Source organism: Sinohyriopsis cumingii, chromosome 12 (assembly GCF_028554795.1).
Source record: "Sinohyriopsis cumingii isolate HCF-2022 chromosome 12, ASM2855479v2, whole genome shotgun sequence".
Lineage (NCBI taxonomy): Eukaryota > Metazoa > Mollusca > Bivalvia > Unionida > Unionidae > Sinohyriopsis > Sinohyriopsis cumingii.
Genome location: NC_142972.1, coordinates 34,926,589 through 35,167,400, shown reverse-complemented (window position 1 = coordinate 35,167,400; position 240,812 = coordinate 34,926,589). Strand labels below are relative to the sequence as shown.

The 240,812-nt window shown below is 36.8% G+C and overlaps 3 protein-coding genes across 6 annotated transcripts; 2 read left to right on the top strand and 1 right to left on the bottom strand.

Moving 5' to 3' along the window:
- Positions 1 to 30,816: 30,816 nt before the first annotated feature.
- LOC149786241 (uncharacterized) lies at positions 30,817 to 142,048 on the top strand. 3 transcript variants are annotated; one of them, XR_016424894.1, is made up of 22 exons: positions 30,817 to 30,920; positions 35,578 to 35,764; positions 46,576 to 47,708; positions 76,258 to 76,390; positions 86,217 to 86,318; positions 90,073 to 90,164; positions 92,370 to 92,482; positions 99,227 to 99,632; positions 102,851 to 103,089; positions 107,526 to 107,670; positions 107,989 to 108,192; positions 115,610 to 115,934; positions 118,584 to 118,700; positions 119,270 to 119,395; positions 121,700 to 121,792; positions 125,261 to 125,510; positions 127,159 to 127,269; positions 131,081 to 131,166; positions 133,329 to 133,397; positions 135,318 to 135,462; positions 137,222 to 137,762; positions 140,755 to 142,048. XR_016424894.1 is itself a non-coding variant. In XM_089976613.1 (21 exons), exons 1-21 carry the CDS (start codon positions 30,905 to 30,907, stop codon positions 137,366 to 137,368), a joined length of 4,239 nt encoding a protein of 1,412 aa, XP_089832739.1. In that variant the 5' UTR covers positions 30,817 to 30,904; the 3' UTR covers positions 137,369 to 139,781. The 3 variants fall into 3 exon arrangements, 1 of the variants encoding a protein (XP_089832739.1); XR_016424893.1 differs by having other exon boundaries at positions 137,222 to 138,578; XM_089976613.1 differs by lacking the exon at positions 140,755 to 142,048 and having other exon boundaries at positions 137,222 to 139,781.
- A 2,345-nt stretch (positions 142,049 to 144,393) lies between these two features.
- LOC149786240 (protein LTO1 homolog) lies at positions 144,394 to 171,389 on the bottom strand. 2 transcript variants are annotated; one of them, XM_089976617.1, is made up of 6 exons: positions 171,229 to 171,389; positions 166,710 to 166,815; positions 162,205 to 162,275; positions 157,401 to 157,515; positions 150,367 to 150,511; positions 144,394 to 148,817 (listed from the first exon to the last, which is right to left on the bottom strand). In XM_089976617.1, exons 1-5 carry the CDS (start codon positions 171,387 to 171,389, stop codon positions 150,443 to 150,445), a joined length of 522 nt encoding a protein of 173 aa, XP_089832743.1. In that variant the 3' UTR covers positions 144,394 to 148,817; positions 150,367 to 150,442. The 2 variants fall into 2 exon arrangements, with proteins under 2 accessions (XP_089832743.1, XP_089832744.1); XM_089976618.1 differs by lacking the exon at positions 171,229 to 171,389 and adding an exon at positions 170,129 to 170,765.
- LOC149786239 (transmembrane protein 39A-like) lies at positions 171,356 to 209,059 on the top strand. Its single transcript, XM_089976614.1, has 8 exons — positions 171,356 to 171,574; positions 187,982 to 188,192; positions 189,395 to 189,478; positions 192,046 to 192,200; positions 193,327 to 193,615; positions 202,044 to 202,228; positions 202,908 to 203,028; positions 206,911 to 209,059. The coding sequence occupies exons 1-8, from the start codon at positions 171,495 to 171,497 to the stop codon at positions 207,133 to 207,135; spliced, it is 1,350 nt and encodes a 449-aa protein (XP_089832740.1). The 5' UTR covers positions 171,356 to 171,494; the 3' UTR covers positions 207,136 to 209,059.
- The last annotated feature ends 31,753 nt before the right edge of the window (positions 209,060 to 240,812 follow it).

Here is a 240,812-nt window from a genome sequence, read left to right as displayed (position 1 = left end):
AACTGGGCTTTAATCAATGCTCTCCAATTATGCCACAAAACCACGAGTCCTGATTCACGACAAAAGAAATTTCGTTCGGTCCATAAAAAATAGTATCACATCTGAGAAACGCAAAAACGAACTTCCAGAAAACTGAGAACGACGGCTTACACCTACAACGTAAATGTATGAGTTCAAGTAGTGCATAAAACTTAGTCAAATTAAATTTTTATAGTCAAGACGAAACGATCTCTTTTCGAAGAAGAAAGCAGACACCAAACGACAATGGCGATCCGTGTCACACAACACTTTTCAAAATGTGTATGATCAGAGGTTTGTTCTAGCGATCTGCACGGTTAAATTAAATGTTGATGTATTTTGCAATAAGACGGACACAATTTCCATGGGATCGCCCATGGTACGATTGTTCGTGCATTAGTTTAATTTTTAAAAATATTTTTTTATATAAATCGCCTATAGGATAGACCCAGTAAAGCATGGCCATTCTCGTCACTGTCTGAATAGCTACTCAAGTCAATTCGAAGCGAACGCGGTAAGAAAATAAGTATAGCCAATGAAATGGTTTACAACGGGTGATGCATTGTTTTGTTCTAGGACTGTGTGGCATAATAATCCCTATGTTCTTGCGTTGTTACCATTACAGTGCAGACACTGAAATATGAACTTACAAGCCCTCTTTGTGTGTGTGTGTTGTACCATTTCCTCTTACCACATCAAAATACTGAGCGTCACAGTATTGGTTCGCGTTTTCAAGCTGGCCATTTTTTTATATCTCACTTAAACATTTCGACATAAACACTCACACTCACATCGGTAGAGTCAGAACAGACGTGTTACAGTATTGAGGGGCATGTTATCTTTTTTTTTTCAAACTAATAAATTTGGGGTTTGTATGAAGTAAAGAACCGAAAGTACAGTGAAACTCAAGGATGATGACCCAATCTTTCTGTCTATTGATTCTTGTATTTACTTAAGAAGAAATATGACCTCTGAAACACAAAGAGATACGGCAAGCATGATTAGATTAAACACAACGATGTTTTTTCCTTCACGCCCGTGTAATTTAGAGTTTCAATCGTCTTTGAAGACAAACTTGGTCTCCTTTTGTAGGGCTTGAAATAATAAAAAAAGCCGAAAAATCTTGAGCACTTTGCTATAGATAATTTCATCAAGAGACTAAACAACGTAAATACCGTTACAACAATAGAAAGCCTTAAATCTTCTATCAAAAAGAAATGCATGAAAAAAATTAAAGATTAACGATAACTAACCAATGAAACCGAATTTAACAAAGGCAATGACATGTGAAGAAATGCCTCTCACTTTGGAAAGGTAGGCGAATGTACTCTGCCATGCACCATCAACTTGAAAAAAATTATAAACAGAGAGAAACCTGAATTCAAAATTCAGTTGGTTTTTTTTCTTCAAAATTATTTCGTTTCATTTTTTCTTTTTTTTTTGGAACAAATCTAAGCACTAATATAGAGTGGAAAAGGGAAAATGCACATACAAGCTTTGATATTTCTGAAAAAAGGAGGGGATATTCCTAACGTTCATAACCACCTATATATGCTTGGACTTGTCTGTGACTTATCCACAAAACAAGATGTACATATTTCTGGTCAAGCTGCAAGTGTGTGCGTGTTTTTGAAAATGGTAAAACTTGGATATACAATTTTCTCGTGACACTTATAAAGTGAAGAGTCTGTGCAAGTGTCAAAAGCCAAAGTCATATAAGTTTTGTATTTTGTACGGCTTGTAAAGATTTCCACTTAGGAAATGTGAAGTATCACAAGTTATTATCACAAACAGAAGTGGAACATAGGGGCTTGCAAGAAAGAAAATAACCCAGACAGTTGGTGTCATCAAGAGTGCTAGAGACGGTACCCGAACTTGCTTGCTTGCTTACTTGAATTAAAGTGATTTTCGCTCTAATGGAGCATGTATCACTGGTTTAATAACGCACCGCGTGATTTTTAATTACTCCTGGGGAAGGAAAGAGAGCCTCATCCCCCAGGCTTTTATGTACTCACAGACTATTTTTAAATTTAGCCACTCAGGTGTAGGACTAACTAGTCCTTAACAACCTGACTGAAAGGCTTTACACTTGAGTGGGAATTGTCTCACCACACACTCATTTTTCTGTCCGAGCGTGGTAAAGGAGGAAAAAAGGTGCTCAGCAAGACAGCCATGGATGTTAAGTACTCACCAAAACGCTAGCCCGTACTTATTTCAAATAAAGTCCCGTTTTTTGCTAATCGACAATAATAAGTACCAATAATGTGTTAACCACCTGTGCAATTAGTTCAAATCTAACGAGTCTGTTAAATTTCCTAACATATCTGTCTAATATTAGTACTTAGTGTACATAAAAATAGCCATACTGATCTTTTTTAAATTATTATGTCTAAGCGACATATACCAGTTTGGTCACTGTTAGGTTTAAAAAGTTAAGTTTGTTGCAGTGTTCCAATGGGTCAAGTTTGTTTCGAGAATAGTTTAGTCAAGGAGGGATACCAAGCCAAATATGGTTCCCTATTTAATAAAAAGCAATCTTTTGGAGCCCTAAAAAAAGTCTGTTTTTTCGGTTAGAAGGTAACACGTCTCTCTTTTGCTTTCACGTTCTTTCCCGCACTCGTAGTCTCATGATTCTTGATATCAGGAAATGCGTAGCCATGATGGGCGGTAATGTAAGCAGCGGCTTCTACCAGTTGACTGAGGGGGTATCCAGTGTAGGTTTGTCTGCAGAATTGGGGAAGAACTCTGACCCCTAATCCCCATTGAGAAGGTCTTGGTTTAAAGGTGTCTAGAGATCTGTAGGCAACGTATTGTATGGCTCTAATAAACTGCCCTGCTATGTTGACGTCATACAATGCTTGATCTAGCCCCATTTCGGTGTACTTTTCAACGAGGGTCAGCGTCCCCCTCCTCCTCCTCAACCGCCTCAATTTCCTTTTCTAGTTCTGATACTAATTCTTCAGTTGAGGTAGATAGTTTCAAATCCGCTGCTATGGTGTCTGTCGCTGTTATTGTTGTTGTGGTTGTTATTTCAGCTGAGATTGCCTGTAGTATCGGAGTGAGAAAAGAACGTAGTGCCTCCGATAATTACATTTGAGTTTGCCATACCGTTTGTCTAACATAATTGGCCCTTTGTTTTGCCACCACTCTTTCCGGTACGGGTTGTTTGTTAGGTATAGTCAGCTGTTGACTAGATGTTATTTGTGTTCTCGAGGTGGGTGGAGTGCTAACTGGCAGAAACCGTAAAGTGGGCAAACGACGTGTCAAAGAAGTCAAAGTACGTTGGAAAGGATATCCGACCAGTTATCATTCTTGGATCGACGTTTCGCACGTCATCGACTATAAAAAGAAGTGACCATCATTCCCTTTCACACATATTCAGCTACTGCGATCACTCCTTCACCCAGTTCGTCTCTGCAAGATTTACAAAAACAACCCTTGTGGGTGAGGTATAGAGAACGTGTGCCTAAAACACAAATCGCCTTTTTCTGCCAAATCTTCGTGGTGTATTGTGTCATCGGGGCAGCCATCGCCAATTTGAGTTTGCAACAAGGAGACAAACAATTGTGGACCATTGTATTGAGCAGTTACATCGGTTACCTGCTTCCTAATCCCTCCCTGAAATTCTCCTCGAACGAGAACCACGGGAACCTTGTGTCCATTGTCAGTGCCAGCCACCACTCCAACAACAAATCCATTTTGGGCGGAGACACTCCTCTGACTTCCAGTATCGCCTCGGAGAGCCACACAACTCTGGAATTATGAGCAATAACAACCAATTTTACTTAACCTTACCCAGTGACAGTTCCATGGAGGTGTTTCCCAACAACACGTTGTGCTGTTACACGGTCAAATTACCTCAGACCATCCAGTTAGATCACGAAGCCCATTGGGAAGTGGCTTTAGTGGAAATCATTCACCCAACACAAATCAAAAACATCACCGAAAAGCAAAACACTTTCGAGGTGGAAATCCTGAATGCCCAATTGGAGGAAGAAATCAACAAAATCGGGTTTTTAGGGGACACAAGAGCAGCCAGCAATCCAGTCTTCATTATCTACACCTTGAAAATTCCTTCAGGTTATTATTTTAGTGGTGAACATTTGGTGGACACTATTGCGGACAGGTTCAACTTAGCCTTTGGCAAAGCACTGAACAGAGCCAAAAAAAGTGTGAAGATTGAGTACCATAAAGTGGCTCATCGTCTCGTGATCAAATGTCAAGATACGGACACATTGTCCCTCAGGTTCAATAGTAGTTTGTTTGAAATTTTGGGTGGACATGCAGAAATGGTCGCAAACAATATGAGCCCCAAGATCAAAAGTAATATGGATTTTTACAGAGCTTTTGGAAACCCGGTAGAACTGAACCAAGGACTTAATTTGATCTTTGTGTATTCCGATGTGGTGGAGTACAACGTGGTGGGACACACCTCTGTGCCGTTACTGCGTGTCATTCCTTTCAAAGTGGATAGTACCACAAACAATGACCAGGAAGGTGCAAACACCTATCACGTACACCGTGAATTTGTACATCCTCACTATTTACCCGTCAGTAAGTCGTATTTAGACACTGTCAACATTGCTATAAAAGGAGATCTGGGACAAAATATTCCCTTCTCCAAAGGGAAAGTTACAGTGAAACTTCATTTTCGAAAACGGTTCTCTAACGAATTGTAAGTCAAGACAGCTACGAGTGACATTTTCACCCTATAAAATCCGGCCAGATGCGTGTGGAATTTCAGTTTGCAGAAAATCTACGCGCAGATAATACGGTGAACGTCCTCCTGTATGCTGAATTGGACAATACGATATAAACCAACAGTTTGAGAGAAGTCATTCTACACTATTAGAAGTCATTGAAGACTTTTATCAATGTTTATATAGTAGGGATTCTTTGGACATGGAATGTGAAGATCCTGAGGAAGAAGAACCCCAAGACAAAGACGAAGAAGTCATCATGATGAAGTCTAGATGGCCAGAACAAGAATCACATATAGTTTCCTGTTATGCTAAAGTCTTGACAGAAAAAAAATTAAGGAATTGATCAAGAAAGATTGCTATGGATGTCATAACGATCATCCCAGTCAAATTCAACACGATAAATGCCTAATGCTGAGTCAAGAAGAAAAATTGGACGAATATCTGGACGAAGTTTGGAGTCTCATCTCGGAAGAAGACGTGTTACAACAGTGGTATAAAGGCTTGCGTGAACATTATTGTCCTCCATTAACAACCCAAGAGATCCATCGCATCGAAGCTCTGTTGGATTAGAGTTGGGAGACAAGGCGAAGAAAACGGTTACTTGTCAGACATTTTCAAGCAGAAAGTCAGGATCGAATTGATGACTTAAGAAAAAAACAAAAAATGGATACCTGAGAACTTTATTACCTTTTGAACCACAGTTCGTACACTGCTTCTTGGAATCCTGTCGTCTGTGCTAAAGATGAACTCCCTCATCGCAAACCTCAAAACCATCAAGCTTACGTGATCAACACGGACGACAGGAACCCACTGGGTAGCCGTTTACTTTCCTCAAGAAGGATGTGATAAATATTTCGATTCGTACGGATTGCCCCCTTTGGAAGACGATATCATTGACTTTATGAGAAGAAATGCTTAGACCACCCGATTCAATAATGTGAAATTACAAGGCACAGATTCCTTGGTGTGTGAACAGTACTGTGTGTATTTTCTGCATCATCGCAGCCTGGGCTATTCCTTAGAACATTTAGTGACTCATTTTGATCCTCGTTCTTCTTCAAGAAACGATGTGAAAGTAGATCGATGGTTTTGTGACCAGTATGCTTATCTTTTGTCTCTAACTAGGAAACGTAGTGTCCATCAATGGCCTAATGACTTCCAACAGTGGAAATCACAATTTCATTCACAACGTTGTCAGCCCTGTTTAAAGTAGAGTGTGAATTGACAAAAAATGTTTGGTATTTGAAAAAAATGTTTGATGTTATAGTGTTGGATTATTGTTAAAAAAATGTTAGAGTTGTTTGTTAGTATGAATAAAAAATGTTGTATTTTGAAGAAACAAAATGCCTTTGTGGTTTGTTTGGCTATAGGAATCTTGATTCATGCTCTTTGACTTCTCTCTATCCCTCCCATAACACTATTTGAACGTTCCGGCTCGAAAACCGTGTAGTAATGTTTTCCTTCACGTCCGCGCTTTGACCATAAAAACGGGGCAGTCTCCAGTCTGCCCATCCATTGTTAACTTATCTTCCTACGAAGATGTGCTCAAGATTAGCCAAGTTGAACGAAGCCTATGTGAATTTGCATAGGGTCATGACAAGTCTGATACCGAGACCTGAAGAGATAGACAATATCATAATGTTGAAAGTCACTGAAGACCTGAAAGAAGATCTCTTCAAGGAGGAATTCAAGAAGGAGAAAGAAGAATGGATGGAGAAGTACAGACTTCATAAACGGCAGAGAGAGAGCAGCAACAGCAGCAGCATGAACCTGACAGAGGCTTTGTCGACTGTCGTATCGACACCAAAGAGTTCTTCTTCTCTTTTCCGAAGAAGCAGACCTTATCCTGTGAGAAAGCCTGTCATCAGAGGAGGCCGCCATCTTATAACCTAAGCAATCGCCATAGCGTCAAGTTCCCAAAAAAAATTTCAGGGCTACCCCATACTCTCGAAAAGAAATAACATTCCATTGCCTATGATATGTTAGTCAGTTAGAAGAAAAACTACAGAAGTGAGTCTATCAGCACATGATTTCTTCATCTTGGTTAGAAAGTGTGACTCTAAGTTGTTCGTTTCCGTCGCTTATCATAATTTTACAAATAGTAATGTTCTGTAAAAAAAAGTGAGTGAGTGTTTCTTTTAGGTCTGTGCGTTTTTGTTTTTTTTTTGTTGGTGATAATATGGATAATGTAAGTTCGGGTACAACGAAATTAAAAGAATTAAGCCCAGAACTCGGTGTGGAGGGAAGAAATATACGCAACAGCAGCGGGAGCAAGAAATGCAGACCTAGCCAGTTAGCAGTGAGGCATTCTGCGTTTGACAATGCCTTTGATGTCGTACACGTCGTCTTTTTTTGGTGACACGACTTGATCTGAAATAAGTACGGACTAGCGTTTTGATGAGTACTTAACATCCATGGCTGTCTTGCTGAGCACCTTTTTTCCTCCTTTACCACGCTCGGACAGAAAAATGAGTGTGTGGTGAGACAATTCCCACTCAAGTGTAAAGCCTTTCAGTCAGGTTGTTAAGGACTAGTTAGTCCTACACCTGAGTGGCTAAATTTAAAAATAGTCTGTGAGTACATAAAAGCCTGGGGGATGAGGCTCTCTTTCCTTCCCCAGGAGTAATTAAAAATCACGCGGTGCGTTATTAAACCAGTGATACATGCTCCATTAGAGCGAAAATCACTTTAATTCAAGTAAGCAAGCAAGCAAGTTCGGGTACCGTCTCTAGCACTCTTGATGACACCAACTGTCTGGGTTATTTTCTTTCTTGCAAGCCCCTATGTTCCACTTCTGTTTGTGATAATAACTTGTGATACTTCACATTTCCTAAGTGGAAATCTTTACAAGCCGTACAAAATACAAAACTTATATGACTTTGGCTTTTGACACTTGCACAGACTCTTCACTTTATAAGTGTCACGAGAAAATTGTATATCCAAGTTTTACCATTTTCAAAAACACGCACACACTTGCAGCTTGACCAGAAATATGTACATCTTGTTTTGTGGATAAGTCACAGACAAGTCCAAGCATATATAGGTGGTTATGAACGTTAGGAATATCCCCTCCTTTTTTCAGAAATATCAAAGCTTGTATGTGCATTTTCCCTTTTCCACTCTATATTAGTGCTTAGATTTGTTCCAAAAAAAAAAGAAAAAAAGAAACGAAATAATTTTGAAGAAAAAAAACCAACTGAATTTTGAATTCAGGTTTCTCTCTGTTTATAATTTTTTTCAAGTTGATGGTGCATGGCAGAGTACATTCGCCTACCTTTCCAAAGTGAGAGGCATTTCTTCACATGTCATTGCCTTTGTTAAATTCGGTTTCATTGGTTAGTTATCGTTAATCTTTAATTTTTTTCATGCATTTCTTTTTGATAGAAGATTTAAGGCTTTCTATTGTTGTAACGGTATTTACGTTGTTTAGTCTCTTGATGAAATTATCTATAGCAAAGTGCTCAAGATTTTTCGGCTTTTTTTATTATTTCAAGCCCTACAAAAGGAGACCAAGTTTGTCTTCAAAGACGATTGAAACTCTAAATTACACGGGCGTGAAGGAAAAAACATCGTTGTGTTTAATCTAATCATGCTTGCCGTATCTCTTTGTGTTTCAGAGGTCATATTTCTTCTTAAGTAAATACAAGAATCAATAGACAGACAGATTGGGTCATCATCCTTGAGTTTCACTGTACTTTCGGTTCTTTACTTCATACAAACCCCAAATTTATTAGTTTGAAAAAAAAAAGATAACATGCCCCTCAATACTGTAACACGTCTGTTCTGACTCTACCGATGTGAGTGTGAGTGTTTATGTCGAAATGTTTAAGTGAGATATAAAAAAATGGCCAGCTTGAAAACGCGAACCAATACTGTGACGCTCAGTATTTTGATGTGGTAAGAGGAAATGGTACAACACACACACACAAAGAGGGCTTGTAAGTTCATATTTCAGTGTCTGCACTGTAATGGTAACAACGCAAGAACATAGGGATTATTATGCCACACAGTCCTAGAACAAAACAATGCATCACCCGTTGTAAACCATTTCATTGGCTATACTTATTTTCTTACCGCGTTCGCTTCGAATTGACTTGAGTAGCTATTCAGACAGTGACGAGAATGGCCATGCTTTACTGGGTCTATCCTATAGGCGATTTATATAAAAAAATATTTTTAAAAATTAAACTAATGCACGAACAATCGTACCATGGGCGATCCCATGGAAATTGTGTCCGTCTTATTGCAAAATACATCAACATTTAATTTAACCGTGCAGATCGCTAGAACAAACCTCTGATCATACACATTTTGAAAAGTGTTGTGTGACACGGATCGCCATTGTCGTTTGGTGTCTGCTTTCTTCTTCGAAAAGAGATCGTTTCGTCTTGACTATAAAAATTTAATTTGACTAAGTTTTATGCACTACTTGAACTCATACATTTACGTTGTAGGTGTAAGCCGTCGTTCTCAGTTTTCTGGAAGTTCGTTTTTGCGTTTCTCAGATGTGATACTATTTTTTATGGACCGAACGAAATTTCTTTTGTCGTGAATCAGGACTCGTGGTTTTGTGGCATAATTGGAGAGCATTGATTAAAGCCCAGTTATGTCGTCTTCGAAATCGCTGACACGGATTTGAACTAACACTTCAGGTTTTGTGTGAGGCGATACGGTACATCATTGCCTTTTACTTCCTCAATGAAATCGTTTCATCTTATTGCAAAATTACATTTGACTAGGTTACATACGCGGCAGGTCTCTGTATATAAGGAGAGTGTCTTAGCGTCAGAGTATTCATTCCGCTCTCAAACGATCAAGAAGATGGAAGAGTCAGCACAGATCGACCTGCTGGTCAAATATTTGCTAAAAGTCATACGAAAGCATAATTCACATGCGAAAGTGGCAACAAAACTTACTCTTTTGGTCGTTGATTTGATGAGAGTCAAACGAAAGTGTGTAAGTGCTAATGAAGTTTGCTATATCTGCAAAGGTAAATGGGTATTTGTCTCCAGAATACCTGCTTCGTCTAAGAAAGAGAGACAAAAGTCAAGATACCTAATATCGTTGTCAGGAGAAAGGACACTGGAATTCAGAGTGCCCTACGAGAAAAGAGAAGAAACAAAAACAAGACGAAACAGAGAAGAGGGATTCAGAAGAAGAAGAAATTGAAGATGATGAAGAACTTGTGCCAGTAAAGACATGGAAATGGAAAAATTGACAATGTGAGCCGATGCGTTGGCCCTGATGTGAAATTTCATACTACCTTCTAAAAGAGAATAGACCAGAAAGAAAACGTAAGTGTTTCTTGGTCTTGACATTGTATAATAAGGATGGCGTGTTTTGTTTTTTACTCACACTTTATGAAATTGTGCTCTTTCACCTCTCTCTATCCCTCTGGATCATGTTTTAGTTAGAATTGAAATGGAAGGATGTTTTCCTTCACGCACGCTCTTTAGGCATGCAAGTCGGTAAACAATAGTCAGTCTATTCATCCATCATTTTGTGTCTTGATGTTTCCTAAATCACACACTGATGCCATAAAATAACGGGTTAAATGGGTTTTGTAGTGTTGGAAGTGGGGGTGGGGAGGGGTGGGGTGTAGGTGTTTGGCAGAGTTGGTCATTGCAGGTGAGGGCTTAGGTGCTTTCAAAAAACTTTTTCTTCTTCACTCTGTGTTGATAGTATATTTGGGGTTTGTATGCGTTCGCGTACGTTTGTGTGGATAGTTTATTTGGGGTTTGCATTATCTCCCTTCTGTGTTGATAGTATATTTGGGGTTTGTTTTTTCCTCTTCCCTGTGTGTGTGTGTGTGTGTGTGTGTGTGTGCGTGTGTGTGTGTGTGTGTGTGTGTGAGTGTGTCTGCGCGCGTATGTTGTGTGTGTGTGTGTGTGTATTGGTCTCTGTCCCTATAAAATTCACTTTATCCCTATCAGATACACTCTACCTACCTACCTACAGTAGCGCGTATTCAGGTCAGCCACTTGCAACACTGTTGCCATTTATCCCCTAGTGTTCAGTACAGTGACGTCACTGACGCTGGAAATTTTGAGACTATAAATATCGACTTGGGGATTTCCACATTTTGTAGCTATACATATATACTAGAATTCATAAACAGGAACGTCACTCAAGCTGAGGCTATAAAAAGATAGTGGGATTTTCCAAAGGAAAAACTCACAAGTTGGAGCTATAAATAGATAGTGGGATTTCATAGGAATTTCAGCTGATTATAGATACATAGGTATTTATCCACGATCGTCACAGAAGTTGATATTGTAAGTAGTTACTAATTTTATCCATTTTATAGTGTGTGTGTGTGTGTGTGTGTGTGTGTGTGTGAGTGTGTCTGCGCGCGTATGTTGTGTGTGTGTGTGTGTGTGTGTGTGTGTATTGGTCTCTGTTTGTCCCTATAAAACTCACTTTATCCCTATCAGATACACTCTACCTACCTACCTACAGTAGCGCGTATTCAGGTCAGCCACTTGCAACACTGTTGCCATTTATCCCCTAGTGTTCAGTACAGTGACGTCACTGACGCTGGAAATTTTGAGACTATAAATATCGACTTTGGGATTTCCACATTTTGTAGCTATACATATATACTAGAATTCATAAACAGGAACGTCACTCAAGCTGAGGCTATAAAAAGATAGTGGGATTTTCCAAAGGAAAAACCCACAAGTTGGAGCTATAAATAGATAGTGGGATTTCATAGGAATTTCAGCTGATTATAGATACATAGGTATTTATCCACGATCGTCACAGAAGTTGATATTGTAAGTAGTTACTAATTTTATCCATTTTAGTCTAAACCATTGTAACTTAATTTTCGGGGATATGTTTATTTTCCATTAAATTCTGGGACAATTTCGTCATTTTAGCGTTACTTTTAGTCGCATCCATTTTGTCGTTGAGCATTTCTTTGATTATAGCTATTTATAGCATCATTACAATTATGCAAATTTTTGAACACCCCACCAAGATTTCAGGTCTTGGTAATGCTTTATATATAAATCTCACGCTTGTACTAGTGTATGTATGTTTCTGTCTCTGTTGTGTTTGACCCTCTACCATCATTGTCCCTAGACAATCCCACCATGTTCAATTCCCCTTGACGCTATACAGACCCACCATGTTCAATTTCCATATGTTAAATTCCCCTAGTCCCTAGATAGACCCACACTCTATTCCCATGTTCAATTCCCCTTGACGCTATACAGTCCCACCCTGTTTAAATTCCTTTGACGCTATACAGTCCCAATTCCCATGTTCAATTCCTCTTGAGGCTATATCGTCCCACGATTTTTCTCTATGTTAAATTCCCATTGAGGCTATATGTTCCCACGATTTTTCTCCATGTTAAATTTCCATTGAGGCTATATGTTCCCAAGGGGGTCTGTAATGCTAATTCCCATTGAGGCTATACTATCCCCCTTCACTACTTCTAGCACTTGGCGGTGTTGGACCCTATTATGGGCAGCCGTCGCCGCCAAAATTACATTAATCAAATGATCTAGTATGAAATCAAATGATTTAACCTAACAAACGAAATGATCAATCCAGATTCCAAATGATGTGGTGTCACATGAAATGATTTAACGAACAAAACCGAATGATGCATTTAGATTTCAAATGACGTGGTATTAAATAAAATAATGTAGAGTGAAATGAAATGATTTAACCCATCAAACGGAATGATGAATTCAGATTCTAAATGATGTTGTGTGATATGAAATGATGTAGCATAAAATGAAATGATTGAACCCCAAAAATGAAATAATGAATTCAGATTTCAAATGATGTGGCATTAAATGAAATGATCAGTCATTAAATAAAATGATTTAATAAACAAAACGGAATGATGATATCTGCTTCCAAATGACGTGCTAGTAAATAAAATGATGTAGTCTAAAATGAAATGATTTAACTCAACAAATGAAATCATGATTTTAAATTCCAAATGATCTGGTATTAAATAAAATGATTTAAAGAACAAAACGGATTGATGAAATCTGCTTCCAAATGACATATTATTAAATGAAATTACGTAGTATGAAATGAAATGATTTAACTCAACAAATGAAATGATGAATTCAGATTCCAAATGATGTGGTATTAAATTAAATGATCTAAAGAACAAAACGGATTGATGAAATCTGCTTCCAAATGACGTAGTATTAAATGAAACTATGTAGTCTAGAATTAAATGATTTAACCCAAAAAATGAAATGATGTATTCAGATTCCAAATGATCTGGCATTAGTTGAAATGGTCTGAAGAACAGAATGGAATGATCAGCTCATATTCCAAATGATGTGGTATTAAATGAAATGTATGGAATGTAAACGGTCTGATCAAAGTGTAAATCAGCTAGCGTAAATCCAAACAAACACAGGGGGGCGCTGTTAGCCAGACTTACAATCGACGGGCGTATTTACAGAATTCGTCTGAGATTTTAGCAGACGACATTTAACAGCTAAAGTTAGTGTTTCTTCTCATTTGATATAAACAAGAACTATGTTTTCCAATCAGGATAAATTGACTATCCACATTAATGAATGTCTGTGTATTTTATTTTAGAATCTGCCTTGTACTGCACGAGTTTTCAATGCTTCATCTCAGCTAGAACTATCAGCTAAGGAGATTAAATCTTCATCTTATTTGATCAATAGTAATTACTATGTTTAAAGACCTAAAGTAGCATACGCACTAAACCAACAATTTGTTCCCCGCCACTTTTTATATGAAAGCTTTTTCATACACACACACACACGGGGGGGGGGGGGGGGGAGAGGGGGGAAGCTGACCATAACCGGTTATAGACATTATTTAGATTGTATCCATTTCAAACGCATGTGACGAAAGGAATGCTCTGATGGTTCTTCTTTAACATCTATAGGTAGACAGTTCCAAATGATTGGACCCAAACTATTTTGTATGCAATTCCATTTCGGGCTTAGAAAGAAGGAAGTTATAATTTTGCATAGAGCGATGTATTGATAGACCAGAAACTGTATTGACATTATTTTTCCTTTTACTGAACATATCGTTTATATAGTTTGGCGTCGAATCATTAGAAACTAAGTCTTTATACTTTGAACAAATTTCTTTTAGTAAAATTTCCACGTATGATGTTGTCACTCGTATTTATACGTAACATTAATTTCATGTCATACGCTATCATTATTCTTATCGCGTTCTAAGTCATACTTGCTGTACATACCTTACATATTGATTGGAATGCATCTATTGCTCTTCTTTTCATAATATATTTTCTCAGTGCGCGCCTGCACATGTGATACTGCTGACATATATACATATTTTATGGCATAAAATCTATGAGAAAAGTTATAGATCCCTACTGGAGTTATTCTTCAATAACAAAACATTATAATCACCATCAGTATTTAGCACCACTTAGACCAATAACTGGATGGCACCTCCAGTCATGTCAGAAAAATGCGGAGAAGTGCTTGAGGGTGTGTACAGCACCACAATAAAACAATATCAAGAGAATAAATTAAAGACACCAGTAGCACAAATATCATGTTCACCAATAATAATAATAATAATAAAAAGAAGAAGAAGAAGAAAAAAAATTTTTTTTTTACTTGACATAATAAATCTGTTGATTGTGCACAAAGTTAGCTTTTCTTAAACTTTACGGTTTCGCTTGTTTCTGTTGCTTAGTTTAACACCATATAGTTGTAACACTTCATATAGACCCAAACTTAAAGTAGCAAGAGATGCTAATTGTTGATACACGTTCCATGTTGATTTGCTTGATCTTTTTGAAGATGTGGACAGTTTGTCTTTTTAAGGGCTCATCACATACCACTTTACAAATATGAAAGTCCTTGTAGTGTTGAAACATATATCAAAAGAAAGACAGCAATGGAATCAATTTCTTTTCTTCTTTCTGAATTATCCCAGTATCATGTCTCTATGATTCTTGTACAATATTTTGTTTTCACAATTTTTCAAGGAACTTTACAAAACCATATATTACCATGAAGGTTCCATCTTCATTTTTATAAAGAAATGTAGACGCACCAGAAATAATGTGCAGATGGAAACTGGAATGGAATTATGAAACTACCTGACATTAATAATTAATTCAAACTAGATATTCTTATAAAATACAAAGTTATTATTTTGGTACTAGGTTATATATATATTGGAAGATAAAAGACTAAAAGTTTGGCTTATGAAAAAGATAAAATGTGGACAGAAATAGACACTACAAAAGAATAACTATTTAATTATTATGCAAATTGATAAAACTTGTTGCACGAATGTTGCATGCACAAGGTTCGTGTAAATTTTAATCATAAACTTTTATAAACTTCCATGTTAATATCATTTCAAAAACTTTATTTTAATTTAATTTTTATTTTAATTTTAAATTATTTATTTTAATTAACATTTTAATGGCCATAGTTTCTTCAGTGTTACTTCTAATATACATCTAGCCATATATTATTACCGTTTACTGGTAATACATTTAAAATATAGCTAAAAAACAATGTCATGCCTTAAGTATATCCTCCTTTATAGTGACCAGTATATAAGAAATAAAGCAATATATACAGTGAGTTTCTTGATATGTGGAAGCCTGTAAAACTGACAGGATTATACAATTTTGGAGACAACGCTGTTATTGGTTGATCTTAAAATTAGTCAGTACTGAAAAGTTATAAGCTACCATGACAATAAATAAATAAAGAAATAAATAAATAAATCTATTTATTCCTCTTCCTATTAGTATTATAAGAAGAAGAAGAAGAAAAGCAAGAACAAGAAGAAAATGAATTATCTAAACTGATATAATGGTATGGTGATGACAACAATGATGATAGTGCTGCTAATGGTAATGATGATGAGCTGGAGGTTGCTTATTTTTTGCTTGAACATTATTTTTTAACCCGATTGTATATATTTGTGATCACCTAAAAAAAACTCTTCTGCTAAAACACTTTTGGGAACCGATGAAAATTGGACTTAAATATTTCATGATGAGGTGCAGTGCTTTTGTGGAATTGGTTTTTATATTTGTGTGTATGTGATACAATTACACAAACGTATAAATTATTTTTTCTCACTTCCACAGATTATCACATCATCAGCTACGGGTGATTTACCCTAGCTACCTTATGTTTTCTCGTCTCGGAATACACAAGGATGATAATGTCCTACTTTACTTCTAACTTTGAATCTCTTCTGACTAAAATGGACTATTTTATTAATAAACTAATATCGCTCATTCATTTTATCTGATATTAAGTGGCATGACAAGGAGATCAAACTTTGGGGGAGGGGTGCTCCACTGAGCTATTGGGCTTGACTTATATTTGGAAGCATACGATTAAGAAACCTTGATTTTAGGTATATGATGTCAGAAGAAGGAAGTATATAATATAAACTTGCATGCACTAGTGTTGTAAAGGAGGGTGCGGGTACGGACGGAGTGTTTGCTCCGGGCGCTAGTGGCATTGGGGCACCAAAACCATGGATGGACGCCAGAGGTGTTGTGGCGCAAAAAAAACCTTAGGCTATCATCGTCGTCCCGACGCTATTTACCTTTAGTATTCCACTGCTTGCATGCAAAGTTAGAATGTATTTATGCTTTAAAACAAACATTGCTCTTGTGGCAATGACAATTTGTTACTTTTGACATGACATATTATTATTATTATTATTATTATTATTATTATCATTTTTGATATTTTGTTCTTGTTCGCACTGCCAATGACATCAAAGTAGAAAAGTGTTAAAATATGTTTCGCTTCTGTAAAACAAGACGAGAGTTCGAAACTCGCGGCGGCATCCCAATTCTTTTGTAAATACCTTTTTTGGCATTTTTATGTTCAAAATTTCTTTCAAATTCGGTCATCCCAATTTTACTTGTTCAATTTTTATCTTGAAAATGTATCGCTTTTTTATATTGATACCCACATTTATCTTTCTATGTGTCAGGCTGTTTAACAAGAGGTCACAATTATTTAAACACCTTTTTTGTATTTTTAAATTCAAACTTTTTTTAAAAAGTTTGCTCATCCCATTATATTTTTTTTTGTTTGTTTATTTTTTGAGATTTTTTTAAATGTTGAAACAGGCAAGTGAGCTAGGTACAAATAAATACCAAAAAATAGCCACTACTTAAATCGATGGATATCAGGTAAAATCTAGCATGGGTCCAGCAGTCAGCAGAAAGCTCAAAGTACAAGCTTCGACCGTTCTATGGCAGAGAGAGAGAGAGAGAGAGAGAGAGAGAGAGAGAACACGTCTTTACCCTAAGGGCTACGTGGTATCACTTACAAATCGCTGATGCTGTTGTTTTTTTAAATAAAATTCTGATAGAATCCATGGCCTTTCCTTGTTATTTTCATACATCATTTGCTAAATTTTGGGTTTATTCAAACATGATCTGTGCTTTTTCTTCGCCATAAAACACTCCAAAGAAGGTAACTGTTCATTGTTCACGTATTATTCTTTCAAAATATATGACTAAGTTCCCTCCCCCCCCCCCATTTTCAATACGTTTGGAAAGGAGAGTGGGGTGTTTGAAGTATGCTTAGAGTGGTGAATAAGGGATTCTAAGAAAAATTATATTCGATATCAAAGAGGAAATATAAAAGAAGAAAGAAAAAAAACAACACTAATATGTCGCTGCAAACTGGATTCAATGGCGGAAAAAGAAGAATTGACAACATATAGACCTTGGACGAATAATGCGTATGCACGTATGGCCGGTAATGTAAAATATACCAAAAGTGACGGGAAACACATTTTTTGGCTTAGTGTGTAAGGTCATTAAAAATGGTAATTAATATTGATTAAATAAAATCAAGATTTAATCTCTTTAGTTGATAGATCTCGCTTTGTTGAAACCTAAGAAACTCGCGCAGTACAGGGCAGAACTTAAAGAAAAAAATACACGCACATTCATTAATGTGGATAAAATCACTTTATGCTGATTGGAAAACATGGTTCTTGTTTATAAAATACGAAAAGAAACACCTTTGCTTTGCTCTCCAACTGTCGTGTGCAAAAATCTCAGCCGAATGCTGTAAATACGCCCGTCGATTATGTTTCGGCGCGCTGACATCATACGTCATAGATAACAGCCCCACCCCCCACCCCACCCCGTGTTTGTTTGAATTTACGCTAGCTGATTTACACTTTGATCAGACCGTTTACATTCCATACATTTCATTTAATACCACATCATTTGGAATATGAGCTGATCATTCCATTCTGTTCTTCAGACCATTTCAACTAATGCCAGATCATTTGGAATCTGAATACATCATTTTATTTTTTGGGTTAAATCATTTAATTCTAGACTACATAATTTCATTTAATACTACGTCATTTGGAAGCAGATTTCATCAATCCGTTTTGTTCTTTAGATCATTTAATTTAATACCACATCATTTGGAATCTGAATTCATCATTTCATTTGTTGAGTTAAATCATTTCATTTCATACTACGTAATTTCATTTAATAATATGTCATTTGGAAGCAGATTTCATCAATCCGTTTTGTTCTTTAAATCATTTTATTTAATACCAGATCATTTGGAATTTAAAATCATGATTTCATTTGTTGAGTTAAATCATTTCATTTTAGACTACATCATTTTATTTACTAGCACGTCATTTGGAAGCAGATATCATCATTCCGTTTTGTTCTTTAAATCATTTTATTTAATGACAGATCATTTCATTTAATGCCACATCATTTGAAATCTGAATTCATTATTCCATTTTGGGGGTTCAATCATTTCATTTTATGCTACATCATTTCATACAACACAACATCATTTGGAATCTGAATTCATCATTCCGTTTGATGGGTTAAATCATTTCATTTCACTCTACATTATTTCATTTAATACCACGTCATTTGAAATCTAAATGCATCATTCGGTTTTGTTCGTTAAATCATTTCATGTGACACCACATCATTTGGAATCTGGATTGATCATTTCATTTGCTAGGTTAAATCATTTGATTTCATACTAGATCATTTGATTAATGTAATTTTGGCGGCGACGGCTGCCCATACCCTATGGTGTGTACCCTGGTCTATCTCCTGTCTCACCAGGTTGCCCATTGCGTTTTATTATATTCAGGATCGTAGGACAGCCCGCCTCGTTAAAGGGTTATATCCATAAACATCAAATTAATAATGTGTAATGTGTTTTACTCGTCTTTATTGAGAGAGATTTGTAACCTCATGATGTACGATAAAATCCTTCATATCCGTAATCAGAATTATTTCCGTCTCTATATAGTTGAGACCTCTTAGAATTTAGCTATACATATTTGAGCGTCTCTCCTTATTTGCTGTCGATGAAAACAAATATCTTTATAATCTATAGTTGCTTAAATTGTTATATCCATATATATCAAATTAATAAGTAGGAATATGTTTCTACATGGATTTATTGGGGGAGAAATTTGACACGAAATGACACACAGTATAATCCCATGTAACCGAAATTCGTTCATCAGGTTTCTGTCAGTTTGTATTTAGCTGTCGTCTCACTCAGATTTCAGCTGTACATACTTTAGCATATCTGCAAAGCTGCTGTTGATGAAAGCAACTCTCTGTACAAGCTGTAGCTGTTTCATTTGTTATACCCACAGATACAACATTAATCATTCGGAATGAGTTTATACATGTTGAGAGAGAGTGGACTCTCGTGTGTCAGCAATTTTTTCATCATCGCAAATTATAGATTTGGTACCTCCAAAACCAATGAATCGGAGGTTCCTTTCATCAGAACATCTTATTCTTCTCCGATAAGGAGCACCCCAGGGAACACGAAAAATAACGTTCCTATTAACAAAATTCATATGGATGAGCTTTGGTGACACAATTAATATAAACTATGATCCAGATGAACAGGGTTTCGATAGTTGAGATTCTACTCTTCCTACAAATTATAAATTTTGGGGCCTCATTCTTCCACAATGACAGTAAGTCTCGGGACAGGAAATAAAATTATTTTTTACTAGGTTAATATCCAGTCCTAGGATGAAATTTTTTAAAAAAAAAAACTGTAACAAATGGGGATGAGTGAGTTTAAAAGAAAGTTTGAACCTAAAAATACAAAAAAGTAATCGAAATTCGGGATGCTTTATTCGATGTTGTTTTTAACCAAATCTCATTCTTCCAGATCATATTTTGGCTATACATCCATTGCTGTTTCATTTACTTTGTTTCGCGCGATCATGTCATACCGATTTTCAGTGATATAATCTTACAAGGATATGTAATCTATATAAGACACGTTTAGTGAATATTTCTAAACATATTAGGCACATGGCCAGCATATATTCACGACTAAATAGCTATCAATGATTCTCAATATGAGGACTTTTAGGGTAATGCTTGTCAAAAATAAGAACGAAATAATGTATTTAACAAAAAGAGACGCAGAAGAAAATTATCACTGATGATTCAGACTGATCAGCTGCATAAATCAAAGGGTTAACGCCTAAATTGGCCCAAATTATTGTGGTTTACTTTATGCCTGTGGTAAGTTTCTTTTTTCTAATTTGGTGGGTGAACTGCAAAAAAACAATTGTTTTGTTATAAATCGCAGAAATCACTTACATTTTGGTTTAGTAGCATTTCTCTCTCTCTCTCTCTCTCTCTCTCTCTCTCAAATTTGGCTTCCTTTTTCATCTATTACAGACGGATTTGATGTGCAAATTGCACTTACTAGCATACCATGTTGAGTTATTCCAAATGAAATTATCTAAAGAGCTCTCAATGTCGAAGAAAATTTCAAAGGCCTCTATGTTCTTACATTATATTCACGTTATCTTTTCTGCAATGTACAAAATGAAGCAGTCTAAAACCATCTATGTCTATTCACAACTTTTAGAGAAGCAGTATCTGATGATCGACGGAAGTTTAAGCATGAAAAACTTGGACACTAAATGTCCGAACATCGTGTTGGTTTTTGCTTTAATTTGGGTACGTTTTGGTTCGGGTACGTTGTGACTTTGGTACGTACACACGATGTCAGTATCATAAGTTGGATACGTTTCGGATTCGGTACGTTTTGACATTCTGGCAGCATTAAAGTATCTGATATAAATGTATCAGACTTCTTTAGCTAAACCCAAAAGAAAGAGACCTTCACGTGTCAAGATTTATAGACCTTCCATCATTACATCCATTCTCACCAATGAAATGTCAGTAGCAACAGTTACTACTACCCCTTTTATCTATTTTGAAATTGAATGTTTACACGAGACTGGCATTCATTTCCTTAATTTCTTTGTAGCCCATCATGCATGTGAGAAGCGTATACAAGAACCTGTCATTTTCACAGTCCCAGTTGAAGAAAGATTCCAAGTGGACATGAAAGAAAATTTCGGGGTTCTCTTACTCATCTTTTGCTAAATGAATATTAGACCCTACCAATGACACTTGGAGCGAAGAAGACATTCAGTATTACGGGGACTTATCGATACGCTCACAATTTATCGGGATACGCGGGCCAATTTCTATTGGAATATTATTCAGAACAAGGTACTGAATGTCCTACCGTCACCACGAATGAAACTAAGCTCACTGTACCTGAATGTGGGGCAAGTAAAGTTTAAAACGTCTGTTACGAGTCAATGCTCTTGAAATAAGTAACAGAAAAGAGTGAAAGGCAAACAAGCTTTGTAAAATTCAATAAATAATGTATTTCCTTTTGAATACAAAGTGAAAACGAGAAAGAAAAAAAGAACTTACGGTATTGCGAATTAAATCCCAGAATAATCCAAGAATTACATACACAAGTCCTAGTACTTTAAGGTTCTTAATAAAATTCAGTTGAAGTCCAGAAAAGAAAAAGAAAAAAAAAAATGAAAGCGATGATGTGAATGTGGTAGCTTATATAGTGCTGGTGTGTCAACAGTATTTTGTTGAATCACAGTGAAATAATTCCAGGTTTGAATTCAGTATAAATTCCAATGAATGTCTCTATCCAAAAAAGCATGAATGAAAAATATTCTCAACTACAAGATTATATAGTCCTCTACTTGACCTCAGGTCACAATTAGTATTTTCTACACAAAATGACAACCAATTACCTAATGGAAAATAATCTTATAGAATGATACTGATGATTACAAAATAAAAACCATAACACGGATTACCGGTATATAAAAATACACTAAGGAAATTCCAGAACCTAGACCTAGACTTTAAACCATACACTTAGAGAATAATTTGGCAATGTATTAGTTGTTTACGTAGAATAAAATCAAAAAGTTAATTCGGGTCAAGCAGAAATGAACTCAATTTTTAGACAAGGTCAAGTCTAACATACAATGTTCTATTACAATAGCATGTAATGAAATTTATATAAAAAATAACTAACAAACAATATATATTAAATATACAGAATACATGCATGAGTTATTGAGCTAACATGTTTAAAAAGACACAAATGGACAAAGGTTATTGATCACACTATTTTCAATATCGAAGCTACTCAACACGTTTTGCTCCCACATTTGCCTGACGTTCACTACTACGACCCTGACGGTATGCACGCAGAACAACGAGAAGCATGCTATGCTTGATACCAAAATCACCCTTCAGACTCATTTGACTTTCAGAAAGAAATGTTTAAATATTGCCGATCAAAGAACTTTGAAAGAAAGTATGTGGAAATATTGTACACATCAACACACTGTCAAAGCCCATCGATGTGTTACCACATCTTGTCAAAGTTTACAATCAATCGTACCATCGAAGTATCGGATGTGCCCACGAAGAAGTGACCCCCTTAAACAAAGTGATGAAATTTGATCGATATTTTGGAACGTCACCTACTACCTCAAAGAAAGAAATATTAAAGACACGATATTGGGTTCGGATTGAACGCACATTTGACAAATGTTATTTAACTAGACATCGTGCCACAGGACAAGCAAGCGGACGTTATTCTCATGTCTATAAATTGGAATGCATGAACGGAGCAGTGTTAAAATTAAAATTATACCTGACGGAGTGATAAAAAAAGAGGACGACGCGTACAACATCGAAAGCATTCTCGATCGAAGACCATATAAAGTGGGTAAACGTCGTCATTAAGAAGTGAAAGTGCGTTGGAAATGATACAAAAACAGGACGGTAACATAGTAAAATTACTGTTTACTGACACGGATAGTCTCTGTTACGAAGAATCAGATAACTGCTCCATTTAGACGGTCGATTTCCGGGCAATAAATCAAGCAGTTCAATGGATCCAAAACACCCAAATAACAAAGGCAGTTATAATTAGCGGCTCCATCAGCGTGCTGAGCTCCTTGGAATCGAATACTTTTCTGCATAGAAGATCTGTTGAGAGAAGTAAACCTGAGACTAAAACATTTCTACTGTAGAATTTGTGTGGGAGCCATCCCACATTTTGACATACCTGGAGACGGAAAGGCCGACAAGGAAGCCAGAACTAAACTGAGCGAACCCATTTCTCAACAACTGGCTTTCAGCGTCCAGGAAATCTATTGTATAATTCGGCAGTTAACTGATACAAAATGGCAGGGGGAATGGAACAACAGTCCAAAAGACGCAGGCTTTATAACCTGCAGAAACAAATACGCAGAAATGTCAACGCCTCAATACTGGCGAACCCACATGACACTAAAGTGATATCAAGATTAAAAACTGGACAAACCCTTTCATTCAGCAGTTCCAGCTTCTTACTAAGTATCAACACAGCGGGCATTAACTGCCCACATTGCCACATTCCAGAAACACTTCACCACGCTATCAACGAGTGCCTCAAACACAATAAAGAGAGACGCACATTCCATGACAAACTGAAAACTCTAAAAGCTTCGATAACCGATACAGAATTTCTACAACCAGGAGCTAAATATATCGACACGATATATAACGATATCCTGAAATACATTTTTGCTATAGGGATACAAGGGAAAATATAAACTTCAATTAGGACATAATGTACCACCACCAATAAATGACCAAAACACACATCTAAAAGACAATCCGTTCAAAGGCAGTAAAATGGGCGAATCCCAAAAGTCTAGACTGGGTGAGGGGAAGCTTGGCCACGGAGGAGCAGACTGGATGAGCATTCCCACTACGGGACTTGGTATGCGGTAAGGACCGTCTAACCCTCCTGTGCTAAAGCCCCCCCCCCCCCCCAACAACAACAACAAATGACACCAATAAAGTATGCTAAATCAATTATAACCTCAGAAAAACTCATACAATAATCATTACTGACACATGACTCATATCCCCGTACTACTCACGAAAACGCACTCTCTGATTTCTACTTATAACTAATTAACTCAGAATATACTCATGTTATCAGATAATCGCCACAAACTCTCAAATCTTAAAGTACAATCAAACTATATACTGTGGTCCTAAGCCCAGACCATCAGGTCCCGCTGCACAAGGTGGCGATGATTGGTTCACTTACAGTGAATTAATCATAGGACCTCTAATCTCACCTCAGACACAAGTACGAATATAAGATGATCCAATTCCCAGACTGCTAGGACCAACTGCACAATGCGGTACCTGGTTATATAAAACAAGACAAAATTCGACAGTATAATGTGATCATTAACCCAAACCATCAGGACAGATACACAAAGGGGCACTGATTGAATGAAATCAAAATCACAATACAACCCATCATAATGGTGCAAATTATTACAAGTTTAGAAATGCTTTTGATACGGTAATTAATGCTGAGCATGGTCCGATACGCAATAACATCCTCCTACTCCGATAATATTAACTAATCAGCCATAAGTACAGAATTCGTATCCTCAAATTTCAACACCCAGGTGCAATACGACATTAAGCATTCGGAGAATACAAAATTTTAATCCATGGATTAACAGGAGTAGAGGTGCGCGTTATTACCGGTGTACAGGTTTACCGCTGTATTTTTTCCACGTGTACATACCTACGTACTTATTCACTGTACCGGTATGTCGCGGTAGTTCCGTCAATAAGGAATGTACGAAAATTCCCGAAGAATCTTGGTATGACTTTAATGATATTAACAGCGTATTTTCATTATTCATGAAAAAAATATTTTAACAAAAGTATCCTTTTTTTTACACAAATATTGTATCTGTCACAAATTATCGCAGAATATTACAACGATAATTATATTTATGATTCTTAAATCACATGGTTAACACGTGTCGCATATGTTAACGTGGTGGCCAACTGTAATGTTGTGAAACATATTCGGCCAAATAAAACTTCTCTAAAATTTCGGACATATGTTTTAGTTACTTACTAGCATATATGAATGTGTTGCAAGTATATGTATTCGTTTGTATGACTGCGAATCACCCTACGTATTTTCTTTCTTTTTTTGGGAGGGTGCTCTTCCTGGTTAATCTTTTCAGACCATTTAGGGCGGCCAACTGGCCCTACTTGTGGTTGCGTATGTGCTATGTATTTTGACTGATGTATTGTTTTTATTTATTTATATCTTCCATCTTAGTATGAATTTCATATTTTACGCTTTTATATATATATATATATATATATATATATATATATATATATATATATATATATATATATATATATATATATGGTACATATTACATTTTTTGGGGTACATATTTTATTTTTTTATAATGGAAAAATCTATTCAAGGGATCATCGTCCAGAAGGTATTTTTTGTCTCTTTATTGCTCTTCTGCTACATCTGTCTCTGTTTATTTCTTCTTCTGTCGAGGATGTTTGCTTTGGTTCTATTGTTACTGTCTCTTTTGGTATTATCTTTGCAGTTGGCTGATTTTCCATCTAGGCATCTATCATAACCTTCCAGCTACCTTTCTATCTGTTCATCTGTCAGACCTGATTGTGCTGTTTGTACTGTTTCAGTCGTTTTTTGTTTATTTCTGTTGCGGTTGTAGTTGTCGCTTTGCTGCTCCGTTTTTCTTCTTGTTCCTTCTTTTGGCCCAGTTTTTGTATTGTCTGTTTCAGTTTCCCTTGTGTGTTTTCCTTGTTAATAATCGTTTGTGTTTGTTTCTTTGTTTTTTTCCCCCATCCTTTGTTTTACTTGGGTTTCGTCTGTCTTTGGTTTCTGTATTCCCATTACTTGTTTCTGTAATTTCTTTTGTTGTCGTTGTGGACTTGCTTTTGTTCTAGTTGGCGTTCTTGTTCTCCTTGTTGGTGTTTTGAGCTTTGATTTTCTTGTTTTTGTCTTGTTTTTGTCGCTCCATCTCTTTTTTTTCTTCTGATTTTCTTGCTGCTGTTGTAGTTGTTTTTGTCGATTTTGTTGCCTTTGCTGTTGCCTTTGTTCTAGATTTTGTTTTTCCTTATGGTGTTGCTGTGTCTGTTTTAATGCCTCTCGTTTATGATTTTCTTGTTGATGTTGTTGTTGTCCTGGTGGTTCTTGTTGTTGTTCCTGTTGCCTAACAGTGGGGAAATTTTCCAGCGTTGCAGTGCAAATTTGTTCATTTTCCCTTCTCCCTGTGTGGGTCTCAGCTGTGCTTTTGGGGAATTTATGTGGAGTGTGCTCCGTCTCTCCACATCTTTTACACTCTCTGTGGTGTATGCATCCCTGATACCAAGCTTTTGTCCAAAATCCATGTTAAGTAGAAAGCCCTTTTAATTCCTCTAAGTTTTGTCTTTTCTATTTCTAGTATTCTAATCCCGTTGTATATCCAAAATCCTGGGACGGTCCCCAATCTTGATTTTTCCACCTTTACGCCAGATTTATTTTCGAGGTTACCGTGTCTTCCAGAGGTATCTCCATGGGAATGTCGGATAAGTGGAGTTCTCCTGTCGGCTTCTTGATTTCTTTGGGAGTGGTACCGGTTTTTGTTTACTACTACCGTCTCTTCCGAAATGGTTAATTCTCCATACGGTAGGACCGGCAAACTCCCCCTGGGTCTTATTATGTATCCCTCAATCATGATTTTCAGGGCTATTATTACAGTTGATGTAGCAGGTACTCTTTCTTTCGGTATATTCCTCATGTCCAATTCTTGGGTACCCTCCTGATGATAACATTCAAGGAATGACCCTTCTTCTGTCTCAGACCTCTTTGTTTTGAAGTACTTTTACAAGTTCTTTATTTCATTGTGGGAAGCTGCCATGTTTTCTCGCTTTTCTTGCTCGTGAGTAGAATTCACTCACTATGTTTCTTTTTTCTGCAAATTTGTAAATCTTCCTTTTATATTTTTGATACTTTCGTATAATATTTCATCGATTCCTTGCTTCTGTCTTGAAATAAAGTTACTCTGCCTCTTACAAGAAGCCTTGGTTTCCGGTGGACTTTCTTGCTTCCTTGCTGTTTGCTTTGTACGTGCTATTGCCGATAATAAAACAGACTTTACTTCTCAAGAAGGAGTATCATATAATTCTGATCGAACTTTGCGTAATTTCTCACGTCCGCTAAATATGTTCTCGTTTACTGAGTGTCCTATGTTTGCTCGCTCTCTTTGATAAATATCTTAACTGGTTTCACTGCCTATTATGCCAATGGTGTAGCTAGAAATTTGTAGGCGTCATTATGAACACTTACTATTTTTTTTTTTTTATCAACAAGCTCTCTAATATCAACACGTCTTTCACTGTATCAGCTATAGTGTAATCTTAATCATCCCACTTTAGATACAGCTTTTCGATCCCAACGAATACAACAATCAACATCTTGTAGAAAGTACTGGCAGTGCCGGGTTAAACCCATGTGGAGGCCCTTATGCAGCCGAAATCTTGGGGCCCCCTTCGCAAATTATCTCCTAATACATTTTATCAATATTATTTTGATCCGTTGTCGCGGGGCCCCTAAGCCCGTGCCTACTCTGCCTATTTGTTAATCCGGCACTGTGTACTGGTCATTTAATTTTGAGGTGGGGGTTGGAGGGCTGTGATTTTCTTTTGATCAGAAATTGCTTATTCTCTTTTAATCTCAAGATAATTCATATTTTTCCAAATAATATCATGGATAGAATATATATTTTGTTCTTGCTATAAATCAACATATTTTTCCGCTATTGATAAATGGAAATTAAACAAAAAAAAAAAAAAAACAAATGTCAGGCCCCTACCCCAGAACATTACATTGTTGGTCCTTAATATAACTGCGGTATACCATGGTATGTGACGCGGTACGTTCCGAAGTACCGTGGCACAAATTTTTCGCGTACCGAGCTCTAAATATGACTTACCGTTGACATCGGGACGCGGCCCTTTTCACCCCTTCTCTCTCTTTGCTGCTTTCTGACAGAACTAATTAAGAAGTATGCAGTGCACACATTAAAGCGTCAAACGGGTGCCTAGCACCATTTCGACGATTAATTATAGAGTCCGTAGTGCGTACATTAAACAGTCGTACATGGCCGATCGGTCGAACGCGATTTTAATGCATCATCATCATCATCAGTCGTGTCATTCATCATCAGCTGGAGTGTACAAGAAGAATGGCAGACCACTGTAAATTTGGAAAGTCGCAACTCACAGAAGCACTGGGTCGGGTAGAAGAATTAGAATGTTACCCCCACCAAGAGGCATTTAAAGAGGGAGACGACATCCCTGAGAATCGCGAAGGGGACGGTGAAAGAGGTGATGACCAAGGAATTCGTAAAGATTAAAGCAACGACGACAGAAGAGAGAAGGAAAAAGAAGAGACTGAAGATGGAGAGGGAAGAGGAGGGAAGGAGAAGAGAGAAGGAGTTTGACAAACTGAATTTCTCTTGGATGAAAATGCACTAGAAATTCAGAGGGCTGGATCGTCCAGATTGGACGCCACATGTGTAGGAGGAGAAGGAAGAAGAATGAGGATGGAGGCCAACGAGTACAGCTTTAGGCCCTTAGTCTCCACAAGTTGGAAGAAATGTGGACAACGCTGTGCAGCCTGTGGCCCGTGACACTGAAGGCGCAAGCAAGACTAAGAAAGTAATAAGCTCCAATGGCTATTTTCATTGCCATCCATATCACAAAAAATTAGATTTATTCATCTTATATGCTAAAAAAATATGGGCTTCGTGTTTGTATATTTTGTGTATATTTTTGACAATTAAAACTTAAAACCCCCCTTTACATTTTCTCTTGTGTGTGTTTGTAAGTAATGGTATAGTATAAACACTACCTTACTCTTCTTTAAGTGTGATATTATGTTTGTATGTGAAAGTGTCTGTCAGTCCATCATCTTTCCTTCACATCCTTGTGTGTTAGTATGTTTGTGTGTAAATATGAAAGTGCGTGTATCAACATTTTCTACCCTTTCCTTTGGATGGTAAACGTGTGTGTTTGACTTGTAGGAGCGGGTGATGTTTAGATATTATATGTGATGTATTGAATTGCAAAAAAAGTGTTTGTATTAGAGATAAAAATTGTAACATTATATATTCCCTTATCCCTGTAAACAGTCGACCATTCTTTCACTTCTTTTTACCATTTAATTATTCCTTGTCTCTATAAACTGTCGACTTTTTTCCTTTACCATTTTTATCATAAATGTTCCATTGTTCCCACAAACACTTTCGTCCCTATAAATCCATAAATCTATCCTCCCATTTAACATAGTTCCCCTTGTCCCCATATCGTCAAACCAATGTAAACCCATTGGTCCATTTAACATAAGATTCCCCTTGTTTCCGAAGGTTCACACTAATGTAAACATATGGGTCCATTTAACATAGGACTTCCCCTGGTTTCCGAGGTGTCACACCAATTAAAGCCTATGGGCTAAGATTAATTCCTACTACTGATGGTATATATGATGTGTGTTGGATTGTAATAAAAAAGGGCTTGCTGAATAGTGTTTGTGATAAAATACTTAACATTACCATTCCCGTTATACCCCCAAGTACTATTTCCATGTAAACCTATTGACTAATGCTAGTTCCCCTTATGCCCGTAAAACTAAAAAATTGATAATGCGCGAGAGGAATGATCATGTTAAAATTTGCTATAAAATTTCCCATTGTGCTCCCAGGTACCACACTAGCGTAAACGTATGGACAATACTAGCTAAGGATTTCCCTTTATGTCCCCAAGCGCCATTTACATCTAACCCTACAGCGTAATGTTAATGTCTCTTATGCTCCAGACCCGACCACTCCACTATAAACGTTACTGTAGTAAATTCTTTACAAGACACCAAAGCTGACAATTGTGACCGAGATTAGAACTCGCATTGTTTTTGTTTATCATCATTAGAAAGAGCGTTTAACGGCACCTCAGTACAATGAGTATTCGGTGCCAATTAGAAGGAAACGTTCTGAAAAGGAAAGAAAAAGAAGCAATCATGTTGTTGCAAATGCACGTGCATTAGAAGGAATTTAATTGTGCATAAATTGATTTAGAACTAACATGAACTATGATGATTTACATTTATAGCCTATGAAAACCCGTACATTTCAGTAAAGTATATGGTAAGTTAGTTTAAACTGTAAGAGTGCTCCGTATACCGTCCTAATTTGGTTATCACTATAGATTCTGCTCTTTAAATTTGGTTTGCACTTTACAATTGTGTTGCCAGCTTTCGTTGAGTTTGTTCAACGTATGTAAAACATCGTGCAGTCCTTATAGAGATAAATAAATCTATGTGATGGAACGTTGCACACGATCAGTGTTTATTTTATAGGTTTTTTTTTTTTGTTTGTTTTTATAAACTGGTTTTCGTGACAACTTCAACATTTACCGATTTGGGATCCTAATCAAATCGTCAGAACATAATTTCGATCAGTTTTAAATTTCTTGAACTACTAGGATCAAACAGCAATATAATCATGCTCTTACTGTAGATTTTATAAAGAGAAAGCAAAATTTAATAAACCTACTACGGTACACATACCCATCGGAGAGAATGCAATTTAAGTAGATGTGTTCGCAATAGTTATGTCCCCTGCAAAGTTACGCGCGCGGTGGGTGGAGCTATATGTTGTCGTAAATGTTAGGAAATCTTATGACTATTGAAACAAAATAATTTTTTTAATACTGTCGGTAATAATTATTTCAAGTAAAAAAAAATAAGCATGATCTTAACTTTTTTTCAGAGCCTCTCGCGTGTTTGTATGTGCTAAATAATATTACGGCAACCGTTAAATGTGTAATCGCTGCAAGTGTAAGGATGGTGGTATATAGCAGCCTGATTTTGAATGAAGTCTTGCTGCCAGTTCATGAAATTTCCTTATTTTGAAAGATGTCTTTGCTACCGGGTACATACAGATTGCATCGATATGTAATTTAATGGCGTAACTGATGTAATATGGGGGATAAAATCATTGAAACATGGGTGATTTTAAATGATCACAATGCACACGATCTTCATTTTAAGATATTCGTTACGTAACTGACGTTACTTTGGCATTATTGTATGAGTAAATCGTATCCTCGTTTTCGATGGATTGTGTCAGTTATTTCAGTTTGTAGGCAATGTGAAATTTATGTATGGCTACTGGAATTGACATTTAACTCCCACCCCTTTTTTCTCGAACCATCGTGTCTTAAATATGAGCACAACGGAACTGTCCTAGTAGAGTCAAAATCCTGAATATATACTATACACATATACCAGAAAATGTCGTAAAAAGTATTTGTTCACAGCTAGGGATAGATCCTGTAGAGCAGAATATGTACATCTATGACTGTAGTTCATGTTTTCTTCAACTTTGGAAGGGATGAGGATGGAAATATGGCCAAAAGCACTCACTGCAAGTGTAAGGATGGTGCCATTGATAGTTTAATTTCAGGAAGAGCGACTAATCATCTCAAGACTCATGAAAACACCCCATGTTTTGCAGTTGAATTTCGTTTCTCAGAACAGAAATCATTTAAATTTAAATGCCCACAAATGGCAAATTTACAATCCCCAAAATGTTTTTAAGCTGATCGCTCACACATCTCATCTCTGTCTGCGTGTGTTTGATTCACAGCTCAGCCAGCGTGGGTATGTGAGAAAGCTTGCCAGTTCCTCTCCAATGATCAGTGGTTTTTCCTGGGGTCCTTCTGGGTTCTTCTTCAACCAGATATACAGGATGCCATTGATAGTTTATCATGGGGAGTGACTAATCATCTCAAGACTCATCAAAACACCCCATGTTTTGCAGTTGAATTTTGTTTCTCAGAACAGAAATCATTCAAATTTACATGCCCAAAAATGGCTAATTTACAATCCCCAAAATGTTTTTAAGCTGATTACTTAGTCCCACACAGTGATGAAAGAGTTATTGTTAATGTATCTGATTCTAAGTACTGATTTAAGTGTCCAGAGAAACACATCAGACATATACCAAAATAAAGGGAATTAAAAGTTGTTTTAATATTTAACATATACAAGGTCTTTTTTAAATCCCCAGTATAATCAGTGATGACAATGAGGAAAACCTGGTAAAGTCTTGAGCTTTATAAATCTAACCCTATAATGAAACTGTAATGTTCTGTATTATCTGGATAAATGAATATCAGATGAACTGCAAAGTAATTGAATACTCAATTTTTTCATTTATTCATATATATCCAGGCCTCATCATGGCAAAAAGCTTTCTCCATGGCCTTTTTATTTATCTTGTTATTTTTTCTTTCCTTTATTTTCTTCCTTGTTTATTGCACACACACACACACACACACACACACATATATATATATAAGTGATTTACTTAGAACTTGTTCAGTTTTAATTTAATACAATACTTGAATCATTATCTATCATCCAAGAGAGAGAGAATGCAGCAAGACTCGCATATTTCAATACCTTATTGTAAATTTATTTGACATGAACATTTATATTTCTGTATAAATAATGTAATTTTTAAAAGGCATTATTTCTTTAAATTTCACATATCTCTACCTTTGCCTGTATTAAAAACAATAGATTTCTTTCCCTTGACAATTACCAACAAGAAAAAAACAACTGCCAATTTCAATCAGTAAATATGCAATGCAGAATTTTACTAATTATGTCATGCACACCTGATAACTGTTTTTTTTTTTTTCTTCTTTGATTTTATTCAAATATATACATGTATCCTAGGTAGCAGAGGGTGTTTTGGGACAGTCTTATGGTGGGACAGTCTTATGGTGTTTTGGGACAGTCTTATGGTGTTTTGGGACAGTCTTGCAGTCTTTAGTCATGTGCTAAAAATAGGCATCATAAACCAACAAAATCAAACCAAACCAGTTTACTTTACAAATACAGCGAGCCTTCATTACACTGAAAATTACTAAAATTCTTGGTGTTGGGCTTGAACAATAAGATCTGAGCAGCTAAAAGGCACTATTTGCATAAAAGATTGATTTGTGAAACCCTGGTAATTACTTGTCGATCGATCAAAAGTTCTATGAAAGTTCAGATTTATTGACATTTTGCCTTTTGGGTTATGTAAGTATGCTAAGAATAGCTGAGGTCAACTAAGGTATGGGCAATACACCAGAACAGACTAAATGACCACAACTATATCAATCGTGGCAGTTCTCTTGCAAAATATAATCAGCCACATCGTTAAAACTTTAAAGTGTTTTTGAATAAAACTTTAATATAATCAAAAAATGAACAAGCATGTGTCACCTGTAAGAGAGTAACAATTTTAAAATCAAGATTTTAGGCTACCCTTCACATGCCACACACAATTTCTTGATGTGCCACCTTGTGGCACAAGTGCCGCAAAGGTTGCACGAGTGCTGCAGGTTGCTGACCCCTGACTTAGTATATACTATCATGGTCCATATGAAAACTAGAGTGCACTTTCCTCAGTTGACCTCAGCTATTCTTAGCATCATTACATAACTGGCTTGTCACAGTTCATAAAAAGATGGTTAAGCATTACATCAGCTAAAAGTAGGTTCCAGCTGATAATAATGCAGGGAAAGTTGGAATATTAATGGAGTCTTTTGTTGATGGTATATGTCAGGTTTCAGACATCTTTTAGTGAGGGCCAATGTAGGTATGTATCATGTCAGAGATTATTTTTTTATGGTACCTGTTACATGCATAAATTGTCCTACATCCTGGACATTAAGATGCTTCTCTTGGAGACACCATTTTTCTCAGACTGTGCATCCTGTTGATTCTTAGTAACTAACCTGGGACCCTCAGGTTTTAGCTCACCGGGCCACAGTGTAAATGATTGGTTTTGTGTTTGTCATGGAAACTTGCAAAATCTGTATTCCGTTGAAACAAATAAGGTATTTACCTATGACTTGTAATGCTGTCAAAATGAAAATGGCTGACAAAAATGAGTGATGTAATGTTTCATTTTACAAAAGTAGAAAGTAGTGGTGAAAAAATGGTGAAATGCAATGTACTTGGCTCACATAAGTTATAGTACTGGCATGGTATTGAATCATCTAAGGCACAGAACTGAAACTGGTTAAAGGTAAGATTCTCATTCAGCAACCAATTTCCAGCTTTTAAAACTCTTATACTTTCTTAAGTGCTTAAAGTAGAAACACAAGAGAACTATCAAACCTTGATGTGTGTGTATGACCTAAGATATTATCATAGTGGAGGGGGAGGTTTTAAAAGTTGATATGCTAAGCTAAAGTTGGTTTGCTTTTCTAATTGCTATTTTGATAAGTTACAGTATGCTTTGTATAATGCATGTCAACTTTGTCAGGCCTTTCGACAAGCAATGCTGCATTGTCTAACTTGTCTGATCTTGTGCCATTTTATCATTTTTTCTAATGTGTTTTGAGATGATTCTCAGTTGATAGTGAGTCGCCATCAGAAATCAGGAAAGTTAGTAGATGGTATCTTAATATATAATTCATTGATCTGAATATTTACGATGATTTAAGGGAAAAGATTGCTTCATGGAATTGATGTTATGGTTACAAATAACTAACAATCTTTTTTCTTCAGAAAAACAACCTGCCACTGACCAGCAAAATTGACAAATTTTAGACTATATTTCATGTGCTACAGTGTACAGTGTATATTTATCAGTATGTTTGATTAAAAAATGTGTTGTTAGATGCCATGGTTGTAAACTTTAAATGGATAAATGAGAGGGAGTGACCAGTAAAACTCAGGCTGCAGTTTCATTGATATAAGAATTAATAACTATGGTTTCTCAGAAAAGAAAGGTAAAAGTACATGCATACTGTGTTCTCATGCACAGCCACCATCCAGCTTATAAACACCTTTTACACACAGGAACTTTCATAGTTAACTGTTTTTACAAATCTCAACATTTTCTATATCCCAGCCATAAGGCAGAGATTGTCATGTTATGACATCCATTCGTTTGTCTGTTCCTGTTTTTGTTTCCTCTCATTAATTATGGTTTTGCACAATCTATAAATACCAAACTTTATAAATAGCTTGCATTTGGGCTAAAGATGAAGCATGTACATATTATGGCCAAGGGTCAATGTCACTTTGGGTAATAAAGAAATGTTAGGATTGTTTTTATCAAATAGTCAGAGGTCACAGTAATGGTAAGCCTGAAAGAAAAAAAGGTATTTTTGTGCATAGTATGTTAATTTCAAAACCTATACCATAGGAGTGATTCAGACCCATTGGTAAATAATCACTAGAGTAGACCATGCCTTGATGGTCACTAAATAGCAGAGTATTCATTAATGGGTGGACAGTAAAATGAAATACCATGGTACTCTGCTTACATTGACCAGTGAGCTTAGCACAGAAGCTACAAGGAAAGCCATTGTGAATTCAGAATTTATTATTTGAAGGTTGACAAGCCCAACAAGTTTGAGTTTTTGGGCTAGTCTGGCTTAGCAATTTCAGAAATCAGATTCTAAAAATATAACTTAAAATTGAAGAAATGAAAATATTTAGAATTTAATGTTTTTAAACTATTTTTGAATATACCTTGTATACATTTGCATGAAAACAAAAAATTATTTTATTTCCAGCACTGAATGAAAGTGAAGCTACATCAGATCTTGGTTGGAGTGCATCAAACCGATTTAGTTCATCTGCAGTGACAGATTCCCATTCTGAATCCAACATTGAATGGCCACATTCCAACACACCCCTTGAGAAGAGCAAATTAGTGCAGCATCTTATGCGCAAAAGTCCAGGAAGTACTTCAAAAAACCAGTAGGTTTTCCACAACCAGCCAGAACAGTTTTAATGTTAATGTAATATCAGAGTAATGTAATACTTGGTGACAAAAGGGCAGTGAGAACACTGTATCATAAAGGGAATGGCATCAGATGGGAGGTTTTAATGCGATGAAGAAATTTACTATACTACAAGGAGAAAACATTGATAAAATGAAAAGTTGTAGTTATTGAAGTTTTTCCAGGGTAACTTAACTCACAGTCTAAGATTATACCCTTGTCCCTAACTCTTGTTAATGTAATAAAGAATATTTAATGGTTAACAAAATACAATAATGAACCTTTATTATCTTGATATATTCATCAAAGATTTTAAATCAGCTTTTGATTATGAACCCTTCAAGAACAAAATGTAGAAGTGGATACTTGCTTTAGTGGTATACTTTTTTTGAAAAGACTAGGCGCATATATATCTGAATTTTTTATTTAGTTTTGAATTTTTTGAGCCAGTATCAATTTTGACTAAGGAGTTTTGCCTCAAAGCAGCACTTTAGCAATTACTGTTTTCTGCCATAATTTTTTTTTCAGATGCATAATTTTGTTACCATAGTTATAATTCTTTCTCAGAATGTGATATTCCAACTGACAGTCCTATTCCAGATTTCTAGTACATCTTGAGTTATCAAATTTTCACCAGTATTACATGGAAATATTAATTACACAGGGTTCCCACACTACCAGGAAATAAGGAAAAGTTGGGAGAAATGATAATACAGAATGTGTAGCAATTGTAAATATGACTGTTAATTAGCTGCTTTATGGGTGATTGGAATCTTTATCTTATTCCATTGTCATCGTTTATGAAGCATTTAGAAGTCTTTAGATGACAATATGGCAAATTCTGGCTTCAGCTATTACAAACAGTCATACAGAAATTTGTTAGCTTTCATGGATTTTATGAACCTTTTTTGTTTAGTAACTATTGTGTTAACATAGTTGGCATGATTCATACTCAGCACGAGCTGGACAGCCATTGGACACTTCTTCCGTTGCAAAGAAATGGTAGGCAAAGAAGAGATCAGAAATGTATTTCCAGTTGCCTATACCTTATAAATTGACAAAAGATTGGAACGAAATTTAACATTCCTCATGGAATGAAGTGGAAAAGTTTGAGGGGCATTATGAAAACAAAGGAACTCCATGAAAAGTAGAGAGGAATTCGGAAAGAAAGGCATGGCACTGTGCCCCCCATTATGAATCATAGCCAACTTAATGTCTGCAAATGTATTTACCAGGCACAGTTGTAATATAGCTGAGAATTCTTTGATCCCTTCATACTTTTAAAATTTCTGAAATCATTCTATGCTCAGTTGTTGCAGAGTATAGTTTATTTGGGAAAATATAGTCATTGGCAAGTGCAATATTAAACCCATGACAAAACAATCTAATCTACATAATAAGCATCATGATCTTGCTTCATATGCTTTCAAAGGGAGTACATACATGCTGTGTACACCATGCAAGGTATCTATTGCTGTAACTAGGGCTGCAATGATAACTGTTCAGCCATATTGTGACATTTCATGTTGTATCACAATTATATTGAAATATTTTAAAACATTTGTATAAAATGATAACACTTGTACAAATTATAGTATAATGATATGCTTTAATTTAAAAAAACGTGCTGGAAAAGAAGCTACAATTGTCTATTTAGAAATGCAGTAAAATTTGACAACTGTAACAAGTAACTTGTATGTGTAGATTTTATATATATGTTATGAATCTTTGATCTTGCCGGTGCCTTTAATGATGAATTGCTGTCTAAGAATGCTGTGTATTTAATGTTAAAACAAAGAACTTAGGAAGTGCCATCAAAGGAAGCAGTGTCATTAAAGTTAAAACAAAGGATTTAATATCCCTTTTCATTTCTTTGATCCATTTTGAACAAAAAAATATTCCAAATTTAACTGATTTAAAATATTGTTCAAAGAAAGTCATAACATATAGATACTTGTTGACTTGTGCTTGGTTATACCACATTAAATTGAATTTTGTAGAGTACGTTCTCAACAAATGTCACTGTTGCCTGCATTTTAAAACTTATTGAAAGTTTTGATGTTCTGTTTCATACTGTATAAATATGAGCAAGATATCGCAGTATTCTAAAATGGTATCATGATAATATTGCAGCATAAATCGTGATATATTATTTGCAGCCTTAGTTATAACCATGGCCATTAAAATAAATTGAAACAAAACTACATCTGAATCATAAAAAGGACATGTAAGTATAGATTTTTCTGTTTTATGTTGCATTGTCATACAGGTTAGAGAATTTTAATTGTAATTGCCACCGTCTTGATCGTGCACACATCACCAAAAAATGATGTTACAGAGTTTGTAGTATAGATATCCGTGTGTAGCAAACGTGTGTCTACCTAGTAATTCTCATCTGTATAAAGTCATTCCATTCTGTTTCTTGTATATTTGTAATCCTTTAGAATTGTTTCCATGTACCTTGATTTCTGTTTTAAAAATCAGTAATGACGTGTGACACAGAATATTTTACTTGAATATGAAGTATTGCTTAAACCAATTTTAAATGCAAATACATTGTGATCCCACTATAACATGGTGGTTGGGGTTCATAGAACTCGAACTGTGTTATAACCAACCAAGTCAGTTAGCTGAAGAAAATGATGCATGTATCTAAAAAAATTGGGATGGAGATAATAAAAGTGGGTGCAAAAATGCATTCTTTTGATTAAATGAAAACAAATGAGTCTGAAATACACTTGTATATTGACAACTTACATTTGTTGTACAATCCGTAATCTGTTAAGTACTGTACATGTATATAAAAAATCCTTGAATTTGACTTTGAGTATAGATCACATGCTATAAATTTGATGTATTAGTCAAATCTCGTTAGAAAACACAAATAACACATGAAATAAACAGTTGTTCACGTTTGATCTTTATCAGAATGTCACTGAACAAGTCACCAGTAGCATGTGCCCATAGTAGTTTATATGCTACTTGTACTTAATTGGTTTAAATTTTGGTCAGCTGGAGACAGCTATCATCATGCTGAGGCTACCCAGGAGATGAGGCTATTCATGGGAAAATGAAAACATGAACAAATTAAAAAGTTTAACAAACTCCTTTGCGAGATACCGTGTCTTCAGTTAACTTGATGGCCAAATATCTACAGTTTCAAAAGATTGGAAATTTAGCTTGTGTGCAGTCCCTGAATAAATGTTTTTTTTCATACTTTTAAGAATTTCCATGCATTAAAAAATACATTTGTATGAAATTTCGGGAGCCATGCCATAAGCATGTTATGTCTGAATTTGTGTTACAATGGAGTGGCTTTAGTGGGGTCACACTGTATATGCATGATGAGCACAAGAGGACATAGTTCAAACAAGTCAAATAAGAGAACAGAGAAACAGAGCACACAAACATACATACCTTATATATAGAGAAAATGAACAAGTTGACAGGTGGCGAGCATATGAAAAGATTGATACAGATTATGAAATGCTTGGACAATTCATGTTAATCAAAGAGTTCAAGAATTGCATCGATAATGAGATCAATACCTGATTAGCACCAGTTAGACACTTTGGAAAATCTTGCTTGTACAGCTGATGACTATCCCATGACTCACAAAGTTTTGTTTGTCAATAAGTTTTCCACTCAGCATGTTCCTAGTAAGAAACCAAATCAGTTTCATATGAGTACATGTACTTACAAGTTTCAATCTGGCACAACTTATAGGAATCAAACATATGATAAGCCTGATCAGAAATCTTTCTCTCTTCTTACATGCAGTTATTGCAATAAAATAGGGAATGTTGTTTCTGATTGCTTTGAGTTAAAAAATAAGAAACAGAATAAAGGCAGAGCTGTTCCAAATGCTCATTTCTCAAAGATCATGGTTATGGTCATGTATTGGAAACAAGGCATTTGTTGGATCCAACAAACCCCAGTCTGATTTCATTATGGAAAATTATGAACCATTCATGTCGAAAGGTCCTATGTCACTTATTGGTGATTTGGCCAATCCTATCCAAATTAAAGTATTAAGGAACATGCGAGCTTCTCAGTCTTTTATTATCAGTTGCTTTGCCTTTGCCTGAGAAGTCTTCTTCTTCTGAAAGTGTTCTTGTTTAAGGAGTAGATTGCTGCTTTATTCAAATTCCACTCTATAATGTTAATTTAATGTCAGACTTAGTTTCAGGACCAGTTTCTAACAGCACTGTCAGTCCTTTGCTTATTGAGGGTGTTCGTTTACTGCTAGGCAGTGACTTAGCTGGATATAGGGTTGTGGTGAATCAGCTTGTAACTGACGAGCCTTATTTGGATCCAAAAGTTGATCCTATTGGGAATACAATTCCTGATTTATACCCTGCTTGTGCATTTACTGGAGCTGTGGCAAAGGAGCTTTTGAGAATGAAATTGATCGTGAAATTATTCCTTTAGCTGATACATTTATTGGTTAGGCATTTTGATGTGGTCACCTCCAAGTGTTGATCAGTCAAAAGGCATTAATCACAGTGATCCTCATTTTACCACTCATATTCTCATTTCTAATCAGGGTGACAAATGACAGTTATTTGTCATCAGACAGGAAAAAGATCCTGAGATCTTTGTTTCAGGGGGCTATTAGTGAAACTGAAGCAGCAGGGGTACCAACTTGCTATTTTGTGAAAGAATGGTCATGAGCTATCAAATTATTGTTCCTAAGTTTATAGACAGGAAATTCTTAGTTTTGGCAATTAAACTTCCTTATACAGACCTGCCAACCCTCATGATTTTGGTGTGAATTTCACAACTCTCAATAGCGATTCATTCTGCATGCAGAAAAATCACTAATTCATTAATTCTTAATTGGCTTTAATCATGAATAAAACAAATTTTATTCATTAAGTGTTAGTCAAAATAGCAGCAGTGGTCACTGATACCCATAACGGTTCTGTATTGCTAGTTAGTAGAACTATATCCAGTGTTATGGTATGCCCTGTAGCAAGCATTTTAAAGTATATAATATATATTTAGAACAGTAGTTTTACAAATACTCTTTTAGAAAACTGGGGTCCAACTGATTTTTGTTTTTTAATGACACATGTACATATTCATAGCAACTGTAACTGTTTTTTATTTAAATAATCACTACATGAAGACAGCTTTTTTGAGTGTTGGAATCTTTTATATATTGAAAGATTAGCATGTATTGTAATTTGCTACAGTTCACAGTCTTCCATGCATGCGCAGACACCATTAATCAGTCACTGTTAGACATTTCATCTTCTGGATTAATACCATTTTGTAATTAAGCTACACTGCAGTTAAAATGTTTCACCTCAAGGAAAAAGATTTGTATTCGACCAAAAGTGAAGTATAGATTTGAGTACACCAAAAATTGGTCTAGCATTCAGCCATCAAACATCAATGTACAATATGCTTGTTGCATGGTAGTGTGCCACAAATGTTACAATTGGGAATGTGCACAATTTACCTGTCATTCAAGTACCATGTAGTAATATTATTAAATAGTACATGTAGGACATATAAATTGTAAGCAATGATATGAGCCCATGTGGGCTTGTGTTAAAACGATGTGAAAAAGCACATTGCTGTAGCACCTCAGCAGATTTCAGTTTTGGATTACTTTAAGCCACCTACTCAAGTCCTGCATGCTACCAATGCTGAAGCATTGTTTGTGAACTTTCTTGTTCAACATAACCTGCCTTTCTCAGTTGTAGATCAGCAACAATGACAGTGAAAGATTATTTCCTATTCTGAGGAAAACAAAGACATACTTTAGTGCCTCCTTCGATGCTGAAAATTTGCAATAATTTTAGTCAGCAAGATTAACTAGCAGGCAAGAAGCCTGAGCTGTTTTGGAAACAATTTTACCATGACCTAATTGAAGAAGGTCAAGTATGCCACAGCATCATATCGTGACAAATAATGTGAAGTTTATGGATATCAATATGTTTTGGCTGCAAATAAATTGGTACATATAATCAGTGTAAATAATATGTTTTATTTTTATTTTGGGATTTTCATATAATGCAGTACTGACCATCAAAGTTACTAATTGCGAGTCTGGAAGGTTGGCAACTCTGCTTGTATGATCTTATGATGTGTTACTTATCATCTTTATTGGCCACAAATTAGAAGTCATGTTCCAAATACTGTAGATCTTGTTTTATTTGTCAGATAACTGGTTTTACTCCTTTTGAATGATTTTTTTTAACATACCTTCCTTGAATCATTGATGTTGTTGGTAGAGAAACTTAGTAGAGGATTCACAAATTCATCTGTGTATGTTTTTTGATTGTGAAATAACAAGAACTAATTTGAGTCTACTCGCTCAAAAATGAAACAAAGGCTGGACAAAGTTGCAAAGGAAGCTTTTTAGCCTCTTTATACAGTTCTGTCTTTCTTGCCCATACTTGATGCTCTTCAGGCTGTATATTATGGTCTTTATCATGTTAAAAAGAAAGTGATTTAAATTATAACACTAATACTTCTGTGTGGAGAACAACAGAAACAACTCTCCCATGTAAATATGCTAAAAGAGTATGTTGATAGTGATAGCACTTTTTATCATCCAGTCCATGTAGTTATGCCTGTCCCATACAGTCAAGATTTAAATGATGGCATGCAACTGGACTGTAGTGACTTGGTTTCAAATAGTCTTCAAAATAAAGAAATATTAGAGAATTTGGACCAGAAACTTTCACTTCTACAATCAAAGAAAAGAATGAATTAAAGCAGCTAATATGTGAATATGAGCACTTGTTTCCATATGTTCCAATGTGTTCAAACAAAATGTTGATGTTGAAACCAGATAATACTTTCTGTATGTGCACTGACTACAGAAAAGTGAACACTGTCATCAAAAACAGATTCATATCCAGTACCAAGAATTGATGACTGTTGTCAACATTGGAAATGCAAGAATTCCAAAATATGTCACTATGTTCAGCCTGTTAACAAGTTTCTGGCAGATACCACTTATAGATAGAGCAAAGGAAATTTCAGCCTTTGCAACTCCAGATGGACTCTACCAGTGTAAAATAATACCATTTAGTATGAAAAATTCTCCCTCATTATTCCAATATTTTAATGAACATGGTAACTTGAGGTATGGATGGCTTTGATGTGTACATTGATGAGGTCATTATATACAGTGACATATGGAAAGATCTTTATGTATAAGTTAGTTTTGCAGAGCTTGTGATACATTTGTGGGACATGGTCAAGTTAAGCCTGTAGAAGTTAAGGTTAAGGCTATCTCTGAATTCCCTGTGCTTTTCAGGACATACTTAAAATTGCACCAGTTCTTCCAGCTCCAGGTTTTAACCAGTCATTTAAGATGTCTGTTGATGCAAGTGAAGAAGTTGATGGTGTATTCATTCAGGAAGACAAAAATGATGTGGATCATCCAGTGTTCAATTGTCATCAGAGAAATTTATTCCACAATTGAGGAGTGTTTGGCTTTAATTTTGGATTTACGACACTTTGAAGTGTAGATTCTGCTTCTTTGATTGTTGTATAAAGTGATCACAACCCCCTGAATACCATGAACAAAATGAAAAATAAAAATCAGATTATTTAGGTGGAGTTTGATGTTGCAAGAATACAACATCGACATCTGTCACATCAAGGGAAAAGACAAGCTGATCAAAGATGCACTTTCATGTGTACAGCAGTTATGTATTACATTAATTTGTATACATTTTTTGTTATTCATAAAACATCTTCCTGCATAATTTTATTGTTATTATCATTTTGTATGTCTGATTGATATGGACAAAGAAAGATTTATTGCAAAAATCTTTTTTTACTTTAAGAAAGGAGGTGTTATGTATATCTGTATTTTTGTAACTCTTGTTACATGTTGTTGTGTCTATATTGTGTGTTCTTTTTATTCATGACCATAAATTGTAATAATCATCTATAATCAAGATACAAGATAATTTTTGTTCATGGGTATAAAATTATATTTTAAGATGTTAAGAGTGTAGATTGTGTATGATCTGTAAATAGTTGTTGATATAGATATTTATGACCATTAATATTAAGACCTGTTTACTTGTTTTGTGGTTATTTCCCATTAGGGTCAGATGGATTCTTGGAAGAATTAAGTTATTTCCCGTTTAATGGGTTAGGTCACATGAATAGGTATTTTGAAATATTACATTGAGTAGTAAGATCTGTCACATGGGGTATATTGCAGCATATAGTTTTAATAGACTCTTGAAGGTGTATATGGGGAGAAAACTAAGCAATCAGATTCATTCCTATTTTGAATTGATTGAATTAATTCCAGTTTCAGATTCTGACTTCATTTGATGAAATTGATCTGTAGACTTGTTTGATGTTGTGTTTAGATAACTTGAGAGGAGATATATGTTTGGATTATTCATTGAAATTACAAAGTGATCAGTGGAATTGAACATTATTCAGGGACTATTTTGACTTGTTCAAAGGAATTCTGGACAATGTCATTGTGATACATACATCTGATTATCTGAAATTTATTTGGAACATTTGATTCTTTTGAACTTGAGTAGAACATTTTTAGGATAATTCAGAGTTGCCTACTCTTATGAATTTGGTGTAAATTTTACAGTTTTTAGAGGTAAATAACACCATTACAGTTTTCCCTCTTTCCCTTATGAATGTATAAGTAAAATCATAAATTCAGTTCCAGAATAGTTTTTTGTTTGGATCTGATATTAGTGTAACCAAATAAGGCAATAAAGAAAGAAAAATATATCCATGAAACTGACTCTGATGATGAGCTACCAAAATGATTAAACAAAAACAATGGACACGGAAGTTCAAATGAGAGTACGTGCAACTTTTTCCAGTGATCCTGAGTTCAACAAAAGGAGAAACCGTTGCCTTTTATGATACCTATAATCAAAATTTCATTGTTACACATAGAGGGAATGACAACTTTAAAACAAATTTTTCCATGAAGAAACACAAGGATTTAGCTGTTTTGTGAAGTTTACCAATGACATTTTTATCATTCCTTGAGCCCAAAAAGGAATTACTGACTTAGATTTTGCCATTATGAATGCAGAAACTCTCTTTTGCAAATTTATTATGGAGCATAATTTGTTGGCCTGCAGGAAGTGGTTAAATGTTTACAAGTGAATTGAAAACTATTGTATAGCCACGAGAATGCAGCATTAATGAAAGAGTGGACATCTTATCAATGGATAAAGTTGCTATAAATAAAGTTTGTCTGTTATTTAGTATTTTTAATTACCTTACTTTTTTGCCTCACCTTTTGTTGGAAGGGTTAGGTGATTCGACTCTTTTTTTTTTTTTGCATTCACTTAATAATACTGCAAGTTCTCTTACATTTTCATTCGATAACTTTCATAATTAAATTATTTCTTAAGTTTTACAAAACTTATATGTTCATTTCTCACTTCTTCATGGGTTGTCCCAGGGAAGATGTCACTTCTCCATAAAATTCAAGTCTGTGTTGAGAGATAGAGGATGGGGTATGGTTCATAATGGATAGAAATCTGTCAGTAAATATTACTAGCTGGAACACTGGGCCCCATGAGAATGTGGGTCACATTGGCCTATACATTTCTTTTTTACAGGAGTATATTTCTGATACATGTATTAATGCCACTGACTATTCATATGGTCCTTTACATTGTATTTCTGGGCCCCGAATGGCCGAGTGGTCTAAAGCGCTCTCCGTTACGGATCACTGCCATCTCACCTCTGTCTGCTTGGGTTCGAGTCTTGGATTCAGACAATGTGGATATGTGAGAAAGCTTGCCAGTAGCTTCTCGTGGGTTGGTGGTTCCTTCTGGGGTTTTCCGGGGTTCTTCCTCCACCATTAATACTGGCTGCCATGCATAGCCTATCGTGTGCTGAAAAATGGTGTTAAACCCTACTACAACTACAACATTGTATTTCCTTAGAACTTTGTTCTATGCATTGTATTTCCTTAGAAATTGGTCCTAGGCATTGTATTTCCTTAGAACTTGGTCCTAGGCTTTGTTGTTCCTTAGAACTTGGTCAGCTTGCATATTAATTATGTTATCTAGAACTGCTTCCACTGCAATGAGGGAGATTATGAAAGTTGTTGCTATAGGGTTTGGCACAATTTTGCAGCACACGATAGGCTTTACATGGCAGCCAGTTTAAATGGTGGAGGAAGAAGCAGGGAAAACCCCGGAAAGAAACACCGACCCATGAGAAGCTACTGGCAAACTCTCTCACATATCCACATTGGCCGAGCCCTAGACTTGAACCCACTCAGGAGTATGAAAGTAATGCTTGTAAATGTTTTGCACAATTTTAACTTTTATTGATTTCTTGAATAGACTCTGACCCAAGTTTTTCTGACTTTTATGACACAAACATTTTTCAACTGGTTGAAGGCATCATGGAGCTCAAATTATCATTTTCTCCCTTAATTTAGTATTTGGAATTCAAATTGTGCTGCTTGGTGTTTTTGTAATTTACATATGTCAGTTTCATTATATACACTGGCCCTCAAAATTCACAATAAAATCCATGACACCGAGGCAAAATGCAAATTTTTTTTTGTTACTGTCATCAATTCAATTTTTTCCAATCATATGTTAGAATTTTTATTATGAGTTAAAGTGTAAGAATTTTCTTGTATTCATGTGGCAGCTCCTTATAAAAAGTAATACTCCTATTTTATTCTGAATCTCCATTAGGTTAACATTTAATTCCATTTTTACATAAGAGCATGATCACACTTCGAGAAATAATAGCTATTTAACTGAGCTGATGGACAGTGTACCATTTTACTTTCAGAAGGCATGTATTCAGCCCAGCAGAGGACAAACAAAAGTTTGTTTATACCACTGAAACCAGCCATGGACCCACAACATCTATAGTTCAACAATCCATAACTCCAGAACCTCAGAAGGTGCAGCAACAACAGCCTAAACATCAACTAAACCAGCAATCACAACAGCAGCCTCAACAACTGATTCCACAGCCTACCTCAAGTAACAACTGTTATATAATCATCAGTAACAATTGTCAGACTTCACAGGTTGTTACTAAGGGTTTGCAAAGTGGCCAGCAAGTGGCAGTGAATAAGCCAGGAGCTGTGACAAGTCCACAAAAAATAATTGCATTTGGACAGAATCCAACAACACAAATTCAAAGTGTGCAGAATGTGGCAAACATTCCAATCAAGCCAAGACAGACTCTGAATCAGGCACCTGTACAAATTATAGATAGCAGTGTGCAAAACACACAACCAGTGCAGATTCTCAGCTCACAGTTTCACACTGTAGGTGTTTCTCAGAACCTGCAAGGACATTCAGATGATGTGGCTAGCCCATCTTCTGGTTCTCCTGTATTAACACAGATACTACAACAGGCCAAACCTTCAACAGCAAACATTGTAATAGTTACCACAGGTGGGCAAGGACATAATTCAACAACTTTATTAAACAACTCTCAGTATTCTACATCAGCTTTCTCGCCAGGGAGAGGTGGAGGAAAAGGAAGGGGTCACGGTCGAGGAAGAGGAACTTCATCCCGAGCAGGAAAAGTTCAGATACCTAAAGTTGTAACAATTACACAGACAGGGGCCCCACAGCAGCAAATGGGAGGGCAAATAACTTCAGGGATTTCTCAGGCGTTCAAGGTGATTGGTTCAGTGGGTTCCTCTACCACAGCAACCTCATTGAGTAGGACTTCCCCACCAAATATTTTACATCGGTCCTCTGGTTCTTCTACAGGTATGCCTGCATCAACAGCTACAAGCCAGAAGGGTTACAATATTGCACAAGTTGCAAGCTCACAAACAGTGAAGGTGGCTGGGGGTGGGGAACTTCAGGAGGACATGATTTATCTAATCAAGGATTCATCGGGTGACCAGATTCGGATGGTGTGGAAGGATGGGCAGTTCTTTCCCCTTAATGAAGAAACAAGTATGTAATGTTAGTTTAGAACTGCAGATATTAGTGTATCTTTCTTCCTATTTTCATATCATTATCTATAAGTGAATATATTTTGTGAATGTAATTTTCATGTTTGCCATCAGTGAACACATTGTGATGTACTTAAGCATTGTGACAGTGCTGAACCTTGGATCACCAGGGCAGGGGACACTGCTTCCATCCACATAATTTGTCCCCTCAGATTGCTATAACCAAATTAGATCTGGTGCATGATGTAGAAAACTCATTTTATCTTGCTGTATAATTTCTGCTATAATGGGATACATGCAGGTAAGTTTTCTATATTTTCTTGTCTTAATGTCCAGTTCATAGTTATATATGTCATTGGGCCATCCTACAGATAACATTGTCTCACAGTGGTTATTGTGGCATCTAAGTATCAATAATGATGCCTTTTTATGTGCAGGTTTTGGGTCTATTTTAGAAAACTACTTCATTTTATTGTATAGGTTCTGCCATGGTCGGATACATACAGGTACATTTTCTACACATGGTTTACAAATAGTGTCCACTTCATACATATAGTTACTGCAGCAACAACTCTGTGATTTTACCTGTATAGGCAGTAAAATTATTAGTGTTCCTACAGGTAACTTATTACTTGAATTGATTATAAAGCATCAACTTTGCAAGTATTAAAAGCAATGCTCTAACTCACTACCTGTGCATGCCACATATGCCCTTTTACAGCTATGTACCACAGTGTGTAACTCTGCACGGAAACCCATTAGTTAATAAAGCAGGACACATGCTGCACTTCATATATATATATATATATATATATATATATATATATATATATATATATATATATATATATATATATATTGCCTGCACTATTGTTTCTTAGATTTAGACTGTGGGTGAGACTGGTCTGACAAGCACTGTCAGACTTGCATATTATGGACAGAAATAATTTAGCAGCAATTTTGTGGATACTAAGAGTTAGAAGCAGAAGCATAACTTGAAGGATGAAAACATCATCAGCCTGGATGCAATGGTTCAAAACCAAGGGCAGCAACAACAGCCTCAGTTACAGTGTCACACATCAGAATTATGGACTGACTGCAGGGAACTACCCCATTGAAACTCAAGAACTGGACAACATAATGCCAGTCAATATGGCCATGTTCTGTTCGTGACTGGAACTGGGCATATAACTTTTTATTGCAGTGGGCCATGACCACGATTGATTATCAAGCATCAGCTACCAGAAAAATGAACTTGTCCAGTTCCATGACTCACATAGTGCCTCTTGGCACTTAGTGCTTTCAGTGACAGCTTAGTGCCTCACTACCCAAGAACCTAGATCATGAACTCGGTTATTCTGCAGTCTAACTCGCATTGTACTGCTTGGCACTTCCTACGGATGATTTCAGTTTATACAGACACTTTCTAACCCACATAATGCTGCTAGTACTTCTGTGGACGATGTCTATACCAGCACTCTCATGGACGATGTCCAGTTTTTGTAGACACTCATTGTACTGCTCGGCACTTCCTGCGGATGACTTCAGTTTATACAGGCACTTTCTAACCCACATAATGCTGCTAGTACTTCTGTGGACGATGTCTATACCATTACTCTCATGGACGATGTCCAGTTTTTGTAGACACTCATGGATCAATCTAACACATATAGTACCCCAGGACACTTCTGGCATCTGATGTTCACCTTGGTACCACAGTTTCCAAGAGAAGCCTCTTCGTTCATCCTCAAGCCTTAGTCACCAGATGTAAGCCAGTACCTAGCGACACCTTGGAAGTAATGGGATCTGACTCGTAACATGCTGGAATGTAGTGAAGCGCCATCCTTGACATTCTTTTCCAACTTCTTCACAGGCAGCACAAGAGACAACAGTTTCACTAAATCCAAAATGTTGAAAACTGGCTTTGGAATTCCCTTATCGTTATTAGATTTTACTTTCATGAGTGAAACTCAGCCTGACAGGCTCGGTCTGATGAAGTTTTCCACCCATTCACATCAGATTTCTGTCCCCATCACTCCTCTTTGACCATTGACTACAGAAGAATCTACTTTCAATTGCTTCCACAATGTGACAAGTTACAGACATTCTGTGCTGCTTACATAGTCAGTTACAAGTCCCAAGCATCTACTGACATTATTTCTCACAAGTGCCTTACATCAAATAATTGTTGGCAGTTCTACAAGCCCCAAACACCAGTTTTCCAACTGAATACTCATCAGTTGATTCATAATGCTGAGACCATAAGGTCAGCTTTGTATCTAATATCTATGGCAGTCTTTCAATTGATGGAATGCTGCTTATCTTCTCCCACCTTGAATCTCACCAGATATGTGTGGGAGCCTGATTACTTAATAAACATAAGCCAAACATACAATAGCCTTGGCCATAAAGCACCTATGAAATTACAGCAGGTGGAACAAGATGCAGTGCTTTCTACCTCTACCTTTCTTAAAGACCATCATAGTCCAATATGTGCTCGCAACCATTGTGATCAAATCATTATTTTAATGATCAGGTTAACAGAATTTGCAACAATACACCAGGGATGCATTCATTAAATCCTTTATAGTCATGGCTACAGCAAAGGGATTTACAAGGCAATCAGTAAAAGGTTGCAGAGACATCCCTAGAAGACAGCCACTGGGAAGGAGTCCTACTGAATTTACAACCATTGAAAACCACACTTCTCCTAAAGTAGAAAAGAGGCAGAAGTAGGGCATTCGTTTTTGCTAGCTTTTCCATGTGACCCTCCCATCTCAAATGACGTACTTTCATGCCAAACCCTTTTCAGAGATCCTGGTAGGGGGAAGGCTTTAATCTTTCATTGCCAATTGGGGAAGATTTACCATAATGACATTTGGACCTGACAAGTGGTTTCTAGAGGAGTCAGTATCATGTTTAGTGCACCTCTTTTCCCAAGGTTCCTTCAGCTAGAAATGCAGCACTCATCACTTGGTTGTCACATTCAGTCGACTGTTATGCTCTTCGGTTCTTGATGAAATGGAGCAACAGCTGTTAAATGCTAGTTATATTTTGGAGCAAGACATGATTTCACTTGTTACCCTCCATTTCAAGATTTCGGTCAACATGGTCTGGAACACAGCATTCAGGTAAACAGTATATAGAGGAACGAGAATTGTTTTAGTACAATGGTAGATTCGTTGCTTATACAGAACAATCCATTTGCTAGAGAATTCCTTTGCTTTCTGGGTTTTGTTCAATGCAGGAGCAGATGTCTAAGTCTTGAGTCACCTTCTTGGGCTCCCATTACAATGATTCTGTGGTCTAAATGGAGGCCAAACCTTTTACCATTGGACCATGTGGGGGTGTAGTGGTTGTCTAGGGGTGGGGTTCTTCTTATAGACTTTAACGAATTATGAGAAGTTCCCCTGGTCCTTATTCAGAAGGTTAATTCTGGACACTATATTATTTATTGACTAAATATATTTATGGCTACGAGCCCCCAGTCAGCAATGCCGACAGTTAAATTAAAAGAAATACAAAGATGAAATTTAAACAATAACAATTTAATAAATGAAATTTAAAAGAATTTAAAGTAATCAATGTCTCTCTTTCACCCAATGATCCCTTTGATCATCATTTGAGTTCACAGTGTGAGGAGATTTTTCCCTTCTTGAGTGCTACTCATCTAAATCTCTTCGTTCCCTTGTCTTTCTCTCCTTTCGTGATCTCCACTTCCGCTTCCTCTTCTATAATCCTTGTTCCTTGCCGTTATCTTGACTTCCGGTTCCTCTTCTAGTATCCGGAACCCTTGACGGTATCCCTTGAGGTCACCCAAAATTCACTCGGTATCTCTCACCGTCACCCGAAATTCTCTGAACTTCTCTCGTCCCCCGAAATTCTCTGAAATTCTTTCGTCCCCCGAAAGCTTCCTGATCGAAGCTATTTCATGAATTTCCTAAATTCCGCCAAATTTTACGAATGGCTAACGGAGTGTGTGTCACTGCGACTCTTAAACCCCAACTGACGAATTTCAGGCTTGTACAAGTCTTATGCCAGTTTCTGGAATCAAGTCCCACCTACAACGCATCCCGATTGGATGGCGACGGACTCTGGTCATTTGATCGAACTGTCAATCATAAAAATGTCAGTCTGTGTGTCCCCATGTACTGTCCAGCCTACCATTGTCGGCTTCCGGCTCTTTGAAGTTGTCTACGTCACGTGTTCCCATGTACAAAGATTCCCGCCAGATTTCCACTCAAGAGCTCAAACAAAGACTGGGTTACGTAAGAGGATTAGCCAACTTAGGTACTTGGAAAAACAAAGCTTACCTGGCTCCACTTACAGACTTATAAATACATGTATAATACAAGGGGTTGGGGTAAAACATCACAGACCAACTTTCACAATCTGATGAGGTTGCATCTCAAAACGCAGGGAAACCTAAATGGACCCACATTAGGGATACATCTGCAAGTACTACCTCCAGCAATCATAATGAGCATGATATGATCATAGAGGTCTTGGGGGAGCGAGTCTCCTACTATTTCAGGATGCCAGATGAGTGTGGCCTCCTCAGAAGCATCATGTACATATCAATATTCTCACGATGAAAACCATTCTGAATGCTTTTTATTGTTGGCTAAAGAACCTTCAAGGGAATGGAGTTCTCATTCTGTCTGACAACTCCCCAGTGGTGACTTGTTTCAAACAGCAAGATGGAACCAAGTCCCCAGAATTTGTATTTTTGTTTGAGAATTTCTAAAGTGTCCTCAGTGACAAATCCAAGTTTAAGTTTGACGTATCCTAGGCTGGCTAATGTGTTGGCAGTTCATTGTTCCACAAGAACCAACTGATGTAAACAGAATGGTCTCTTAATCCCTCAGTTTTCACTCAGTAGGTGCCCAATGGAATCGAACTATGGCAACAAGGTGGAATGCTAAAATCCCAACCTTTGTTTCACCAGTCCTTGATTCAAAAGGCCTGGATAATCAATGTACTTTCTCCAGATGTATACACCTCCTCCTTCAACACCTCAGGTTCCAAAGGTGACACTGGAAGCAAAGAATTGGGATGTCTCCTCATCCTGATTACTCCACTCAAATGGGAACTCTTGGATCAACCTCATCAATCTTGCAACAGAATCCCCAGGAATCAAGATATTCCCTCATCTGCTTTAAGCAACCATGATGGCAGGTGTTTCTTCCCAGCCCAGAGTTATTGAACCTGCATGTCCGGTTCTTATTAAAATCCAACCTTATGAACAAACAGTTCTAACTAGTGGTGGAGAATCAAGAATTACAAAGACAGTGGAAGAACGTCTCAGAGGTGTACACAATAAATCTGTACCACAACAGGCATCCATACCTCAATAGCTAACTTCCTATGGCTTTTTGATGAGAAACAGTTTGCACCAGTCGCAATTAAAACCTACTGTTCAATGATCACTGGCATACTGCTTTATCATGGAAGAGAGGATACTGAACAAATCAAAGACCTATCTTATCTTCTGTTCATTTTGGATTTCACCTGGCCAATGACATTAGATCCTTGCCCATGTTGAATTTATCATGGGCAGTAACCTGACTGAACAAGACACCATTTAAACTGCTTTTAAGAGCATCATTGGTTCACCTCACATATAAGTCCTGCCTCCTCACTGCATTGACAGATGGCTACAAGACCCATTGTGAGCTCTGGAATGGTACTTAAGGAAGAGCAAGCTGTTGCATAGATCATGCCTCTTGTCCTCAAAAAGAGGGAAATGACAATACAGTGTATATATGTCTATGAGTGCAGACACTTTCATCCTGGAAAAATGGTCTGTATTTTCCGCATATCAGGAATAACTCCACACCAATGAATTTGCTTTGCATCTTGGCTCATGAAGTTAGGATAGGCGCCACAAATATTGCATAAGAGCAAAAATGTTCTCTGTTATTATCCATGCCTTGGAATGGAGATCTGAGTTCCACTTCTTCATTCTTTATTTTAGTGATCTTTCATCCTAAAAGGCTTAACTCCATCTGGTGAAACCCATGGTGCACAAGGCTACGATTCCAGGTAAATGAAAGCTTCATAATGCTGCAGCTTCATGACTTCAACTGGACTTGCAGAAGTGAATAAGTTTTCCCTTTTGAAGCTGCTCTCCAGTGTGGAGTTTGTTTAGGTTATCTAGAAGCTGTAGATACATTAGGGGACTGGCGGTCTCTCCAGGGTAAGGAGATGTATTTCCCTCCACCTCTTACCTATTCTCATAAGGTATTTTTAATTGGTAATGTATTTGAAGAAGATACTAATACTTGCCTAATCGTAATAAAAATATGCCCTCCCAGCCTGTCTGCAGTTACATTGATGTTGAGAGCATGCCTTCAGCTCCAGTAGTAACTGTTGATTTCACTGGATTTGGCATCAATCCTAGTATCAAGGGAAGATCGCTCTGACTACCAGCTAGTTAAAAAGTTTTAATCTAGTAGGGATGGATTTACAAAGTGGTAGTAGTTCTCCCTAAGGTATTATGATTTGATCAATGTTATCATCCTGAGGCCTAGTTGGTCCAAATTGAAAATTACGCCATTTTTATGTCCAGCATGGCTGACATGATGGCCTTCTTAAAAATCTTGTTATTATTACATGTACTTGAAGTTATGGTCTTATTGGCATGGCATTTCATCAAAAGACATTTTTGACTTGTAGATAGTCCTATATTAAAATGCAATGTGACATCCAGCATTTCTGTAATGGTAGCCATCTTGAAAATGTTGTTAACATTATGCCTACTATATGGATGATGGTCACATGGAAATGGGGATTCTAATTAAAAGACTTTTTACGACTAGTATATGGTCCTAAATGAAACTGGTGCTGATTTGACAGACAGCATAGCATCAGTGGTGGTCATATTACAAATTTTATTTTTACTGCTGCTCTGAAAGGATATTTCCATTGACAGAAGTCTTTAGCTAAAAGACTTATTAGTTTTAATTGGTCCTCTATGAAAATGGTGCCAAACTGTTCAGCATGGCTTTCATAGTAACCATATAGAAAATATTTATATTTCTACTCCTCAGAAGGATTTCTTGTCAACATTAGGGTTTCAATAAATGACTTCTTATGATCCCTAGATGGTTTTAAATGAAAAGGGTACAGATTTGAAATTCAGCATGTCTGCAGTGGTGATCATATTGAAAATCTTATTTTCATTATACTCCTTCTAAGAGGATGGTCATACAAGCATTATGTTTCTACTAAAAGATCTCTTATGACTTGCAAGATGGTCCTGAATAAAATTGGGGACAATCGGACATCCAACAAGTCTACTATGGCTTCCATCATTATGGCCATTCAACAAGATTCATAATCTGATGCCATTTTTGGTAAGGGAATTGCCTATTACATGTGGAAATGCCTTTTAAAGATTTTGTCTTTTAAGGTCCAAGCTTAATGTTGTATTGTCTTTTATCCATCTGCAACAAATCCTTGTAACCTGCATAGCCCAGAAACCATTCAACATGTTCTGATTCAGTTTGGTGTATACATTAATAATGATTAGCTTAAGATCCTGATATGCCTTTGGTGAGTTTTGAATAGAGTTATGGCACTTGATAATTAACTTCAGAACTTTATGTGCGATGTTACTGATAACCAGTAAATATTTTAATGCAGTTTGGTATGTACATTGTTGCAGGTACATTCATGTGTGCCTCTTATGGGTTTAGTTTTGTTTATATGATTTGTGCCTCCTCCCCATAACTCATCCTCCAGACTTAGGTGTTACTCGTCATTTAAAAGAGTTGTGGCCCCCGATTGCAGGTTTTCCAAACTTTGCTTATTTTGGCATAATTTTACTAATAGATATTGCATTTTTTCCTAAAGTTATAATGCACCTTTATATTGAGTTTCATTTCCAGCATTACACATTGTCTTTATGAAGGGTTATGGCCCCTGAATGCCCATCTTCCAGAAACTCTGATTTTCCTGCTGCATTTTTTTAATTTAAAGGTCTTCCAAACAAATTGCAGAGAGCACAGTCCTTTGCAAATCACCCATCACTTCTAGCTTCAGTGCAAATCTTGTAATTGCTACTTCTGATGAATAAATGATCATATCAGTATGCAGTTTACACTGAAAGATTTCTTATGACTTGCCAGTGGTCCTATTGAAAATGTGTGCTGAGTTGATGTCCAACATAGCTGTCATGGTGGCCATATTAAAAATTGTTACTGCTGCTCCTTCTGACTTTGTATGATTATAGATGGTCCTGAATGAAAATGATGCTGAGCTGACATCCAGCATGGCCTTTGTGGCATCTGTTTTGAAAATCTTGTTATCAATATACCTCCTGCATGGATGCTCAGATATATGTGGCATTTTTAACTAAACACTCATTATGACATATTGATGGTCTGAAATGAAAATGGTGCTGATCTGATGTCCTGTACATGGTTACATCTTTCCGGAACTAACCTGCATACACTTTGGACATGTAATTGGTAACAGCCATATCTAGTGTAAAATTCAAAATGGCCACATGACAGAGGATTGTGCTATTCCATGTGGATTTATAGGTCACCAAACATAGGATTTGCTCTGGAAATATAATGTAAATGCCACCAAAAGAACCCTTCAGCTGACAGTAGCTCCACAGTTGTGAGAAATACTGTAAGTGTATAAAATGTACAATAATATGTGCAGCCAAAATTGACTGCAGATTTTGCATGTTTTAATGAGTAAGTGATATCAGCCCCTAAGCTGCCAATCAGTATCATTATGGGTGAGGGACTGATTTATTGGCCTAATCTCAACCACTTTTGAAAGAATGGCACAGAAATGGTGTTTTCACTGAAATACATTTTGCATTATGTAGTTGAGAAATAGTTTAAGTGTATAAAATGTACAATAATATGTGCAGTCAAAATTTGCTGCAAATTTTGCATGTTTTAATGAGTAGGTAATATCAGCCCCTAAACCGCCAGTCAGTATCATCATGGGTGAGGAACTGATTTATCGGCCTAATTGAAAAAATGGCAAACATTGTGACCATCTGAAAAGTCTTGTTTTCACTACCACTTTTGAAAGAATGATGGCACGGAAATTGTGTTTTCACTAAACTACCTTTCACATTATGTAGTTGAGAAATACTGTAAGTGTATAAAATGTACAATAGTATGCAGCCAAAATTTGCTGCAGATTTTGTATGTTTTAATGAGTAGGTGATATCAGCCACTAAACCACCAATCAATATCATCATGGGTGAGGAACTGATTTATTGGCCTAATCTGAAAAATGGCAAACATTGTGACCATCTGAAAAGTCTTGTTTTCACTACCACTTTTTAAAGAATTGTGGTATTGAAATTGTGTTTTCACTAAAAATACCTTTTTCATTATGTTGTTGGTTCTAATTGAAAATGGTTTAGATCTAACATTGGAAGGGCCATTGTCACTCTACATTGTTGGGAAATCAATGCGGGAGGGATTAGAGGCAATTCCCTGTGTAAGGATGTTAGTAACTTGCTGATTTTGCTAGGGATCAGAGCACTTCCTGTTGTAAAGATGTCACTGTCATGATGATATTGTGATCCCCTGTAGGGATTAGAGGCACATTAAATTGTACGGGTGTGTTCAAGCTGTTTTCAGCCAATAGAGCATTAGTCCTTTTCAGGAGCTCATGTTGAAATATTGCATGCACTTGTTGATAGTGAATATATTATAATGAACTATTTTGTACAATTTTGATTTGTACCCAGCTGAACTGCATAGAGTATTGCCTGTTTATCTCAACATCCTCAGGCATGAGGTAATTCTGTCATCATAATTGGCTGTGAAGAAAGGTGGGTGGGGGCTGAAATTGTTTTTCACATTCATCAGTAAGGAGCAGCTTGTCATCAGTCATAGGATTTACATTTTCAGAAAATAAACAGTGGAACTTTTGGTTAATTGAAGACAGAAGACAAAACCAGTTGTAACATACAACTGTATATTGACAACTTTCATTTGTAATATTTTTGTATTATAACTCCATAATAATATAGTATGTGCACATGAAAAATCCATGAATTTTGGTGTCATGTTAGAAAATTCCTGTATTAGTGACATCTTGTTTGACAAATATATACAGTATATAAACACATCTATAGAAAGAATAGTAGTCTTATTTTATGTCCTGTATAATCCATTGTCTACCAACACGTGTCACTAAGCAATTAACTAGAATGATGTACATTGTCACCAGCAGTATGTGGCTGTTTAGTATTTACATGCTACATGTACTTATTGTTTGTTCTGTCCAAGACAACAAAGGTAAACTTCTCAATGAGGCTACCAAGGGAAAGAGGCTACCCATAGGGAAATGACAACCTATTACCTAGTTCTGAATTAGTAAAAATTTTACTTTATAAAACACTTAACAAATTTCAGAATATACAGAGTAATACTTATATTTATAATTATCTATAGCATAATCAATACATAAAATTAAAATGGAATTTAACTACAATTTAAATTAATTAAAATTAAATGTATTTAGCAAAATGGGTGGGTGGGGAGATGGGGGATAATGATAGTTCTGAATTGTATGCAACCTTTTCCAGTTTTAGCCTTGCCAGTTTTTCTCCCTTGTATAAGATGTTGCAACTTTTGCAAATGACCTGGTGCATCCTCTGATACTTTCAATGAGCTTGATTGTGAAAAAAATCTGGTCAAATCATGGCACACAGAAAACCCTCAGACACACATCTTTTCTAGATGTTCCACCTTCAGTTTCTTTAATGGCCAGATATTTAGTTTCAAGAGGTTGTGAATTTGTGTTTTATTCCACCCTTGGTACCCATCGTACGCATAAATAAATTTACTTTTTCCAACAGAAATCAAACTTGCATGATGAGCAGCAGGGGGGGCGAATCCTACAAGCTACTTTTCCGAGACACCCCATCCACTGAAACTATTCCCGATAGAAGCGTTATTTCCATGAAATAACACTTTTATTCAGAAAACGAGACAAAAAAAAAATGTCTTTGAAAATGCTTTGTATTTCCGCTGATATAACGCGAGTTACTTCAATAAATCCGACTCGTATCCGACATAATTTCCACGGTGAGGTATCATCGAAAAATCATGTGTAGTTTGCGCCCTCCCTGCTGCTGTGGGAAGACGAAGATTTCCAAGGAAACATTTTCATGTTGACCATACAGTGTATCAAGTCCGATACGGTATCGTGTCCGCGGGTCGTGTAAATTTATTGTCACAAATCCGTGCGGGGTTCTTTGAGCGCGACTAAAGAAATTCTTAAACTTATTAATATCCATATCGCCGCTACACCAGGTTTGATGAATATTTCTCAGCGTGTGAACATCAACTCCATTAAACACCGCAAGAAGATTACAGTTATCCCTGATTACTTTTGGTATTTGTGTATAACGCTGAGTAACATAAATCACATCAGTGTTTTTATGACGACCCCGGGAAAATATTCTTGCAGGATTTTTTTGCTTGTCCAGCATCACATCATCATACACTACTAGGTTATTTATTTCCCCGTCGAGGTCTTCCACGGACGGAGCTTCTTCAATATCAGTTATAAATTCAACAACATCCTCGCCGTCTTCACTCAGCGCTTTTGCACTCTCATTAAAATCTTTTATAACATCATAACAACGTTGATCATCCACAGACGGAGCTATTAAGTATAGTTTGTCCCATTTCATCCACTTCATTATCATGTTCAACAGCAGTTGCGTTTTACCTGATCCTGACGGTCCTATGATGATCATTCTGATAGAATTTGGTAGCACGGAATTATGCTTGACTGGTTCTTTCCTTCGCGTCGCAGAAAAATCAGTGATCTCCATTTGTATATAAGGAATAATAATTATGGATTTATATTGTATAAAGTGTAAGGCACGAACCCCTACAAACGACATAACAACCATTACAACAAAAAATAACAGACAAGCACTCTCTGGTAAGTGTGTGCGATGTGGCACAAAAAAATTTAGATTTCAAAAAAAAAGCGAGGAGGTGACATTGCAGCCAAACTTGGAAAGCTCCCCGGAACTCCCTGGGCAAAATATCCAGGAGAAAAACATCTTCCGGGATACAATTACTGCGGTCCAGGGACACGACTAGATATCAGACTTGATGAACAATCTAACCCAAAACCGGGAGAGTATCCGATAAACGCTATCGACGCAGCTTGTCACATACATGATGTTGCTTATCGAAGTAAAGATCTACAAGACAGGCATATCGCGGATGTGAAATTAATTCATGCACTAAGCGCCATAAAAAATAAATCATTTAAGGAGTCACTCGCTAATTGGTTAATAAGATCAGTGATGAAATCTAAATTAGTATTAGGCGCTGGATAATTAAATAAAAATGCAAGCGATTTATTATTCCCCGGCCGGATACTGGAGAGGTAACTCAGCAATTAATAAACTCGCCAGCGCAGCAAAAGTAACACGCAAGGTTGCCAAAAATTGGCTATCAAAACAAGCAATATGGCAAATCTACCTACCACCACCTCGACAAATCAATTTTGCACATTTTGATGTTAGTACCCCCAATGAAGTTCATCAGGCTGACATACTATTTCTGCCTCATGATACTGTCCGTAGAAAAACATACAAATACGCGCTAACAGTAGTTGATGTTGCTAGTAGATACAAAGAAGCAGAACCGTTAGCGACTAAAACAGCCGCTGAAGTTGCCTCTGCGTTTAAACGAATTTATCAACGAGGACCTCTAAGCTGGCCCCGATTATTACAAGTTGATCCTGGTAAAGAATTTCAGGGCGCGGTATCATCACTGACAAAGCAGCATAACGTTATCATACGACGAGGGCATACTGAAATTCATCGGGATCAGGCAATTGTTGAGCGATTTAATAGAACACTCGCTGAGAGATTATTCGGATACCAGTACGCGAGGGAATTCATTTACGATACGAGATCTCGTGAATGGGTTGCAAGACTGCCAAACGTGATAGCCGCGCTGAATAATGAAATTACCAGAACAACAAACATGAGACCTGTAAATGCAATCACAAAAAAATATATACCCGGCGTTGGTGAACGTGGACATGTTTCAACGCAGCCACGGACGCTAGCGTCCCCGTTGCTGGGTAATGTCACCGTTAGGTATTTATACGAACCAGGCGAATTAGAAGGAGGAAAAAAAAGAGCAACCGATCCCACATGGAGTGTTACTACACATAAGATATCCAGCATAACAAGATCAACTGGGAGAAACGCAATCTACAGATTAGATTCAACTGCTCCTCAGCGTGGATTCACACGCGAGCAACTTCAGGTGATTCCCACGGATACACAATTACCACCTCGATCACTTAAATAACTGCAGCAGCACCTCTGCGTCGATTACACTCAAGACAGGTCAGCATTACATTTTCACGCGTATGACCGCGATTACTATCTATTCTATCTACGGTAAATTGCCTTGGATTATTTTTCGAATACTGCCACAGCAATAAACAATTACAACTCGCGCAGTGATTATTCTGCTGTTGTTGTAATTGTATAATAAATGCTTCGTCGAGATCAAACTCTCTGCCATTTTTTTTGTCGCTCTGTTTGTAACCGGCTAATTTCTTTCTTATTGTATCATCAGCGATTGATCTGTTGATGCTGTCGTTGATAACATCATCTAATACAATTCTTCGTAACTGACCTATCCTTCTTACTCTTGACACGGCTAAATAAACTAAATTTGACCACTCGATGCGATCATCAACAATCCAAACTGTTGTATCTGAAATAGTTAGTCCCTGCGAACTGTGGATGGTCATAGCGTATCCTAGCGTCCACGGGGATTTGCTCATTTTCAGTGCCTGTTCAACAGCATCAACATCAACTGTGACAATATCATTCAATACTAAATTCTGTTTCTCCACCCCCGACGCAGTCAGGCGCCCTGGAATATCAACATCAATATTCTGCAATCGCGTATCAGCTGGTCTATAACACAACGGCACTGGCAACATGGGAAATTTCTTCTGATGTAACTGAAATAACTGCTGCTGAAGCGTGTCCCTGACTATCTTTCTACTTGCAACAATTAAATCATCTGGTTTCCACGTTTCCCAAAAGTCGCTCAGCTCCGTCTCTGGAATTATTTTACGCATTATCTCACACTGGACTTTATTAGTTTGTAGCCTGATCAACGCCTTAAACTCTTTCAGCGTTTCATCGAGTGCTCTGTGATCGTTAGTTATTTCCTCATAATAATCTACAAAAGTTTTCAGCCACGTGTGTGGAGATTCACCTGTAAATGGCGGTGGTTGACCATGATCGCCGCACATCACCACTGCGGTATTTTTTTTTAGCAGCCAATCCAGAAACTGTTTTAATGTATCCAACGGCACAGTGTCTATCTCATCCCAGATGATTTTCTCAGGGATATATTTCGTCCCCATTCGTTCAGGTGTCCACGTGCCGCCGCTGTATTTGAAAAAACTGTGATACGTGCACGCGTTAACATCCCGTTGTCTCATCTCCCTGGCAAGTCTGTGTGTGGGAGTCAGCACGACCAAGTCAGAACCGCGAAATAATTCAATCGCCCGAGTTGTCTTACCAGAACCACCAGGGCCGTTCAGATAAACTGTTTTGTGTCTTGTAACAGGATCGTGCACCGGCGGAGACAACGAAACCGTCGAAGACATTTCTGCGCTGCGATACTCATCCTTGATTTCAACGTCAGCTGATTCACAATATCCGTGTAACATTTCATTCTTTATTCTCCACGAGCCCCACGATGGATCATCCGATATAACATTATTCAACACCGCTAAGTGTTTTTTATCAATATAAAATGAATCCGTTGCAACTCTCACTGCGACAACAGGGAATCTATTAATCATCGACAACAAATTTATGGATACATAAGCTAGCATCGAAGATCTCAAATGTGTGTACTGAGATGATTCTCCGTCGATATAACTAAAAACAGTCCCTAGTTTTTCCCCGTTTGACAGAAACACATCTTCGCGGTTACAGAGTATGTTGTTCGTGGCTGCATCAGCGACAACAAGATCCAATTCAGCCTTGTCCATGATTAATCGACTGTGATGTTGTTTATGATCATACGCTCCACCTTGAGTGAATTTCCCTATTATTCTTCGTCCTAGATCTTTTGCTGTGCTTGCATCATTTTTGATAATATCGTCGATAGAAGTTTCTGGATGTTCTCGTGACCAATCTTCGATGACTTCTTGTGACGTAACCGGAGTTGGCAACCAAACTTCGGTTTGACGACAATAACATATAATCGCTTCGCTGACGGTCAGCGACAACAGTATTCGACTGTCAAGCATGTATCGCAATAACACTATCGGTGCCCATCGCTTCTCAACGAAATGTCTGCCAAACCAAACATAACACACAACATGTAAATCCTTAGCGAATTTAAACGACGACACACAAGCAAATCCGGTCAAGTCAAAATCAGGCAATGGTCCGTTTACAGCAACTCTTGTCATCGAGTTTGTAACGTGGCCAAACCGTTTAAAATATTCGCTGCATTCTCCACGCCCAAGGAAACTTCCTGGATAACACGCCGTCATGTCCACGGATATCATACCGCGGTGATCATATCGAGTATTCCACAAACCGCCGTGTCCGTATTCAACACAGCTCTGTTGGATATCCGCAAGAAAACTTTTCGGAGTTGGTCTCCATGAATTTCGTTCCCGGGCTACATGCGCGGCAACACCCGGGACAGTAAAACAGTGTCGCAGTAACGTATCAGTGTCCGTCGCATGATATTTTTCTGCGAGTTTTTTCATTTCGTGCTGTAACGCCGCCGTTCTGTATATTTCCCCGTCGGGTCTCACAAACTGATTATATTCTCCATCTTCGCTCGAGAATAACCACACCGACACTGGATCGGTTTTACTTATCCGATGAATACAATCAAACATATTTCCCGAGTAATACTTCACAACACGGTCTCGCGGAAATATCCTAACCTGGTCAGTCCAAGCGTGACTGTTATGATCGATAATATTTATTGAAGCTCCATTGCGATTATATTTTGACTCGTACAATACCGTACCGGTTAACGATGAAACCGTTATAGGAAATCTCAGCGAGCGTTCCAACGCGGCAACATCATTTATTGACGCTCCTGTATCCGCTACTCGTTTAGCCCATTCTGTTATTTTATTTTTTCTGATCTCGGTTAGACCATTTCCACGTGGTGCATTTTTAAAATGTTCCATTACTCGCTCAGCTACACAATTCATCCTTGACTCTGTCAACGGCGACACCCTCATCGGGGCGAGTTTATCGACACTTGGTTTCTTTATCGGATAAATTCCATAAACGACCGCGGTCACAGGATACGCTTTGGCATAATACGGTTTATCAATCCCAACAAGTACTCCCGGGTTTGAGTCTTTGCTCAACAAAATGGTTTTTCCGCGCGGATCAAGAACAGGGTCTAGTTTGTCTCTGATAATCCACTTTCGGGTTCCCTCGTCGTCGACTCCAACAATAAATTTTATCTGCACGAAATATCTTCTATCGTCGAGATACTCAATTATATTACGCGCGATTGTATCGTTGATGGTACCATCAATGATGAAACTCAAGGAGTTTTCACGGGAAACTCTTCGATGAGCGATGCTAGCATCGCCGGGGATAATTTTATATGAAGACCACGTGTGTGCGGCACCATCACGACGAAACTCTTCTTTGGCATCCTTGATAACACCAATTACCGTTGCTAACTCTCTTCGTCGACGATCAGTGGTTAACCGGTCAAGATCGAATCGAGAACCTGCGGGTTTTATTCTGGATAGTCTTTCAAAACTCATTATTATAATTAAGACAAGTATTTAAATAGACAAATATATTATATATAATGAACGGAAACTCAAAGAGTTTCTCATGCAAGTGGATTAAACTAAATTCATCAGCGCCGTGTAACAGACGTTGCAGAGGTGAATACTGTGGACAACATGCTCAACAGGTCCGCGGTGGTAGTTTAGGACCGATGCCGTGTATCAGATGCGGCATTGGAGTACGAGGAAAAACGCAATTATGTTCAGCGTGTGGGGGAAAACGCTATCGAGAACTAAAACGGTATTATGATAAAAAATATCCAGCCTCGAACACTCTCTCGGAGCGTGATTACATAAATAAGTTTTCAGACAAATTATGAATTAGACAAATGATTTGCTTATAGTATAATGAATCAAGAATTCGTCCCCGAACAAGAATTTGTTCCCGAACAAGAATTTGTTCCACATCCAACTATTCCAAATTATGAAGCGTCGCACGATGGTACAGTCAGACACTGCCGGCGACGGAAACCAATCGGTGTTGTATCCAATACCGGTTATCTAAAATTCCATGCTGGAGAAAAAGATTATCTCTGTCATCGTTTCGTCTATGAATGTTTCCATGGATTGATCCCTAAGGGTCTTGTCGTTGACCACGTTGACGGGAATCCGACCAATAATGCCATAAACAATCTTCGGATGGTCACGCAACGCAAGAACTGCTTACTGGGTAACACAGGTCATTGTAAAACAGTTGGAAAACGGGCTGTTAAGTCTCGAAATACAGAGACGGGCCAAGAAATGATATTTCAATCAATGGCCGCAGCTGGCAAATATTTCGGTATTTGTCAACCTTCGGTACAACGAGTCGCAAATGGGATCTACAAAACAGCATTTTCAAAAAAGCTCAAACAATATATTTCATTTTCCTACATACAGCTTATCCTCGACGATAACTCGTAAACACTCTCATGCAATTTAAAAATATAAAAAATATAATAATATGAATCACGAAAACATAAATGTCATAATTGTTGAACTCGAAAAATTGCAACAGCGTGGTTTTAATATTTTACTAAACGCTGAAACAATTATGTCAGATTTTGAATCGTTGAATGAGCGCGCCGGCAAGAACAATCTCGCCGCGTGTTATAGGTTCATTAAAAATATACAGAATTACGTTTACGGGTCACTTGCGTCGATAACTGACGATCAGGTATCTGAATTCGTTCCACTGTGCGGCGCAGTTGAGAAGATCAGGCTTGGATTGTCACAACAATATGAGACTCGAAAATTAATCAACACCAGGGTACGACGGCTACAAGGTCACATAAAGAATCTTGGAAACGCTAACACTTCCGAAAACTCTTCGAGTTTCGAAAACTCTTCGAGTTCTGACACGGAAATGCCTACGGGTACTAGTGTTTGTGACTCCGTCGATGAGCGATGCTAGCATCGCCAAAAACTCTTTGAGTGGAAAACTCTTTGAGTTTCACACACTGAAAGTGTCTCACGCTTTGTACATTTTCACGGTAAAAAAAAAATAATACATTTTTTTTTTGCGCGAGCGTGGAAACTCGAAGAGTTTCTCGTGCTAGCATCGTTGGAAACGCTTTGCATCGCCAATTTCAGATTTTGGAAATGTTTTACATTTTCAGAAATGTTTTACATTTTCAGGATTAACTCGAGCGCGGGCGCATCAATACAACAATGAGAATAGTTCATAATCTGTTCTCGTTGACACCAAGCTGTGATCATATGATTTTGCTGTAACTGCGTCAATTGTGACGGAGTTAACAAGAAGTCTTCGTTGCCATACACGTCAACGATTATTTTAACGGGGAAATACTGTTCTGGGGGCTGACTCTTTGAGTTTCCAGAAATGCTAGCGTTTCCAAATGCGGTTTTTATTGCCGTGTGAAGAATTTGCTTATCATGAATATGAACTCGTGCGTGAATGTATTCACACATTATATACAACCGTTTTTTTTTAAATGCGTGAGAAACGCTAGCGTTTCCAACGATGCTAGCATCGCCAAAAACTCTTCCAGAAATGCTTTGCATTTCCAATTTGGAAACTCTTCGAGTTTCAGGACTTCACCAGTAAGTGTACCGAGATTGTCTCGCCACGCAGGTCCAGCAAATTTCCCCGTTGGTCGGTGAGTTTGAAATTTATCGTTGACAACCACGGATTATTACACCGTAGATAGACGGGATTGATTGGTTCTTGCACAATCAGAAAACCAGGGGGGTCTTTTGGTGTGAACGTATACAGGATAAACCCCTGCGTCGCCGTCGTTGTGTCAGCGCTAGCGCTGCCAGCGCTGTAGCTACCGTCGATGACGTCACATACAAGATTGACCGCGATAACATCTGTGATATTTACGATCCCGACGGAGATGTGTCTGCCGTCCGCGGTAGTGCTGTTGTCGTGCTTGAGAATAACCGGCTGCGGTTTTGTTTGCGTGTACGACGCGAGAATATCTTCGAAAGATTCATCGACGAGATCTTGGACTGATTTTCGCAGCACGGGTGCGTTATATCCAGGAAATTTAAACCCGGGAATGTCTTCGACGCGGATATTATACAACGTCGCAAATTTTATTCTTCTGTCCGGGGTAGGATCATCCAGCAATTTTTGAATTACTTCTTGATTTATAAATTCCATTATGGATGCGAGTTTGTTTAGTTTTTCTATGGTCGTTATAATACTATTACGAGTCGCGATTTTATCACTGGAAGAAATATACTCTTGAAAATATCCCCGCAATAGTTTTAGTTGTTCTTGATGATATTGTTTGATCGGATTAAATAAACTAGATTCTATCACGGTTATGGTCATAACACGAAACGCAGGGTGACTGGGTTGGGAGAAACTTACATCCAACGAGTCTATGAAGAATGGATTGAAACGAACTCCATCAACTATTGGTGGATTTTGAGGTATACCAAATATGTCGGTCCGCCGTTCCGCGAAAAGGTCGTGTAGTTCTTCTTTCGTGGTCGTGAAATCCGACTTCGGTGGCAGTTCCGGACCCGGCACGAACCCCGGTTGTTCTCGTGGCCATCCTAATACGGTCCTGATTGAGCTGTTGTAAATATCCACGGCGTATCCCGGTGTTGAGATTTCAATGACCGCAGACAGCGTTGGTTCGTGCGCGGTCACAGATATTTTGGCTTCCTTGGTGGTGATTCGTTTTATTTGGCGTTGTATCTCATTGTTGATTTCTTCGATCTGATAACTCCCAGTGGGTAGCGTAATTGTATCCCATTCAAGTTCACGTTGTTGTGGGTCCGCGCTGGGTCTCCCGAACACAAACGAATTATTCGGCTGCAAACCACCAAATGATGCCGACCTGATATTGGGCCAGCTGTGATACACACTGAGCTTTGCTAACGCGATTTCGTTCACCCGAATTGGAGTTCGAAAATTAATACCGAATTGGGGGTTAGTCGAGGACACTGAGATCATTGTGGTCCTTACCGGTGTTGTGTTTGTGACTATTTGTTGAAGCAGTTCCGCTGACATTATTTATTTGTTTAGTTTTCAAATAGTCATTGTATGCATCTGACATTAGTTTGAATTCAGAATCTGATATCAACGCAGCATCGCTGGATTGCACGTCTAACGATGATGATATCAGCGATGATAATTTCTGATATGCGGTCGTGGCTGTATTTAATTTTGTCGTGTAATCGTGTAATTTTGTGTTAGCGCACGAGGATATTTTTTTTGCTATGATGCCGAAAACTCCTGCCGTGGTTGTGGTCGCACAAACAGAGATCGTGGCGGCGACTACTGCTGTTACCGGAGTGACCGCTGATAATACTACTCCGGCGGATGCAACAACGGCGGATACTGAATAAACCATAATATCCAGCACTGTTATGCGTCTGCGGTATTTTTTTACTTTTTGGGACGTCGCGTCGATGACAGTTTTTAACTCAGATTGCCACTCACGAACTTGATTGTATCTATACGCGGATGCTTCCATTATTACTTTACCCGGTGACCAATTAAGGTGTTTCGGCGACAAATTCCAGACAATACCAGTAATTGACTGTGGCTAATCCTTCCGGATTTTCGGCTTCCAGCGTAAAAGTTTCTTCGGTTCTTTTGTTTATCACCACAGACGCAACTCGGGAAAACCTGCTAGTTAAATCATGTCTGGTAGATATCTTAAATTCTACAGGAGAGAGTACTGTCAGTCTGTATATTCCAGTAACATCTGCAGTATGTGTAATAGTCTTGTTTTGTTGTGACCATGTTTCCCTTCCTGATTTTATCGTACACACAAGGTTTTTTGGGGTTACTCCGGCAGGAATTTTAATTAAATTAAATTTTTCCATTATCTGCGGAATTCCATTTACTACGTTATCTAATGTTTCCTTAATTTCGGTGAGTTTCATACTGACGGCATTAGGTTTCCCGAAGAACTCATCTACGGTGTTAAGAACGCTTCTGCGAAGTCTTCCAAACTGGGTCACATGAACATCATACTCAGCTCGTAACGTGGATAATTTGGTATCTATGACGCTGTCGGCTGTGTCCACATACTGTTTGTTTGCTGCATCGTCGTTCGAGGATGGATCTCTGAGTACGGTTATTTTGTTTCCATTCATGCTGAGTTCGCCGGTCATTACGTCGCCGGCTTTTTTCACGCACTTGTCAACACCTTTATCAATACTGTCTTTGATGCTTGCGATTGATATATTCGAGTCCTTGATCCGGCCGCCATCACTAAATGCAACGAAGTTATCCTTGGTAGCTCCAAGAACTCTGCGAATTATATCATTCCACTTAATGTTGCTCGTTCTTAGTTTTCCTTGCCTGTCTTGGAAAATAGCAACTTCATCTGGGTCAACTCCAGCTATATTCAAAAGATTATCGACTTCATCTCGGGTCGCATATTTTGAGAGATCAACATCCGTGCCAGGTTTGACTTTTCTTGTGAAAGGTCTTCCGTAAATATCTACCATTATTTGTTATTGCTGTTTTTCAAATGCGAGCATGAAAATGCTAAGCATTTCTCGATGCGGTATATTCATGCACTACTCGATGCGGAGACGTTGCTGGATTTCTTGAGATTGCATCAAGAACATTTAAAACCTCATTTCCGCAAATGGGCGGATCAATTAATGTTTGTGTTGGTAACGTCGACTGCCACACTGGAACATTATAAAATCTGCTGACATACCTGAGAAACTCAACTGGCGGTGCTAAACCGTACGAATCAAAATAGATAATTCCACGTGGATCGATCGCGTAAGCAACCCAGTGAGTTCCAGGACCGTCTTTGTTGTCGAGATTGATAATGCCAGTTTCTGGATTATTTGGTCGTTGCGGTAATTGATCTCGCATGAATACACCTCTGAAATGTTTTATACGCAATTTTTTAACAGCATCTAATAAATCAAAATTGCTCATTGGAGACTGCGTCTCACGAAGCGTTTTTAAACCCGTTTTGGGTACCATGATGCCGGAGTTCCTGGTAGTCTTAGCCCTGATCCGCGAGCGGATCTCCCCTTTTTTTTGTACCCGTGTCCGGTTGCCTTTTTAAGTGCCATTCCGGCTGCTGTTCCAACTGCACCGAGTGCTGCGGCTTTTGCTACGGCTGGTGCTGCCGCGGCAATCAACGCCGGTATTGCTGCGAGAAGAGGAAATATTCCACCGGTTTTAGTCATGTCCTTGATAGCTGCAGCAGAGAAATTAAGTCGGACACCGGTTTTTGCTGTTAGTGCCTTATTAAAATGTTTAATCTGAGTATTAGTCAACGACAGCTTGTCTGGACCACCAACAAGTTGATCTCGTTTTAGTGTTATTGATGTCCCGCACGTGCTTGCGTTCTTCGATTGCAATTTCTTCGTTTGACCGGAAGTCAAGGTGACATTAACATGACTGTATGACATTATATTTCAGAAACTAATCTAATTGTTACATGTTTTCTACTGGAGCGTCAATAACTCTCATTCGTCCGCCAACACCTTCAAGCAGCATTGCTTTATCGGAGAGTATAACCGCGACAGCTCTAAAACCAGCAGGCGGGCCGAGGGGAAACTCACCTACACGAGCTTTGAAGTGTATATCAACGACAGATTGTCTGGTTAGATCCAAATGTTCCAGCGAAAAGTAATAAATCGGATACAGCGTTGTAAAATCCAGTTGTGATATCTGCAACCCGGTATCAATATTTTGATCACGTCCCATAAATGTCATCAAACGATGATACGCACGCGCGACCTGATTGTTTGCATAATCTATCACTATATCCTCAGATGGTTCTTGATGTCCGTTTATTCGCAGCGAAACCTCAGAGACACCAAGTTTGTCAAATATCATATTACTCTGTAGTTGGGAAGACAACCTCGCATTTTGCTGGAGTGCAACAAAAATATGTCGCGGCGCTGATATTCCCTGTTGTGATGATATATGCCACGTAAACTGCCCGAGACCGGCACCTTGAATGGAATCTGTTGATGTTGTTAACCACGATATCAGTGATTTACCGCCTGTGTCCATGAAAGAGAGTAACCGTTGCTCTTCAACGAGTGATGGGGACATCACTGGCATCCACAAAGCAAGCTTGAATAATATTACTTTACCGCCAGCAACACCGTCTTCTCGCCAGATGGCGTCAACGTCATCACTTTTTCGGTTAAGTACAACTGTATGATTGGCTCCAAAAATAACCCTTCTGACATGTCTGCAAAATCCAAAGATGTGAGACAGTGGAATTGCGCATGAAAATTTCCTACGGTCACCTGATAACATTAATTTACGCGTAGCAAAACCTAAATTGTACTCTGGACTAGGCCTTAATATTGGAAATGCAGCACCTGGTCTGGCCGCAAATCCAGCCGGTTGTGGGTCTACAGCAGTGTCTCGTGCTGTTTGGACCGGAATAACAGATCTGTGTTCAGGATGATCAGAATTATCCTTAGCGAACATCATAGTCGGACCAGCTGATCTAGTGTAATCATCTGAGTATCTCGCTAATCCCAGGATTGTTGTAGCAACGTCAACATTATCCTGAATTATTTCAATTTCTCTTCCGTCAATGCTGTATGAAGCACTTTTGAACAGCGCCATGATACCGTTGTTAACAAAACCAACTCGAACATTAGCTCCGTATTCTGTATTAGCGACAACATCTGTTACAAGTTCACCCGTGACTTCAAGAAATGCTTCAGCGGGCAGGAAATATCTACTTGTATCCTGGACTCGTAATTCAATTCGTCCGCGTTGATTAGGTACTGTTGCCTCATAAGAATAATACTGATAATCGCGCACGGACTCATCTTTTAGTGTTGGTGCATCCATGTCGAACGCTGGATCAGATATAGGTTTAAACATTTTATATAAAATTATCGTCTTCTAAAACGAAATCCGCTTCCTGATATCAGGCTTGTATTTATTTGTTCGGGTGTTTGGGTTACAAGCTCTGCAAGTTTTTGATTGGCAGCCTGATTTATTATTTTACCGACATCCGCTGGCATAAGTTCAGTACTCGCCAGTTTCACCGGTGGTGGTTTTTTTGATCTGCGAATTAACCGTGACAGTCTGTCCTTGATTGACGCGAATGCTTTCCCGGCGAGATCACCAACAGATCCAAGGGCTTTATCCTTAATGACATCAATAGCTTTCATCGACAATTGTTTTGCAATCGGTAATGCCTTAGGGGCTATTCTTGAAAACAAACCAGTAATTGTATCACCGAGACCATCTCCGTAGGTTGCTCTGTATACTGGTAATCGTGAGTTCACTACGCGGACTGGTAACACGCTAGCGTGTCTAGGTTGAGAATTGTGCACGATCATTTTATTTAATTATTGTTTCTCTAACTAAATTTGCTAGTCGCTGTGGTAACCATCCGTGAGTTCATCAATGAGCCCCCGGTATGTACTTATATCCATAAGACCACGCTGAAATAGTCGCTGACAGATACCTGCGGCCTCATTTATAATTTCTGGGGAGTTGTTTCCGGCGCGTTTTCCTCCGATGAGAACTTCTAGTCTGGACACATCGTTGACGACGCTATCAGGACAGATGTGGTCGTATCCGCTGCCTGTTTTCTTTTTTTCTTGTTGTTCTAATTCAGCAATTTTTTCTTCTATTGCTTTAATTTCTTTTTTATTTTTATTATATGCAGCAATTGCGGCTTCGTGCTCAGCCTTATTTTTCTTATTTCTTTTGTCCAGTTCCTCTGTTTTTTGTTTATTTCTTAAAAGATCGAACTGTTCCCTCACCAGTTTATCTCTTTTCATGATTAATTCTCCTATTGTTGCTTCGAGAGACGACGACTGAGTTTGCGGCGGCGACGAAACAGGAGTGGGAAAATCATCATCGTCATCGGGAGCACTAGCACCCACGGGTTCACGCGATAAAAATTCAGGCACTGGATCGGACAGTGTCATTTGCTGTTCTAGAGCTTGTGTTTTCTTCGCCGGTATTTTTGCCTGCTTTTTCATTTCCCTTTCCTGTATTTTTGCCTGCTTTTTCATTTCTTTTGCCTTCATTCGTTGGTCTCTTAGTTCCTTATTAACCCCAATTACGCCAGTTTTTATAAAATTATAGGTATCATCAATTTTAGCTATTCGAGAAATGCCTCGGTTTACTTTATAAACATAATCCCGCCACTCACCCTGAGTCATACCCGAGGCAGCTCCTGGTTTTAGAAAATCTTGCCGGTTAGGATAATTTAAGACAATCCAGGTAGAAAATTCCCTAAGCTCATCTATGTTAGTAAGCGGAATATTTTTTATTTCAGTAATACCATCTTCGGTAAATTTATTAATAAATGTTTCCTTAGCAACTGTCACTACTCCGGCGGCACCTGGATCAGCTGCGGCACCTGCATCTGCCTGTTGCTGTTTAAGTTCTTCTATTGCTTGAAGTAACCCTTGTTTTGATTTGGTAGGGTCAGCAGGATCAGGTTTTCCTACAATTGCAGTTTTGACTTCACCAGTAGCTGCTGTAATAGGCTTAAATAATTCCTCCGCAGATGTTGCAAACTCAACTCGCGCTTCTTGTCTTGCTTTTAATTTTTCTTTGACGGAATCACGAACCGGAAGAAATTTTTTAATCGCGGCTAGTCGTTGTCGTGCCAATCTAGTTGTGAGTGCTTCTTCGATATTTGCCATTATTTATTTGTTTATGATTTAATTTCGCCATGGATTTGTGACAATAAATTTACACGACCCGCGGACACGATACCGTATCGGACTTGATACACTGTATGGTTAACATGAAAATGTTTCCTTGGAAATCTTCGTCTTCCCACAGCAGCAGGGAGGGCGCAAACTACACATGATTTTTCGATGATACCTCACCGTGGAAATTATGTCGGATACGAGTCGGATTTATTGAAGTAACTCGCGTTATATCAGCGGAAATACAAAGCATTTTCAAAGACATTTTTTTTTTGTCTCGTTTTCTGAATAAAAGTGTTATTTCATGGAAATAACGCTTCTATCGGGAATAGTTTCAGTGGATGGGGTGTCTCGGAAAAGTAGCTTGTAGGATTCGCCCCCCCTGCTGCTTGATGCAATAAATTTATTCTAATCACCAATAACTTTTACAAATGCAGCAATCAATTCTGTTTTCATTGCTTTTATACAAGTTTGGTGGTGACTTCTTTTCATGAAAGGTGAGTTGTTTTTATAAAAGATTGTAGCAGGCATGTTTTGATGAAGGATTCACCTGTTGTTGAAGTCACCACATTTCAAGGACCAAACATATGCCCATTTGTAATTGCAACGGCAGCATTAAGCCTGTTGGGAGCATCAGATAATTATAGAGCAAATTATGAATCAGAACTGGCAGCTTGTTGACATAAACAATAAGAAAACAAAGAATTTGTTCGAGTTTGGACAGAGCTCTTCAGTTGACATGTACAGTCATTTTTTTAATCTCAACATTGACATAAGCATTTTAAATTTGGTAGTAATAATGGACCATAGGACTTTGTATTTTCATCAACATATTCAGCGTGTTGACATAAGTGATGTCAATACAAGTGGATAGGACTGTACTGTTATTTGATTAACTAGAGAAAGGAAAGTAAGCATAAAGGAAATGATAGAATTAAAACAATGTGTAAAGTAAAAGGTCAGGTTGGTCACTTAACTAAAATTGGTCATTTAGACTTTGTTTTTATTGTAAGAACATGCCATGCTTAATTTTGCTACACAAATACCAGAAAGCTTGCATGTGCTTATTTTGATATACATGTATATGCACTTATTTTCCATATACACATATTTCCATGCATGCACTTATTTTCCAACTGCTCCAATGGCCTAGTGGTTACCATTCGCCTTGGATGCAGGATGTCGTGGGTTCAGTCCCCAGCTGAGTTATACCAAAGACTTACAAAAATGGTACTAACAACTGCCTCACTGGGCGTTCAGCATTAAGAGGTTAGTGTTAGGACTGGTCTGCCTGGTGTCAGGATAATGTGACTGGGTGGGACATCATGCTACATGTCTGCGGCACGATGCCCTAGTGCTAGACATCACCAAAAACTGCCACATTACAGACATTGTAGATATGACTGAAAAATTGTTAAAGCTACATTAAAAATCCAAATCACATCACACAATTTATTTTACACATATGCATTTATTCATGCATGCACTTATTTTCCACATGCGCATATATTCATGAATGCACTTATTTCCACTTATACATACATATACATATATATATATATATATATATATATATATATATATATATATATATATATATATATATATATATATATATATGCACTTTTTTCCACATATGCATTTATTCATGCATGTACTTATTTTCCACATATGCATAGATATGTTCATGAATGTACTTATTTCCACTTATGCATATAAATATATATATATATATATATATATATATATATATATATATATATATATATATATATATATATATATATATGTGCACTTATTTTTCAAGTGCATATTTTCATACATGCACTTATTTTCCACATATGCATTTATTCATGCATGCACATATTTTCACACATGCATGTTATATATATGCACTTATTTTTCATGGGCATATTTTCATGCTAGCACATATTTTCCACACGCATATTTTCATGCATGCACATTTTTCAAGTGCATATTTTCATACATGCACTTATTTTCTATGTATGCATATATTTTCATGCATGTACTTTTTTCCATGTTTGCATATATATATATATATATATATATATATATATATATATATATATATATATATATATATGCATGCACTTGTTTTTCCATGTGCACATATTTGTATGCATGCTATTATTTTGCATATACACGCATTTTCATGTATGCATATATTTTCCACATATGCATATTTTCATGCATGCACTTATTTTTTACATACGCATATTTTCATATACATATATGTGCTTTTTGCCATCTGCATCAGTTAATGTATAGGGGCCCCGAGTGGCCGAGTGGTCTAAAGCGCTCTCCGTTACGGATCACTGCCATCTGACCTCTGTCTGCATGGGTTCGAGTCTCGGATTCGGCCAATGTGGATATGTGAGAAAGCTTGCCAGTAGCTTCTCGAGGGTCGGTGGTTCTTTCCGGGGATTTCCCGGGTTCTTCCTCCACCATTAATACTGGCCGCCATGTATAGCCTATCGTGTGCTGAAAAATGGTGTTAAACCCTACAACAACAACATCAGTTAATGTATATGCTATTTCCAGATGTTACAGTATTGTGATCTGACATTTCAGATCATTGTGTGTTTTTTCTTCTTCAGATATCATATTGCCTGTTTCTGGCATACATAATAGTAGTGGACCAACAAGAGGTTATGGCAGAGGGCAAGGTCAGAAATCTCTGCAGGGGAATATTACAGGTCTTCTTATGGCACAAACTAAAGGAAGAAAAAGGTAATTTTCTAAAAAAAATTGGATTTTAGTACAGTATTCAGTTTACCCTGAAAGCTTTTTAATCCTTGTCACTTTTCTTTTGGAATAATTTTTTTCTTTCTTCACAATCTTTATGTCTTGTGTAATTCAGAGTCCCTTTATATGTCAGCTCAACTGGTCATAGATCAAAGGAGCTTATGGGATGGTCTTTTGTCCATCCATTGTTTAGTATAACAGGGTTCCCATGTTACCAGGAAATCAGGAAAAAGTCATATGGAATGATAATATTTTTCCCAACAGTGAAAAGTCCTTGAATTTTGCAAATATTGACAAAAGCCAGGGGAAAAAAACAGGAATTTTCCTCCACAGCTTGACACCCGAAACAATTACGTAATTGAGTCGTAACTGCACTGATGGTGAGTTAAATTTATTGAGTTCTATCCAGAATATTAGGATGTTGCAGTATGGATCATTTGGGTGCTTGCCATAAATATATTTGTTAAGACAATCCAAATGCTCACTGGATTAGATTCATCTAGTAGACTTTTTGTTTCACAGACAGCTCGATATCCATGGTGTCGTTAAAGCATAGCCGCTTAGCGGATGGGCTAGCAAACGTAAACATTGTTAAATTGAGTTATACCTGCATGAAATTGATATGAAAATTATTTATTTTCTGCTGAAAGATGATAAAACTAATGTGTTGATGACACTTGAACTGGTACAAGCGATTTCGATTGCTAGTAGCATGATCACACAGAATCTCAACTGTTATTTTCAAATATTGTAGAACAAAATATTAAATGAAATTCGTATACTGTTTGTAATAAAAATACAAAAACGAAAGAGCACAAAATTCTCTATATTTATTCTGAGACCGACTTCTGGAGTTTTGTTGTATTACATGACTACCACTTTGCAGGAGCATACAAAGCAGGGAACAAGAGACTACTCTCCTTGCTTGATGAATCAGACTGGCCAAGTTTCTTGTAGTTCTCGAAATAAATATGTTGAGAATTATATGTTTTTTCTTGTTTTTACAAATGGTATCAGACTTTCATGTAATATAATTGAAATTTTGTACAACAACATTAAAGAGGAGTTTATTGTTGATATCACGTGACTATTGGACTTCCGATGACATTCAAGATTTGTGAAGTCATGTGACTATTAATACAAATGGCGAATACCGGGTCAGGTTTCATCTATACTGAGTTTCATCTAGTCTGTCAGTGGATTAAAATCATAACAATTATAATACTTGCCATTTTTGAGAAAATAAATAATTTTCCTATGGATTTCATGCAGGTATAAGTTGATATAACATAGTTTAAATTTGCTGAGCCTGCTGGTAAGCTATCTTACAGTGGTGGCAGACTCCAGACTTTTGATATGTAATTGCTCTGAACCCACACTCCATCCAAAATGTCCAAATGTGAAAAATGGAGTTGGAATATTCGACGGAAACCTGGATTATAAAAATGTCGAATCTCTGAGCTGAACTTTGGTGTGAAACTATTACACAGTGACATGTAGCTTGAAGCATTGGTTTCAGATCTTAAATGGAATGCAGGAGAAATGGGAAATTATTGTCCCTTTTATTATGTTTTAAGAAACAATAAGAGCCCATGTATCAAAAAAGGTTTGGGGACTGGTTTATTGAACTACAAAAAGACAATTTGATTTTACAGAAAATTCAGTCCTTGTTTATGCAGCTATTTTTGAATGTTTTTTATCAAAATTTAAATCAACCCTTTTGTAATTGTCTTTAATTGATGGCATTTTTAACCAAAATCATGTTAAAGAGTTTAGGTTGGTTGAAAAATCTTGTTTGAGATTTCATTGGCACACATAAATTCAGGGTTAAACTTTTTTCGTTAAATGATAAGATTCAAATACTTTGGATTTATCCTTTTTTTTCATACTGTGATAGGAAATGTTTACTTTGTATAACATGCACATATATTGCTCTAGAATTCTTTAGAATTAAAGGTTTGAAAGGAAACAAAATAATTTATGCTCATATTGTTTCCACGTAGCAACATAATGCAGGTCAGCAGAGCAAAGTTAGAATTTGTATTCTGTACATTGAAATTGCTTTAAATTTTAATTTATAGGAATATAATCAGATTTGTTTCGTGTGACTCTTTTTGTGGTTTTTACATGATCATCTTTTCTGACGTATATGTTTGGGAGAGTCTTGAAAGAGAAACATCTTCAGATTTGGAAAATACCTGTTTTATAATCTAAAATGTTCTTTACTTCCATTCAGTAATGGTCATATGTTAAACTTGAAAAAATTAATTTTATACTAGAAAAAATATGGAAAAGACCTGGAAATTTATATTTAGAAAAGCATGGGAACCATGGTATAAGTTTGTTATTGCTACTCCTAAACTTCTTGGAGGATTCCAGTAAAACTTTACACACATGTTTATCCCATGTTCACTAGTAGATGATCCAAGGCTGGGTCTCAAACTCAAACCACCCTGAGGGCTGCATGAGGGCATTTTTTATGGCCCAGGAACTGCACCACACCTACGTCTCTCATGACACCTTGTGACGCAAATCATTTTGCGGGTCACAGGATATGGCTTGGCAGGCCATATGTTTGAGACCCTTGGTCCAAGGTGAAAATGGTGCTGCTTGCACATCCAATATGCTACCATGGCCATTTTGAAAATCTTGTTATTGCTATTCCTGTTGAGTAAAGGGTCATATCAGCTTGGGGTTTTCACTGAAAGACTTCCTATGAGTTGATCCTAAATGAAGATGGTGTTGATCTGATGTCCAATATCTCCTTCATGGCTGTCAATTGAAAATGATATTGCTACTATACCTGAATGGATGGTTGTCATATCAACATGGAGTTTTCACTGAAAGACTTCTTATGATGTCTTGTTAGTCTTAAATGAAAATGGTGCTAATCTGAGTACAATATGGCAACCACAGTGCCCATTTGTAAAATCTTATCACTACTCCACCTACATGAATGATCATATAAACATTTGGATTTTCACTAAAAGAACTCATGATATCTAGTTGTTCCTAAATATAAATCGTGCTGATCAAAGTCCAACATGGCCACCATGGTATCTATCTTGAAAGACGTCTTATCACAACTCCTCCTGAACAGAAAGTTATTTCATACTGGGTTTTCACCAGAACACTTCTTATGATGTGCAGTTGGTCTTAAATGAGGTGCCAAGCAGCATCCAGTATGTGAACATTTTTTTATAACTACTCTCCCAGTATGGATAGTTTTATTGGCATGGGTTTTCACTTACCAACATTGTCCTTAATGAACACGATGCTAATCTGTCATCCCTTTATGGCCACTACAGCAGTCATCCTGCTTCAGCGGTCATCTAGAAAATCTTTTTGTTACTATCCCACCTAACAGAAGTCATATTGATGTGTGGTTTTCACCAAAGACTTTTTATGATGTCTGCTTGTTCCTGAATGAAAAAAGGTGCTGATCTGGGGTCCAATATGTCTACCATAATGACAAATTGAAAATGTTGTTATTACTATTTCTCCTGAGTGAATGGTTATATCATCATATTTTTTTCATTGAAAGACTTATCATGTTTTATTGATCTTAAAATGAAAATGGTCCTGATTTGATGTCCACTACATGGTCAGGTTGAAAATCTTGTTTTAGGTACTCCTTTTAAAGGGAAAGTCAGTTTGACCTAAGGTTTCATCTGAAGACTTATAATTGTGTCTTCTTGGTCATAAATTAAATGACTAACCTTCAATACAGACACTACAGTGGCTATCCTGAAAATAATGTCATATCAACTCCCAAATGGATAGTTCTCTGTGGTTTTCACCATTGATTACTAGTTGGGCTGAAATGAAAATGACACCAGTCATACGTTCAAAATGGCCACCATGATGACTTTTGTGAAAATCTTCTTGACACTTCTTCCCCTGAATTTATGATCATTAAGACATGGGTTTCTTTTGAAAATGATGCCAATCTGACATCCAGTTTGCCACTCACACAGCTTATTTTTGAAAATCTTGCTATCGCTGAAGAATAATAGAGATGGTGTCAACAGTCAGCAGTTGAAAAGAAGCATTGGTCTTATTTGGGATTCCTGGAAATTCATTTTGCCCACCAGAGTATCAGTCCCTTCACTGTTGAACCTAAATAGGATTTTTGTTCTAGTTTGCTTTATAGAACATAATGTATTCAAGTGAGTAAGCTCTTAACTTCATTAATCCCTGGTGCCTCATTTGTGCGTCAGGAGGTAGTACCCTACTTCTGAGCTTTGTGGCATCAAGGTCATTTAAGGTACACCAAAATAGGTGGTATTACAGAAAAGTAGACAGATGTAGCTCTACAAGGATACTAAATAATCTGGATTTTCAACTCACATTACAAAATACAGAGGAAAAATTTATATTTGAGACCCAATTTTTTCACACCAAACATTCACCCGTTGCCAAAATCAGATTTTGTGTCTAGATTTTACACTTTTTGTCCTTAGATCTAAGGCTGACTGGCTTAACTGCACACAGATAGGCTAGCCTTTTGCAAAAAGTAGGATAAGTTGGGGGGTTTAAAGTAAAAAAGGGCCAGGACATGAAAATAAGAACAAAAACTTCAACTTTGACTCATCTGCACATGCATAAGTGAAATAGGCAATGAAAAATGAAGTTTCTAACACAACTAGGCATCCAAGTTAATGAAAATCTCGTGGAAGCAGGTTTTTTATTTGGATGTATTCAGAAGCAGCTGCCAAAATGTGTTTCTTCTCCAGGGGTTAATGAGTTAATGTGAGTTTATGTATATAAATTTAAGGCCAAAAAATATTTTGTTTTCGATTGGATGGCCATCCTTATTTTCTTTACTGACTGCTGCACTGTTTTTTAAAAAATCCCACAAATGATTTGTGTATCATACTGAGTTGGCTTAGCTCAATGCTTGAAGTACTCAGTTCATTATATATATATATATATATATATATATATATATATATATATATATATATATATATATATATATATATATATATATATATATATATATATAATATGTGTATATATATATATAGAATATGTGTATAGTATGTATACTGTATCAGTGATATACCACAAGATGCATACATTTTTCATTAAAAGGAAACGAGGCTTGCCGAGTTTCATTTGAATGAAAAATTTGTACAAGTGGTATATCATTGCTACAACATACGTACAATGTGACCCTGCTGTAGCGTGCTCCGTTATAACACGGTTGTGGCGTGGCTCCCGAAATTTCACGTACATGTATTTTTCTTGTGCACAAAAAAAAATATTTCTTAAAAAGTACGGGAAAGAATGTAAAAAGTTTATCATTTTGCCGAAGAGATCGCATATGAATAATACAAGTTGATCATGGATTGGCTCCTAAAGTTTTATATGTATCTTTCTCGTACACAAAAAAGTATTTTTTCTTCTGAAAAGTACGAAGAAGAAAAAACCACATAAAAAGTTTATTCTGGGATCGCATAGGTCTTTGCCAGTGTCGCAAACTTGGATTGTTTTTCTTTATTGGCTGCAAAACATACCATGTGGTTTTTTTAAAAATTTATTGGTGACATTGTTGGCTGTTTAATCTTTCATATACAACCATTGGTTCTGAGTGCAGAAATTCAGAGGCCCCACGAATGGAAGCCACAAACTGGATATAAAATGCACTGAAATTTTATCTATTGTTACATAAACAAATTCTTTGTCCATATTGACAAACCATCTAAACAGTGCACTGTTATAACATAATCTGCTAATTTTGACATCTAGCGTGAGTTCTGTATGTTGTAAAATACCTGCTTTTTTTTGTTGTTGACATTTCTGGTAACGGAGATCAACTGGATGAGGCATTGTCTCGTAATCTTTCTTTCATCGGATTTTTGGCGGCTCGCTAGTAATTCATATATTTACAAAGACTGACATTTGTATGTGGATGGTAAGTAAAATTCCTCTTTTCACTCAGAATTAAATCCTTCAGAACACTCAGATTTTCTGTAATAATCCCTGTCGACAGAACACCTGTGTCTCTATCGTCCATTGACCCTTTGTTAATTTTCTGACGCATGCGTGGAAGGCAGCATCTCGCTGCTACCACAAACATATAAAAAAATACATCTTACTTATTCGTTTATTCAATAGGCATGGAGGGACAGTGACTAGAATAGTCCAAACAACAGCCTATTCCTTTCTAAAAATGTACCCAGATAGAATACTTTGCTGAAATTTCAAAGGAAACAGATTACCTTTGAAGCACTGACTTATGAAAACAAACTCAGCAATTGGAAAAAATACCAATTTCAATCATGCAATACAGTTATTTGATGTTGCCGCCACAATAAGAAATGGGCATTTGTTTGGTTCTCCAAAGCTGTCCTTTAGCGGTGACTTCAATAGTGTATGCACCCTTCATCAAGAAAGCTGACTACAGTTTTTCAATAACAGCAAAGAACTTTTCTTCAAAGGAAGTCAGTACCAAACTTAAATAAAAGTGATGGAATCTGATGGATTTTTGCATTTTCCAACATGACTGGAACACGTTAACTGTACTGTGAAAGTTTCCTTTTTGTAGGGAAAAAGTTTATGCTTACGAACGCTACCAACGGCAGCTTAAAATGCAAACTAACTTTTACCTACTTGGAACGTACTGAAAAGTAATTGTGCTTCGTCATTCGTTAGCGATTGTGCTATGTTTTTCCACTGAATTCAGACCAATATGACCTGTTACAAAATTATTGAATATTTTAAAGCTGTGTGTATGTGCATATTTTCGATGGAATCACTTGTATTGTGGATTCAATGTGTATGATGAGGTTTGCGGGTGAGTACATGGTGTTGATACTCTATTCATGCTATACATTAGACATTTATATATAAACAAGATTCACGTATATGTACCAATTCATGGTTCTCTAAATAAAGTAAACTGTTATATATGTCTTCTCTGTTTTCACTACAGGTGTATTTCTCATTTAATATGCATCAATTTAAGATGGTAACTGTGCCGATGAAGCATGTATTTTACCGCCCGCATTTATTACCTACACCCTCCACAATTTTTTTTGGGTACATTTTCTTCAGCTAAATGATCTGGTTGCTTACAACACAGTTTGGTCTATAACGCGGTCGGGTTCTGTGGCTCCCAACAACCATGTTATAATGGGGTCACACTGTACTGTACATATATTTGATTTATATCACATACAAATAATCATCTTTGCACTTTGAATGGAGTTAAAATATGCTCTGGGCAACTGTGTATTGACCAAGTGAATGAATTCCTAACATCCTTGCAAGTGTGTCTGCTACAAAATGTAGTTCATGATTTTTCTTGTTGTTCACAATCACATATGCAAATTGATAAGTTGATTGTTTTCTTTTTGAGTTTCTATTTTTATTCACATCTATTAAATCAGTATAAGACACACTCATGATTTAAACATGAAATATGGTTTTTATGAAGAAAGTAGTGCACTACAAGCATGGTTAACTTCTAGTGCACTGAACCTGAACTGTCAGGCATTCACGTACTGGCATATGGAAATTAGCTTGGAATAGAAACTAATCGAAATGACGAATCAAAAAGAGGTAATTAAAATATTTTCATATATTGACAGTTCATCTAAGTCATTATTTTGCTTTAATTAACATTTCTAATAACTATAAAAATTCTCTCTCTCTCACACTCTCTCTCCCCCACTTTGGACCGTTTGACTAAACTTTACCATCATTCATAGGTCCAAAGACATCTTCATTTGTCACAAGCGAAAATCCCCAGCTTTCATATTTGCATAGATTTTTGCCCGTATCTAGCTATGGTAATCCAGAGAGAGAGAGGAGTACGTGGGTGGGGGTGACCATTTGGAGATTTTTATATTTAATAACAATCAATTTTTAGAACAATATAATAGGTTTAAGAATAAACAACAACAAAGCATTAATTACGTTACAGTATGTGTGCCTTGTAGCTGACAAATTAAACATGTTGGCCTAGTGTTGACTGGCTATTGCAACTATGTATCATTGATATTATGATCCCTGTAGATAGATCCCAAGGAAAGCGTAAACATACTATTATGATGAACCATTTTGCTGTAGGTTACTTGATACAAGTTCAGCTTTAATGGTTTTGTCCAGCTCAGTATGTTTCGCTCTCTCCAGATTTTTCCGTATGTTGTCCCATACACACAAGAGGGGAGAGGGGAATAGAAAAAAGAAAGGATTCCGATGAAATTGTGTACCATTTTAATTTCATTTAGAAAAAAGGGACTATTAATACTTGTTATCATTATTTTCATGAGACATTTATGATTAATGAAAGAGTAGAAATTCATCATTGATCTATAGGCCTGCAGTTGAAAGAATGTTTATATATTCATATTATTGCACCATTGGCATATCACAATTTGTTACACCAATAGTATTGGTTTATCAGTTTGCCTTATACCAACACTTTAAATGCCATGTTATTTTTATATATGTATGTGTGTGTGTGTGTGTATATATATATATATATATATATATATATATATATATATATATATATATATATATATAAAACTACTTACCTACCTACCCTAATTTTTAAAACTAGTGGAATTGGGAAACACATTTTTTTTCTTTTGCCTAAAGTATGCACAAGGTAACAAACTCTGTGGTTTGAAATCTGCCTTCTCAACAATTATGTGCTGATTTTATTTATCCCATCATTACGGTCAGTCACTGATTAAATATCTCTGCATTGAAAGAGAACTTCCAAATTTGTTCCCATGTGTGATTTAAGCAGAGATGCCGTCAGAATTGTATCTAAGAGGGGAACTCCCCCTTGTCACCAGAGTGTTCTAATTGGTACTAGTTTTGCATGATTTATGCGCTTTGGCAGCATTTATTTAAGTACTTGAAAAGAAATTAATCACCAGCTTTGTATGTAGTCTCTCTGTTGCTTTGCCAATGCTTCCTGTCTGTAAAATCTAATTTGTGGTTATTGTTTACACTGGATCAGAACAAACAATTACCACCAATGAGAATTCAGTGTAACATATTTCAGCTTGTGACACAACGATAGTGTAGCTTTCATATTTTACCAGAGTAGACAAGAGAGGAGTCAAGATAGAAACTTTGCGTAAAAGCGACTATTAAATAATGCTTCATCTCCTTTATGCTGAATATGCTGTTGGGATAAGATAATTAGTGTGGAATTGGTGGGATAAAATAATTAGTGTGGAATTGGTGAGATAAGATAATTAGTGTGGAATTGGTGGGATAAGATAATTAGTGTGGAATTGGTGGGGATCGGGCAGATTATGAACCATGTCACTTTGTGAACATTTGTTGAAGGTGAGTGAGTGTTCTCAATATTCTTTTAAGAAACAAAAATTACTAATAATTATTCATGGCTGCCAAAATCTCAAATAACTTGCATATCATTTTGTATAGATTCTCCACCTCATGTATCAATATGTGCATCGGTTCCAGAAAAGTATCAATATATTGATGAATGGTTTCACCCCTAGTACAAGCATATTTCCTTGTATATTTTTCTGTGCAATATCATTACATATCCTGAGATTTAAATGTAGGAAAATATTTATGAGATCTAAAACATAATTATGACAGTATTAGGTTTCAAGTATAGATCTATGTCTCATTTTCTAATTTTTAAATACTGATTTGACAATGATGGCGATGATTACTTGTCTAACATAAAAGCATGATCTTTTCTATGATAAATTCATTATTAGGATGAAATTGCTGGAAAAGAACGAAGTCATTGTAATGATTGTTTGAATGAATATGAGTTTTAAAAAAAACCAAGGCATTTTCTTTCCAGAACATTCAGGGGAGGTTTTCACCACCAGGACAAGACAACAGCAACTCACTCAGACAATTTTAATATCCTACCAAATGGAAGAGTCTTTCTAAGTGCTGACAAGTATGTATACCTTCAGTTATTTCTGTTCTAGTTAGAATGATAGTCTCATGGAACTCAGTAAATTTAATTTTTGTATGAATGGGGGTGATGTTATAAGGGGATAATACCTACATAGTTAAAGCAACATCATACATTTTTGATGAATTCTAAAACCAGCACAAAATAATTATATATCTGTTCTGTGAATATTCTGTTGAAAGTTTTACAGAAATGTTCACCAAAAATTGTTTAGCTTAAAGATGAAATCTACTTAAAAGTTGTAATATGTTGTTAAAATTTGTAAGATAATGTGTGATGACCAAAAAAATGGTTCCTGTTAGTTATTGTTCCATGTATACTGTGATGAAAGTGAATGTTGAGCTGTGCATAAATGTCTCTATTCATTGATAGTTTCTTACCCTTACTCACTGGAACCGTATCTCCATAATCAACCAGCATTGTCCAGTTTGGACCTGCTGTTCTTTTACAAATTGGTGTCCACTAATTCGGAACTCTATGACTTGGACAGAGAAAAGTTTGACATTGTATTAAAGGTGTAATAAGAAATCAAGAAAAAGATATTTACTTTGCATTTATATGAATCCATAGAAGCTCATTATGCAGATAAATATATCTTGTGCAAGTATCATACAAATCTAAGCCCACTTGCAGGCTTAACAAAGCGATAAGTCTGCATGCACAATGTACATCATGTGCAGTGCCAGAGATTCATGTTTGGATTTTTGGTGGGAATGTTTCTGCTGCTATTTGCAGCTCTAATGCATATGACATGTTGCCATTGCTGTAGTTTAATTGGTAGGCATTGTGTGGGCTGATAATACAGATAAACAAGCAAGTTTCTATCATTATGTTTTAAAATATATTTATTACACATTGTTTAAATAAAATATAATTTACAGATATTATTCTCTTATAGAACTTTCCCCAGCCCAGCTCAAGAAATAAACATCCCCCCTTACGAAAAATCTAGAGTGGGGGAGGACTTGGAAAAATCATTGGTCTTAGTGAATTCACTACATTTGGAATTTTCTTGTACATACCAATACACTCCAATCTGCATGTGTGTGTGTTTGTGCAGGTGTATGTGTGTATATATGTATGTATGTGCAAACCTGTCAGAATGGTCACCTTTATATAGCAATCACCTGGTGGTCTTAACAGCCATTCAAGTTCTCTATATAAAAGTAATGTATGATGGTCACTTGTCTTCCATGATGAGTGACGAGTTGTCTCCTATCCAGATAATAGTTTCTGACTGCCTTCAGTGGTCACTGCTCAGTGTATGCAAGCTAAACTTTTCTTTCAAGAGAAAGTCATTGTTTAGATCAAGGTGTGTTATGTAAATTGGTATTGCTCCGGTGGCCATGTGGTTAGAGTGTCCACCTCATAGCGATGTGACTGAAAAATTGTTAAAGCTACATTAAAAATCCCAATCAGACACACACACTCATGTAAATTGATGTATAAACATTTCTTGTCTCACCCGTTCTTTGCTGTACTCCAGTCCTGTAAGTATAACTCAGTGGTGTTTAAATGTCAGATTCTACAGTGAGGCAGTTTGAATCATCAGGTGAGAGGGCTGAAGAAATTTGTTTGGATGGTGGGAAACATTGTGTTATTGCAGTAGAAATGATAGTCTCCTATTTGCTTGTGTAAAAGGGTATACTTTGAGATATTTATTTTGCCTGTGAATTGTAAGGAAAAAGTTGATTTTTGAGGAGAGGAATGTGTTACATTAATTTTCATAAGGGTTATGGGTCATTAATTATTTAAAAACGTGTCTGTAAAGGCAGGCAAAGTTTTGGTTTATGTTTTAATAACAATAGCCAGAAGGCTTCTTTTCATTCTCTATTCATCAGAAGCCTCTCACATAAGCTGACTGTCAGTTGATCTCGGAGAGTTGGGAAACTTGTTAATCAGATATTATTTGAAGTATTAATGCAGTTTCTAAAACAAGTTGATGGAACATACAGTCAATCCTCAGCTGCAAAGTCATATGTAAGAATTCAAAATGAACACGAGAGATATTTACTTCAAGCTATATTCAGTTATTCATCATACAGGTATAGAATAATATTAAAAGGCTATTTCTTAATGACTTGGTCAAAAAAGTACCAATAAAACTCCAAACAATGCTTTTCATCCTTTATTTGAACTGAACCAGCAACCTTTGCTTCTAAAGTACCAGTTAATGAGCTATGAATAAGGTGTGATTATCACACCTTTGTTACCTGGTACCTATGTTAGATACTTGGCATTCGCCATTATGAATGACATATCATTATCATGCATCTGATACCTGGTACCTTTTGTTTGTTATGTGTTGCTTTTTAAACAACTGCTGTTGTTTTATCTGTCTTCAGCATGTCCAGTGATACAAATATTATAATTGTACCAATTGAGGCAGACCATACAAATCAAATGGTTTAACCAATTGAATGCTGTAACAAGTAACCATTCAGCAAAGCCTCTGGAATACATAGTAATTAGGAATTTGGCAGAGGAAATTGAACTTGAATAGAGAAAACATTGTATCCCCGAACACAATAAACAGTCTTTACAGTATATGTTTTTTATTATGCTGTTGTGCAGAAGACTAAACTAAATCCATTGAGAACATAATGATGGTAATAATAATGATAATTTTATTTAGTGTGTGGTATTTGTACAGAAGTTTGAAAAGACAAACCACTCATCAAGTAAATGAACGTGATTATTGTCAAAACCATCTTGGCAAATGTGGAATGAGTCTGATATACTGTTACCAAGTATGGATTTTGTTAACTGATGATAACGAAAGGTACAGAGTATACAACTAGTATTGACCAGTTGGAAAAGATCACATTTGCCAACTGAATGAATAATCCAGAATTACATTGAACAGTGGTATTGTAATATTTGTTTCATTGTTGTTAAATATTCAACATGAATTGCGATGACAATTGTAAGTATTAGTATGACCAAAATGGCACAAGGGGGCCCTGAGTGGCCAAGTGGTCTAAAGCGCTCACCATTATGGATCACTGTCATCTCATCTGCATCTGCATGGGTTCAGTTCTCAGGCTCGGCCAGTGTGGGTACATAAGAAAGCTTGCCAGTAGCTTTTTTTGGCGTGGTGGTTCTTTCCTGGGTTCTTCCTCCACTATTTATACTGGCCACCATGTATAGCCTATTGTGTGCTGAAAAATGGCGTTAAACCCTATAGCAACAACAACAACAAAATGGCATAAATTACATGAGATGATTAAGAGAAGAATTAGATAAATTACTGGAAATGCTGGGAAAATGAACATGAATAGCTGAAGTACAAAACAGGATGTTGTATACTTTCTGGAGTAGTCAGAGAAATAAAGAAAGTGTGCAGTTTACTTGTTTGTTGATGGTTTATTAACTTTTTTTTAATTGCCCCTGGAATCGCATAAAGCAAGCTCATTACACATCATAGCAGTGGGATACCTGAAATGAAAAAAGGCTGGTACCTTAGAAGCTGAGTAAATTTGGGTAATTTTGAAAAAGGGCATCTTGAAGAAGTTTGAACATGAACTTTTAGCTTTTTGTGAGTCTTGGTGGTGAAATATGTGTGCAGCTGTTATTATTTTGAACTGATGCTAATGAATAAAAAATCTTAAACTAGAACCAGAACTGGCTACTATTTCATTTTGTAGGCTTTTGAAATTTTGTCAGGATCAGTAAAAAAATCATTTTGGTGATTCTGTGGGTTAGTGAAAAGAATCCAGATTTTCTTCTTCTTCAGGAAGACTTTTGGCAGCACACAGACATTTGATGATGATGAGCAAGTAGACCTATTAGAGACAAAGTCCACTCCCCAAAAGATGCCAGTTGATGGTATGTTTCATATTAAAGTCTTTGTATTTGTGTGTAATTGACATCTGTGTTGGTAGGTATTGAACGTGGATATACCAAGCATCCATCTTTTTGTCATACTTGTTTTATGTCCTTCTATACATCTTTACATTAACTGACCTTCATATAGAACTTGTCCCGATATGGCATGTAGTTTTATATCCAGGAGACCTCTTATGAGTTTGTGGGCTTTCTTGAACATTATTTTCTTTATTGAACACATTCAATGAGTCACATTAACATTAAAAAGAATGCTTTGCTACCTATCAAATCCATGTATCCCAGAAAAATTAAAATTTGGTTGTTCCTGTCTGTATATATCATGTAGACAAAGGAAGAAACTCTAACCAGCTACCTGCATTTATGTTGTTTTTTTCCCCATTATTTTTTGTCATTCTTGTCATTTCAGTTGCAAAATGACAACCCAATGCTTTAAATGCAATAATGACACACATAAGACTTGCTTTGCTTGTATTAAGTCTTCCTCAGCTTCATCATATGGCGTTTGTGATAATTAAAAAGTCCTCTTTTATCCATATGGTTGATCAAGACAGAAAAAATAATGAAATAATTCTCAGTTTAGCTTTGATCTAAAGTTGATTTACCATTAGACATAATTGAATGTGAATTGTTCAAATAAAAATGACACAAACGGCTTTTTCACTGGATGAAAGAAGTTGTCCATCTAGCTAGGTTTATCATTGCAAATTGATTTGTGTGAAGGACATTTAACTTAAACCACTCTCATTTTAGTATGCCAATATGTTGCAGTTAATGTTTATCATGATTACTGTGAAAGAATATTCAAGTGATGATGGAATATGAACCAGGGAAAAATTGCTGACCCAAAGTTTCTTGTTTTGGACATGTCTGTCTGTTCAAGAAACATGTTAGCAAGATTATACTATGTATTGTAGACACTTGAAATATTGCTAGCAAGTTTGTTTATACATGTAGATGATCTGATTAGATTTTGAGTAAATTACATCAGCTTTTAAATTTTTTACACTTTTGAACTTTATAGATGGGTTTTCTTGTCATAAATCATGTTATCATGATTAAGCAAAACCCACTAGAGTAGACAAAGGAAATTTAATTGGCATGTTTCGATGCATTAGTAGATGACCTGTTTTAATTTTCATACCATTTGAGTAATTTTTTATTTGTCTGCCATGAGGCAGAGTCTGTTATTTTTATGATCTTACTGCTCTGTCCATCTGTCAAATGGTCAACTATCAAGGGTCACTGATTGAAACAAGAAATATTTCTGCACAGATACATTCGTTTTACACAACATATCTGGCCTGAACCAGAGTCTGCTATTATTTTTGTGATCCTACTGCTCTGTCCATCTGTCAGATGATCAACTATCAAGGGTCACTGATTGAAACAAGAAATATTTCTGCACAATTACATTCGTTTTACATCACAGATCTGGCCCAAACTTTGGGCATGGCTTGCATCTAGGTTAAGGAAGAAGCCTATACATTTTTGGGTGAGAAGATCAAGATAACTGACGGAAAGAAGAAAAATGGTTTCTGCACAAAAATTTAAGTTTATGACATAGAGGATTATTAAACATGGAGAAGGGTGATATAAAAAAAGTTGGCAGGACTGTCTATGCATGTAGATGAACTTAATTGATTTTCAAGTCCATTTAGCAATGTTTCAGTTTTGTTTACTCATTTTTGATGATTAAGAACATTACTTTTTGGATGAAACACTTTTCATCTTGATTAAGCACAAATTAATTAAGGTAAACAAATAAAATTTGCTGGGCATGTATGTATTAATATATAGATGAAAGTAAGCAGTTTACAAATCATCTTAGCAATTTTTACACATTTTAAAACTTGCTGAACTTTTTTACAGAACCCTTGTTCGTGTGAATAAGCAAAAACCTTTTTGGTACAGTAGACAGATTTGGTAGGTTGTTTGCATGCTTATGTTCATGATCAGATTAGATTTTCATACCATTGCAGCAATTTTTCAAATTTGTTTCCTTATTTTGGAACTTGTTGCTTTACAATTTTTTTTCTTCTGCAGTGCAGCACATTTGTTTTACAAACACAAATCTAGTTATCACTTGAACCACTTAAGGCCCATAATGTTGTCAGTATTAGGACTTTTATGTATTTTATATTTCTACTCTGTTAATATATGTGCTCATTGATTTGGTTTGTGCAGCAAGTGCTTTGGAGTCACACAACACCCAAGAAGGAAGCAGCACTAAGAAAGATGAGGTTGTAAAATCACATACAGAGAACGACAATAACACAGAAGCTGCAGACAGCAAGGCAGTAAGTCAATATGTGCACAGACAACAATAGTATTTGTCTCGGCTGTCATCTAAAATGTTGGATTTTTGCTTTTCTCATAACTTATGTTAAAGTATCACAAATAGTAAAATTGACTCTATTCGTTCTAATGGTGTGTCACATATGAGGTAGACATTTATTCTAATGGTCTGTCACATAAAGGTACACATTCATTCTAATGGTCTGTCATATGAAAGGTAGATATTCATTCTAATGGTCTGTCACATAAAGGTACACATTCATTCTAGTGGTCTGTCATATGAAAGGTAGATATTCATTCTAATGGCCTGTCACATAAAAGGTTCACATTCATTCTAATGGTCTGTCACATAAAAGGTAGATATTCATTCTAATGGTCTGTCACATAAAAGGTTCACATTCATTCTAATGGTCTGTCACATAAAAGGTACACATTCATTCTAATGGTCTGTCACAAAAGGTAGACGTTCATTCTAATGATCTGTCATAAAATAAGTAAAGAACATGAATGATAACCTCAAAATTCCTTTATGCTTGCATATATAGCATGTATACTTATAAGTCAAGCCTATCTGCAAACTGCACAGAACCAGATATGCTGTCTCAGCAGATTTAGCTTTATGCACTTTGTTAGGAGTAATCAGTAGAACAACAAACATAGACCTTGATCAACTGGCACATTATGAGACAGCAGATCAGGGTATATATTGTTTCATTTGACTTAAAAGTGAGTATATATGATGTACATCAATTAACTGAATAACAAATAAATTTTGTGCTTTCAACTTACGTTTAATATAGTCCATTGTTTTCTTTTTTGACTTTGGTAAGCTAAACTGTCATAACTTAAAGATATCTTCTGTTATTGATAATCAAAACAATAAATTGTTTTGTATTCAAGTTTCTTGAAAAATAGCCACACTATTATAGCCACCCAGCAATTTTATTATGTAATTTATGGCCATTTTGCAAGGCACTGGATATCAAGTGTGTAATGTGTTATTATGTCACCGTAATAATGAATTAGGTTTTACTAGTCTTTCCAGTGGCCCTAGTTTTTCCTACTTTTACTACTCTTTTGTTTGACTCCCTATTTTTCTATATAAAATGGCTTTACAATCCCCACTTTGTAAAATTTTTATGTAAACTTACAAAATTATTTTGTAATGAAGGGATTCTGTTTCACTTCTCAGTATCTTCCCTATCAGTAGTGTTTAGCAAAAGGTAAGATTTGCTCTCCAATTCCACTGAGGTTCCTGTCTTCAAATTCCATCTGACTACAAGTTCCATATGATGTGATGCATATAGATTGGGAGGAAGGTGAGCTGAAGCTATTTAGAATCAATTTATTTCCCAGCAAGGAGATCTGGACTTAAGCAGCAAATGGGTCATGCTGAAGGACAGAAGCAAAAAGAGATTTCAGAAGTAAGATTCAGTAAGTCTCAGACTGGCTCAGTTCAGGTTAAATGAGACTCAAGAAGTTTTGACTTGATTCTTTAAATCAGTTATGCTTGGTCATATGGCAGAAAGTCATGTAGCACAAGTACGGTATGGCATACTGACAGAGGAGCAGTACCAACTGCCTCCATCTATTTGATTAGAAACTGATAGCCCTAATGCTAATAAGACGGTGTGGTTCTTTGTTAACACTTGTTAGAAAGGTTAGGTACAGTGTGTTGGTAGTTTGTTTTCCATATGCACTGTATGTTGTTCACAATGCCTTCAGATAACATCTTGGTATTTTTGGAGAATAGGCAGAGCACTTAGCATTAGATTTTGCATTTATCAGAGGGAAGATTCCATGAATACTCTAAGACTGGATTTTTATGATTATCTGTCCGTAAGGCATGTTCATGGCAGGTGGCTCTTTTACAAGCTTTGATGAAGATTGAGGTGGAAAAATTTAGCAGCAAGAGTAAGGGATGACAAATCGGAAAACTTTCTGTTGAAGAATGAAAGGTTCAGAAGTTTGAAGAATGTGGAAACTTGCATTCAGGTGTGCTTTTGATTAGTGTGGGGTCACTGTTTAAGAGCTTTTGGTCATGTTTTGTAAAAAAAGGAATCTTTGGTTCAGGTGCTCATTGAGGAGGCATGCTGAAGAAATTCAGGTATAAATTCATTGAGGTTGCTGGCATTTGCAATTTGAACATGAGTACATAAAAAAGCTTGCCAGTAGTTTCTCATGGGTCGGTGGTTCTTCCCAGGGGTTTCCAGGTGTATTCCTCCACCAGTTATTGTGGCCACCATGTATAGCCTATTTTGTGCTGAAAAATGTCATTAAACCCTACAACAACAACAACATTAGCAAAATGCACAGTTGCACCTAGCTGCAGGAGGAACCTTGCAGAATGCTTACCAGATATCAGCAGATATGAACAGGGACACATCCCACAGGACTTGTGTGATGCCAACATAGTCACTTTGTACAAGAACAAAGGAGACCGTAGCAGCTGCAACAATTACCAGTGCATCTCCCTCCTCCTCAGCATAGTCGGAAAGGCTTTCACCCGTGTTGCCTTGGCATGCTTGCAGATCCTATCCTCCCGCATCTACCCGGAGTCCCAATGTGGTTTTCGAGCCGGCAGGTCAACTCTAGACATGATCTTCTCACTATGCCAGTTGCAGAAGTGTCGCAAGCAGCAGATGCCCCTCTGTATTGCCTTCATAGACCTGACAAAGGTGTTTGACCTAGTCAGTTGGAGTGGACTCTTCAGATTCCTGCAGAAGATTGGCTGCCCCCCCCTTGACGACTGTTTGTTCTCATCACGTCATTCCATGAGAACATGCACAGCACAGTGTACTTCAGTGGCGCAACATCAGAGGCCTTCCCAGTTATCAGCAGTGTCAAACAAGGCTGTGTTCTTGTGCTGACGCTCTTCGCCATCTACTTCTCCATGCTTCTCCAGTACGCCTTCAAGGACTGCAGTGAGGGAGTGTACATCCATGCCAGGGCTGACGGCAAGCTGTTCAACATCACCCGTTTTTGTGCTAAGACTAAAGTCACAGAGGTACTCATCCGTGAACTGCTCTTTGCCGACTTATGCAGCCGTGACATCACACACTGAAGATGGACTGCAGCAGTTGGTATGCCACCTCTCCCATGCCTGTAAGGAGTTTGGACTGACCATCAGTTTGAAGAAAACAAATGTCATGGTGCAGGACGCAGACTCCCTTCCCTCTGTCAGCATCGATGGGTACAACTTTGAAGTTCTTGAGAACTTCACATACCTCGGGTCCACCATCTCCAGCTCACTCTCCATTGATCTGAGGTGAATGGCAGGATTGCCAAGGCAGCAGCAGTGATGGCCAGACTTAACCAGAGGGTCTGGAACAACCCCAATCTCACTGAGAAGACCAAACTACATGTCTACCAGCCCTGTGTGCTCAGCTCACTCCGCTACAGCAGCGAAACAGTGACCACCTATGCGAGACACGAGAGGAAACTCAACAGCTTCCACCTGAGATGCCTGCAGCGTATTCTGCACTTCCAGTGGCAGGACAAAGTACCCAAGACAGAGGTTCTGGAACGTGCCAACACGAACAGCATGTTCTCCATTCTCAGCGAGAGGCACCTTCACTGGCTCGGCCATGTCAAGAGAATGGACCCAGACTGCATTCCCAAGGATCTCATATACAGGGAGTTAGCAGAAGGTGCACGACCGACTGGATGACCACGACTGTGCTTCAAAGATGTTTACAAGAAGGACATGAAGATGGCCAACATCATTGTCAACAACTGGGAGAGCTGTGCTAACCATCGTTCCACCTGGCGCCTAGCTGTCAGACAGGGTGTTCAAAAAGCCGAGGAAGACAGAAACAGAAAGCAAGCTGAGAAGAGAGCTAGAAAGAAAGAGAAACAAAAACTTACTCTGGAGCTACACCATCATCTCCCGTACACAGATGGATGCCAAGAGATCTGCAAGAGTTGTAGAGAGCAGCATAACTTGTATACCTTCTGTAATTTGACCCGCATTTTTTGCACAATAATAATAATAATAATGAGGACTTTGTATAGCACCTAATCTTCAGGAGCTCTAAGTGCTTACAACATTAGACAACACCTATAACATAAAAAACATATATAATGATATGATTACAAAAAACAAACACTATGAAATTAGAAAACATAAAAAAAACAAGCTGAAAATATTTAAGGTAGGAAACATTATTAGGTCTTTAAGTTTGTTCTTGCAGTCGAAATAAGTGAGTTTTAAGAGCACTCTTGAATGGGATCACTGTGACCTTTTGTCTAAGTTCAGTGGGCAATTCATTCCACGTTGCTGGGCCCTGGTATGCAAAAGAACGGTGTCCATATGACTTTGTTTTCATAGTGGGAATAACGAGTATATGGTTGTCAGAAGAGGAGCGTAAGTATCTTGCTGGTGTGTACACATGGGTGAGGTCAGATAGGTATGTTGGACTAGAGTCCGACAGTGAAATGTAGCACAGAGAACAAATTTTGTGTTTAATTCTGGATCGAATGGATAGCCAGTGTAGGGTACAGAGCAGCAGGGAGGTGTGCTCTGATCGTGGTACTCTAAGTATGATCCGAGCAGCTGTGTTTTGAACTTTTTGAAGTTTCTGGAGTAGATATTGAGATGAACCAGACAGAATTGAGTTACAATAGTCCAGTCTTGAAAGTACTAACGAACACACAAGGTATTTAGTAGCATCAACTGAAAGATATTTGCGAATGGAGCTGATGTGTCTCAGCTCAAGATATCCAGTCTTGCATATGTTCATAACATGTTGGTGCAATGTGAGAGTACTGTCCAGAGTAACACCTAGGTTTTGTACTGACTGTGTGAATTTAATGTTGGTGTTGCTGATATTTATTGTTTGAGGTAAAGGATGTGAATGAGAAAGTCTTTGTGTTGTAATCAGAATGGCCTCAGTTTTATCATCATTCATCTGCAACTTGTTACATGTCATCCATGATTTCACATCAGAAATGCACCTCTCTACTCCTTGGATGGTAGCGTCAACTTTGGTTGTGTGGCTAGATTTGTATATTTGGGTGTCATCAGCATACAATTGGTAAGACACTGGATGATGATCTATGACACTTGAGAGCGGCTGAGTGTATAGAATGAAGAGAACAGGTCCAAGAACAGACCCCCGTGGAACACCACAACATAGATAGGGAGGACCGTAGAATGTTATCATCAGGTCTGTGAAGAATCCAGTCTAAAATGTGATCATGTTTATGGGTGGGTTGGTTAACTGACTGTTTGAGGTTGAAAACATTAATGGAATCTCGGAGTTTTGATGTGCTTGGGTTTCAGGGACAGTCAAAGTAAAAGTTGAAATCTCCAAGAATAATCAGGTTGCCACCTATCAAATTTCCATACTCCATGAGATTTGGAAACTGCTCCAAAAAGAGAAATTCAGTCAGCTTGTATTTTCTACTAGGAGGAGGGCAGTATAGGCAGAAAAAATGGACTGACCTTTGCTCCAGTGTGAGTGTGGTTTGGACTAGTTCAAATGATGTGTGGTCGAAATTGAATGTTGCGGTGTGGTTAAGACATTTGATCATGGAGTTCTTTGTGATGACAGCGATTCCACCTCCGCGAGAGTGGCGGGGGAAACGACTTGATGGAGTAACCAATGGGTGTTACATCCACAGTAATGAGTGGGTGTTAGATCCGCAAGTAGAATAATTATAATCATGATGATTTCCGAGAGTGCTTTTTATTACCATAGTAACAACTGACTACTGATACATTGAACAATACCCAGAGGGAGCCACATCAAATTAGTTGATTTCTCTTATTAATCTAAGAAATGCACTAGTGCTAAGTTTGATGCTATGAAAGAATGCTTTGATGATGTGTCATACAGTTTCAAAATATTTGTGCATTTTTGTCCTTTTTTCTATATAATTTTTTTTTTAATCCCCCAAAATGAAAATCATTCCGATCATAATTCAGACTATGCTATGTTTGGTCCTTTGTGGTTAGAAAGGTTGTTACATTAACAATTTCATGGTAAAGTACAAACTAGAATTGGTAAATGGATGGCATTTTATATTACTTTGGTTTATATACTGCTACATGGGTGACAGTGATTATTTTATTTTTTAAAATGCTGGTTTTGACTATAAATATAAAGATATGGCCTCTGTGCTGTGGAGTTGGATCTTTTGAGAAAATAGAGGCAACCTGTACTATACAGCTAGAAAGTGAGTTGTAGCATCCTGATGATGGTAAGTCAAGTAACATGTATTTGATACAAAATTTCTTCATAAAATATCCTGATTTTCCCCTATTTCCCCTACTTTTCCCCTATTTTCAGTACTTTTTCCCTACTGTTTATATATAAAACAAATATCCCTAATGTATCTCTTCCTTTTCACAAAGGGTTGCTGGAAAGACCGTTCTACTTGTGATTCCTAAATGTTCAAACAATCCAAAAATATGTAACTTTAGTCAAATCGATGAGGACTGTTCCATTTAGACTTGCACGGTATTGAGGGATGGCATTTAAAAAAAAAAAAACATGCCAGGTTATTCTAATTACTAAAAGGGTTCATGTGAAAATGATACAGAATTCTAAATAGTATCTGTGGATGACTACTGGACACTGAAAAGAATGCCTTACCTGGGTTCCAAGTTTTTTTTACTGGAACATCCCTGACTAAAATCTAATCACAGATGAATGAATAAATAATTGAATACTCAATAAATAGGTGGTGAGTGGTTGCACTTTTGTGTACATCATATATTGATTTCTTTGTATGTTTTTCAGTTTGTGGAGAATACGTTTGCCATCTGCCAGTTCTGTGGATACAATAGTTCGTGTTTGATCAAATGTGATCGTTGCTCAAGAAAATTCAATGATAAAACAAAACGCTTCACTGAGGATTTTAAAAGGGCAAAGATAGAATCAGAAAATTTAACAGATACAGGTGTGACAAAAATAGAATCAGATAATCCAATAGATAAAAAGATTTTTTATGGAAACAAATCGGAGCAAAAGACTCGGGTATATGATAGTAAGATTTTAATAATGACAGAAAGATCTACTGGCACTTGTGGGGAAATGCTCAGTACAGGGTGTGGCACCCCTGTCTCAGTGAAGGCCATTCACACTCCAAGGGGAAGAAGAGTAAGGGCTGGACGGGGACGAGGAAGACATGTTACTTTTGTACCAGGTAAGTTCTCTGCTTCTTTAAAAAGGCAATATTTTTCTATTTTTAGTGATTCAATGCATAACGAAGTCCAAATGACCATCTTTTCACTATGATTTTGGATGCCAGAACTCTTTCAAAACTTTGAGGTGGGAGCGGGTCAAGATTTACAACCATTTTCATTTCTGTAATCTATTGCTGAGTACATATGACTAAATACAAAATTTGTAGTCTATGCATCAGTTGTTTTCTTTTCTGTTTAGGTTTGTTTGAGATCAGCAGTTGATCCACATACAAAGGTTGTCAGAACTGCCTTGCTTGGTAGATTGGTAGATTAAGCAGTGACTCTCATAGACTAATAATAATAATAATATGGACTTAGTTCAGCGCCTGATCTTTAGAAACTCTAAGCACTTTACACTATTACATAACATGTAAAAACATATACAAGATTACAAAAACAAACCATAAAGTAAAAAGAAAATGAAGATGTTAGATTTCATTGGATGTCATGCATTAATTAGCTGTGTTCTGTTTATCATGTGAAGGTTTCTCTTAGTAGTAGTAACAGATATGGAAGGTTAGGGACTGATAACGTGTGATGGCATATGACATAGAAGTGATCTGATAAAAGTTGATAGGACACCAGTGAAGACTATTATCATCATGTCCTGGAAGAATCCTGTCTAAAATGTAGCCATGTTTATGGGTGGGTTTGATAACTGAGGTTGCAAATGTGGATAGGATCTAAGAGTTTTTATATGTATGGATTTCTAGGATAGTCAAAGTGAAAATTGACATATCCAAGAATAATCAGGTTTCCTTCTAAATAATTTCCATACTCCAGGAGGTAGGAAACTGCTCCAAAAAGAGATTCAGTCAGCTTGTTTTTTCAACTAGGAGGCAGGTGGTAGATGCAGAAAAAATGGACTAACCATTGTTCAATTGTGAGTGAGATTTGAACCAATTCAAACGATGTTTGTTCAAAATTGAAAGTTGTAATGTAGTTAAGATGGTGAATTATAAAATCCTTTGTGATGACAGCAATTCTTCCTCCACATATTGGAAGTTGTGTTGTAGTTAAGACTGAATTATTGAGCCCTCTGTGATGACATCAATTTCTCTTCTGCAATTTTTAAAAAAGCACATCTAGTTCAGTTTGTTTGCATACTGTAAATACTCTTATACCTAGAAACATGAAATTTTGTGAGGGGATGCATCTTGATGAATACTACACCCAGGACATAAAAGCAGGTCACATTGACTTGCAGTTTACACTTAAGTGACTTTTATTAAATTGTGTTTTAAGTTTCTGTCTCAAGTTCTGTTCATGTTTTAATCATCAACAATATGATTTTATGCATCTCCTTTAGTACCACACTCATACCAGAAACGAATTTAACTTAACAATTAACGAATTTAGCTTCACAATTCAGTGGCTTAGGTTAAGTTGTTGTGTGTTTTGCTCATGTCCCAGTAGGGATTTTTGTACAGATTAATCATGCTGTTTTATCTAGATTCAAGAAACTTGGTGAAGGGTGCATCTTAATGAAAACTACTCACTCATCAGAAAAGTATGTCACTATGACCCAAATAACATGCTTTACTGACTTTGGTTAAACTGTGTTTATATTTATTTCTCAAGTTATGTTTATGTTAGAATCATCACACTAGATGCATTTCTGTCAGTTCTACAACTTTACAATAAAAAAAGGTCATGGTGAAATACAGGTCACATTTTACTGACTTGGGTATTATTTTTAGTTTATGACCAACTAGGTTTTGTTGTAACCCTGTATATAGACTGTTATACCATGGTGAGTACTTATCTTTATCACAAAAAAGTAGCTCACTACAAGCGATATTTCATGCATCAGAGACTTTGGCTACATTTTATGAATTAAGTTCATTATTTTATGCTGTAATTGTTAATCTTTTAAGAAAAAAGGTAATGACTAAATATTGATCTACATTTCAAATTTTTCTGGCATAGTTTAAGATTGTGTGTTTAGCTGATAACTAAAATGGGTTTTTAGCTCCATTTGTACATACTGTTATATAAAGATTCAAGACACTTGATGGGGGGCTTGATGAATACCACACTCTTGTCATAAAAGTAGCTCAGTGTGATCCATACTTTATGCTTCACTGACTTGGGTTCAGTTTCAAGATTTGTTCATGCCAGAATTGTCAAACTGGATGATTTTATGCATCTCTGTTAGTACCACACCCTGACAACAAATGAAGGTATTTGTGACCTACATTTATCACTGGCTAATGTTAAGTTTTTGAATTTAGCTTGTGGCCACATTCTTTTTTATCTGCTGTATAATACTGTTATATCTGGAATCATCAAACTTGCTGAGAAGATTCTTGATGTGTAGCACACTGTCATTGTGACCTATACTTCAGATTTTGCTGACTTAGATTCAATTTAATGTTTGTAAAGCTCATGTTTTAATCATTTGTTACGCCTCTGTGGTCTTAAACTAAGTAACAGAAAAGGGTTTAAACCAACAAGTTTCGTAAAATTCAGCAAATAATGTATTTCAGTAGAATACAGAGTGAAAATTTAAAAAAGAAAGAGTTGGTTGATATTTAGTAGGGTGGACATAAATCATGTTTGAACATTGTGGTTTAAATCTCTCTCTCTCTGTGACATCTTTCAATGCCAATACATGTCTAATATTATTTACCTAAATTAGTAATATTTGATTTGACTGATTAGAGTGTGTGTGATTTGTATTTTTAATGTAGCTTTAACAATTTTCAGTGATATTGCTAGGATGTCTGCATTGTAGCAGTTTATATTAATGTCTAGCATGGGGAATTATGTCTCACACAGTCACATTATCCTGACACCAGGCCAACTAGTCCTAACACTAATCTCTTAATGCTGTGCACCTAGCAAGGCAGTTGCTAGTACTAGTTTCATAATTGCGACTCGGCCAGGTTTTGAACTCTTGACCTAATGCATCCGAGTCGGACGCTCTAACCACTTAAGCCACTAGAGCAGTGACTGATTAGATTGGATTACATATTTCAAATGGCATGTGTATGTGAAGCATACATGCCAACCATATTGCTTTTTTCTAGAACTAAGTGTTAAGTTTGGGCTCAAGGTCATTTAGTTAGATCCAGACCAGGTTGTGTATGAATGATCTCTATTCAGCTTTTGTCATTATAATAAAATTAATTCTTGTGATTAACTGTAACCAATGAGAATTCTTTCTTGTGTTTAGAAACAGTAATGATATCCTCAGATGAAGATGAACCAGGCAGTAAAACAGTGGCATTAAAGCTTGTTGCAGAAAGTTCAAAGCCTGACTCTTTTAATCAAGACAGCTGCAGCAGCAGCAGCCTATCTACTGTTGCAGAAGAAGAGAGGTCATCCTCACCTATGTTCCCTATAGCATCTGCTGTGAAACGTGGTTCATCACCTGTTTTTCCAAAATCCAGACGGGAAAGAATGGAAGATGAGGTACTAATTAAGATGATGACAATTATTTTGCTGGTCTTTGTTTTAAGAGCTTGATATATTAGATCAGATTTCATTTGTTTTCCTCATTCTTCTTGTTTTATTACACTGCCTGTTCTGTGGATGTTGTGTTTTGAAGAAAATAAATGCTTTTGAAACAGCAGAAGAAAATGAGCCAAATTTGTCTTCTTTAACACTGTAATTTTGATATTGAACATGTTTTATGCTGTTTAAATAGTATCTATTTGTAACTGTGCACAAGGAATCTGTAATGATGTTGCATAATCATTTAGAAATCAATTAATCTTTTGATATATCATAATATTCACTAAATCTCATGTTTGTTCTTAAGATACATTACTTGATTATAATCAGCAAACTTGCAAAGCCATCATCCCAAGCTAAAAAGTCATAGATTTTGATCTGTTTTAGCAACAGAAGTCCTAAAATATCATCTGCCTGCCAAGTCAGACAAGAGTGGTAATCCCATTGATAGAGGGATTGATGCCTAAATTAAGTCAAATGTCAGTTACTACCTCCACGTGTGCTTGAAAGAATGCTTTATCAGGACCTCACATATGAAGAAATTACTTTTCCCTTTTCATTAGTTAAACATGCCTTTGGCGTTTTCTCACAGATGCAGAATTTAGATTGTGCCTTCTCATCAGTTAAGCATGCCTTTGGCATTTTCTCACAAATGCAGAATTTTCTTGTGCCTTTTCATTAGCTAAGCATGCCTTTGGTGTTTTCTCACGTAGGGAATTATACTCCAACTATTTTTCTATTTCTTGTTCTATCTTGATCATAATTTAATAATTTGCACCTTTTTTGTCTAATTTTGTTATTTAGTAGCTTGATGGTACCATCTTAATTGGCCACCAATTGGTATATAATACTGTAATTCAACTTATTGCACAACCTCGTTTATGAATCTTGTCAAGCAATTATTCTGTTAAATGGTCATGCAGATCATTTCGCAGTGCATTTTTCTTCCTTCATAGCATCCCGTTCACAGTAAGTTCAGTATGATGCTTGTGTTTGCCTTTGTTCTGCTTTCTCTGTTTACAGGTGTCCACTCTGTTATCAGGATTTTTCAGTATGTTAGGTACAAACAGTTCTAGTTGGTTGAATATTCATCTCACTACCCATGTAAGATGTCTCAGGTACAATTTAGGACATACATTTGACATATGCTGTTGCTAGTCTGAGGATGTATAGGTGACCATCATGGCCATGCAAAGAAAAATAAGAGCCAAGAAGCATATAAAACAGGATATGGACACCATTAGCATTACTTCTAATACACCTTCATTGGCATCTTCCTGTTGTCAAAATCCCTGGAGGCAGAAAGATCACATGTTGAGATGAAAATTCTGCAGTCTACGCCAAAATGAGGAGCTCACACATCGCAGTCCCTGCTGTCACCCTTGTTGCTGCACACAGGACAGCTTTTCTCAGCACTAGCTACAGGGCCAGTAGTAGATACTTGTATGATGACCCCCTTGGACCAATAGTAGATACACCATCAATACAAACATATTCCAAGATTGGCTAACGTAATCTTTCCTGGGCTAGCCAGTATTGGATTTTAGCACCAGACACCAGCTTGCTGCAGACCACACCATCTCTGCCACAGCCTACACCGATGCCTTTGACTTCCAGGACTGGGTACAGTGATATATTTTCCAGTATGCCCAGTCCTGGCTTTTGGACACAGATATATCAATTTGACACCCAGTCAGTACAAACATGGTATAGAGGCACACCTATATCATTCCTGGATATTGCATCATCTCATAAAGATGTGGATACCGACAATTGTGATTGTTCCTTCCAATAGCTAGTACTGAACTTAAAGACCAGAAGTCACCTGACCTTTGACTATGTTTCCAGCTTCAGTACAGTCTTATCCTGTGCCATATACCACTGGGATTTGGTCTTGTGATCCTTTTCCCTCAATATATCCAGTCTGCATTGCTACAGGGCATTCCATCACAGTGGAGTCAACTTGACCAGTACTTATATGATACTGCGGCCCACTTAAAACATTTTCCCATCACCTCATACAGATCTTAGGTACTGTATGAGGTGATCATCTCCTCAATAACTGATACTGGACTTAGGCACCAGAAATTGGTTGGCTTTGGATAATGTCTCCAGTTCTGGCTCAGCCTTGACTTTCAACCTCTCCAAGCAAGACCAGATGCAGTGATCTGTGTTTGTAATTAACCCAGTTCTGGTCTCAGAATACAGACAGCATCCAACCTCTGGTCATGCCTTGTCCATCTCTGACTCTGTCATAGATACTGCACATAACCATCATTTGGTGAATCTTTTCCCACACTGACCAGAGTCAGTGGCAGATCACCATGTCATATCATGGATAGACTTACAGTTTCATTACCATTCCCAACTCCTCTCTTTGCCAGTTTCATTGTTGCTATCTTCACAGGAGGTTTAATTGCTAATCTACTATTATAAGTTGAACATGTATGCTTGCGCACACGTGTGCACACACACACACACAAGATGGAAGACCCAGCCTTGTATCAACTGAAATAGTCTTGTGGCCTGTATCTTCTGCTCCATTGAGAGCTTCTTACATAATTCCCACATCTGTTGATATCAACAAAAATGGACCAGCTATTTTCAGAACAGCTGCTACAGATTGGTTAAGGTACTGACTTGCATTACTTTAAAAGGCAAGTTCAAGACCCATGAAAATTAAGCCTCGCCTGTGCTGCCCATTTTCAGATACATGTACTTTGGTTGGGAGACACTCTAAAGTGATAACACGTGTCTCACTTGAATAGACATTCTCCTACTGAAAAGAGTCATTAAGTTACTTAACACAACCCCAATGGGATCTTACTCGGGTCTTTTTATGGTCATGACTCAACCAACACCATCAGGCATAAGAGTTAAAGCATAGATTTCCCAAGATTGGTGTCCGCCATTGTTTGTGATGGAAACTGTACAGGTAAAACATACAGGGTGAGCATTTATTTGTGTCAAGACACAAAATCCTCAGTTTCATTATTGCCTCATCTCAGATTGTCAACTAGGACAAATCTTATATGGTTTAGTCCCAGCTCTTCTTTATTCATCTGGATATGGGCTCCAAAAACCCATTTGGTTTGGAGTTAGTCTCTTGCAGTGTCCATTTGGGATTGTTCCCATGGTTCCTTTCTGCACTTTAAGAGTAATATCGTATCTTCAGTAATCACTCTGCTCCTTGAGTCTTCTATATATAGCCATAAACCGTGCTGTCAGGTGATGCATTTTGCTTGCTTGACCTCACAATATACATGGACACCAGCATATTTGGCAGCAGTGACAACTTCCTGTCTGTCACCTTACAAATGAGCTTAGTTCAGCCTCTTGAGGAGCACTCATTACATGCTAGTTTCCTGGAGATGAAGACCATAGTGAATATTGTTCAGTTACAGGTGGAAACAGTGTCTGGAAAATATGTTTTTATCTTGTATGACAACTCACCTTGTGTGATTTTCATCAGAAGCGAGGGGGTATGCAAGTCTATAGGTCTCTACCTTCTGGCTTTTGGATTTTTTTTTCAGGTGGTATCGTAATTGACATTCCTCATCCAAGACTGCCACATCCCAGGCAGGCTCAGTGTCCTATTGGACTTGATATCTTGATGGAATAATCTGATTTATACAATTCATCCCTCAATCTTAAATTGAATATATGCCTGTTGGAATACAAAGCTACAAACAGTCCTCTCTAGTTCCAGATTTATAAAAGTCTGGGCAGTCAGTGCTCTTTCCCTGAATTGGAGTCTTTCAGAAAGCAAGTTAATTGGAGTGGCATCATTTGCCTTGCTCAAGTGTGAAAAATATTGGATCAATGACATATTGAATTTGGTGGTGGAAATTCCTGGAAACATTCCTGCCCCCCTACTCAAATAACCATGAATGCAGGTTTCACATCGAATCACAGAGATGTTAAACCCGCACACCTGGCTCACATCAAGCATGCCATTTGCTGGAAGTGCTTCTGTGAACAAGCCCAGATAAGAAGATCCACCACTTTTGAAGTTTGTGAGGGGGAATGGGGTTTTATCCCCGTTTTATCCCAGTGGTGACAATGGTAAAACAAACCCAGGTGTCAAAACATTGCATGAGAAGTTAACTCCTATCATAGTCAATGCCTTCCATTCCATAATTTCAGGCATGTTCCAACATCATGGAAGGAAGAATATAGGTCACAATAAAGACCTCTCCTACCTTCTTATGTTACTTGTCTTGACCATTAGTACTTATTTTACAAGCCTTAAAACCATTGTATAACTTTAAATTATTTATGATAGTATTGGTTCATTTAAGAAAGAGTAATCATGGATTTGATAAAGTTTTGTCAGAACCTCACAAACAAAATATGCATACAGCAAGTATAAAATTTAATTCAATATTTTTCAGCTGGGAAATCTCATATTGAAACCCAAAAGTGGAGAAAAAGTTGAAGTGACATTACTTCCCAAAACCATACGGGTTGGCTCTTTCCTTGGGGCTGCCATCGAGCCAATTCTTTTGTCTGAAGATGGAATTTACTTTTATATGGAAAGTAAGTTTCTCTCAAGCCACTTTATTAATAATGTTTTAAGCCCTCAAGGCAATAATTTTTAAATCATTTCAGACCTTGCATGTCATGTGAACCAAGTTTTATGGCTTTTGTAAGTCCATCAGTTCCTCTATTCCTCTGGTGTCCATTGTTCTAAAATGTGTGCGTGAAAATTTTTCAGGAACAAAATAGGTTTCTTAATTCTTTCTTCTTACACTGTTCATGACAGAACTGAACTAATAATTAATCTTGAGTATTCATTGACTTCATCCAAATACCGTCTAATTGTCTTTGCATGTTATGAAATTCTCAACATTTCAGGTGTGGACGGGTCACACAAGTTTTGTATCCATCCTTATGAAATCATCCAGTGCTTGTCCCATTTTAACCCATTGGGTCAGTCTATGATGTTTTTTCTGACCACCTCAGGATGTGCTGTTCGCATCAGGAAGGATCTTGGCATCCAACCCCACACAGATCCTGCTTTGCCAGCTCAAGACCCTTACTTTGATCCACAAAGTAAAGGTATTGTATACAAAATGTCCTACCTGAATCAACATTGTTTTATATGTTCTAGAGCATGTTGCTAATGTACAGCAATACACAGATGCTTTAAATATGTTCCTAAGAAAAATAGAATTCATCAGGATTTCATTTCTCCTTCAGATTCCTTCTCAGATCACATTAACGTTAATGCTATAAGCCTGCTACCTCCTGAATCCATCTCTACTTTTTATTCTTGAAAATGCCATCACCAGGTGTTGCTAGTTTTTAGCTTCGCTTCCATACATCTTTGTACAAGACACCTCCTGTGAATCCAAAGCCAAATTTGTACAGTGGAACCCCGCTATAACGCGCCCCGCCATAACGCGAATTCGGATATAACGCGGTCGTAGCATGGCTCCCGAAATTTCGTATATTCATTCACACATGGAGAAAAAAAATTTGGAGAAAAGTAAAAAAAACAAAACAAGAAATTAACTTCATTTTGGGCATGAGATTAGTTGTGACTTTTAAAATAATATGATCGTGGCATGGTTCCTGAAATTTGAAATTCATTTACGTGTATTTTTATCAGACCGTGAAAATATTTGTTTAACGTACGAGAAATAGTGTTTAAAACGTTTATTATAATTTGGTGGAAGAATTCGCGTATGACTTTTAATAATAAACGATCGGAACTTAACAATTTATCCAGGTTCTTTAAGTGATTTTGGAGAAGTGATCGTGTATGAATTCTAAAATAATACGATATATATAACGTACAAAAAATAGTGTGAACAATGCTTGGCTTCTGAAATTTATCAATTTGAACAGGTTGTGGTGAAGCTCCGTATTCTACTCTAGAAGAGAAAACTGGTTTCATTAGGTTTTTGAATTGTTAAGCCGAAGTAAACATTATCGGAAGTGTTACTTATTACGGATCCATGAGTAAAGCCAGTAAATCGTCTTTGTGATTGTCTTCCATGAATTCTGTATACTGTCGTTGCTCAAACAATAGCTGACATAGGCTTCTTATTTAACTGCAATCACAGCCAAGCAGCAGACAAAGCTATGGTTGATACAAGAGTCGCACAATTTAATAAACATCAAAGGACGAAAGCCGCCAACATGTATGCTGTGCTTGGCGGTGTGATCAAACAACAAACAGTTGAAAGTAAATAATATCCACTTTATTATCTGTACATTAAAAGGGTATGAAATTGTACATCCGTTCAGCTTAATTTTGTTTTATATAAAAAGTGATTCGTAACCATTGCAGGCCTTCATTACTTAGTTATCGAGCTTTATCTGTGTATGTTGTTTGCTTATATAAAAAAATATTTTACTGTTATGGAAAAGCAAGTTCAAAAACGCAAGTCGTTTTCTGCTAAAGAGAAACTGTATGCCCTAGATCAACTAAAGAAGGGCAAACAACAAACTCAGCTTGCCAGAGATCTAGGAATCAGCGAGTCCACTTTGCGAGGGTGGAAAACAGATGAAGGAAAGCTCCGTAGTCTACCCAACATTCTTGAAGAGGAAACTGGTTTACAGCGTAAAAGGGTTAAGTTAGCTAATGACAATGTCCTAGATTCAGCTTTGTACCAATGGTTTGTACAAGCTCGCTGAGAAGGTGTTCCAATTTCTGGCCCAATTCTGAAAGCCCAAGCAGAGAAATTTGATCGCCGTATCAATGGAGATGATTCCAAATTTAAGGCGAGTAATGGCTGGCTAGACAGATTCAAGAAAAGGCACGCTATCAGCCAAGTTCTTGTGTCTGGGGAAATCCGCTCCGCTGACAAAGAGGCTGCCAATTCCTACCCGATTGGGCTTAAAAAGTTGCTGGAGGACGGTTGCTACACAGCCGACCAAGTTTACAACTGCGATGAGACTGGTTTATATTATAAAATGTTACCCGATCGCACCCTTGCAACCAAGACTGACAGTCACAAACGAGAAGGTTTCAAGAAGAGGAAGGACAGAGTGACTGTCTTATTTTGTGTTAACAAGTCTGGCAGCCACAAAGTCAGACCTCTGATGATTGGAAAATCGAAAGCTCCCAGATGTTTTCATCATGTAAATATGAAGGCACTTCCATTTCAGTACACTAACAGCAAGAATGCTTGGATGAATAGCTCCATATTTGACGACTGGTTTCACAAAACATTCATTCCAGATGTTCGGGCTCATTTACGAAAACTCAAGCTGGAGGAAAAAGCTCTCCTCCTGCTGGATAATTGCCCTGCCCACCCCCCAGCGGAAAATCTTGTCAGCAGTGATGGCAAGATCAACGTTTCGTACCTCCCGAAAACACTATGTCAGAAATCCAGCCACTTGACCAAGGCATAATTTCCGTATTTAAACAAAATTATCGCCGTGAAATGATAAAGGGAATGGTAGCAGATAATAACGCATCCGTCGACACATCATTGGCATTACTCAACTTAAAAGAAGTATGTCCCCTTGGAGGTAAAGCCTGGGATGCTATCACTGCACGCTGCATTGAACGATGCTGGATAAAGGGTCTTGGGCCAGCTTTTACGCCCTCGACACAAAATGATAGTGACGATGAGCTTGAATTTACAGGATTCACTGAAGACGACGTACGTTTAGCAGAAGAAGCACTCAAAAAATACGAGCACAGTCATCATGATATCCTTAACTGGTATTCAGTAGATGACATCTGCCCTATATACGAACACATATCAGATGACGAAATTGTTACAAATGTCAGCAGGAAGAATGAAGCTGCACAATCAGAACCTGAAACCAGTGACGATAATGATAACGATGACGATGGCACCCCAACTCCCCCACCAAAAGTGTCTGAAGCAGTAGTACATTTAGAAGCAAGTTTAAGGTGGCTGGAAACACAAGATGTTGACAGCGTCAAAGTCCTTCAATTAAGAAACATTCTTGACTTTGCTAGAACCCAACAGTTCGCGGCAAAGAAGCAAACGTCATTGGATATATTTTTCAAGAAATGATGAAATTTAAATTTGGAACCACACTGACTTTGCACTTTGCGCAACGATTAATTTAGCAGTTTTCACATGTTTCTTTTGATGTTCACAAAATCTGAAATAAAAGTTATTTGCACGCTGAAATCATGCGTTGATTGTTAATTATTCTTGCAGTTGTCGCATATGATAAAATTTTAGCGGTATGAAATTTGTACAGACACCGTATGTAGACCCGGGAATAGCTGCATGCAATGACCGTACGATATCAGACAGTAAGTAAATGGTTTCAATATTTTGTTCATCCTATATTTTACACGACGAATTCGGACTATTACAAAATTATTGAATATTTTAAATCTGTACGATTTTCAATGAAATTACATCCATTATGGATGAACTGCATGCCACGACGGCACGGTAGCATACGGTGTTGATACACTTTTCATGATATAGCGATAGTCTGGTATTATCGGTCAATCTGTATTATTGTTCAAACAAATAAAAATTAGTAAATGTTTTTAATGCACAGTAATAACCTATAAATATATTAGCCATCGATTATTTTGAATATATCTTAATTAATGCATTCCAGTTAATATTCATCTGATGATAAGCCGACTTTTGATCATTGTACATGTATACACGTATTTGTTCTCGGAAAAAAGTTAAATATTGTAAAACCCCGCATTAACGCGACCCTGCTTTTAACGCGATCCGATTTTATGGACCCCGATCATCGCGTTATAGCGGGGTTCCACTGTATTACATTTTTGAACCATCCATACAGGATTTTTTATTTATTTGGATTAATATTCATTCCTAAATGGCTAATGTGGGTACATGAGAAAGCTTGCCAGTAGGTTCTTGTGGTCATTGTTCTTGCTCCACCAGTTATAGTGGCCACCATGTATCTTGTGCTGAAAAATGATGCTAACCCCACAACAGCAACAACAACATTCCTAAACATTGACTGTTGTGATTTACATCAGTAGGGTTGCAGTTAAAGAAGGACTGACTCAGCAAGATGTCAGTCATAATTATGTTGGAGAACTCTTTACCTGTATCATCGGTGGCCAGTATTTGTGGTGGAGGAAGGACCTAGTAAAATCCCTGTAAGAACTACGGACCCATGGGAAGCTGCTGGCATGTTTTCTCACATACCCACATTGGATGAGTCAGGGACTTGAACCCATACAAACAGAGGCAAGGTGGCATCAGTAAAGGTGAGTACTTTAGACCACTTGCCCATCTGGAGTCACAGTTTTGATTTGAATAGACCAAAATTCCTCACCCTGTTCCCAACCTGTTATCTGTCCTGGATCTTATGATGGCTAAATTCAGGAAAATTTGAGGTATTAGTCTGTATCATGCTGAAACTGTTATCACAGTAACCAGTTTCCAGATAGGTTTAGCTTCAGCATGCAGGCTGAGTTACTTTCATGCATTTTCAGTTGATCTGAACATTCTTCAGTTCAGATCAGATGGTTGGTGATCATAATGACACATACAAATAATCATGGAAGCCAAGAACCTGTCATCATCAATTGGCAGTCCAGGATAATCTGAGAGCAGCAGCCATGCAAGATCCTGTCCATGCCCTTAAGCAGAGACAATTCTCGGTAACAGCAAAGGACTTTTTCTCATATGAAGGCGAGAAAGCAAAACATCACTTCTTAAGCCAAATTTTTGTGGCTTAAGCGGGTTATATGCTCTTTATACTCTGATGTCTCCAAAGATCAGAGTTGTCTCATGAGAATTTTAGCTCATGAAATTCGAGCAGTCTCTGCAAGCCTTGCATTTGAATGCAACTTTTTGATCTGAGACATCATAGGAGCTGTTGGAAGGAATGCATTGTAAACCTTCTTGAGTTTTTATCTCAGGAATTTAGTTTCACAGAGACAGAACCCAGATCTTGTGAATCTCGTGGCAGCGGCCCAGATGACCACACGACCCATTAATTCATCACAGCTTCTTAATTTCTCTGGATTTGCGAGTGAATTTGGATAGTAAGAAGATTCCATTAATCATCTTCTTAACCTGACAGAGTGGTCATGGTTCACATTACCACATTTGATGCTTTAAGTAGGCGAGCAGGTTATAATTAACAGAAAGATTCCTGAGGTATAGGTGGGATGCTCAGCATTCCCTCCTATTACCTCATGGGGCCCCAAGTGGCCAAGTGGTCTAAAGCACTCATCGTTACGGATCACTGCCATCTCCCCTCAGTGTGGGTTCGAGACTCACTGTCAGCTAATGTGGGTACATGAGAAAGCTTGCCAGTAGCTTCTCGTGGGTCGATGGTTCTTCCTGGGGTTTTCCAGGGCTCTTCCTCCACCAGTTAGATTGGCTGCCATGTATAGCCTTTCTTGTGCTGAAAAATGGTGTTAAACTCAACAATATTATATTTTTCTGAGAATGCTTGCCTGATCACATTATTTAAAAACCCTCCCAACCACACTGCCATGTAACCATCTATGATGGTAAATTGCTTAGCTCAAAAACTAGTGACATCTGGTAATGGCAAGGGGTGGTAATGGAAAAGAGTTATTGCCCTTTGTATACATGAGAGAAAAGGCAAGTCTTTGTCTTTTTACACTTTACCCTCAATAACTCACACACAACGGGGTCCACAAACATAGACTGCACTATAAGCGAGGGCACGAGTTACCAAGGGACCTCCAAAAAATTGAATTGACATCGAGAAAAATGCATTAGGGAACTGGGCTGTTTGATGATTGAATCCTCATTTTACAATCATGTCGATAATAAAGTTTATTAAAGCACTTTTTTCTAATAAGTTGTTCGTTATTCTGTTTAAATAACATTTATTTTCAAAATAAACGTGAAAGATCGTTCCAACTTCAACAACCATCATGTGTACGCGAAAAATCTGTGTATTACGCCACTGCTTTTTGTTTTCTTGATGAGTCTGGTTCCCATAATGGAGTTTAATAGTATCCTGCTAAATCAGGAGTCCACAGAGCAGGGAACTGGACTAACTGTTGATAAACCACAAAACAAGATTCCATTTTTTTAAAAACATGCAACATTTATTTTGTGAGACAATCGTCTACGTCGAAACTCAATTTTTGTATTGTTCAATTAGTTCAATATTGATGCCGTGATTTCATTGGAAGTAATAATGAAACTTCTTATCATCCTTGAGGATATCTCTAAGTGCCATTTAAAGAATTCTCTGAAACTCGCTTGACCACAATGGTCCGTATCTGTGAAATCAAGGTCTTTATTTTTACAAAGTATTCATTTCGCATGGCTTCATTGCTATCTTTGATCACAGCTATGAAAGAGTCTGTTAATTTAAGTTAGTTTATATTACATACACAATAACATTTATAACAGTGTTTGATTGCTCAAATGAAGTGAGTTCACCTGACATATGACCAGGGCCGATAGATTTTAAGTTTGAAGGATTTTTATGCCTTTTAACGTTTCTTTTATTCCACCTCCTTTTTTTGATTCAAAAGACATAACATAATAATACAAAGGATGCCAGCTTTGAATTCAGTGCTACAAAACAACAGATATTTTCACAAGTCAGTTATCAGAACACTGTCGGCATTTAATTAGGTTTTCAGATAAACGCTCGTGGACATAGCTGTTACGATAGATTGATGCATTTTGCATTTAATTACAAGAGGACACATTGCATTTATGACGATTACACTTAAAAGGAACTAAAAGAAAGAACTAGAACACAGATTTCAATTGATAAATAAATTATTTAATTTGTATTTATTGTAGTGCTGCCTCCACTTGGCGTAAGTGACATTTTCATTGAACAAAATTTCCTTACATTTCGTTAGTTGCGGTGTACTAGGAATGTTGTTTGGAAAGAAAATGTAAAAAATTGTATGACCTATTTTTAAATTTGATATTTTATAATGTTGATTAAAATTTCCAGGTCATATCTACCGTTTTTGACAATAAAACGAGCGATATATAAAATTTTCAGTTACCAATTTTGATCATAATTTTCTAAAAGTTCAACAAATGGGAATCAATTCTGGAGGTATTTTCTGGCTTAAAAAATGGGATCCACACCTGACCCTACATTATAAGTGGATTTGCTAGTTATCAGAGTGCGAGTTATCGAGGGAGAGGTGTAGTATGGCTGAATTCGGGAGGTAGCAGGCTTATATTCCTAATGTTAATTTGATCAGGTAAGTATTCTTGGAGGAACATAATTTACTTAAAATTTTACTTTCTCCAGGTAAACCTAATTGCAGGCAGACACATGAAGCCCACTATATTGAGTTTTGTGAAGCTGCTGATAATTAACCATAGGCCGTGGGATTCCAGATCACTCACATTGGAATATGAAATGATTTCGTTAAGAAAAACAAATTATGATTTGTACAAAGATTTGTGATTATCATTAGTCCAGATAAAAGAAAAAGACATTGACAGCAGCCACAAACAAAGACTATGGAGTGATTAAAACTAGGGCAGATTTGATGATTTTTTTACTTCTTTTGCAGAGGAGGCACACCAGTTGATTACAGTAGTACTTGGCACTGTTAATGATAATACCAAGGCAGACTTTACCAAACTGATGGAGCTTTATAAGGAGACACAAGTGCAGACCCCAGAGAAAGATGACCAGTCCTTCTACATGGAGCTCAATGAGGAGGAAGCTTACCAGGTCTATGAACAATCCTGTAAAAAGAAACCAGTTGGCATCAACCTGTCGCCAGCAAAGAATACTCCTTCAATGCAGCTGACTGATCATGCTTACTTTGCAGTTGAAGAGGACTCAAGCTGTTTGTCTCCTCCAATGCTTGGTTTTACAGGACCAGTTTTGAAGTAAATATGTTTTGCCAGTTTACAAATGCATGTAATGAGCAGCACATAAATAAGGGTTCTTGCACATACTCACACATGCATACACGCAAACACACTTTATTGATCTTTGTTTTTCCTACTTTCTCCTTCTCTTTTGTTCGATTCCTTATTTTTCTCTACTCTATTTTTTACACAGACATGATTTTTCTCCGTATTAAAGTAGAATTCTGCTTTCCTCCTGACTTGAATCCGATTTTTCTTGATATAGTCCGTTTTTTTATCATCTCCGATCTGTTTTTAAAACACGGTCTGTTTGGTCCCATTCCGCAATGATCCTTGTAATGCATTTGTTCCATATATTAGTTAGCCTACGACTCTTGTAAAGAGTATTCTGATTGGTCAAAAGTTTAAATTCATCCAACGAATGTAATGGAAACTGATGGCTATGGAAAGAAGAAGCGTGCTTGCAGCAACAAAAAAAATGGCATCCCAAGTTGTTGAGAGAGACCATGACACGAGAAATTTTGATAAAGGTTTAAAACAACATATGGAAATGGGAATGGCTGAGCGAAAAGTCTACAGAAATTTAGTTGGTCAGTTTATAAGAAAACTGAACGCTAGAGGACTGGCATTTTGTGACATCTACTCTACTTAATCGCGGTTGGAAGATTTTGGAATGGCACCTATGAAAGAAGCTGCATACAGAAAAAGTGAAGCTTAGAAGGCATCTGGAAAAAGTGCAGTTAATTACTATAAGAAGAAAGATTTCTTGCACGACAGAACAGATGTAGCGTTCTGTCAGAATATGTGCACTGCATCTCGCCAATACAAGCACCAGCTTGACAGGAAAAAAGGCTTTCATTGAGAAGGAAATAAAACAATTGCACATTGAGCCAAAAAAGTCAGTCAAAAAGGAAGGCTAAACAAATCTTTATTAAAGCTGCAAAAAGAGCTCGACTGGAATATCAACAGGTTGTGTCCATTGAAGAAAAAGACAAGTGACTGTATAGGATTATTTGTATATAGTAAAAAGAGAGAATTATAACACATTTGCTGCAAAAATTGAGAAATTATTTTGACTTAATTACAATATTAACACTGACATGCACATAAAATAACTTAAGCACCAATAATATTGGAGAACAAATTCATGTGACAATAAATATTGTGAAATCAATCAAGCAAGTTGAAATTTTTTTGGTAAGTTTGTTAGTTTTTCAAATGATTATTTTGTTATTTATTATGATCATAAGGAGCAGTTTTTTATGATTATAAAATGCATTTTTAGCTGGGGACCTTTGGCACTTTGGACCCACAGATCAAGGGCGCTGCCACTCGAAACCCCATTGGGGGAGGACCCCCAAACCCCCTTTCAAATTTTCAGCTTTTTGGGGGGAATACCAAAATCGTGTCTGTTTCCAAAATGGTGCTACAGTTCCAACCTTTTTTTCTCAATTTTATGTTGAAAATCCATTACACAATGCATGAATGTCCATAATGAATTAAATTTAGTTATGAACTGTGCGATGTGGAGCTGGGTGTTTAAGGTCATTGTACCTGTTTTGGTCATTTCACCATGTGTTTGTATCATGTAAGTTCAGATGAGCACAACAAAACTATACATGACATTATGGTAATTATGAAAAAGTTCAATCAGCTAACACTAGAACAGTCAGATTAACTTATGTTAGATCCTAAAACATCCCCCAACAAATGACAAGGTCCGAAACATTAAAGATATTTTAAAACAACCTCTGTAAATGTATATGAGAGCAAATGCATAGTTGTCTTCACACTGTTGTGATCACTATTCAAACCACAGTGGTCACTGATGCATTGAGTAACCTCAACTTTACAACGACATGTTAAGGGACAACTAAAAACTAAATGTAAAGTTTTGGGACTTCGTGTATATTTCACTTGTTCTAGTGGCAATTTATTAGATTTTTGGCTGTGCCATTTGATATAATGTGGTCAAAACACGTTGTAATGACCGAAAACTGTAAAAATACAGAAGCAACCTAGACTAAAGAGATGGCTAGTACATGACTATGGGCATGATATTGTTCAAGTTTACAAGGTATGTCAAGTAAAGGTTTTATTATTCAGTAATTTATTTAAATTTGATACTGTTTTTCCCTACTTTTTCCTCTTTTTTTTTGCGAAAGGTAGCCCAACCATATCCTTACTTTTTCACAAAGGGAACGATGTGTGTGTGATGTAAAAAGAATTCACTTTACTTAATGGAAAAGATGGTACTAGGCAGAACAACTGCAATTTGCTGGCCACAGCTCACTGGAGCATTTCTAAGTATGTGAAGTTGTAGTGAATACCCTCAATAGGTCAGTCATTTGTGGAGAGGCAAGAAAATTAATGTGCTAGAATTAAGATAAATTAAGACTTTTATCATAAAGTCAGTCAATTAGCATTTTTCACGATTGCCAGGAATGAGTTTGAGACCTGCTTCTTGGAGGCTTTAGTTACAACCAGTGAGAGACAAAAGTTTGCTTCTTTTACCAGAAATGCTTTGTTTTTTGTGTTTAAGAAAAGAAAAGACCCAACCATTTTGATAAGAAATCCTTGATAATATTTATAAAACTGAAGATGAATATATTAATAAAATAATGGCTGAAGGAACAATTACATTTATACAGAAAATTCTTGTTTCAGGATTTTGACATATCCTGCACCTCCAGCTACAGGTGGTATCCCCATTACCAATGAAGACCTTTTCTGCCTTAATGAAGGAGAGTTCCTGAATGATGTCATCATTGACTTCTACATCAAGTAAGATATTAAGTTTGTTAAATTTAACATGAACATAAGCCAGTCTGGGTTGGCTGCCTTGATGTGTCCTAGGGGAAAGGCAATGAATGACACTAAAACTGTTGCATTTTAACTGGTTTCAGAACTTTCAATGTTGTGTGTTATTCACATTATTATCTCATATTCTGATCATGTTTGTCAGGTCTCAAGATTATGAATTCATATAAGGTAGGATATAGTCTGCAAAATTAATTGAAATATTAATTGTAATTTAAGATGAAAGAATACACTGGTATTTTTATTACCTATCATTCCATTTATTCAGACCACTTTAGTTGTTGTTGTTGTTGTTGTGGGCTTAATACCATTTTTCAGCACATGATAATTCGTACATGGCAGCCAGTATAACTGTTGGAGTAACTTCCCAGAAAAATCTCAGGAAAAGCCACTGGCACATGGGCAGCTACTGACGAGCTGATTAATGGTCTTCCAACTGAGCTACCACAGTTCCCAATGGCTGGATTTCAGAGGCGATGGAGTTTATTTCCTTATGTTAATACAATTTACTATAAATGCCTGTACAATTGTAGGTACTTATTCCTGGAGAAGTTGGGTCAGAAGGATAGAAAGAGGACGCATGTGTTCAGCTCCTTCTTCTTCAAGAGATTAACACAACGGAATGCTTCAACTGCAGCGGAAGAAGATGCATGTGTAACGTGAGTCTAAAATATTTATTTTTCACTAAATCTTTTAGTATTGTTCTTCAGATAAATTAAAATAAGTTGGTTCTCATCCTATCATGAAGGCTTTGGTTTTGTTGTTTAACGGCATAGCAACACAAGCAGGTTAATTAGTGCCAAGGCAATTGGAGTAAAGTGTCATGCAGTAGGTGACCCAGGCTGGTCCATTGGTAGGATTCAAACCCACACCCTTTTGTTTGTGAGTCTGGCATGCTTACCATTGAGCTACTGCAGCTCCCACATGAAGGCACAGAAGTGACAAGAAGCATTGTGCAGATAATAGTCAACATAAATAGCAATTTCAGATTCATTTCTTTTTAACATCTTCTGAAGATTCCTTTTTTCTATATTTTTGTTCATATTAACATGACCTGAAATTATAATTAAAGAATGGTAAAGGAACTTTAGACAGATGGAAGCAGGAACCCAGTTAGAATAAGTGATGTTTGTATATTGGAAAAACTGAAAGATATTTTAACATTTTAACCTGCAAAATTACATAAATCAGATGATCTAATATGTGTAATTGTTTCCAATGAAATTCATCAAACTTGTAACATTGTGAAATTTTGTGTGGTCTAGGTGGCAGAGTGATCTGAAGTGTTCTCCTTTACCAATCTCACCCCTGTCTGTGTTGGTTTGAGTCTCAGGCTTGGCTAATGTGGGTATGTGAGAAAGCTTACCAATATATTCTGGAGTTGGAGATTCATACTGGGGGTTTCCCAGGATTCTTCCACCAGTTATGTATGGTCTATTGTGTGCTGAAAAATGGCAGTAAACACAACAACAACAACAACAGTATTGTGATATGACCCATTTACAGGTAAAAAAATGTAACATCACATATGACCTGACAATCCTTTTAGTTTGACAGTTAAGTCTTATGGATTTGACCCTTAAAATATGGACTCACAGAAAGCAAAACGTTTGAAAATATGATTGTTGTGGTAAAATCTAGATGTTGGCATACAGGTGTTTGATTTGGATCCAGGTTTCATATTAGATTTAATTGAGTTGGTCAGGGAACCAGATTAACTTTACAGGAGTATCTCATGTTTAAGCTGCATATATTTCTTTTTCATGTAAAATGTTTCCATGATCAAGCTGTTTCTTATAGAAGTTTCTAAAAATGGCATCCAACAAGAGATACATACCTGTTGAAGACAAAAGGGACCTTAAGCCTCATAAAAAGCTTTAATAGTACAGAAGAATGTTGTTGTTGTTGTTGTGGGGTTTAAAGCCATTTTTCAGCACACGATAGGCTATGCATGGCGGCCAGTATTAATGGTGGAGGAAGAACCCGTGAAGAACCACTGAACCATGAGAAGCTACTGGCAAGATTTCTCACATACCCACATTGGTTGAATCCTAAACTTGAACCCACGCAGACAGAGGTTACAGAAGAATAAAGAGAAATATTGATTCTTGATGGAAAAAGCCGGAAAGGGAATAATTACATTTATTTTACACCATGTCTTGATTTGAGTATGTCTTATGATGGTGGAGATGATTGCCATTGCCACATGAAATTGGCAACATAAAAGCCAAGCCATGAAGGTGAAAGAAAGCAAGAGCCATTGAGCTTCATAGGATTTGGAATTGCAGTTTGTACTGGGGGTAATTAAGACCTAAGCATACTTTACAAACTTTTTAGATAAACATAATGTTTGACAAGTCTACATCAGTCTCGAATCACGCTTCTGAACCTTTTAAATGCATGTTTTCCAACTTCACAATAGCAGCAAGGGATAGTTGTTATATCTTACTGGAAACTGGTCTAACTTATGAAGAAAAATCGACATCTAGACTTTTTGATGTAACTGACTTACAGGTAAATGTAACTGCATGACATTATGATGAAACCAATTTACAGGTAAATGCAACATTTTTACATTAGTAAATGTAGCCTCGTGACATTATGATACAACCTATTTACAGGTAAATATAGCATCTTGATATTGTGATGCAACCCATTTACAGGTAAACGTAACCTCATGACATTGTGAATCTGTCCATGACATTGTGAATCTCTCCATTGAATATCACATTGTTCTATTGTATTTCATACCTTGAAAGAGCAATATATTGCGAAAGTTTATGCATCATTTTATCAATGACATGTGCTGAATTTTGCAATGCAGCGTGAGGGAACATTGTACTTGAAATGACACTGGAGGAATTCATTGTAAATGTAATAACAATATATAAACAAAATGTTATAAAGTTATCAATTTTAACCTTTCTTTGTTCATTATTTAATATACTGATTTCCTGTTGCAGGCCTGCAGCAAAAAGACATGCTCGAGTCAAAACCTGGACCCGACATGTGGATCTTTTTGAGAAGGATTTCGTCATCATACCAATCAATGAACAGTATGTATCTTACGACTCATGCTGGCATGTAAGAAAAAGGATCAAGACAAGTGATATATCCTAATTTATTGAACATATTTATTAGGATTGTACATATATATCAGAGATCCCAAATTGACTATTTACTGTATATTACAAATTAATTAAAATGACCATTTGCTAAAGCAACATGTCTGACATTGGACTTAAGGTGCCTGTTATTATCCCATATTAATGCTATAGCCAAGACAGAATAGGTTTGAAAGCTTATCTCCTGGACTTAACAAAACCTAATAATTGATTACTGCAGGGTCTGTACTACTAACGTTACATTAGTTCCTCGTACAATGCATTTTGTATCTTTTTTGTGTGATGTTGTGTCAGAACATATCTGACCTTTAAAATGTTTGTGGCCTTTAAATTATACTGCAGTAGCACCTAACCTTTACTAACATCATTGAATGCTTGTGTGAGTATTTGAGTCAATACAGTATTACCACTGGAATGGAATGGAAATGTCAATCAATTAGGTGTTACATATTTCTGAGGTAAATCAGCTTGTTGTCAGAAAATAATTAAGAATGGTCTAAATTACCACTGTTGGATGAAATTCTTCATTATAATTTTCTGAAGGAAGAGCATTTTAATAAATGAAGCATGGAAGGATAACACAATCATTAATTGATGAAGCATGAAAAAATCACACTAATATTAATAAACAAAGCATGGAAGATAACACTAATATTAATAAATGAAGGATGGAAGGATAACACTAATAATTAAAAATGAAGCTTGTAAGAATAACACTTAGATTAATAAATGAAGCATGAAAAGATAATACTAATATTAAAAAATGAAGCTTGCAATCATTGTTGTTGTTCTAGGGTTTAACGCCATTTTTCAGCACAAGATAGGCTATACATGGCAGCCAGTATAACTGGTGGAGGAAGAACCCTGGAAAACCCAGGGAAGAACCACCAACCCACGAGAAGCTACTGGCAGGCTTTCTCACATACCCACACTAGCTGAGCCTTGGACTCGAAAAGCTTGGAATGATAAAACTAATATTAATAAATGAAGGAAGGATAACATTAATATAGGTAATAGCAAATCTGGAACTGAAAATGACAAATTTGTTGGTACATTTGATAATTGATCACGACAATGTTTTCTTGTTTGTTACAACTTTGTGTATCTCATTTGAATATTTTTATATTAAATTTCTCAAATGTCTGTCTATTACATTAATTGTCACGATCAAAAAGGGATGAAAGGCATATTAGGTCCTAAAGGATTCATATTAATGTAGATTGCACCTATAATTACCAGGGTTCGCACAGATTTGAAAAGTATTGAATTTTCAGCTGCTGGATGAAAAGTGCTTATTTTTTGAAAATCCTCTTGAAAAGTACATATTTTTAATGTCAGTGGTGAAAAGTCCTTAAAAAGTGCTTGAACATGAGCAAAAATCCTTAAAAAGTGCTTGAATTTTTAAGAAAATAAAAGGCCAAATTTTTTTAAGAAAAAGAAACCTTGGTGGAAAATGTCTGATTGACTGTGTGCCTTTTACTTTCTGTGGCTTGATCAGTAACTAAGGAAAGGGAGATTACTCAAGATTTCCATTTAGCAGCATTGTGGGAATGGCAATATGGCAGCATCTATTTCTTACATCTCACCTTGTGGCCTTGGTTTCTACATGAAAATGTCACCAGGGAAGTGTGTTTTTAATTGTGAATGGAAAGGCTCCTGTAAGTGGGTCAAGGAGACCCAGGACAGACATAAAGCTTTGTGGTGTGTGTGCAACAAAGTTATAGACATCGGGGCTATGGGCGAGAGGGCCCTTAAATCACACCATAAGGTGCAGAACACCAGAAAAGTGAAGCGTCAGTGTCAGCATTGAGTTTGGATTATTTTGGAATAAAAACAGACACTGACATTATATCTTGGAGAAGTCACATTTCAATTAAATAATGACAGGATTGATGAAACCCCCACCACAGTCTGATGCAGCTTCAACCACACAGCCAGCGTCTGCAAATATTTCCAACTTCCTTTCCAAGAACGATGTTCTGAAGTCAGAAATTTTATGGACATTGCATACTGTGGTCACACATGCTTCCTACAAATCAAATGAACATATTGCTAACGTTTTTCATGCTATGTTCCCACACATTGCTCTGGCTGCAAAGTTTTTGTGTGCAGAAAAGAAAACATCTTGTGTGTTTTTGGCATTGCAGAACACCATAAAATATTAAGAAAAAAGCAGACCAGATTAGATTATGAAATACTTGTGAAGAAAGCAGATGAACTGTTTTTAAAAGCAGAAAAGACACTAAAGTGGCAACTTCTTGCACAGGCCAATGCTAATAGAGAAGGAGCTGAGGAGAAACTTGAAATTTATGAAAGTCTTTGCAATAAGCTGAATGCTAAGATCAAGGAGTTGAAGAGAAATTAAGTACAGAGAAGGAACTTGTTAATAAACTTTTTGTTAGTTTGACTTTTTGTTTATTGTACCTATGTTAGTGAGCTTTATTGGGAGAGGAAAATGCAGTCACATGAGTCACAAGTCAGTTCGAAGGTTGTTCCAAATGTAGATATCTATGGTGAGTTTAGATTATAAGACTCCTTAAAAATCAAATAAAGTCCTTGAATTTTGTCATATTTTGCCTGTATGAACCATGATTACAGATTTAATGGAAGAATTTAATGCAAGTTTATTCACTTTTTTAATGGCTCACCATGACTGATAGGGGCATATTGTGTTACCTTTATCTATCCATCTGTCTGTCTGTCACACCTTTGTTAAGTATTGTATTGGAGTCAGTTTTCACGCACAATGGTGGGATATTTATGTTTCAGGAATACAGTTTTACAGAAAAATTGATTTGTGAGACTGGTACCTGCTACATGTTCAATGCATATACCTTCTTGTCCAATCATTCTTACAAAAATAAATACACCACATTGCAGAGATTTTTGCAAAATATCCTTTAATAGCATGTTTTCATGACTCTTCAGGGTTACATGATAGGTCAGGCCTGCCACATTGTTTATTTTTTGCCCCTGTAATCACCACTATACTCAGAGATATATTTACTCATTTGTTGAGTCCATCTGCAAACAAAAGAGACCCTGAACAGGGTCAGTGTTTGTTCTACTGATTACTCCAAACAAATTGCATAGACCCAGCTCTATTGAAGATGGCAGATTTGGGTCTATGCAGTTTGCAGTTCTTGGCTTATAGGCAGGTATATACAGTAAGTATGCTTGTACACAATGAAGTATTTGCTTGTATCAATGAACTGCATTAATTTCCATTGTGATCTGGCCCCATATTCAGTTAGGGTGTTGTGAAAGGTGTATCTTTTTGTTTGCATGTGCACCGAAGATGATTTGTCATGAATACATAGCTTGATAACCTAATGTGTGTTGATCAATCAATCTTACCATAGTTGTATTTTCTAGCTTTACTACCACCTTTTTTTTCAGTTCTCACTGGTTCCTAGCCATTATCTGTTTCCCTGGTTTGCCATCCATCCAGTATGTTCCTTACTTACCTAGACATTACATCAGCAAGCAGCCTTCTGCAGATACCTCCTCAGAATCTACCTCAACATCCACCTCAACTGTAGCCTCACCCAGGTACTCAGAGACAAAGATGGACATTGGTACTTCTGCTGATGAAGATGGCATTGTTTTTCCCCAGACTGACATAGAAACTGACACTCCTGAACCAGAGGTAACTTTGTTGTCTAGGATTTCCTGTTACATTATTGATGTGCAGTAAGACCAGGTTTTTGTACCATATTTAATTTATTTTTAAGAAAAAAATTGCAATAATCACGGCATATATTTATATCATTATCTAAATTGGATTAATTTTGCTACTGCTCTGCCTAGTTATGGTCTCAAAAGTAAAAAGCAATACACAGGTATCACTGATCCAGTGGCAGTGGTATCAATAATTCTAAGGTACTAACTTCAAAATTTTTGAAGTCACACATCTATTTACTTCATCTTCAGTTTTTAACTGAAATTGTCGGTAAATTATGTGTCTAAAGTACCCATCTCTGATTGGAATTCCTGTCTTACTTGCATAAAAAACCTGTCAAAATAATGCGATCACAGATAAAACACTGCATCATACAGAATATTTGTTAGATCATTTTGGTTTTGATTCATACACAGCCACACATTTCATTGTCTGTTGCACTAATGCTACCATGTTAGGCACAGATCAAAAAAAGGTGAAATTATGTAGCCTTAAGTTCATTTAGCTTCAAGGCATTTTTAAACCCTGCCATGAATGTGGGAGGGGCATATATTGTATCCCTGTCCATCAGTCTGTTCATCTGTTATATCTTAGTTGAATTCTGCATTATGGTCAGTTTCTCGGGCATTCTGTTTGAAGGTCATGCTGCCTGGTATGTAGATGCATCTCAGTGAGTACACATCATCTTACCATAAGTAGGTCACTGCTCTATTTTCCTGATCAAGTGACTTTTGTCACCTCATCCTACCATAAGTAGGTCACTCTGAAATATTTTCTTGATCCAGTGATTTTTGGTCAAGTTTTGCATTTATGTCACTTTCTTTGGCATTGTTTGGCTTGTACCTTAGTATGTAGATGCAATTATAACAGCATCTTTCTAAAAGTATGTCAGTGACCTATATTTCATGCTTCATTCATTTAAGTCAATTTCTCTGGCATTATTGGTCATTAAGGATTTCAGCTTTTTTTGGTAATGCATCATGGTAAGCACAGTACCACCTTAGAAAAGTTAGGTCACTGCAAGCTGTATTTTACAACTCATTGACTGGCTAAGTTTTCTATTCATTCCAGTCTCTCATACACATTTGACTACAAAATGGGGTGGTAGTGCCATTCACTTTCTTGAGCACATTTCTTCAATTTTATATACATTTAGTTGCCATATGAGATGTGTAAATTAAACATCGTAGAAGAGCATAGAAGTCAAATACTACTGGATTATTGGTATGATACATTTGCTTCCTCTTATAACAGTAACCTTAGTTAAAATAATGAAGAAAGCTATTTCAGATGACTATAGTATCTTACTAAGGTGTCTTATCAGTCTGGTTACTAATGCTTGATAAATATTTTTTTTTATTTTTGTCATATTTTATGGAGGCGATAAAGTGTTACCCAAGTCCAAATTTGTTACAAAACTTTTTTTAATGTCAGAGCCCTTTAGTCAGAATCAGTACTTTTTAAAACAAATTATGTGTCAACAGATTTAAAATCATTCCAGCAATTAAGTTCCAGATGAAAACAAAGTAGCTGAAAGCTCTGGTGCATATATCACCATTGTTTACCTAAGGAATTTAAGGGAATGGACACTAGCATATCTGTTCTTTTGTTTTAGAATCCAATCCCAGAAGATGATAGTGTGGAGGACAAGGAGCCGGCTGTGGAAACACCTGAAAATCCTTCATTCCTGTCTTCCCTTTATATGTCACACAGAGCAAGATGTCCAGTAAGTAAAAGCCTGTGTAGTGTAGAGACCATTTGGTTGATTGCTGTCATGTAAATTTAAATTTTACTCTAAATCCTTTTACAATAAATGTCGGGCAAGATACTATAGTTGTACTATTTGTTACTATGTTTCTATATATACATTAAAAGTCATTATTGTCTTGGAGAGTATTGCACCTTGCACTCTCTTAGATGAATTCTACCCTTTTTCAGGCTTCCCTGTTTAAAATGTCTTTAATATATTGCATATAGCAACATCATGTGCGTGGTTGGCATAAACTTGCTATCACTTGCCTCTATTTTTCATAATATTATCTCCAATACACCATTCATGTGCATAAATATACCCTCTCTCTCATATATGTATAGTGCCCTCAGAAGAGTCTTTACTTGTCTAGACGCAGGAGCCATAGTAGCTTCATTGGTAGAGTATCTGACTCATATTCCATGGGTTACTTGTCTGGATCTGCTGCCTTGATATGTCCTTGGAAATGGCACTTAACTCCAGTTTGTTTGGGATGATGAAAGAGGCACGAGACCAACCAGCCATGCAATTAAACTTAAAATGCCCTGACAAGCAGCCAGCTCAATGCCATCACCACAACGACAGCACTGAAAGTTTTATTGATGCATCAATATGTTTTATTTTCTGGGTATTAATTAATAAATACTTTTTAGTCCTTTGTCAACCTCCAATCAGTTAATTCAAGCCCATCTTGTCTTTTATATCAGCTTTCATCCTATGAGACAGAATTTTTTTTTATGAACTCATTTAAGAAGCTTGATGAAGCTATACCACCAGAGAAAATCTAGCACCTTTTAAACAACTTCCTTCAGGTCACAGGCCGGATAAACAATTTTCAAGGCCACACCTTTTGATGTAAATAAGCAGATAAAACCAGGTTGTGGGTCATAGATTGCACATACCTGTTTTATATGAATGTATTTTATATAGTAGAATTTGACCCTATATTTTAGGGATTTTAGATTTAATATTTATTACCTTTCTTTTATTTTAGATATCTTTTAAAGCATGCTAACCTTTCTACCTTTTTCTTTACATTTTTGAACTTCATATTGGTGTTACGTAGCCAGTACAGTAAAACCCTGCTATTACACGATGGTTGGGGTCCACAAAATGAAACTGTGTTATGTACTGTATCATGCTATAACAAACAAAGAAAATGATGCCTGCAAAAAGAATGGGTGTGGGTAAGAAAAGTGGATGCAAAACTGTATGCTTAATTGGCACAGTTAACCATTTTAAATCAGTGCATATTAAATGAGAAATATGCATATAGAGAAAACTTGGGATGCTTGGGTAATATGTTACATCCTTCAGAGTACCACACATTGGTACATATATATGAAACATGTCTAATGTAAAACATGAATTGGTAAAGGACCAATCACTGACTGATCTCTATAAAAAAATTCAATGGAAAATATGTACATAATTAACATTATTTAGTCATTATGTCATAGATCATCATAATCCAAAATTCAGTACAAAAAATAATTAAAAAAATTAGATAAAGAAAGAAGGTTTGGTATGTATACACATGTATTTCCCATTAAGTCAGGTCTTTATAAATTTCATACAATTAGAATTTTCTCTGCAGTGAATCAGATGTTTTATTGTTGTTAAACAGTGAATTGATTTTCTGCTGCTTCCTGCTACTCTCACATTTGCTTAGATGGTTAAGTCATGAACACCTAAATCTGTAGCCAATTTTGTTTGTTTAAACACCAGACTTGATCCTTTGTAGGGCTAAAACTTCTCTTTAACAGTTAAAGCTTTTGCATCCCCATGTACTGTTATCCATTGTAAATACCAGTTAGATACCTATTTGAGTGACTACAATAAGAAGAATTGTTATTGAACAATGGGTCTTTTTTTTATTGGGAATGGATCACATTATTCACTGTATGACAGTTGTCTGAAAACACTGCCAAGCCAAAAGCATGTGTTGATGGCTATTGATTTGTTTGTTTTATAAATCTGAATCCCCTTTTTTGAACATCCTTTAACTGTTAGAGTGACTTTGATGATTAGCAGTTACTTAAATTAAATGATTTATAAATTCATGTGAGAATCTTTTATTAACTTCTTCATTGTTTGGTGCTTGGTTGTGTTTGCTTTTCTGGTTCTGTTAAGCATGAGTGTTTAACTCATGCTTAAAATTTAAAAAAATATGACATGCACTTATTTTACCTGAAGTAAATTAGAATCATAGGAAAGAGAATTGTAAAAAATATGGTTCCTCTATTTACACTCCATAAATTTTAAGTATATGGACTTGAGCATTAAAAGATGCATTCAATACCTAATCTCCTTAATCCAGGCTCATACATGGCCCTAAGAAATCTTTGCCATACAAGGGTCTGATAGACTGTTTTATTACTCACAGTTACTCTTAGAAGGCATTTCAGTAACACTTTTTAGAAGCAGAACTATAAAGACAATTCTCTTTTTCAAAATTTTTCTACACATATATTTTCTGCAGTAATTTAAGCCAAAATGATAATGAAAACATAAAAGGATAACATTTAATAACATTACTGATGCAGGAGGTGTGTCCCAATCAGCCAACGAAAATGTCTAGCTTTAGGTGAATTATGATGGTGTTTTTAACATCACAATGTACTGGAAGGTCTGGGTCTGTGCATTTTGTTAGGAGTAATCAGTACAACAAATAACATAAACCCAGATATGCCAGCACATTATGTGATGGCACATCAGGTTCTGTGTTGTTTGCAGTTGGATTTTACTTGTAAGCAAGTATATGCAGTACCCAAGCAACCAGGAATCCAAAATCATAAAACCTTTATTTTGGCATGAAAGGTTTCAGAACTCGTATAGAAATGCTGACATGGTCTACTGCATTGACTGTTAAGAAGAAAGGGTGTGTCAGGAGCCATAGAATAGAGAGTTAGCTTTATGAGAAAATGCAATCTGATTACATAAAATGTGTTTTGGAAACCTTGAATTCTGTCATTCAACTTTTGACATGCACAAAAAGTTTCTTTGAGAAAAAGTCTCCAGTGCTTCAGATTTTTGGGCAGCTTCTATTCTGTATATTGGTTCTTTAAAAATTAACCTATCCACCCCTTCAAAGGAAAAGAAAATTTTGGTCAAATGAATGTTGTTTACTTGTGTATACCATTATATTTGATTCCATTTCATAGTGGTAATTGTGTAATTGAAATTTTGGCAGTATTCTTGAAAAAATTTATCCCCAAAAATCATTTTTCAAGAAATTGTAAGATTCTACCTTAGGTTTGAATCCAAGTGAGTCATGTGTCAAGCAACATAAAATTAATGAACAAGTGTTAATCTAAATCAGAAGGGTTATCTCTTATGGGCTGTTGCAGAAAGTAATGTTGTACAGTGGGAGTCAAAGGAAACTTGTTTGTGAGTATGTGTGTGGTGAGCGTCTATGGACTCTTGTTTGTAATTATGTGTGTGGTGAGAGTCTATGGACTCTTGTTTGTGATTATGTGTGTGGTGGGAGTCTATGGACTCTTGTTTGTAATTATATATATGGGGCACTTGTTTGTAATTATAAATATACTGTGGGAATCTATTTCAGGATATACTTTGTTGACCAGCCCAATAAAAATTTTAAGGGTGGTGGGTCTCAGAAAAGGTACCCTCTGACCCACATACCTCTATTTCTAGAACAGCCTTGAGACAGTTTAGACCATGTGTAAAATATATGCACATTTTTTAAAAAAATTCTCTGGCCAAGAATATTACATTTTTAATAGAATTCATCAACTATTATCTCACTCTGTGTATTCGCTTGCAGGAAATACGTGGCCAGATTTTGGACCCTATACCTCCTGACCTTGAAAAAGAACCTCTTCCAAAAAATTTTACTTTGGGACAGAGACAGTAAGTGATGGCTTTATTATAAGTCATAATATTGAATTTGAGTTTTTTCATGCAAAATGAAAATAATCAGTTGATTAGCAGTGTTTCAGGTTTGTTTTGTTAGTTATTGTTTGATTATTGTAAGGCAGTTATGATGTTGTTTATGTTGATGGAAATGGTGGATGTGATAGCACCCTAGAAATAAAGCAGCCTTGAAAATAAGTCATCCAGTTCCTTGACATTTTTAGCTTTTAAAAAAAATCGGCCTTGAAAATAATCCTCAGTATAGGTTATATGTTGGTTGTAAAGAAGGTAAATGTGTTGAAGAGAAAATATCAGTTCGAATAGTTTTAAGTGACCTTATCTGTCAATGTCAAATTGAGAAGTTATTTATGCATACTAAAACAATATCATTTTGTTTGCTAGTTTGACATCAAAATTAACCTTCCAAGTAAGCTGTCTTTGAAAATAAGTTGAACAGAAATTAGTAATAATTATATTAGCCACAGCTTAGTTTCAGTTGTGTTAGGCAGTAGTTCCCAACCTTTTTTGCTGTGACCCTAAATTGACCACCAGCAGTAGGCTTTGGACCCTCTGGCTTTTTTCAGCACCAGATGAGCAAAACAAAATTGGTCCTGGTAACCCTTCATAACCAACTGAGGACCCACCATAACCCAGATTTGGGTTGCAACCTGAAGTTCAGAACTGATGGTGAAGGATATATCACACCAAATTACAGCTTGAATGCAATATCAGTTTTAAATTCATAGAATCTCACATCAATAAGTGTTATCTGGCACCCTTAAATACAGTAGTCCCCCTCATGAATGGCTCCCCTGACCAGAAGCCACCCACTCTTTACGGCCAGAATTCCTGATGAGTTTGTGTTTAAAAGTGCCCCTTAAGAAAGGCCACACCTCTAACACGACCAGCAGTCAACATATTAGTGCACAGTTGTAAAATTAACCCCTCACAAGTGGCCACATTTTATTATTAATATATGCCCAGAACTAGTATTTAATTATGGTAAGGTAAGTAATCTGGTTATCTTTCCTGATGTCAGGTTCTGGATGTCAGATTTTTGTTACTGAAAAAAGTGTTAGTTACAGTACATGTACCACTAAGGTTAATATTATATCATTAATGCCAGTGTTTGCAGGAAATGTGGTCAGCAATGTTTTGATAGAGCTTTGGGCTTCACACGGCAGATATCTTTATTTTAAATTGACGATTATAATCGACGTAATTGTCAAGATCATAACATGGTCATATAGGCTAAAAATAGATTTTGTGGATTAACACATACACACAGAAACAATCACCTTCAAACAAAACAGGGTACCAGACAAAGACTGAAAAATCACATGACAGTACATGTATCATTTCCTTTATAACAAGAATTGTCATGTACAAAGGTTTCGTCTGCAAAATTAAATTGCAGTACTGTACAATTAGCAACATAGGAATAAATATTTACAAAACTTTAATATGTCGTCGCGTAAACAAAGAAATAATACTTTAGAAGAAAAATTTAAAGTTATTCAACTTGACCACAATGGGGAAAGTTCACCTGCAGAAATATTTTATGTTGGGAAGACTCAGATAAACAAGATCTTTAAAGATAAGGAGAATATTATCTAGCAATGAGAAAATGGATTAAACGGAAAGAGAAAAATTTTAAATATGAAACAGCTATGTACCAGGATTTAAATAACGTTTTTCAGTGGTTTTGTAATGCGCATGCCAACAATATCCCACTCACATTTCACAACTAAGAATTAGAACTATTAATTTATGTTACTTGAAATACCTCTGTTTTTAAGTCAAGAAAAACATTTTAATAATTAATGCTTCTTTTAAAGGAAGAATTTAACTGCTTTAAGTTACATTTAGCTTTCCTACTGTATACACATATACGTACACATCTCACAAATATAGTCCCCCTCTGGAAAAGCCAACTGTCTTACAAGGCCACTTTCCTGGTGCAGAAAGGGTGGCCATATAAGAGGGGGACCACTGTATATGGAATCTCACTCTGTCAGTAAATGTTATCTGGCATTTGTTTGAAGTGGATTATGTGGAGGGATTCTGCCACTGAGAAGATTATAATTATTATGCACACAGTTTTAAAGAATATATACTATACTTTTACTTGATGCAGTATTTTCATGTTTTCATTCCAGACCCTGTATTTTACTTTTGGATTCTCTTCCTGGACCTTCCAGAACCAGAATTGTGTCAATTTTGAAGGAGTAAGTGTAGTACAGTGATCCTTTAACATATTGAACACCGGTATACCAGAAATTCACTTTAAAGGACTACAGCATTACCATAATACAAAACAAATTCATCTGATGTCTTTATAGGTGACATTCAGTTTATGCCATAGATGTATTCTGAGGTTACGGCATAAATAGAATGTAACAGCTCTCTCTCAGAGGGATGTCTTTACAGGTGACATTCAGTTTATGCCATAGATGTATTCTGAGGTTATGACATAAATAGAATGTAACTGCTTTCTCTCAGAGGGATGTCTTTACAGGTGACATTCAGTTTATGCCATAGATGTATTCTGAGGTTACAGCATAAATAGAATGTAACAGCTCTCTCTCAGAGGGATGTCTTTACAGGTGACATTCAGTTTATGCCATAGATATATTCTGAGGTTATGGCATAAATAGAATGTAACTGCTCTCTCTCAGAGGGATGTCTTTACATGTGACATTCAGTTTATGCCATATATGTATTCTGAGGTTATAGCATAAATAGAATGTAACTGCTATCTCTCAGAGGGATGTCTTCACAGGTGACATTCGGTTTATGCCATAGATGTATTCTGAGGTTATGGCATAACTAGAATGTAACTGCTCTCTCTCAGAGGGACGAGATGCACTTACATGCATGTACATGAGCTGCATGTGACCTGCAGAACTTGGCACCAGAGATTGCTTAAAAATGAATGCAGTGGTACAAATTGAATGTGATTTCTATAAGTTTGTTTTCATCGTAGTATAGAATATATTTCTGAAAAGATATGTCTTTAAAGTCCTTATTGCTATCAAAGTAGCATGCATTAATGATAAGATCAACTCAGAAATAAAGTCTATGCTTTTCATGTCTAACCATCCATATTGTAGTGCATTTAAAACCCAATTTTCACAGAAATAAAATGAATTCACTATTGTTCATGGAATACAAATGGAAGTATTACATGCATCTAATATGAAGAGTTCACTATTACTTATGGAATGCCAATGGAAATACTACATGTATCTAACACTGAATTCACTATTTTTAGTGGAGTACCAATGTTGGTACATTTTGTGCATGATACAAATATAAATTTACGTATTGAACATTCATCCACAGAGCCATAGATAATAATTTCATAAATTTGATATTTTTTCCCCCGATTTAGAACTAATTGCATTTGTATATGCCTGCCACATGGCTGACACTATTTGGTAATGATGTTGTCGGTTCTGCCATCTGTTACCAATTTTGTTAACATTATCTTAAGTTGTACACAGTCTACAGTGGATGGCTTGTATATTTGGAAAGGAAGAGCCCTATCAATTTTGGCTCAAAAAGGTCAAAAGTCAGTGTCACTGGGATGAAAAGAAGAAAAATGTTTTATGCACAATAACATTAGTTCTGATCCACATACTTGGACCAAACTTTGTATGACATGCATTGGGGTAGAGAAAAGGCCTGTCAAATTTAGGGTTTAAAGGTAAAAGGCCAAGGTTAATATAACTGAGAGGAGAAAACTTTTTTCCCCCACTGTAACATTAGTTCTACATCATAGAATTCTGCACAACAAATTAAGATTTAAATAGAAGACTATTAAACATGGGATGGACATATGATGTATCATTCATAGCATTTTAAATTTAACGGAGTTAACACAGCAAAACATAGAACTTGTGTGACTAGACTTAGTCTTAATCCTCAGGAGGTTAATTATGCAGTTTTTAATGCATTAAATGGATTAGTGACTAGGACTAGTTCAGGGTGCATTTTGTCATTGAGCCCTGTTCATCAAACACAAAAGAATGTAATTACCTTTGCAGCATTTGCAGTTTTGTACAGTTTGCAGTGTTGTATGAAATGAGTTCCCTTTCAAACACTTCAAAATAGGACTAATTCCCTTTACACATTATTATCTTCAGGTATCTACAGGTAGAGTGGCATGTGAAGAAGAAGGGAGAATACAATAGGGAGAGATTAAGGGGTAGTGTTCCTAAAGTGCCACAACAGACCAACTTCAGTGACTGTGGGGTCTTTGTGCTGCAGTATGTGGAAAGCTTCTTTGAGGTGAGAGGATTAACTCTCTGTTTTTATTTCTTTGTTACCAAGGCACATAATTTTAGTTCTGATAAATATAAGATAAGCTTCATTTGGGTAAAAATCTGAATCTATATAATTTCTGTCCCCTAAGTTTGTGTATTTAGTACATTTTCCTGTGTAAATGAAATTAAGGATTTGCAATTTGGATAGGAGTATAGAAAATTAAGACTTGTTTGCCTTGGGCAAACATCTCAGAAAGCAAAACAGTGCCCACAGTGCTGTCTGTTGATTATCATCCATCAATTGTTTAGCTTTATCAGTCTGTTAGCACAAGTGGGCTATCACTACTTCTTATTGCCTTTAAATATTGTACACATTTATCCGAAGGTCTAGTTGGTCCAGAATGAACAGACATCCAATATGGCCACCACAGCAGCCATCTTAAAAAATCTTTTCACTACTCCTCCATGATCAATGGTCGTATCATTCATAGGGTTTTCACTAAAAGACTTCTTAGGATATTTAAATGAAATCTGACAACCAATCATCACCACAGCCATCTTTAAAATCCTGTTATTACTACTCTTTCTGAATGGAAAGCCATATTAATGTGGGGCTTTCACCAGAAGGCTCCTTACATCTGGTTTGTCCTAAATGAAAATGGTGAAAATCTTGTCACTACTCATCCTGAATTTATGGTGATATTAATATGGGGGGGGGGTCACAACAAGATTTTGTATAGTGTTTAGTTGGGCCTAAATGTAAAGGGTGCTGATGTGATGTCCAATATGGCCACCAAAGCTGCCATCATGAAAATCCTGATGCTCTTCCACCTGAAAGGATAGTCATATCAGCACGGGGTTTTTACCAGAAGACTCGATACAATATCATGTAGGTCGAGAATGAAACTTTCTGCTCAGACATCCAATATGGCCATCTTTAAATTCTTGTTATTGCTGCATGTGAATGTGTGGTTATATCAGCTGAGGGTTTTCACTGTAAGAATTTGTATGATGTCTATTTGGATTTTAATGAAAATGGTGCCAATCTCACATATAATGTAGCTGCCATGGCAGCCATTTTGAAAATCTTGTTATTGCTTCTCCTCTTGAACTGAACAACAGAATGGGGTTTTGACCAGAAGTCTTCTGATGATACTGGTTGATACTAGATGAAAATAGTACCAATTTGATAACCAGTTTCAAAACCATAGCATCTGTTTTAAAAATCTTGTTATTGCAACTCCTCAGTAGAAAGTCATGTTGATATGGGGGTTTTAACCAATGACTAAATCTGATCTATCGTTATTCCCGAATGAATATGACCTTAAATATGGCTGTCAGAATGAACACGTTGGAAATTGTGTCGCTAATTCTCCTAAGTGGATGGTCATATCAACATGGGATTTTCAACAAAGACATCTAATGGTATCAAGATTTTTGTAAATGAAAATGGTACCAATCTTACAGTCAGTATGACTACCACAGAGGCTGATCTGAAAATTTTACCACTTAAGATTATCAGAGATGGTTTCAGCAATCAGCAGTTAAAAAGAAGGAATGGTTCCTGTTTGACATAAAAAAAATTGTATGTGCAGAGAAAAATTAAGTTCAGTAGTACAGCTTACATTTGCTTGATTGTTGACAGGGGTAATTTTACTTTATCATTCATCAAACAAGTTGATTGGTTTGAAATAGGCTAATTGATTTGAATTTAAGCTTATGAGCTTTGCATAGATATTAATACATAATAAGCATGCTTGACATATTATGCTTTCCAATTTCAGGATCCCATTCAGGATTTTACAATTCCGATCAGAGGATTGCAAAATTGGTTTCCCCTTGAACGAGTGGACAGAAAAAGAACAGAAATCCGAAATTTAATTCTTTCTTTGAAAGATGAATATGAAGCTGCTCAGGCCAAGGGCTCCTAGCAAAGAGCACCAAAATAAGTATCGTCAGATTGGATATATTGATCCTGTGTTCTAGCATGAACATGTTAAAATAGGTCAGACTTTCTTATCTAGAAGTGATGATTACTTGAAGGTGCTTGTACTTGTGATGGAAATGAAAAATAATGTTGATGGATTTATCATAGATGCCTGAAAACATGATTCAGGTGAAGAAAATATATGGTATTCGCAACGTGGTAAACAGAATGAGAGAGTGTTTATCATCTCCACAAAAGCAAATAATGTGATAGAGTGTTATACATGCTTTGAATCAGACTGCAATGTTTCTCATCCTCAGAGAAATTTTCATTCTTGGATACTGTACAGTGTGAACAGGCTGTATTTAGAGATATCAAGAAGAGTACCAGAATCTCTGGTAAAAAAAAAATTCTCAGTTCTCAATTTGTCAGAAGACTAGTGTTATGGAGTTATCAAGAAAATAGTAGACAAATGAATTTTTTAAAGGACTTAAATGAAGGTATGATATTAAAGTTAGTCACAGTATCTGTGCACAACAGTATGTTTTGGCTGCATTGTGATGCATTTGCTTGTCATGTTGTTGAATAACAGGGATTTTAAAAAGAGCAAAAAATCAACTTGAGCAGTCAGGCAAGTACTACAGATATTACTCACCGAGAATAAACTCTTAACCATCCTGTTATTATAGAAATAGAACAGTTGATAATATTAGCAACCTAAATTGACTGTATGAATGGTTGTTTTCCGGAACTTGTTCTTTGACCCTTCTAACACCATTTGTAAGTAATTACAAATTGAGACCAGTCTGCACTTCATCAGCTTTGAATTTATTAGTACTGAAGAATGAGAGTGAAGTTCTTGTATGAGCCTGATCAAAACAAATGGAAAACAAACTTCTGGTAGAAATAAAAATGTATGGATTTTCAATGGACACTGTCTGCAAAATGCTTGACTTGACATCATTTTCAGGAAAGTAATACTGGTCATCCCGGAATCAGCACATGCCCTATTGGGCCTATGAATGGAAAATTAAAATGATTGACCAAAATTTTCCTTAGTTATTTTGAGTTGGGTGAGTGAATGCTCAACCCCTGTATCAGAACAGAGCTACAGTGAAGCACATTGTTGCTTTACCATCATTGTCCTGTTTCAAAAATGCATAATTATGTTGGTTGCTAAAGGAGCAGTTACACACGTTATATAGCTACCTCTGGTAAGTGAGAAAAATGATCTCCAAAGACCGTTGTTTAACAGAAGTTTATGCCTATAACATTTAGACTGTAGATTGCTTAATATAGAAATCGTTCATACAACTTTGAAAAATCAATAAATCTCAGAGGTTGCCCAGAATTGGAAAAAAGTTTGTTTATGCTTGAAAACTCCTTCAGTTTTGTCTAAAACTCCTTGAATTTATCTATGAATGCAAAACATTGAAACAAAACAAAATATATAGCTTTTTAATGTAGGATTCATTGTCATTTATGTATTACTCAAAAATAATAAAATGGGGTAAAGTTTTAGTATATGACATGACAAAACATTGATAATTAACAAAGTAAAATACATAGAAGGTTCAATTTCTGTAAGACAGAAGTTTCAATTAAAACATTTGGAAGGTCTTGAAAACTGTTAAAACATTATCGACTGATTTATAAAACATGACAGGCAACCTTTGAAGTGGATTTTTTTGCATCAATATAAACTTTGATCTTAGTTTGTATGAAATGTAATTGGATGTAGCATCATATGTTCTTTAGAGGTTGCATAATAGTAAATTGTGAAGAACATCAGGTATTAAAATCAAATTTAGCATGCAGCACAGCATCAAGAAAGTTTGGTTAAAACCTTTTTCTGTAAAAATTTGACTGAATTATGACCCTTGTTATATCAGACCATTTACATTTGAAGGACTGTATGGAATTCAACCAAAATTTGGTATTGGCCTTAATAGAAATACTGTTTATTTGTCAGAATTTCATTGCGTTATGGTCACTTTGTAACCTGGAGTCTTTAATCAATTACATCAATAGAAGGGGCATCTGTGTCATCTGGGCACATTTGTAGTTCATCTGCAATGGTAATGGGCATCAAAGGAATTTGTACTGTTTATGGAATTGAAGGAACTTATCGACTGAATTGATTATTCTTGCAACAACTTTTTTTTACTCTCCCTACCCCACTCTAGAAGATGTGGGAGTTGTAGTTGCTCAGTTGGTAGAGTGTCAGACTAATAATCCAGAGGGTTTAATGCCCACTCAGGCCAGGTGGTCAGCTGCCTCTGTTTCCTTGGGATTGTTATCTGGCTCCCATTTCTTTGGTGTGATATGCCCAAATAATGTGTTAAAAATGCTGTTAAGAAAAAAACAAAAGAAAAAAAAAAAACAAACTTTAACTATTAAAGGTTTCTTATTTTTAATGTTTTGTTCTCATTTTTTTCCACACATTTTTAAAAAAAAGTTTAAAGATACAATTGGGGGCAATGTACATCTGAGATAATTTATGAGTGAAAATGCCCAATTTTTTTCTTCTTCTTCTGATTACATGAATGGTTCAGAACTGCATTATTTGTATTAACTAAGTACTGATATATACCGTCATTATATCTTGTATAATTTTAACATCAGGACTGGATTCAGTAAGAAATTGCATTACCTGAACTACATGATGCTACTGTTACCATATATACTCACTTTTAAGTCGAGTCAAACTGCAAACAACAAAGATCCTGATCTGATCTGCCATAGCATAGTGTGCCTGCAGATCAGGGTCTGTGTTGTTTGTTCTTCTGATTACTCCTAAGAAACTGCACAGACCCATATCTGTTGGCGAATTATGTAACAGCAGATCTGGGTCTGTGCAGTTTGCAGTTGGACTAAACTTATAAGCAAGTACATATGGTAGCTGCATTTGACAGGCTATTGGCAATACAGACAAATGCATGACAAAGGAGAGGTTGAGCACCACAAACAAATGTGAAATTCATTTCACTCACACATTTGCTTCAGAACACAATTTTAGAAAGGTTTGGAAGGCAAGATGTGTCATTAATATGCAGTTTCCTCAACCAGGAATAATGGCACATTTACCAAAAGCTGTTTGCTTGATTTCAACCTGATGTTTTTTTTTTTTTGCATAAAAGGAAGTAATGCATTTTTCAACTGCTGAAAAAGTCAGTACTGGTTCGATGACCGTTTTAGTTCAGTGTTGAAAATTTTTAGACCAAGAAGACTCCTCATTGTACAGGAAAGCACAAAAATGCTCATCAGAATTTTAAGAGTGATCACTTGAAAGGTGAACCGCATTTCAGTTAAATACTGAATTTAATGCTTGAAGAATCTTTTAAACCTATTAAGGGCATAATTATGTTAATATAATTTTCTTCTTTGCAGACATGCTAAGCATTTTGTTTGACGGAGCATGTGTAAAAGGTTTGACAGCACATTACAGCACCAATGATGCGTTAAAAAGCTTCAACAAAGTAATTCAAGTCTCGTCTTTTGAGGATTTGTTCAGTATTTAAAGCCTACCTGGATTGAAATGGTACAAGCTTTCAAGCTTGTGCAAAGGAGACTGAATTGATGGAATAGCCAATCATCAGGGGAGAAAATGTAGTTTAAATTAAAGCAAGGGAAGAGTCTTCACAAGCTCATGATCAAAGCATTGCTGAAGATGACTGCTGCTCACAGAAAAGTAACAGATGTATCTTTTCCCACTAATGAGGCTGAAAAATAAAGAGATATTGCAGAAGTTGGTGAACGAGTCCATTACTTGAGCATTGGAATGGGATTGGTTCAGTGTGCTTGGTAGCTTTTCATCTCCCATTTGGATATATCTTGATTCTGGAAACTTTTCCTTGCTAATTATGGATACTGCATTTCAAATGCATTTTGCATCGACTTCAACTAACAGATCTAGATTAATCAGCACCTTATGCAGTCTCAGTGGGGTCTTGGTCATTTTCATTTTGGTGGCATAGAGACAAATTTCTGCGGAAGTTTTTAAAATAAATTTACAGTTTTAATGGAATTACTACAATATTGTACACGTGACCAATTGAAAACTGTACGCAGTTGTCTCATTCATCAGATAAAATATACAATGTGCCTGTTTAATTTCTTGGAGATGCACTCACCATACTGTCCTTTTTATTTTTGAAATGAGAAAAAACTTATTGGGAACATATATTGCCATACTTTTTCTTGATCCTGCAGATACTTTCTGAAGTAATGTTTTTTTTTTATTATCAAACCCATGCTAGTGGGAATCAAGATGTAGCAGTTGCATCTACAACAGCAGTATCTTCAGTTGATCGGTTTGATTCAAGGTTTCCATTTGCTTACATTTCCTAAATTTCTTAATGGATTTTCTTCATACTTTGGGTGAATCATTATAAAGCCAAGACACTTAAATTCTGCAACATGCTTATTCATGGACTTTACATGCAGATCCTGACCATGTCACAACAGATAAATTGAAGGGGAAAAATATATTTTGAACTAGTGAAAATTATTTTGTATCACCTTTCTTTGAGGAATGTTTTGTACATAGTGATGCTGATGTTGGAAGTGGTGGCATCAACTCTATTTTAGTTTTTGCACAAGCCACTGTTTGAACTTCATTTCAGTCAGAACTTTTATGAATAAAAACAGCTGATTTTCTGAATCAGTCAGTAATTTGATTGAACCATGCTTTTTTTCTCTCCCCTATTTGTACTTTAATTTTTGAGGAATTTTATATCCCAAAACTTGTAAAAGCTAAACTAGCACAAAGGTAACTGTGAACACTACATAAGCAGCATATAAATGTTTTAATGCATTCTATGGACACAAACATTTAAGCATTTGTCTAAAGTTGTCAGTATATGTTATAAATACAGTCCCTATTGCATACTGGCACATTTAATTAATATAAACGAAGTTCCAGATGTTGTATGTTTGAATGATAGCACTTGCTCACTGTGAGATCACATAGTTAAATAGAGCTATACAATGAAATGTACAATGAATCGCTGTTAGTCATTATTTGTTCCATTCAAATCGGTAAGATTCACGTCTTGGTGAGGATGACATTCTGGTAACATCAATGTCTGCGTGGGTTTGAGTCGCGGGTTCGGCCTATGTTGGTATGTGAGAAAGCTTGTCAGTAGCTTCTCGTGGGTCGGTAGTTCTTTCTGGGGTTTTCCCGGGTTCTTCCTCCAACATTAATACTGGCCGCCATGTATAGCCTATCTTGTGCTGAAAAATGGTGTTAAACCCTACAACAACAACAACAACAACTACCTATCCCTTCATGTCTTTTTATATATAAACTACCTATCCCTTCATGTCTTTTTATAGATAATTTTGACTACTGACATACAGTTGTAAGGTGCCAACTGAGATACAGAGGAACAAAAGTTTTAATAAAATGTGATTTTCTTAAAATATACCTTATCTTACTGTTTTATTCATGTTGAAATCTTATGTTTGGGGCGTGATCAAATTTTTGCAGTGTCAGCTTGCCCCAGGCAATCTGAATTTTATAAAATTTGTTAATCCCTGTGGAGATATATATATCTTTTAAACACTGACTGTAAGATTCCTTCAGGAACCACTGCAACGAGGATTATTAAAGTTCTTATGTCAATAATCAGTGATATTCAGAAAGGATTTATAAAGGGTAGTTTCATTGGAGAAAATACCAGGATATTATACAATATCATGGATCAAGTAGAAAATGAAAACAGATATGGCTTATTATTTGTTAATAGATGTTTAAAAAACCTTCAATTCAGTTAACCTGAGCTTTTTGGAAAGTCATTATTTTGTACATTTGAAATAGGACGTTGTCAAAATCCTCTTGAGCCTTATTTTTTTTATCATCGTTGTTGAGATTTTAGCTGTAGAGCAAATTGTGGCTGTATGGGGACTGATCTTTGATGAAACTGAGTATCAACTGGATCATTATACCCATGATGCTTTGAATCTTCTCGATGGATCTCTAGCATTCACTTAAAGTGACTATAACTATCTTGCAAGTCTTTTTTCTATTATCTGGACTTAATTGTAACTTAAAAATAATGGCTATTTGGATTGAAACAAAAAATTTTCCAATGAAAGAATATGTCCTATTATGGGCCAAAATCATTCTACCTTTACGCTCTCTGGCATTGAATTTTCTACAGATATACAACAAATAGTGGGAAAAAAATATAGGAAGAAGTTCATGAATGCAAAAAGGAATAAGGGCAAGCTGGACTTAAAGACATCTTTCAGTAGTTGGAAAGGTAATTGTTACAAAAATTCTTGTTCTGCCCATGTTATACATCTCAGCACTTTCAAATTCATCAGCAAAAGTTGTAGTAGAACTTAAATCATACCTTATTTAAATTTGTATGGGGTGGTAAAGTAGAGAGAATTAAACATTCCTTAGGTACATTAAGATGACTTAAAAAATTGATGGAAGATGAAGATGCAGCCTGTCATAAGTTGGTCAATAAAACTATATTCAGAAATAAAAAGGATATTTGAATTTAGAGAGAAGGAAGTTTTAAGAATTTGGTAAGATTATTAGAACGTATTTTTGGAGAGATGTAATTTTGACAGTAGCTAATTAGAAAGAGGAATGACAAAGTCCAAATAAATATTTATCCCCGAGTACTATAATTTTGTCCATCTACAATGTTCTACACAAATCCCAGACTGAATCCTGTAATAAAATTCTATCCCTCCCCTCCACCTTCCCAAATGTTCGATAAATACAAATCCTGGATAGAAGCTGACATTTAAATTCTTAATGATGTAGCTGATGTTCAGAATAATTTTATACCTTTTGAAATGATACAACGAAAAGTTAGATGCAATGATTTTTTAAGATACTTCTTCCTTAAAATTCATAATTTCCAAGTCCTGGAAATATTTGGTACATAATACTTTTTATAAATGTCTTGATAAATATGATACTTATACATTTGTATTCAATACACAAAATCCTTTGTTACGTATTTAGACTCGAATAAACAGTAACACAAGAAAGTGAAAACAACAAGCTTTTAAAAATATAATAAATAATTTATTTCCCTGGAAAAATACTGTAAAAATGAAAAAATATGAGAACTTATGGTTTCCAGAACCAAATCCAAAATTCATACAAGAATAATCCACGAATAATGTTTTTGCAGTCATAATATTGAAATGTTCTAATGATTTCAAGTTTGAGTCCCGACGAAGAATCCAAGATGGAAGGCGATGACGTATCCTGTAGCCAGTACAGTGTTGACGTCTACAGTTCTTTGTACAAACACAATAATTTATCCTCTGGTCTTGGAAATCCAAACAGAATTTTCAATAAATGTCCATTTTCAAGAATTCTGCATGAATACAATAATATTTCCAGAGAAACCAATGACTCTTTGAGAGTCAAAATAATTTGGAGAAAAATTAACTATTAACTCAAAGACTCAAAAGTTCCTTTCTGGTCACAACAGAAGAAAATAACTCGACATCAATTTTTTAAAAGCCCTGGACTCCAAGATCGCTCCCTCTAAGCATCACTATTAATACTAAGTATTTCACAATTTCGGAAATGCCTAATGGCAAAATATATTGCGAAATAGATGATGACGTGATCATGTTTACATGTAAAAGTCACATAGCTCCTGCATGAACTTGATAAGAACCAATCATTTTACTCCTATAAAAAGTTGTTTACTTGACCCTCAATCAAGGTCAGGAACAATGCCAAAAATAGAAATAAGTGTTTTTATTATTAGAAATCTAAGTTGAAACTCGGGTCAAACTGAATTTTCTGGAAAATATCAGATTCATAGTAAACAAAATTACATTATATTGACATGTAAAGAAAATAAAAAGATTCCAAAACCCATAAACAATCAATTCGAATCAAATACAACTTAAATCAAATATAAATTAAATCTAATATATGTAACACCTTCCACTATAGTGATTACACACATGGTTCCCAAGCTTTTCTAAAGATAAATTTCCAGGTCATTTCCAGGGGTTTTCCAGGATGAAATTACTTTTTTCAAGGTTCACATATGACCATTACTGAATGGAATTGAAGAACATTTTAGATTATAAAACATGCATTTTCTAAATCTAAAGATGTTTCTCTTTCATGGCTCTCCAAAAACATAGAAGTCAGAAAAGATGATCAAGTACAAAACCATAAAATGTATCACATGAAATAAGTTTGATTATATTCCTATAAATTGGCATGTAAAGTCATTTCAATGTACAGAATAAAAATTCTAATTTTATTTTGCTGCATTATGTTGCTAAGTGGGAACAACATAATGAACATAAATTATGTTTTGTTTCCTTTCAAACCTTCAATTCTAAAGAATTCTATTGCAATATATATATATATATATATATATATATATATATATATATATATATATATATATATATATGCATCTCATAGAAAGTAACATTTCCTATTACATATAGTATCTATAAAAAAAACAATAAATGCAGATAATTAGAATCTTGTCTTGTAACAAAAAGAGTTTAACCCTGAATTTATCTATGTCAATAAAATCCCAAACAAGCTTTTTCAAACAACCTAATCTCTTTAAGATGATCTGGTTCAAAATCCATCACTTAAAAAACATTTTCAAAAGGGTTGATTTAAATTTTGACAAAAGACCTTGAAAATTATATACTTTTGTATAGACAAGGACTGAATTTTCTGTAAAATCAACTTGTCTTGTAATTCATTAAACCAGTCCCCAAACTGAAATTGATACAGGGGCTCACATAATTTTTTAATATATAATACAAGGGACGACAATTTCTCATTTCAGCTCCGAGATTCAACAATTGGATTACAACTTTGGCTTAAAACGAATAGCAGTCCGTTTTCTAATCCGGGTTTCCTCCAAATATTCCAGACCCATTTTTCATATTTGGATATTTATGTTGGGGTGTGGGGTCATTGCAACTGCATATAGAAAATTTGGAATTTGTTGCCACCGTGCAGTAGCAAAATATGGTAGTTGCTTACCAGCGGGCTTATAAAATTTAAACTTATGTTATATCGACTCATACTTGCATGAAATTTATAGGAAAATGATTTTTTTTCTCAGAAATGGCAAGTATTATAACTGTTATGTCGTTATTCTGCTGACAGATAAGACGAAACTACGGCGTAATGAAACTTGACCCAGTACTCGCCATTTGCATTACTAGTCACATGACTTCACAAATCTCAAATGACGACATCGGAAGTCCAATAGTTATGTAATATCAAAAACAAACTCCTTTATAATGTTGTTGTACAGAAATTCAATTATATTAAATGAAAGTCAGATACTTTTTGTAAAAACCAGCAATCCGGCCAGTCTGATTTATCAAGCAGAGAGCATATGTCAAAGTGGTAGTCACATGATACAACGAGATACAACAAAACTCAGAACTCCGAATATATAAATAAGAATTTTTGTGTTCTTTCGTTTTTGTATTGTTATTAAAACCAGTATAAGACTTTCATTTAATATTTGTTTATTTTCTTCTCTACAACATTTGAAAATAGGCGTTGTAAGATTTGTGTACTCGTGCGACTAGCAATGCAAATCACGAGTACCAGGTTATATTTCATCAACAATGTAGTTTTATCTTGTCTTTCAGCAGATTAAAGACATAATGATTTTAATACTCACAATTTCTGAGAAAATAAGTAATTTTCACATCGATTTCATGCATGCATCACTCGATCTAACGTTTAAAGTTTGCTAGGCCATCCAGTAAGCGGCTACGCTTTGCCACCATCATGTTGGCCTCTTGTGATGCTAGACTGGTTTTCATACCTTCCATGTAAGGAAAGATATGGATATTCAGCTGACTTTGAAAATAAAAGTCTACTTTATGAATCTAATCCACTGGGCATCTGGATTGACTCAGCATATGTTTATCGCAAGCAACCAAATGATCCATACTGCACCCTCCGAAATATTCTGGTTAGAACTTGATAAATTTAATTCACAATCAGTTTAGTTACAACTCAATTACATAATTGTTTTGAGCGTCAAATGGAGGTGGAAAATTCCAGGGTTTTCCCAATTTTCATCAATATTTTCAAAATTAAAGGACTTTTCACGGTCAGGAATTTTTTTAATCATTTCTCCTGACTTTTTCCCGATAGCGTGGGAACCCTGTTACATGTTACATGCATGTGATATGCATGTGAGTGTTCTCTTCTTTTTATGTACAATATATTTATTGTCACAAGATTATCTGATAACAAGAAATGTTTGTTGTTGTTGTTGTTGTGGGGTTTAACACCATTTTTCAGCACATGACAGGCTATGCATGGCGGCCAGTATTAATGGTGGAGGAATAACCCGGGAAAACCTCAGGAAGAACCACCGACCCATGAGAAGCTACTGGCAAGCTTTCTCACATACACACATTATGCCGAATCCTAGACTCGAACCCATGCAGACAGAGTTGAGATGGCAGTGATCCATAACAGAGAGCGCTTAGGCCACTCGGGGCCCCCCAGAAATGTTGGTAAGTTATCCTTGGAATCGTGTTCCTCAACTAGTATGGGTTTTAAAAAAAATAAAAAACAAGAAGAACTTACAAGTTTTCTCTGAATGGGCATGGTGTCAGGAAAATGGGACTGGGTGAGACATGATGCTACATGTCTGCAGCATCATGTCACAGTGCTAGACATCACTATAATCAAAGCAATATGACTGAAAACTTGTAAAAACTACGTTAAAAATCCAAATTCTCACACGCACATACACACACACACACTCTCTGAATGGTGTTCGAGTTGAAAACAACATATATGCCAAATAATAAGATGTCCAAAGGAGGAGTTTTAAATTTGCACATCAATTTTTATATTTTTGCATCTATGGAACTAGAAGTCTTTGAAAACAAGTTGCCAGTATTTTTCTCAGTGATTTGTTTCTCTGGATCATCTGTCCTGTACAAATGGGTTCTGAACAAAAGTTTTAAATCAGAATTTACCATACAAGGAAAACATCAGACTGTAGTTTATTCTCCTGTGTAACCAGAAACTATTAGCAACTACAGTTATGATCTGTAAAATTCACAAGAGCATCATCTACATTTTTAAAACAGATGTCATGCACTTTATCTTGAATAATGGATTCTAGAACATTCAGAAGTTTTACAGATACAGGTCCAGGAATAGAGGCTGGTGATTTTGGAAGGAGTCACCCTCTGCACAAAAACTTTAATATCTGTTGTGTGAATCGGGACAAACAATTGGCTTCAGTGACAACCTCTCCAAAGAAATCACTGCTACATGCACATATCACTCTTCCTGTTTCAGGTCTCAACTGATTTAAATTGTCCGTCTTTTCTCACCATCATGGCCATATATTGGACCTGAAATCACGTCTCGCATTCCGTGCCTATTACTGGACCTGATATCGGCTGTCTTGTCTCACCATCACCGCCCAATACTGGACCTGAAATATTATATCATAACAAAAATCACAAGCATATATTATTATTCTTAGTAGAGACAAATACAGGATAATAAACACTGAAATTTTCACAATACAGTAGAACCTGTCTTGAAAGACCACCTCTTTTGCCAAAAAATTATGGTCTCTCAAGACAGGTGGTCTCTTATAACAGGTCATAATCCTATATAATCAATAAATTGTGCACTGAGAATGTGGTCTCACTTCAAGACAGGTTTTACTGTGTCACTCATTTTCGTTGGTCTCAATTTTCGTGGTTTTGTAAAAGAAAGCATTTTCGTGGGTACTTAAATTCATGGTTTTGCCTGTCAAAGTTTGCATATCAGTAGGTATTTAATTTCATGGATTAACCTTTGCAAAATAAAGAATACAAAAGAATAAAACTATGCCAATGCAAATGGAGGCCACTTTAATGTTTAAAACAATACTACCTCCTGTATGAGTACAAATCAAAGACCAGGCAATTTCAATACTTACACTGTGTTTTTGACCAAGTGAATAACATCAGTTGAAGTCGATGCAGCCAACAATACTAAAACAATACTTCCATCTCTATGAGCACAAATAAAACAAGTCAAGATTAATCACTTTCACCATGCTTTCGTTTGAGTGCTCAACACCAAAGGAAGCCGACGCAGCCAACAACACTAGGCCGATCAGTTATTAAAGTACATACGAATGATCTCTTACTTAAACCACTGTCCATCAAGTTGCACCATCAGTACTTTCTGACGATCATGACATTAACACAGTGGCTTAAGAGTGGTAAAATTCAACTTAGACCCACTCTCAGTTCCTGGACTTTCTAACCCGTCAGAAGCTGCAAACACAGCAAAGGTGCTTGTTTACCAGGCAGCTAATGACACAGTAGAACCCCTGCTTCATTCACTGTCCCAGAAAAGAAAGCGAGGAGAGTATAACAGTTATAAAGTGGAAATCCAGGCAAAGATAGCGAGATACTCAACTGATAATGGTGTTGCCATGGCAGCCTGCAAATTCAGAAGCGATCTGAGTTGTACAATCAGTGAGACCACCGTATGGAGTATGCGGGACCAATACATAAAGTTAAAAAAGCAGGATGGATAAGAACTTCATGATTTACCCAAATCACCCCTGGGCAATCCTTTGATGCTAGGAAGCATGCTTGATGCGGAGATACAAGATTGGATCAAGAAAGTTAGAATTAATGGAGAAGTCATCAGTATTAGGATTGTAATGGCTGGGGCAGAGGCTGTGATCACCAAGCATGCTCGCAGCCAGCTGGCATGTTACGTTGTATACATCAGCATCGCCAAGCATTGGATGGCTGTACCAACGCCTAAAAATTTCTTAAATATCTACTTTGTTCTAAAGAAAAAGGTACAAATCTGACTTCCAATACGTCTACCACAGCAGCTAATATGAAAATCTTGTTATTGCTGGAGAATATCTGAGATTGTTTCAACACTCAGCAGTTAACAAGATTTACCCCTCAAATGGCTAGGAGGAAAACTGTTTTAAATGAAGAAAACAAATCATGAATTCCACATACCATCTTTTGCAATGTACTGGGAACATAATCTGGAAGTTAGTTCCAATGACCCTGCACAGTTGTACATGTTCCTGTATCAAAAGGAAACACCCTTCACCTTGTCTTCTCTCTTGAACTCAGGTTGCAATCCCAATAATGATGAGAGCTGAAGAAAAAAGAGACTTTACTTGCTATAAGATTTTTTTTGTATTGCTTTATCTGTCGTGGCAAAGTTTAGAAGGAAGAAAAACACTTAGCAAAACCACTACAGCAAATGGAGTGGGTTACTGCACGCAACTTTTCATAAGCAAATATTTGTCTAACTGGAGATCCCAATGGGCATAGAACTGCTCAGCCTGCTGACATAAATGATTAATCTGTACGGATGTATCTTGTGATCAGACTCGTAAAATGATTAATCTGTACGGATGTATCTTATGATCAGACTCATAAAATGATTAATCTGTACAGATGTATTTTATGATCAGACTCATAAATGATTAATCTGTACGGATTTATCTTATGATCAGACTCATAAAATGATTAATCTGTACAGATGTATCTTATGATCAGACTCATAAAATGATTAATCTGTACAGATGTATCTTATGATCAGACTCATAAAAGACCATGATGACTTAAGCTTTTAGACTTGCTTACAAGCCATGCATAATCCACCTGCAAATCAGGGTCTATGTTGTTTGTTCTACTAATTACTCCTAACAATCTGCATAAACCCGGATCTGTCAGTATATTTTGTGAAGGCAAATCTGGGTCTGTGCATTTTGCAGTTGGTGTTGACTTACAAGTGAGTATATACGGTATATTAGCAGATGTCACTCATAATCAAACTTATCTGAGATCTTGACTACACGACCTATTAACCTAGTTTAATCCAATTGAAATTAGAAATACTGCCTCTGGAATGATAAACTTAACCCTTTACCTCATGCAAGTGCCTCTGGATGCCTCTACTCCATTTGCATACAGGCGTCTTTGGACACCTCTACCCGATTCACATAAAAGCGCCTTTGGCCGCCTCTACCTGATTCGCATGCATGCACCTTCAGATGCCTGCTGTAAACATCAGCCAATTTAAGCAGGTTTTCAAAGCGCCACCTTCGGGAAAACCCCACTATTAGATGCTACATTCATTTCTGTGAATGACCATTACGTCAGATCACGTGGTCACTGTTTATGCTCTGGTCAAAGTCTTCTATTTAAAGTAACTGGGTCGTATTCTCCACTCTCTAAAATGGAGCTCGCGGATATTGTTCAGTACTTACTCAAGTTTTAACGATTAGAATCACAACTATGAAAGCTTAAATAACTTAGGTAAAGGCTCTGATATTGATGTGGGCAGCAATTAGTTTTTATAAATTATCAAATTCAGATGATTTAGTGATGTAGACGCACATAAAGAACTTGTAAATTTTGAGTATGAGAAATGGCAGCTACGGTTGGTCATGCTGCTTCACTGACTTGATGGAGAACGAGTTCTCTCAAGATTTTAAAGCACATAAAAAATTCTTCCGTGAAAAATAATTACACAGCTATAACGATCAGACTTTACTCTTAAATTTTTCCATACATAATAGATGTGTACCAAAAATGTAAAATGGTTAAAAATGCTGTTAAATGTAACATACACTGCATTTCTTAACAGTTAACAGGCAGTCCTATGTGTATGGAGTCGAATAGGTAACAGGTGTTCTATTTATAACACACTGCACTGGGTAACTTTGCTACATGTGTATCGAAGGGCTAAAAAGCCATATATTCTATGAGGTAAAGGGTTAACTGGATGGCAGAATGCCTCATTATTATGCAAATCTCTTGCAAAAATCAAAAATATTCTGATGATATGATCACAGCTATGCCCTCTAGAGTTGTAACAAGCTCAAATTCTTTATGATACATACCTATATCAGTTTAATCAAATCTGGGTAAAAAATATAGCTTCCAGTGTGGCATTAAGAATAATAATAATAACAATAATAATAATGTAGACTATTCAGAAACTAGTGATTTACAATTATATTAGATAACATAAAAACAAATATAACGACAAGATTACCAAAATAAGCATCATGAAATTACAATACAAAAACATGCTGACAACAATTAAAGAAGTAAACATTATCAAGTTTTTAAGTCTTGTAGTCAAAATAAGTGAGTTTTAAGAGCACTCCTGAATGAGACCACAGTGTCCTTGTAGCTAGGATCAATCTGCAATTCATTCCAAGTAGCTGGGCCCTTTATGCAGCAGAACATCCATGTGACTATTTTAACAGTGGGAACAATGAAAATATGAGTGTCTGAAGAGAAGCACATGTGGCAAAACTCATCACTAATGTCACTCACCATCAAACGTGTCAGAGATTTGAGCAAAGTGTGATTAAAAGCTGATTAGTAATATAAAAATCTATAATAACAACAAGCCAGCCAATCCGGTGCCATATCACTTCATTAATATACTTCAATCTTGCTCATTGTCCAACTCAACTATGATCTTAATAATAAAGCTTACCTACTTAATTTCTGATCAAATTCTGACCAGAAGTGTTGCCTCTAGACAATCTGACTAAAATCAGAATCTACTTATAATAAGATAATGGTTATTGTTCTGCTAACCTGATGTATATACTCGCTTATGACTTGAGTCAAACTGCAAAGGCCCAGATCTGCTGGCGCATAATGTGCTGGCAGATGTGGGTCTGAGCAGTCTGTTAGGTATAATCAGTAGAACAAACAGCATAGACCATGACATGCAGGTGCATTATGCTATGACAGATCAGGATCTTTGTTGTTTGCAAAATGACTCGACTTTAAGTATATACTGTATGCAATTCCCAGTCCACTTATTTCAGTAACTTGTCAGAATTTCGTGTTATGGAGTGTTACTGATGTGAAACCCTGATTCTGTCACATATACGGGAGAGATTATATATTAAACCCTGATTCTGTCACATGTACGGGAGAGATTATATATTATATGTTCTTAATGAAGAGTTTCACTTTCATAAATTTGAAAGCTGTGATTTTTAACAGGTGAATCAAAAGGTCAACAGAAAATGACCTTGTATCAGTATCTGTCAGGTCTGATTCATGTTGGAGATCTCAACTTTTATTAGACTGTGCCTCTAGAGTGGAAACAAGGCTCATTCAGTCAAATACAATATCCTGTCATAAATATAAACAAGGCTCAGTAACTCAAATACAAAGTCCTGTCATAAATGAAAACAAGACTCAGTCAAACAAATACAAAATCCTGTCATATATGAAAACAAGGCTCAGTCAAACAGATACAATATCCTGTCATAAATGAAAACAAGGCTCAGTCAGATACAATATTTTGTCATAAATAAAACTCATAGTTTCATAAATATCTTGAATACATACTGAGTGAATTAAATTTCACACCAAAATTTGATTCAAATCCACCAGTTTAAAAGCTGTGGCTGATTAACTGCAACATTAACATCAATAGCCTTGGCTATGAGAGTCACATCAATAGCCTTGGCTATGAGAGTCACATCAATAGTCTGGGCTATGAGAGTCACATCAATAGTCTGGGCTATGAGAGTCACATTAATAGTCTGGGCTATGCAAGTCACATAAATAATCTGGGCTATGAGTCACATAAATAATCTGGGCTATGAGTCACAACAATAGTCTGGGCTATGAGAGTCAGATCAATAGTCTGGGCTATGGGAGTCACATCAATAGTCTGGGCTTTGAGAGTCACATCAATAGTCTTGGCTATGAGAGTCGCATCAATAGTCTGGGCTATGAGAGTCACATCAATAGTCTGGGCTATGGGAGTCACATCAACAGTCTGGGCTATGAGAGTCACATCGATAGTCTGGGCTATGAGAGTCACATCGATAGTCTGGGCTATGAGAGTTACATCAACAGTCTGGGCTATCAGAATCACATCAAAAGTCTGGGCTATGAGAGTCACATCAATAGTCTGGGCTATGAGAGTCACATCAATAGTCTGGGCTATGAGAGTCACATCAATAGTATGGGCTATGAGAGTCACATCAATAGTATGGGCTATGGGAGCCACATCAATAGTATGGGCTATGAGAGCCACATCATGAATACATTAACTTTAAAATCAATAGGTCATATTCTATCATGACACACCAGTCATACTGTTGCAATTATTTCTGAACTGTTTCAAACAAAACTGTTTAGTATTTAATGGCAATGAATTCAGATTGTGGAGATACATGAGCAAGCAGTTTATAAGTCTGTCAAATCTTTGCAACCTACTCCAGAAATCTAACACTTTTCACTAAGGCAAGATCATTGCTGATTCATTATGAAAAACTCAAAATTTTATCAAAATACTGCAAATTTAGCAATGACATCTGGTATTTAATATGCCAAAATTCTGAGTCACTTTCAAATAACTATCAATCTGTCCCATAACCTAAATGTACTGAACAAAGGTCACATGTGCAGAATAGTACAGTGCTTTCAAAAGTGAAGTGCTTGCAAATATGGCAACATCCTGTGCATTGGGAAAATCAACTGCAGAAAAGAAAGGGTGATATTACAAGAGTGCTAACCAAATCACTGCATATATAAAAATTCTCACCACAATTTACATTTTAATGCAACCAGTTCATAACAATCAGTTAATTTTCCTTCAATACCATTAATGGCACTAATCATGAAACTCGCATAAGATTTTAATTATTAAAGTCAGCATACCAATACTGATCAGATTCTTTAAAAAATACTGCCTCAAATGTTGCAATAAGCTCAGCCAATCAGAATAGAGAATACCTCGTTAACATGTGTAGATCTCCCTAATTATCCAACTTGTGCAAGACATTAATGAGATTATTTAACATACCAAGTTTGATTTTAAAAACTATGACTCGACGGGGATATTGAGCTGAGCAAATCTGATGCCAAATCACCTCATTAATATGCACTAGTCTGATGTCTTCATTAAACTTGTCCACAATCTTGTATAGTAATTGTAATCAAGAAAGGTTCAGAATGGAAGCCTCTGGAGCAGTGTATCCCCTAGGGGTGCAAGACTGAGAGTCAAAAATCACCTTGGTGTCAAAACTGGGGGGTCAGACTGAGTAAAAAACAAACTTTGGTACCAAAAATGGGGGTCAAATTAAAAATTTGGGGGTTTCTGAAGCGCAAATGAGGGTAAAGGGAAACACTGCTCTGGAGACAGCAAAATACTTAATTAAAATGTATAGATCTTGCTCATATTCAAACTTTGAGATCTTGATGATACAAGCCTACATACCAAGTTTAATCAAAATCTGATCAGCAACATACACATACAACATGGCATAATCACTGAAGTGGGAAAAAAGGTCACTGTGACCTACTTTTGCACACAGTAAATTGTACCTCTCAGAATGAATGCAGCAATCAAGTTTCGAGCCTCTACATGCAACAATGGTCAGTTATAAAACATTGGAATATGGAAAGTCCATCAATGTGACTTACTTTTGCCTGTGGTGAGTAGAACCATTTAAGTTGAATGTAGCTATCAAGTTTCATGACCCTGTATGTAACTGTGTCTGAAAAATGAAGCTAAATGCCAAAACTTAATAATGCCTATGCCCCATGCCTATAAACATCAACAATGCAATTAGAAAAGTGATACCTATGTCATGCCTAACCTTCAGAAGCTGTGCATTAGAAACTTCTATAAATAGACTCTTTTCAACATTTCTGGGACTTACTGTGTATTTATGTACGTATGGTGTATATCTAACTGTAAACAACTTAGGCATAGTGCCTTTGCAAGCGTGATTATGGTCTACAACCCTGAAACCATGACTACCATTGACCAAGTGCTCTTGAATGTATGACAGTGTAGCAAGATCTACTACCCTGTTCATTGGAAATCATCACTAACAAGGGTTTAGTGCATTTGCACGTGTGACAACATTGCAAAGTCTATTACCCTTTTTGGGATTACAGGTGGCAAAGTAGTCTAAAGTGCTAGCCTTTACTGACCAATGCCATCTTACCTCTGTCACTGTGGGTTCAAATCTCAGGCTCATCCAATGTGAGAAAGCTTACTAGTAACTTCCAATGGGTCACTGGTTCGTACCAGGGCTGTACCAAGGTTTTCCCCAGGTTCTGCCTCTAACAGCTGTACTGGCCACCAAGTACTGCCTATCATGTGCTGAGAAACGGCATTAAACCCACAACAACAACAACTACCCTGTTCCCTGGAAATAATCAATATCATTGATTTAGTGCCCTTGCATGTGCGACAGCATAGCAGGGTCTACTACTACTGATTTCCAGAAATCATAACTAACATAGACCTAGTGACTTTGCATTATGTGACAGAAGGAAAGGATCTTTCCTTTTCACTGGAAATCATAACTAACATCGGCATATGTGATAGCAAAGTAGGGTTACTCTTTTCACTGAAAATCATGACTAACACAGACTTGATGCTATCACACAAGTGACAGCAGATCAGGTTCTATCCTGTTATCATACTGGTATGACTGACAAGATTAGCATAGATCCATATCAACTAGCACATTATGTACTACAATACACTCAAATCATGTCAAGGACTTTTTGGAAATAATATCACAGGAATATCTGTAAAATATAAAGTATTTGGTCCTGAACCTATATAATGAGCCCAAATGAGCCAAAACCATAATGAACAATTAATGATGACAATAATATAGGCACCAATGCAACAGGAAAAGTGACTCCTATGTCTTGCTTCTCACTAACAAAATTGTAAAGCAAACTGACAATAATTATCCAATGCAATTAGCATACAATTAATTAGGAATTAGGAATATAACAGAACCTGTAACTGTTATTTTCATTGTTGTGAAAACACTGTTTGTTGCCTACATATCATAGGTTTTAATTTATAACTTTAATTCATACATCATTATTTCTTTAATCTGAACTGTCACTGAATTTCTATGACAGTGTATAAAGAATTTCTGCTAAACACAATAATGACAACCATCCAATCTGTCTACAAAACTTTGTCAAAGTCTATACTTCAATGGGGATACAATAACCTGTTTAAACTTGGCACGTATGCTGGCCAGCTGCTCCTGCAGTTCAGAGTGTACAGGATTATGGCGGGGAAAGGTTTCTATTTTCTGTATCAAACTCTGAAGGGTTTTCTGGGCCCTGTTGAAAAATACAAAAAAGAGCTACAGTACAAATCACTCTCTCACTATAGCCTTTCATTATAACACTGTTCCTGTTACAAGTCATTTATAGTCATGAATCCTACTTCATTAAGTGGTATGTATCATGTTCTTTATGGTGAAGCAGTGTAATTATAAGGCTGTGCAATCAATGACTCAAAGACAGCATTATAATGAGGCAGTACTATATATTTATATATACACACACACCTCATTATAAGACAGTTTCAATATAAGACTATACACACTGGCCATCAAGGACAGTGTTATACTGAGGCAATACTATATATGTAGATATAATTCATTATAAGACAGATTCAATATATAGTTGTTTATTCACTGGCTCCCATGGATAGTGTTATGATGAGACAGTACTATGTATATATATATATATATATATATATATATATATATATATATATATATATATATATATACACACACACCTCACTATAAGACATTTTCAATATATTGCTGTGAACACACTGGCTCTCAAGGACAGTGTTATAATGAGGCAGTAATATATATGTATATATAATTCATTATAAGACAGTTTCAAGATACGGATGTATACACACTGGCTCTCAAGACAGTGTTATAATGAAACTGCTATAAATGTAAATATACTTCATTATCAGACAGTTTCAATATTTAGCTGTATACTCAGTGGCTACCATGGACAGTGTTATAAGGACAGTATTATAATAAGGCGTTTGTATATATACTTCATTATAAGACAGTTTCAATATATGGCTATATACTCACTGGCTCCCATGGACAGTGTCATAATAAGGTGGTACTGTATTTGACAACAACAGCAATAATAATTTGAATAATAATAGATTCAACTAGTACCAAATGTTCTGTTGACAAAGCAATCTATTAAACAGATTTTTATAAACCTAGGATAAAGATGCAGCCACTTTTTTTATAGTATGACAGTTATAGTTTCCAGTACTATTAAAATATGACAATGTCATAGTTTCCAGTCCTATTTACAATATGACAATGCCATAGTTTCCAGTGCTATTTATAGTGTAACAAAGTCAGCTTCCAGTGCTATGTACAGTATGATGAAGTCATAGCTTACAGTGTTGTGTACAGTATGGCAAAGTCATAGTTTGCAGTGCTGTGTACAGTATGACAAAGTCATAGCTTCCAGTGTTATGTACAGTATGGCATCATAGCTTCCAGTGATATGTACAGTATGTTAATGTCATAGCTTTCAGTGTTATGTACAGTATGACAAAGTCAGAGGTTCCAGTGCTTTGTACAGAGACAAAAACATAGTTTCCAGTGCTATGTCATGTATGACAGTGTCAAAGCTTCCAGTGCTTTGAACAGTGTGACAAAGTCAGTTTCAAGTGTTATGTACAGTATGACAAAGTCATTGCTTCCAGTGTTATGTACAGTATGACAAATTCATAGCTTCCAGTGTTATGTACAGTATGATGTCATAGCTTCCAGTGTTATGTACAGTATGACAAAGTCAGAATTTCCAGTGCTATGTACAGTATAACAATGTCATAGCTTCCAGTACTATGTACTATGTACAGTATGACAGTCAGTTTCCAGTGCTACGTACAGTATGTCAATGTCATAGCTTTCAGTGTTGCTGTTATGTACAGTATGACAGTAAGACTTCTAGTGCTATGTACAGTAACAAAATCAGTTTCCAGTGCTATGTACAGTATGATGTCATTAGCTTCCAGTGCTATGTACAGTATGACAATGTCATAGCTTCCAGTGTTCTGTACAGTATGACAGTCTAGAGTTTCCAGCGCTATGTACAGTGTGAAAAAAATCAGTTTCTAGTGCTATGTACAGTATAACAAAGTCAGTTCCCAGTGTTATGTACAATGTGATAAAGTCGTAGTTTCCAGTGCTGTGTACAGTATGACAAAGTCATAGCTTCCAGTGCTAAGAACAGTGTGACAAAGTCATAGCTTCCAATTTTATGTACAGATGATGTCATTGTTTCCAGTACTATATGCAGTGTAACAAAGTCATAGTTTTGTGTGTTATGTACAGCATGACAAAGTTATAGTTTCCAGTGTTATATACAGTAAGAGTAGTGTGAGAATGGGCATTATACAATTTGGTTACAAACTCCTTTTATACCTGACTTTTCACCAACTGAAAATAAACATGAATCAACGATACATCCCTGTGAGTTAATAATGCGAGCCTGAGACCTTACTTCTTTTTTTATCAAGGTTCCCCAAATAAAACCCCACATGGGATGCTTGTACTGACTGAATCTGCCTGATTGTTCTTGGAACAGGATTGTGCTTGTTCAAAGTTCAGCAAATATTACATAGGATAGTTTAATCTGAGAAATTTTCTATTCTGCATATTTAATTCTCAAATAGGAATCACAATGTCTCAAACCATTCAGGACAATTATCAAAACTGGTCAGTGATCATGCAAAAATGAATCAAATTATTATTGATGGCTGTCCCAATTAATGATTAGGGATTTGTTTTAACACTGGCTGCAGGTGTGGGGGTGTATCACATATTTTTCACCAGTGCTGCTATGTTGGTATAAAAGTTATTTTCTTTCCATTTTCAAGAGTTCACCATGACCATATTGGTCGTGTCACAATTGGGACATTCGAGGTTTGAATCATGCTTGCAAAAATTTATATTCTTCTTTATTAATTGAGGAAACATCCAGCTCAGGTTGAGATGTGCACAATGTGTCAATTCTGATGAATGATGAAACATCAGTGTCTACTGCACTATATTCTTTGACAGGTAGTCACATCTGAAACAACTTCTGTACTTTCTAGGATGTTGTTTGGCACCCTAGGTGCTCATCTGAGGTTGCAAATTCACACTAATGTATTCAGTACTAATTATAATGCTTCTGTTGACTGGAAAAAATATATGCATCAGCTGAAGACAATAACATGCCTTTAATTCTCAAAGAAATCTACTGACAAGTACAATCGACTGCTCATGGATAATATCCCTGAAGCTTTTCATGACGCCACCACCCAAAAGCTTGATCCTTCCACACTACTTCTCATCACCAGGAATGGATAGGGATGTGCTGCATTGAAAACCTATATCAAGTTGGAACTGCTCACTAACTTTGATCAACATTTGTTTCTTGAATGTGGTATACATGGTAGGACTTCCACAATGAGTCATTGTTACACTTGTGCAAACAAACCTTACATGGATGGATACAAATATCTGTACTCCCGAACAGTTACATCATGTTCTTTTATGCTAACAACCTGCAGAGATGTTGATGATGCAACCGATGTGTGCATATGAATATACACAATCACATACCTGAGTACAATCAGAACAGTAACATAGGAAACTTCTCTTAAGTTGACCTGGAATACCCAGATGAGCTTCACCATGCCTACAACGACTATCCATGAGACCCTGAAGGTGCTGTTGGTGCCATGCGAGTCGTTACATCAGAGTGCACTCATGCACAATTTTAGTGGCAAGTTGACAGAATGCACCAAACTTGTCCTGAATTGTCAAGCAATGCTCAATAATGTTGTCCATATACATAAAGACATCAGCAAGGCAATTGCAAATGTGCCATGGCTACAACCACCTGCGTATGAATCAATGATGAAATCAGTTTTGCAATTATTTACCAAAGAAGTCACCAGTGAATTTTTGACAATCCAATACATGCCATTTATTCCAGACCCTTCAAATGGATACGGCTTGTGTTAAAAGTACAAATGACATCAACTGATACATACATGGAGAGGCTGTGGTACAAGTGGATACTGAGGGAGATTACTGGGTACAGCTGGGAAGATGCATGAACTGAGGAAATGGTGCTCATTACAAATGCAAATAACCTAGAAAATCCATGTGGGAAGGTCTCAGGCAGCCAGCATGTGAATTTACCAGAAAGAATACAGGACAAATTACTGAACCTTCCCCATCAGTAAGATCATAGTAACAACAAAGAAATTCACATAAACTTCCACTGAGAAAAAAATTGTCTGAAAAGTACGATGAACCAAGAAACGTAGAGTGGTGAAAGGAAAACAGTGACATTTGCCAAAAATGCACTTGCCCATGTAATAGTTCTTGAAGGAAAACTATAATGATTGTTGACTGTACAAAACAAGAACATAATCAATGTAGTTTTTGGCAAAAATAAAAGCATGCACACGACCACCAGACAAATATTTTTCTGGGAAACAATGTGTGTGTTACACCCAGAAATGACTCTGGACATGCTTTTATTATTAACTGTGACATTAATAGAAATACTGTGATGGAACATCAAGGCTACTTATTCAATAAAATAAATTAAGCAGAACAACAGCTGCAAGACGAAATCACCAAGAGAACCAATATACTTGTGAAAATAAACATATGTAACATTGTAGATGTGATTTGTGGAATTGTCTACTCACATTTGTCACTCACATGGAGTTATCATGGACATGTGCTTTTGCAGTGAGGGCAAAAGTCAGGTTAAAGAAGGAGTTAACCCTGATCAGTAATCAAAATCTAAAATTCACATTCTCACACTTCCCTACAATACAGTCATAGTTTCAAGTGTCATTTAAATAATACAATTAAAAAATTATTTTTCCTATTGTATCAATAAATGCACATAATTTTTAAAATATAAGTTTGATAGTTCAAGAATATTTAATCAAAGGACTCTTACCTTTGTTTGGACTTGGGGTTTTTCTCCAAGCTTTCTACGAGTGTTTTAGCAAATCCATAGTAAAACCCCAACTGAAAGAATAACATGCATCATATAGGTTCTAGCAAATATTTTGAACAACAACCTCCCTATTATGCATGGGGTAGGTTTTGGTTTGGTTTTGTGTTTTACAACATATCAAGACTGCACAGTGCAAAGGCAGGGAGATTACAATGCCTAGCACAAGCAGGCACCACAGCAGCCAATCTGGGCTGGGCTGATTTTGTCAAGCAAACCCACACCCTTTTGGCCACAAGTCCAATGCCTTAACAACTGAACAGCTATGGATAAGTACAGCTATACATTACCAATTATCAAACTTGCATTTAAGTCATTATGCCAAACCATCCAAATAATACTGAATCTTCAAAGATATTGGAACCGCTCCAGTGGTCTAGTGGTTAGAGTGTCCGCCTTGGATGCTGGAGGTCATGGGTTCGATCCCCGGTCGAGTCATACCAAAGACTTACAAAAATGGTACAAACAGCTGCCTCGCTTGGCGCTCAGCATTAAGAGGTTAGTGTTAGGATTTGTCGGCCTAGTGTCAGGATAATGTGACTGGGTGGGACATCATGCTGTGTGTCTACAGCATGATGCCCCAGTGCCAATCATCTCTATAAACTACCACACTGCAGACATCGTAGCCATATGACTGAAAAATTGTTAAAGCTACATTAAAAATCCAAAATCACATCACATCACATCAAAGATATTGGTCCTAAACAGCAGTGGGTTCCCTTGAGAACAGATACAGTAGTATCGATGTGTCATCACTTTATGATCAATGTAATTTCTCCCTTGAACTAAGAAACTCTGCCATTTTTCATGTGTATGGATTAATCTGATGTTGATCACTGATATCCATAGGTTAACTGATTTCAGTCAAAACCTGGAACACAAGATTTGATGACATCACCATTGTAAACATAAGAAGCCAATACAACACTATGACAGACTGTCTTTAACCCAAGTTATACCCTTCAAAGTCTTCCATCTCCCCGGCAGATGTTTATCTACTGCATCCTTTTTCTTCTCAGATCAGCTTAAAAAAGCAGGCTTTCCTCTGATCATTCCCTCTTGATTCAAATTGTGTTCTACATGCAAGTGTTGTTGATATTAGTCACTAATGGAATTTGTCAAATGTATCACATCACTGGTTTTAGAGCACTCCCAAAAAAGAAGTTGTTGTTGTTGTTGTTGTGGGGCTTAAAGCCATTTTTCAGCACACGATAGGCTATATATGGCGGCCAGTATTAATGGTGGAGGAAGAAACTGGAAAAAACCCGGAAAGAACCACCGACCCACGAGAAGCTACTGGCAAACTTTCTCACATACACACATTGGCTGAATCCGAGACTCGAACCGCCACCGACAGAGGTGAGATGGCAGTGATCCGTAAAGGAGAGCGCTTTAGACCACTCAGCCACTCTGGGCTCCCCAAAAAGGAAGAGAATTACAAGCAACTTTGTTGATTAAATTAAGGTATGGCACCTCTTAATTCTAAACTGAATATTTGAACATCATTTAAACATAACTTTATGATTATTTCAAAGAAAGGTTTATGTCAGATAGCTTTGTTAACAAATTATTTCCTTCCTTTGTTAACAAATCATTTCATTCATTCCAGACTTAAGTAAGACTGAAAGAATGGTGAAATTTATAATAAACAGTGGCATTGGGGCAATAAGTACAAATAACAGTAAATATCTGTATTACAGACAAGAAAACCACAAATGTAGGGTAGGGATGGCTGGATTGCAAAGCTTTGTGTTTAAATGATTTAGTGCTCATTATGATGTTATTATCCCAGATTACATTGCTCTACATTCAACGGACCAGTGCCCAATAATCATAACTAAATACGAAGGTCAATGCAGTCACTGGAGCATGAAATATAGGTCACGATAAACTAGTTCTGATTGAAGAGCATAATATTCCTCATGATACCAATGCATATTGGGTTACACAATTCTGCAAAGGAAAGTGGTTGAGAAACTGAGCCAATTTAAATGTTAACAAAAATCACTGGCAGGCTGATGCTAGTCACAGGCATGTTAAATATAGGTCAAAGTGACATAGTTTTGACTTATGCGTATAATACTGCGCATGAAACATTTTCATACAAACTTATGCTACTATACAAGTAATAGTATAAGATAAAATGACTTAAATGAAAAGGAAAGCATAAATCCAAAAACCTTGAAATAGAAGCCACAGTGCACTGATGGCTGTAGTGACAGACAGATGGACAGACTTTAAGGCAAACATCATTAATCTTTAAGCTGCAACAGATTTGTGATCAAGCCAAAAGTACATTCACAATTAAATATTTATTGGCTTCTTAAAGAGGAAGTCTTAAAACATAGCTTGGGCATGTCTCTCTCTCATTATTTCTCATTCCTGCCCATATTTTCACCACACAAGTCAATGACTGGCATCGCTCTTGCATTACAGATGTACTGCTAAGATTCAGTATGCTAAAAGAAATATTTATAAAACATCCGTTGAAAATGCAGAAAGAACACAACAAATCTGGAAAATTCTGAAGGATTTTAGTCCAAACAGAAAATGTAAGATCCCAATTCATGGGGAAAATGATGATATGCATAATAATACTAACCAATTCAATGAGCACATCATTACTGAAGCATATACCTTCCAATATATCAAATACTTATAAAAAATACAAAATTAAAAAATTGTGTTAAGTCTTAAGATACCTGAAAATGTAGAATTCACTCTACTATTAATGTGACATGTAGATAAAATAAGTGAAGTGAAAAAAGTTAAATTCTATGGATTCAATGAAGCCAATCAGATAGGTCTTAAAGATAAATCTGCTGATATTATTGCTCCATCTCTTACCTACATGATTATTCAAAGGATTAATAAGGGTGTGTGTGTGTGATTTAGATTTTTTGTGTAGCTTTAACAATTTTTCAGTCATATCGCTACAATGTCTACGGTGTGGCAGTTTATAGTGATGTCTAGCACTGGGGCATCATGCTGCAGGCATATAGTATGATGTACCAACCAGTTACATTATCTTGACACCAGGCCAACCAGTCCTAACACTAACCTCTTAAAGCTGGGCACCAAGTGAGGCAGCTGTAAGTATCATTTTTATAAGTCTTTGGTATTACTTGGCCGGGGTTCAAACCCATGACTTCCAGCATCCAAGGTGGATGCTCTAACTACTAGGCCACCGGAGTGCCTGAAAATAATAGTAATTTATACCAAAAAGCAAACAATTTCATTAGAAAATGCCATTTATTGACAATTTTCCGAATGCAATTATAATTATAAAGTGAATATTTAGTCATTAACCCTTTACCTCATAGAATGTAAGGCTTTTTAGCCCTTTGATATACATGCAGCAAAGTTACCCAGTGCAGTGTGCTATAAATAAAATACCTGTTACCTATTCAACTCTATACACATAGACCTGCCTGTTAACTGTTAAGCAGTGTAGTGTATGTTATGTTAAACAGCAATTTTAACCATTTTACATATCTGGTACACATATATTACATACGGAAAGATTTAAGAGCAAAATCCGATTGTTACAGCTGTATAATTATTTTTTACAGAAGAAATTTTATGTGCTTTAAAATCTTGAGAGAACTCATTCACCGTCAAGTCAGTGTAGCCAAGTGAACAACCATAGCTGTCATTTCTCATACTTGAAATTTACAAGCTCTTTGTCTGTGTCTACATCACTAAATCATCTGAATTTGAAAATTTATAAAAACTAATTTCTGCCTACATCAAGATCAGAGCCTTTACCTAAGTTATTTAAGCTTTCATAGTTGTGATTCTAATCATTAAAACTCAAGTAAGTACTGAACAAAATCCGCGAGCTCCATTTTAGAGAGTGGAGAATACAACCCAGTTACTTTAAATAGAAGATTTTGACCAGAGCATAAAGAGCGAACACATAGTCAGATGTACTGGTCATTCACACCAATGAATGTAGTAGCTAATAGGGGATTTTCACCGAAGGTGGTGCTATGAAAACCCGCTTAAAATGGCTGATGTTTACAGCAGACGTCGAAAGGCACTTCCATGAGAATGGTGTAGAGGCGTCCAAAGGTGCTTCCATGCGAATTGGGTAGAGGCATCCAAAGGCGCTTCCACGAGAATGGAGTAGAGGCATCCAAAGGCACTTGCATGAGGTAAAGAGGGTTAACCAGTGCCACAACCCCCCAATTGTCATATCAAATCAAACATCTAGCTGGGATGGCACCTCCTTCTTCATTTTTCATGCCCTCACTATAGTGCGGTCTATGTTACTGGACCCCACTGTGTGCGAGGGTGCATATATACATACACATACACACGTCATGCCCTCACTCTAGTGCGGTTTATGTTAATGGAACCCATTGTGCATGAGGGGTGCATACACACACAGGATACTGTATAAAATAGAAGAGGAAGAAAGAAAAAGAAAACAAATGCAAATTAACCTCTGAATTTATAGCTGCTCCTTTTTCCCAGCCAAGACGATAACCTTCCTGAAGACCTGCTTTTTTCCCAATCACAAGTCCCTCCTGGTAACCCTCTACTTGGCTCCTGAAATTTGAGGGAATTCTTATTCACATAGTCATACACATTTTACAATATTTTTTAGGCTCATGTATATATCAATATTCAATTTAAAAACATCTAATATAACAAAATTTTGATATAAGTAATAATATTAATAATAATGATGCATTATTTATTGAAAGTAACTGATTTAGTACAAAACAATTCCATCTGCAGGAATTCTCTATAATGTAGATGTACTTATGTACAATATACAGATTATTATAATAATCAATGTTTTTAATGGAACTACAAAAGTTCGGTCAACTCACCATTTTGAGAATAATAGCAAGCATAGTGTTCTATAAAAAATAAATTGTGATGTTCACAAGTATTGTTCATCCACATCAGACCTTGGCAGTATTCCTGACACAATTATGTTCATAGCAAAATCAGTTTTGTGACATATACTGTATCATATATAAGCCTGTCATATTCATGTGCAGTTTCTTATAGAAAGTGTCAGACACTATCATCATTATCTCGAACATGTACTATGTTGTTTGAATATTGAGACAGATTCATTTCTCTAATTCTGTAACAAATGGTACTTATTCTTGCACCTTTGTTTGTCTGAACATGAAGGCTTTGAAGTCCTCTAATTTTTTTATTAATTTTAAGCATGGCAAATCCAATCAAAACCATTTTGTTTATCTTTCTGAATTCTTAACTTGACCTGTTTCTGTTGGACTGATGTCCAGATCCTGTAGTTCAAAAAGTTCTTGTGTTACAAGATTTTTAGGTCTATCCTCATAATGATTGCAGGAATGCATGCTCCTGCAAATCGAGATTTTTGGGTTGCTGGACTTGCAGATGATTCAAGTCATTTTTTTCAGAAAGTGTCATATATACTTTCATGGTATGATATCACAGCTAGTCATGAATAAGTAACCACTGGATGGTAAATGGTTGTGGCAACTGATGCAGTATCTTGAAGGAGTTTGCATCAGCTGACGCACATTATGAATTCTAAGTTCATAGCAGGATTTTATAAAGTTAGAGATACTGTAATATTTATTTTCGCTGGGCTCAATTTTCGTGGTTTTGTTAAAAGGTCATTTTTGTGGGTACTTAAATTCATGGTTTTGTCTGTCAAAGTTTGTATATTAGTAGGTATTTAATTTCATGGTTTAACCTCTACAAATACCCAAAATAAAGAATACAAAAGAATAAAACTATGCTGACGCAAATGGCAGTCACTTTAATATTTAAAGCAATACTACCACCTAAATGAGCACAAATTAAAGACCTGGCAAGTTCAATACTTACACCATGTTTTTGACCAAGTGAATAACATCAGTCAAAGTAGACACAGCCAACAACACTAAAACAATACTTCCATCTCCATGAGCACAAACAAAACACCTGTCAAGATTATTCACTTTCACTATGTTTATGTTTGAGTGCTCAACATGAAAGGAAGCTGACACAACCAACCACACTAGACCAATCGGTTATTAAAGTAGAATTAAGTCACACTTCCACAAGTGGTATATGCTAAATAGGTCATGGATGCCATTACGGAAAAAGATGTTACTGGTGATGATCAGTGCACAGTATTAGTAAACCTTGCAACCTCATTAATCAAGTCAGTTCACTCTGAATGGATAATGAGTGAAAGACCGGACCTAATTATCAGTGGTACTGAGAAAGCTGGGCTTGTTTAATTCAGCAAAATGGGGATTATTTACCTGAGAAGCATTGGTGAGTACCATGAGACTTGATCGACACGATGTTGATACAGTGGCTTTGTCCAAAAATGTGAAGTGTGAGCTTTAATACTATGCTATAAATAGTGTTTCAAGAAATAGTTATAGTGTTTTACAGGATTGTTGTTCTTTTGGATTAAAAGTGCATGGATAAAATGAAATATGCATTCAGAAGGATTTAAATGTTTCAACAACAGTTGTACTCGAATGAAGGATTGATTTGAAGAAGCATTAAATTTAATTTTCATATACTGTTATTTGACTATTTTTTTCTTTCATTTTCAGTATTACTATTGTTTTAATACGTTATGCTTTTTCTCTATTTTCTCTCTATCCTTACTTACCTCACATATCGATTTAAGGCAGTGACTGTAAAATTACAGCTATCGGATACCTTATCAAACGTGTGCATTGAAACAATATAAAATTATTTATAATTCTTGTTTCAAAAGTTTAAAATAAAAAACAAAACAAACACATGTAAAAGCCAATATTTAATTACCAGATTACAGTATTGACTTTGATTTATCAAATACTAGTAGCTGTATTAATCTCTAGGAATGAAACACTTTAAAAAAAATGGGGGGGGTCATCATCCTACGTGGCTCATTTTTTGCTGGGGGTATAAATTCATGGTTCGGGGCAACAATGAAAACCACGAAAATTGATCCCCCACAAAAACTGATGATACAACAGTATAAGATTTTCCTTATTATAACCACTAAGTTTTATAGCACAACTCACATTGATCATGTATGCACTGAATAAATTTTTGAAGCTACAAGTATCATTTGGGAGAATTTGATTACACATACCTTTCAGTGGTATTTATCCACTTAATTTTGTTCCTTGTCCATCAGAATTTAATTGAAGATTATTGTATAAATTCAACAAGAAATGCTTAAAGGCAAATTCAGTGATAACATACATTGACATTTTTAGACTTAAGTCGCCCAGTCATGGTGATCACATTTATCGCATGCTATGATGTAACAGGAAAAGTGCCTGCTGTTAACTTGTTAAGTTGTAAAACAAACATAAACAGACACACAACAATGTCGTTATTTATAAACAAAGCCAGGCAAAATACCTGCAGAAAAGAAGAAAAAACCAGCCAAACAAGTCCAATAAATTAGAGGTACAGTAGAACCTGTCTTAAAGACCACCTCTTTTGCCAAAAAATTATGGTCTCTCAAGACAGGTGTTCTCCCACAACAGGTCACAATGCAATATAATTAATAAATTGGTGCACTAAGAATGTGGTCTCTCAAAACAGGTTTTACTGTAATTATGTAATTTTGTATATATCTTATGTATGGTATGTGGGAGATAACTGAAAATGCGTGTGAATTCTTGCTTACGGGACTGTACTCCCTCTGCACCAGTATCAACTTTCTTGACCCAGTCTAATGCCAAACTACATTGCAAACAATTCCAGGGAGACTGATAAGTTTCGTCCGGAAATTTATTTATGACAATTGGTGTGCAAATCACTCAAAATCACATTGAATAAACTTTCTTAGAACTATATTACAATTAAATTTTAAAACTAAAATTAATTGTTAAATTTATATCAGTAATGCACTTACATGACCCTTTCGACTCTTGCTATAACTTAGTCCTACAATGTAAGACATAGCACATGTTGTTTTTGTTTTAATGCTGTCTTACTACCCAAATAACGGCCTTTATAGCGTGTTCTGATGTCAGTTGACATCGGAATGAGTAGTCAAACTTTCAGCAATGTCTCACACACTGGCAGCCTATATCGACACTCTTCCACTAATTTATGTTGAATTAATATACTTACTATGCTGTCTTTATCCTGGCAGAATGAAAATAAGACACTAGTAAATGGACATATTTTCATGTTCCATTGACATACAGCTGAATTTGTTGCAAATGCAACAATAGTTGTGGTATACCGAAGTATGTTTAAGTAGGTTCATGTTGGGGATATGTTTCTTGAATGAAACAAAATATTGCTTACAGTTCCAATAGGCATAATATATTTTTATTCGTTTCATTTGAGAATAATATTTCAACTTAACCCGATTTTGGCATTCCCCCCTTTCATCGCTTTCCAGTGAACTGAAATGTAGGCCTACAAAACTTTAAAACAGGTCCATTTCTTTTGTGAGAATTTTAATTTATTAGAGAAAAGACACAAGGGTAAATAAAATCTGATAAAAACATTATAACTTTACTTTGTAGAAAAGCGTCGTTATTGGTTGCCACTTGTGTGTGATATTTCTGAAAATCTGACTTTCGTTACACTGTTAGTCGACATAAAAATACGCTACACAGCGACGTTAGTTAGGCAGTAAGACACATCACCCCTCCCCCAGAACAAAAATGTCAGGTGATGTGTCTTACGTTGTAGGACTAACTATAACTTTGCTCAGTAAAAACAAAACTACACTTTTAAAAGTAAAGATCGTGCCGTAAACGGTTGTCTGGCAGCTAGCTCAGTCCTTCTGTGAGAAAATGGGCCACATTTTCACCTACACTAAATGAGATGTCACCCTGAAATGGCCCAATGTGTCTAGTAACTGTCGTATTGCTATTTTATTTATTTATAACTGATTATGCGTTCGGATAAAATTATAAAAGGACACAATCTATATTTACACCGCAAAACGATAACATGGCACCTTCTTTTCCTTTAGTTCCACTCATTTATATTTACCTTTCCTCTGACATAACAACATCATGGAAAATATCGTCAGTATCACTTTTCATCCCATCTTGGAACATTTCTGCTAGATAAAATGCTTCACGATCGACACGAATAAAAACATGGAGATTTTTTTTTTTAACGTTCACTCTGCAGACTGGTTTTGTAAACATTCTTAAATATAAAATTTGTGAATAAGTTTAAACTACTCAGTCTATCGATTTCCGCAAGAAACTTGCGGATGAAATCTCTGTTCATGGATCTAAATTTTAGTAAAAATGCCTGCAGGTCGAAGAATTTTGTCAAGACTGCAGACATCATCGTATTCATCTAACTCTCATAAGGGAATGGGAAATGGGTAAATAATTGAGCCAAAATGCATGAAGAAAAACAAGTGATTGAAAATCTGGATTGATTGCAACTGCCTGTCAAATTCACTATAAACGTACAGTTAGGTTCATCATACCAATTAAGTTATTACACTATGTATTTTAACCATGCGACTTCATTTTACTAAGGGAAAAACTAAACATTGCAGTGAATTATAACAGCTGGTAGTACGGATCATATAACTCACAGTACTTTAGTTTTTACTATTATTTAAAATGTTCTCGTAGCTTTAAGATTCATGAAATATGTGTATTAGTTTCTGAATAAAACAATAAGATCTCGTTTCCGGACTACGAAGTTCACATTCTGTTGAAAACGCCATTTATCTCACGTTAGCATATATCTTACTTAAAACGGGAACTAGTCAAGTTTTCGCGAGATTGGGTATATGTATGAAATTAGTTGTGCATATCGTTGCTATGTTCAGTGATGGAAAATCCGGAATACCGGTAATTGAAGAATATGCAGATTTACCTACATAGTTAAAAAATAAATTAGGTTAAAGAATTGACCTAAATATATTTAAATTAATAATTGATTGAATCAGTCGAAAAAGTTAATTACCATAAAATATCATTTGTACCATAAAATATACTTTGTTTTTCAGTGTTTCTAATTCTTTATCTTCTGCTAAATCTTCTCTATCCAAAAACACTCCCTACTTTTGCTAATGCCTGATGTACTTGGGTGGATGTTGTCAAATTTATAAAAGTTGGAAGATTTACTTTTTTTTTACCTGCACAATTGTGTGGTCATATATCATAAAAACTAAGATCACATTGATTCTGCACAATTACACAAAAGAGACAGAGGGTCATACAGACAGATTTTTTTTTAAAGAATGTATTGATTATATAGATTGACAACTCAGATCAGGGTAGAAAAATCCATTATCCAGTGCCCTGGGGCAGCCATAAAATAATAAATACCACTATTTTCACAATGTGAACACCTACTTGAGCCACTGAACAAATATGTTAAAAAAATTAGTATGTTACAGCTGTATTTGAATGTTATATTTTTTTCTGGTGACAAATATTTTAATCTTAAATTGTTCCTCTGGGTACCATAAGCAAGGTGATGATTATCTTCGTGTAATTCCATAGCTAAGTGTTGGGTTATTTATTTAGGGAAGAAGCCACAGCAATCCACATGTTAACTACTCATTATCTAATTAGGGTGCAATCACATTCCAAACTAATAGGGTATGTGACAGTTGTTTCTGTCGGCTAACATTAACTAAAGGAATATTGAAAGTTTAAAGAATCAAACCAACCACAGTTGTTGCATACTATATTGGCTTGTAGGTTAATAGCTGTCACAGTGTAAGAACTCCACATGGAAAGTTTACCTGACATTTTGGACACGAATAATAGTAACAGATGATAACATGAATCGTAATGATACAAACTCAGATAAAATAACATGTAGATATGTTTCTGATCAGGGGTGGACAAAAACTGAAAAGCTGAAGGGCATCAATACACTAGTCTGATAAATCATCTCCCACACATGTATTCATTTCATAGGGAGGTTACCCCACAGTGCCATTAGTGGATGGGAGGAGGAGTATTTATTATTGGAGTACAAACCACTATAAAAAGGAAATTGTTATCTGCTGCTCTTAAACAGATTATATAATTGTGTAGGTGTGTCTTACCTTTCATTAGCATTCCATCCCCCCTCTCTTTATATAAATATGTTTTTTAATGTTTTCTAATTTCATGGTGTTTGTTTTTTTTAATCAAATCATATATGTTTTTTATCTTACAGGTGTTGTCTAATGTTGTAAAGCACTTAGAGCTTCTAAAGATTAGGAGCTATACAAAGTCCTCATTATTATTATTATTATTATATATATATATATATATATATATATATATATATATATATATATATATATATATATATATATATTAGGGGTACAACAGTATGCCCTAAACTGTATTGTGATATACCAAACTCATATACATATTGCAATACAGTAACACTTAAAGAAAACAATAAAATAATTCTTTAACACTTGCTACTTGAAAAATGCAGCATCTCTAAGTGATGTTACCTTGCAAGACTTTAGATGGTAGTCAAATGAAAATATAAAATTAACATAAGAATGAAAGAAGTCTACAAACATCTGAAAGCATTCAAACTGTCAGCAAATAAAAATCCCACTGCCATTTCTAGTATGTCTGTGTTTTAAAATTCTCACACTGCAGTATCAGGTTATTTGTTGTGAATAATTTTACAATCTAATTTTTGAAGAATTTGTTTTCTCCTGAAAATTAAAATTCAAGTCTACATGCCTGTCAACTAATTTGAAAACTGAGTTGAATTTAATTGATATTTGTTAGACAAGAAAACGAAGTTAGTGTGACTTAAAAGCACTTTGATCTGAGCGACCATTAATTCACACGGAAAACTTCTGACATGGCCGCTGTTTGTATAAATGTTTTGCTCTCATTTTATTCTTTAAAGCTCAAATATCAATCATAACTGCAGCTATTGCATGCTTTGTTGTATGTACATTCATTCCAGACATTAGATACAAAAATCAAATATTTTAGAAGAATTTATACATTACAAACACTGACTCTTGAGTAGTGTTCCTTTATGTCGTTACAAACAGAACATAAATATCTTAGGCAAAGTGAAGTTTAGCAAATGTTATTTATAATGAGAAAAATATCCCCTGGCCTTGACTTTCCAAACTTGGATCGAATAATGGTACTGTGCATCTCATTCTCTTGCAATCTCATGGTAAGCGTGTATCTAGGAAAAAAAATGAAATATGGTTCTTGACCTAAGTTGGAAAAATTGTGCAGTATAGAGAGATTTGTTGGATGAAAGCATGACCATGAAAAAAATCATGGTACAGAAAACCATATAGCTGTATGTATTGCCAGAACAGCAAACCGCAGTGTTCCTAATATACCGGTGTGTCATTTTACCAGTAATATATATACGACAAAAGTTGATGAATAATTCTGATCACATCAGTCTTTGGGGCAAAAGCATTAATTTACCAGGCAACCAGAAAAATATGCTTATATTAAGCAAATTTAAAATAGGAAAATGCATTTAATAAACTCCCACTAGAATGATCCTTTTTTTAAATAGTTTCTGAAACAAAAAAAAATTGACAAAGTCCAAAACATATCAAAGTTATTTTAAAACTACCCCTTTAAAATAAACAAAGGAGTATAAGCACTCTTTTCTAGACCATACTGAATAGTGGCCACTGTTATTACAGGTGAGTAGCCTCAACTTTGCAACTCCATGTTTTAAGGGTTCAATCCAAAGTGTATGTGAATGTTTTTGGACTTGAAACTAAAAAAAATATAGATTGTTTGTGCTATTGTTTTAATTAATTACGTGAATGTTTTTGCCTAATTTTAATTTAAATGATGTAATTTAGGTACTGCTTGCAGTTAATATTCATTACAGTGTGTAGTTTTTGTTGTGCTTATTTGAAGCTACAGTGTGTATAGCTAAAATGATGGTGTAATGACCAAAGTGGCATGATAAACCTTAAGACTGTTGTAGAAACCAGTAACCAAATGATGTTGGTACAGCATTATTGTCAGGTTCCCATTCAGCAAATCATCAAAATGTTCAATGCAGTGTGCAACAATCAATATATTAAATGTATGTCTAAATTTAGCATGTAATTTATGACTCATATTAACTTTTACAGTCCATTCTCCACTCTACATATTAGCAAACAGTATGAAGTCTGTAACGATGCCCAGTGTCATTGTAGTTTTGAATAAATTAATACAAATTACCCTTAATTAGTCTTTACATCCATCTGCGTGGCTGTATGACTTACTGATTATTCATCCTTTGGGTTATCTGGGGGAAGTCATTCATGTTTAGCTGTCTTTTTGACCATAGTAACTCTCTGTGGTCATCATCATATGACGGAATTCTTTTTGGTACGGTTAATTGATTACACAATTTGTAAACATTGCTATGAGAAGAAAAGTTGTTTATGCTTTGTAATTTTGTAACAAACATTCATGTTGTTATCTGTCTTACACTTTTTAACAATTATCATTATCATTATTAAACACTAAATATAATAATTCAGTTCATTTTCCTTCACATACATTTTCATTTGCAGTTTTTCCAATTTTGGTTCATTCCTTTTTGCCCATTATTTGTATTTTGAGTAATTTGGCATGTCCTTCTTCGACCAAGTCTCAAGGAGCCCCCAGTATGGCCTATTGATCTTTGATAGAAAATTAAAATAGCATTAAGAGGTCAAAAGACTCACATGCAGGTGACGTGAATGATTTTGTTTGATATAGATATTGGTCTACCTTATTTTATAGCATCATAAAAACCATGTAGGAGTAACTGTGTCAACAGCTTTACAATATATTATTGGTGATTTTGAAATAATTTTGGTAATTATGCCTTTCTTACTTTTAGCCTTGATGAGTCTATTTGTCTTGGAAGAAAATGCAGGAAGATCTACATTTTTTTTCATCCAAAAAATCATTGGTTTGGTTTGCTTCTGTGTCAAAAATTGCATTTAAAAAAAGTTTTCAAACTTGCTCTGGAGTAACTCAGCTGACAGATTCATGATGAGTTGTATACGATTTAGAAAACAAACAAAAATTAATGGTATGGCAATGCCCTCAATATACTGCTACATAGCAAATTTGTGTTACCTTGTTGCTCCCAATAGTATGTTATGATTATGACTTGGAAACACATTTCCTGGGACAATTATAAGAAGTAGACTGTTAATATGTAATCAATTCTTGCAAGTTTACGTTTAAACTACCTGAAAATTTAAAATAAACTTTATGAAATAGGCAAAACCAGTAAACAAACATTGCTTGCAGTCACTAGTGTGTACTGTTTCTTTATCTTGTCATGTAGATGTAATGCAGTGTGGTTTGTACATGTTTTTAGCTTGTGCTTTTTAGCATGACTGGACACATTTTGCATATACCAACTAACCCTAGAGCAAGATGACTGAAAGATGAATTCGCCACTTGCCAAAAATATGACAGCATAATATCAGAACAAATGTAAATTAAATATGTAAAGATATATATTTTTGAAATTGTGTTTTATTTATTCTACAAATAAACAGCTTTTTTTGTTTTCATTTTTTTTGGTATTAACAGCATGTGACAATCAATAAAGTTCTCCAAAAAGATGTGTCTGGTAGTATTTAAAGATGTGTAGATTACAGAAAAGGAATGGTTCAGAGTGATTCATGGAGAATTTAATAGAAGAACAAAGATAGATACCTAACAAACTGAGCTCTTTGCCTATTATTGTAGAAATGTCCTGTGGCTAATCATTAGAGACAAGTGCCTTTTTTGCATACACATTTGTGACAGAAGTTGTCATTAATGATGATCACTTTGTTAACTTGATATCAGCAGCGTGCATCAAAATGAGATTCGTGAACCAAATTTTTATAATAATCCACTTGCATTTCATTGGACCAGAAAATCAGCCAAGCAATTTATTTGGCAGAATAATGCATAAGAAGATTTTTTATTATTATTGCAGATTAGGTAAACCACCGTTTGCAATCATTAAAAAGTTCAAATTAATTAATACTAAAATGAAATATGCAATAGTCATTAGCAGATTCAAATCACACATCGTAACTGAAAATGCAGTAGCATCAGTGGCAAAGTAAGAAGTCACACCCAGCCTCTGCAAAGTTGAATTCTGTGACACCTTCCCATCCAGTATGGGCACCACAGTTGCCATCTTGAAAATCTTGTCAGTACTTCTACTGAAGTCATATCAGCATCAGGTTTTCACTAAGAGACTTATGATGTTGAGTTGGTTGTAATGAAAATGGTGCTGATCTGACCTCCAATCTGGTCACTACAATAGTCATTTTGAAAATCTTGTTGCTACTTCTCCTGGATGGCACTCATTTTAACATTTTGATTTTACCAAAAGACTTATGATGTCCAGTTGTTCCTCAATGAAAATGGTGTAAATCATTTATTCTATATAGTCACCATGGCAGACATCTTGAAAATCTTGTAATTTGTAACTCCTCCATAATGTAATGTTGGTCTTTAAAATGTTGCTTATCTGACATCCTGTATGGTGAAAACATGGTTATATTGAAAATCTTGTTATTGCTAGTCTTTAATGGAAATTCATTTTAACATGTGGTATTCATCAGAAGGCATCTAGTTGGTCCTGAATGAAAATGCTGCAGACTGACCCTCATTAGTGGCCTGTTTACAAAATTGTTATGTCTACTCCTCCCAAATGATGGCTATATCAACATGGGGTTTTCACTAGTAGACTTACGATACCTAGCTGGCCCTAAATGGTGCCAATTGTACATCCAATATGGCTGCCATGATGACTGTCTTCAAGATCTTGCTGTCACTATTTCGTGAAAGGATGGTCATATTGACATGTGGATTTCATCAAAAGGGTGGATTTCACCAAAAGATTTATAATCATATCAACTAGGGCTAAACGAAAAGGATGCCATTGTGACTTTCAACATGTCCACCACAGCAGCTATTTTAAAATCTTGTTATTACTAATGAAAAGTAGAGACGGTTTCAGCACTCTCCAGTTTTAAAAGGAAGAAAGATCTTTATCATCAATTAGTGATGATTCTTTTAAACCAGCAGAGTATCAGTCCCTTAGTGGGGCTCTTTTTTATGTGTTTCTGTGGTGTTTTTGCACATTTGACAAATGTGAAGAATAAGTGAGAGTTAAGTGGCTGTGTGTACAGTGTACTGTCAGATGCTAGTTTTTGTTGAAAAGAGGCTGTGAAAAGCATTTCAGACTTCAATTGCTTGTAAATATTACTTATTATATATGTTCATGTGCTACTGTGATAATAAAGACAATGTGTTTGTCAATTATTAATTTTATTTGTCATTTCCAAAAATATTACATTCCAAACAGATCACAATGAGACATTACTTGTCTACATAAAATAATTAAAATAGCTTTTTTATTATTGCAAGTACATAAAACTATGAATATTTGGTTCAAACTTGTGTATTCTGATTTCTAACCTGTAAAAATTGTCCTGCTGATTGGACAAATGTTAAAAAATTTCATTTTTATCACCCTAAAGTTACATGTGATGTGTCTGTCAGACTGGGGTTACGTGATGTTCAAGGATTTGCCTGTCGATACTGTCAATAAATTAAAGGGTAATATGTGCATTGTGGAGTCATTTTATACTTTCATATATTCAACATTTACAAACTTATGAATTTGCAGACAAAATGTCCATTAGAAGAGATAAAATTTGGGTTCTGTTTTTACTGAAAACCCAAACAGTTGCACATGACATTTAGTTTGCACATGGTACACTTGCTACCCTGTTGTCAAAGACCATCATGTAACTGATCAGTAGTTATTTAGAGCTGATCAGGATGCTTGTTAAGGATGCCTTTTAGAATGTTATGTAACTGTTATGTGAACCGGTAAGTTAAGTGATATGTGACAAAATAAGAGAATTCATTAAATGGGTAGCAAATAAACTCTTCATGAATTGGTGATCTTTAATTACACATGCATGATGGCCATTAAAATGAAAGAATTCGGTAAGGAAACATGCATTGGAAAAATAATTGCTCAGCGTTCTTGAGAGGGTCGTATTTACAGACTTGAAGTGTTCATCCATGTTAAATTGTGTGCATAAATAGCTGCAATGTTAATAAAGATAACTGAAATTCTTTACCAGTTTATCCTATGGACATGCCTGAAAGTAGTCTTAATATTTATGTTGGTTTTTTGGCAGTACAAACAAAAGTTTGCTCCGGTGGCAGAGTGGTTAGAGCATCCAACTCGGATGCTGGACGTCGTGGGTTCAAACCCCGGCCAAATCATACCAAAGACTTTGAAAAAATGGTACTAACAGCTGCCTTGCATGGCACTCAGCATTAAGAGGTTTTTGTTAGGACTGGTTGGCCTGATGTCAGGATAATGTGACTGGGTGGGACATCATGCTACATGTCTGCTAGACATCACTATAAACTGCCACACTGCAGACATAGCAATACGACTGAAAAATTGTTAAAGCTTCATTAAAAATCCAAATTACACACATACACATATCTGACCAACCTGTTTGCAAATCACATAATATTGACTGAACAAAAATGGCAGTCATAAAACTTGATTACTGTTTAATGATTCTTACATATTGTTATGTACCTAATTAAACTGAAGTAAATACAATGTACCACATTTCCAATTAAGGATTATTTATAATTTTATTACTTCTAACTAATGTGTGCATCTCACATAACATTTATGGAACAAAATTGGCAGTCACAGTAACAGGATTCTTGTCTGTTGTCAAGGAAAGTTACACAATGTAGCGTTGCTTTGCTTAAAATCAGATTTTGAAAGAATTTACATTGATTTAGTACTGTCAAGAGACTTTATAGGAACAGCAGTATCAGATCAACAGTAATAACAATAAGAACCCAAAAGTTTCCTTTGACCTCAAGTGCTTAGTTCAGAAGTCCCACTAAGCATGTTGGTATGCCACAGAGCATACATAAAAACCAAGAGGTGCATAAAGAATTAATATTATATATTGCAAATGAAAACAATGCAACAAATCATATGGACTGTATCAATATTTGAAAGTACATATTCGTACTAATACATTACAGACTCAGCATACTAAATAATTTATACATTGTACAAAATATTTCTATTGTTAGATTACATCAGAATTACCATTGGCTGCCAAATGTTGCAAGAAAGTTGGCAAATTAACGGACACTAAAGAAGCTGAATACAAAATATTATCAATAGATGTGGTGCAGATACTTCTGGCTCCAAAATATTTTATGAATTTTAAATAGAGAAATAAAATTTTGTTTGTCCATCTTTGTTACATTTTCTACCCTAATAAAGTTTTAATACTAGTTTAATGGAACAATGATGTATCTCTGATTTCAAATGGTCATTAACTTGAAAACTACTAACAGCATGTTTCACATGAGAATATTTGTAACTTCCTAATGTAGTATTTGAACTTATTATTGTTGTTGTTGTTGTGGGGTTTAACGCCATTTTTCAGCACATGATAGGCTATACATGGCGGCCAGTATTAATGGTGGAGGAAGAACCCGGGAAAACCCTGGAAAGAACCACTGACCCACAAGAAGCTACTGGCAAGCTTTCTCACATACCCACATTGGCTGAATCTGAGACTCGAACCCACGGAGACAGAGGTGAGATGGGAGTGATCCATAACGGAGAGCGCTTTAGACCACTCGGGGCCCCTTGAACTTATTACTTGATGGAGTATGAGTATTTGATAAATGGACACATTTTATATACATCTTAACCATACAGATCCTGCTGCTGATGCTCTTATTCATTATGTAGTTGTAATAGATTTATCTTAATTAATATCCAGTTAATAAAAGAATAAACAGTTAGATATCTCATTTTAATAGCAGCAATAGCTTACCAATGGCTATTGTTTAGCTTTCTTTTTCGTGCCGAAAATACATACCATCCATTTGATGTGCATACATCCTCCCTTAGAATGAAGAGTTGTTTGTCAGTATGATGCAATTCCTCATGCAGCTAGTTTGTCCCTGCTATGTTATGTGCAAAACAAGCACAGCTAGCTCATCTTTTTCAAGGACGTTTATATGATCAGATGTGTGCCAAACAGCAGAGAAAAATTGCCTCTTGCAGTGTTTTTCTAACCGCAGTTGCAACCTGGCCTCTAATTAATTATCTAACGGTGTTATCCGTTGTTTTTTTTCTTCCCCCAAATATTTATGTGGTAATCTTTTCCCTCCAGTTTCGGTTCCTCCAGGGATTTGGGGTTAGTTCGTGTACACCCGCAGAGGTCTGATACACTTATTATCAAAATCATTTTATATCTAGGTACCATTAAGTCATTTATGCAAGGAATAATGACACCAGATGCTGTATGTTCTTTGATTTAGATTGACACTGCAGGAACTATGTCATATGCTGTATCCATACTAGATATTTAGTTCAACTTGTTGAATTTTGTTCACATTGTTATTGTATGTATTTATACTTCATTTTCTCAATAAAATTATATAAAAAACACTGAGAATTCTCTTTTTTATATGGAAAAAGACTGGCAAATTTATGCTACAATTTAATATGTCTATAGAGATCGCAGGGGTGTACTCTGAAAGCGGTACATACAAACAAAATGAGTTCTATGTGACATTAGAAATATTTCAGTTTATTTAATATATTAAGGAATAATGTCAACACAGTCTGTGGGAAAGTGTGGCCACAAGAAGTCTTCCTGGGACACTCATCCAGACTATTAAATGTTCCAAATGTACAAGGAAAAATCGTACATTTTGTAAATTATGATCATCAGAAAGCTGGAATCTTGTAAACTCCAGGAACACTTATCAGAGAAAGAGGAAATTTCATTCTCCTTCTTCTTCAGAATTTTGTGGCATCAGTTACAGAAAATAAGGGGTCTTCTGACCGGAATACTCCTTCCAGCAGATCACTTCATGCCATTAAGGAAATTCAGCAACCATGTAGCAGTGTGTCACTACCTTCCACAGAGGAGATACATGGCTCATCCCATAAAGTGTTGCTGCCTCCCATGCACTGCTCACCTCTTAGTGTGTCGCTGCCTCCCATTGTGGAGGAGATGCACCACTCTTCTTAGTGAGTCGCTGCCTCCCGTCAGAAAGGAGATACACCACCACCACCTTGTCAGAGGTAGTGTGTCGCACCCTCCCACTGGGAAGGAATTGCAACACACCTTCCTTAGTGATGCATAACTTGACGATCCTGTATTCTCTGATCATTACACTAAGGCCTCATGGTATAGGGATAGGGTTTGGACCGAGTTCCCCCTCTCCAGCCTCTACCACCTCATTATGAACATTGGGAGTCCAACCAGAGGGTTCAGACCAGGATAGGGAATTGAATCGGTATTCCCCCTTTCCTATTATCCCAGTTAATCCTTATGGGATGTGGGGCCCTCCAACTTATGGGACTTGGTCATGTATGCCTCCTTGAGCTTTTGGATCTTGCCCTGATAACAGAGGCAGTGCTGCAGCTCGTGTCCTGACATCACCTCATTATTTGGTGGAAACCATTTGGAAGGCTAGAGGCGTCACTTCTTTCAGGACTGACAGACGTTATTGTCTCTTTCCAGCCCATGCCATTCCTTCAGCCCCTACTCACCATGTTGCAGTAATGGACATTGCGCAGAGTGTTCCTATACCCTCTTCACCTCCTAGGGATTTAGTGATTCCTTCACACTCTTAAGCTCAGTGTCCTCGATGATGCTATCTCCATCTAATGAGTTTGACATGGAGGAAGCACAAATGATGCCTGCTCCTTCATCTTTGTTAGATGTGGAAGAGGAGGCATGCTCTTTTGAAAAGGCAATAAATGAAGTTTATCGTCTTTACCCCCTGACCTTTGCCCAAAACCCGCTGCACAGTCCAAAAAGATCCTTTCCAGTCTGAAAAAATTCTCAGGGGCTCAACCTCATCCAGACCTCCTCCATCCTCATTCTACGATTGAGGAAATTGCTGAGAGGTTTTCAACAGACCAAATATTAATCAACAGCTTCAAGGGTGGACTGTTCTTTCCACAACGTTGCGACCCTTGGTCTCTTCTGCCAGCTATCAGGTACATTCTGCAAAGTAGCCCATGAAACCTTACCCAACTTGATGCCAGTGCGGCCAAGATGGGTATTTCAAATGGAGCCTGGGCATGCCTACCTGTTAAAGGCATTGAAGCTATGGTACAGAATTTCTGACTGCTTGTCAGCATAGCTTCTAATGCTGATCTCTTCTCAGCTGCTTCTTTTAATATGCTGAGGGAAGCATCCTTGAACCCAACTGCCCTTCAATGCATGCTGAAAGCTGTAGCCAAGATATCTCTACATGCACTTTGTTTCTATGGCTTTGTCAGCTGAACTCATTCACATCCGCCATGATGTTGCTTTGGTCTCTTCTTGATCATAGTAAAGACATCCTTGGGTCTGTTCTGCTTGAAGCCAAGAGTCTGTTTGAAAGCCTCATTCCTTCTGTAGTATCACAGGACTTGTTAGTGGCTGAGTGGTCTAAAGCGCTCTCCATTACGGATCATTGCCATCTCACCTCTGTCTGCGTGGGTTCGAGTCTCGGATTCAGCAAATGTGGGTATGTGAGAAAGCTTACCAGTAGCTTCTTGTGGGTTGGTGGTTCTTTCCGGGGTTTTCCCGGGTTCTTCCTCCACCATTAATACTGGCCGCCATGTATAGCCTATCATGTGCTGAAAAATGGCGTTAAACCACACAACACCAACACCAACACCAGGACTTGTTATATCATCAACATAGATCCTTCACATCCACTCCTGGCCCATTGCAATCAGCCAGGAAGCATGTCAATGTGAATCATCCTCAAGGGCCATCTGCTAAGTTCTTCACTTGGACACAGCCTCAGTCCAATATGCTACCTCAAAATGAGCTTCCTCCTTTTCGTCAGTCTGGTTCCAAGAAACCAAAAAACACATGGCCGACGAACCTGGAAAGGATGGAGGCAGTTTCCACAGCCCCCTTCTTTTGCCAAAAGAGGGGACAGGGGACAGCCCTTGGGACTTGAACCCTGTCCTGCTACACATCCCAGGCATTCCCATAGGTACTTGCCTAGGCTTTATTTCCAAGGCCTGGTCAACCATCACGGACAATGGTTGGGTCTTTTATTTAGTTAACGAGGGGTATAGACTCTAGTTTGGGAACTACCTCCTCTATTCAGGACCCCCATCTTTATTCACCAATCCAATCTGGTGAAACTGATGGAGGAAGTGCACATTCTTTTACAAAACGGGGCAGTTGAGAGGGTCATCACCCACCTTCTATTACTGTATCTTCCTAGTCACCAAGAAAAGTAGAAAGTTTTGCATTGTAATCAACCAATCCCCTTTTAACCAGTTTCTTTTGGAAGAACCTTTCATGAGAGAGACCACCTCCTCTATCTGGAATGTGCTTTGACTGTCTGATTGGGCAGACTCCATCAACCTTCAGCATGCCTATCTACCAATTCCTACTGTTCGGAATTTCTTCTGCACCAGAGTTTTTACCAGAGTAATGGGAATAGTGGCAGGATACCTCCGGTTACTGGGAATACCAGTTCTCCAGTATTTCAACGACTGGCTGGTCCGTGGTAACTCAGTTAGGCTTTTTGCCCAACCTCAAGAAATCCAAACTCACTCCATTGCAAGACCTTGTTTACATGGGGATGAATTTCCTCACAAATCAGAACTTTGAGTTCCACTGGATCAGCTGGATCGAATCCCAACCCAGTTAGAGATTCTATGAGCAGTAACTTCTTTGTCTGCTCGACTGTACCTGTCCCTTCTGGGAACCTTGAATGCTGCTGCTTACTTGGTTCTGATAGGACAGCTCCATATGCGACCTATACAATTCCTCCTTCTCGCAAGTTGGAAACCTCACAGAGATTCTCTGTCAACAGTGATCTTTCTAGGACCAGCATTTCATCACCATTTACAGTGATGGATGAATCTGGACATATTCATGCTTGGAGTCCCCATGCATGCACCCAAACCCCAATCCTATTTATTTGCCGATGTGTCAGATTCCATTAGGGAGCTTATTTAGAACCAGAGGGTATAATTCTACTGGGACATTGGACCCCGTCAAAATCATTCCTCCACATAAACAACCCAGAACTGAAGGCTGTATACTTAGCATTGCAAGGGTGCATTAGAGAGAGTGAGGGGTCACTGTGTCATTGTCTCCTCCAACAACACATCCATCATAGCTTATCTCTGACATCAAGGAGGCACACATGAACCTTCTCTTTGTGTAGAAGTCAGGAACCTCCTGCTATGGGCCACCTCAGAGAACATAACACTTGGAGTTTGGCATACTCCAGGTGAAAAGAACGTTTTAGCGGACAGTCTTTCCAGAACTGGCAGAGCTGTCCTCACAGAAAGGACACTTCACTGCTCTGTTACAGATTCCCTGTTCCTGCTGTGGGGAAGGCCCTTAGTGGATCTATTTGCAATCAGGCTCAACAACAGACTCCCATTTTATGTTTCTCCTATCCCAGATCAAGGAGCTTGGGCAGTGGGTGCATTCAGTTTCCAGTGGGATCTTCTGTTTGCTTATGCCTTCCCACTCTTCCAACTGATTCCTCAGATGCTGCAAAAAGTCAGAACTTCCACTGCTCAGATCATTCTCATAGTGCCTCTGTGGCCTTGGCACTCATGGGTCACTGATCTTCTAGACCTGTTGATCGCCTGACCCAGGTCTTTTCCTCTCAGGAGTGATCTTCTGTCGCAACACTGAGGATCCATCCTCCACAGCAGCCCACAAATTCTCCACCTTCATGCTTGGCTCATCTTGAGCGATCTCTGCGCCAGAACAACTTTTCGGGCCGAGTTGCCAATTGCATCATTCAAGCCAGGTGAGTTTCTAATCGAAGGTTTATGATGCCAGGTGGAGAATCTTCTGCGATTGGTGCAGTAGGCAACATGTTGATCCTAGCTGCCCCTGTATAACCTCTTTGGGTGATTTCTTTTTTTCATCTCTGTTAGAACAAAAAATGCTCAGTATTGACTATCAAGCTAGCCATTTCTAATGCTTAAATTTTATCAAGGCATGGTCATTGGATCGGATTTGCACCTTGCCGATCTTATTAAGTATTTTGAGCTGCAGAGACCTTTCTTGTGCATTCTTATGCCTCAGTGCAAGAAAGAAGTAAGATTCACGCCTTATATTATTGACACTGGCTGTCTCCGGTTTAATGGGAATTATGATTCAGTTTCCCTTCCTTGTTGACCATTCCGGTGGCCTAGTGGTTAGAGAGTCCACCTTGGATGCATGAGGTTGCAAATTTGAACCTCAGCAGAATCATACCAAAGACTCAGCATTAAGAGGTTAGTGTTATGATTGGCCAGCCTGGTGTCAGGATAATGGTACTGGGTGGGACATCATGCTACATGACTGCGGCATGATGCCCCAGTGCTAGACATTATTATAAAATTGCCACACTGCAGACATCATAGTGATATGACTGAAACATTGTTAAAGCTGCGTTAAAAATCCTAATTGCACACACACACCCTCCTTTTGTCAACCAGGATTTTTAGCCAATTACCTTCTGTAGCTCCACAACCAATCAAAATCCCCAGTCTCAGTCAAATCTGTACGGTGGATGATACAGATAGGCTTTTATGTCCCTTGAGGGCACACTCAGTTTCTATCTTAAGGAAGCCAAAGGAAAAAGTTAGGATAGGAAGCATCTTTTCCTCCCTCTCAAGGGCCCCATAGACATTTCAGCCAGCACTATTTCACGATGGATAGTCACCACATTCAAAAGAGTATATCAGTCTTTTACTGATCAAGACCTATCCTTTATGAAACGTAAAGCCCATGAGGTAAAAGCCATTGCTACCTCATTGGCCTGCCTTAATCACCAGTTTAATGGAGCATGAGCCAACCCTTCTTACTGATAAATTCACCTAAACAATAGCCATGGTTACCTTATTTGCTGCTATTAAAATGATTGGTTTTTTTTGCGGGGGGATAAAACTAATTTTAATTAAGCAATACTTACCCATGGCTGTTGTCAAATGCCCTCCTCCCGCCCTGCTCTGATGTCATGCTGTAACAGCCATCTATGAAAGAGATGAGCTACTTGTGCTTGTTTTGCACATACCATAGCAGAGACAAATGAGCTGCATTAGGAATTCCATCATACTGACAATTCTTAACTCTAAGGGAGGATGTATGCAATTAAAATGAATGGTACATTTTTTCAGCATGAAAAGGAAAGCTAATATATATATAAGCAGTAGCCATGATTAAGTATTGCATTACCCCACAAAAAAAAAAATTTCCATTCTGTTATGTCAGTCACAAGTAAATGACTGCAGTGATCTGACCAGCAGTATTTTGAAAGGAAAACTGACTGTTATCTTCCTACAGTTATTTTATTGAAGATGGGATACTAGATCATTGATCCATAAAAAGTTTGACATAAAAATGAAACATTTAAACTTTGGGATATTTGTCCCATAGGATTAGCTGAACATATTTTTGCCAAGTGCATTTCCCAAGGAGAGACCAAGGCAACTGATGCTGACCTGTGTAGGTATCCAACTCACAACCCCTTGGATTTTAAGTCTAATGCTTTACCAGCTGATCTACTACAGTCCATATGGACAGACATCGATGGATTGATAAAAAGTTGCTTTTTTGCATATCGAAGTAAACAGGCGGAAATGGTTTCTTAGCTATGTTGTAGATGAATGGATGGATGGATGGATAGATGGATGAATACTAAGATAATTTAGCTAATGATAACTGAAGATAGGTTTTATGTTTTTTTTCTTCTTTACATTTTGATAGACTCTCAGATGACCGAGAGGTCAATGCTGTACCTCTGGCTACCCTGGCTGTGTTGCCGAAACATGCCAACATCCCAGAAATTCCTGGGGATACCAACATGTCATTTGAAGCCATGCTGTATATCTTTGGTGTTATTGTGATGTGTATGCAGTATATCAACCTATACAAGACAGTCTGGTGGCTGCCACATAGTCATGCAAACTATGCTCTTGTGAGTAACAGGGTCAAATGTATAATTTAGTGTTGTTTGTAATGTTTTGTACAATTATTATTTATATTTTTTATGTCAGCCATCTCACAAATTTTGTTATTGCTACTCCTACTGAATGGAAAGTTGTATTGGCATGGATTTTTCACAAAAGTCTTATGATATCTAGTTAATTGTAAATACAAATGGTGCCACACATATGGCCAGTGGTGTGGCCATCTTGAAAATTTTGTTATAGTTACACTTCTTGAATGCATGGTCATCTTGGGTTTTTAACAGAGGACTTCTTAAAATGTCTACTTGGTTCTAAATTTTAAAAAATGGTGCTGCACTGACATCCATGAGGGCCACCACAGTGGCTATCATGAAAATATTACTTATGCTTCTGAATGCATGGTTATATCAACATGGGGTTTTCACTGAGATCGTGTGAAATCTGTTTATTCCTAAATGATCAAGGTACCACGCTGACAAACAATATGTACACCACAGCAACTAATTTAAAAATCTTGTTATTCCTAAAGTATATCAAAGATAGTTTCAACACTTAACAGTTAAAGGAAAAAATGGTATTTATATCTTGAATTTGTGGAAATTCTTTTAGGGCTGTAAAATGTTAGTTCATCGGAGGGGCTCTTGTTGAATTTGCCAATGTCATTTTAGTCTATTTCTTTCAGTTAGGGCAGGAGATTGTGTTATGGACAGAAAGCTTCATAAATCAAAAGGACATATTGAAAATATTTGTGATGTGCTGATAATATCCATATTGCTTAAGAATTTTGTTTAAAAAAACCCACAAAGATAAAAAAGCAAAACCATTTTGGTACAAAGGTTGTAGTGCATTGATGGTAATCATAGAGATATAATTAGGATGCTTTTCAAAACATATTTCTTAAAATATCCTCTTGTAAATTTTAGAATTATTTTTTGTTAGAATATTTTGATAATAAGTATTGATTTTTGTGCACCTTTTATTACAGAAATTTTGGTTCTTTTTTTTTAATGAAATTCCAGGTTTTTGTTGCTGGACCACTTTGGTATCCTTGTGCATGGCTGTCAGTCTTTACATCATATACACCCTATATAAAGCTCAGTATTGAAATTTTTTTAAAGGTATGTCTTTTCTAGCTAACTAACAGGCCTGCTTGACAAAAATGGGAGTCTCTTGTAGTTGATTCTAAATGTATATTTATTTCTATTTTCAGAACTTCTATTTGATAGACCCCTACTTAGTAGCTTTTCTTTGTTTGCTGATGAGCCGTAGACTTATCTGGTGCTACATTCATGAGGTTTGTGTTTATAATATTGTTTAATACAGTACTCAGACTAAGGTAAAAAAAAGTTATTTTTGAGGGTTGACTTTTTCCTCCAGACTAAAAGAGAGTTTGAGGGAGAAGTGAGTAAGAAGTAAATTGTAAACATTATTTTCATTCACCAAAATGTATAGATTTAAAATATCAATAAAGATTGTCATCAGTGTAAGAAATATTGCACAATCTATAACAAAATGCTCAACTCGTGCTTTTAAATGAAAGATTGCATCTGTATATTTTATAATATATTGTCTCAAATTAAATTGTTTTGAAAAAGCATGTTTGTGATAATGTGAAAAATGGGTAATCAAAGCAGTACATACCTATCTTGTTTTAAAAAAATATATTTTAAAGGGATGTTTATCAGAAAAAATTTGCAAGATTATTTAAAATGTGTTCATCTTTTTTACCACTTGTAAGCATATCATTCAGTACTTTTGTGCATATTTCTAGAGCTGTTCACACTGTTGCTTTTACTGTTCTCTTTGGATTACCTTGGCAGTTATGCAGGTACTCCCCAAGATGTATAAATTGCAACATGTGTAAATTCGCAGATATATAGTGAACTATAAATGCGAGCACAGGCTGTTTTTCAATCTTCTAATCGAGTGCAACTGCTGTATATGGTTCTGCTTCTCATTTATGTGTGTAAACCGTTTCTATTACATATTTTTCATCATCTTAAGGGTTTTGATCAGGTTTTGTTCCAGTTCCTTTCAACATGTCAAGGCCACATGTAGCCTAGTAAAACTCAACTTCTTATGTAAAAGCCTATGTACATAGAGATCTCGGGAACATAACCCTTATGCCAGGGAGGGCCTGTATAGACAGCTTAGCAGATATCTTGCTATTCATGCAAGCACTTGTCATTTGGAATAAAACAGGTATGGTTATTTGTAACCTGCTCAAATTAACCCCACTTCATTATGACACCTTGACTGATAAAACAACCCATACAAGGCAATGAATAATTATGTGATGGGCTTATACAGTAATGACATGCAAGTAAAACAGAATCGAAGTCGAAAGATGACTAATGTAGGTGTTTTTATATGCCACAGAAGTCACAGCTGTGAATGTACAACATGATAGAACCCTAGGGAATGTTCCCCTCATTTCTAAAATTTAGATAAGGTACTTGATGAACCTGGGATCACAAATCAATATCAAACTATGGCAGGTAGTAAGTGGGTACAACTGCAAGCTATATTTGATTGGTTGTGGAAATTGATCATGCATTATGATGGCAACTTCATACACAGATAAAGATGATTCTAGTTGCTTTTTCACCTTGCTAGCTTGAGCCCTGTAATATGATACCCACATGCCACAAGTTCATTCTTTTTTCAGTGGGCATAGACTGACTTCACACAAGAATGGTAATTTTCACTCAAGTTAGTACCTAAAAATCATGATATTTGGAAATTTCAGGTTTTTAAATTGCTGTTCTTCACTTGGCTTATTTTTATATTGTTCTGCTTAACTCTGTCATCTTTCTTGAGTCATAATGTTAATCAGATAATCATACAAGATTTTTGCATCACGTCATAAATATAATTAATTCCTTTTAATCATAATGTCTAAGGCAACTAAATGTAATTGTATTCATTCCTTTAAACCATTTAATGGTTTATTGAATACTACATATGTTTATTTTTCTTTTAATAGTACTTTGTTCATGATTTTAAGTAAATTGTATGAAACTCATATAATAATTTTAATGTTTGCATGTTTAGGCATGCCCAGGCCCAGCTTGGAAATGTCTTTAAATTCTGTAAATTAATATAACCATCCTGTTAAATAATATACTAATAATAGCAATCACCCATCCCATATTTAAAAATTTGGGGGCAAATATTTACTAAGGATTTTTATGTCTAACTATAATCTGAGCCCGTACTTTCCTGACAAATTTTTCAGATTTGCTCAATGTCCTGTCAAGGGGAAACTACTGAATGCATTAATCAGTCTGTTAGATCAATTGTAAGATTATCTTCAAGATTCCATTGAATTATCCTTCTTCAGGATATCTAAATATGAACTCTTATTGTATAATAAGCCTGCTTTTAAATAAAATATGAATGATTTACAAAAGATCTACAGGTCTTACAGAGATGTGATCTAAATTTCAAGGTATGCCAAAGCTATCTATGTAAAACAATCTTTTTTATAAATAATGCAGATGTGTCGATTTTGCACAGAAAAAAGGTGAGAGTGTAACATTGAATATATGTATATGGCAGGTCAGAAATGTTTAGTTAATTTTTTAAGTCAAAACTTTTAGATTTGTTTAAGATTGTTTTTAAAGTCCTTTATCACACGAGTTGAAAGAATTTGATGGGTTGCAAATGCCATGCCACAGTTTTTGAAATGTATGAAAAGTGGTTACTATGGAATCCATTTACAAAGCAAGGGAATGCAAAACAGTCATCTGCAGTTCATTCCAGGATTTTAAGAAAAAAATAATAAATGATGAATTTGACAAATTTAATGTACATTATGTTTTAATTATTTTAAGTAAATATGAAAATCAAATGTTTCAGGTATATGGGTCCAGACAGACTACAGGATGTATTTACTGGCTGGTCCAGATATCCAAACTTTTGCTGATGGTGACAGTCATTTCTGCTCTTTTCTACACAGGATACCATGTATTAATAAACCATGCCATCCTACACTGCCTGTTCCTGTGCTGTCCGTAAGTTAGTTGAAGATCTGTTTAAATTCATCATAATGAATTCAGTAATTAAATTTGCATCAATGAGTTTTTTTTTAAAAATGGCTGGGTCTGTTCTGGAATGCACGATTCATGGAGATTCAAGTAAATTTTAAAAAGAAACACACCAACAAAAATCAACCAATTGTGTGACAATTTCACATTTTAGTTTCAGACTTTTCCCCCATAAATCACTCCTATATTCCAAACATTTACCCCCCACTTTTCTTTTTTTAAAAAGGTGGGGTGAAGTTTCCCCATAAATTTTAAGTTCAAGGATAGACCTGGTATGTTGTAGGAGGAGTTTCGTACATATTTAATTTCAAATGAACATTTAAGATCCTCATCAATCATTGTAATAGCTAGATACTTCTTGGTTATGTTGCTCTGAGAATTTGCTAGGTTGTGTATCACATGTTCACAGATGATTGTTTGTGTGATTTGGGTTTTTAACTTAGCTTTTCAGTCATGTTGCTACAATGTCTGCAGTCTGGCAGTTCATGGTTATGTCTAGCACTGGCTCATCATGACGCAGCCATGTAACATGTCCCACCCAGTGACGTTATCCTGACACCAGGCCAACCAGTCCTAACACTAACCTCTTATTGCTGAGTGCCAAGCAAGGCAGCTGCTAATACCATTTTTTAAAAAGTTTTTGGTATGATTTGGCTGGGGTTTGAACCTGTGACCTCCTGTATCAAAGATGGATGCTTTAACCACTTAGGCCACCAAAGCGGTCTCACATGGTTTGAATGATTGATTGTTATGACACATGATAAAACTGTAAATCAGTCTTTAAAAGACAGAAATCTTGTATTCTAATTTACTTTTATTTAACTGGTATTTAATGTAAAACTGTTACAAATATTGATGACTATAATCTCCCTTTTGTCAAAAAATGATATTACATTATATTGTACTAACAGATGAAAAACTACAGTCAAGGATTGGCTGATATTACAGTCACTCTGCATGTAAATAATACATCAAATTATATTTATACTTTTGTGGATATATTGTGGTAGGTCTTTTCCATCCATTTGTCTGCTGCCAAGATATCAGTCTGTCAGTATCAAAATTAATGTTCTTTTAATTTTTATTCTTACAGAATTGCAACATATGGGTTCTTATTTGGCCCATCATTAAAACCTCTATATCAAAAAAATTTGAACTGGCCTTCCCCAGTTCTGGAAAGACCACCATTGTTTCATCAGAAATCAAAAAATGGCAGTGAGAGAGACTTGTTTTTGTTCCACAACTGTGTGCTGACACCAGATATAGTGAGGGAAGAAGTAGAAATATTAAAAGTGGACTTCAATAACAGAGTGAAACAAGTTTTGTTCAACTCCATGCTTACAGCCTACTATCTGACCTTCGTTCCCCTTTGTTTTGCACAGGTAAATGTTTGAAATAAACCTTGAAAAAATAATGGTAGTTTTTCATTATTAAACTGTCTTCAAGTTTTTGTTCAGGGAAATTGGATTATTTTGATGGTGATGGGTTTTCTGCTATAGCCACGTGCTGTTTTTATAGTGAACTCTGGTTTTATTTTGTAATTTAACAAAATAAACATACAATGAAGTTTATTATTGCAATTTCAGTTTGTGAAAAAAAATCGTCATCATCAAGTATTGATCTTGTATTTTTAATTTCTATAAAATAATGTGCACTGTCATGCCATACAATTGCCTATACAACTATATTATGTATTGTGATTACCCACTAGTTTACAGATGCCACCAAAAATTATTTCTGTGTTTTAGAAACTGATTTTTCTGTTTAAAGATAATGAAATGAGCAGCAGTGACTAATACTGATTCTTTAAACCCACAAATGAAATGCAGAGTCAGAATAAAAATAATTGTGTATCATTGAGAGAAAAAAATGTTGATTAGTGTAATATTGCAGTTATGCAGATGAATCATATTAAAAATTAGATATGAAATGTTATGTTGTTAATATATTTGGGTTCATCTTTGATTTCACATATTACAAAGTTAAGTTTGAGGAAGGTACCATATATACTTGTTTATAAGTCAACATCACATCGACCTTACCTTCTTTCCAGGGCTGTAAAAAGCAAATTTCTTTTTGACAGTCTATAAGTCAGGGTTTATTTTGCAAGTCGGATCTCTTTGAAATGGTAATTTGTGGTCAGTGAGTCAGAGTTGCACTTTGGAAATATAAAGAAGCCAAACTGTATGGATAGATAGATAGGAAAAATAAAGACAGAACTAGGGTAAAGTACAGTTATATTATTGAGTAGAATATTTCACTAATAAATTGACAACTTATATTTGGTCCATCTTCATGTCATAAAGTCCATAGAAATCCATAATGCTGGAGATTTTAAAAATCAATCACTTTAGGCCACTTGGCCACTCAGGGCCCCTAGACCACTCATTCACCCAGGGCCCCTAGACCACTCATTCACCCAGGGCCCTTCATTTATATGATAAATCCATGAATTCTGTCTAAGGTCATGTATCAGACTACAATATATAGGTAATTTTTTTCTTATAAAAATAGTAATGCAGAATGGTCCAATTCATAACATCCCATAATAATATTAATTCCATGTTACAAATAAACAAATAAAATAAAGTCCACAGTTTTGTGATTCACAGTATCCTATAAATGTCACTGTCTAATAACATCTGGTATAAAGCCCAGTAAGTCACCCTCATTATTTGAATGACCAAATAAATCACAGAAAGCCCAGTAAGTCACCCTCATTATCTGAATGACCAAATAAATCACAGAAATATTTCAACTTCATCTCATCATTGTAAATCTCATCCAGCTCCAATTCCTGATCTTTACATTTATGTGTTGGTGCTTAGTTGGCTCCATAAGTAACACTTTGATCAGTCTGTAAAATCTATTAAAAGATGCAACTATAATAAAAGATTAGTTTCCACATCCGTTATGTTTCAGTGGATACGTATCTACATGGTGACTGTGACTGTAATTTCCACCCACTGCCTTAAATCTGTTTGTTCTACATATGTTATCATGGAGATAAATAAGAATACGCATAAGGTGTTTAAACACTAGTATTACAGAAAATAAATGGTACTAGTACAGAAAATAAATTTAATTCTTTTTTAAATTGATTTGTCATTCAAGTGAAACTGTTTTCATAAAATGTAAATCTTATTGAACGCAGATTTCATTTTATCCATGCATGCTTAATCCCAGTGAATAACATGACTGCAAAATACTAGCTTGAAGCACCATTAGTAATAAAACACTACATATATATACTACATATATATACAATAATGGCAGCAGAATACTGAAGCTCACACATAACTGATTTTCAAACAAAACAACTGACTCAGCATCATATCCAACAAGTCTTCTGGTACATACAGATGTTTATCAGGTATATAATCCTGAAATTGTGGAATTAAACAAGTCAGGCTTCTCAAAGCCATGGATAACTGGGTTCAATTTTTCACATGTATTTGTGCGAATTGCAATCATCAGTTTGGCATGAATCGGCTTGACTGATGAGGTCATTTGGTCCACTAACACACTGCACTGATCTTCACTAGTAACATCTTCCTTTTCCCTGATGGTCTCCACGACCTATTTTTCTGTGGAAAAGTAAATTTTTGTCTTCTTTATAGTTTTTATTTATAGTAAAGTGGTCAAAAGCAGGCTCAGACATTGGATTGATTCCATTGTTTTTCAGTTTAGCATCTTTGCACTTTGTTGTTGACACTGCTTGCTAATTGCATTAAGTTAGGGCAGCTGATCGTATGTTTGGTTCATATGAGAATGATTATCCAAACTGACAGGGATCTAAATTGAATTTAACCACTCTTAAGCTACTGTTTTAACATCATGGCCATCAGAAAGTAATTGATGGTGCAACCTTATGGACAGTATTGTAAGGAAGAGATAACACACATATACATTAAGATCACATTGGTTTGGTGTTAAGATTACATCAGCTCTTGCAGTTGAATGTAAGTGATTGATCTTTACAGATGTTTGATTTGTGCTCATGTTGGTGGTAGTATTATTTGAACCATTAATGTAACCCCCATTTGTTGTCAGCATAGTTTTTTTTTTGGTGGGGGGGATGTTGGGTAGATTTGTAGAGGTTAATGCGTAAAACTTAATACCTACAAATATACAAACTTTAACAGCAGAATCATGAATTTAATTATCCACAGAAACGTCTTTTTGTTCTTTACAAAACACAAAAATTGATACCAAAATAATGAAATGATACTAGTTTATATTGATGGACCCGAAAACATAAAATTTAAAGCATATTTTTCTGATACATTTTTGTTTAAATCACATATCTAATAATCACAGACTTATAAGGCATTTTTTCATGAAGCTAGCAAGAAGACATGGCTATTGTATATTGTCATTATATTTAGGAAAACACCTTCACAATTACCTTGTAGTCAGTTGTGACAAACTGTGCCTTCACTGGCATGTGCAGCAACTATTCTCTTCCTTTTTTAATTTTAATTGCACAAAACCAGTATTAAACAACAAAGTTCCCAAACATGTTGTTGTAGGGTTTAACACCATTTTTCAGCCCACGATAGGCTATACATGGCAGCCAGTATTAATGGTGGAGGAAGAACCCGGGAAAACCCCGGAAAGAACCACCAACCCACGAGAAGCTACTGGCAAGCTTTCTCACATGCCCACATTGGCTGAATCCGAGACTCGAACCCATGCAGACAGAGGTGAGATGGCAGTGATCTGTAACGGAGAGCACTTTAGACCACTCAGCCACTCGGGGCCCCTCCCAAACATGTAAATGCTTGGTACTAGTTGTGAGTGAATGGTAATTGATTTTGTAAGCATTTGCCTCGGGTGATTCAGTTTGGCAGCACGATACTGTCATTTGATAGTGCACACTATAAGAACTGGTTGCTTTCTGTTTGTTCAATATTTCTAATGCTTTTTCATAAAAACTTCACTCAGATGAATCGAGATTTACAAGAACAAAAGAGTATGATTTAAAATATTTTATTAATCATTAAAAAAATTATTCTATATTTTTCACTGAATTAGCAGCCATGTGTATCATAAGCATTTATTTATGTTTTCAGTCTCTTTGCATCTCACGTCATATGTACATGTGCATGTCAAAAGTGCTCGCTCTGCAACTAAATATTTGTCACTAACAAATTTTTAATGTTTTAGCTTGTAGAAGAAAGAAGCCAGCGCAGTTTATTGAACTCATGTCAAATCTCTCTCCCCTGCATCAAAATTTATGACGAAATACAATGTATTGTATAGTATAGATGTGAAAAATGGAATCATTTCTGACTGAACTAATTTTTTGGAACGTGTCATTCCCATGCAAGGCAAACCCTGAAGCTTACTTTAACTGTTAGCTACAATAATAGTAGAGTAGTGTAAAAATTTGATTTAAACATGCTTGTATCCTGTCTGACCACTTATAAACATGTCATTTGCTAATGACTTGTCAGCACATCCAGAATAACTGTGACACATGCTGGGTAAGTTTGGAATATTTTCCTTTTGTTTGACAGTGTTCCTTTATTTTTTTTAAACATTTCTGTCAGTTTCTTGTCCTGTTTGTAAACCTTTCCTGGTGTAATAGTGAAAATGTAGATTTTAGTATGTATCGACAGCTGCATATATGTGCGATATCAACAAATTTATTCTGCGGTGATACTGCATGATGTTAGAATTGCAGTATCATACAAATAAACGAGTTCATGTTTTCCAGTTCAAATATAGTCATTTATTTTATACTCATTGTTTTATATCTATGAGTTATTCTAAAATGAACTGTTCAATTACTGTACGCAGTACATGGAGAAAAAGTTATTTATCTTTCATGAAGATGCTTCTTTATGAGGTCAGCACGGTATTACCAACATTAATCCTCTTTATGCATATCATTTTGATGCCGCCACTGAATTGCTTTGGGATTATTTTAAAATTGCAATATTGAAAATTATTTTTGACACATATGGATAAATACTGCACAGTTCCAGTATTAAATAAATGGAGAAAAAAAATTAGCATATAATAATTTTTTTATTTGGATGTCTTTGGAAATGTGCTGGATTGACCCTAGAGTGTCCTGTAATTCACTGCATTGTCTGCAGCATGAAATTATAATTTAAGCAAGATGTCTAAAGTTGCACACATTTTATTCACATCCAAAGCAATCTGGTTATGTGATAAAGCATATTGCCAGAAACCCAGTCCTGAAAGTTTCATATTGTTAAGATGCCAAATGTACTGGATTTATCAAAATATATAATGACACTGGAATATTAAATTTATATGCACAAAAGTTACAGTTTAAAAAATAATGAAAATAATTTGTTGAATGTTAAAATTCCGGAGTATTTTTGTCATACTGTTGGCTCAGATTGACACATATAAGACATGGTACTATATATACCGTATATGCTCGCATCTAAGATGAGTCCAACTGCAGACTGCACAGACCCAGATCTGCTGTCACATAATGTGTTGGCAGATCTGGGTCTGTGCAGTTTGTAATGATTAGTCAGTAGAACAAACAACACAGACCTCGATCTGTGGGTGCATTATGCTACGGCAGACCAAGACCTTCATTGCAAGTAAATACAGTATAGGGTATATGTTTATTCATTAGTATCTTTGCATTTTCATGTTGGTCTTTTTTTTGGTCATATTTTTATCATGAACTTGTTCATTTTTACCTTGAATCTCAGGATGCATGAATAATTTCACAAATAAACCTTAAAATCACATTATTCATTGTTTGTCAAATCAGCAATAGGTTTTTCTTGTGGCTTCAGAATCAGTTAAAGTTGTGTGTTAGATTAAATATTTGCCTATGGAAGGGATTATTGCATCTCCATCTCGACCAGACTAAATAAAAGCACAATATATTTTAAAATTGGATGATTAGTATTTTACTTTTTACAATATTTTAAATTTCAAAACAAACTTTTGCGTATCATTGCTACATCTGTTGTATGTTCCCAATCAAAGTGAGTGGATTTCATAGCATTAATCCCATTCCATCTAAATCCTGGTGTCTTAGACATATTCTCCCCTTTTAAAATATAGACTCATCCAGCACCCAGTCATGCATTTGGATGAAGCTAGTTATGATCGCCAAGAACTTAAAGTGAAGCTTACCTGGTAGTTATGATTGCCAAGATCTTAAAAGTGTAGCTAATTGTGATTCCCAAGAACTTAAAGGTCAAGCTAGTTAGGATCACCAAGAACTTAAAGTCAGTCTAGTTACGATTGCCAAGAACTTAAAGTCAATGTCGTTATGATTGCCAAGAACTTAAAGTCAGTCTAGTTAAGATTGACAAGAATTTAAAGTCAGTCTAGTTATGATTGCCAGGAACTTAAAGTTATTCTAGTTATGATTGCCAAGAATGTGAAGTCAATCTAGTTATGATTGCCAAGAACTTAAAGTCAGTCTAGTTAAGATTGACAAGAATTTAAAGTCAGTCTAGTTATGATTGCCAGGAACTTAAAGTTAGTCTAGTTATGATTGCCAAGAACTTGAAGTCAATCTAGTTATGATTGCCAAGAACTTAAAAGTCGATCTAGATATGATTGCCAAGAACTTGAAGTCATTCTAGTTATGATGCCAAAAACTTGAAGTCAATCTAGTTGTGATGCCAAGAACTTGAAGTCAATCTAGTTATGATCTATTAGAAATGTCAGGTTCATCTTGAATGGTGCAAGATTAAAATTTGGAAAGCCTATCATTTAAATTGTAAATGGCAATGATAGACTTGGGTTTGAGATGAGCAAGGTTAGTTTCAGAATTTAAAATACTTATTATAAAAATAATTTGATTCTTCTTTATATTTTTTTGTGGTTTTATTTGGTCAGATCGAGATTGAGTACAAGCAGCAAAGGGTCTGAGACAAACCTGTAAATCTTTGCATATTATTTGACAGTCACTGGTCTCAATGGCACATTTTGTGTTCATAGAGCTTGAGTTACATTGTTTACATGTTAGTTTGATCAAAGGTATTACATAGTTTATCAATAAGTATTTCACATAGTGAATGTTATAGTTGTGTTTGTTTTGACATGTTTGTAATGTTGCTTCATAAAACGTGTTTTATATCTTTTATTTTCGTCTTTTATTTACTTTTACGCATATTTTAAATTATTTTTGCTGACACTATTGGATGCTTTGTGTACAAATGTTATTCAGAACATGTGGCACCGTTACCTTGAAAAGATGTTTTTCCTTTTAATGTAATGTCTGTTGAGTCACGTTAAATTGATATAAAAAATATTGCTAAATGTTTTAATGATTTCCAGGAGTAACATATTTTTTCAGTGTTAGTGATATATAACCTACGTCCATACAACTCATATTTGCTTATGGTGAATGCACTAAAATCATGTTTATTAAAACATGTACAATTTTTATCCAAATGTTTTCCATATCAAGAATGTATGTGTGTGTGTATCATGCAATAAGTGTTATATCACTGAAAGTGTGGCCAGGGGAGGAGAAGTGTTCTTCGACTGGGCTTCTGTACAGCTTCTTTGTCATCCAATCAGATCTGTAAAGGTTGATCCTTTTGTGTAGCTTTTTAGTTTCTCTGACATACTGAAGACTACAGATCATACATGTGGTGAAATAACACTTATTGCAATTGCTCACAACCCCAACTGGAGTCCCCAAACCAGGAAAGAAAAGGAATCTTACTGGATACACTGCTTCAGAAAATTTAAACCAAGCGGTTTAAACCAAAAATACTAGAAAAAGGCAACCATGCACAAATAAAATTATCTTTTGCAGCCGACACATTTTCTTTTAAATAATTCTCTAAATTTGCTTAATAGCTTATGACTACCATAACAATGAAATATCCATGATATAATCTGCACTTACATAAATTTACATTAATTAACAGATGTCGTTATGGCTCATCAATTTCTAGGTCAATACAAATATTTTCCAGTATCATCAACAAGCTTAAAGTAGTTAACACATCATAGAGTTAAAAGGTTGAATTCCTGTAGAAACAGCCATGTAAAGTTTCACAAACATAATCGTTTTTCTGTTTTATTTGTTTCTCTTGTCTATGTTTTGTATTTGCCTTTGAAAAAGACTCATCAAAGAGTCAAAAGCGCTCAGGCTAGCTAGATAATAGATTCGCACTTTTCGTTGTCAGTTTATTGCATATATATATATATATATATATATATATATATATATATATATATATATATATTTATACATACATACAGACGTACACACACACACATACATACATACGTACATAAAATTCTAAAACCAGCACTTTCCATCAGTATTAACAGAGTTATGGCCCTTTGACACATTGGGTTTTATAGCAGTAATATGCATACTAACTTACAATGCTGCATTTTTGTTGATTAAGTTTTCTTGCATTATCTCTACAGTTTTTTTCCACAAAATCCATTTAGATTTGAATGTAAAGCTCATTGGAAGGTTATTCAAGATGTATTAGGTTTTCAAATATAAATCTATGTATTTAATAAGTTTTCTGCATTCCAGTAGCTCAGTTTGTCTGAAAGTAAAGTTATACTTGAAATGATTACAGTTATTAATGTTTTTAGATTAAAAAAACATTTCTTTAAATCCACTTTTTTACTATCTTTGCTATGAGAGATCAGATTTTAATGAAAATGCTGTATTCAGTTATTATGGATAAAATGCCGAAATTCTAGTCAGTTATGTATTTCTTTTCTGATTGAGTAGATCACACAAAGCCCTGCATATACCTATACATTTGTAGTGTACATTACTGTTCATCAATACTGATAAATTTATTTTGGCCATTGCAGAACACCCTTTACTATGACACATGGTGGGTGGGTCAACATGTATTCCTGACATGGCTGAGTACCTTCCTAATGCTCTGTGCACACTTCTTACCCCCAAAATACCTGGATTTGATGCACAGGTGTGCATTACACTTAGGCAGGTGGCAGAAAGTTGAGGGAAGACATGCTCATGTGCCATATAATGCGTAAGTTTCAGTAAATAAAGTATAGATTTTAATCAATTCCCTACTCCATATAATTTTTCACTCTAATTTTTTTTTTAAGTTGAAAGGGATAGATAAAATCCTTCGTATCAGGGGTATGCAATTTTTTCCCGCAACATTTTACGTTCTTGTGATGTGCATGTTCCTAATACATGTAGTATTATCTCATAAATACCACGGTTATACATTAATATTATGTTAGACATTTAACAATGCATCAGATTTGCCATATATACTCACACAGAAGTTGAGTCCATCGGCACAGACCCAGATCTGCTGTTCACATAAGGTGTCAGCAGATCTGGTTCTATGCAGTTTGTTAGAAGTAATCTTTAGAACAAACAGCATAGACCTTGATCGACAGGCACATTATGCTATGGCAGATCATGATCTATGTTTGCAGTTTGACTTGACTTATATTCGAGTAGATACAGTAATATTTTTTGCTAAGTGTGACAAAAGCTATTTCACATTATCACTTTATAATATGCTATAAATTTGTGATGGAGTCTGATATTATAATGAAAATGAAATGGGATTATTATGAGAAGCTGATTTTGTGTGTGTGTATGTGTGTGTGTGTGTGTATATATATATATAGAGAGAGAGAGAGAGACACACACACAAACACACTCTTCTGATTTCAATATATTTGCTTCAGATGGTCTGAACTTCAGGTCTGGCCTCAGGGGGCATTGGTCAAGCATGTCAAAGGATTGTTCAAAGCTGATGGTATAAATGTCACTGCTGAACCAGGAAATAGCATGCATGGAAGGTTTTTTGTAAGTTTCCGTAGCATCTGTTTTCATGTATGAAGTTTCACATTCATCTGATAATCTTGCATTGTTTAGCACATGTTTATTTGCATTGTTTATTATGCTGAATTTTCTGGTTGTTGTCTTTTGATTGACATATGTTGTCCTAACAAAATAGTCCCTCTAACTAAAAATGTTGCTAAACCTCTTTAAAAACACCTTGTATAAGAGTCATTTCGTTTTTCATAAGGACACCTGTCTTATAACCAAGGCATATGAATCATACAGAATGTGAGCTTCCTCCAAGATCAGTATTTTTTTACTAGTTATTAGATGATTAACTGTATTTTGCAAGTGTGATTTTGAGTTGTGAGCCATACTGAGTAATAAAGAACCCTGTTGATTTGGGGGTGAGACTGAGTTGACATGGTCACTGTGACTGAAAGAACAAAAATGGTTTCTATACAGTAACTTAAGTTCCCTACCGTCTACAATCATCAAACTTTGTGGATGGTTTGTATATTGGTTAAGAAAGAAGCCTTTTCATTTTGGGGTCCAAGACCAAAGTCATTATAACTGGTTTAAGCACAGTAACATTAGTTCCACATTCATAGCTGGTTCAGTTATCATTGATCACTTGAACTTCGATTAAGGAAGAAGCTATTGATTTTAGAATCAAAGGTAAAGGTCATTGTGGCCCAGAGAAAAATGATTTTAATGAGAAAAAAAATTATTGAGTAAGTTCATTGACCAAACTTTGTGGATGGGTAATAAAGAAATATGTTGAGTTTGGGTCTAAAGTATAGAGGTCACAGTCATGGTATGTCTAATAAAACAATAATAGTTTGCGCACATTAAGCTTATTTCAAGACCACATATCCTGGCCAGTGTTTGATGATATAGAGACCTTTTCATTAATGATCTCCAGAGTCAGCCATTCCCTCTTAGTGCCTACATAAAGGACCTAAACACTGTACAGGCATATGATAACGCCATTCACAGTATGCTTGCCTCATGGATGAAATTAACCACTCTGGTGGCCTAAGTGGTTAGAATGTCCACCTCAGATGCAGGAAGTCATGGGTTCGAACCCTGGCAGAGTAATACCAAAGACTTTTAAAAAATCGTACTAGCAGCTGTCTTGCTTGATGCTCAGCATTAAGAGGTTAGTGTTAGGACTGGTCAGCCTGGTGACAGGATAATGTGACTGGATGGGACATGATGTTACATAGCTGCAGCATGATGCCCCAGTGCCAGACATCACTATAAACTGCCAAAGTGCAGACATCACAGCAATAAGACTGAAAATTGTTAAAGCTATGCTAAAAATCAAAATTGCACACATGCACATAGGTGAAATTATTTTAAAAATCTCTTTTTGTAGGTGGTTGGTTTTCAAGTTATGTAGTCAGTAAAATTGGTCTTTTGAGGTAAATTATCTGGGTACAGATATCTGTCTATAAGGGACAACGTTGAGCCATAGGACTAAAAAGTCTTCCTTCATGCTCCAGGAAATGTGTGCAGACAGTAAAAGTTGTATGACCCCAGTAATCACCTGTTTCCTGCATAGATGCTTCAGGTCATGTTTTGTAGGTAGTTCATTTTATTAATTTACCTTGAAACCAAACCACTCCAGTGGCCTAGTGGTTAGAGAGTCTGCATTGGATGTGGGAGGTCATGGGTTTGATCCTCAGCCGAGTCATACCAAAGACTTTTAAAAATGGTACAAACAGCTGCCTCGCATGGCACTCAGCATTAAGAGGTTAGTGTTAGGAATGGTGTCAGGATAATGTGACTGGGTGGAACATCATGCTACATGTCTGAGGCATGATGCCCCAGTGCTAGACGTCACTAAAAACTGTCACAATGCAGACATCGTAGCGATATGACTGAAAAATTGTTAAAGCTACGTTAAAAATCCAAATCACACATACACACACCTTGAATCCAGTAGATCTATATTTCAAAGATTATTGCACATTCTTATGTAATGTAACGATACAGTATAGTCCATATAAAAATCAGCATATTAAGAAAATAAGCATATTAGGGCCCACAAGCATTTCCGTATTAAAAATTAGCACAGAAATGTATTCACAAAAAATAACAAACTTGAATGGCTTATATTTGCTCCTTTTACACCATTTTCTTCCTACTGAGGTGATTTGTACAGTTATTGATCTATTTCTCATTCTGCCTACTTGATAGTCATTCCTTCTTTAATTCGCTTATATAGCATGTTATTTAGTTCATTAGGGGCCCCGAGTGGCCGAGTGGTCTAAAGCGTTCTTCATTACGGATCACTGCCATCTCACCTCTGCCTGTGGCGGTTCGAGTCTAAGATTCAGCCAATGTGGGTATGTGAGAAAGCTTGCCAGTAGCTTCTCGTGGGTCGGTGGTTCTTTCCGGGGTTTTCTCTGGTTCTTCCTCCACCATTAATACTGGCCGCCATGTATAGCCTATCATGTGCTGCAAAATGGCATTAAACCCCACAACAACAACAACAACAACAATTTAGTTCATTATCTAAGAGTAGTTATAGAAACTTTTTTAATAATTGTATCAAAATATATCTCACTGACAATACATGGGTATAAAAAAATGAGTATATTCAACCATCATTTAATGAAACTGTACATATCCTAAATAACCATATTTTATAGTATGTACCATCTATACTCGTAAGGCAAGTTAAACTGCCAACAACAAAGATCCTGATCTGCCATAGCATAATGCACCTACAGACCAGGGTGTATGTTGTTTGTTTTACTTAGGGGCCTTCCATTTAGTACGTACGCAACAAATCTGGCAAAGCTTGACCCCTCCCTGTACACGTGTCCTCCCCTCCCCTCCCCCGTGTACATATACTTACACACACACCCAAAATTCTATAGATCGGCCTATATTTAATCCACGCACAAACAATCAAGGTTTAGTAATATTAATGTGTTAATAAAATAGATAGTCCACTGACGTTGAATGTCTGGCTGCATCAAAGAAATAAGCTGTGTAACTTTAGAAAGTTTGTCTAGTGTCCACTAAAATTCAAACACAGACTGAACCCAGTCGAACAGGTTACGTATTAGACAAATTATTATTGAGGTTCCCCCTCCATTTCCTATGTGTACGCACATTATCAGTAGACACCCTCCATACGCAAGCTTATGCATTTGGGTTAATCCCCCCTTCCCGCTCCATGCGTACATACTAAATGGACAGCCCTTATTATTTCTAACAAACTGCACAGACCCTGATCTGCCAGCACACTAAGCGATGGCAGCGGTGGGTCTATGCAGTTTACAGATGGACTTGACTTATAAGTGAATATATATGGTATAGATTTCAAATAAAAAGTGCTGATATGTATAATCATTGTCCAGGCTCTCTAATATACTATTTGTACAGAATTAACAGTAAATAATCAAGAACATATTTTATTAGTAAATGTTCGGTGAATATAGAGATCTGGTACAAATACATGAACATCATAAATGACATGCACAAAGAGGGGTCAGTTTATGTGTAATTTTTCCACAACAAATGCATCAATTAGGTCATTAAAGGATATGCATTTATAGACAGGACCTATGATAATACACATAACTATTGTGTATTGACTTCAGTGCCTTACTACATAATGAATCTGTTACAAATATTATTTTTGTTGTTACTCAGTTCTGGAAGTGAAGGCTTTTGTTCCATTTTAATATTGTAAACATAGTGGATCCTTTTTTTTGAAGTTACCAATAATCCTTCGAAGCTATATATAGTTCCTATATTGTTGAAGTTGGTCATTCAAAGTAACACGTAATCTTCATATTTGGTGGAATCTATATAAAGTGTGTTTATTGTCTTTTTATACACCCGAGTTGCTTTTTGTAAATCCAATGTCTTTTTCCTCCTTTTCAGTTTTTATTCCATCAACCATTAAGGGTGCTGAATTGGACACTGATCTTGACATGGCTACTTGTTGGTTACCAGTTTTTCTGTTTGTTACAGTGTGGTGACTGGAGTCATATTATTTGTATGGCCCTGGTTCTCTTCTGTAATTATTACACCCTCTTCAAATTGCTCAGAGACAGAATCATTCTCGCCAAAACATACCGAGATGAAGACGGTGGTACCTTAAGTTGAACTGTATTAAATTGTATAGGAATATTACAGATAAAATCAGCTTGAGATGCCTCAACATATATGTTTACCAAAGACTGGATATAAATTACTGTATGTATTCACTTATAAGTCAAGTCAAACTGCAAACATCAAAGATCCTAATCTGCCATAGCATAATGCAAATGCAGATCAGGGTCTATTTTGTTTGTTCTATTGATGATTCTTATCAAACTGCACAGACCCAAATCAGCTGGTGCATTAAGTGCCAGCAGATCTGGGTCTATGCAGTTTGCAGTTGGACATGTCTTATAAGCAAGTATATATGGTAAGTTATGTTAAAGGATATATTTAGAAATATTTCATGTTGTCATCATTAATGTGTTGTATATGTCTACAACTTTAATAATGTTTAACATTTATCATACAACTATAATTACTGTATATACTCGCTTATAAGTCAAGACTGCAAACTGCATAGACCCAGATCTGTCATTGTTTACTGTGCCAGAAGATCTGGGTGTATGCAATTTGTTACAAATAATCTATAAAACAGGCAGTAGACCCTGATTTGTCTGCACACAATGCAACAGCAGATCAGGGTCTATATTTTTTAGTTGGACTAAACTAGCAAGAACTAAATATCAAACAAGCTTATGGTTAATTTTTTTTCCAAATAGAAAGATGTTTAGAAAAAGTTCTGATGTGAATGGAGTTTTTTTAAAAATAATATGAAACAAACATCAACAAGTGCTGATCATACTTTTTTGCATGATTATAACTGCAATATTCAGATAATGCCCTGGTAGTTTGATCGTTAAAGTTGTTTTTGATCTATTTTGTGTCATACAGTGAAATAAAAGGGATGCCCATAAATTATGCACACATGGAGGGGGTGGAAGGTGGGGGTTGACAAAAGCATACACCTGTGTATGGGGGAGGGGGAGACTGTTAATAAGTATGTACATGAGGGGGTCAGTATACATAAGCTACATAAGCTCCATTATTACAAGAGTTCTCGTATTTTAGTCTGTAACGTGGCCATAACAAGCCAGCACCTGAATGAGTCTACAGGATAGAATGCAAATTGTCCACACGGGTACAATACGAAAACTGCTTATTTTTAATGAATGTATTAAGCTTCTTTCAAGGTTTGATTGCCTCAGCTATGGATGGAGGGTAGGTGCTGACACACAAACATACATGCGTTGAGGGGGTAGGGTGTCAAAGGTGTATGCAGTGCAACAGGAAAGGGGGAGGTCCCCAAAATATCTTAATGAGAACTGTTGACTAGTGAGTTCCAAGACTACAAGGTTGAAATCATTTCCTGCACAGCTCTTTGTCATAAGAATCCAAATTCATGTTCTGGCTTTAGTTTTGAAAATTTGATCTGCTTTTTTCTGCATACTGGATCCTCAGATTTTGGAGAAGTGTGACCTTGACCATCCCTTTTTAAAATTTATCGGGGTACCATGTAAGAAACTCCTTTTCAAACCAGAACAAAATAATTGGCTTGAAAGTGAAACTATGAAAACCACAACATTTATTGTTTTTAAAACTTACAGAACATGTGATGAAGTAAAATTTTAGCTTTTTCTTAAATTTCTAAATTTTGATCAAGGTTGGTCAAATTCAAAAGTTTCAGTTTAAAATCTTTACCAGATGTCTATGGGCTATACCAGGCAGCAGTTTTTTAAATTAAAATTGATTATCTTCATTGTTTGGTTCTCGTACATTTCACTTGAGATGGTGATACTTTTCTAAATGATTATATGTGTTTTGTATGTTGGTGCCATCTGATGGTAACATCAAAGTGTATGTTTCTCTTAGAAGCTTTTCTTGTCAGATCTCTTTAATCATTAAAAGTATGGATTGTACTTCACTGCCAATAGTTAGTTCCACACAAAGACATATAAATATCCAGAAATAAAGCTAAGAGTATCTTTGATTTGTTTCATTGTTTAATATATTTATAACAAATAAACAAAAACACACTCATGCACACAATCAGTTGCAGATCTGTTGACATACCTACATTACTGCTGACTTGACTTCAGATTTATAAAACCTGCAGGTCTGAGGATGAGAACAGACTCAAAAATTTGGACTTACCAGAAATTATTTCATGAACTAATCCATAAAACTAGGTAAAATTTTCAGTACCATCTTGTCCAAAATTAAGCAAGTATTTAGTCTAGTATTTGTCAGTTTACACTGGAATGGCAGTGTAGTTTACACAATTTGGATTGGAGCCTAATATGAGCCCCAGTCTTGTGCCCAGAATAGCTTTTCAGTGTCAATTTGGGGAATAATACAATTAATAATAATAATAATAATGAAAAATATTAACATTGTATTTATAACATGACAAGCCAAAAAGGAATTTGTCTGATAATAAACCTATCCGATACTTTTTTTTAAAACACCCAACAAGTTATGGGTTCCCTGATATTATCATTCGAGAAATAAAAAAAATATGTTGTGATTTCATTTAGTTTCTTAGTATCAGTTTCCTTAAAGACTGTGGAAATAGCTGGCTGCTTATCGTATAATTCCAAGATCTTGGTAATAACAAGACCTTTCTTTTTGGCAAGTCAACTTCCAGCCACCTTTTCTCCATATTGGTTTAGATCGCACAGCAACACCTATTATATGGATGTGCTTAGTCTTGACAAAGCATTCACTGCCATAAATATGTTGTCCCATCTGTATTACAAAGTGAACAGACAAGTTTTCAATGCCACTTGAATACTTGTGCAGTATGTGGTTTGTACTCTCGCAGTGTACCAGTTGGCAGAGAAGGTTGAGAATGATGATGCTTAGGATATGTGGTCAGTCTCATCTCCAAAATCATTAATAGGATGACCCATATACTATGGCTAATGCCCTCACATCCTCTTACATGAAGGGATACTCTACTGTACTCACTCAAACCACACCATGTAGCGACTTTGCACTTCCTACCTTTCAGGTCGTGTTTGGGGGACATACAGAGGAAATTAGAAAACATGTAGCTCAGGAGTTGCTTCTACAGTTGGTACAAAATTCTATCTTGGCTTGCCTTATCTCGAGTAGCCTCAGATGGGATGACATACATCAGAGATATGAAAGAAGTTATACTTAGACGCAACAACCTTATAGAGGTAGTAAGAGACCGTCTCATCCTTCTTCATGCAGACAAACAGGGAGGGGAGAGTGGAAACACATTTTGTCCTCTTCTAGTGCTCCCTGGCAATCCTCAGGTGGGTGCCAGTTTCTTTCATTTCAACAGCTCAGGGACCACTCTAATCCCTCACAACGACTGATTGATAATTTGGTTTTGGAGGGGCTCCACATCTCATTCAACCAGTTTTCCGTCTTTCATCGGTCCCCTTCATGAGAGACTCAGACCAACCCCATGGAGGTTGACATATTGCAGAAGGAGATAAAGACATTACCAGACAAAAGTGCAGTAGAGACTTACAAAACTGGCATCCCCAGGCTTCTGTTCCATGCAGTTCTTGGTGAAGAAAGCCAACAGGAGCTTGCACCACATTATAGATCTAAGCAAAAACCATCATGTTAAAAAAAGACCAAGTTTTAAATGGGAACAGCAAGATCAGTCCATTCATTGATGTGGCCCAACAAATACACAATAAGCACAAACCTGTCTGACACATACTTCCACATTTCTATCATGTAACATCAATAAAATACTTTTTTTGCCTACAAAGAAGCTGTGTATCAGTTTCATGTCCCATCTTTTGACCTCAACCTCAGCCCATGGGCTTTTACCCAAACATTGGACTCGGTCATCACTCTTTCCACAAGACATCCTCATTCAAGACATCAGCAGACTTAGGCAGCATCCTCCAGAAATGCTTGGTAAGTTCAGTTTTGATTCATATGAAAAACCTTCTGTCTTATTGAAAGTTTAGGGTGTATAGTAAAACGGGAAGAATCTGCATTCCTTCCAAACTTTTCATTCATTTGGGTATGTAGTTCCTCACCATAAGAACCTAGTTGGTCTTCCAAACAAATGCATTAACTACACTGACCTAGCATCTTTAGAGAGCTCAGCTGCTTCCAAAAAATTTATTACAGCAAGAAATTTCCTTCAACTTCTCAGTCTCATCAATGTGGCAGTGGATCTCATGAATCTCTACATGTGCCCTTTGCAAATGGCCCTTCTCACCCAGTGGCATCTAAGTTCTTGTCAATTAGATCAGGACTTAAAGATCTCAGCAGGTATCTACTTCCTGATTCCATGGCAGAACAGAAAATGGCTAGCATCAGGAATTCCACTGAAGCCCTGCACCCCAGGTCACAATCTGCTCAGATGCAAGCTTGCCAGTTGGGGGGGGGGGGGAGGGCACTCACTACAAGACTTCATGATGGTCAGTGGCAAGTGGATGCAGCAAGAGACAACCCTTCGTATCATCCTCTTGGAAATGATAGCATTCCTCAAAGCCACCTATATGTGGCCAACTTCATTTAAAAACAGACACATCAACATTTTCAGCATTGAAAATTTCTTGGAATACCATTAAAGTTTATTCAGAACTTTATTCATTATGACTTGTGATAGTAATTCCAGAATTATGTGGGTTTTAATTCACTATACTGTAAGTTCTATTTAAATTTTCCACTTTGTATTCTGGGAAAATAAATTATTTGTTGAGTTTTACAAAGCTTGTTGCTTCATTGTTTGCTATTACTTATTTTAAGACCGTAGAGTCATAATAGTAACTGGAGTAAAACCTGTTACCAGTGGCCACTCAAAAGGAAACAGCAAAACTGACCACTGTACACAGATCACTGCTGTAAACAGATTCACTTTTTACACCACTCCCTTGATAACTCCCTCCCTGATAACTTGCTAACCCACTTAAAGGAGACTAGAAATCAAAATTTTCATTCTACGTATGTAATTCTCTACAGATTTTAATTCGACTGACATGTTTATAAATTAAATATCGTAAGCGGGTAGTGATTTTATTGCATGGAAGATACCACGATTCCGTAAATTGCCGAGTTTTTCTGAGACGATAGATCACGTGGTACCATGACGCAATACTAGCCAGTCCTTGAATACAAACATTAACATTGGCGAGCGAGGCAGACGGAAGGAGACCACATTTGGGTTGCACATTCAAAACTTGAATCTGCAGTCTGAGATAATAGTTTATGTACTGTACTGGTCAGTGTTAAAAGAATTTTTTTAGGCACAGGCCCCGGGCAGGTGACTTAAATAAACTCAAGCCCTGACTAAAATTCCACAAGCCTGGACAGTTCATACCTGTCAACTCTCAAGCCGGGAGAAAAACCTCCTGATTTTGGGGGTATTTCCTCATCTACATCTCGATCTCGTAATATCTCTAAATTTTTCGCAGCGAAGTCCCAATAATTACATTATGTCTGTCAATTTTCATTTGTCAGAAGAAGAAAAAACCAACCCCAAACCGTTTATAAATAGATATAACGTATGCAATCCACAGTCTAAGCTGCCACACTGCAGACATCGTTGTGATATGACTGAAAAATTGTTAAAGCTACGTTAAAAATTCAAATCACACGCACACACGTCTAAATCCGGCACTGGACGAAATAATTAATATCACACATTTTTTTTTCTTTTTTTTTTCTTCTTCAGTAAATAGAACGTGAAAATTAAACATTATTTAAGTAAATTTCAGATGTTTTTAAACAACTACAACATTACTATAGTATAACAAAATTAAAAGAATACAATTGTCACCAATTAGCTTAAATGAATGATCACTGTGAAATTTTCTCTGCAAACAAAAATCGCATCTCCATTTCCGCCAAAGAAACTCGGCCAGTTAACACAACATTCCTCGACCGTATATGTAAAGTTTAATTACCATAATTAAATTAAAAGGAATAAAACAAAATATACCATGCAGTATATGTGGCCCTAAAGAACTAATTCTGAATAAATATTTTGTTCAGCAAACAGTGTTACATGCATTAAGACTTAAACCTGAAGTCCATGGCATCGTAAGTAACAACAAAATAGGCATCGTTTATTTTGGCAATCAATTGCTGGTGCTTACACACACACACACTGTCGAACAGGGTTTCTTTGAAGTATGTCCGAAGGGCAGTCCTTTTCACAAGATCAATGCAAGGATGGAATATGTTCATCAGTCACATCGGCTTTATTGTGATGTGATGTGATTTTGATTTTTAACGTAGCTTTAACAATTTTTCAGTCATATCGCTACGATGTCTGCAATGTGGCAGTTTATAGCGATGTCTAGCACTGGGGCATCATGCCGCAGACATGTAGCATGATGTCCCACCCAGTCACATTATCCTGACACCAGGCCGACCAGTCCTAACACTAACCTCTTAATGCTGAACGCCAAGCGAGGCAGCTGTAAGTACCATTTTAAAAGTCTTTCGTATGACTCGGCCGGGGATCGAACCCACGACCTCCCGCATCCAAGGCGGACGCTCTAACCACTAGGCCACCGGAACGGTCACATCGGCTTTATTGTTTGCGTACTTAAATCAAAACTTTAGCTATTTTGCAATTTAGCCAGAGCTGACCAGAATATGCAAAATGGGCTTGTCCTGGGGGAATAATAAGGCGTATCATATGGAGAAAAGGTACGTCCCATGGGCGCTCGCACATTGGGGCAAGGGGTTGGGTCAATAGTCCCCCCCCCCAGTTTCTATTGTCAGCCATTTAATGTGAAACTTTGACCTCTTTTCTTTTAATCGCTGTTATTTAAACTGCCCAAGGAATAATTTTATATCAGTTCCAATCATTACAGATTACCGTTTATGCATACTACATGTATACAATGATTTTTTTAAAAAATTTGTAATTTTTATAAGATTACTGAAAATTGTGTTTTCTCGAAACACGACAGGTTTAGAATATTATTTTTGGCAAAGCCTCCATTTGATTAAAATCAAATCTAAATTTCACCTTGGACAGTATTGATTTGATTTAGATTGTGCCATGTTAAGGCATGCATGTCAACATCTTGAAAATACATTTACTAATTTCACCAGCGCGATCAAAGTTTCCTCAGGCAAACAATTTTTGTTTCGACAAGCCTGACGGGCACCTCATTTTGAATACAGGATGGGCCGGAACTAAAACCAGAGGGACCCAGGGTGTCGGGCTATCCGATTTATTTTTAGCACTGCTGGTGTAGATAAAAGATCTGTGAATTGGTTGTTGCATTTTGTGGTCACTTACTCGGCCTTCTGCCTATTTTCGTAACTCGCACGTTCAACACTTTTCCCAGGATTTAAAATATTCAACGTTATGTCTGGAACAGAGCCAACTTTTTGTCTAAGCCTAGCATTTGCGTATCCTTGAGCTGCCATTTTTTCAGAATCCCTGTCGTAACAGTTCTTTGAGAAATGTAACGAGCACATAGGGCTGTATGGTGTTGCTTTGAAATCGACTCGTCTGTAATAATGTATCCATTCTTTCAGTATGCCTTTATCTTTCGGAAAAGAAAAAAAAATGTTGTCCACTGGCTTTTCTTAATGTTTTATTACACCCGTAAGCAACGCAAAACGGTATTGTCTTTTACTCTGGCAATTCCCACTTGGGCTGCTGGAGTCGCTACTATGACGTCACATCCCGAAAGTAACCGAATAGGCGCGGAAATTTTGCATACGAGGTCACGGAAATTCAGCTCCTAGAAGATAGGCCAATATTTTAATATTGGCATTTCGGTCGCAGATGATACTTCAGAATAAGGTTTACTGCTGTAGTACCTTTATTATTATCCAATATTTTCATTGGTTTCTGGTCTCCTTTAAAATGCAGGGTCAATTGTGGATCCCATTTTTTTAAACCAGAAAATAACCCACCCACCCCCAACATTGATGCCTATTTATTGAACTTGATGAAAATCGTGATCATAATTGGTAACTGAACCGTTGATATATTGCTCGTTTTATGGTCACAAATGGTAGATAGGACCTGGAAATTTTAATCTACATTTTGAAATTATCAGCTTATAATAAGAAGTCATATAATTGGTTATATATTCTCTTTCCAAACAACATTCTTAGTAGGCCATAATTAAAGTTGTTCAAGGAAATTTTGATCAGTGAAAATGTCACTTGCGCCTAGTGTTTGCAGTACATTAATATTGAACTGCCAATTAAATAATTTTTATTCAGTGAAATTTTTGTATTAATTCTGTCTTTTAGTCCCTCTTAAGTGTAATCATCATAAAAATGAAAATCGTGATCATAATTGATAACTGAACCGTTGATATATTGCTCGTTTTATGGTCACAAATGGTAGATAGGACCTGGAAATTTTAATCTACATTTTGAAATTATCAGCTTATAATAAGAAGTCATATAATTGGTTATATATTCTCTTTCCAAACAACATTCTTAGTAGGCCATAATTAAAGTTGTTCAAGGAAATTTTGATCAGTGAAAATGTCACTTGCGTCTAGTGTTTGCAGTACATTAATATTGAACTGCCAATTAAATAATTTTTATTCAGTGAAATTTTTGTATTAATTCTGTCTTTTAGTCCCTCTTAAGTGTAATCATCATAAATGCAATGTGTATTTAAGCGTAAAATGTGTCAATCTACCATAACAGCCATGTCCACAAGCATTTCTCTGAGAACCTAATTAAGTGCAGCAGCGGGGGGGGGGGGGGGGGGCGAATCATACAAGTTTTTTCCGCCTGAAATCATCTCTATCAATCCATTTACAAAAAATAAGTCTTATTTTGGAAAACAAACCCTTATTTTGGCAACAATGACAATAAAGGTGTCTATTTACCAAAATAACAGGTTTAAACGTGTAATCAACTATTGGAAACGTTATTGCTGCACCGATTACATAATAAAACCATCGTGATTTAGCGCCCTCCCTGCTGCTCTTAACAAAATAACGTTTCAAGTCCAACTCGATATCGTGTCCTGGGGTCGTGTAAATTTATTGTTACAAACCCGTGCGGGCGCTGCTGTGTACGACTAAAGAAATTTTTAAATTTGACCAAATCCATATCTCCGCTGCACCAGGTCTGATGAATATTTCGTAACGTGTGTGCGTCAACGCCGTTAAATACCGCGAGGACGTTACAATTGTCTCTGATCACTTTTGGAATTTGTGTATGCCGTTGAGTTACATAAATCACATCAGTGTTTTTATGGCGACCGCGGGAAAATATTCTTGCCGGGTTCGCCTGCTTATCCAGCATGACATCGTCGTACACAACCAGATTGTTAATTGATCCATCGATGTCATCTACGCGGGGTGCATCATTGATGTCCGTTATAAACTCAATTATGTCTTCGTCGCTGTCAATTGCTGCTTTTGCGCTCTCGTTGAAATCTTTTAGCACCTGATAGCATCGCTGATCGTCTACGGACGTGGCTACCAAATACAGTTTATCCCATTTCATCCACTTCATTATCAGATTCAACAACAGTTGTGTTTTGCCCGACCCAGATGGCCCGATGATAATCATCCGTACGGAGTTGGGTAGCACACTATTATGTTTCACCGGCTCTCTCTTCTTTGTCGCAGAAAAGTCTGTAATTTCCATTTGTATACAAATGATTAGTATTATGGATTTATATTGTGTGAAGTGCAGAGTACGAACTCCCACGAACGATCTAATAACAATTACGACAAAAAATAATCGACAAGCGCTCACAGGAAAATGTGCTCGATGTGGCACAAAAAAATTTAGGTTCCAAAAAAAAAAAGTTTAGCGGAGGCGACATCGCAGCCCAACTTGGAAAGCTCCCTGGGCAAAGTATCCCGGAGAAAAACATCTCCCCGGATACAACTACTGCGGTCCTGGAACCAGACTTGACATAAGACTTGACAGCGAAAATCAACCAAAAACTGGCGAGTATCCGATAAACGCTATCGATGCGGCTTGTCATGTTCACGACGTAGCTTATAAAAACCCTGATTTGCAGCAACGACATATCGCAGACGTAAAATTAATTCACGCCATCAAAAATAAATCTGTCAGAGAATCACTCGCTAATTGGTTAATAAGATCCGCAATGAAATCTAAACTAGTATTAGGCGCTAGTAATTAATAATGGAGGCGATTTATTATTCCCCGATCGGATACTGGAGAGGTAACGCAGCAATTAATAAACTCGCCAAGTCAGCGTCGGTAACAAGAGAGGTCGCCAAAAATTGGCTATCGAAACAGGCAATATGGCAAATTTATTTACCACCGCCTAGCCGAATCAACTTTGCACATTTCGATGTTAGTGTGCCCAACGAAGTTCATCAGGCCGACATACTATTCCTGCCTCATGATACAGTTCGTCGGAAAACGTACAAATACGCGTTAACAGTAGTTGATGTTGCAAGCAGATACAAGGAAGCAACGCCGTTGACAACAAAGACAGCATCTGAAGTGGCCGATGCGTTTAAACGAATTTATCAGCGAGGACCTCTACGATGGCCACATCTGCTACAAGTTGATCCTGGCAAAGAATTTCAGGGTGCAGTATCATCGCTGATGAAGCAACATAACGTTACCATACGACGAGGACATACTGAAATTCATCGTGATCAGGCAATCGTTGAGAGATTTAATCGAACACTCGCCGAAAGATTATTTGGGTATCAATACGCGAAAGAATTTATTCAGGATGCAAGATCGCGCGAATGGGTTGCAAGATTACCAAGTGTGATAACTGCGCTAAATAACGAGATCACCCGAACAACCAACATGAAACCTGCCATCGCAATCACAAAAAAATACATACAATTACAACGGAATAATATTTCAACACAGCCAGTGTTGGGTAATGTTACAGTTAGATATTTATACGAACCAGGCGAACTTGAAGGTGGCAAACGAAGAGCGACTGATCCCATTTGGAGTGTTACCACACACAAGATATCCACCGTGACAAGATCCACTGGCAGACCAGCAATCTACAGATTAGATTCAACTGCTCCTCAACGCGGATTTACCCGTGAGCAACTTCAGGTGATTCCCGATGATACACAATTGTCGCCTAAATCACTAAAGTGATTTCGATCACTAAGGTGATTCCGTTAGCGTAGCTGCACCTCTGCGTCTATTACATTCAAGACAGGTCAACATGATATTTTCGCGTGTGTGGCCAAGGTTGCTATGCTTTCTGTCTAACGTGAATTGTCTTGGGTCATTTTTCGGGTATTTCCATAACATTATACAATTACAGCTCGCGCAGTGATTATTCTGCTGTTGTTTTAGTGCAACAACGAATTCAGCATCAAGATCAAACTCCCGATTATTTTTTTTTGTCGCTGTGTTTGTAATCGGTTAATTTTTTTCTTATCGTGTCAATCATCGCTGACTCGTCGACGACCGATGTTGTTGGCGCATCTAACACAATTCTTCCCAACTGAGACATTCTTCGCACTCTTGACACGGCTAAGTAAACTAAATTTGACCACTCGATGCGATCATCAACAATCCAAACTTTTATGTCCTCGATGGTTAATCCCTGTGCGGAGTGAATTGTCATAGCGTATCCTAACATCCACGGTGATTTATCAGCGGCAAGTGCAGCATCAACAACATCAATATCGACCAGCACAATATCATTTAACACCAGCTGTTGCTGCTCAGATTTTCCTGGGATGACAACATCGATATTTTGTTGTCGTGTATCTGTTGGTCTGTAACACAACGGCACCGGCAGCGTGGAAAACTTTTCTTTATGTAGTTGAAATAATCGCCGCTGAAGTGCGTCTCTAACTACTTTTCTACTTGCCACTACAATATCATTTGGAGTCCACGCTGCAAGGAAGTCTTTTACGGATGTCTTCGGAATTATCTTACGCATAGCCACGCACTGAGTTTTATTATTCTGCAGCCTAATCAGCTTCTTAAACTTCTTTAGTCGATCATCAATCGCTCTGATGTCGTCGTCGATCTCTTCGTAATAGTCAACAAAATTTTTTAGCCAATCATGTGGAGATTCGCCTGTAAACGGTGGTGGCTGGCCGTGATCGCCGCACATAACGACTGCAGTATTCTTCGTCAACAACCACTCGAGAAACCGCTTTAGTGTATCCAGCGGTACAGTGGCTACTTCATCCCATAAAACCTCCGCAGGAATATACTTTGTGCCCATCCGCTCAGGAGTCCACGTACCTCCGCTGTATTTGAAAAAACTGTGATACGTGCACGCGTTAACACCGCGTTGTTTCATTTCCCTGGCAAGTCTGTGTGTGGGAGTTAGCACGATCATATCAGAGTTCCGAAACAACTCAATTACTCTGGTTGTTTTGCCGCAGCCGCCTGGTCCGTTCAGATACACGGTTCTGTGTCTGACAACAGGATCATACACTGACGGTAACGATGATGTCGTCGACGATGATGTCATCGCTGATTTAACATAACTGTCTTTGATTTCAACGTCAGCTGATTCACAGTATTCGTGTAACCGCTCCTTCTTCACACGCCAGCGACCCCACTCTGATGATTCCCCGACGATGCTGTTTACCAGCGGTAGATGTTCTCGTGATATATAAAATGAATCCGTGGCAACTCTCACCGCGGTCCGGGAAAACCTGTTTACCATCGACAGCAAATTCACAGAAACATAACCTAGCATTGACGACCTCAGGTGGGTATATTGACGCGACTCTCCGTCAAGGTAACTAACAATCGTGCCTAGTTTTTTTCCGTTCGATAACATCGCATCTTCGCGGTGACAAAACACATCTCTGGCGGCGGTATCAGCTATTATAAAATTCAGTTCGGCCTCATCAAGGATTAATCTACTGTGATGTATTTTGTGATCAAATGCTGCACCCTGAGTAAACTTCCCTATTAATCTTCGTCCAAGGTCCTTCGCTTCGCTTTCCCTGATGGCCATATATCTGTGGACCTTTTCTTCCGGCCACTGTTTCATGATTTCTTTTTCAACGAAAACAACCGGCGTTGGTAACCAAGCATCGGTTTGTTTCTGGTAGCATATAATTGCTTCGCCGACGGTCAGCGATGTTAGTATGCCGCTATCAAGCATGTACCGCAACAAAACACAATAGGCGCCCACGCCTTCTCGGCGAAGTGCTTACCAAACCACAAGTAGTTGATCGGATGCAAATCCGCGGCGAATCCAAATGATGTTATCTTGGCGAATCCAGTTAGGTCAAAATCGGGCAGCGGTCCATCGATGGATACTCTGGTCATCAAACTAGTCGGATGACCAAATCTTTTAAAATACTCACTGCACTCTCCGTATCCAAGGAAGCTTCCCGGGTAACACGCGGTCATGTCCACTGATATCATATCGCGGTAATCATACCGGGTATTCCACAGCCCGCCGTGACCGTATTCGACATAGCTCAGTTTGATATCCTCGAGGAATCTGTCGCTGGTTGGTTTCCACGAGTTTCTGTCTCTGGCTATGTGCGCGACAACACTAGGAACGGTAAAACAGCGAGTCAACAGTTGATCTATCGAGGAATCATCGAATGAGTATTTTCGCGCAAAGGTTCTCATTTCGTGCTGCAGCGACTCAGTTCGGTATACTTCTCCGTTTGGTCTTACAAACTGATCATACTCGGATTCTTCGTCGCTGCTAAACAACCACACAGACACAGGATCTGTTTTACTTGTTTCATAGATGTAATCAAATATGTTTCCGGGGTAAACGCGTACAACACGATCCCGGGGGAACGTCATAACTGATTTAGTCCATGCGTGGCTGTTGTGATCAATAATTTCAATCGGAGATCCGTAACAGTTGTATTTTGATTTGTATAGTTGTTCTCCGGTCAACGACTTCACAGTTATAGGGAATCTCAGCAGCCGTTCTAACGCGGCAACATCAGCTACTGTTGCCCCGCTGTTGTTGACTCGATTAGCCCACGCTGTTATCTTGGATTTTCTAGACGGTGTTAAACCGTTGCCTCGCACGGCGTTGCTAAAATGTTCCATTACCCGCTCGGCTACACAGTTTAGCGCTGTTGACATCCGCATCGGAGCAAGTTTATCAATTTCTGGCTTCTCCATCGGATACAACCCATACACTACTCCGGTCTCGGGATACGCTCTGTTATAATATGGACCATCAATTCCAACAAGCATGCCTGGTCTGCTAGCGCGACTCAACAAAACTGTTTTACCGTTAGCAGGAACAGGATCGCGTTTATCACGGATGATCCATTTTTCGCTGCCATCCTCATCAATGACTCCTGTTATAAATTTTATCAACAGCGTGTAATTGGTATCGCCGAGATGTTTAATGATGTTGCGGGCGCGATCATCGGTCATTGTACCGTCGATGACGTCGTCGCCGAATAATTCCTCGAAGATATCTTCGGAGGAACTCTCGTTGATAATTTTATATGTCGAGAACACATAAGACGCACCATCGTCACGAAATTGTTGTTTCGCCTGTTCGATGATGCTGTTTAGCGTTGTCAGCGTATTTCGTTGTGGATCGCTGGTTAACTTGTCAAGATCAAATCTCTCCCTGGTTGACCTCGTCAATGGCAACCTATCAAAGTCATTCATATATAACAACAGGACAAATATGTTTAATTAGAAAAATATTCATATATATATGCCTAAAAACTACTGTGCGTGGAAAATTATGGGGACTAAACAGCAGTGTCAGCGAAGGTGTGTCGGCGAGTATTGTTTTTCTCATAATCAAAATTTCAAGCGAGGATCTAACGGTGGAGTTAACTGTGCCGTATGTGACGTCGCATTACGCGGCAAAACAAGGTTATGTTTGGAATGCGGCGGCAAACGATTTCGTGAGCTCGCCAGATATTATCTGCGTAAACACAACCGCGCGTATACCGAACAAGAGTATATCAACGATCACCCGGTACACTATTTAGACAAACAAATGCCATCTAATATAACCAAATGGAGTTCAGAAGACATCCAAACTACGAAAACTACGAAGCCTCAGCAACAGGAACAGTTAGAAACCACAAACTAAAAAAAACATTGATAAATTTGGTTATAAACGAATTATGGTCTATAAATCCGGCGAAAAAAAAAATTATCTTCTTCATAGGTTTGTTTTCGAGTGTCATTACGGTCCGATTCCTACGGGGCTAGTTATCGATCACATAAACAGAAATAAACTAGATAATCGCGTAGAGAACCTAAGAGCGGTTACTCAGAGCGAAAATAATCGTAACTCAACAAGGGATGCTCAAAAGATTTCTCGAAGACCAGTCGTTGCCGTGTTGGATTCAGATGAAATAGAATTTCCCTCAATGACTTCTGCCGCTAAATATTTCGAGATAGTCCCGGCATCAATCCATCGGAATATTAATCTGGTAACAAAATTAGTTTATAGTAAAAAATACGACGCACTCATATCCTTTTATGAACCTGATCAGCCTTAACATTATGTTAGAGAAACAAATCAGCTATAGTATATGAACGAGGAAACAGTTGCAACACTTATCGATGAGATCAATTCACTGAAAAAATACACAGCATCAAGTGAGATATTCATCGCGGATTGGTTGCAGGATCAGTACGATTCTATCTCGGAATCTCGCGCACAGGGTTACAAAACTCACCGACGCGAGTACAGAACAATAAAGATACTTGATAACGAACTTAGATACAATATTATCTGCCAACACCGAGATCAGATCAAAGTCTTCGTACCAATAGCTCGTACGTTGAAAGCGATCCTTGACGACATCGGGAAAATATTCGAGCAGGAGAAACTCTCAAAAGTTCTTTCTGACAAGCTCGATAAATTACTCATCGACGAATAATAATTCTTGAAAACGATTTCCGGCAACAATTTTCGAAAATAATTTTCGATAACAATTACGATAACAATTATTTTACGCGCATTTGCAGTGTTTTTGACAAAAAAAATTACAAAGACATTTTTTTTTTGCGCTGCCGAAAACGTGGTAATAATTATTACCACGATAATTGTTATCGCTGTTGTATAATGAGGATTACCCTTGATCCCGAGCAAGTCAAACAAATTCAGCTTCAACGCGGCGTTGTCCCAATCGCTGATATCGCCAAACAGTTTCACGTCGGCTACAACAGGATCTACGAGATATGGCGCCAACAAGACCCGGAGTCAATCAGACCAAAAATTTCAACAAAACCAAACCAAACCGAGATAGCATCGTTGACACGCCAGCGAGATTCCGCTGTGGAGCGCGCTAAACAACTTGAGGAGAAAGCAGCGCAGTTAACCACCGCTAATAACCAGCTCGTGATTGACCTGCTAAACGCCCGCGAAGAATCAACTAGGTTATCAGCGATGATAGCCTCCATGGATGCGAAGTGTCTCGAGCTGGGTGTGACCATGCATCTCACGAAGACAATCCAACAGCTGAAAAAAAAATAGAGCCGCGGATGAGCAAGAACTCACTCGGCAGCAACAGCGTAACAAAGAAATCCATGAGAAGCTTAACAAGCTTAAACAGCAAAACAGCGAATTAGCTGCGACATTACCTGGCAAACGCGTGAAGAAGCCAAAGAAACCAAAATTCAACCCCGAAACACCTTGTGTTCCCACACAGAACGAGCCTGAGTGGGAGCAAGAACTACGTAAACTTGAATACGAGCTTAACAACGCAGCAGGGTTACCATGATTCGCTCAAGAAACTTAAGCGCGTCAACGTCATGAACAGGACGAGATTTAGTTTCCTGATAATCCATTTGAAACTCGATATCGCGCTGGAACACACAGTAGGTAATTCTTGCAAACAAATCAGGGCTGAACAAAAAAACATCATAGTCGATAACGATTTTGCTATCGGGGTTGTAGGCTAACGCCATGGGGTTCCATCGAGACGATCTCGCAAGCCGACTCAAATCATCACGCCACGATAACGCGTCAAAAACCGAGTTGTATTTGCGTCCCACCGAAATGATTCTCATGTCGTCGGGATATTGTATATTTGCTGCGAGTATACGCGAAAATCTCATCGCGTTATATTTAGGCAAAATATATTTGTTTAAATATTATATCAGGGTATATTTCCACCAGCGAGAACATCCACCAACTGCTGTGGGGACAAACACGAGTGTGCATAGTTCAAAATTTCATCATCGCTGAAGAACACGGCGATGACGTCGTGGTCACGCAACCGCGTGATATCATCGCGTTGCAGTAACATTTTATCGGTGCTACCATCAGATATGCGTATCCGGGTATCTTTCAACGGGTAACGCAACGCGGTTTCATTTCGCGTGAATGCATTCCTGATTGCGTCGGCAAGTTCTCGCCGGTCGAGTATGGTCACGCGAACATGCCGGTAAAATCCTTCAGTCATTATCATAGTAGTGTTTATTTAACATAGTTTATCACGACGTGGCTGTCGTTGATTATTATGTTTCCCACCGGGCTATCATCGGAATCGCTTTCGTAATCGTTACAATCACTGGAAACACTGGAAACACTTTGTGTTTCAGTTTCAGATTCAGATTCAAGTTCGTAGTAGCTGTCATCGGAATCACTTTGTGTATCACGAAATCGTTTCGAAGACATTATATGAAATCGCCGGCGATTTTTCAATTACGCGTTTGATATCGCTAATTGAAAATCCTTAGGACGAAAATCCTTTAGGATTTCACCAGCAGATTAATACTAACAGTCTCCCCACGCAGGTCCAACAGTCTATGCTGTTGGTCAGTGACTTTAAAATTCATCCTTGTCAGCGTCGGATTATGACACCGCAACGATACCGGATTGATTGGCTCTTGCACAATCAAAAATCCAGGCGGTTGTGTAGGAGTAAACGAATACAGTATAAACCCTTGCTGGGCTTGATTTGATATTGTTGTGTCTATGTTGTAACTGCCATCGATGACATCACATACAAGATTGACCGCGACGACATCAGTGATTGCTACGATGCCCGGAGAAATATGCCGGCCATCGCTCGCTGTGGAATTATCATGTGCCAAGATAACGGGTTCTGGTAGTATTCGTTTGTGCTGTGCAAGTATGTCATCGAAGTATTCATCGACGATATCAGTGACGAATTTTCGTAGGATGCCCGGGGAAATATATCCTGGTAATTTAAAATTCGGTAGTTCAGCTTCGGTCAGCGAGTACTTGCTCAGAAATTTTTGTTTATCGGGGGATGTGCTGGTGATTACCGCCTGAACCACGTGCTCGTTAATATACTCCATATCTGCGGCAAGTTGATTTAATATCTCAATTTGTTTAATAATTTCTCCGCGTGAACTTGTCATCGCGGCGATATGTTCTTGGAAGTGTTGCCGTAGATACCCTCGGTGCGTTCCATGCGCGTCACTGATACCCTTTAGGTGTTCAACGATGTCGTTCAGATTCATAACAACTCCAACACGCACCCCATCCATGTTCGGTTCAGGAGTAAAATTAAACACAATATCGACACCGCGCGCGACAGGAAAAATCTTACCCTGTAAATTATCCTTGCGGATCTCATCAAGACGTTCTCGGTGTAGCGGTGTAATTGTGTGATATGACTGCGCGTCAGTCATGTAATCAGACTTTTCGGGTGCAGGTGGTATCGGTGGTGCCGGTGGTGGATTTCGAGGCCACCCTAGCACTGTTCTTATTGAGCTGTTATAGATATCAACGGCGTAACCCGGCGTTGAGATTTCGATGATCGTGGACAGCGTTGGCTCGTGTGCAGTGATTGATATTTTTGCTTCCTTTCCGGTGATACGTTTTATTTGACGCTGTATTTCTTTGTTGATTTCCTCTATCTGATAACTCGCAGTGGGTAACGCAATGACGTTCCAATCTGGGGTTCCATCAGCGTTATTCTGATACGAAAAACAAATGAGTTATTCGGCGATTGTCCGTGAAATGATGTCGACCTGATGTTGGGCCAGCTGTGATATACTCGTAATTGTGCCAACGCGATTTCGGTAACTGGAATTGCAGTTGGAAAATTAATGCTGAACTCTGGTTGCGTCGAGGATACTGATATCATTGTGGTCCTTGTCGGAGTTGTATTCGCGGCTATGTCGAGCAACGCTTGTCGTTCCATCGTTATTGTTATTGTTGGTTTTCAAATGAAAACCGACCGCGCGCTCAAAGTCGTTATATATACCAGACATCAGCGTGAATTCAGAATCTGATATGTTGTTGTCGTCGACGCTGGATGATATCAACGAGGACAATTTCGAGTAGGCGCTGCTGGCCGCGTTGGACAGTTGTTGGTGTTCGTGTAGTTTTGTCGTCGCGCACGAGGATATTTTTTCGCGATGATGTTGGCGACTTCCGCAATTGTCGTTGAGGCCGAAATCGCGATGGGGATAGCGATAGCGGCGGTTACCGGAGTTAGTGCTGACAATAGCACACCAGTGGATGCAACTACCGCGGATACCGAGTACACTGTTATGTCCAGCACGGTCACACGGCGTCGGTATTTTTTTATTTTTGTTGTGCATCTTTCAACGGTGTTTTTCAGCGCTGACTGCCACTCACGTACCTGATTGTATCGATATTGTTGAGCATCTGGATTCAACGTCATCGCTGACGCTATTTAAAATCACTGGCGATTTTCAATTACGCGGTCACCAACTGAGGAGTTGTTGCGACGAATTCCAAACACCACCAGTAAGATGTTGCTGTTAAATTATCGTCTTCGGCTTCAAGCATAAATGTTTCTTCGGTTCCGCTGTTTAGTATTACAGTGCAAACCCCGGAATACTTATCAGTGGAGTGTCTCCAGGGATATGTTGTGAAGATTTCAAACTTAGCAGCGGAAAACACAGACAGCCTGTACACGCCGGTGGCTGTTGCTGTGTATTTGATAGTGCTATTTTGTCGGGACCATGTTGCGAATCCCGATGATACCGTGAATACGATGTTAGTGATATGCCCGGGAGTAACTGTAACGGGGACCTTAATCAGACTGGTTTTGTTGACGATATCAGGAATACCCGATACGATATCCTGCTGTGTTTGTTTGATCGTGTCAATATCGGTCTTTACATCAGCGAGTTTTACATCAGCTGGAAGAGTTCCAAGGAACTTTTCCGCGGCTTCAGTGACTCGCTGAGTGTTTCTTCGGAATCTTCCAAACGCAGTCACGTGAACATCAGAATCTGCCCGCAGCGTATTTAGTTTACCGTTGACGATGTCCACGTATTGTTTGTTTGCTGCATCCTGATCGGATTCGGGATTCGCTAACGCGGTTATTTTGTTGTCGCTCATGTCGAGTTTGCCTGTCATTGTGTCGCCGGATTTTGTTACTTTGTCGCGGACTAACGGAATAACAGTGCGGTACTGCGCGTCGACGTACTGCTTATTTGCGGCATCTTCGGAACCTATTGGGTCCGCTAACACAGTTATTTTGTTGTTGTTCATGCTGAGTTCGCCTGTCATTATATCACCGGTCTTTGCTACACGCGTCGCTGCGACCTTTTTCATATCATCTCGGAGAGCTGCAATTGTTATCAACGAATCCTTGATTTTGCCGTTGTCGGTAAACACAACGATGTTTTCCGGGACAGCTCCCAAAACCCTGGTAACTATGTTGCCCAGGTTAACATTACTGGTTTTTAGTTTGCCGTGTTTGTCCTGAAAAATAACAACCTCATCTGGGTCAACTCCAGCTACATTTAAAAGATTGTCAAGGTCATCTCGGGTTGCATACTTTGATAAGTCGACGTCTTCGCGGCGCTCCTTGGTTCTGCTTGATCTTCCGTAAATATCAACCATTATTTGTTACCGCCGTTTTCAAATGTGGTGTATTCGTGCACGACTTTGTGAGGAGGGGTTGCTGGGTTTCTTGATATCGCATCAAGGACGTTTAGCACCTGCTGCCCACAGATAGGTGGATCGGTTAGTGTTTGGGTTGGCAGCGTTGACTGCCAAACTGGAATTGAAAATCTTTGGACGTACCTGAGAAACTCAACTGGCGGTGCTAGCCCGTACGAATCGAAATAGATAATTCCACGAGGATCGATCGCGTAAGCAACCCAGTGAGTTCCAGGCCCTTCGCGATTGTCGAGATTAATAATTCCTGTTTCTGGATTATTCGGTCGTGCTGGTAATTCATCTCGCATAAATACACCTTTAAAGGATTTTATGCGTAATTATTTGGCAGCATCGAGTAGATCAAAATTGGACGCTGCAAGCGTCAACGCTGGAAGTGTTTTCAAAACCTTTTTGGGTACCATGACGCCGGAGTTCCCGGTAGTCTTAGACCCGCTCCGTATTGTTCCACTGGAAGTTTTAAACGATTGGGCTGAGGCATAGTTGTCTTTCGGGGGCGTCTTGTTGGTTTTTGTGTTCTTGTTTGTCTTTTTTTTAGACTTTCCTTGTGTAAAATTCCTTTTCCGGTTACTTTCTTTAGTGCCATTCCATCAGCGGTTCCAACTGCTTCTAACGCGGCTGCCTTTGCCGCGGCGGCTGCTGCTGGTGCTAACGCGGCGGCAATTATTGGAAGAAATGGAAGTATTCCGCCGGTCTTTTTGACCATATCTTTGACCGCGGCCGGAGAGAGATCAAGTCGAACTCCAGTCTTACCCTGCTTCGCGCTGCTGAAATGTTTTAGCTGAGTTTTAGTCAGCGACAGTTTGTTTGGACCGCCCGCTAGTTGATCGTGCTTTAACGTTATTGATGTCCCACATGTGCTCGCGTTCTTCGATTGTAATTTCTTCACCTGACCAGGAGTCAGTGACACATTAACGTAACTGTATGACATTTTATTTAATACGATATTGATCTAATTGTTTACAAGTTTTCCACTGGGGCATCGATGACTCTCATTCGGCCGCCAGCACCTTCAAGCAACATTGCTTTATCGGAAAGTATGACCGCGATTGCTCTAGCACCTCCAACTACTACTGGTGGACCAAGTGCCGCAACTGGTATAGGACCGCCTATACGAGCCCGAATAACTATGTCAACAACAGATTTTCTGAATAAATCCAAATGTTCCAACGAAAAGTAATAGATCGGATACAACGTTATAAAATCACGCTGAGATATCTGCAGCCCAGTGTCAACGTTTTGATCGCGCCCATCATAAGACATCAATCGATAATATGCCCGCGCAACATCATTTCGTACAAAATCTAGTTTGATATCCTCAGCGGGTTCTTGATGTCCATTTATTCTCAGTGAAACTTCAGAAACTCCAAGTGGGTCAAATATCATTGGACTTGCTTCCTGGTTATTTATTCTAGAATTTAACTGAAACGCGATAAATATATGTCGCGCTGCTGATATTCCCTGTTGTGATCCCAATTGCCACGTAAACGGTCCAGGAGCGTTGATAGAACAACTATCTGTTGTCATTGCTAACCATGATAACAACGATTTCCCCCCCCCCCCCGATCCCTAAAAGAAAGTAATTTTTGTTCTTCAGCGATTGATGGAGTCATTGTTGGCATCCACAGAGATAGTTTTGTTAACATTACTCGACCAGCATAAACTTCATCAGTTCGCCATATTGCATCATTATCAGAGTTTTTTCTGACAAGCGTTACTGTGTGTTTGGCACCAAATATAACCTTTCGGACATCTCTACAAAATCCAAAAATATGAGATAACGGAATTGCACAGGAAAACTCTTCTTCGTCGCTCAGCATTGCTCGACGCGCGGAAAACCCTAAGTTGAAATTTTCGTTCATGGCTGCAACTGCATCCCCGGCCGCGTTCATATTTACATTTCTATTTTCAGGATGATCAGTTGTGTCCTTTGCAAACATCATTGTTGGACCGGCTGATCTTGTGTAGTCATCGGAATATCTTGCAAGACCAAGTATTGTCGTGGCAACATCAACATTATCCAAACACGACTCAATATCTTTTCCATCAATCGAGTATGTGGCTTTGCTGAATAACGCCATCACACCATTATTAACAAAACCAACACGATCGCCTATTCCGAATCCAGTACCATCCTCTTTTAAGATTCTACCTACGACTTCAATAAAAGCCTCACAAGGCAGAAAATATCTACTTGTGTCATGAATTTGAAACTCAATTCTCCCCCGCGCGTTAGCGTCCTTTGCCCCATAGGAATAAAATTGATAATCGCGCAAGGATTCATCCTTTCTGACTGGTTTAACCATATCAAATGCTACGTTGGATATACGTTTAAACATCTTATTGTAATACATTATTATCTAAAACGAAGACCACTTCCCGCTACTAAACTTGAAGCTATATTTTTTTCTATTTCTTTGGAAGGTATCAGCGACGCTAGTTTTTGATTTGCAGTTTCATTTATTATTTTGCTAACATTCGCAGGCATATCCGCAGTGCTTGGTAATTTTACCGGCGGAGGCTTTCTGCGTATTAATCGTGCTAGTCTGTCCTTGATCGCCGTGAACACTTTGCCAGCGGCTTCACCGATTACACCAGAAGCTTTGTCTTTGATAACATCAATAGCTTTTGACGATAATTGTTTTGCAATTGGTCCCGCCTTTGGAGCTATTCTTGTAAACAATCCTTGAACAACATCTCCAAGTCCATCTCCATAATATGCACTGTAAACAGGATATCGCGAATTTACCACTCTCTCTCGTCGGGTCATATGATTAGAGTCATGTATGATCATTTTATTTAATTAGTTATTTCTCTAATCGACTTTCAATCGCGGCGACTTTCAATCGCTGTCCACGAGTTCATCAATAAGTTCTCGATAGATGTGAGAATCCATGATGCCGCCGCGAAATAGTCGCTGACAGATATCAGCAGCTTCATTTATAATTTCGGGAGAGTTGTTTCCGGCACGTTTTCCTCCGATGAGAACTTCCAACCGAGATACGTCGTTGATAACGCTATCAGGACAAGGAATGTGACCACCAAGACCACTACCTGTAGCTTCAAGGAGGCCAAGATCTTCGAGAACATCATCGTCTTCATCTGGACGCTTCTCTGGTGGCGGTGAATAGGGAGGAGGAGATCCTTGTTGCTTACTTTTGTCAAGTTTATTTATTTCGTCTATAAGTTTTGAGTATTTTGGATCGTTAGTTTTAACCGTTTTCTTGTCGTAGTACAGACGATAAGCCCACTTAACAAAATTGTCATTAGTCGTGGTCTTATATTTTTTGGCTAAAAATTTTTTTTTTTGTTGTATAAACCCTCTAACATCACCTCAGGCAATTCTTCTTCTGGTATGTTTTTAAGGATTTTAATAAAGACCGGATCAAATCTTGCAGTTAGTTCGGCAATTTCCCTTGATGGTTTAGGTGTAGCAGCTTCGGCGACGGGCGGAGGTTGAGCCGCAACGGCGGGCGGAGGGGGTGCTGCAGCGACGGGCGGAGGTTGAGCTGCAACGATATCAGCTGGAAGCGTTCGTAAGATCTCTCTTGTTTCCGTTAGCGTTGGAAGAATACCTTTTCTTCGTTGTTCTTGTTGTTCTCGCAGCCTCCGCTGTCGCTCTTCCACATCCACCACCTCTTCAAAAGTCTTAGGCTCTCCCAGTAAAGCTCGCTCAGTAACCATCGCAGTCTTTTTAGCAGCTTTTTTAGTAGTTGTTGTAACAGGTTTAAATAATTGTTCTGCACCTTCCATAAATTCAACTTGTGCTAGCTGCCGTGCTTGTAATTTTTCTTTAACACTATCACGGACAGGAAGAAAATTTTTTATTGCTTCTAGTCGCTCTCGAGCTAGTCTAGCAGAACGTGCTTCTCCAATGTTGGCCATTATTGTTAACTTAAATTTTTAATTCCACTGATACGTTATTTTGTTAAGAGCAGCAGGGAGGGCGCTAAATCACGATGGTTTTATTATGTAATCGGTGCAGCAATAACGTTTCCAATAGTTGATTACACGTTTAAACCTGTTATTTTGGTAAATAGACACCTTTATTGTCATTGTTGCCAAAATAAGGGTTTGTTTTCCAAAATAAGACTTATTTTTTGTAAATGGATTGATAGAGATGATTTCAGGCGGAAAAAACTTGTATGATTCGCCCCCCCCCCCCCCCCTGCTGCTAGTGCTGACCATGTTTTGATAACTCATTTGTGGAAGTATTTGTTGCACTAAATTAAAAGCTGTCCTCCTTTGTATTATCACGCTAATTATGTCTTTTGGATCAAATAAAGGAAGTGGAATAAAAGAAAAGTTAAAATGAACACGACTCATTCATAATTGTGATCAAAGATAGCAAGACAACCAAGCGAAACAAATACTTCGCAAAATGAAGAGCTTGGTTTCACAGACACGGACCATTATGGGCAAGCGAGTTTCAGAGAATCCCTGAACTGGCATTTAGAGATATCCTCACGGATGATAAGAAGTTTCACTATTAATTCCAATGAAATCACGACATCAATACTGTACTAACTGAATGATACAAAAATCGAGTCTCAACATAGACGATCATCTCATGAAACAAATGTCGCTAGTGTTTGAAGAAAAAAAAAGAAATCTTATTTGGTGGTGTATAAATTGTCTGGTCACCTGCTATGCTGACTCCTGACTTGGCATTATACTATTAAATACCATTTCAGGAACCAGACTAATCAACAAACCATAAAGCAGTGACGTCGTACACGTTTTTGCACACAAGAGATGCTAGCTGAAACATGTTGGAACCATCTTTCACATGTTGGATATTTTGAAAAAAAATGTTATTTATACAGAAAAAAAAGTTAATACCTTCATTAGAAAAAGCATGTTATTAACGATTATTATTGACATGATTGTAAAACAAGGATTCTGTCATTGAATATCCCAGTTTCCTATATAAAAAAAACGCTTTTTTTTAAGCAGACACAGTTTTTAAATTTGGGAAGTCCCTCAGTAACTCACGCCCTGGCTTATAGCATGGTCAATGTTTGTAGACCCCATTGTGCGTCAGTTATTGAGGGAGTTATGTATAATTATTTTTTAAGAAATACTATGCGCTGATTATTATTATTATTATTATTATTATTATTATAGTTATTATTATTATTATTATTATTAAGTTTGTTTTGTGTTTTATGTGTACTGTACAACAAAAGCATAATAACAGGTATATATTGTTCTCTCCTAAATTTATGTTCCACATAAGATTACTGTATTCAGTTGACTCTAATCCATCCTATAAATGCAGTCATCACTGACTTCAAAATATACACCAATCAGTTTAATCACACTATATAAACAATATCTGGATTTGTCAGCTCAACAAGATCAAAAGACATCGTCTTATGTGAAAAGCCTGTGATGAACAGAAAATTATGACCCATGAACTGCAACTTTACCTTACGTTATATATATGTATTGAATACTGAACGAACCTCAAGTCTAATGAAAAGGGATGTAACTCTTATATCGTCTCAAAGATTAATCTTTTTCTTCAGAGATAACTTTTCATCTTTGGGCAAGTAGATGAAATATTTAAATATACCCATCACACTGACACAAAAGGTGACTTCACTTTCTGCTGTTATAACACTGCTTTTCCCATCATCCACATAGACAAATTGCTTCAAACCAGTACCCTATTGATAAAAACTGACTCAATGACATTTGAATTTGACATAATGACACCTTTTGTACTGTTAAAGTGACTGGAGTTACGAGTATGAATAAGATAAGAAATGTCCGCACATCCATTCACATGATGTTCCTTTATCTGAACAATGCCTTCCTCGTGAAGCAAAAAGTCAGTTTACATAGACTGAACAATAAATGTTGCTGTGTTTTACTGACCACTTAAGGTAGGAAGAAACCATTGTTTGGTTAAGAAACAACTGGACATTGATCATTGAAGACTGGTAACCTGTATATACATGACATTTATGTACAAAATTTGCAGGGGTAAATTAGAATGACCAGTGTGAACAGGTGGTCGTTAGGACAGGTACTTATCATCTGCTCTTATCTGCACTTCAGCGACTGATAAGATGTGGATGTATAAGTCTTCAAAAATATGATTTGATCCCAAGATATTATGTACCTATCACCAGAAGAACCCTTCAGCTGATGGTAGCTCAACATCAGCGAGAAATAAGTGCATAAAATGTATACTGATGTGTGCAGATGAAACTGCCTACAAAAATATACAACATTTTATGAATTGGCGATATCATCCCCTAAACCTTCAATCAAAACAATTACAGATGTGGGGCTGATTTATCGGCCTAGATCTATCTGCACTCGATCAGTGTTCATTTCAAGGAAATTCAGAATGCATGTTTTGATTTTCTCCTCGCATTGTTCCCAAGTTTCATAGTCGGGACAGATTCTACATCAATGCATTTTTCAAAGGTATACAAAGTCTCGCAATCTTCCCATGAGCGTTTGTGTTCTTCTCTTGTTTGACTAAATAAATTGTAAAGTTTGCTGTTCAAGCACAAATAGTTATGGCTGAGTGATTTGAGTTCTTGCTGTATTTTAGTTCAACAATCATAACATCTTCCTCGCCATGCACAAAAGCATGATATCCAGGATCCCTACCAGCATCTAATGGTAAACCACCATCTGTATTTACACACAACCCTGTTTGAAGGTGTCCTTTGTTTCTGCATAATGTGTTTGGGGCCTAGGTTTGGCTCAATACCTGCCATTACGAAAAGAAGACTGAGGGCGGACAAGAGTCAAAGTATGCAACTTACGTGACTGCCAGAAATTTTCGGACATTTTAGTTTCACTTTCCTCATGTCCTGCTGTATGAAACAACCTATCTTTGCAAACGGCTGTAGAAATTCCCAATTTTGACTGGATTTACTTAGCCATGAAAACCAGTCTCCCATGTACACTTACATAATTTGCCAACTGTGCTGCTGCTAAAGTCGGTTCATAATGTGGGGACATTTTGTGAAAACTTGAGCGTGTGTGATTTGTGTAATACTGAGCACCAAGCGATGTAGCTACATTTTTATAAGTGGCATGATTTGGCCGGGGTTCAATCCTGTGGCATCCCGCATCTGAGGCAGGCACTGTAACCATGAATATGTGTTAATTTAGATAAAAATAAAAGTATTGTATTCAGAAATGGTGCAATTCTGAGAAATAATGAAAAGTGGTTTGTACGGGTAAACAAATCCAAACCATATCTGGGTATAAATACATGCGATTAATTTCACTCCAAACTTGATTGAACAAAAGCAAAGCAAAAAATTGCAATTTAAGCAAACAAATGTCTTCATACAGTGTTATTCAAAATAAGTTAGGCAAATTTTCAGTGAAGAGTCTTTCAAACTATGTGATGCTATGATCACGCATGTGTTAACCTATTCCTTGAAATTTGTGCATATGAATATTCACCTACAATTGAAAAGGTACATGATAAGTTCTGCTCTAGATTTCTAAACCACAAGACATACTCCCTTTTCCCACAAGGAGAATGTGGAAGACTACCTCTTCATTTTTTAATTATTATTGTGAATATATTAATTATTGGATTAGATTGATTAGAATGGGTGAATATCCAAGACAATGCTACATTATGCTGAAATAGAAATGGATGAGTCGGGTTAGGTTACATGGGTTTCAAAAGTTAAAGATATACTGATCAGATATGGATTTTGCTGTAATTGGTTCACACAGGAGGTTGGAGATGAACAATTATGTTTGTTCAATTTTAGACGATGTCTTGAAAACAATTTAATTCAGGATTGGTGTGTGTATGATTTGGATTTTTAATGTAGCCTTAACAATTTTTCAGTCATATCGTTATAACGTCTGCAGTGTGGCAGCTTATAGTGATGCCTAGTACTAGGGCAACATGTCACAGACATGTTGCATGATGTCCCACCCAGTAACATTATCCTGTCACTAGGCCAACCAGTCCTAACACTAACCACATTTTTGGATTGGAATTCAGTCGTAAATAAATCACATAAGGCATATCACTAGAATAAATGCTACGATATAATTTGTTTTTTTTATATGACTGAAACATTGTTAAAGCTACATTTTAAAAAAATCCAAATCACCATATTTTTTCTGTTCACTTTTATGCAACCAATAATTTACCTACCCGTCTAAAAAATTCATTAAGCAGACTCTGTTGCTCCACTCATAATTTAGCTATAGAGGATGGACGCCATTATGGAACCCCAACCCACTCCCAAATCATAGTAAATATATTGTATGCAATACAATCCAAATAGAAGATGAATATCAGTGTTTTACACTGCTCTTTTTATGCAGATCTTAGAAACAGATTAATACCAGAGATTTTTGGGGAAAAAACACCCATGTGAAGAAATCAGTTTTCTGATGAAGTCTAAGAACCATTGTGTAATATCTTAACTTGCCCAGTACATCTTATCAGCATTCCACAGAAGAGATCAAATGTACATGTAACTACATTATATTTTTTCTATTTATATGAAAGATCACAGCTATGTAATTATGTAATGCTAGTTCTGCTCCATCTTTCTACATATTCCTATTGTGCATGATGGATTTTGCTAATTGTTTCTCTTTCCCTTTTCGCTGCGCTTTGTTAATTTTTTTGTAATATAGCGCTCAACATCATTGCAGTATTTCAATGGACACTTTCAAAAGAGCACGTGAAAAGTGTGCATTCCTAAAAAATTAAAATGAGAGTGCACTGCATATTCACGTATCCATACTGATGTGCCATGTGAAATAGGTTTCTTTATTAAAACTTATATTATATTTAATAGACATTTTGGAAGGATTTTGTATATTTTAGTGCAAGAACTTCGGGTATATAGCTTTGACATTACAATATGGCTTTCAAACAAAAACAAACAAAAATACAGCATTATTTCTAAAGACAGGTTTCATATAAGAAATGCAAGAATAAGCTACGGAAGATTTCCATTGAAATGTGCATGAACTAGTTTCAGTAAATCAAATACATTATTTCTGCTGCTACAACTCTGTGGTCTTAAACTAAATAACAGGAAAAGCGAAAACTAATAAGTTTAAGTCAAATTCAACAAATAATTCGTTACCCAAGAATACAAAGTGAAAATTTAAGATGACAGCAACAACAAAGACATGGGAAAATGCAGGGAATTAAAAGTCGTCATTCTTTTTTCATGCAAATATTGCTTTGTTTGCCTTTTGATGGAGAGCAGGTTGATATTTTAGATGTCGTGAAAACTGTTTTTCTGGTTTTTCTGTTGGTTAATTCTTAGGACAGATCTTCATCTTCAAATTGGTGTCAAATTATAAGCGTGAAGGAAGAGAAAACTTTTTGATTTGGATTGATGTCTGATGCATTATTTAACAAGCATATTCAGATAGTGATACACCAGATTAGGACCATAATTTCAGCAATACTGTCACTGTGCACATTGACACAATGGAAATGCCTATGTTATATGTCGATTTATTATCCAATATTAATATCCCTATGCCGACCAACTCAGATATCATGACTGCATGTTGTTAAGTATATTTAATCTGTACTGTGTGATTCACCTTTATCCATAATTGAAGGTATGACTTTGAACCTAACTGACCAGCGTCGTTTTAGTTTTGCAAACAGAGCTAACTTTTGTCTGTGATTGTAGATTATATATTAAGATTATTATTATCTGTAAACAGGTTTACTTGGTTTTGAGACCTAAACGCAGCCTTCATTTTGATCCTAGAAGATTTCAGAAAAAAATTTTGGTTACACTTTAATCGAAATTTCCATTAAGATGACGCTTATCCAGGTCTTCTTATTGTGACTTAGGTTTTTATATTAGGGTTGCTCATATCAGAATTACTCATTCATATCTTTAACTTCAATTGTGTTCAGGTTTAATTTGAGATGATTTATTAATTTAAATTATTCACTGGAATTACAAAGTGCTCTTTGACTTTAAGACTAAATAACTACTTTGGAGACTGCACCGATGGCCTAACCGGTTAGAGCATCCGCCTTGGATACGAGAAGTCGTGGGTTCGAACCCCAGCCAAGTCATACCGTCTTATAAAAATGGTACCAGCAGCTTCCTTGCTTAGTGATCAGAATTAAGAGGTTAGTGTTAGAACTGATAGGCCTGGTGGCAGGATTATATTACTGGGTGGGACATGATGTTACATGTCTGTGGCATAATGCTTCAGTACTAGACATCACTATAAACTACCACACTGCAGACATCATATCAATATTAATGAAATTGTTAAAGCTACATAAAAAAATCCAAATCTCACAAACACACTTTTGGAATTATTGTGATTTCATTTAGAAGCATTTGGGATTATATTATTTTGCTATACCAAGACTGGTGGCACAACAACACTATTCCACGTTACTGGTACATCAGTACATTCAAAATTGAATTTAATTTGGAACACCACTGGAATTCATTCTGAATAATCCATATTTTTGGACTTATGATGAAACTTTAGGACTATTAGGGATTTAATTCACAATACTGTAAGTTCGTTTTCAATTTTGAACTGGTAATATTGGGAAATAAATTATTTGCTGAATTTGACAAAACGATTTTTGTTTTTGCTCCTTTCTGTTACTTAGTTCAAAACCATAGAGTCATAACAATGAAAAGGGTTTATTTGTACGACTTACTAAGGTCATTCTAATACGTTGTTCATCCTTCAAATCTGACGATGACCATGCCACCAGTAACTATTTTGGTTTTGGTGATATATCATGAAAAATCGTTAAAAACGGATGAGCTGGAGCAATCATAGGGTGAGCTGGAGTAATCGTAGGGTGAACTAGAGTAATCATAGGGTGAACTGGAGTAATCGTAGGGTGAACTAGAGTAATCGTAGGGTGAGCTGGACTAATCGTAGGGTAATCGTAGGGTAAACTAGAGTAATCGTAGGGTGAGCTGGAGTAATCGTAGGGTGAACTAGAGAATGCGAGCAGGAGAAATTGTATGGTTAACTGAGTAATCATAGAGTAAGCTGCACCATCTTATCGAAGAGACTTTCTTCAATCATATTGGCTGACTGGAGAGATGGTAGGGCACGCTGGAGAGATCGTAGGGTGAGCTGAAGTATTCGTAGGGTGAGCTTGAGAGGGTTTGCAGGAGAAGAGGACGAGCTGGTGTAATCATTAATTAGTCGAGGTATGAAATTAAGATCTTCCCAAAATATCACAAAATAGCCTTCGTTGAACCCCTATAAAATCCATGGACTTCATTATTTTGTATAAGTGCAAGTAGAAATCATAAATGGGTGAATCAAACTTGTGGCAAACAGGAAAATTCAAGTACAGTATATAATCCCAGGTAATCATATTTATTTGAGTAGGTTTTATCTATATCTAATTTGTTGGTATCTTTCATGTTTATTATTCAGAATCTGTATAAAAATCTGATCGCAGTCAACCTGTGTGAACATCTGTAGACACTAAATGACTAATCACAGTCCCTGGTGTTACTTCCAGCAAAACTAGACAGATATAAGAAGACTTGCCATGTTAGAAACTTATTTATTATGTGAATCAATCATTTTGATCGTGTGTGTGTGTGATGTTGTGTGTGGTTACAAATGCAGTGTCACGGACTATATTCCTTGCTTGAATTTGCACTCATTCTTTTTTTCTTTTAGAAATTGCCTTTACACTGATAATAATGCAGACTGTCTAGCATATATTAAACGAACTTTGATTTTCTTCATCTATTCATTTGTATTTTTTTCCAAAATAAAAAGCTACATACTTTGGGGGGGGGGGGGCCGAGTGGTCTAAAGCGCTCTCCGTTACGGATAACTGCCATCTCACCTCTGTCTTCGTGGATTGGAGTCTATTATTCGGCTAACGTGGGTATGTGAGAGAGCTCGCCAGTAGCTTCTCGTGGGTCGGTGGTTCTTCCTGGGGTTTTCCAGGGTTCTTCCTCCACCATTAATACTGGCCGCCATGCATAGCCTATCGTGTGCTGAAAAATGGCGTTAAACCTCACAACAACAACAACAATAACTTTGTTGGGTCATTCGTGCAAATGCTCATAATTTGTATGTATTGCCTACTTGTATCCCGAGCTTTGAAGGAAAATGGAAAGTAATTTAATTTAGCATTTTCGTTCTGCACTCTGCCGTTTTCACAGAGTTAAGAAGTAAATTAAATCAGGAAGATATTAGTTATAAATTGTTTTTTTTTTGGGGGGGGGGCAGGTGATGGAGGGAGGGCAAGGGGAGAGGTTGCCCCCTCCCCCTCCGCCGGATTTCACATCTAAACATGTTTTGGCCTACATCAGTAAAACTTACTAGATGATCACTACATGTTTGACCCCACTCCCAGCAATAAAATAATTTTGCGGGTGCCCCTGGGCGGGGTTCAAAGTACATTTAAAAGGTGGAGTGCTAGGTGCATCCTGCAAATAACACCTTGCATAAATTTCATTTCATCTTTATTTTCGTTTTTTTTTTTTTTTCTTTGGATGCATTTAATTTCCCTTTTGTATTGCAATTGGGGAGTTTAATTTCTTGATAGTGAATGATTGTAACTGTGTAGATTATATTTAGTTTACATAGCTAATACCCAAATATTCTAGGTTAGATCTTTGAAAGGTGAGCTAGAAATACCTACTTGAGAACTACTGTCAGTACATTCATTTTCAAATTTTATGAGCTCTAGTCACACAGTAAATATGACTCAAGTGGGTCAAAACCAAATTAGAGGAAGTGGTGCAAACCAAAAACTCATAGCATACCATCCTCCAGGATGTCAGATCATTGACTTTGGGGATGCACCAGAATGTCCGAGACAGCCTGAGATCCTAATGAATTTGAAAACTCAGAGGGTGGACATTAACGGTATCGATGGATTACAGAAAGGAGGTTTCAATAAATCTATCATTTACCCCAAAGACTTTGAAACCCGAATTTTTAGATACCCAGGAATTGGAGGTAAAAGGCTTGAAAGCAAGGGTAGGAATTG

Coding starts and splice junctions, on each gene's coding strand:
- LOC149786240 (XM_089976617.1), bottom strand. CDS start 171,389: ATGTTTACAAAACCAGTCTGCAGAGTGAACGTTAAAAAAAAAAATCTC. Junction 166,816..171,228: donor GTTGTTATGTCAGAGGAAAG/GTAAATATAAAT, acceptor CTCAAATTTCAG/GAGCCAAGTAGAGGGTTACC. Junction 162,276..166,709: donor GAGCAGCTATAAATTCAGAG/GTTAATTTGCAT, acceptor TTATTCTTTCAG/TTGGGGTTTTACTATGGATT.
- LOC149786239 (XM_089976614.1), top strand. CDS start 171,495: ATGCCTGCAGGTCGAAGAATTTTGTCAAGACTGCAGACATCATCGTAT. Junction 188,193..189,394: donor GTCATGCAAACTATGCTCTT/GTGAGTAACAGG, acceptor TTCTATTTTCAG/AACTTCTATTTGATAGACCC. Junction 189,479..192,045: donor TCTGGTGCTACATTCATGAG/GTTTGTGTTTAT, acceptor CAAATGTTTCAG/GTATATGGGTCCAGACAGAC.
- LOC149786241 (XM_089976613.1), top strand. Junction 35,765..46,575: donor GGAAGTACTTCAAAAAACCA/GTAGGTTTTCCA, acceptor TTTTACTTTCAG/AAGGCATGTATTCAGCCCAG. Junction 76,391..86,216: donor CAAACTAAAGGAAGAAAAAG/GTAATTTTCTAA, acceptor TTTTCTTTCCAG/AACATTCAGGGGAGGTTTTC.